The sequence below is a fragment of the Anomaloglossus baeobatrachus genome, chromosome 4 (assembly GCF_048569485.1).
Source record: "Anomaloglossus baeobatrachus isolate aAnoBae1 chromosome 4, aAnoBae1.hap1, whole genome shotgun sequence".
In the NCBI taxonomy this organism is placed as follows: Eukaryota; Metazoa; Chordata; class Amphibia; order Anura; family Aromobatidae; genus Anomaloglossus; species Anomaloglossus baeobatrachus.
The window spans coordinates 492,643,003-492,870,169 of NC_134356.1; the positions used below are offsets into that span (position 1 = coordinate 492,643,003).

The following is a 227,167-nucleotide window of genomic DNA, read 5'->3' on the forward strand; positions in this document are numbered from 1 at the left end:
GCTATGTGGGGGTCATTATTGTAGTTGGAGAGCTATATATGAGGGGGGACAAAGATACAAGCATGGAATAGGAAAGTTTGTGCTGATGAAAAAAGGCTCTTTCCCTCAGCACCCAGCTTTCCAATTCTCTGATATTCTCTGATATATTCTCTGACAAAGACAGAGAAACACACAGATAGACACAGAGACAGACACACAGAGATAGACAGAGACACACACAGAGACAGGGACACACAGAGACTGATAGAGAGACACACAGAGACAGGGACACAGAGACAGGGGCACACAGAGACAGGGACACATAGAGACACTCAGAGACAGAGACACAGACACACAGAGACTGATACACAGACAAAGACACACCGAGACACACAGAAAGAGACACACAGAGACTGATACACAGACAAAGACACACCGAGACACACAGAAAGAGACACACAGAAAGAGACACACAGAGACAGACAGACACACAGAGACAGACAGACACACAGAGACAGACAGACACACAGAGACAGACAGACACACAGAGACAGACAGACACACAGAGACAGACAGACACACAGAGACAGACAGACACAGAGACAGACAGACACAGAGACAGACACAGAGACAGACAGACACAGAGAAAGCGACACACAGAGAAAGAGACAGAGACACACACAGAAACACAGACACAAAGAGACAGATACACACAGAGACAGATACACACAAAGACAAACACAGAGACAGAGACATTCACACAGAGACAGATACACACAGAGAGACAGACAAACACAGAGAGAGAGAGGCAGACAGAGACAGAGAGGGAAACAGGCAGACAGAGAGGGAAAGTGAGAGAGATAGAGAGACACTTAGTTAATATCCCAGGCAATGCCGGGTACTACAACTAGTTCACTATATAATGTTGAACGTGTCCTTCTGTATGAAGCCAGGATCAAACTATTTTATTGGCCAAAGGGACTATTTATTTTTTATTTTTAAATATTAGCCACTGCAGAAGTAATTGAGGTCTCTTATGGGAATTGCCTCCTAGTAAGATTGTTTTGGTTGTCTAGAGCAGAGGTCTCAAACAGGCGGCCCGCAGGCTGTATGCAGCCCCTGAGGCTACTTCTTGTGGCCACCAGAAACCTAGACCACGTGACAATTGCGGCCCGGTACATAGACAGGGCCGCCGCCGTCAGCACTTTTTTTCCGGTGAGTATAATCTGCGCACCGCACAGAGCAGCACGTCTCTACACAGCTTTACTTAATGGCAGCTGCCGCTGGCCAACCAGAGGCCAGCAGCTAACATGGGTGTATTCTGATTGGCCGGCGCGACTGCCATTAGTAAAGATGTGAGGAGAGTAGCAGTGCCGCAAATCGCTCCCCAGTAGGAACGCGCTGATGGCGGCAGCCCCGTGTATGTACTGGACTGCAATTGTCATGGGCTCTAGGTGTCTGCGTCTTCAAGAATCAGGTAAGGAGGACAATGAGGGAACGGAAGAGAGGTGAGAAAAATATACATTTTTTTTTATATGTGAACAACGTCACAACCGGATATTACAGGATGGGACATTACTACCAGGGGGGCAAGGGGGCAATATGGCCACATTACTACCAGATCACAATATGGGCACATTAATGTGTCGCCCTGGACAAGCCAGGGGACACAGGTAACAACACACACACCCCCACCCCCAGCAGTTCACACAGACAACCCCAGTGAGACCTGGTTTCTTCCTTGGGCTCAGACAGACACACCAGGTGGGCGGAGTCAGGAGATTGAGACGCCCACCGAGGAGTTTAGCTGGCCTGAGGGAGGAAGCAGGCCCAGACAAGTTCAGGAGTGAAGGAGAGAGGAAGTCTGCAGAGAAGCAGACGCAGACTGGGGCCTAGGTTGGAGCCTAGGACCCCTGTGCAGAAAGTCAGGCAGACGGTAGTGGCCGTCTGCAGGGAGCCGGGGAGCCAGTTGGTGGAACCGCAGGTAGCCGGGGCTGGGCGGTGGCCCCCCGGTACTGAATCGGGGAGCCAGCTGGAAACCGGAGAGCAGGAAGAGTGTGCACGGAGGCGAAGGAAAGGACTTACACTAACAACCTAGGGTCAGGGAAAAAACACCGCAGCCGCCTGTGGGACCCGTCCATCCAGCCGTTTGTTTCAGCAGAGACTCTGTGTGCTTCATTGGGCTGAGTGAGTACCACCGTGCCGTGCGGCACAGCGCTGTCCCCGCGCCCCTGTACCTCTACAGGCCCCATACCCGCCTGTCCACCATCCAACCCCATCACTGGGCCCCGGGATCACCAACCCCTACCCACGGAGGGGCAACACAACAACTGGCTGCTCCACACCATCACTCCCGGGATCCCCAGCCAGAGCAGCGGTGGTGTACATTAAATCACCACAACCGTGGGTGGCGTCACGGACAATAAACTATCCCAAATCCCAAAACCCCCTTTTCACTCACGGGCGAGGAGCGCCGCTAGAGTCCCCGGGATCCGGCCCATCGCTCGAGCCACCGAGCAGCAGCAGGCCGCAGCAGCCGCGGCAGCCGGACCCGAGCAGAGGGAGAGCGCGGCGTCCCCTCCTCCACCCGCGACATTACCACAGGGGAGAATATGGCCACATTACTTCCAGAGGACATATGGCCACATTACTACCAGAGAACAATATGGGCACATTACTAGAAGGGGACAATATGGACATATTACCACAGGGGACAATTTGGGCACATTACTACAGGATGGGGACATTACTAAAAGATGAGGACCAGGATGGGAATATAACTACAAAATGTTGGCCAAAATTACTATATGGTGGTAATTGTAAAATGATATTACTTACAAGATAAAATGTAAAAAACAAATCAAAATAAAGAATGATTTTTATTTCCCATAAAAAGTATTTTTAATATATAAACTGAAATAAAAAAAGTGCACATTTATTATAATAAACAGGCAAAGAATGTTAAAAAATGTGATCCAAAAGGTGTATAGAAAAAATATGTGATCACTAAAAATGTCACTTAGTTCAGTAAAGAATGTGGTCGCCCCAAATATTTTTTTTTTCTATGTGCGGCCCTTATACTCAGCCGAGTTTGAGAGTGCAGCTTTAGCATTGAAGCTGCTGAGGTAAAAGTGAAAGCTGAGCTCTGATTGGTTGCTATGGTCAACTGAACCCTTATCAAACTTTTACATTCCATTGGAAACATGAACAAAGAAAAAGAATGAACCCAGTGGAGGAGCCACAACAGCTTCACAGCAGCTCAATGTACATATTGACAAAAAAGGAGAACATGAGCAAAAATTGCTGAAGAAATATCACAAATTTATTATAAATTTATTACACAAATTTTCAAAGTGCAAGTGCATAACACAGGTAATAAGTTATAATATGTTGCAAAAGAGGAGGATGGGGGGCAGATGGAATGGGCAGAACAGTGGCCTGGTACAGACAAACAGGAGAAGAATGTTCCCAGAAGAAAAATATATATAAAAGCTCTTATATCCAATAGGTAATATGAGTGAAGAAAAGGGGGGTATTAATATGTTAACTGGATAGGAGAGGTCTGGGGTCCTGTAAGGGGTAGGTCTGTATAAGATTGTTCCACCTGGGAAGTAGAATAATATAAATGATAAATACCAGGTTAACAGGGAAACCACAGGGCCAAAAAGGAGGGGGTATTTTTGTTAGAGGTAATTGAATATTAATAACCCTAGTGGGGGCTATAATGCATACGAGTGTAAGTAATATACAGACAAAAATAAAACAGTCGTATGGTATGCACTAATAAGCAATAGGGGCATTACTGAGAATGGTTAAAAGCAGAAGTATACCAAAAAGGATCCTATTAAGGAGTAACAATACATACAAGTGCGGGTGGTATACAGACACTGGAATGACAATCGTATGGTATGCACTAATAGGCCATAGAAGGTAGTGTTGGGGATAGTTAAGACAGAAATAACCCAGAAGACCCCTGTTAAGGGGCTACAATACCTGCCGGTGCAGGATATGTAGAGACACTGATATAACAATAATATACTATGCACTAAGTGGCAATAGAGGGCAGTGCTGGGAATGGTGGAAGCAAAGAATATCCAGAAACATATTGTGAACAATGTTTGGGACAAAGTTAATTGTCAGCGGAGGAGCTGGGCAAAGTTACCCATGTGGGGAACATAATTACCTGAGTCCGTTGGTGAGGAAAAGGCCCGACGTATGTTTCGCGGTCAGCAGCACATTGCTTACCGCTTCATCATGGGGGAAAAGTAATAGGTGATGCACATGTCCAGTTGTGCAAGTCCTAAATACCTCAGCGGTAGATGAAACTGGATGAAATAGGATTCACAGTTCCTGGAGGCAGGACGCTCCCCGTTGCGCAACCCCGGCAGTCAAGAACTCAGGCGCATGCGCGGGGACCCGAGCATGTATGCCCGAGCCACCGCGCACGCGCTGACTCCATGGAGACGCCGGAGCGTGGCCAGGGGGCGGAGAGCGGGCATACATAGAAATATATGAAACAGTGTCGTTAACAAAATGGCGCTGGAGATTGCAGTGTACACACGACCTGACTCCAGCGCCATTTTATTGAATTATTCAACTACAATGTGAACATAGCACTGTGCACTTGCCAGACATAGGGATAATGGTGATGGCCGAGGCACAAAATTTAAATAAAGGGGAGGAAAGCAGCCAGGGGAGGAATAGAAAAAGAAGGCCAGGTCCACAAAGTCCCACACCAACAAGGCAACTTAAAGAAATACCACAGAGTTTACACCAAAAAATGTGGTTTGCAGAGAAGTTTTTGCACAATTCATTTTCAGCTAATGCTTCAATAAAATTAAAAATGTGCCAATAACATTGCTTGACACCCGGGCATAGAACAGCTTCAATAGCTAGTTGACTATAATGATGCAGAGAGCATTACAGTGGGTTCTGTCATACGTAATATTCGGCTGTATATGACTATTGGAGGAGGGCGGCAAGACAAAATACATTAAAGCGGGGTTTACACGCTGCGACATCGCTAGCATCGGCTAGCGATGTCGAGCGCGATTGCACCCGCCCCCGTCGTACATGCGGGACGTAACATCCCTCCCACCTCCTTCCTTCCGCATTGCTGGTGGAGGCAGGTAAGGAGATGTTCATCGCTCCTGCGGTGTCACACACAGCGATGTGTGCTGCTGCAGGAACAAGGAACAACATCGCTAATAAAAAACAAATGATTTTTTGTTTCAGGACGACCTCTCTGCGGCAAAACGATTTTGACCACTTTTGCGGTCGTTTAAGGTCGCTCATAAGTGTCACACACTGCGATATCGTTAATGACGCCGGATGTGCATCACAAACGTGACCCCGACAATAATTCATTAACGATATCGTAGCGTGTAAACCCCGCTTAAGTCTTGTTGCCAGCCTACATCATTATAGTCAATTGCCCCATAAGTGTATATGCCCAAATACTGTTATGCGGGGATCTGGACATAAGCCCCAATGTGAACCCTGCCTTAGTCAAATATATAGCTTGAAAAAAAGATGTCTAAGTATTTTTTTACATACAGTATCTATCCCTATCTTTTTTTTTATTTAAATCTACTTACAAAACCTATGTGCTTAATAAGGGTTAAACACTTAAAAATTCTTATAAAAGCTTTTTCCAAATTCTCCAAAATATCTTCATTTTACCATTAATTCATAAAATTAATGTTAAGGCATATGTTCAGTTTTAGTGTCTTACAATTCCATTGTCTTCTGATACTGAATTGGATTAGCATTTTCAGGTTGTCGATCAGTGCCAGCAGTCATGGATTATACCTGGCGTCTAATATAGTTTCCTTGATAAAGAGGTATTATAATTCAGTTTATTGAGATTAAGATCAGCTTGGCATATGACGTATGTCTAACTCATCTGATTGGTGGACATGGGTTTTTTTTTCTCTTTGGGAAGAAATGAATACTCTGTTAGACAGGTTTGAGTCATTAGGATGACAAATCATGCCTCTTAAATTATATTGTAGGAGCGCTGGTGTAATGTATAATGTTTTCTCTATGAAAACTATCAAACTGGATACTGATGGTATATGTCAGGCCCTGTCATCTTTATTATCATTATGGCAAAATAAATACTGTATATGCAACTTTTGCTGCTGCACAGAGGACCATAAGGGGGTCTTTCTTATGTTACATATCAGGGCCGGCTCAAGGTTTTTGTGGGTCCCGGGTGACAGAGTCTCAGTGGGCCTCATGCACACACAGACACGCACCTACACAGATACGTACACATACAGGCATACACATATATACATATTTAAAGATAAATTCAGAAAAACACCTATAAACATAAATCTATACACAGTCATATATACTGATATACATAGATATGCACATCATATGTAGCACCCACGGGGCAAGGGGTTAACTTTTCTCGTCTCCGGGCCTGGTGATGTCCGGTCTGGGGATATCACGGCTGGCCCTATCCAGCTTCGTGGCCCCGAGGTGTACAATAAAGAAGGGAGCTGATAATGGAGGTTTGTCTCGTGACGCCACCTGCGGTATGCGGCCAGGGATTTGCTGCCGCTGCTGTCGCTGTCCTCCGGGGCGGATGGTTGTAGCGGCTAAGATGTTTCTGCGCCCCACAGGTGGAGTGGGCCCTGGGGAGGATGATGAGGGTTGTAGTGATGGCGGTCACCGAAGTGCGCTGCTTCTGCAAGGACAGGCGGACACAGTCTCTGCGGGTTTAAGATTTCTTTACTCACAGTTCTGGTTTACCCGGGAGATACCCTGTCACCGCCATGATGGGCCCCAGTCGATCCTGAGCAATTCAAGATAACCATCGGTGTTCCCACTGTAAGTCCTTTCTGGTCAGGGTCCCTCCAATCTTGGTGTATGTGTGGCACCCCTGACCTGTTCAGGTGCCACTGAGTACTGCACCTACACTGGGTGAGTGCAAACAGGTAATGCCAAAGGCTGAGTAGGGTGTGTACGTGTGGCGCCCTGGACAAGCCAGGGGCCACAGGTAACAACACCCCCAGCAGTTCACAGCAGACATCCCCAGTGAGACCTGATTTCTTCCTCGGGTTCAGACAGACACACCAGGTGGGCGGAGTCAAGCAGATAGGCACGCCCACCGAGGAGTCTAGCTGTCCTGAGGCAAAAACCAGCTCAGACAAGTCCAGGCAGAGAAAGAGAGAGGAGGTCTGCAGAGAGGCAGACACAGACTGGGGCCTAGGTTGGAGCCTAGGTCCCTCGTGTAGCCAGTGAGGCAGACGGTAGTGGCCGTCTGCAGGAGCCGGGAAGACAGTCTTGGTGGAACCGTAGGTAGCCGGGGCTGGGCGGTGGCCCACCGGTACCGAACCGGGGAGCCAGCTGGAAAACGGAGCGCAGGAGGAGCGTACACGAAGGGGCAGGAAAGGACTTACACTACTAAACTGGGTCAGGGGAAAAACACCGCAGCCGTCTGAGGGACCTGTCCATCCAGCCGTTTGTTTTACCGGAGACTTTGCATTCATCATTGGCTGAGTGAGTACCACCGTGCCGTGCGGCACAGCGCTGCCCTGCACCTCACCAGGCCCCGTAACCCGCCTGCCATCCATCCCTACCTCCCTCACCAGGCCCTGAGACAACCAACCCCCCTACCCACGGAGGGGAGAAAAGAACATCCAAGCTGCTCCCTATCACCGCTCCCGGGATCCCCATCCAGAGCAGCGGTGGTGTCACAACCTCACCACAACCGTGGGTGGCGTCACGGACAATATCCCTAAACCAATCCACCCCCTTTCACTCACGGGCGAGGAACGCCGCTCGAGTCCCCGGAATCCGGCCCACCGCTCGAGCCACCACCGAGCAGCAGCAGCAGCCGGACCCGAGCAGTGGGTGAGCAGCGTCCCCTCCTCCGCCCGCGACAACTTGGCGTCACGAACAGGATCTTACCGCTCTGCCGTCTGGTAGAGGTGCGCCTTGTGACCGCTGGAGGTGTCCGGCCGAAAATTTTGAGAAGCCGCCATTTTGGCCGTGAAAAGTCCCCGCTTGAGTGTCTTCCCGAGTAGTAGAGGCGCGAAAGCTGAAATCCCGCCCCTGTAAAGGAGCCGGAAAAAGACTAAGGGGGACGGATGGCGTCTGGCCGCATGTGAGCCGCGGCTGTGGAAGCAGGGACGCCAGGACTCTGCAAGTATTTGGTTCCTGGAGCACCGCTGCATGAGATGTCCCGTCCATCCGGCACCGCTGAAACCTCAGTGCCCGTGCCCGCGGCCAACGGCCCCGACCAACCCGTTACCCCTGTCACCGGTAGCGGAGCTCACAGCGTCTGTGAGGGAGGGCCCAGACCTGGGGTCCCCAGGCCTTACCTTCGTCACCGCCCTCCCACCGGTCCCGGCTTCCATCCCGGCCGCACCGCTGATGATGACGGCCCCGGCAGTCCGCCCGGCCGCAACGGCAGTGAAGTACCCATCCCGTTAACGAATCTGGGCAGCCTGGTTCTGGACTGGGGTCAAGGGGTGCTGCCCATTTCTTAGGGGCAGCATCAGGGCCAGGTTGTTTGGGTGGGTGACTGAAGGACCCGTTCCGTTGCTATTATTAAAAGTGTTTTATTGTTGTTGCAACGGTTGAGGTGATATGCCTCCCGTAAGGGAAGTTGTATAAAAAAAAAAAAAATGCATGTGTGAAAATGTTTAAAAAAAAAACAAAATGTTTTATTCTTTTTCAGTTCGTGAAAAATAAAACCGGTGATGGACGGGCAGCCCGCGGACGGTCTGCATTTTACTAAGGGGGAATGTGGCGCCCTGGACAAGCCAGGGGCCACAGGTAACAACACACACACACACCCACCCCCAGCAGTTCACAGCAGACATCCCCAGTGAGACCTGATTTCTTCCTTGGGTTCAGACAGACACACCAGGTGGGCGGAGTCAAGCAGATAGGCACGCCCACCGAGGAGTCTAGCTGGCCTGAGGCAAAAACCAGCTCAGACAAGTCCAGGCAGAGGAAGAGAGAGGAGGTCTGCAGAGAGGCAGACACAGACTGGGGCCTAGGTTGGAGCCTAGGTCCCTCGTGTAGCCAGTGAGGCAGACGGTAGTGGCCGTCTGCAGGAGCCGGGAAGACAGTCTTGGTGGAACCGTAGGTAGCCGGGGCTGGGCGGTGGCCCACCGGTACCGAACCGGGGAGCCAGTTGGAAACCGGAGCGCAGGAGGAGCGTACACGAAGGGGCAGGAAAGGACTTACACTACTAAACTGGGTCAGGGGAAAAACACCGCAGCCGTCTGAGGGACCCGTCCATCCAGCCGTTTGTTTTACCGGAGACTTTGTATTCATCATTGGCTGAGTGAGTACCACCGTGCCGTGTGGCACAGCGCTGCCCCCGCAACCCTGCACCTCACCAGGCCCCATAACCCACCTGCCATCCATCCCTACCTCCCTCACCGGGCCCCGGGACAACCAACCCCCCTACCCACGGAGGGGAGAAAACAACATCCAAGCTGCTCCCTGTCACTGCTCCCGGGATCCCCGTCCAGAGCAGCGGTGGTGTCACAACCTCACCACAACCGTGGGTGGCGTCACGGACAATATCCCTAAACCAATCCACCCCCTTTCACTCACGGGCGAGGAACGCCGCTTGAGTCCCCGGGATCCGGCCCACCGCTCGAGCCACCACCGAGCAGCAGCAGCAGCCGGACCCGAGCAGTGGGTGAGCGCAGCGTCACCTCCTCCGCCCGCGACATACGCACAGACACTTTGTAACTAGGTCTCACACACACATTAGAGGGGACCCCTGGGCAGACCCAGGAGGGGGCGTGGCCTCCACATCTCAGCTAGTGGTGTGGTAGAGAAGCTGGAAACGAGTTGTAGCAGTGGCAGTCAAGGGAACAGGAGCTGGAGGTAGCCGAGTCTGAAGTGCAGACGTAGGAGAGCGAACACACTAGTCAGAACCTGCACGTGTAGTGGCTGCTGGTGGGGGAGTACATTGCCACACAGTCAGCCTCAAAGACTCCTGCAGAAGAGAAAGGACAGGCAGTTGAGTACGGGGACTCAAGGTAATGAAGCACGCACGGGGAACAGGTCCCTACAGCAAGGCATGCATTTAATGGTCTGCTAAATCCTGCAGGTGGTGGGACTAGAGGTTCCACACCAACCAACACAGAGTCCGAGCATCAGCAGCAATGAGGGGGCCCATAAGGAGGATCGAGCTTGCAGCTATCCACCTTGGTCCATCTGGCAAACAGCGAGCAAGGCAAGATGGCGTCCGCAAAAGATGACCAGGAAGAGCTGAGATGGACCAGACCGATGACCGCCGCTGAGCTAGAGGCTGAAGTTGGGAGTTGGTCCACGCTGCCAGCAAACGGGCCAGAAAGGGGAGAAAAGGCAGATGCGACTTCCCTGGATGAATCCCACGGTACTTTAAGTCAGGGGTTGTCCGAAACAAGAAGTGCTAGGAAGGCGAGTCAGTAGTCACCCTTATACCAGCCTGAAGGATACCTGGTTCTCTCTTTGGTCTATCTCAGTATCGCCCGGCTTACCTCACAAAAGCAGGTGAACATGAGTAAACAAATTGAAAGACATTTCTGGACTGAGACTGAGTTCTTCTGCAACCTGTTGTCCCACACACATACACCCGAGCCCCTGGGGCCAGCCTCACTCTCGGGAGGCCACACCATCCAACTGCAGATACCATCAGCCCCAGACGCTCGTTAAACTGCAGTGGCGGTCACCCATCACCCTGACCGCAAAACAGAGAGTGGCGTCACGACTGAACCTGACCTACCTGTTGCCAGTGGGGTCCCTAAAGAGAAGTCCCCGCAGTGTCCAGGAGGCGACTGCTGCAGCACTGTGGTGGGCGACTCATATGTGGAATATGGATCGGGCTGCGGGTGTTTCCTGCACTCTCCACAGACCCTGGAATCCCGTGTAGCTGTAGAGAACCTGGGCTGAGCTACCTGCTCCAAGCCACGGGTCTTGCAGTGCTCTCAGAAGTGTGAAGGTAGAGAGAATGTGCCTGGACCAAAGTCCTAACTGTGCTCCTCACCCCATGCTGTGCCCGGGACTAACTGACTACTGTATGTGTGGAGATGCTCCTTCCTTTTCCCCATTTGGTGCCCGCCCCCCAGGTGGTTGTCCTAGTGACCGGGAAAGTCCCATGCTTCGTGATGGCCACCCCCTATCTACCCCAAGCCATCCCCCCGATGGGAAAGAAAGAAACACCAGCGATTAACCTCTTTCTCGGGATGAGTACTACATCTTAAGGGAGATGCAGTACCCTGTGGCGACTGAAGGCTCAGAGGCGCCACACATACATGCACACATGCAAACACATTAGAGGTATTTTTAATATGGGGAATCCGGCAGCAGCCTCACTCACCTCCCCGCTTGTCTTCCATCCAGCTCCTCACAGGCATGCGGCTGCGCCGAGCTGATTGGTGGCGGTCACTGACAAATATGACTGCACACAGTGCACATTGACACTGCTGTATATACATCACAGGAGAGACTGGGGACATAATCATTACTGGGGGGCATACACATTAGTGGGGAGGGGGGCATACAGCAATGGAAGGGCATACAGCTCCAGAGAGCGGCATACAACTTTAGAGGAGGCGTGTGACATGGGGTGGGGAGGGACATGCAGCTCTGGGGGGTATGCAACACTGGGGTGGGGGACATACAGATCTGGGGGGTATATAGAACTGGGGTGGAGGGGACATACAGCTCAGAGGGGTATACAGCCCTGGGGTGGAGCAGATATACAGCTCTGGGGGTATACTGCACTGGGTTGGGGGGACATACAGCTTTAGTGGGTATACAGCTCTGGGGGTATATAGCCCTGGGGTGGGACATACAGTTCTGGGGGATATACAGAACTGGAGTAGGGGGACATACAGCTCTAGAGGGTATACATCTCTGGGGGTATACAGACCTCGGGTGGGGGGGGTGTTACGGGGGGACCGGCAGATTAGGACCAGGGGTATATATCCCAATCGCCAGTCGGGGCCCACCGTGCCATCCAGGAACACCCTGTTAACTTCACAGGGGTTCTGGGGTGCGCTGTCCGTGCGCGTAGAGGGCACAACCGGACAGGTGGCGCAGCAGGTACACTGTCCGTGTGCATGGAGGGCACTCTCGGACAGGTGACGCAACAGGTATTCTGTCCGTGTGCGTAGGAGGCACAACTGAACAGGTGACGCAGCAGCCGCAGTCCAGTTAACGCCACTGGACTGCTCTAGCACAACAGGAACGGTAGCAAGGAAGCACGGCGCCTGACCCTCATGTGCTGAGCCACGAATCTTGGCGTAACAGGCACCGTTCGCCTAGCCCTACCTACCGCTTCCAACAAGGCTTATGCCACCAAGAACTCTAAATGAAGACTGCGCACCTCCATGTTGTCTCCAGCCTCTTTTATAACCTGGGTCCGCCCCAAACCCAGGGTGGAACCACCAAGGTCCAATAGCAGAGTGCCATGTCATCAGTGACATCACATGCGACCTATCCGGAACCGCCACGTCACTGATGACCTCATGGCAGCCACGCCCCAAACACTTCACCAGTCATCATCTGACGACCAATGCTGAGGTGCCAGATCATAGGGGCGGGCCTCTGCAAGCCAGTCCGGAGTTGCCACGTCATCAGGACATCTGACACCCTCTGCCTTATCAGGGTCTGCCACCTCACGGACATGCTCAGTGAGGTCCTTACCGGACCTAGCCTCTGATGCACTAAGTGCCTGAGCCTGCTCAGTAGCCTGAGCAACAGGCTTAGAAAGCAGACTATCAGTTTGAGCATGCTCAGTAGGCACATCCCAGAACTTAGACACAGCACGAAGTCCAAGTACCTGTGCAAAGAGGCTGTTAGGGTTAATTGTGGGAGCGTGCTCAGTAGCCGGAACTGAGGACTTAGTCTCAGACATAACACAAACAGGCTGAGCATGCTCACTAGGCAAAACACCGGGCTTAGACTCTGGCTGGGGTAAATCGGCGCACGCATGCGCACTAGCCGCCTCTCCACACTTAGACGTGGTGGAAGGAACAGCCAACTGGACGACCCGAGGCACGGCCAAGAACGTCAGCCGGCGTCTGGGCGCAACAGGAACCGCAGCAGGCTGCTTGCGGCTATGGTGGCGCCGGTTCGTAACAGGGGGACATACAGCTCTGGGTGGAATACAGCACTGGGTTTGGGGGATATATAGCTCTCGGGGTATACAGCACTGGGGTGAAGGCAACATAAAGCTCTGGGGGGTATACAGCACTGTACTGGACGGGACATACAGCTCTGAAGGGTATACAGCACTGGAATGGAGGGGACATACAGCTCTGGGTGGTATGCATCACTGGGGTGGAGGGAACATACAGCTTTGGGGGTATACAGCATCAGGGTGGATGGGACATACAGCTCTGGTGGATATACAGCACTGGCATAGATGGGACATACAGCTTTGGAGGATATATAGCACTGGGGTGGAGGCAACATACAGCTCTGAGGGGTATACAGCACTGGGGCGGAGGGGACATACAGCACTAGGGTGGAGGGGACATACAGCTCTGGTGGGTGCACAGCACTATAGTGGAGGGGACATATAGCTTGGCACCGACGTGGCACTGGCTGGTGCTCCAGCTCCTCTTCATCTGTTGGAGAGGAGCACACGACGTGCTAGCTTCGCCCACAGATGAACTTCAATGCCCCTGCACGCAGCGTTTAGTAGTGAACACTGCGTGCAAGTGCCAATTTAAAGGGCTGGCAGCCAGGAAAGTACAGCTGGCGGCTCAAACACTATAGTCCCCGGAAATCAGCCCGGGGGCTGTGGAATACATCCCTGTCCCTGCCAACTGCGAGTGGGCCCCCCCAGCGATCCAGGGCCCTGGCACTTGCCCGGGTGCCGACAACGGCCCTGTTACATATAATGTAAGATACCGGTTTTAAAGGCAATCTGTCATCAGGTTTTTTTTTTGCCATGTAATATGAGAGCAACACTTACTAGACTGCTTGATGCAGTTGTCATAGAATCCTTGTCTTCTCTGCTGTACATGGAGCAGTTGTCAGGACGCTGAGCTGTGCCCAACCACACCACTGATTGACAGACTCCTGTGTACAAGGTGCATTGTCAGCAAGCTGCCAATCATTGGTTGGGGAATGGTTACACTGATTACCTGGACTGGCTTGCATGTAAAGCGGGCTTTACACGCTACGATATCGTTAATGAATTATCGTCGGGGTCACGGTGTTTGTGACACACATCTGGCGTCATTAACGATATCGCAGCGTGTGACACTTCTGGGCGACCTTAAACGATCGCAAAAGCGGTCAAAATCGTTTGCCGCGGAGAGGTCGTCCTGAAACAAAAAATCGTCTGCTTATTAGCGATGTTGTTCCTCGTTCCTGCAGCACCACACATCGCTGTGTGTGACACCGCAGGAGCGACAAACATCTCCTTACCTGCCTCCACCGGCAATGCGGAAGGAAGTGGTGGGATATTATGTCACGCTCATCTCCGCCGCTCCGCTTCTATTGGACGCCTGTCGTGTGACGTCGCTGTAACGTCGCACGAACCACCCCCTTAGAAAGGAGGCGGTTCGCCAGCCAGAGCGACGTCGCAGGGCAGGTAAATCCGTGTGTCGGGGTTAAGCGAGGGTGTGCGCCAGGGGCAGCGATTTGCCCGTGTTGCACAACCGACGGGGTCGGGTACGGCTTAACACTTGGTCCTGCAGTGGTAATCCCCTGCTGATAAAACACTGAGTGTATTAAAGTTGCAAGCTGCTGAGTAAGTGACACATTCCTGGAATAAGGTTTTCTGCCTCTACATTGCTGCAAAAACCTGCTGACAGATTCCATTTAACTGTCGATTAGAAAAAAAGCCTAGGTCTTTACTAATCTATACATATCTAAAAATCACGGGTAGATTGATATGGTACACATTAGATGGCTGTCCGCCAATCGTTTGTCAGATGGCCATCTCAGCCGCCTCTCCCATATATACAGTTAGGTCCAGAAATATTTGGACAGTGACACAATTTTCGCGAGTTGGATTTGAATTGAAACCTCTACAACAGAATTCAAGTGCAGATTGTAACGTTTAATTTGAAGGTTTGAACAAAAATATCTGATAGAAATTGTAGGAATTGTACACATCTCTTTACAAACACTCCACATTTTAGGAGGTCAAAAGTAATTGGACAAATAAACCAAACCCAAAAAAAAAATTTTATTTTCAATATTTTGTTGCGAATCCTTTGGAGGCAATCACTGCCTTAAGTCTGGAACCCATGGACATCACCAAACGCTGGGTTTCCTCCTTCTTAATGCTTTGCCAGGCCTTTACAGCCGCAGCCTTCAGGTCTTGCTTGTTTGTGGGTCTTTCCGTCTTAAGTCTGAATTTGAGCAAGTGAAATGCATGCTCAATTGGGTTAAGATCTGGTGATTGACTTGGCCATTGCAGAATGTTCCATTTTTTTGCACTCATGAACTCCTGGGTAGCTTTGGCTGTATGCTTGGGGTCATTGTCCATCTGTACTATGAAGCGCCGTCCGATCAACTTTGCGGCATTTGGCTGAATCTGGGCTGAAAGTATATCCCGGTACACTGCAGAATTCATCCGTCTACTCTTGTCTGCTGTTATGTCATCAATAAACACAAGTGACCCAGTGCCATTGAAAGCCATGCATGCCCATGCCATCACGTTGCCTCTCCCATGTTTTACAGAGGATGTGGTGTGCCTTGGATCATGTGCCGTTCCCTTTCTTCTTCAAACTTTTTTCTTCCCATCATTCTGGTACAGGTTGATCTTGGTCTCATCTGTCCATAGAATACTTTTCCAGAACTGAGCTGGCTTCATGAGGTGTTTTTCAGCAAATTTAACTCTGGCCTGTCTATTTTTGGAATTGATGAATGGTTTGCATCTAGATGTGAACCCTTTGTATTTACTTTCATGGAGTCTTCTCTTTACTGTTGACTTAGAGACAGACACACCTACTTCACTGAGAGTGTTCTGGACTTCAGTTGATGTTGTGAACGGGTTCTTCTTCACCAAAGAAAGTATGCGGTGATCATCCACCACTGTTGTCATCCGTGGACGCCCAGGCCTTTTTGAGTTCCCAAGCTCACCAGTCAATTCCTTTTTTCTCAGAATGTACCCGACTGTTGATTTTGCTACTCCAAGCATGTCTGCTATCTCTCTGATGGATTTTTTCTTTTTTTTCAGCCTCAGGGTGTTCTGCTTCACCTCAATTGAGAGTTCCTTAGACCGCATGTTGTCTGGTCACAGCAACAGCTTCCAAATGCAAAACCACACACCCGTAATCAACCCCAGACCTTTTAACTACTTCATTGATTACAGGTTAACGAGGGAGACGCCTTCAGAGTTAATTGCAGCCCTTAGAGTCCCTTGTCCAATTACTTTTGGTCCCTTGAAAAAGAGGAGGCTATGCATTACAGAGCTATGATTCCTAAACTCTTTCTCCGATTTGGATGTGAAAACTCTCATATTGCAGCTGGGAGTGTGCACTTTCAGCCCATATTATATATATAATTGTATTTCTGAACATGTTTTTGTAAACAGCTAAAATAACAAAACTTGTGTCACTGTCCAAATATTTCTGGACCTAACTGTAGGAGTGCTCGTTTGGCTTAGCTCTCCTGCCTTCTCTTAAGAGAAAATCGTAAAAAGACATCTCTGCCGGTGGGTTGGAGAACAAGCAATTGCCATTCCTAAATCAGACGTGCACGACTGATATCTCCCTTAATGATTGGCTGCAGGGTGCACATGTGACGCCCTGGTGCCGTCAGGTGGTCACACAGTAGAGGCCCCGCACAACACCTTCCCTCACAGGGTTACATACAGTTGACCTGAAACACTAGTCACCACCCTCAGGGTAGGACAGACACACCAGTGGGCGGGACCAGGCGAATGGAGAACGCCCACCAAGGAGTCTGGAGAGCCCGGGGCATGAAAAGAGTTTGGTAGTTCAAGTGGAGTAGTAGTGGAGGAGTAGCCTGAAGGTGAAGCTCAAGTACTGAGAGCAGAGGCAACGGGGTTGGAGCCCCGGTGCATTGGCTAGGTGGCAGACGGTGGTCCGTGTCTGACAGGAGACGGGAAGACGGCAGCCGGAGATCCAAGGTGGACCGGGGCAGGGTTGGAGCCCGCCGCTACCGACACCGGAGAACCGACCCGGAAACTGTGCACAGAGGGGGTACTTGGACTCTGAAGCCAGGACCGGAACCAACGGCCCAGCTAATTAACCAATTGAGTGCAGGATTATAGGTCCTGTCCCAACCAAAGTCCCAAAAGCAGACAACCACCCACAGAGAGGGATAGGGCATCCGCCAGGGCCCGGTAGATCCCACGGGTCAGCGTCAGCGGGCACGGCTTCCATCAGAAGTACCGGGAGCGGACTCCCGCATTCCACACCAGGAAGTCCACCACATCACAACACAGTATAGAGGAAAGTGACACAGACCACCAGCCCAAATGGGGGACCAAAGTACACCCGGCCGCGGCGGCCGGCCACCTGCACCTTGGTTAACCACTGGACTTGTCTGATTTATTTAACCGTGAGTAAGCTGAGACTCCCTGGTCTGAGCAGGTGTGCTGGCCCCTGCCATCACCGTCCCCTGCACCGAGTCATTGGGCCCCGGGGCAACCATCCCTACCCACGGAAGGGTTAACAACCAGCTGCCATCCCATTGAAATAACACAAAATAAGAGAAAAATAGGCAAAGTCTACATAATTTCACACAAACCCCCAAAATGGTCCGGACAAAATTGTTTGCACCTCTCCAAAATTAGGGGTGAACAACTTTGTTTCAAGCAAGTGATGATCGCTCAAACGCAAATCTGGCAAGCAATGTGAAAATCACTCCTGAAACCAGATGAAAAGGGGAGAAGTTGACTCAATCTTTGCACTAGTACTTGTGTGTGCCATGCCAAGCATGTAGAACAGAAAGAGGAGAAGAGAACTGTGAGGACTTGAGAACCAAAATTGTTGAAAAATATCAACAATCTCCAGGTTACAAGTCCATGTCCAGAGATCTTGACACTCCTTTATCCATGGAGCACAACCTATTGAAGAAGTTACAACCAATAGCACTGTAGCTAATCTCCCTGGACAGCAGAGAAAAAACGATGACAGGTCACAATGACATAAAAGAGCTAGACTGCAGTTTGCCAAAAGGTACGCGAGTACGCCAAAATCCTTCTAGGAAAGCATCTTGGGACAGATGAGATAGAGCTATTTAGTAAAGCATATCATTCTACTGTTTACTAAAAATGGAATGAGGGTTACAAAGAAAACCAGCACAGTACCTACAGTAAAATACGGTGGAGGTTCAAAGTTGTTTTGGGGTTGTTTTGCTGCTTCTGACTCTGGGAGCCTTGACTGTAAGGCTTCATAAAATCTGAAGATTACCAAAGGATTTTGGGTTGTAATGTAGTGCCCAGTGTCAGAAAGCTGGGTTTGCGTCCTAGGTCATGGATCTTCCAGCAGGACAATTATCATAAACATACATCATACGATGGAAACAAAGCATTAAAGAGTTCTGAAGTAGCAGCAATGAGTCCAGAGAACACCTGTGTTGACATCTTAAAATTGTTGTTGGGAGGAAGCACCCTTCAAATATGAGAGACCTGGAGCAGTTTGCAAAAGATGAGTATCCCAAAATTCAAAGGTGAGAGGTGTAGGAAGCTTGCTGATGGTTATAGGAAGTGATTGATTGCAGTTATTTATTCCAAAGGGTTTGTAACAAAACCGGACCATTTTTGTGGTTTTGGGTGAAATAAAATTATGTCCAATTTACCTTTTTTCCCAATTTTTTTTGCGTTTTTCCAATACCCACAAAGGAAATAAACGTGTAATTGCAATAATTTTCTTGGAGAAATACTTTAATTTCTGGAACAATTTCAAGGGTGCCAACACTTTGTGTACACTGATGAGCAAAACAATGTTTTAAACTTTGTCAGTAACAATGTTTTGAACTTTTGTCTTTCAGGCTCCATATCTTACAATCCACTACAGCTTTGAGAGTGAGATTACCTTCATTTTATAGACAATCATCTTAGCTAACACATACAAGCGAATCTCAATAAATTAGATTACCATCAAAAAAGTTAATTTATTTCAGTAACTCAATACAACACGGGAAACGCATATTATATAGAGTCATTACACACAGAGTGATCTATTTCAAGTGTTTATTTCTGTTAATGTTGATGAATATGGCTTACAGCCAATGAAAACCCAAAAGTCATTATTTCAGAAAATTAGAATATTATATAAGACCAACTGAAAAATGATTTTAAACTCAGAAATGTTGGCGCCTACTGAAAAGTCTGTACAGTAAATGCCTCAATACTTGGTCGGGGCTCCTTTTCCATGAATTACTGCATCAATGTGGTGCGGCATTGAGGCGATCAGCCTGTGGCACTGCTGAGGCGAAATGGAAGCCCAGGTTGCTGTGATAGCAGTTAAAAACATACATCAGGTGGTTATGAAAGCCATGGGTCAGTTGATGACCCCTGTGTATATCATGATGATCCTCCTGTGAATACTGGCTGTGAGCCGGTGTTCACAGAAGATCATACTATCTGCTATACATAGGAGTACTGATGTATAGATCAGACAATCGCAGCTTCAAGTCCCCTAAGGAGACTAGTAAAAACAGGAAAAAAAATAAATTTAAAAATATAACCCCCCACAAGTTCAAATCACTCCACTTTGATCCGTTAAAATTAAAATCATAACTTTTTTTTAAAAAAATACACACATTTGGTATAGCTGCCTTCAAACATGTCCGATCTATCAAAATCTAAAATCAATTAATCCATTTGGTAAACAGTGTAATGAAAAAAAAATAAAAACACCAGAACTATATATGTTTTCGGCCACCGCAACAGTGAATTTGGATTTTTCCATCAAATTCCAGTACAATATAGGATAAAACGAATGGGGTCATTCAAAAGTTCAACTTGTCCCACAAAAAAAACAAGCTCTCACATGGCTATATTGATATAAAAAAGTTATGGTTCTTAGAAGAAGGGGAGGAATAATGAACGCGCAGAAACGGAAAATGGCCATGGCGTGTAGGGGTTAAGGACTGAACTTGTCACTCAATTGTTTATTCACCCCCTTACCCCCTTAATTAAAAGTATTTAATATTCCCCCATTATTATAAGGTGTCTGTTAACTTCACTTTTTTACTTAGCCAGGCGTAGTTGAAAGCAAGATCTGTCTTAAAAAAATCAGAAAAATGTTAGAACTGCATGTTAACTCAGTAATTACAGTCAGAACGATTTATGACTGTAAAGTAAAGCTATAGCCAAATATGTGTATTTTTATTTTTTCATTATACCATGCCTGATGAAGAGACCCGAGATGTCTTGAAATCTTGCTTTGTAACATCATCTTATTTTAGTTAGCCATTAAAAGGTATCACAACTACAAAATTTTAATTTTGTTTCTCTCACTGAGAGCAATCAATCACACATCAGTGAAAAACACAAGACACAATACTAGCTCGCCACCTTGTGGCAGACAAGTATAAAGGCAGCCAGACTTCAGATGAGTTGTCTCTCCTTAAAGGGAACCTGTCAGCAGAAATTTCCCCTAAAACCTAACAGATTCCCCCTCTGCAGCTCGTGGGCTGCATTCTAGAAAGGTCCCTGTTATTATTGGGCCCCCTTTCTGACCAAAAAAAAGAGTTTATAAAGAGGTACCTTTTTGGCTTCGGATTCTATAAATCAGACACGGGGGCGGGCAGCCTGATGGCCGTTATTCTGCCCCCTGGTCCTGTATGCCGCCCCCATCGCTGATTTCCATACTTTTGGACGCCGCCCACTGCTCCAGCCATCCCCGCGCATGCCCAGTGCCAGTCTCACGGGACTGAGCACTGTGACTGCTGGTGACGTGTGCGCAGGCAAGTGATTATGGGCGGGACTGTGACTGTTATCAGCAAGTACCCGCCCATAATCTCGTGAGCGCGCAAACCTCTCCAGCGTCACACTGTGCTCAGTGTAGATGCTAGACTGTATGGGCTGCTTCCAGGTATGACATCCCTTTGTCACGTGATAGTATTTTGAACACGCCCCTATCACGTGACAAAGGGACGTCATCCCTGGAAGCAGCCCATACAGTCGCTGGAGAAAGTGCTTAAGAGTTTCTCCAGCTAGGACCGGCTCGACTGGAAGAGGCAAGTGACGACCTGGTGACCTGGAGAGACAGAAGATAAACACGGTTGCTGAGGGGAGAGCTTCATTGGTCCCTTGGAACCGGCGCAAAGCAGGGTGCAGAGCCCTAGGGTGGAATACACTCCGTGTTGGACTACCAGAATCTGCAGGATAGGGGGATTGTACATTCCTTTGGCCACCACCAATTCCTGGAGCACAGTGGAACATAGGGCTCGGGGTCGGGATTACGGTCAGGCCCCACAGCGGACCCACGTCACCTGCATACAGGATGGTAGCTGAGTTACAAGAACCGGGATCCCTAAGCAGCTTCAGGCCACGGAGATCCAACACCAAGCGCAAGGAGGAAGGTCGCTCAGTTCACAGCAGCGGCGTTGACCTTGATCTTACCCGGGATCGGTTGGGGCCCATCATGGCGTAGACTGGTATCCTGAGTGCAGCACTAGTACTGTGTGTAAATAGATTTTGGCCCGCACTTGCTGCCTCAGTCTATCATTACCGGTGCCCCGCGCTCCGGCGCCAACGGCCGACTATCATCCCCATCATCCTCCCCGAGGCCCGCTCCACCTGTGGGGAGCAGAACTATCCTTGCTGCGATACCACCAGCCGTGGAGGAAAGCACCCGCAGCAGCGGCTAATCCCTGGCCGTGTACCACAGGTGGTTTCACAAGACAAACTTTCATTCCATCATCTAATTCCAATCCCCCTTTTATCCTTTTATTGTACGCCTCGGGGCCATGAAGCCGGGCAGGGCCACCCGTAATATCCCCAGACTCGAGATCACCGGCCCGGCGATGAGTACGTTTAACCCCTTGTCCCGTGAGTGCTACACATGCGCATGATGTGGCATCCTCGGATTGGCCGTCGGACGTCACCAGTCCCGATGATGTGGCTTCTCTAGATTGGCCGTTGGACGTCAGCTACGCTGATTGAGCATGAGCTGTCTGGGTGGTGCTTAGGTTATAGGGACTCCGTCGACGCTGGAAAGCACTCAATCTTTGCTTGCCTTGTGGCTGTAGAATCTATCAGACAGGTCTCTCTACCTAATAATTATAGCGGTCTCTCTGCTTACTCGCTACTGAGTAATATTAGCGGGTAACTGCGCTGGTTAAGTGTGTTAGTTACTGCTGTACTTCACATATATACCGGCAGCGATAGTGTTGGGGTTACCACTGCTATCTTTAAGTCTGCCTCTCCTCTGTGTAACAGCAAAGGTTTAGCGTACTGTTACCCAAGTGCCTCTACATCTACTTTATCAGTCAGTAGTGCTGGTTAAGCGCACTGCTACCCTGAACTTTATTATTTGTGGCAGGTGCTACTGTGCAGATTCTCATATATTGGCTCCACTGCATTTGCATTTCTGTTCGCTGGTGTTAGTGTGTAAATAACACTGACCGTTTGCGCTTTATTAATTTGAACTTTATTAAACTGAAGTCTGTAGTTACCTGTCCATGTATGTACCATCCTCCTCCAACCCCATAACAAAAGGGAACAAATAAGTGCGGTAAACTGAAAAAGAATTAAAAGAAGGGAAAACACTACACAAACTTCCATGCAGCAATCTCTGACTTAAGCTACAAAAACGACTTCTTAGTCCACAGCTCACAAGTCCACTCCAAGGTCTAGGTATAGCTAAGCTATTACTGGCAACTTTTTGATCTGAGAGGATAGTATTTATAGTAGATGTGAGTGGGAAAATCTGAACAGCTAAGATAAGGTGTTTCATCCTAAGTTATAAAACCAATGAACTGCTTAACCCTTGCAGCACCGAACTATGAAGAATCTGCACAGCTAGCAGATTTAACCGGTGCAAGTGTGCGTGTAGCCACGTGCTGCGATCTCCTGACACCTGAAATAGAGGGGATCACTCTCCGACGTGGTAACCACTTGACACTTCAAAACTGCAGTCTAAAGCTTCTCAAACTGTACCAGGGGTTTTATGGTATGTGTTTTTATGGCTGAGCAGCGTACCCCAGCCCAAGGCTTTGTTCACATGTCTGTTTGGGTTTTGTGTGTCCAGTTTGTGTGTTCCATTTAGAAGTGTCAAACAGAACAAATAAATGGAATTAATTTCCTGTGCATTCCTGGTTCAGACGGAAACAGCAGGGCGCCGTTGATTTATATGAGATTTATATGGTTTCTATTTGTTGTTTATATTTAGAACAAAAGAAAAAGGATTTTCCTGTTGACAGCGGTTTCTCAAGTAAGACGTGCCTGATAGTTTTAGCAGCAATGCTACTCTATATAAGGCCTCTTTCACACGTCCGTGAAAAACACAAACGTTTTGCACAGACATCTAAAATGTGCGTATGGCCCTCTGTGTGCTGTGATTTCCACATATGAGTGTTCTCCGTGTACTATCCGTGATAACACACGGAGAGCAGGAACTTTATGCTCACTTGTCCCTGGTGCTGCTGTCCGTGGTGCTGATGTCTTCCGCTCTGCGGTCTGCTCTGCTTACTCCCTGCTGCTGCCTCCGGTCCTCGGTGCAGTGAATATGCGATGAGCATAATAAGCGGGGGTCGGAAGCAAGTGACAGTAGCGGCAGAGACAGCAGGGCTGGAGAAAGTGAGTGTAGAAATTAATTTTATTTCACAGAAACGTGGTTTTCTCCGGTATGTGTCACACTGATCACACCCGTGTGGTCTGTGTGACACCCCAGCTGCCAGAGAAAAACGACATGTCTACGTGTGGAGCATATGGATACACGAATGCTCCACATGGACACACGGTCCATGGGAAAACACACATGTGTGCGCAAACTCATTGATTTTAATGGGTCTACGTGTGCCCGTGTCTCTGGTACGTGTGAAAACGGACATCACACGTACTAGAGACACGGATGTGGGAATGGGGCCTAAGGGGTACTTCTCACATAGCGAGATCGCTAGCGAGATCGCTGCTCAGTCACAGGTTTTGTGACGCAGCAGTGACCTCATTAGCGATCTCGCTGTGTGTGACACTGAGCAGTGAAATCGCTGATCGTTACACACAGTGCTGGTTCATTTTTTCCTCGTTGCTCTCCCGCTGTGAAGCATACATCGCTGTGTTTGACAACGAGAGAGCAACGATCTGAATGTGCAGGGAGCAGGAGCCGGCGTCTGGAAGCTGTGGACGCTGGTAACCAACGTACACATTGGGTAACCAAGCGAAGTGCTTTGCTTGGTTACCCGATATTTACCTTGGTTACTAGCGTACGCCGCTCTCAGGCTGCCAGTGCCGGCTCCCTGTTCCCTGCACACGTAGCCAGAGTACACATCGGGTAACTAAGCGAAGCGCTTTGCTTAGTAACCCGATGTGTACCCTGGCTACGAGTGCATGGAGCCAGCGCTAAGCGGTGTGCGCTAGTAACCAGGGTAAATATCGGGTATCCAAGCAAAGCATTTTGCTTAGTTACCCGATATTTACCTTGGTTACCAAGCGCAGCATCGTTTCCACGAGTCGCTGCTGGCTGGTCACTGGTCAATGGTGAGATCTGCCTGATTGACAGCTCACCAGCGACCATGTAGCGACGCACCAGCGATCCTGACCAGGTCACATCGTGGTCGGAATCGCTGGTACGCCGTTTAGTGAGACGGTACCCTAAGATTCATTTATCATTGACCCTTAGAATAACTTGCTCTTAGGCTGCGGCTACATGCTGACAGGTATTGTGACTTTGCTATCATGAAATGCAAATCACATGCAAATGGTATGAGATTTGACTGCAGATAAAATGCTTCCAGCTGTTATGGGAGACATGGTGGACAGTCCCTCAGTATTCATGTTACAAGTGTTCCTATGTATAATGGCTTGTGGGCATGCTGGAAAACAAGGAATTCTAATGACATTTTTTATTTTTTTTTGGCTTGTCTGAGACAATTATTTATTACCTCTTGCAAGCTATACTATAGACCGGAGGGGTTGCTACCATTGTATATGAAGTAATCAGGGTATGTTCACATATTCAGAAATTGATAAGAATTTATGTGCCAATTATTTATTTACGTTCTTGTCAAATCTATTTAAAAAAATATCCTGCTTTTATGGTACATGTGCATAATGTCTATTTTAGGTGGATCCCGCCTGAAACCTGTCTGAAAAGCACTAAAAAAGCACCAGAAAGAATGAACATGTACAGTAGTACATCGCAATATTCAAAAGGTGGTCCATTACACAGCATAGTGGCCACACATCAATGGAAAGCTCATAAAGAAGGCTTTTCTCAAATACCTTGTGTAGTAAATTGTGCCTCTGAGCGGTGCTATTGTGATCCGCTAATTCCCATCACATGACCCCCGGGCTCTGTGACCTCTGAGATCCGGTGATGTCACATCTAATTCCAGTTGACCAGACATCGCCGAGGTGGGACCCAGTCTTCCTGAGTGACTGGGCTGTGGGTGGCGTGTCACCGCTTGTCACAGCCCAGCATCACAGCCCAGCATCGCTCCTGCTTGCGGTGCTCTGCAGCGAAGGAGAGAGCATGCCAGGTGAAACTCCACACACAGCCCAGTCACTCAGAAAGACTGGGGCCGGCCTCGGTGATGTCGGGTCAACTGGAAGCTGACGTGACATCACCAGATCTCAGAGGTCACGGAGCCCGGGGGTCATGTGATGGGGACCGCAATAGCACTTCTCAGAGGAAGAATGTACTACACAAATTTTTTGAAAAAAGCTTTTTTTATGAGCTTTACATTGATGTGTGGCCACTATGCTGTGTAGTGGACCACCCTTTTAAAACCTCTTGCTGTGCTTATGGTCCGTCTTTTTGAGCTTCTTTTAACCACTTCAAGCTTCGAAACCTAAGAAGCAGCAAAAAGAAATGACCATTTTGTATACATACTTTATATATACAGTTAAGGCCCCGTGCACACGTTGAGTACTTGGTGATGTTATTTTACTTCAGTATTTGTAGCCAAAACCAGGAGTGGGTAAAAAAATCTAGAAGTGGTGCTCGTGTTTCTATTACACTTTTCCTCTGATTGTTCCAGTCCTGGTTTTGGCTACAAATATTCCCACGCAAAGTGGACGTGATTCATGATAACACAGCTTGAAGTGTTTCGTGTATCTTTCACCATGGGCTTCTATGGGCAGATTGAAAACATTCATGCGAAAAAAGCAATTGCATTTTAAGTGCAGAATCCAAGCACTATTGTACTAAAAAATACATTAAAATACACTGTGCCTCCCTCCCAAAAAATAATAAAAAACGGCGGAAACACATACAAAACGCAATAATCAGAGCAGATTGTGATTTTTATTATGGTGAAGACGCCTGCACATTGGATTATTTTATTTCTGGAGCGCTCTTACACGCTTCAGATTGGACCCTGATTAGTTTGGAAGGTTCCTTCAAAGATGGGTCAGGATTCTGTTCTGCATCAAATCTTCTAATGAAATGGGACAATTCCCCTACAAAGGAACACAAAAAATTTCCCAAGACTGTGGGAAGAAGCGGGCAGGAGAATTTTAGGCGATCTGCTCCAAAAAACAGAGAACAGAGAGGAAAACCTGGTATTGAGCTGTGGTAGAGCCCTGAACCACAGATCTGCCTGTGTGGGACGATTAGTGGGGCGATTAGTGGGACGATTAGTGGGATGATTAGTGGGGCGATTAGTGGGGCGATTAGTGAGACGATTAGTGGGGTGATCAGTGGGGCGATTAGTGGGGCGATAAGTGGGACGATTAGTGGGGCGATTAGTGAGACGATTAGTGGGGTGATCAGTGGGGCGATTAGTGGGGCGATAAGTGGGACGATTAGTGGGGGCGATTAGTGGGGGCGATTAGTGGGGCGATTTGTGGGGCGATTTGTGAGGCAATGGGCCAGTTACATGGACAAATTTCATGTTTTATGTAAGTTTAGTGCTTTTCTGAGTTTTGCATTTCTCCTCTGTATATAGCTGTGGACTGTCTGTGGTATCTGCCCGCTGCCCAGTAATAGCGCAGAGCCGGGCGCAGCTTCCTCCAGCGTCCTATCCACAGCAGGAGATGGAGTTACAAGGTAGACCACGTGACCGACACTGGCCGTGTACCGCCGCACTGCTGTACCCAGCGACCAGCGACATCTAGTGTCTGCTGTGTGTTATTGCATGTAGCGAGGTCGCTGAATAAAGTTGTGTCGTGTTGAATAAAGCGGAAGTGCTGGATGATGCCGGTTGTTGTTGTGAGTGTGGAACTGGATGATGAGTGAGATTGTGGAGCGGACCCTGAGCGCTCTGCCGGGACTACTCCTACAGGAGCCGGCGCCCGGGCCCAGCTCCAAGCTGGGCAGCCTGATCCGGAGTATAACCGGGCTGAGCTCCAGACAGGTACAGGGCTGCCACTACCTATACGTGTGTGTATATTGGTATTATATATGTGTCTGTATGTATGTGTCTGTATATATGATATGCACAATGTATACACTCACAGATACATACATTATAAATATCTTCCTGTGTGTATATATATATATATAATGTATAGGCTATGGGTTGAACTCAATTTGGCGTATAAGCTGCGGCCACCACCAGTGGGCTCTTATACAGCATTCTTACATGCTGTATATAAGAGCCCAGGCCGCTGTGTAGAACGTAAAAATCACTTTATAATACTCCCCTAAACGGTTGGTATGGTGCAGATGGGTGCCTCCATTCTCCGGGTGTGGCACCTCTCTCTTTCGGACATCTTTGTCCTCCTTCTGAAGCCTGGGTGCATGATGCGTCCTACATCATCCACACAGGCCGGCATTGAGGTCCTGCGCCACATGTGCCCTTTAATCTGCCCTGACCAGGGAAGATCAAAGTATTGTAATGTGCCTGCGCAGGACTTCAGTGCCAGCCCATGTGCATGATGTAGGACGTGTCATGCACCCCGGCTTCAGAAGAAGGAGGACATGGCTGAAATAGGAGGCGCCGCACTCAGAGAATGGAGACACCCATCCGACCAGTCTGCACCGAACCGACCGTTCAGGTGAGTAGTATAAAGTCATTTTTATGTTCTACACAGCACCGGGGCTCTTATACAGCATTCTAACATGCTGTATATAAGAGCCCAGTGGTGGTGGCTGCAGCTTATAGGCCCCAAATTGGTGACAGGTTCCCTGTAAAGGGAATCTGTCATCAGGTTTTTGCCACCTAATCCGAGAGCAGCATAACATAGGGGCAGATATCCTGATTCCAGGGATGTGTCACTTACTGGGTTGCTTAGTGTAGTTTTGATAATCTACTACTGATTAAATAGTGATTTTATCAATAGAGGACTACTTGTCCTGCTGCAGGTAGTCCAGCATATTCATGAGCTCTGTATAACTGATAGATCTACATCAGAGAAAGCATTGATTTTATCACAATGACAGCAAACAGCGCAGTAAGCGACACATCGCTGGAATCAGGGTCTCTGTCTAAACATTATGCTGCTCTCAGGTGGGGGAACAAAAACCTGGTGACAGATTCCCTTTAAAAACAATGAAACTATATACAGTATGTCTATGAAATCTGCATGTGTGTATGTAATGGATTTATGCGTGTATATCTCTATCTCCCTGATGTGTTGCTGGTAGATTTTCTTGTATTTGGCTGTAGATTATAATTTATACTGACTCTCCAATCTGACCACTCTGCGGCTGTCCTATATGGAGCTCCGTGCATATGACTGACCTCATACCCGCAGCTCCCTGTACATGCTGGGAGTTTTAGTTTGACTTCAGGGGAAGAGCCACTACCAGTAATCACCGTTGTCAGTAAATATTACTGACTATTTGTTTATTTCTTAGGAGGAAGAAAAGCTTATCCAGCAAGAACTTACCAACCTGAAATCCACAGTGTCCTCACCTACCACCACACTGGTAACCTTCCATTCATGTATTGTTATTTCTCTACAATCCTCCCAATTATGTCGCTATAGGCCGCTTTACACGCTACGACATCGCTAATGCGATCTCATTGGGGTCACGGATTTTGTGACTCACATCCGGCCGCATTAGCGATGTCGTTGCGTGTGACACCTATGAGCGATTTTGAATCGTCGCAAAAACGTTCAAAATCGCTCATCGGTGACATGGGGGTCCCTTCTCAAATATTGCTGCTGCAGCGTGTACGATGTAGTTCGTCGCTCCTGCGGCAGCACACATCGCTCCGTGTGACGCCGCAGGAACGAGGAACTTCATCTTACCTGCCGCCGCCCGCAATGCGGAAGGAAGGAGGTGGACGGGATGTTACGTCACGCTTATCTCCGCCCCTCCGCTTTGATTGGGCGGCCACTTAGTGATGACGCCGCACGGACCGCCCCCTTAGAAAGGAGGCGGTTCGCAGCGACGTCGCAGGGCAGGTAAGTCATGTGACGGGTCCGGGCGATTTTGTGCGCCACGGGCAGCGATTTGCCCGTGTCGCACAACCGATGCCGATGGGTGCGGGTACCCACGCTAGCGATATCGGTACCGATATCGCAGCGTGTAAAGTGGCCTTAAGTCCTCTTTTTCTACATCTACACTGCGATCCATTGTTTGTTTGTTTTTCATATCCCCAACACACACACACACACGATCAGCCTCATGTACAGGAGAGGCTTATTTAGTGCCATATCCGCATCACTTTAGACATATTCACTGTCCCCATACATAACAGTATGTGGTTGGAGTGTGGGATGAAACCAGAGTACCCGGAGGAAACCCTACAAATATGGGAACAATATGTAAACTCCTTGCATGGTTGTACTTGATGGGATTTGAGCCCAGGACCCCAGCTCTGTAAAGAAACAGTGATAATGACTGAGCCACCGTGCTGCACAGGAATAACTATCGGCATCAGTTATCTATGATGCATTTACACTGTATGATTAATGAGTCGTGTGTTCCTAGGAACACTTACAGTATATTACAAACGTGAGTACATCCCTCACATTTTTGTAAATATTTATACTAAAGATATGACCCTTTTATACAATGTACAGTAGTCGGTGTACAGCTTGTATAACAGTGTAAATTTAATGTGTCCTCTAAATACCTCAACACACAGCCAATAATGTGTAAACCGCTAGCAGCAAAAGAGCATACACCCCTAAGTGAAAATGTCCATTTTGTGCCCAAAGAGTCAATATTTTGTGTGGCCACCATTATATTCAAGCACTGCCTTAACTCTCTTGGAGTCCTCTTCCATGGCGACATCACAGCTGGTGGATGTTAGAGACCTGATGCTTCTCCACCTTCCATTTGAGGATGCCCCACAGATTCTCAATAGGGTTTAGGTCTATCACCTTTACCCTCAGTTTCTTGGAGATGTGTTTGGGGTAATTTTCATGTTGGAAAAGTGCCCTGCAGCCCAGTTTCTGAAGGGAGAGGATCATGCTCTGCTTCAGTATGTCACAGTACATGTTAGCATTCATGATTTCCTCAATGAATGTGTAGCTTTACAGCTGGCAGCGCTTATGCAGCCCCAAACCATGACACTCCCACAACCACGCTTGACTGTAGGCAAGGCATTCTTGCCCACCATTATATTCAAGCACTATCTTACACTGGCAGTGTAAGAGCGGCGGACGCTGGTAACTAAGGTAAATATCGGGTAACCAAGGGAAGGGCTTCTTGGTTACCCGATGTTTACCGTGGTTACCAGTGTCCGCAGAAGCCGGCTCCCTGCTGCATTCATACGTAGCTGAGTACACATCGGGTAATTAACCCGATGTGTACTCTGGCTAAGAGTGCAGGGAGCCAGCGCTAAGCGGTGTGCGCTGGTAACCAAGGTAAATATTGGGTTGGTTACCCAATATTTACCTTAGTTACCAAGCGCAGCATGCTTCCACGTGTAGCGACGCTCCAGCGATCCCTGCCAGGTCAGGTTGCTGATGGGATCGCTGGAGCGTTGCTTACTGTGACATCTCACCAGCGACCTCCTAGCAACTTACCAGTGATCCCGATCAGGTTGTATGGTTGTTGGGATCGCTGGTAAGTTGTTTAGTGTTACTGGGCCTTTAGTCACAGTACATGTTGGGTTTCATGGTTCTCTTAGTGAACTGTAGCCCCCCACAGCTGGCAGCACTCATGCAGCCCCAAACCATAACACTCCCACCACCATTCTTGACTGTAGGTGAGACACACTGGTCCTTGTACTCTTCACATGGTTACCATCACACATGCTTGACACCATCTGAACTAAATAAGTTTATCTTGGTCTCATCAGACCACAGGACATGGTTCCTGTAATCCATGTCCTTAGTCTGCTTGTCTACAGAAAACTGTTTGAGCTTTTTTTTGTGCATCATCTTTTCAAAAGGTTTTCTTCTGGAGTGGCAGCCATGCAGACCAATTTGATGGATGCAGAGTGAGGCATATGGTCTGAGCACTGACAAATCGCCCCCCCCCCCCCCCCTTTAACTTCAGCAGCATTGCTGGCAGCCTCATACGTCTATTTTGATAAGACAACCTCTAGATTTAACACCCCTGCTCCTCATTCATAACTGAGACCTTGTAACACAGTCACATGACACTTGAGAGATAAAATGGCTAACTGGACACAATTTGTCCATTTTCAGTTAGGGGTGTACTTTTGTTGCCAGCGGTTTTGACACTAATTGCTGTGTTTGAGTTATTTAGAGGACACACCAAATTTACACAGTTATGCAAGCTGTACATTGACTGCTTTACATTGTATCAAAGTGTTATATCTTCAGTGTTGTCCCATGAAAAGATATTTAATAGTTTACAAAAATGTGAGGGGTGTACTCACTTTTTATATACTGTGTTTCCTGATAATCGGGCAGTGCTGCCAGTCACTGAATAAATTAGCAGAATTCTCATTGTGTCGGGTGAAATGATTTCTACTCTTGCTTTAAAATCGTCGTTCTCAGCAGCGTGGTGTTCTGTGTAAAAAGGGCACGTGTTGTGAAAAATCCTGACTGTCTACATGCATCGCTTAAAGGTAACCTGTCGGGTGCAATATGCACCCAGTACCACGAGCAGTTCTGGGTGTATATTGCTAATCCCTGCCTAACCGTCCCTGTATACACTAGCATAGATAAAGAGATCTATAAAAAAGCATATCATAAAGGATCTTTAGCAATACTAATGAGCGCGGGGACTAGTCCCAAGGGCGTTATATCCCCCGACTAATCCACTCTCTTAGCATGTTAGCGTGCTCACATGGGTGTACTAACATGATATTCAATGCAGCGTCACCAGTGTTCGCTGTGATCGTGCTTCTGAATGCCTGGCACTTCCAGTTATGCGCAGTAGACCTCTCTGAAGCCGGGACGTGTACACCCAGCTTCATACTGCGCAGGACCGGAAGTGCCCGGTATGCATAAGAGCGGACACAGCGAACACAGGTATGCTTGGCATCGCTGTTGATGCTGAATTGAATAGCATGTTGGTACACCCCTGTGGGCGTACTAACATGCAAAGAGGGCGGACTAGTCAGGGGATATAATGCCCTGGGGGCTAGTCGCCTCCCTCATTAGCAAAAGATAAAAGATCTTTAGAAAAAGTATTTCTAAAGATCTCTTTATCTATACTAGTGTATACAGGGACAGTTAGGCAGTGATTAGCAATATACACCCAGGAGTGCTCGTGGTTCTAGGTGACAGGTTCCCTTTTAAAGTGAGTGTTTTTGCCTTTTATCGCATACTAGCTGTACTACCCGGCTTCGCCCGGGTTAATAAATGCTGTTAACAAAATAGAATGTATTAACAACAATTTATTCTGCACACAAAACCACAAAACAGATAGATAGAAATGTAATTATTAAAAGGCAAAACTAAGCTAATAGAAGCATTTCACAACATATATTTCAACACCCCAGATATTCCACACAGATTTAACTAAATTGGCCAAGTAATGTGCGCCGTCTGCCTCTTTCCCCGTCTGCCTCTTTCCCCGTCTGCCTCTTTCCCCGTCTGCCTCTTTCCCCGTCTGCCTCTTTCCCCGTCTGCCTCTTTCCCCGTCTGCCTCTTTCCCCGTCTGCCTCTTTCCCCGTCTGCCTCTTTCCCCGTCTGCCTCTTTCCCCGTCTGCCTCTTTCCCCGTCTGCCTCTTTCCCCGTCTGCCTCTTTCCCCGTCTGCCTCTTTCCCCGTCTGCCTCTTTCCCCGTCTGCCTCTTTCCCCGTCTGCCTCTTTCCCCGTCTGCGCCTCTATCTCTTTTTCGGTCTCTTTCCATGTCTGCATGTCGGTGTGTCTCTTTCCCAGTGTGTCTCTCCCGACATCTTATTACCTCACACATAAGCTTCTTATATTATGAATGTCTTTTGTTCCTATAGCAACCAATCATAGCTGCTATTAATAACCTGTAGTTCCAGGCTCCATTTACTTTAATGAAGGCATGTTCTTTGGAGAGTAACTGTAAAGTGCGGGGTTAATTTTTCCTGTCAAAACAGTCTACGACGTTCCCTGGGTCACATGAGGGGTATGTGCAAAATTTTGTGATTGTAAATGCGACGGTGCGGATACACTTTTCGTTTCACTTTTTCCCCATTATGTAGATAGGGTCAAAATTGACTGGTAAATTGGAACGCGCGGGGTTAAAATTTCGCCTCACAACATAGCATATGACACTCTCAGGGTCCAGATGTGTGAGTGGGCAAAATTTTGTGGCTGTAGCTGCGACCGTGCAGATGCCAATCCCAGACACACATACATACATACACACACACACACACACACACACACACACACACACACACACACACACACACACACACACACACACACACCTTTTATATATTAGATTTTTTCCTCCATTGATTTGATTGGGTAAATGCACTGAGAGAATTGACATGCTACAGATTTGTGTTAACATACTTTTATTGGAGCGTGGGCGCTCATGCTCGGCAATCTCCAGCACTCTGATAGATGATGTATACAGCAGTGGTGTGCATGCGCAGCCACTCTCCATTCTAATTTGGCCTTTTTGAGGGGTCCAAATGTTCGGATAATGAGTGGTCAACAGCAATTTATCACCTACTGCTTGAATAGGTGACAATTTTGTGGAATTTGTAATTAGCTCATAAAGAGCGCTTTAAAAAAAAAATTAAGTTCCCCTTTGAGAGATTGTAGTAAGGCCTCATTCACACAACCGTGTTGCACAGGCATGTTGTATCCATGTTTTTTCACAGATGCAACATGTACCCTTCTACAATCTATGGTGCGATTCGCATGTCCGTGTTTTTTTTCGCAGACGTGTACAAAAATCATGGAGACGTTTCCATTTTTCCCGGTATGACAGATGAAAAGGGCCAATACAAGTCTGCCACGTAGTGCACACGGATAACATCAGTGTAATATATGCGGGTGCTGTCTATATTTAACGTTGCAAAGGATAGAAGTAGCTTTGTAATTTTATCTGTGACAAACACTGATGGTAAAAACACCCACATGGACCGTACACTGCGACAGTGATCCAAAACAAGTTTCATTTTTTATTTATTTTTTTTTATCTCAGTGCTGGAGTGGTGCTTTAACCCCTTTAGGACGAAGCCAGTTTTGTACTTAATGACCAGGCCATTTTTTGCAATTCTGACCAGTGTCACTTTATGAGGTCATAACTCTGGAACGCTTCAACGGATCCCGGTGATTCTGACATTGTTTTTTCGTGACATATTGTACTTCATGATAGTTATAAATTTAGAACGATATTTTTTGCTTTTATTTGTGAAAAAATCGGAAATTTGATGAAAATTTTGAAAATTTTGCAATTTTCAAACTTTTAATTTTTATGCCCTTAACCCAGAGAGTTATGTCACACAAAACAGTTAATAAATAACATTTCCCACATGTCTACTTTACATTAGCGCAATTTCTGAAACAAAATGTTTTGGGGTTAGGAAGTTAGAAGGGGTCAAAGTTCATCAGCAATTTCCCATTTTTTCAACAAAATTCACAAAACCATTTTTTTAGGGACCACATCACATTTGAAGTGACTTTGAGAGGCCTAAGTGACTGAAAATACCTAAAAGTGACACCATTCTCAAAACAGCACGCCTCAAAGTACTCAAAACCACATCCAAGAAGTTTATTAACCCTTCAGGTGCTTCACAGGAACTAAAGCAAAGTGGAATGAAAAAAAGCAAAAAATAAAATTTTACCTAAAATGTTGCTCTACCCCAAATTTGTTCACTTTTAGAAGAAATAACACAACAAAATGAACCCCAAAACTTGTTACCCACTTTCTTATGAACGCGCCGATACCCCACATGTGGTCAGAAACCTTTGTTTGGACAAATGGGAGGGCTCGGAACAGAAGGAGCAATATTTGAATTTTGGAAAGCAAATTTGGCTGAAATAGATTGCGGGCACCATGTTGCATTTACATGTCCGCCAAGGTACCTAAACAGCAGAAACCCCTTACAAGTGACACCATTTTGGAAACTAGACCCCTTAAGGCTTCTATCTAGGGGTATAGTGAGCATTTTGGATCCACAGGTACTTCACAGATTTTGATAACGTTACGTTGTCACATTGAAAATTTTCATTTTTTTCTCAAAAATGTTGCTTTAGCATCAATTTTTTCACTTTTTCAAGAGGTAATTCCAAAAATGTGACCCCAATGTTTGTTACCCACTTTTTTATGAGCGCGGTGATACCTCACTTGTGGTCTGAAACCTTTGTTTGGAGAAATGGGAGGGCTTGGAACGGAAGGAGCAATATTTGAATTTTGGAAAGGAAATTTGGCTGAAAAAGATTGCGGGCACCATGTCGCATTTGGAGGACCCCTAAGGTACGTAAACAGCAAAAAAACACCACAAGTGACCCCATATTGGAAACTAGGCCCCTCAAGGAATTTATCTTGATGTTTGGTGAGTACCCTGAACCCCCAGGTGCTTTACAGAAGTTTATAACGTTGAGCCATGAAAATAAAAAAATAAAATTTTACCACAAAATTGTTACTTCAACCAGGTAGCTTTTTTTTTCACAAGGGTAACAGGAAAAAAATCACCATGAAATTTATTGCGCAATTTCTCCTGAGTTTGTTGATATCTTGTATGTGGTGGAAATCAACTGTTTGGGCACACTACAGGGCTCAGAAGAGAAGGAGTGCAATTTGACTGCAAAATTGGCTGGAATCAATAGCGGACGCCATGTTGCATTAGGAGAACCCCTGAGGTGCCTAAGCAGTGGAGGTCCCCCACAAGTGACCCCATTCTGGAAATAAGACCCCTCAAGGCTTTAATCTAGGTGTATATTGAGCATTTTGAATCCACGAATACTTCACAGAATTTGATAAGCTTAGGTTGCCATATTGAAATTTTCATTTTTTTCACAAAAATGTTGATTTAGCGACACATTTTTCACTTTTTCAAGAGGCAACAACAAAACGTGTACCCCACAGGTTGTTATCTAATTTCTTGTGAGCGCAGGGATACCACACATGTGGCCAAAAACCTTTGTTTGGATAAATGGGAGGGCTTGGAATGGAAGGAGCACCATTTGAATTTTGGAAAAGTTGAAGTAAATTGCGCGCACCATGTCACATTAGCAGGGCCCCTTGGGCACCTATACATCAGAAACCCCCCACAAGTGACCTCATTTTGGAAACTGGACCCCTCAAGGATTTTATTCAGGAGTATAGTAAACATTTTGAATCCACAGGTACTTCACAAAACTGTTGCTGTATCAAAAAATTTCTCACTGTTAAGGGGGCTTTACACGCTGCGACATCGCTAATGCGGAGTCGTTAGGGTCACGGAATTGGTGACGCACATCCGGCCGCATTAGCGATGTTGCTGCGTGTGACACCGATGAGCGATTTTGCATCGTTGCAAAAACGTGCAAAATCGCTCATCGGTGACACGGGGGTCCATTCTCGATTATCGTTACTGCAGCAGTAACGATGTAGTTCGTCGCTCCTGCGGCAGCACACATCGCTATGTGTGACGCCGCAGGAACGAGGAAGCTCCCCTTACCTGCCTTTCATGTGACACTAAAGGATGCCTAGCCTTGTATTTAGCCCAAAAAAAAAAAAAAAGAATTAAAATAAATGACGTGGAGTCCCCCCTATTTTTGATAGCCAGCTAGGGTAAAGCAGACAGCTGTAGCCTGCAAACCACAGCTGACAGCTTCATCTTGTCTGGTGATCAATTTGGAGGGCTCCCCAAGCTGTTTTTTTTTTTTAATTATTTATAAATAAATAATTAAAAAAAAAAAACAAACGTGGGGTCCCCCCAAATTAGATCACCAGCCAAGGTGAAGCTGACAGCTGGGGTCTGGTATTCTCAGGATGGGAAGAGCCACGGTTATTGGACTCTTCCCAGCCTAAAAATAGCAGGCCGCAGCCGCCCCAGAAGTGGCGCATCCATTAGATGCGCCAATTCTGGCGCTTCGCCCCAGCTCATCCCGCGCCCTGGTGCGTTGGCTAACGGGGTAATGAATGGGGTTGATACCAGGTGTGTAATGTCACCTGGCATCAAGCCCAGCAATTAGTTATGTCACGGCGTCTATCAGATACCCGACATAACTAATTGACAGTAATAAAAAAAAAATTGACAACAAAAAAAAATTTATTTGAAAAAACACTCCCCCAAACATTCCCTGATTGACCAATTTATTGAAAAGAAAAAAAAAAATCCACAATAATCCATTTGGATGTCCCACGTCGCCTCTGGACCTTCTAGAATATGGGGGACACGTTCAGGGAACGTATCCCCCATTTTCTAGGAGGGCAGACCCTCCATTTTAGGAGAGTGGGTGCAAAGAATCTGCACCCACCCTCCCCGGGTCACAGCTGCAGAGTGCGAGCAGCCAGCGTCCTGAACACAGGAAGCTGACAGCTGCGCTCTGCTCATGTGACCGGAGTCTGCAGAGAAGGAGCCGGAGGAGGGGGCCGCGGGGGATCAGGGCTCCGACAGGTATGTATGACACCGGGGGACACCGGGGGACACCAGGGGGGGGGTAGGGGGGGACCCGGCGGGGCCTAGGGAGCAGGTTTCTGTCGTATGTGTTATGGCACATACGACAGAAACCATAGGAACACTGTAAATGCGGCCGGCGCGCTGCTGTGATCGCCGGTGCGCGCGGCCATCTTGGATTTTCGGGAGGGGGTTGGGGGTCGGGGGGGGCACTTTGGGGACACCGGGGGACCGGAGGGAACCGGGAAAAAGATTTATCTCCCATCTGGCATGTTTGATCATGCCAGATGGGAGATAAATCATTTTTTACCGGCGCGGTCATTTACTATAACTTGATGATCGGTATACGGTGTATACCGGTCATCAGGTGAGCGGGGACCGGAAAAACCGGCCCGAATCATGATCTCCAGGGTCTCAGCTACCCCCGGCAGCTGAGACCCCGGAAATTTTCTGACTCTGGGGGGCGCTAGACCCTTTTTTCCGACCGCCGTTAAAAAGCGGCGGATCGGAAAAAGTACCCTTATTTACCGCCGTTAAAAGGCGTATCGGCGGTCGTAAAGGGGTTAAATACAAGTCCTCTGCCACCATCTTCATCACTTCTCCGTGTTAGTCTCTGGCACTTTGTGACCTGGGACCTGCTGCCAGCCCCAGTGTTTTATGGAGTGCACCGGAGGTCACAACTCAATATAAGTCTATGAGAGCCCTGTTCTGGCTCTCATAGACTTGAATTGAGAGCTTGTGACGTTATTGCTTACTTTCGACCAGTCAGACGTTCTGAGCACAAGCTGACGCTGCAGGACCAGAGCGGCGGCAAAAAGTAATTATTGTGGTTCTCCTGAAGATGTTTGATAACTAGGAAACGTGAAGAGAGTAAAGTGTTAGCTTGTACACCACATATTGGGATTATTTGTGGACACCCTTCCAGCAGCGCAGGTTACCCACATCTCCGATCTCCTCAATTGTACATTGGATTTTCCGACCTGTGGAGACGCAGCAGCTGGAACACTTCTATTCTGAAACTTTACTACTGTTGTTGCGTCTCACGTCCACACTAGTGAGAAATATCACTATTATATTCATTGGTGACGTGGATAAAACTCTACTGCACTTACATTGTCCCTACAGCAATTTCCTAAGATATTGTCTATAATACATATTTCTATTGCCTTAATCTGTATACTCGTACCATTGTACAGCGTTGTGCTATATCGTCTTCCTGCACCGTCAGTCGGGAACACGCTGGTTATGTAGGAATGTGCCCAATATTCTATATGTTTAGTTCATGTTTTGTCTGCATTACAGGAATGATTTGTGCGATTGCCACTAATCTACACTTTGTATTTATTTGGCAGCGGCAGATGAAGGAATGCATGGTGAGATTGATTTATTGTGAAATGCTGGGCTATGAAGCTTCGTTTGGATACATACACGCCATCAAACTGGCTCAGCAAGGGAACTTACTTGAAAAACGTGTCGGTATGTAACACTCTTGAATATTGCTCATAGTGTTCTGTAGGGACATGGGCAATTTATACTGATGTTCCTTGGGTTTTTCTAGCTAGTCTATAGAAAACTGCCTTTTTTTATCCTTAACCCCTTCACGACCTTTGACGGATCAATCCGTCATGGAGCGTGTGAGGTTAAGCCCCGCCCCCTGCCACCGGCAGGTTGCGGCGATCCGCGCACATATCAGCTTTTTTTTAACAGCTGACATGTGTGCCTGCATGTTCCGAGTGGAATCGCATTCCACCCGAAACATTTAACCCCTTACATCTCACTGCCAAAGTCTGGCAGTGAGATGTATATGCGCGTGGCCATGATTTTTACTTACCGCTGCCCCCACCGGAAGTCACGTGCGCGATCACGTGACTTTCGGTGGTTGCCATGGTAGCACAGGGTCATGTGACGACGCCTATAGCTAACATGACTCACTTCCTTTCAATGCCGGAATACAGCCAGCACAGAGAGTAAAGCACCGTATCTGCAGTTCTCAGCTCTGTAGCTGTGATCGGCAGATAGAGCAAAGCGATCGGATTGCTGATCGCTATAGCCCCCTAGGGGGACTAGTAAAATAAAAAAAGTAAAAAAAAAAAAAAGTTTAAAAAAATTAAAAAAACCTAAAAGTTCAAATCACCCCCCTTTCGCCCCATTGAAAATTAAAGGGTTAAAAAAATAAAAAAAAACCCACATATTTGGTATCGCCGCGTTCAAAAATGCCCGATCTATCAAAATATAAAATCAATTAATCTGATTGGTAAACGGCGTATCGGCAAAAAAATTCCAAACGCCAAAATTACGTTTTTTGGCCGCCGCAGGTTTTGCGCAAAATTCAATAACAGGCGATCAAAACGTAGCATCTGCGCAAAAATGGTACCACTAGAAACGACAGCTTGAGACGCAAAAAATAAGCTGTCACTGAGCCATAGATCTCGAAAAATGAGAACGCTACAGGTTTCAGAAAATGGCGTAAAACGTGCGACACTTTTATTGGACAAACTTGTGATTTTTTTTAACCCTTTAGATACAAGTAAACCTATTCATGTTTGGTGTCTACAAACTCGCACTGACCTCAGGCATCATACCCACACATCAGTTTCACCATATAGTGAACACTGTGAATAAAATATCACAAAAACTATTGTATGATCACACTTTTTTTGCAATTTTTCCGCACTTGGAATTTTTTTGCCGTTTTCCAGTACACCATGTGGTAAAAATTATGGTTTCTTTTAGAAGTACAACTCGTCCCGCAAAAAACAAGCCCTCATATGGCAAGATTAACAGAAAAATAAAAACGTTACGGCTCTCGGAAGAAGGGGAGCAAAAAACAAAAACGCAAAGTGCCCGGGGGCTGAAGGGGTTAAAGGGAATCTGTCAGCAGGTTTTTCACTATTAACCCCTTCACCCCTGGCCACTAAAACACCCTAATGACAGGGCCATTTTTTACAATTCTGACCAGTGTCACTTTGTCAGGTTATAAATCTGGAACGCTTCAACGGATCCTGGCGATTCTGACATTTCTCGTGACATATTGTACTTCATGTCAGTGGTAAATTTAGGCCGATATTTTTTGCGTTTATTTGTGAAAATTTTGGAAATTTTGCGAAAATTGTGAAAATTTCGCAATTTTCAAATTTTGAAAATGTATGCCCATAAATCTGAGAGATATGTCACACAAAATAGTTACGAAATAACATTTCCCACTTGTCTGCTTTACACCAGCGCAATTTTCGAAACAAATTTTTTTTCGTTAGGAAGTTAGAAGGGGTCACAATTTATCAGCAATTTCTTACTTTTCCAACAAAATTTACAAAATCTTTTTTTTTTTTTTTTTTTTTTTTGGGACCACGTCACATTTGAGGTGACTTTGAGAGGCCGAGGTGACAGAAAATACCCAAATTTGACCCCATTCTAAAATCTGCACCCCCCACACTGCTCAAAACCACATCCAAGAAGTTTATTAACCCATCAGGTGTTTCACAGTCAAAGCAATGTGGAAGGAAAAAAAAATGAAAATTTTACTTTTTAACACAAAAATGTTAATTTAGCAATAACATTTTGCATTTTCACAAGGGAGAAAAGAGTGCACCATACAATTTATTGCGCAATTTTTCTGGAGTACGCTAATACTTCATATGTGGTAAAAATCAATTGTTTGGGCGCACGGCAGAGCTCGTAAGGGAAGGAGCGCCATTTGAATTTTTGAATGCAAAATTAGCTGCACTCATTAGCGGACGCCATGTCAAGTTTGAAGACCCCCTGAGGTGCCTAAACAATGGAGCTCCCCCACAAGTGACCCCATTTTGGAAACTAGATCCCTCAAATAATTTTTCTAGATGTTTGGTGAGCACTTTGAACACCTGGGGGCTTCACAGAAGTTAACATTGAGCCGTGAAAAGAAAAAAATTTTTTTTACCACAAAACTGTTGCTTCAACTAGGTAGCTTTTTTTCACAAGGGTATCAGGAAAAACTGCACCATAAAATTTATCGTGCATTTTTTTCCTGAGTATGACGATACCTCATATGTGGTGGAAAGTAATTGTTTAGGCGCATGGTGGGGCTCGGAAAGAAGGAGCGCCATTTGACAGCAAAATTGGTTGGAATCATTAGCTAACGTAATGTTGCATTTTGAGACCCCCCCTGAGGTGCCAAAACAAAACAGCTCCCCCACAAGTGACCCCATTTTGGAAACTAGACCCCTCAAGGAATTCATCTAAATGTTTAGTGAGCCCCAAGGGGCTCCACAGAAGTTGATAATGTTGAGCCATGAATACAATACTTGACAAGCTGCCAGGTATACAGACCTCATGAATATCCTGGAATAACTGCTAGATCTGCAGCAGAGAAAACATTGATTTTATGAAAATGACAGCAAACAGCCCAGTAAGTGACATATTGCTGGAATCAGGAACCCTTATCTCTATACATTATGCTGCTCCCAGACGGTCTAGCGAAAACCTGGTGACAGATTCCCTTTAAGAAACCTTTCTGAATGTTTTTTCTTCAATGGATTTTCCATGATTGGAGAAAGATTAGAGGGGAAATGCTGTACAATAAAACTTGTCACTGGATAAATCTCCCTCTTCTGTGTTTCGGGTAGTCTGTATTCACTACAGTAATGATGACCTGCCAGTCTAAGTGCGGCGTGTCTCTAGTTTTGGCAGGGTATGGCATGATTGGCTGCAGTGCTGGGAGACTGGCAGGGATTGGGTCAGCAGGCTCTTCATATTAGGTCTTTGCTCATTTTATGTAATTCCCAGCTAATATTTTTTTTCGCACTTGCAAAACATCTGTAAACGTCCCCCATATTATGCCATTATTACTGACTAGAAGGTGGCCCGATTCTACGCATCGGGTATTCTAGAATTTACGTATTGTGTAGTTAATGTATGATTTTTGTTATATATATATATATAATGTTGTTGTGTGTAGTTACCAAGTGTTTGTGTAGGGGCTGTACATGTTCTGGGTGTTGTCTGGGTGTAGCGGGGGGTGAGAGCGGTGTTGTTTGTGTGTTGCGTTGTGTGTCGTTATTTGTGGAGCGCTGTGTGTCTGTATCGTTGTGTATGTGTGTTGCGCGGTTTGTGTGGGTGTGTGTGTTTTTGGGGGGAGGTATGTTTTGTGCAATGTGTGTGTTGTGCGGTATGTGCGTATATTTGTGTGTGCCGCGGTGTGTCTGAGTCTGAGTCTGAGTGTGAGTCTGAGTGGCGGCCAATCCGTGCGGGGGGGTCGGATCCGAGGCGAGCGGCCAATCCATGCGGGGGAGGAGCCGAGGCAAGGCGAGCGGCCAATCCGTGCGGGGGGCGGGGCCATGGCGAGCCCAGCGGCCAATCAGCTTTGTGTCACCGTAAGGACACTTAGTGTCACCGTAAGGACACAATTTTGGAGCAAGACAGACAGACAGACAGACAGACAGACAGACAGACAGACAGACAGACAGACAGACAGACAGACAGACAGACAGACAGACAGACAGACAGACAGACAGACAGACAGACAGACAGACAGACAGACAGACTGACAGACTAAGGCAATTATATATATAGATTACTGAACCACTGCTTCCACTCCGACTCCATGGCTTTTCAGAGTTACAGCTACTGCTAGATGACTACTAATTCATTAACACTTAATTCACTACAATGTTTATTGTCCTCCAGCCTAAGGCTGTGTTCATATCAGCGGAGTCGAGAGACCTGGACTGATTGCAGGTCTCTCCATCTGAACTTAGTGGTTATTAGGGACTACTACTTGGCTAAGAACTACCAGGCAAGTTGTTGCTAACTCCCTGCCTGTTGTGCCTGACGCTGATATCTGCTGGCACAGAGCAGTCACAAATTGCTCCTGCCGGCGATTAAGCGGCTTTGGCTGATGACATAACTATGACATGAACATCGACTTGTCTTCTGCTCGTCACTGTTGATGGGATGTGAGTGCCGATGGCAAGTTGATTGACAACCAGCTCACTGCTGCCTAACTGGGTAAAAACCGGCTGTCAATCGGTATTCATGCCCCATCGACAGAATAGCCGGAAGAGCTGCTCTGTTGACCTGACGCAGATGAATCACCACCAGGAACGGTGTGTGGCCATTCTTGCTGGCACAGATCAGTGCCAGGCACAACAGGCAGGTAGTTAGTAGCTTGCTGCCTGTTTGTTTTTAAGCCCATAGTAGAGAAAAAAAAATAGTCATCAGCAACATGTTTACAGCCTCAATTACACATTTGAGGCTGTAAGCTCGGATCAGGAGACCAGCCACCAGACCAGATATTGAGGTCCTTAAACAGACTGAAGTGCACTTGTGTGAACCCGGCCTAAAGGTCCAGTCACACTAAACAACTTACCAGCGATCCCAACAACGATAGGGATCGCTGGTAAGTTGCTAGGAGGTTGCTGGTGAGATGTCACACTGCGACGCTCCAGCGATCCCACCAGCAACCTGACCTGGCAGGGATTGCTGGAGCGTCGCTACACTAGTTGCTGGTGAGCTCACCAGCAACCAGTGACCAGCCCCCAGCGCCGCGTGGAAGATGCTACGCTTGGTAACTAAGGTAAATATCAGGTAACCAACCCGATATTTACCTTGGTTACCAGCTCACGCAGCTACACGTGCAGAGAGCAGGGAGCAGCGCACACCGCTTAGCGCTGGCTCCCTGCTCTCCTAGTACAGCACACATCGGGTTAATTACCCGATGTGTGCTGCAGCTACATGTGCACAGAGCAGGGAGCAGCGCACAATGCTTAGCACTGGCTCCCTGCTCTCCTAGCTACAGCACACATCGGGTTAATTAACCCGATGTGTCCTGCAGCTACACGTGCACAGAGCAGGAGCCGGCACTGACAGTGAGAGCGGCGGAGGCTGGTAACAAAGGTAAATATCGGGTAACCAAGGACAGGGCTTCTTGGTTACCCGATGTTTACATTGGTTACCACCCTCCGCAGAAGCCGGCTCCTGCTGCCTGCACATTTAGTTGTTGCTGTCTCGCTGTCACACACAGCGATCTGTGCTTCACAGCAGGACAGCAACAACTAAAAAATGGCCCAGGACATTCAGCAACAACCAACGACCTCACAGCAGGGGCCAGGTTGTTGCTGGATGTCACACACAGCAACATCGCTAGCAACGTCACAAAAGTTGTTCGTTAGCAGCGATGTTGCTAGCGATGTTGCTTAGTGTGACGGGGCCTTAACTCAATCATGCTAATAAATAGCTGAATAGTAGTGGTGATAAGAGAAGAACAAACAGGTGCAGGATCCCGTGCTACTCCTAAATTAGAAGAGTCACATGATGATCTAAAATGTCTCATGAAGACCGCCCTTGTAATTATGCGCTACTCTGATCTAGTAAGGCATGCTTGGGGGCTTCCCTGGATAATGTAATGCTGCTCTGTGCAAGTGACTCCCATTCTAACAGGGTCCAGCCATCCTGAAAGCTACAATGATGAATGGCCACCATGTACCACTAGCTGCTGCTCCAGGAACAATGCCTGACCGCATAAGTCTTGGTTTACAACAGCTGAAGGGGTTGCAGCTGACTATGGTGGCATTTATTTATGTAGCATGTGCTGCTAGGGACAGGCAAAATATACATGCTTTAATTGTGTTAACTATTTCTGGATCTTGACATCTGCTTTGTTTTTTTGCAGGCTACCTGGCAGTATCATTATTTCTACATGAAAACCACGAGTTGCTGCTTTTGCTTGTAAATACTGTTTTAAAGGTAAAATGAAGATCGAGATCTACTGTTGTACATGACCTCTTGTATTTGCCATGGATAGAAAGGAATCCCATGTCGGCACACTCAAACATCTGATACTAGATTGTAGTCAGAGGAGCATTGGGTGGCCTGTAAGGCTAGTTTCACACATTCAGCTTTTCGCCGGTTTGCCAGATTCGGCGCACGCCAGTACAGTATATACAGTACAATGACAGCGCGACAAGTAAGGAGAAACGTCCCCTCTTATAGACACCCTGGCCTCTCGCCTAGCCAGATCAGGTCTCCTGCTTTGCACTGATTAGAGGCAAACACCCCAAAACATAATGGCAAATGGTGTGTCTGGTTTTGCTTTTTATCCTAAGCCATGCAGTAAGGCTCGTTAAAAATGTATTGGCTTCTAGGATTGCTACTTCCAACAGATGGCACCACAGTCCTAGTCATCATCTTCTCTGAAGAATATTTGCAAAGTCTTAGATTTAAAGGTATTTTCCATCTTAACAACTGTTCTCACAAAACACCTCTCCTGATTAGTTGTCTGATAAGGCACCCAAGGGTTGATCATATATGGGTGGGTTTCTATTAATGTCTATGAATGGCTTTTATGGTTTTCAGTGTGTTGTCCTTCTTTTGTCATACATATTAAGTAATTTTAAATTAAAATATGCTTTACCTTTAAAGTATGGACACTTGTGAATGTAATGACAGTCTCAGCGTTCTAAGCTGTACTATGTTTATTGAGATGTAATGCACACATGCCGTCTCACAGGATTTACAGAGCACCAACCTTGTGGAGATGTGCATGGCACTGACGGTTGTGAGTCAGATATTTCCCCGGGAAATGATTCCTGCTGCGCTGCCACTCATCGAAGACAAGCTGCAGCATTCAAAGTAAGAAAACCTGTGTGTTTTTGTTCTGTTCTTGTGTGTACTTCTAACACTTAGCTCCATCTTTGTTACACAACCCCAGTTTGCTTCTGTTTCAAGACCTTCTGAAGGAGCACGGACTAACATGACTAGCGGGACTTGTATGAGTCGGCTTTTAAAAACCATTGGTTCTGGCCAATTTAAATTTGCTCCAAATGTCAAAGTATTTGTTTACTTAGGGAATACTGTTCTGATTGGCCTCCGTGACAACACAGCTTGTATTAAAGAGACCTTATCACCTCTAAAACATGCAATTTGCATGCAGATACAGTGGTAATCTGTAAGTAATCAGTGTTTGATTCATTTTAGGGTGGTTAACTGGAAGAACAGCTACTGGTAGAAAATGATTTTATCCTCCCTGCAGCCTTTTGCTACCAGTCATCAAGAAAGTCTAACAGTCACCACTCCCTACACAGTAAACAAGCTGGTATCTCTTTCTGTACATTGACTGACAGCCTGCTCTCCATGCACATAATAAGTAAACTCTCTATCAAAGTGCATGGTAGTGATTACATCGTGCTAACGGTGAAGTGAGCAGTGACTTTTACACCTCCTTGCACCAGCCTGATGAATGGAAGCGGGCAACTGCAGGAAGAATATAACTATTTTCTCCCAGTGGCCACTGCTCCAGTAAATCAGCCAAACATGATTTAAACACGATTTACTTGCAGTTTACGATTAATGCAGCTGGTAGATAACTATTTTGGAGGTGACTTTAAAGTCAATCTATCGCCAGCTTTTTGCTACCCCATCTGAGAACAGCATAATGTAGAGACAGAGACCCTAATTCCAGCGATGTGTCACTTACTGAGCTGTCTTGTCAGTTTAATAAAATCACGGTTTTCTCTGCTGCAGATCTAGCAGTTATACAGAGCTCATGAATGTGTTGGACTACCTCGCAGCATGACAAGTAGTCCTCTAATGATGATCTACTGCTGATTAAACAGTGATTTTATCAAACCTATACTAAGCAGCCCAGTAAGTGATACATCACTGGAATCAGGATCTCTGCCCCTGTTTATGCTGCTCTAAGATTAGGTGGCAAAAACTTGGTGACAAATTCTCTTCACGCTTTTAGGATCTTGTCTCAATGTGTTAGTTGTCAAATCTATGTTCAGATTTATAACTAGATGCTGGTAAGTCTGTGATTCACTTAGAGTGAGTTCAAGTCACCTGTGCACCATGACAGTAAATTATAACAAATATTTAAAAAAAAAGTGACCTGCACATCGAACAAGTGTGAATAGGTGCTAGCTGAAAAAAACATAGTAAATATAAGATGCATACAGCTGCACACTAAAAAGCCAACAATGTACAAGGGAACTCTGGTACTGCATTACTGCTATATGAAAAAATGAGATTTTTTGTTTAAGTATTGGCCAATTCATGTAAGCCCGGCAACAAACGGCATGGTAATCTCAATAATCCAGGTAATTAACTTAAATGCCACTATCTAGGTTAAAAACATCCGTGTCTGGGCAGCTAGACTAAAAAAATGTAACTTGAAATGCCACTATCTGGACTAACCTCCATGTCTGGGCAGCTAGACTCCTGCTATAAAGATTATTAATACAGCCTGGTTTATAGGGCAGAGTGCTCAGTCAGAAAGAAACTCACTACAAATATTTAAAAAAAACTGACCCGCAACAAATCATAACAACATGACCCGTAAATCATAAGTCACTTTTCCACCACCACCTTCCTAGTGCATCCTTTTTATCATACTTGTAAGAAACACCATAAATTAAGGTAGAAGTTCAGAACAATTGTTCTCTGCTGTCTTAGGTCAATCTAGTAAAGGGAAGCTATTAGCAGAAATTGAAAACCTGATGACAATAACCAAGAAATACCATAGTTTTACAGCATTGGGTTTTGCGAGAAGTCAACTCTGGTTTTCCCCTGCCCAGCTTGCCCACTTTTCTTCTGTTATGAATTAGACATTGACTGTTATTGAAGCCGTATAATGCTAAGATAAAACCTAGTTTAAAAAGCCAGCTGAGGACCATTCGGCTAAGCTGACTAGTCCAAGGCATGTCTCCGGCGACTTCTCCTAGCCATAGTCTTTTTGACTGACCAGTTTCTCCAGACATGCACACATATGGATGAAGAGCTACATCTAAAATATGCGATGGTTTCTGGACCTATTAGAAAATTAGTGACGTGTTCAGTATTTATTTCACCTGTTCTACAAATCTCTAAGTAAATATATTTCTAAAGATGTTATTGACATGAATTTCTCACCATATATAGGTAACAACCCATCCAATCCACACAGGCAAAGAAATTAAACCATAGATGTAAATAAATTTAGTGATGTGTGATAATGAGAAATGACACAGGGAAAAAGTATTGACAACGTAAAAAAGAGGTGAAAAAGCCATGGAAAGTCATGTCACCAGTTGAAATCTGTGGAGAGCTACAGAAAGACCTGGAATCAGCAGGTACAATTGTTTCAAAGAAAACAATAAGTAATGCACGCATCCTCCATGGCCTGTGTGCATGCTCACCACACAAGACTCCATCCTGAACAAAATGCATGTTCAAGCGCATCTAAAGTTTGCTCAACAACATTTAGACAAAACTGTGAAATGCTGAGAAAATAGTCTGGTCAGATGAGACCAAAATTTATTTTTTTGGATGGCATAATACACACCATGCTTGGAGGCCAAAAAGCACTGCATATGACCCCAAAAACATCATACTAACAGGGAAGTTTGGAGGTGGAAACATCATGGTATGGGGTATTTCTTTATCGTTCCTTTGGGAGACCCAGACCATGGAGCTTCTGCCTCCGGAGGACACACAAAGTACTACACTTAAAAGTGTAGCTCCTCCCTCTGAGCTTATACACCCCCTGGTAGCCAGTCCTAGCCAGTTTATTGCTTTGTGTCAGGAGGCATACATCCACACATGCATTCTCATCTGATTTGTTTGACTTTTGGAAAGAGTTTGAAGAAAAGCGGGTCCATGTCTGGACTCCCGGCATGTCCCTTCTCACCCCACTGTGTCGGAGGTGTTGTTAAGGTTGATTTACAAGGCTGCAGCCTTACATGCCGCGCTCCTTCACCATCCCTTCTGGGCTCTGGCTTGAAGTGGGAGCCAGCACGGTCTCCATGCCTGGCAGGAGTCCGGTCTCCATCCACAGCCCCTTGAGGATTCTGTTGGACCGGAGCACTCATCCCCAGGGATATGGCCCTGCGTCTCAGCAGCTAAGTACCTGAGACGTTTATTTTGGGGGTCCCGGTTCTTTATTGTAAGGGGAGAGTATGCTGTATGTGATTGTTTTAACTTTTCCGGCGGGTTCTCTAGCTTTTGCCTGAGAACCGCGCCGATGGTGCCTGCTTGTCGGCCTCGCCGCTTAAATTTAGGCCCCGGCTTCGCCGGAGGTCTAGTTTCATTTTCCTGCCCTCGCATGTCACTCAATCAGAGGGACAGGTTCGGCTCCTCCCGGCGGCCGTTCTACACAGGGGAGGGACACTCCCCATTGCTGGGGCGTCCCTCCTTCCCTGCAGGTCTCTATAGCCCTCCAGTTCCCGCTCTTTTATAGGAACGCCCTCTTCTCAGGCAGAGTTCACTCTGCTCTGGGACATCCTGCATTCTGCATGTCTGCTGAGGTGCTGCGACTGGGGGACCGGGCTTTGGGATCTGGAGGGCACACAACACCGCGCTCAGCGGTCTGGTAAGCCACAGCCAGTCTCCGGTTGTGGACCTCTGTATATTCTCCCTGGGGTTCATTCTCTGCAAAGCCCCCACTCCAGCAGCATGTCTCACACAAGGAGCAAGGCTCCAAAGCTTTATTCTGCATGCACTGCATGTAGGCTCCTGCTGCCTGAGCCGAGCATTTATCCACATTGTGATGTCTGCTCTAACTTGGCGGTGCTACAGCCTGGAGTCTCACCCCCAGTGGTCTCTCAGGCTGCTGCTGCACCTGTGACTGAACCCCCGGCCTGGGTAGAGTCCTTTTCTAGCTCCATATCCCAGTCATTTGCTGAGTCCATGGGACTTTTGTCCAGGACTTTGATGAATATGCATCAGCCTCCCTCACAGGGTGCCTCTAATACTCTTGACAGAGGACTCCTATCCTGTGACCTCCGTCCATCGGAGCTCACGGAGGATTCATCATCTGATCCCAGACCCCGTCCTTCTAAGAGAAGGCGCAGGGTTTCCTCCCCCTCCCCATCCCACGGCTCTGTCTCAAGAGCTGACTCTCTCAAGATGAGGAGGATGCCCTCACTGGGGGCTCGGAGGCTATGTATCCCATCGATTTCTCTGAGGGTGACTCAGATCTTAGTGATTTGATTGCTTCTATTAATTCTGTGCTGGATCTCAATCCGCCAGTGTCAGAGGAGCAACTCTCTTTGGCAGAAAAACATCTGTTTACCTCGCCTAAGAGAGTAAAGAGTGTGTTCTTTAACCACTCCAGTTTTCAGACCGCTGTGACCAAACCCAGGGCCTGCCCTGACAAACGCTTTCCAAAGCGTGGTTCTGATGACCGGTTTCCATTTCCACCTGAGGTGGTCAAGGAGTGGTCTCACTCCCCAAAGGTAGACCCTCCGGTGTCTAGGCTCTCAGCCTGGACCGTTGTGTCGGTGGCTGACGGCACCTCACTTAAGGATTCCACTGACCGTCAGATTGACCTTCTGGCCAAATCTGTGTATGAAGCTGCGGGGGCCGCGTTTTCCCCGACTTTTGCAGCAGTGTGGGCTCTCAAAGCCATCTCTGCTTCTCTAGAGGAGATGCATTCCCTCACCAAGGAATCTATGCCTGAGATGGTTACCTTAACTGCTCAGGCTTCAGCTTTTTCATCTTATGCCATGTCTGCCATGCTAGAGGCTGCTCACCGCACTGCGGTGGCTTCAGCTAATTCTCTTGTTATCCGTAGGATTTTGTGGCTTCGAGAGTGGAAGGCAGATGCTTCTTCCAAGAAGTTTCTTGCTGGGCTCCCTGTTTGCTGGTTCACGGCTGTTTGGTGAACAGCTGGATGAAATCATTAAAGAAGCTACTGGCGGGAAGAGTACTTCCATGTCACAAACCAAGACCAGGAAACCCGCCCAGGGTAGGAATCAATCGAGGTTTTGTTCCTTTCGTTCCTCCAACTGGTCATCCTCTAAGCCTTCCGCCTCGTCCGCTAACTCAGCCAAGGATCAGAAATCCAACTGGCGCCCAAAAGCGCGTCCGCAGAAGACCGCAGGAGGTTCTGCCACTATGGCAGCTTCCTCATGACTCTCGGCCCGCTCCAGCCACGTCCTTAGTCGGTGGCAGGCTCTCCCACTTTGGCGACGCTTGGTTAAAGCAAGTCTCCGATCAGTGGGTGAGAGAGATCATCTCTCACGACTACAGGATAGAATTCTCTTCCAGCCCTCCAAACAGATTTTTTTCTCTCAACTCCCCCCTGCTCCAAGGCCGCCGCCTTGGAGCAGGCCGTGGCGTCCTTGCAGGCAAACGGAGTGATTCCCCAGTTCCCGCTCAGGAACGGTTCAGAGGTTTTTACTCAAATCTCTTCCTAGTTCCAAAAAAGGACGGTACCTTCCAGCCCATCCTGAATCTCAAGCTTCTCAACAAGCATGTCCGGGTGCGGCATTTTCGCATGGAGTCTCTGCGATCAGTCATTGCCTCTATGACCCAAGGGGAGTTCCTGGCGTCCATCGACATCAGAGATGCCAATCTGCATGTGCCAATCGCAGTGTCACATCAGCGTTGGTTACGTTTTGCGATAGGAGAGGATCATTTCCAATTCGTGGCTCTCCCCTTCGGGTTAGCCACGGCCCCTCGGGTATTCAGCAAGGTCATGGCGGCAGTGATTGCGGTTCTGCACCTCCAGGGGTTAGCAGTGCTTCCTTATCTGGACGACCTTCTGGTCAAGGGTACATCCAGCGCAGACTGTCAGCGGAGTGTTTCGCTCACTCTCGCCACCCTAGCCCAATTCGGGTGGATTGTCAATCTTCCCAAATCCACTCTGACTCCGACCCAGAGTCTCACGTACCTAGGGATGCAGTTCGAGACTTTGCCGGCACTTGTGTAGTTGCCCTTAATCAAACAGCAGTCTCTCCGGCTAGCGGTGCGCTCTCTCCTGAGGCCCCGCCGTTATTCCCTCAGGCGCCTGATGCAGGTGCTGGGTCAAATGGTGGCCTCCATGGAGGCGGTTCCCTTTGCCCAGTTCCATCTGCGTCCTCTGCAGATGGACATTCTCCGCTGTTGGGACAAGCGGCCTTCCTCCTTACAGAGGTTAGTGGCTCTGTCGCCACGGACCAGGAGCTCTCTTCAGTGGTGGCTTCGACCCCTCTCCCTGTCCCAAGGGCGCTCCTTCCTGACTCCGTCCTGGGTGATTCTCACCACGGATGCTAACCTATCCGGCTGGGGAGCGGTACATCACCACCACAGAGCACAGGGCACTTGGACTCCGTCCGAGTCAGCCCTTTCAATCAATGTGCTGGAAACCAGAGCTGTGCTTCTAGCTCTCCTAGCCTTTCACCACCTGTTGGCGGGCAGGCACATTCGAGTCCAGTCAGACAACGCGACAGCGGTTGCCTACATCAATCACCAAGGCGGGACACGCAGCCGCCTGGCAATGTTGAGGTCCAACGCATTCTTCAATGGGCGGAGGACTCCAAGTCCACCATATCCGCAGTCCACATCCCTGGCATAGAAAACTGGGAGGCAGATTATCTCAGCCATCAATCCGTGGACGGCGGCGAGTGGTCCCTGCACCCGGCAGTGTTTCAGTCAATCTGCCGCAAGTGGGGCACTCCGGACTTGGACCTAATGGCATCCCGTCACAACAACAAGGTTCCGGTTTACGTGGCTCGCTCCCACGATCCTCAGGCCTTCGCCGCCGACGTTCTGGTTCAAGGCCTGGTCCCAGTTTCGTCTGTCCTACGTGTTTTCCCCTCTAGCTCTCTTGCCCAGAGTCCTGCGCAAGATCAGAATGGAGGGCCGTCGAGTCATCCTCATTGCACCGGACTGGCCCAGGCCAGCTTGGTATCCAGACCTGCTCCAACTGTCCGTGGAGATGCCGTGGCATCTTCCGGACCGTCCAGACCTGCTCTCGCAAGGTCCGTTTTTCCGCCCGAATTCTGCGGCCCTCAAATTGACGGCGTGGCTCTTGAGTCCTGGATTTTGACGGCTTCTGGTATTCCTCCTGAAGTCATCTCCACTATGACTCGGGCCCGTAAGTCTTCCTCCGTCAAGATCTATCACAGGACTTGGAAAATTTTCCTGTCCTGGTGTCGCTCTTCCGACCATTCTCCTTGGCCATTCTCGTTGCCGACCCTTTTGTCTTTTTTTACAGTCCGGTCTGCAGCTAGGACTGTCCCTCAACTCTCTCAAGGGACAAGTCTCAGCTCTATCAGTGCTGTTCCAGCGGCGTCTCGCCCGGCTGGCTCAGGTCCGCACCTTCATGCAAGGTGCGTCTCACATCATTCCGCCTTATCGGCGGCCCTTGGATCCCTGGGACCTTAACTTGGTCCTCACGGTATTGCAGAAACCCCCTTTCGAGCCCCTTAGGGAGGTTTCTTTGTATCGTCTTTCTCAGAAAGTGGCCATTCTGGTTGCCATAACTTCTCTCAGGAGAGTCTCTGATTTGGCTGCGCTCTCCTCGGAGTCACCTTTTTTGTTTTTTCACCAAGACAAGGTAGTTCTCCGTCCGACCCCGGACTTTCTTCCTAAGGTGGTCTCTCCCTTCCACCTTAACCAGGATATTTCCTTGCCTTCCTTCTGTCCGGCCCCTGTTCATCGCTTTGAGAAAGCGCTGCATACTCTAGATCTGGTGCGTGCTCTCCGGATTTATGTGTCTCACACCGTTCCGCTTAGGCGGTGCACCTCTCTTTTTGTGCTAACCACAGGGCGGCGCAAGGGTCTCTCTGCTTCTTAGCCGACCTTGGCCCGTTGGATTAGATCGACCATTTCGGACGCCTACCAGACTACTCAGGTGCCTCCCCCGCCGGGGATCAAGGCACTCGACCAGAGCTGTCGGTGCCTCTTGGGCTTTTAGGCACCAGGCTACGGCTCAACAAGTCTGTCAGGCTGCCACTTGGACTAGCCTGCATACCTTTTCGAAGCACTACCAAGTGCATGCTCATGCTTCGGCAGATGCGAGCTTGGGCAGACGCATCCTTCAGGCGGCTGTCACCCACTTGTGAAGTTAGGCTCCGCCTACTTCTTAGTTTTTTCTGTTTATTCCCACCCAGGGACAGCTTTGGAACGTCCCATGGTCTGGGTCTCCCAAAGGAACGATAAAGAAAAAGAGAATTTTGTTACTTACCGTAAATTCTTTTTCTTATAGTTCCGTATTGGGAGACCCAGCTCCCTCCCTGTTGCCTGTTGGCAATTTTCTTGTTCCGTGTGTTCTCACCGGCTGTTGTCGTGGACAGAGTCTCCGGTTGTTCCGGTTCTTACTCGGTTCTACTTGTGGGTGGCTATTCTCCTTCAGCTTTTGCACTAAACTGGCTAGGACTGGCTACCAGGGGGTGTATAAGCTCAGAGGGAGGAGCTACACTTTTAAGTGTAGTACTTTGTGTGTCCTCCGGAGGCAGAAGCTAAACACCCATGGTCTGGGTCTCCCAATACGGAACTATAAGAAAAAGAATTTACGGTAAGTAACAAAATTCTCTTTTTTTTCAACATACAGCACTAGCAAATTTCACATAATTGAAGTAAGAATGGACAAATGTACAGAGACATTCTTTATATAAATGTGCTGCCATCTACAAGGATGATGAAGATGAAACGAGGGTGGACATTTCAGCAAGACAAAGACTTTCAAACACACAGCCAAGGAAAATCTCTCAATTGGTTTCAGAGAGAGAAAATAAAACTGCTGGAATGGCCGAGCTGATCACCTGACCTGAATCCAATAGAAAATTTAGGGAACGAACTAAAGCTCAGAAACTAGTTCATTGAGGGATATGAAGAAAGTGTGCATAAAAAGAAAAAAAAAAATCACACCTGAGCAATGCATGTGACTAGTTTCCACATACAGGAGGCCTTTTGAAAAGCCAATACAGTGGAACCTTGCTTAACGAGTAACCCAGTTAACGAGAATTTCGTTTAACAAGCAAAGCTTTCTGTAAATTTGTAACTCGGTTTACGAGAAAGCTTTGCTGTACGAGCAAAATACTCACCGCACACACTTCCGGTTCCGTACATCCACTGCGCTCTAACCCGCACTTGCAGTCCACACAAGCACGCACAAAACACGCACAAAACACGCACGCACACACATACAGTATTATGCTCACCTTACCTTCCGTTCCATCGCTGGCCTCATGGTTCTTGTAGTTCGCCGATACATCACGACGAGGGAGGAATCCTCACGGCGAACTATAAGATCCAGGAGGCCGGCGATGGAACGGAAGGTAAGGTGAGCATAATATGTGTACCTACCGTTTTATCGCCGACCTCCTGGGTCCTATAGTTGGCCGGTATTGGCTGTGCATCGGCAACCATAGCGACGAAGCAGGAACTTCCTCTGTCACCGCTACTCAAAGGCAGCGCGCTGACCAATCAGAGGCAAGCGGCTCCTGCCTTTGACTTCAGCGCTATGGGTGCGGAAATTCCTCCCTCGTCGTGATGGTAACCCGATACACATCCCGTACTAGCGAACAGCAAGTCCCAGGAGACCGGCGATGGAACGGAAGGTAAGGTGAGCATAATGTGTGTTTGTGTGTGAGTTTGTGCGTGTGTGGAATGACACAATAGGGGACCAGGATGGGACATTTAACAAGTTGTGGAAGGAATTGTCTGCATTGGAATGATTTCCTATGGGAAATCTTGCTTTGCTGAATGAGTAACTTGGTTAACAAGCACAGTCCCAGAACGGATTGTTCTAGTTAACCAAGGTTCCACTATACAGCCTTGTACAAAGTATTAAATAAATCTCAGCAACTGTGTTCAATACTTTTTTCCTGTGTTATGTCTCATTATTATACGAAGGACATCTATGGTTTCATTTTTTTTTTTTTGCCTATGTGGATTGGATGGGTTGTTACTGACATCTGGTGAGAAATTCATATCAATAGCATCTCTAGAAATATATATACTTAAAAAATTGGTGATGTGTTAAATAATTTTCTTCATCGTTCCTTATGGGAGACCCAGACCATGGGTGTATAGCTTCTGCCTCCGGAGGACACACAAAGTACTACACTCAAACGTGTAGCTCCTCCCTCCTAGCATATACACCCCCTGGTAGCCAGTCCTAGCCAGTTTCAATGCTTTGTGTTCAGGAGGTCACACACACACATGCATTCTCTGATTTTTGATTTTTGATTTTTTGGATTTCAAAGATTTGGAAGAAAAGCGGGTCCAGTCTGGACTCCCGGCATGTCCCTTCTCACCCCACTGTGTCGGCTGTGCTGTTAAGGTTGATTTTACAAGGCTGGAGCCTTCACATGCCGCGCTCCTTCACCATCCCCTGGGGCTCTGGCTTGAAGTGGGAGTCATCACGGTTCTCACTGTTTTGCAGGAGACCGGTCTCCATCCGCAGCCCTTTCAGGATCCTGCCGGACGGAGCGCTCACCTCCCAGGGACCTGGCACCTGCGTCTCACAAGCTAAGTACTGAGACGTTTTTACCACAGAAAGTGGTCTTTCCAGGGGTCCCTTGTACTTTATTTATTGGGGAGATTGTTTTTTATGACTGTGTTAACATTTCCGGCCGGTTCTCCAGTTTTCACTGGAGAACCGTGCCGATGGTGCCTGCACGCTGGCCGCATGTTTAAATCTAGGCCCCGGCTTCGCCTGAGGCCTAGTTTCGGTTTTCACTGCCCCTGCATGTCAGTCATGCAGAGGGACAGTGCGTCTCCGCCCAGCGGCTGTTCAGCACAGGGAACGGACACTCCTCACTGAGGAAAGATTCCCTCCCCTGTATACCTCATTTGCCCGCTCTCAGAGTAGGCCCCGCCCCCTCTCCTCGCTCCGGTCGCCATTTTCTCAGCGTTCTCAATGTCTGCATAGGCACAGAGATACCACATTGTGACAAATGGGGGCCTGGGCTAGGGGACTGGAGGGCACAGAAATGTATGTTAAACGGTCTGGCAAGCCACAACCTCCGGTTGTGCAGATGCTTATATTCTCTGTTTATATACTCTGCTGGGGGTCATTCTGGACAGAGTCCCCACTTCTGCAGCATGTCTCACATCAGAGCAAGGCTGCAAGGCTGTTCTTACTATGCACTGCATGTAGACTCGTACTGCCTGTACCGAGCACATAAACACTCAGCCTGGAGGCTCATCAGTGGTCCCTCCAGCTGCTCCGGTGGTGCTGAGCATGCATTAGCCCCCTTCTCAGGGCGCTTCTGCTGCTACGGCTCGCTCAGCAACGCTCACAGGGAACTCTTCATCTGGTCTCAGACCCCGTCCTTCTAAAATGGAGACGCAGGGTCCCCTGTCCTTCCCCGTCCCGCAGCTCTGATTCACGAGCTGACTCACTGGACGAGGAGGATGTCTTTACTAGGGGCTCGGACGCTACTTCATGTACCATTGATCTGTCCGAAGGTGATGCAGATGCTAATGATTTGATTGCGTCCATTATATTTGTACTGGACCTCAATCCGCCTGTATCAGGGGAGCATCCCCCTCTGGCAGTAAGGCATCAGTATACCTTAAAGAGAACAAGGAGTGTGTTCCTTAACCACTCCAGTTTTCAGCCCACTGTGACCAAGCCCAGAGCCTGTCCTGACAGACGCTCCAAAAGCGTGGTTCTGATGACTGTTTCCCCCTTCCACCAGAGGTGGTCAAGGAGTGGGCTCATTCACCAAGGGTGGTCCCTCTGGTGTCTAGACTTTCAGCCCGGATAGTTTTATCAGTGGCTGACGGCACCTCTCTAAGGATCCCACTGTACATTAATTCTGTACTGGACCTCAATCCGCCAGTATCAGAGGAGCAACCCTCTCTGGCAAAAAGGCACCAGTTTACCTTGCCTAAGAGAACAAGGAGTGTGTTCCTTAACCACTCCAGTTTTCAGGCCACTGTGACCAAGCCCAGGGTCTGCTCTGACAAACGCTTCCCAAAGCGTGGTTCTGATGACAGTTTTCCCCTTCCACCAGAGGTGGTCAAGGAGTGGGCTCATTCACCAAAGGTGGTCCCTCCGGTGTTTAGACTCTCAGCCTGGACCGTTGTATCAGTGGCTGATGGCTCCTCGCTTAAGGTTTTGCTGTCCGCCAGGTTGTCCTTCTGGCCAAATCTGTATGGAGGCGGCAGGGGCCTCGTTCTCCCCAGATTTTGCAGCAGTGCGGGCTTTCAAAGTCATCTCTGCTTCTCTAGAGGAGATGCATTCCCTCACAGGGACTCTATGCCCGAAATGGTTGCCTTAACTTCCAGACTTTAGTCTTTTCATCCTATGCCATGTCTGCCATGCTGGAGACTCTCACCGCACTGCGGTGGCCTCGGCTAATTTCCTCGCTATACGCAGGCTCCTGTGGCTTCGGAAGTGGAAGGCAGATGCTTCTAAAGAAGTTCCTTGCTGGGCTCCCTTTTGCTGGGACCAGACTATTCGGGAACAACTGGATGAAATTATTAAGGAAGCTCTTGGCGGGAAGAGTTCTTCCATGCCACAAACCTGTCCAGGGCAGGAATCAGTCGAGGTTTCGTTCTTTTCGTTCCTCCATCTGATCGTTCTCTAAGCCCTCGGCCTCGTCCACTAGCTCAGCCAAGGATCGTAAACCCAAATGGCGCACGAAGCCGCGTCCTCAGAAGACCGCAGGAGATGCTGCCACTAAGTCAGCCTCCTCCTGGCTATCTGGCCACGCCAGCAACGTCCTTGGTCGGTGGCAGGCTCTCCCACTTTGGCGACGTATGGTTTTTAACACGTCTCCGATCAGTGGGTGCGAGATACCATCTCCCACGGCTACAGGATAGAATTCTATCCAGCCCGCCAAACAGATTTTTTCTGTCAACTCCCCCCTGCTCCAAGGCCGCTGCCTTCTCACAGGCTGTGGCATTCCTGCAGGCCAAGGGAGTAATTGTAACGGTTCCCGACTGGGAACGGTTCTGAGATTTCTGCTTAAATCTATTCCTAGTCCCCGAAGAGGGCGGTGCCTTCCGACCTGGATCTCAAGCTTCTCATGCATGTTCAGGTGCGGCATTTTCGCATGGAGTCTCTGCGATCAATCAATGACCCAAGGAGACTCCCTAGCATCCATCGACATCAGAGATGCCTATCTGCATGTGCCAATCGCAGTTTCACACCAGCGTTGGCTACGTTTTGCAATCAGAGTGGTCCAATTCGTGGCTCTTCCCTTGGGGTTAGCCACGGCCCCTCGAGTATTCTCTAGGTCGGGGCAGCTGTGATTGCGGTCCTGCACCTTTAGGGGTTGGCAGTGATCCTTTTGTCCTGGACGGCCTTCTAGTCTGGGCTTTATCCAGTGCAGACTGTTAGCGGAGTGCCTCGCTCACTCTCGCCACTCTAACCAATTCGGGTGGCTTGTCATTCTGTCGAAGTCCACTCTGACTTCGACCCAGAAGTTCACGTACCCAGGGACGCAATTCGAGACTCTGTCGGCACTTGTGAAGCTGCCCTTAGTCAAACAGCAGTCCCTCCGCTGGCGGTCGACGTCGTTCCATCAGGCACCTAATACAGGTGCTGGATCAGATGGTGGTGTCAATGGAAGCGATTCCCTTGCCCAGTTCCATCTGCGTCCTCTGCGGCTGGATATTTTCCGCTGTTGGAACAAGCGGACTTCCTCCTTCCACGGGGTGGTGGCTTCGCCACAGACCAGGGGCTCGTTTCAGTGGTGGCTTCGGCCCCTCTGTCTCAGGGACGCTCCTTCCTGGCCCCGTCCCGGGTGATCCTCACCAGGATGCTAGTCTATCCGGCTGGGGAGCAGTATATCTCCACCATGGAGCGCAGGGCACTTGGACTCTGTCCGAATCAGCCCTCTGGATCAATGTGCTGGAAATCAGAGCTGTGTTTCTAGCTCTCTAAGCCTTTCACCATCTGTTGGTGGCCAGGCACATTCGAGTCCAGTCAGACAACGCTACAGCGTTTGCCTACATCAACCTCCAGGGCGGGACACTCAGCCGCCTGGCAATGTTGGAGGTTCATCGCATTCTTCAGTGGACGGAGGACTCCTAGTCCACCATATCTGCAGCCCACATCCCAGACGTGGAAAACTGGGAGGCAGATTATCTCAGCCGTCAAACCGTGGCTCCACGATCCTCAGGTTTTTGCGGCAGACGCACTGGTTCAAGTTTGGTCCCAGCTTCGTCTGTCTTACGTGTTTCACCCTCTAGTTGTTGCCCAGAGTCCTGCGCATGATCAGAAAGGAGGGCCGTCGGGTCATTCTCATTACTCCAGACTGACCCAGGCAAGCTTGGTACCCTGACCTGCTCCGTCTGTCCGTAGAGGTGCCATGGCATCTCCCGCACTGTCCAGACCTTCTCTCACGAGGTCCGTCTTTCCGCCAGAATCCTGCGGCTCTCAGATTGACGGCGTGGCTTTTGAGTCCTGGATCTTGACGACTTCTGGTATGCCTCCTGAAGTCATCTCCACTATGACTCGAGCTCGGAAGTATCCTTTGGCCTTTTTGGCCTTGCCGACCCTCCTGTCCCTTCTACAGTCCGGTCTGCAGCTAGGACTATCCCTCAATTCCCTTAAGGGACAGGTCTCGGCTCTGTCAGTGTTGTGCCAGCGGCGTATCGCCCGGCTGGCTCAGGTGCGCTCCTTCATGCAGGGCGCATCTCACATCATTCCGCCTTACCGGCGGCCTTTGGAGCCCTGGGACCTTAATCCGGTCCTCACGGCTTCCGGAAACCCCCCTTTGAGCCTCTTAGGGAGGTTTCTTTGTTTCGTCTTTCACAGAAAGTGGTCTTTCTAGTGGCCATAACTTCCCTCAAGAGAGTCTCTGTTTTGGCTGCACTCTCTTCGGAGTCACCCCTTTTTTGGTTTTTCATCAAGACAAGGTGGTTCTCCGTCCGACTCCGGACTTTCTCCCTAAGGTGGTTGCTGCTTCCACCATTAACCGGGGCATTTTCCCTGCCTTCCTTTTGTCCGGCTCCTGTTCATCGCTTTGAAAAGGCGTTGCATACTCTGGATCTGGTGCGGGCGCTCCGGATCTATGTGTCTCGCACTGCTGTTCTTAGGCGGTGCACCTCTCTTTTGTGCTGACCACTGGTCAGCGTAAGGGCCTCTCGGCATCTAAGCCGACCCTGGCTCGTTGGATTAGGTCGGCCATTTCCGATACCTACCAGTGTACTCAAATGCCTCTCCCGCCGGGGATCAAGGCACACTTAACCAGAGCTGTCGGTGCCTCTTAGGCTTTCAGGCCCAGGCTACGGCTCAGCAGGTCTGTCAGACTGCCATTTGGATTAGTCTGCATACCTTTTCGACGCACTACCAAGTGCATGCTCATGTTTCGGCAGATGCGAGCTTGGGCAGACGCATCCCTTCAGGCGGCTGTCGCCCATTTGTGAAGTTAGGTTTCGCCTACTTCTCAGTTTTTCTGTTTATTCCCACCCATGGACTGCTTTGGAACGTCCCATGGTCTGGGTCTCCCATAAGGAACGATGAAGAAAAAGAGAATTTTGTTACTTACCGTAAATTCTTTTTCTTATAGTTCCGACATGGGAGACCCAGCACTCTCCCTGTTGCCTGTTGGCAGGTTTCTTGTTCCGTGTGTTTTCACCGGCTGTTGTTGTTGTAGACAGAGGTTCCAGTTGTTCCGGGTTTTGCTCTGTCTCTACTTGTGGGTGGATGTCCTCCTTCAGCTTTTGCACTAAACTGGCTAGGACTGGCTACCAGGGGGTGTATATGCTAGGAGGGAGGAGCTACACGTTTGAGTGTAGTACTTTTGTGTGTCCTCCGGAGGCAGAAGCTATACACCCATGGTCTGGGTCTCCCATGTCGGAACTATAAGAAAAAGAATTTACGGTAAGTAACAAAATTCTCTTTATTTCAACCGCTGTCTATATTTTCTCACTAAAAATAGTTCGGAAAGCAGTTAGTTAAAATGGAAAAAATTTAATGATTTTTTTTTTTTCTCAATGATTAAAAATGACACATTTTATTTTTCTCTTCTAGAGAAATTGTGAGGAGGAAAGCTGTCTTGGCATTGTATAAATTCTACCTTATTGCACCCACTCAAGTACAACACATACATGAGAAGTTCAGGAAAGCTTTATGTGACCGGGATGTCGGTGTCATGGCGGCTTCTCTACATATATATCTGCAGGTCATAAAGGTATAAAAATGTATTCAGTCCTACATGTTTTTTGGACTTAACGTAAAATGCCTTTCACAGCCTACATTGGGGGAAATTGCAAACCATGGATGTACAGTGCTGCAACCAGGAGGCTGACACTAAGAAATTCAACCAAAGAAAAAAGTTGTCTCCTCAACAGTAGGCTACACCCGCCTATTGGCAATAAGCTTCAGATAGTGAGAAAAGCAGGAGAAACAGAAAAAAAGCACTACTAACGGGCAATAACAAGAAAAGGGTTGGCGGCGTGTCCACCAATGAAGGCTAAGAGAAAGGGATTTTATGATGGAGCCAAAAATACTCTTTTCTCGGGTGTTTCATTGTGGGACACAGGAAAGCATGGGATGTCCTAAAGCAGTCCTCAAGTAGGGAAATATGTATAAGTGTGAGGCAAATCCCTTAAGTAGTGACCTGAGTGACTACTGCTTGCTACCTTTCTTCCCAGACTCCTCCACTGAGGCGAAAGTATGAACCTTGAAAGCGGGAGGTAGAAACCACCTTGAGAAGGCATTATAGTACCAGACGCAAGAGTACCTTGTCCAGATGGACAGAAAGGAGAGTAGCAGGACAGGGCTACGAGTTCTAAGACGCCTTATAGAAGTGATCAGGAACACATCACCTTCCAGGAAAGCCTGAGTGCGAAAATGCTGTGGATTGGCTCAAAGGGAGAAAACTTAGTGTTACGGTCTCAGGGTGAAGAAAGGCTGGCAAGGAGGAACAGTGTGGGTCACATCCTGAAGACTTAATTTGAGGTTTATGAGCTAGATCCTTCTGTGTATTCCTTTTCAGGGCAGAGACCAGGCCTATGAGGTAGCTGAGGACTAATTGAGACTCAAGACTCAGTTATAGGAATGCAAGGAGAGATGGTAGAGAAAAAAAATAAGTGTGACCTTGTGAGATTCGCACCAGCAGAAATAGGCCTTCTAGGTACAATGGTAAATATGATACAAGGATGGCTTCCGTTCCTTGAGCAGGGTCAACACTACCTGATCAGGAATATCTGAAGATTTTAAAACTGTTTTAATACCTGTTCCAATAAACTAAGCAATTGGGTGAAGCAGGGGACCTTGGGGAAGTTGGTCTGGTCAATCTGAAAGTCTCCACGAAATGTCTGCAAGTCTTTTGCTTACCATGATCTACTAGGCCACAAGGATGATGGAGATTTCTTCCAAATTGATATTTTTGAGCAACTGGGGTAGCAAAGGTAAAGGAGGGAACAGATGAGTGAAGGAAAATTGAGACGATGGGACCGCGAGAGCATTGGATGCCATCACCAGAGGTTCACGCGCTCTAGATACGAACCAGATACTTTTGTGATTTGTGTCTGGATGCCATCAGTTTTATGTTTAGGGTAACCCACTGTAGACAGATCTAATGTGTGGGACCACCATCTCACGATTAGTCCTTTGTGATACAGAAAGTTCTTGGTTCCAGTTGTCTACGCTGGTGATGTGGATCAATGAGAATGCTGGGATTTTTATTTCGCCCATTCGAGAATCTGTGAAACCACTGCCATTTTCAGTTCTGCTTCCCTCCTTAAAGGGAACCTGTCACCAGTTTTTTGCCCTAGAAGCTGCGGCCACCACTGGGCTCTTCTATATAGCATTCTAACATGCTGTATATAAGAGCCCAGGCCGCTGGGTGTAACCTAAAAAACACTTCAGAATACTCACCTAGAAGGTCGCTCCGGTGCACAACGGCCATTTTGCTCTCCCTTATTCTGAAGCTGCGGTGCATGACGCGTCTACGTCATACACACACGCGCCGACATTGAGATCCTGCGCAGGCGCACTTTGATCTGCCCGGCAAAAAACTGGTGACAGGTTCCCTTTAATGGTTGATGTAAGTTATGGTGGGGGCATTGTCTGTCTGAGTTAATACGGTTCAGGAGCCCAAACAGCTGGTCCTGCCAAAGTAAGAGAAGGCAGCACGATAACTACAAGGAAAAAAAGAGCCAGAATGACAGGGAGCGAACACCGGAGTGAATATGGGCTGAGAGCTAGCGTAACACTGGGGTATGTGAGGAGAAGATCTACTTTCCTGTACTCAAAAGGCTTGATCTATTTCATCGTATGGATCTTTGGCTCTGTCAATGCTCCATGAAATTTGTTGATGGGCCAGGAATCTTAAGTGCAAGGATTGCCAATCCAGTACCTGAATGTTGACTGCGTTAGAAAAGAAAAGCTCCTGCTGTCCAGACAAGAGATACGTAATCCGGCCTGACCCTTGGCAGACTTTGCTCCTTGTGCATTGGTCTGGACTACATAGGGGCCCATCCCCCTCTGTTTCTCGATCTAGAGGAGATGAGAGAAGAGTAGAAAAAATAAACACCATTGGTAGAAACTGGTGTCTCAACTCCAGATGTGTCTGCTTCCTCAGTGATTCTAAACTTAATATCTTATTGCTAGTATCCAGGTGTAGCCTGCTGGGGAGGCGCTGTTGTTATTTCTTTATGGTTGTAATTTTTAGTGTCCTCGGCACACACTCAAGGTCTCTTGTGTCCCTCAATCAAACGCCCACGAAATTTATTTTAAAGTATTTTTTATCTGTAATTCTGCACAGGAAAACCCATCTGCATATAAGGATCTAACAGGATCATTTGTGACCATCCTGAAACAAGTGGTTGGTGGAAAGCTACCTGTAGACTTTAATTATCACAGTGTACCCGCACCCTGGCTGCAGATCCAGCTTTTGAGGATCCTGAGACTACTGGGAAAAGATGACCCAAGGTAAAACATATCAGGGGAAAAAGCAAGTTATGAGATTGCACACATATGACAATGTTAGCATATCATTAGCCTACAGTGTGTGCAGAGCTTTACTTAGATTCAGTTTCCAAGAGATCCTTTCACTTAATGGGATACAGAAACATCTGATTATGGAAATGTTGCCTACATAGAAAGAAGAAAATAATAAAATCTATATATTAATAAACATATATATATACACACACACACAGTGTATAATATGTGTGTGTGTGTGTGTGTGTGTATGTATATATATATTTTCTTTGTCGCTCCATTGGGAGACCCAGACAATTGGGTGTATAGCTTCTGCCTCCGGAGGCCACCCAAAGTATTACACTTTAAAAAGTGTAACCCCTCCCCTCTGCCTATACACCCTCCCGTGGATCACGGGCTCCTCAGTTTTATGCTTTGTGTGGAAGGAGGCACACATCCACTCATGCATTCTCAACTTAGTTATGTCGGTTGGAAGAAAAGAGGGCCCCCACTGGGCCCCCGGCATGTTTCCCTTCTCACCCCACTATGTCGGCGGTGTTGTTAAGGTTGAAGTACCCATTGCGGGTACAGAGGCTGGAGCCACATGCCGTCTCCTTCACCATGCCTTAAGCGGCTCTGGGAGAAGTGGGATCCTAAGCGGTCATCCATTTACTGGGACCGTGCTCCATCCGCAGCCCCTGTGGGAACCTGCCGGACCGGAGCCTCTTCAACCTCAGGGACCGGGCCCTGCAACTCAAAGGTACTCTGTGTTCCCATAGGGGACTGTGCAGGGAGCGCATCTTCTTCCCGGAAGCCGCGGCGGCTGCTGAATTCAGGAGGCCGGTGGACTTCCGCGCCGACCGTGCCTGCTTGTCGGGCGCGGTCTCAAATTTAGTCCCCGGCTTCATCGCGGCCTAGTCGCAAAAATCCCGCCCCCGGGCCTGCCTGTCAGGGGTAAGGGCGGGATTACCGACCTGACGTCGGATGTGAGGGCTGGAGCATCCTGCATGTTTCCTCCCCCCTCACTGATCACTGTGGGGACCCCAGATTCCCGCACTTTTGCTGGCGCCGCCCACGGCTCCACTCCTCCCCTGAGAGCTCCAGCAGCCATTTTTTGGCATTCTGCCGGTGGAGGATTCTCAGTGAACAGCTCTGCAGCTCCGAGGGATCCAACCTCCGCTCATTAGCGGTCGGTAAGCCACACCGGTCACCCGGTGCTGGTCCCCCTAGGGTGCCGGATTAGATACGTATATATCTATATCTATCTGTTCGGTGGGCTGTATACCCCTTTCCCATATACCCTCAGTGATCACTCTCCTAGGAGACAACAGCATGTCGTCCACAAGGAGCAAAGCTGCTAAGGCACAGGTTTTTTTTGCGGCCTGTACCTCTTGTGGGGCTATGTTACCTGCGGGTTTCACCTACCCTCACTGTGAGCAATGCTCGACCCCTGTTTCGCTTGCTCAGCCGGAGCCTCGGACACTGGTGGGCCCCTTGGCTCATGTAGACCCCCCTGCTCCCCCTGACCAGGCTGCAGGGACAGAGTTCGCCTCTTTTGCTGAGAAACTCTGAGTCACTTTCTCAATCCATTGCACAGTCTATGGACAAATGGTCTTCTAAGCTGTTAGAGGCTTTGCAGTCCAGACCGGACCCTTCACAGGCCCCGGCCCCTGTTGGCTCGTCGCCTCCAGGCCCCTCTCGGTCCGTGCCACAGCGCGCTCATAGGTTGGCCCCTCGGTCTCAGGCGGTGGACTCCTGCCCGGACCGCAGCCCCCGACCGGCTAAGCGGTCTCGCTGGGACTCTTCCCCGGCTTCCTCTCGCTGCTCGGGATCCCAGCTTGAGGACTCTCTGGAGGACGAGGCGGATGTCGCAGCTCAGGGCTCTGACCCTGACGTCGCCCTTAACCTTGATACACCTGAGGGGGACGCCTTAGTAAATGATCTTATCTCGTCCATCAACCAGGTGTTAGATCTCTCTACCCCGCCTCCTCCTGTAGAGGAGTCGGCGTCTCAGCAGGAGAAACACCAGTTTCGGTTCCCCAAACGTACACGCAATACGTTTTTTGATCACTCTAACTTCAGGGACGCTGTCCAGAAGCCCAGAGCGGTCCCGGACAAGCGCTTTACTAAGTGCCTCACTGACACGCGTTACCCCTTCCCATCGGAAGTCGTTAAGGGTTGGGCTCACTGTCCCAAGGTGGATCCTCCAGTCTCAAGATTGGCGGCTAGATCCGTGGTGTCGGTTGCAGATGGCTCATTGCTAAAAGATGCCACTGACAGACAGATTGAGCTCCTGGTGAAGTCCATCTATGAGGCCACGGGCGCCTCTTTTGCACCGGCCTTTGCAGCCGTGTGGGCACTCCAAGCTATCTCGGCTCGTCTGACTGAGATTAATGCTGTCACACGTAATTCTGCTCTGCAAGTTGCGTCTTTGACCTCTCAGGCGTCAGCCTTTTCATCCTACGCCATGAACGGTGTCCTGGACTCTGATAGCCGTACAGCTGTAGCATCCGCTAACTCTGTGGCAGTCCGCAGGGCCATGTGGCTGCGCGAATGGAAGGCAGATTCGGCTTCCAAGAGGTTCTTAACCGGTTTGCCGTTTTCTGGCGACCGTTTGGCGAACGATTGGATGAGATTATTAAGGAATCCAAAGGAAAGGATTCCTCCTTACCCCAGGCCAAACCTAAGAGACCTGAACAGAGAAAGGTTCAATCGAGATTTCGGTCCTTTCGTCCCTCCGTCAAGTCCCAATCCTCTTCGTCCAACAGGCCGGAGAAAGGCCAGAGGAACTCCTATGCGTGGCGATCCAAGTTTCGCCCACAAAAGGCCGCAGGAGGCACTGCCTCCAAGACTGCTTCCTCATGACTCTCGGCCTCCCCTGACCGCATCCTCGGTCGGTGGCAGGCTCTCCCGCTTTGGAGACGCCTGGTGGCCACATGTTCAAGACCGATGGGTGAGAGACATTCTGTCTCATGGTTACAGGATAGAGTTCAGCTCTCGTCCTGCGGCTCGCTTCTTCAGAACCTCTCCACCCCCCGCTCAGGCCGACGCACTTTTTCAGGCAGTAGCTGCTCTAAAGATGGAAGGAGTTGTTATCCCCGTTCCCCTTCAGGAACGTGGTCGCGGATTTTACTCCAACTTGTTCGTGGTGCCAAAAAAGGACGGGTCATTCCGTCCTGTTCTGGACCTCAAGCTGCTCAACAGACATGTGAGAACCAGACGGTTCCGGATGGAATCTCTCCGCTCGGTCATCGCCTCAATGTCACAAGGAGACTTCCTAGCATCGATCGACATCAAGGATGCTTATCTCCATGTACCGATCGCACCCGAGCATCAACGTTTCCTGCGTTTCGCCATCGGGGACGAACACCTCCAGTTCGTGGCATTGCCTTTCGGCTTGGCGACAGCACCACGGGTTTTCACCAAAGTCATGGCATCCGTTGTGGCAGTCCTGCATTCTCAGGGCCACTCGGTGATTCCCTACTTGGACGTTCTCCTAGTCAGGGCCCCGTCTCGGGTGGCGTGTCAACAAAGTCTATCTGTCGCTCTGGCGACTCTCCAGCGGTTCGGGTGGATCATCAACTTCCCGAAATCCAAGTTGACACCGACCCAATCACTGACGTACCTTGGGATGGAGTTTCATACCCAGCAAGCGTTAGTCAAGCTTCTGAGAGACAAACAGCTTTCTCTGCAGGCAGGGGTGCAATCCCTTCTTCGGAGTCAGTCACACCCCTTAAGGCGCCTCATGCACTTCCTGGGGAAGATGGTGGCAGCTATAGAGGCAGTCCCGTTCGCGCAATTCCATCTTCGGCCACTCCAATGGGACATTCTCCGCAAATGGGACAGGAGTTCGGCTTCCCTCGACAGGAACGTCTCTCTTTCCCTTGCAACCAAGACGTCACTTCAGTGGTGGCTCCTTCCCAACTCTCTGTCGCAGGGAAAATCCTTCCTACCCCCAACCTGGGCTGTAGTCACCACGGACGCGAGCCTGTCAGGGTGGGGAGCGGTTTTTCTCCACCACAGGGCTCAGGGAACCTGGACTCCGATAGAGTCATCCCTTCAGATCAATATTCTGGAAATAAGGGCAGTGTATCTAGCCCTATTGGCTTTTCATCGGTGGCTGGAGGGCAGGCAGATCCGTATCCAGTCGGACAACGCCACTGCCGTCGCATACATCAACCACCAAGGCGGCACTCGCAGTCGTCAAGCCTTCCAGGAAGTCCGACGGATTCTGCAGTGGGTGGAAGCCATAGCTTCCACCATCTCCGCAGTTCACATCCCGGGCGTAGAGAACTGGGAAGCAGATTTTCTCAGTCGTCAGGGCATGGACGCGGGGGAATGGTCTCTGCACCCAGACGTGTTTCGAGAGATCTGTCGCCGCTGGGGAACGCCGGACGTCGATCTCATGGCGTCACGGCACAACAACAAAGTCCCGGCATTCATGGCACGGTCTCAGGATCACAAAGCTCTGGCGGCGGACGCGTTAGTTCAGGATTGGTCGCAGTTTCGACTGCCTTATGTGTTTCCTCCTCTGGTGATGCTGCCCAGAGTGTTACGCAAGATCAGGTCCGACTGCCGTCGCGCCATTCTCGTCGCTTCAGACTGGCCGAGGCGATCTGTGGCATCTCACGGTGGGTCAACCGTGGGCGCTTCCAGACCGCCCAGACTTGCTGTCACAAGGCCCGTTTTTCCATCTGAATTCTGTGGCCCTCAACCTGACTGTGTGGCCATTGAGTCCTGGCTCCTAGCGTCTTCAGGGTTATCTCAGGATGTCATTGCCACCATGAGACAGGCCAGGAAGCCTACGTCCGCCAAGATCTATTATAGGTCTTGGCAAATCTTCCTATCCTGGTGCGCTAATAACGGTTTTACTCCATGGCCGTTTGCCTTACCCACTTTTCTTTCATTCTTTCATTCCTTCAATCCGGAATGGACAAGGGTTTGTCACTTGGCTCTCTCAAGGGCCAAGTATCGGCGCTCTCCGTGTTTTTTCAAAAGCGCCTAGCCAGGCTTCCGCAGGTCCGCATGTTCCTGCAGGGAGTTTGCCACATAGTCCCACCTTACAAGCGTCCGCTGGAACCCTGGGATCTTAACAGGGTGCTAACGGCTCTTCAGAAACCACCTTTCGAGCCGCTGCGGGATGTCTCTCGATCACGTCTTTCGCAGAAGGTGGCCTTCCTAGTAGCAGTCACATCACTTCGGAGAGTGTCTGAGCTAGCAGCGCTGTCATGCAAAGCCCCCTTCCTGGTGTTTCACCAGGATAAGGTGGTTCTGCGTCCGGTCCCGGAATTTCTCCCTAAGGTGGTATCCCCTTTTCATCTCAATCAGGATATCTCCTTGCCTTCATTTTGCCCTAATCCAATTCACCAGTGTGAAAAGGATTTGCACTCTTTGGATCTTGTGAGAGCACTCCGGCTCTATGTGTCTCGCACGGCGCCCCTGCGTCATTCAGATGCGCTCTTTGTCCTTGTCGCTGGCCAGCGGAAGGGCTCGCAGGCCTCCAAGTCAACCTTGGCTCGGTGGATCAAGGAACCGATTCTCGAAGCCTACCGTTCTTCTGGGCTTCCACTTCCTTCAGGGCTGAAAGCCCACTCTACCAGAGCCGTGGGTGCGTCCTGGGCATTGCGGCACCGGGCTACGGCTCAGCAGGTGTGTCAGGCAGCTACGTGGTCTAGTCTGCACACTTTCACGAAACACTATCAGGTGCATACCTATGCTTCGGCAGACGCCAGTCTAGGTAGGAGAGTCCTTCAGGCGGCGGTTGCCCACCTGTAAGAGGGGGCCGTTTTTTCGGCTCTTTTTATTGAGGTATTCTTTTACCCACCCAGGGACTGCTCTTGGACGTCCCAATTGTCTGGGTCTCCCAATGGAGCGACAAAGAAGGGAATTTTGTTTACTTACCGTAAATTCCTTTTCTTCTAGCTCCTATTGGGAGACCCAGCACCCGCCCATGTACCCTTCGGGCTGGTTGTTTTTTTGTGTACACATGTTGTTCATGTTGAATTGTTCTTTTGGTTCATGGTTTGCAGTTCTCCGAACATCCTTCGGATTGCATTTACCCTAGACCAATTTATAAGTTTCCTCCTTCCTGCTTTTGCACCAAAACTGAGGAGCCCGTGATCTACGGGAGGGTGTATAGGCAGAGGGGAGGGGTTACACTTTTTAAAGTGTAATACTTTGTGTGGCCTCCGGAGGCAGAAGCTATACACCCAATTGTCTGGGTCTCCCAATAGGAGCTAGAAGAAAAGGAATTTACGGTAAGTAAACAAAATTCCCTTCTTTTTTTTTTTTTTAATTTCTAATACATGTGTCCCTGCTATGTAATGGCCGTGTCTGACTTTTAGCAGGACATGGCCTGGTTATACCACTTCTCCTGGGCTGAGGAGGAAGTAAAAAAGTTTACAAACACTATAGCATAGGATTGCTACAAATTTTATTTTTTTGAGGTAAAACATTTTTAAAAAACAGGCAGGGGAATGTTTCAACTCACCAGAAGAACCATCTATAATCCCATGTTGTAATGTCTTTTATACTCTTCTGCGTCCTCCCAGGCCCAGGAGATGTGGTATGATCAGACCATGTCCCTCTATGGTCAGACACGGCCATTACACAGTACATAACAGGGCCACATATATAAGATTTATCTCTGCACAGGAACATTTTCTTTTAACCCCTTAACGACCCATGATGTACTGGGTACGTCATGGATCGTGTGCCGTTAATCCCCGCCCCATGCCGTGGGCATTCGGCGGCAATCCGCGCACATATCAGCTGTTTTTAATAGCTGACATGTGTGCCTGCTAGCTGCGGGTGGAATCGCTTCCACCCGCAGCCATTAACCCCTTACATATCGCTACCAAAATTGGGCAGCGATATGTATATGCGCGCCGCCATGACAGTAACTTACGCCGCCCCCACTGGAAGTCACGTGACTTTCGGTGGTTGCCATGGTAGCACAGGGTCATGTGATGACGCCTGTAGCTAACATGACTCACTTCCTCTCAATGCCGGAATACAGCTGGCATTGAAAATAAGGGATGCTTCACACACAGCGAGATCGCTACTGAGATCGCTGCTGAGTCACGTTTTTTGTGACCTCATTAGCGATCTCGCTGTGTGTGACACTGAGCAGCGATCTGGCCCCTGCTGTGAGATCGCTGCTCGTTACACACAGCCCTGGTTCGTTTTTTTATTGTTGCGCTCCCGCTGATAAGCACACATCGCTGTGTGTGACAGCGAGAGAGCAACAATCCTGAATGTGCAGGGAGCAGGAGCCGGCGTCTGACAGCCTGCGGTAAGCTGTAACCAAGGTAAACATCGGGTAACCAAGGTGGTTACCCGATATTTACCTTCGTTACCAGCCTCCGCAGCTCTCTCGCTGCCAGTGCCGGCTCCTGCTCCCTGCACACGCTAAGCTAAGCGGTGTGCGCTGGTAACTAATGTAAACATCGGGTAACCATACCCGATGTTTACCTTAGTTACCAGTGTCCGCAGCTTCCAGACGCCGTCTCCGTGCAAGCGCAGCATCGCTTGCACGTCGCTGCTGGCTGGGAGCTGGTCACTGGTCGCTGGTGAGATCTGCCTGTTTGACAGCTCACCAGCGACCATGTAGCGACGCAGCAGCGATCCTGACCAGGTCAGATCGCTGGTGGGATCGCTGCTGCGTCGCTAAAGTGTGAAGGTACCCTAAAGCACCAAGTCTGCAGTTCTCAGCTCTGTAGCTGAGATCTGCAGATAGTGCAGAGCGATCGGATTGCTGATCGCTATAGCCCCCTAGGGGGACTACTAAAATAAAAAAAAAAAAAGTTTTAAAAAAATTAAAAAAAAATAAAAGAACCTAAAAGTTCAAATCACCCCCCTTTCACCCCATTGAAAATTAAAGGGATATACAAAAAACATACACATATTTGGTATTGCCGCGTTCAGAAATGCCCGATTTATCAAAATATAAAATCAATTAATCTGATCAGTAAATGGCGTAGTGGCAAAAAAATTCCAAACGCCAAAATTATGTTTTTTGGTCGCCGCAAATTGTGCGCAAAATGCAATAACATGCGATCAAAACGTAGCATCTGCGCAAAAATAGTACAGTTAAAAACGTCAGGTCGAGACACAAAAAATAAGCCGCCACTGAGCCATAGATCCCGAAAAATGAGAACGCTATGGGTTTTGGAAAATGGCGCAAAACGTGCGCCACTTTTTTTGGACAAGCTTGTGATTTTTTTTTTTTAACCCCTTAGACACAAGTAAACCTATACATGTTTGATGTCTACAAACTCGCACTGACCTGAGGCATCACTTAGATACATCAGTTTTACCATATAGTGAACACAGTGAATAAAATATCCCAAAAACTATTGTACGATCACACTTTTTTTGCAATTTTTCCGCACTTGGAATTTTTTTGCCGTTTTCCAGTACACTATATGGTAAAACTTATGGTTTCATTTAAAAGTACAACTCGTCCCGCAAAAAACAAGCCCTCATATGGCAAGATTGATGGAAAAATAAAAAGGTTACGGCTCTCGGAAGAAAGGGAGCAAAAAACAAAAACGCAAAAACGGAAAGTGCCCCGGGGCTGAAGGGGTTAAAGACATCCAATTGTGGAAATTATCATACCAAGATCTATAATTTTAAAGAGAACTTTTTGTGGGAAAATCCCCTTTTAACCTCTTCACGACCGCGGGCAGTAAAATTACGTCCTATTTTAACGTGACTTAACGACCAGGGACGTAATTTTATGGCCTAAAGTTCATTTGATTGCCATGGCCATAGCAACGGCTTTCAAATGATGTCCCCTGCTGTTTCTTACAGCAGGGGACCTTTTCTTCACCCCAGGGGGGCATCGGCACCCCCCATCGACGATCGATGTGATTGGCTGGTCAAATCTGAACCACCAACCACATCTTTCGCACTGATTTCGGTAAAAATAATGCCGGAAATAGTGCGATACTATGAGATCCAGCTATGAGATGCCGTAGCAGGTACAGCAGATCATAGGTGGATCTCAAACATGCCGCCCCCAGCCCCTGCAGCACTGATTGGAGCGATTGCGCGTCATAGCACGATCGCTCCAATCAGTGTGCAGTGGGGCAGTTTGATTTGCTGGTGGTCTCCCTCCCCAGGCCTGTGCTGGTCTGGGGACTCTCCCCCAACATGTCTGCAGCGTGCAGCACTGGCTGGTACTAGTGGTACCACGCCACCGCTGCTGCTGTCACGGAGCAGGAGCGGTGAGTATTGTGCTCACCTTGCAGCCCCTGCGCGCTCCTGTATTGGCCCCTGTCCGTGTACCCCTGCGATCTGCCCCCCCCCCGACATCCCGATCTGCCCCCCCCCGACATCCCAATCTGCCCCCCCGACATCCCAATCTGCCGTCCTCCCCCGTGATCTCTATTCTGCAGCTCCTCCGGTATCACCCTCCTCCTCTGCTCTCCCCCTCCCTCTCTGCTGTCCCCCCCCGACGTCCCCTTACCTGTCTTCACCGGGTCCTCCGAGGTCTTCACTGGCCCGATCACATCTGCCTCCATCGCTGGGTCCTTCTTACTGGGTCTTCTGCTGAGCTGTCCAACTTCCTGCCTGCTGCTCCTGTAAAGCTGTTCCTCCTGCTAATCCTCTGGGTACTGTGAGTATAACTTTTTTTTTTTTCTTTTTTTTTTCTTTTTTTTTCCTCTATCCCCTGTCCATTTTTACACCTCATGCATCCGTGCGTCCCGCCGAGCGCTGATCAGGGATGCAGATAACGTATCTGCATCCGTGGTCAGTTTTCGGCGGGATTTTTTTTTTTTTCCGTATCCCCGACGCTTTTTGCATTGCATCAGTCCGTGCGTCCCGCCGAGCGCTGATCAGGGATGCACATAACGGATCAGCATCCCTGCTCAATTTTTGGCGTGACAAAAAGCGTGGCAGATACGGAAAAAAAAGTCACGCCAAAAATTGAGCAGGGATGGCGATCCGTTATGTGCATCCCTGATCAGCGCTCGGCGGGACGCACGGACTGATGCGATACAAAAAGCGTCGGGGATACGGAAAAAAAAAGTGTCGCAACTGTCCGTGCGTCCCGCTGAGCGCGGATCAGCATCCCTGCTCAATTTTTGCCGTGACTTTTTTTTTTTTCCATATCCCCAGCGCTTTTTGTATCTCATCCGACCGTGCGTCCTGCAGCGGCCGATCAGTGCACTGCGTCTGTGCGTTTGAAAAGTCAAATGGCGTTCCTTGTCTTCTGAGCCCCGCCATGCGCCCAAACAATTGATTTCCACCACATATGAGGTATCTGCGTACTTGGGAAAAATTGCACAATACGTTTCATGGTGCATTTTTTTCCTGATACCATTGTAAAAAGAAAAAAAAAAAAGCTACCTTATTGCTGCAAAAATTAAAAAAAAAAATTAAAAATAATTTTCACGGTTCAACGTTATCAACTTTCAGTGGAGCCCCTGGGGGTACAAGGGGCTCACTAAACATGTAGATAAATTCCTTGAGGGGTCTAGTTCCAAAATGGGGTAATTTGTGGGGGAGCTCCACTGTTTAGGCACCATAGGGGGGGTCTAAAAACGTGACATGGCGTCCGCTAATGATTCCAACCAATTTTGCTGTCAAATGGTGCCCTTCTCTTCTGAGCCACACCATGCGCCCAACAATTACTTTCCACCACATGTGAGGTATCTGCGTACTCAGGAGAAAATGGACAATACGTTTTATGGTGCATTTTTTCCTGATACCCTTGTGAAAAAAAGCTACCTGGTTCAAGTAACAGTTCTGTGGTAAAACAAAAGAAAATTGTATTCATGGCTCATCATTATCAACTTCTGTGGAGCCCCTTGGGGCTCACTAAACATCTAGATAAACTCCTTGAGGGGTCTAGTTTCCAAAATGGGGTCTCTTGTAGGGTTGCTCCACTGTTTAGGCACCTCAGGGGGTCTCCAAACGTGACATGGTTGGTATCCACTAATGATTCAAACAAATTTTGCTGTCAAATGGCGCTCCTTCTCTTCTGAGCCCCGCCATGCGCCCAAACAATTACTTTCCACCACATATGAGGTATCGTCGTACTCAGGAAATAATGCACTATAAATTTCATGGTGTATTTTTTTTCCTGATACCCTTGTGGAAAAAAAAAGCTACTTAGTTGAAACAACAGTTTTGTGGTTAAAAAAAAAAAAAAAAAAATTCTTTTCACATCTCAACTTTATAAACTTCTGTGAAGCCCCCAGGTGTTCAAAGTGCTTACCAAACATCTAGAAAAATTATTTGAGGGCTCTAGTTTCCGAAATGTGGTCACTTGTGGGGGAGCTCCATTGTTTAGGCACCTCAGGGGGTCTTCAAACCTGACATGGCGTCCACTAATGAGTGCAGCTAATTTTGCGTTCAAAAATTCAAATGGCGCTCCTTCCCTTTCGACCTCTGCTGTGCACCCAAACAATTGATTTTTACCCCATATGGGGTATCAGCGTACTCAGGAGAAAATGCACAATAAATTGTAGGGTGCACTTTCACTTTTCTCGCTTGTGAAAATGAAAATGTTATGGCTAAACTAACATTTTTGTGTTAAAAAGTAAAATTTTCATTTTTTTCCTTCCACATTGCTTTGGTTCCTGTGAAGCACCTAAAGGGTTAATAAACTTCTTGGATGTGGTTTTGAGCAGTGTGAGGGGTGAAGTTTTTAGAATGGGGTCACTTTTGGGTATTTTCTGTCACCTAGGCCTCTCAAAGTCACCTCAAATGTGATGTGGTCCCTAAAAAAAATTATTTTGTAAATTTTGTTGGAAAAATTAGAAATTGCTGATGAACTTTGACCCCTTCTAACTTCCTTATGAAAAAAAAAAATTCTTTCGAAAATTGCGCTGATGTAAAGCAGACAAGTGGGAAATGTTATTTCGTAACTATTTTGTGTGACATATCTCAGATTTATGGGCATAAATTTTCAAAGGTTTTGCACAATTTCCTAAATTTTCACAAATAAACGCAAAAAGTATCAGCCTAAATTTACAACTGACATGAAGTACAATATGTCACGAAAACCAATTTCAGAATCGCCAGGATCCGTTGAAGCGTTCCAGAGTTATAACCTGTCAAAGTGACACTGGTCAGAATTGCAAAAAATGGCCCGGTCATTAGGGTGTTTTAGTGGCCGGGGGTGAAGGGGTTAAATTCAGTTTGCACCAAAGGGAAAATCCTTTACTTGTATTATTACGTATAATCATTTGTGCCTCATTGTCTTGAGTAGCGTGACTTGTATGTAAAACATCGCATGGTGTGTGCGTGATGTCATATTTATTTTTGTTTCCATGGTTTCATGGTTTCATTGTAAATCTTTTTTTTTTTTTTTTTTATTAGGGCAAGCCACCTTATTTACGATGTACTGGATGAATCCTTACGAAGGGCAGAGATAAACCACAATATTACTTATGGTAAACCAGTTTAGATTTCATTTTACTCTTTGATTTTTGAAGATGACCTGTCAATATAGTGACATTAACAGATTTTTTTTTTTTTTTATTTAAAGGGAGCCCTTCAACCCACTAACATTTGTACATTCTTTCCTGCACACCCTGCCTGCTAGACCCTTTATACTGTTGGCCACAAACTAATGTTTTTAAAAAGTCAATTTTTTTAATATTTCCTTTTGACTAATTCGTGTGGCATGTGTTTCCATAGACTAGTCGTAATGGAGGGGCCGTAGATCAGGCGGGTCACATATACTTGGCTTCAGAGGTGTGATGATACATAGACAAAGTTTCCTGCATGATTTGCTTTGAGCATTCAATGACCTTGCTCTTGCAAATCATGTGATCACACCCACAGGGGTCTAATGACATGCTAGGTGGGACAACTAGTCTGGGGAAAAATGCCCATGGAGTAATCAAAAGGAAATTAGCATATGAAAAATGGACTGTAAAAAAGAACTCTATTTGTGTCAGACAGTATAAAGGCAGGGTATTTAGACACAGCAATATACAAATGCTGGTGACTTGGAAAGAATGGGGGACCCTTTATTTTTTCCTGTCGGACTTTTTGTAGTGGAAGTTGACGCTTTCATGTTTAAGGCCAGGGTCACACAAGCATGCCAGAGCATCGGATGTGAAATGCTAATGAAACTCAGCTCAGACTCTGCTGAGAGCGTGATCAGAGTGTCATTCTACTCTACTCAGATTCTCTCACATGTGGGAATCAGATCACATGTGTGAGAAGATACATTAATTTCTCCATTGTCCATCTCATCGTATATTGGACTGCACTTGGATGTCATCAGATTGTAGTCCAATGTTTCACTTGCACCCATAGACTTGTATGGGTGCGCTTGATCCGAGATACAGTTAGGTCCAGAAATATTTGGACAGTGACACAATTTACGCGAGTTGGGCTCTGCATGCCACCACATTGGATTTGAAATGAAACCTCTACAACAGAATTCAAGTGCAGATTGTAACGTTTAATTTGAAGGTTTGAACAAAAATATCTGATAGAAATTGTAGGAATTGTACACATTTCTTTACAAACACTCCACATTTTAGGAGGTCAAAAGTAATTGGACAAATAAACCAAACCCAAACAAAATATTTTTATTTTCAATATTTTGTTGCGAATCCTTTGGAGGCAATCACTGCCTTAAGTCTGGAACCCATGGACATCACCAAATGCTGGGTTTCCTCCTTCTTAATGCTTTGCCAGGCCTTTACAGACGCAGCCTTCAGGTCTTGCTTGTTTGTGGGTCTTTCCGTCTTAAGTCTGGATTTGAGCAAGTGAAGTGCATGCTCAATTGGGTTAAGATCTGGTGATTGACTTGGCCATTGCAGAATGTTCCACTTTTTTGCACTCATGAACTCCTGGGTAGCTTTGGCTGTATGCTTGGGGTCATTGTCCATCTGTACTATGAAGCGCCGTCCGATCAACTTTGCGGCATTTGGCTGAATCTGGGCTGAAAGTATATCCCGGTACACTTCAGAATTCATCCGGCTACTCTTGTCTGCTGTTATGTCATCAATAAACACAAGTGATCCAGTGCCATTGAAAGCCATGCATGCCCATGCCATCACGTTGCCTCCACCATGTTTTACAGAGGATGTGGTGTGCCTTGGATCATGTGCCGTTCCCTTTCTTCTCCACACTTTTTTCTTCCCATCATTCTGGTACAGGTTGATCTTTGTCTCATCTGTCCATAGAATACTTTTCCAGAACTGAGCTGGCTTCATGAGGTGTTTTTAAGCAAATTTAACTCTGGCCTGTCTATTTTTGGAATTGATGAATGGTTTGCATCTAGATGTGAACCCTTTGTATTTACTTTCATGGAGTCTTCTCTTTACTCTTGACTTAGAGACAGATACACCTACTTCACTGAGAGTGTTCTGGACTTCAGTTGATGTTGTGAACAGGTTCTTCTTCACCAAAGAAAGTATGCGGCGATCATCCACCACTGTTGTCATCCGTGGACGCCCAGGCCTTTTTGAGTTCCCAAGCTCACCAGTCAATTCCTTTTTTCTCAGAATGTACCTGACTGTTGATTTTGCTACTCCAAGCATGTCTGCTATCTCTCTGATGGATTTTTTCTTTTTTTTCAGCCTCAGAATGTTCTGCTTCACCTCAATTGAGAGTTCCTTAGACCGCATGTTGTCTGGTCACAGCAACAGCTTCCAAATGCAAAACCACACACCTGTAATCAACCCCAGACCTTTTAACTACTTCATTGATTACAGGTTAACGAGGGAGACGCCTTCAGAGTTAATTGCAGCCCTTAGAGTCCCTTGTCCAATTACTTTTGGTCCCTTTAAAAAGAGGAGGCTATGCATTACAGAGCTATGATTCCTAAACCCTTTCTCCAATTTGGATGTGAAAACTCTCATATTGCAGCTGGGAGTGTGCACTTTCAGCCCATATTATATATATAATTGTATTTCTGAACATGTTTTTGTAAACAGCTAAAATAACAAAACTTGTGTCACTGTCCAAATATTTCTGGACCTAACTGTACGTTGCCAATCACAGCAGGCTGCAGTTTTTGTGCCTGTGCCGAATCTGCATGTGAAAAAAAACCCCTCAAATATGACCTGCATCATTGATATTTTTCCGAGTACAGTGCGAGATTTTCTCACATTGAAGTCGTCCAATTTAGACACTAATATGAGCAAGCCTTAAAGGCACCTTTCACATTCTAGCAATGATCGCTTAATGGCCTAATTACACCGGCCAACTATCGATCTATGCACACAGAAGCATTGCGAATACAATCTTTTGCTGCTTCTAGAATAGAATAGAATTTTACTTGCAGCACGTTTTGTGTACACAGGACGAGGTCCAGTCAAGAATGATATATTTAAGCAAGCTAAACATTCTCTGCATCCCATGAGCATGCATTTTTGCTTCTCATGTGATTACCAGCCTGTGCAGACTTGCCCATAATCAGGAATGAGCGTTTCTAGGATTATCGGCTTTTCTAAAGGCACCAGTTTTCATGGCAATTGGGTTTGGTTACTTTTATGTAAGTAGCTAAAATTGCACACATGGCAGTAAGTGGTGTACAGCACGCATGGAGGTTTCAGCTTAAAGGAAATCTGTCATCAGGTTTTTGCTCACCCATCTAAGAGCAGGATAAGGTAGAGACAGAGACCCTGATTCCAGCAATATGTCACTTACTGATCTGTTGGCTGTAATTTTGATAAATCAATGTTTTCTCTGCTGCAGATCTAGCAGTTATACAGAGCTCATGAATATGCTGGACTACCTGGCAGCACGCTAAGTAGTCCTCTAGTGGTAATCTACTGCTGATTAAACACTAAGCAGCCCAGTAAGTGACACACAGCTGCAATCCGGATCTCTGTCTCTACATTATGCTGCTCTCAGATTAGGTGGCAAACACCTGGTGACAGATTAGATGCGTCGTAAGACCGCTATGAGAAAAAATGAAAATGTGATGGCATTTCTAAAGGACCTTTACATCCATTTAATGTTATTTTATTACTGACCCCAGTGTCTTCTGGTCTTTTATTACATGTTGTTGGACATTTTATGTGATCGTTAAGTCTTTCTTTTACAGCAATCCTTTTTGAATGTGTTCAAACTATTTATACAATTTTCCCAAAGTCTGATTTATTTGAAAAAGCTGCAAAATGTATTGGAAAGTTTGTTCTGTCTCCAAAAATCAACCTTAAGTATTTGGGTAAGTAGCACAATATTTCCTACATATACGTGACCAGTTTTTTATGTATGAAATTAGGTTTTAAATATTTACAAGATAGAAAGAATGACAAAGTATATGTTAGGCTAAGTTCACACAGGGCATCTTTTGCTTCATTTTTGAGGTCACAAAGCTGCACCAATATGCCTGCTCTTCCTTCCCCCAGCAATGTCTGATATTTCGATTTATGCTGTCCACACTGCATCTTTTGTTGGCTGCGTTTTTGAAGATACAGCATGTCAATTCTTTTTGCATTTTTACCACGTTTTTGAGCCCTCCAGTCAACAGATCTGACTTGGGCGGCTTTCACACTACGTTTTTTTTAACATGCGTCATGAACTGTTTTTTAACGCAAAAACGGATCCAGTGCAAATGCGTTTTCATTTCAATGCATTTGCAATGGATTTGCGTTCACCTGCGTTTGCGTGCGTTATAGTGAGGATCCAGCGACTTGCAGTTTTTTAACTTTTTTCAAAAACGCTACTTGTAGCGTTTTTGAGCTGCGTCCAAATACTGCAAATCGCTGGATCCTGACTAAACAGCACACAAACGCATGTGAACGCTGGCATGCTGATAGACAGGATCCTGCTTGCTCTACTGAGCATGCCCAGAAACCAGCCTGGCATGATCAGTCCCTGTCTCCCCCTCCCTCTCGCTCCCCCTCCCTCTCGCTCCCCCTCCCTCTCGCTCCCCCTCCCTCTCGCTCCCCCTCCCTCTCGCTCCCCCTCCCTCTCGCTCCCCCTCCCTCTCGCTCCCCCTCCCTCTCGCTCCCCCTCTCCCCCGCCTGAGAGCGGCGGACGCTCGTAACGAAGGTAAATATCGGGTAACCAAGCAAAGCGCTTCACTTAGTTACCCGATATTTACCTTGGTTACAGCTTACCGCAGCTGTCAGATGTTGGCTCCCAGTCTCATGTTCAGTTCCCCTCATTCCCGATCACATGACTCCAATGCCCGCCAATAAACTTCAAGTGACAGGATCCTGCAAAATAACACATGCGTTTACATGCATTTTTCTTTGCAAAAAACAGGATCTGCTTTTGCAGCAAAAAAAACGTTCATGACGCATGCTAAAAAATCGTAGTGTGAAAGCAGCCTTAAAAACGCACTGGGCAAAACGTGGTAAAAGATGATGCGTTTTTGGTGCATTTTAAGATGCACTCAAGATGCACTGACAAAAAAGATGCCGCGTGTGAACAGAGCCTTAAAATGGCAAAAGTTAAATCTCTGCCATATGATATACAACATATTACACAGTTCAGTAACAAATATAATACAGATCAACAGGATTAATGGTTTCAGCCCAGAGAAAGAAGAGAGATAATCTTGGCTTATGCCCCAAAAATATGATCTAATTAACAAACCGCTTAACCCGTTAGAGAGGGTAATTTCTTTGTCGCTCCATTGGGAGACCCAGACAATTGGGTGTATAGCTACTGCCTCCGGAGGCCACACAAAGTATTACACTTTAAAAAGTTTAACCCCTCCCCTCTGCCTATACACCCTCCCGTGCATCACGGGCCCATCAGTTTTTATGCTTTGTGTTGAAGGAGGCACACATGCACACAAGCTCCACATTTTAGTCAGCAGCAGCTGCTGATTATATCGGATGGAAGAAAAGAGGGCCCTCCACAGGGCTCCTGGCATGCTCCCTTCTCACCCCACTGAGTCGGCGGTGCTGTTAAGGTTGAGGTACCCATTGCGGGTACAGAGGCTGGAGCCCACATGCCGTTTTCCTTCCCCATCCCTTAGAGGCTCTGGGAGAAGTGGGATCCTAACCGGTCACCATTCACTGGGACCGAGCTCCATCCGCAGCCCCTGGGGGAATCTGACGGACAGGAGACGGGATATCATCAGGGACAGGGCCCTGCATCCATAAGGTACTCTGTGTCCCCTTAGGGACGGTGCATGCAGCGCCTGTGTTACAGACACCGCAGCGGCTCCTGTGTGGTTTGTGAGACCGGGACTACCGCGCCGACCGCGCCTGTTTGCCGGCCGCGTTTTTAACTTTAGTCCCCGGCTTTTGCGGCCTAGTACCATATACTCCCGCCCCCGGGCCTGCCAGTCAGGGGTAAGGGCGGGACGGCCGACTGGACGTCGGCAGTGAGGGCTGGAGCATACTTTGGTATCCTCCTCCCCCCTCACTGAGCACTGTGGGGCACCAGTTTCCCGCACTTTATTAGGCACGCCCACGGCTCCATCCTCCCCTCAGAACGCTGGCAGCCATTGTTATAATCACTTCTGCCGGTGGGGGATTTCAGAACGAGCTCCGCAGTTCTGGGAGAAGTGGGATCCTAACCGGTCGCCGTTCACTGGGACCGGGCTCCCTCCGCAGCCCCTGGGGGAATCTGACGGACAGGAGGCTGGATATCATCAGGGACAGGGCCCTGCTTCCATAAGGTACTCTGTGTCCCCTTAGGGACGGTGCATGCAGCGCCTGTGTTACAGACGCTGCAGCGGCTGCTGTATGGTTTGTGAGCCGGGACTACCGCGCCTGTTGGGCGGCCGCGCTTTTAACTTTAGTCCCCGGCTTTTGCGGCCTAGTACAATGTACTCCCGCCCCCGGGCCTGCCAGTCAGGGGTAAGGGCGGGACGGCCGACTGGACGTCGGCAGTGAGGCCTGGAGCATGCTTTGGTATCCTCCTCCCCCCTCACTGAGCACTGTGGGGCACAAATGCCCGCACTTTATTAGGCACTCCCACGGCTCCCTCATCCCCTCAGAACGCTGGCAGCCATTGTTATAATCATGGCGACAGTCCCACGGGTCTTCACCAATGCCTCATGCCACCAATGCCAATATATATATATATTGTATACATTTTCTCTATTCGGCAGCATTATTTGCTTTGGGCTATATCTCTAAGAGGAGACAACAGCATGTCGTCCGCAGAAAGCAAGGGTGCCAAGGCACTGGCTTATTTTGCACCCTGTACCTCTTGTGCGGCTATGTTACCTGCAGGTTCCACCTACCCTCATTGTGACAATGCTCTGCCCCTGTGGCACTCACTCAGCCGGAGCCTCCGGCACTGGTGGGACCCTCGGCTCAGGTGGTACCGCCGGTTTCCACTGCACAGATGGAAGGGACAGAGTTTACAATTTTGACTGAGAAACTCTCTGAGTCGCTTCACATTCCATGGCTCAGTCTATGGACAGATGGTCGGCTAAGATACTAGAAGCTTGGCAGTCCAGACCGGTAACACAGGGCTAGGGCACTGTGAGTTCATCGCCCCCAGGCCCCTCTCGGTCGGTACAGCAAAGGGCTCCTGGGGTGACACCCAGATCCCACGGTGAGAACTCCGACACGGACTGCAGCCTCAGACAGGCTAAGCGGGCTTGCTGGGAATCTTCCCCGACTTCATCACGCGGTTCAGGGTCTCAGCATGAGGACTCTCTGGAAGATGAAGCGGAGGTCGCAGCTCAGGGCTCTGATCCTGACGTGGCTCTCATTCTGGATACACCTGAAGGGGACGCCATAGTAAATGACCTTATAACGTCCATCAACCAGGTGCTAGTCCTTCTCTCCCAACTCCACCTATAGAGGAGTCGGCTTCACAGTAGGAGAAACACCAGTTTAGGTTTCCCAAACGTACCCGGAGTGCGTTTTTCGATCACTCTAACCTCAGAGATGCTGTCCAGAAGCACAGAGCATTTCCGGACAAGCGCTTTACTAAGCGCCTCAATGACACACGTTACCCTTTCCCCCCTGATGTAGTTAAGGGTTGGGCTCAGTGTCCCAAGGTGGATCCTCCAGTCTCCAGACTGGCTGCTAGATCCGTAGTATTAGTGGCAGATGGTTCATCGCTCCAGGATGTCACTGACAGGCAAATAGAGCTCATGATGAAATCCATCTATGAAGCCATAGGCGCGTCTTTTGCTCCGGCCTTCGCAGTCGTGTGGGCACTCCAAGCTATCTCAGCTTGTCTGTCTGAGACTAATGCGGTCGCACGTACCTCTGCCCCGCAGGTTGTGTCTTTGACTTCTCAGGCGTCGGCTTTTTCGTCCTACGCCATGAACGCCGTCCTGGACTCTGCGAGCCGTACAGCGGTAGCATCCGCCAATTCGGTGGCAGTCCGCAGGGCCATGTGGCTACGCGAATGGAAGGCAGACTCTGCTTCCAAGAAGTTCTTAACCGGTTTGCCATTTTCTGGCGACCGTTTGTTTGGCGAGCAATTGGATGAAATTATTAAACAATCCAAGGGAAAGGACTCGTCCTTACCCCAGTCCAAACCAAACAGACCTCAGCAACGAAAAATACAATCGAAGTTTCGGTCCTTTCGGTCCTCAGCCAAGTCCCGTTCCTCCACATCCAACAGGTCAGAGAAGGATCAGGGGAACTCTTCGGCATGGCGGTCTAAGTCACATCCTACAAAGACCGCCGGAGGAACCGCCTCCAAGGCGGCCTCCGCATGACTTTCGGCCTCACCAAACCGCGTCCTCGGTCGGTGGCAGGCTCTCCCGCTTTTGCGACGCCTGGCGGGCACAGGTCCAAAACCGATGGGTGAGAGACATTCAGTCTCACGATTACAGGATAGAGCTCAGCTCTCGTCCTCCGACTCGTTTCTGCAGATGGAGTTGTGATCCCCGTTCCGCTTCAAGAACGTGGTCGTGGTCTTTACTCCAACTTGTTCGGGGTACCAAAAAAGGACGGATCATTCCGGTCCGTTCCGGGCCTCATTCTGCTCAACAGACACGCGAGAACCAGACGTTTTCGGATGGAATCTCTCCGCTCAGTCATCGCTTCGATGTCCCAGGGAGTCTTCTTAGCATCAATCGACATCAGGGATGCTTATCTCCATGTGCCGATTACACCAGAGCATCAACGCTCCCTGTGTTTCGCCATCCGGGTCGAACACTTTCAGCTCGTGACTCTGCTTTTCGGCCTGGCGACAGTCCCACGGGTCTTCACCAAGGTCATGGCATCAGTGGAGATGGGCCTACACTCTCAGGGACACTCGGTGATCCCTTACTTAGATCCTAAGTCAAGGCACCCTCCCGGGTGGCATGTCAACACAGCCTGAACATTGCTCTGGAGACTCTCCAGAGGTTCGAGTGGATCATCAATTTCACAAAGTAAAAATTGACACCGACACAATCACTGACTTACCTCGGGTTGGAGTTTCATTCTCTCTGAGATAGTGAAGCTACCGCTGGACAAACAGCGTTCGCTGCAGACAGGGGTGCACTTTCTCCTTCGGGCCCAGTCTCACCCCTTGAGGCGCCTCACGCGCTTCCTAGGGAAGATGGTGGCAGTTCCTCTTGCGCAGCTTCATCTGCGTACACTCCAATGGCACATTCTCCGCAAATGGGACAGGAGGTCGACGTCCCTAGACAGGAACGTCTCTTTCACTGGCAGACAAAACCTCTCCCCAGTGGTGGCTTCTTCCCACTTCTTGGTCGAAAGAACAATCCTTCCTGCTCCCATCCTGGGCTATGGTCACGACGGACGAGAGTCTGTCAGGGTGGACAGCGGTCTTCCTCCACCACAGGGCTCAGGGAACCTGGACTCTGACAGAGTCCTCCCTTCAGATCAATGTTCTGGAGATAAGGGCAGTGTAACTAGCCCTAAAGGCGTTCCAGCGGTGGCTGGACGGCAGGCAGATCCGGATACAGTCGGACGACGCCACGGCGGTCGCGTACATCAACCACCAGCACAGAGCGCTGGCGGCGGACGCATCAGTTCAGGACTGGTCGCAATTTCGACTGCCTTATGTATTTCCTCCTCTGGTGCTGCTGCCCAGAGTGTTACTCAAGATCGGGTCCGACTGCCGCCGCGCCATCCTCGTCGCTCCAGACTGGCCGAGGAGGTCGTGATACCTGGATCTGTGGCACCTCACGGTGGGTCGACCGTGGGCACTCCCGGACCGACCAGACTTGCTGTCTCAAGGGCCATTTTCCATCTGAATTCTGCGGTCTTCAACCTGACTGGGTGGCCATTGAGTCCTGGCTCTTAGCGTCCTCAGTTATCTCTATCACGCCTTTCGCAGAAGGTGGTCTTCCTAGTGGCAGGCACATCACTTCGGAGAGTGTCTGAGCTAGCAGCGCTGCCATGCAAAGCCCCCTTCCTGGTGTTTCGCCAGGATGAGGTGGTTCTGCGTCCGGTCCCGGAATTCCTACTTAAGGTGGTATCCCCCTTTTCTTCTCAATCAGGATATCTCCTTACCTTCTTTTGGCTCTCATCCAGTTCACAATTGTGAAAAGGATTGCACTTGTTAGATCTCGGGAGAGCACTCCGGCTCTTCTTTTCGCACACGGCGCCCCCGCGCCGTTCTGATGCGCCCTTTGTCCTTGTCACTGGCCAGCGTAAGGGGTCGCAGGCTTCCAAGTCAACCTTGGCTAGGTGGATCAAGGAACTGATCCTTGAAGCCTACCGTTCTTCTGGGCTTCCGATTCCTTTAGAGCTGAAAGCCCATTCTACCAGAGCCGCAGGGGCATCCTGGGCATTGCGTCACCAGGCTACGGCTCAGCAGGTGTGTCAGCACTACCTGGTCGAGTCTGCACACTTTCACGAAACACTATCAGGTTCATGCCCATGCTGTGGCAGATGCCAGCCTAGGTAGGCGAGTCCTTCAGGAGGCGGTTGCTCACCTGTAAGAGAGGGCCGTTTTTTTCGGCTCTTTTTATCGAGGTATTCTTTTACCCACCCAGGGACTGCTTTTGGACATCCCAATTGTCTGGGTCTCCCAATGGAGCGACAAAGAAGAAGGGAATTTTGTTTACTTACCGTAAATTCCTTTTCTTCTAGCTCCTATTGGGAGACCCAGCACCCGCCCCTGTTCCCTTCGGGCTGTTGTTCTTTTGTGTACACATGTTGTTCATGTTGAAGGGTTCTTTTGGTTCATGGTTTTCAGTTCTCCGAACATCCTTCGGTTTGAATTTACCTTAGACCAATTTATAAGTTCCTCCTTCCTGCTTTGGCACCAAAACTGATGGGCCCGTGATGCACGGGAGGGTGTATAGGCAGAGGGGAGGGGTTACACTTTTTAAAGTGTAATATTTTGTGTGGCCTCCGGAGGCAGTAGCTATACACCCAATTGTCTGGGTCTCCCAATAGGAGCTAGAAGAAAAGGAATTTACGGTAAGTAAACAAAATTTCCTTCTTTTTGGGTTTTCCGCTTTCATTTTTTTCTGATCTTATTCCAAAAGTAATGGATTGCACACTGTGTGTTTTTTTTTTTTTTTTGTTTTTTTTTAACCCCTTCACGACCATGGATGGATCTTTCCGTCATGGATCGTGTCCCGGTAAGCCCCGCCCCCTGCCGCGGGCAGGCGGCGTGGATCGGCGCACATATCAGCTGTTTTCAACAGCTGACATGTGTGCCTACATGTTCCGAGTGGAATCGCACTCCACCAGGAACATTAACCCCTTAGATCTCGCTGCCAAAATCTGGCAGCGAGATCTATATGCGCGCAGCCATGTTTTTTACTTACCGCCGCCCCCTCCGGACGTCACGTGAGTGATCACGTGACGTTCGGTGGTTGCCATCATAGCACAGGGTCATGTGATGAGGCCTGATGCTATGAGGTTTCACTTTCATTCTTCCTCGGCACGGAGCAGAGGAAAAAAGAAAGTGACTATTTCTGCTGTTTACAGCGGTATAGCTGTGATCAGCAGATAGCGATCAGCAATCGGATTGCTGATCACTATAGCCCCCTAGGGGGACTAGTAAAATAAAAAAAGTAAAAATAAAGTTTAAAAAAAAAGTTTTAAAAAATTAAAAAAAAAAAAAAAACCTAAAAGTTCAAATCACCCCCCATTGAAAATTAAAGGGTTAAAAAATAAATAAATATACACATATTTGGTATCGCCGCGTTCAGAAATGCCCAATCCATCAAAATATAAAATCAATTAATCTGATTGGTAAACGGCGTAGTGGCAAAAAAATTCCAAACGCCAAAATTACGTTTTTTGGTCGCCGCAAGTTTTACGCAAAATGCAATAACAGGCGATCAAAACGTAGCATCTGCGCAAAAATGCTACCATTAGAAACATCAGCTCGAGACGCAAAAAATAAGCCGTCACTGAGCCATAGATCCCAAAAAATAAGAACGCTATGTGTTTCGGAAAATGGCGCAAAACGTGCGCCACTTTTATTGGACAAACTTGTGATTTTTTAACCCCTTAGATACAAGTAAAGCTATACATGTTTGGTGTCTACAAACTCGCACCGACCTCAGGCATCATACCCACACATCAGTTTTACCATATAGTGAACACCGTGAATAAAACATCCCAAAAACTATTGTGCCATCACACTTTTTTTGCAGTTTTTCCACACTTGGAATTTTTTTGCTGCTTTCCAGTACACCATATGGTAAAACTTATGGTTTCTTTTAAAAGTACAACTTGTCCCGCAAAAAACAAGCCCTCATATGGCAAGATTGACGGAAAAATAAAAACGTTACGGCTCTCGGAAGAAGGGGAGCAAAAAACAAAAACGTAAAAACGGAAAGTGCCCCGGGGCTGAAGGGGTTAATTAAAAATCACTTCTCTTGAAGAACAAGGTGAATTTAAGTAATTTAAAACCCCTTGTTCTTGGCAGCAGATTGTCCACTGTGTCGGGCACTATATCTGATTCTCACAATAACTGGTATGGTCACCATTCTGTAAGCATGATGGCAAGCAGAATGGGACCAGTCTTTTAAATAAATTGAAGAAAAGCTGCAGAATTTAGAGCATATGCCATATAATGGCGGACTTGTGTTTAGTGCGGAGTGAGTGTGCTCGTCATTGCTCATTACTCAATAAAGCATCAGAGTTTAATAATTCTGGAGCTTTCCATTGACTTCCATTATATTCTGTACTCCATTTGCGCCTGAGAACTCCGCAGCTCAGTGGAGTAACGAGCAGGGGGAGCACACTCGCCCATCACTAGTAGTCTTCCATTAGTGCAGCATTTCAGATGAACACATTCTTTAAGCACAAAATTATTGTTCCAGACCTAAATCTTCCATATTTTATCTAAAACATGAATTTATTGTCTTTCCTTATGTGGATTTCTTTCCAGGTAATTATTATACTTATTGGTACAGCAGCATTTCCATTTCCACATATGCAGCGTTGTCCCGTCTACATGCTGATAAGCAATTTATAGCTTAAACTAGGGAACTCCTATGATTTCTAGATAAAATGGTGTGTGCGCGCTCATAGCGATAATGAAATCTGCCAATATATTTCTAAAATTGCCACCTGCGGTCATCCATCTCTAACTATCCAAAACACAACCTAAACATTTTGTGATAATTTTCTACACAGAAATGGTTTAGAGAACCTTGCTGATTGTGCTATGCGATAGCCACTTTCCAAGTAACCTGTTTTTTAGACTTTTCAGAACCATGTCAAATCATAATTGCTTTACACCTCTCTATACTGTTTTTAATTGGCTAAATTGATATATAAAATCCAGTGATATGTTCTTGTTTTCTTTTTATTTGAAAGTGGATCTGTAAACACTATTCTAAGGGGTGGGGAGGGATGCGACAGTCGCTTCCCTCATTAACACATCGGCCTCATAAGCTTTGGAGCTGGTTTATTAAGACTGGTGTTCACAGCAGTTGTAGTGAATGGCTTGCTGGACTATGATGTGATAAATTCATTGAGAGACTGTCGCCCGAGGACGAGAGGACCCCAGGAGAGCGACGCAACACAAAGGGTACACCAAGATAACAGTAGACCGGATGGCCCTGGCGCTAGGCAGAGTGGTGCGGGGTCACCTCCTCACACTCATCTGAGTCGGATCATGTCACTCCCTGATGTCCCTAGGCTGGTCGTTTCCCCAGTCTGCCGTCACATGCTTTCGTCATCGCTGGCCTTGAACTCACCCTGACAGGTGTGAAGGCCACCAAGTCGCTAATCTCACTACTACAATAATATAATACGAGGAAGGTAATACAAACTGGAGAAAGATGCAACAAAATAAGCTTCTCAGCTGCAACAGAAACATCTCACCTTTTCCAGAGCCTGACTCCTTCAAAGTGGTCAGCTCTAGAATGAGCTATAGCCGGCATAGGAGAGAGTGAGGCGTGTATTTATACAGCGGAAGGGCATGGCTGCAGCTGAGAGTAACCGCTACAAGGCAATCTCTCCAGAATAGAAAAGAACTCTTAACCCCTTTAAGCACTGAATAGAATGAAATACGCTCCTACATGGGATGAGCAATGAGCGGATTCTAAAACTGATCTGCATTCAACCAAACGCTGTGACCTTCTCATTCCTGTTTTACCCCCGAGGTCTCAGCAGGGCGCAACACACTCGTGATAGTCATACACCATTTCATAAACTCAATTGTGTGTGTGTGTGTGTGTGTGTGTATGTATGTATGTATGTATGTATGTATGTATGTATGTATGTATGTATGTATGTATGTATGTATGTTTCTTTTAAAAGTACAACTTGTCCCGCAAAAAACAAGCCCTCATATGGCAAGATTGACGGAAAAATAAAAACGTTACGGCTCTCGGAAGAAGGGGAGCAAAAAACAAAAACGCAAAAACGGAAAGTGCCCCGGGGCTGAAGGGGTTAATTAAAAATCACTTCTCTTGAAGAACAAGGTGAATTTAAGTAATTTAAAACCCCTTGTTCTTGGCAGCAGATTGTCCACTGTGTCGGGCACTATATCTGATTCTCACAATAACTGGTATGGTCACCATTCTGTAAGCATGATGGCAAGCAGAATGGGACCAGAACTCTTAACCCCTTTAAGCACTGAATAGAATGAAATACGCTCCTACATGGGATGAGCAATGAGCGGATTCTAAAACTGATCTGCATTCAACCAAACGCTGTGACCTTCTCATTCCTGTTTTACCCCCGAGGTCTCAGCAGGGCGCAACACACTCGTGATAGTCATACACCATTTCATAAACTCAATTTTGTGTGTGTGTGTGTGTGTGTGTGTGTGTGTGTGTGTGTGTATATGTATATGTATATAATATGTATATGTGTTATATATATATATATATATATATATATATATATATATATATATATATATATATATATATATATATATATATAATCTCTCTCTCTTATATTATGGAATTTTTGCTCCAGTCAGTGGTTGGAGTAATATCTCTGTCGTAAGAAAAGCTGGCCCTTTTTACTGAATTGGATTTCACAAGTGGGCATAGCCATGTTGTGCCTCCCTGGCTAGTCCACACCCCACTAATTTTGGCAGAGCGAATTCAAGTGAATATGAAAACAGCAAAAGTTGCAACATTTTACCGCAACTCCTAGAAAGGCAAAAAATGTTACAACTTGTCAAAGCATATTACACCATCTTTCTGGGAAACGCATGGAGTCTGCCCTTAGTCAAACACCACAATGTGTGGGATTTGTTTTTTTTTTAATTTTGTTCTGTTCTGGTCTCAAGAAAAGTTGACATTTCTATATGGCTGAATAGTATAAGAAATCCTTTTAAATTGCTCTGAGTTGTACTATGATGTGGCTCTCGTTTATTAGAACATATGGGGAGTAGGAGACATGCCAGATACATTGAATATTGGAAAGAAAAAAGGCAGACCCCACAAACGTGAAGGGAAAAACATCTGGACATTTAGAGACTTTTTTACAGTGTGTTTGTTTTCTAGTCATTTATTTGATTGACCTGTGCTAGTTATTGGAGGTAGAGTCCTAGAGCAGGTTTTCTTCTAAATTTAACTAAATGGCTCCTAGGGGCAGACATACCGCTAACACTAGAAGTCCCAGAGAGGGGTCATTTAACATTTCTACCTTTGGAACCCAGAGACTGGTCGAATGACCTGAAGGATTTTGGCGAACATCCTATAATCACCGTCTTTTGTTCTGTAATTAAGGCCATTACTGTCGCACCACAGGAGGTTGTTGTTTTCCATTGAGTTTAGCCATTTAGTTTCTAGTTAGTTAGGTCATTTGACCCTCTTTCGGGAGCTCAAAATTTCTGGGACTGATTGTGCAGCTGCTCAGGTTGCATTAACACTGAGGTCCAAGAGGTGCTACAACCTCCAAAGTAGCGGGCTCTGCTGTGTACACCCCGAGGCAGATCGTTAGCTTTCTTACTTGCTGGAGATGTCTGTTGCATTAGGACGGTGCTGACTACGCTGTGATTGTTTGAGAGTAAGTGGACTTTGTCAGAAAGATGGGAACAAGTTTGCATGATCATAGGTGCCACGGTGTCTTTTGCATTGCACAATATTATCTAAGCTTCTAATTCAACCAAATAACTTGCTACCGGTATTTGGGGCCGTTGGTTATTTCTGAAAATGTTTAACTTTCTCTTTTAGGACTGAAGGCACTTACATATGTTATCCAGCAAGATCCAAACCTGGCTCTTCAACACCAAATGACAATAATTGAGTGCCTAGACCACCCTGATCCCATCATTAAAAGAGAGGTTAGTTGATGCACACAAGTTGTGTTTTTTTTTTTGTTTTCCTTCATTGTTCTTAAAGAGGTTTTTTTTTCCAATTCCTTCTGTAAGACGTGTAGCACTGCTCTACTGCCTCCCAGTTTGCTGCTTGCCACGCAGGGTGTGGGGGTGGGAGTACACTCCGGTTTGACTCCCAGTTCAGACCAGCAAATTCATCTCGATGCTAATTGAAACTGCGCTAATTCGGCAAGGCAAACAATTCGCGGGTCACGGGGGCTCTAAAACTGTCCGGATTCAATGATCATGACTGCTTCAGAGCTCTGATTAGGGACCCCTGATGAAGGTGACGCCGAAACGTGCGCGTCGGGGCTGGCGTCACATGTGAACACAGGTCTTCTTGTATCCAGGTAAAACAACCTTTTCTTATCACCACTACTCCCCTATTTATGTGGACACATATGTCTCTATTTTTGCACAATAGGCCATATTAATAATTTCTTTGAGCTGTATATGCATACCTCCTTAACATCCATTTACACAGCATACCACAGCTCTCATTACTGCATATACTAATGTTAAAGTTGACAACTATACATATGGTTTTGCTTTTAACACCCTCATTGGCTGGTTATATATGTGTTCATCATTACCCCCTCTTTTATTAAACAGATTCCTGATTGTTTATTACTGTATATTTACCATTGACATTACTGTGAATAACTATGTTAACTTGATATGGCTTTGTATACCTGAATTTGTTTCCTTTATAAACCATCAGGTCTAGTATCCTTATACCTGTACATTTATACCTGTCCCTACCTATTCAATATTTACACATATGATGCCCCTGCTTTTAGCTCTCTGCCAGTTGGCATTCATTTTAATAATAAAATTTGTTATACTTTTTTAACCAAATCGGTTCTCCTTAGAATTTTTTGTTCTATATCTCTATTAGAATATGTAGGCTCTTAGCTCCTTGCCTAAGTTACTGGTGATGGATTGGACCAGTAACCTAGGCAACTAGAAGTAAACCATACTTATTATTTATTATTATTATTATAATAGCGCCATCAATTCCATGGCGCTTTACATGTGAAAGGGGTATACATAATAGGGACAAGTACAATAATCATAAACCATACAAGGCACAGACTGGTACAGGAGGATAGAGGTCCCTGTCCGCGAGGGCTCAGTCTAGAAAGGATAGGTGATGATACAGTAGGTGAGGGTAGAACTGATTGTGCGGCGCTATATCAGGCTGAGGGTTACGGCAGGTTGTAGGCTTGTCGGAAGAGGTGGGTCTTCAGGTTCCTTTTGAAGCTTGTTAAGGTAGGCGAGAGTCTGATGTGTTGCAGAGTATTCCAGAGTATGGGGGAGGCACGGGAGAAATCTTGGATGCGATAGTGGGAAGAGGAGATGAGAGGGGAGTAGAGAAGGAGATCTTGTGAGGATCGAAGGTTACGTGCAGGTAAGTAGCAGGAGACTAGGTCAGAGATGTAGGGAGAAGACAGGTTGGGGATGGCCTTGTAGGTCATGGTTAGTGTTTTGAACTGGAGTCGTTGGGCAATGAGAAGCCAGTGAAGGGATTGGCAGAGAGGAGAGGTCAGGGAGTTGGGGGGGGGGGGGGACGGGTGGATTAGCCGGGCAGCATAATTTACAATAGATTGTAGGGGTGCAAGACTGTTAGAAGGGAGGCCACAGAGCAGGAGGTTGCAATAATCCAGGCGGGAGATAATAAGGGCATGTACTAGGCTTTTTGCAGCTTCTTGGGAAAGGAATGTTCAGATCCGTGAAATATTTTTGAGTTTGAGGCGGCTTGGATGTGTGGCTTGAAAGAGAGATCAGAGGCTAGGAATACTCCCAGGCAGCGAGCACATGGGACCGGGGAGAGTGGACAACCATTGACATTGATGGATATGTCAGGTGGGGGAGTTGAGTGATGGGGGGGGGGAGACAATGAATTCTGTTTTGTCCATGTTCAATTTTAAGAATCGAGCAGAGAAAAAGGATGAAATAGCAGGCAGACATTGTGGGATTCTGGTTAGTAGGGAGGTGATGTCAGGTCCAGAGAGGTAGATCTGCGTATCATCAGCATAGAGATGATACTGAAAGCCGTGGGACTTTATGAGCTGTCCAAGGCCAAGGGTGTAAATGGAGAACAGCAGGGGTCCAAGAACTGAACCTTGGGGGACACCGACAGATAGGGGGCGAGATGAGGAAGTGGTGTACGAGTGGGAGACGCTGAAAGTTCGGTCGGTTAAGTATGAGGAGATCCAAGATAGCGCCAAGTCTGTGATGCCCAGAGACGAGAAAATTTGTAGTAGAAGGGAATGGCCTACTGTGTCAAAGGCAGAGGACAGGTCCAGAAGGAGGGGTACAGAGTAGTGTCGCTTGGATTTTGCGGTTAGTAGGTAGTTAGTGACTTTGGTTTGGGCAGTTTCAGTGGAATGATGGGGTCAGAAGCCAGATTGTAATCGGTCAAAGAGGGAGCAGGAAGAGAGGTATGAGGACAGTTCAAGATTGACATGCTGTACCAGTAGTTTTGAGGCATAGGGGAGAAGTGATATGGGGCGATAGTTTGACACAGAGGAAGGATCAAGGGAGGTCTTTTTGAGGATGGGTGTGATGGAGGCATGTTTAAAGCATGAAGGTAATACACCAGTTGTTAGTGATAGGTTGAAGAGATGGGTTAGGGTTGGGATGAAGACTGTGGTTAGATTGGGGATGATGTGGGTTGGGAGAGGATCAAGCAGGCAGGTTGTGAGATGTGATCTTGAGAGTAGAGTGGAAAGATGATCATGGTGGAGAAGCTGGATTTGGAGGAAGAAGGCTGAGTAGTTGTGTGGAGTGGCTGATGTTGTCAATCTTCTGCTTCAAGAAAGAGGCAGTCTTCAGCTGAGATGAGAGGAGAGGGAGGTGGTGTCGGGGGACGGAGGAGAGAGTTGAAAGTGTTGAATAGCTGTTTAGGGTTGTGGGATAGCGAGGATATGAGGGATGAGAAATAGGTTTGTTTTGCAGCAGTGAGAGCCTGTTTGTATGTAATGAAGTGCTCAGTGGAATGAGACCTCTTCCGTCTGCGCTCAGCAATTCTGGAAGCCCGTCTCAATTCTTTAGTCTGGTTCGTGTGCCAGGGTTGCCTGTTGATTGTGCGGGTTTTGGTGTGTGTGAGAGGGGCAGCTGATTCAAGAGCTGCAAAGATAATGGTGTTGTAAAAAGGGGCAGCAGCATCTGCATCGTGTGAAGAAGCAATGTCTGCAAGAGGGAAAAGAGACTGAGAAAGTGAGTGTAAGTCAAGATGATTGAGATTTCTGCAGGGGTGTGAAAGTTTTTGGAGGGGGGGTTGTAAACTTAGAGAAGAGAGGAAAGAGAATGTGAGTAGGTTGTGGTCAGACAGGGGGAGAGGCGAGTTAGAGAGGGTAGATAGGGAACAGAGGCGAGTGAAGATGAGGTCCAGCGTGTGGCCATCTTTGTGAGTAGCTGCAGAGGATCATTAGGTGAGGCCAAAGGAGGAAGTAAGTGTTAGAAATTTAGAGACATGAGTGAGAAGTGTCAGTGGGGATGTTAAAGTCACCCATGATGATGGTGGGGATGTCGGTGGAAAGGAAATGTAGTAGCCAGGTGGTGAAAGGATCAAAAAAGGCAGTGGCTTGCCCTGGAGGGCGGTAAATGACAGCCAGTTGGAGGTTGTAAGGGGTGTAGAGTTGTACGGAGTGCACGTCTAAAGAAGGGAGAGTAACTGAGGGTGGCAGTGGAATTGGTGTAAATGAGCATTGGTCGGACAGGAGCAAACCAACTCCTCCACCATGCTTGTTACTGGGGCGGTGGGTGTGAGAGAGTTGGAGACCACCATAAGAATGTGCAGCAGGAGAGGCTGTGTCAGGCGGTGAGCCAGGTTTCTGTGATGCCAAGAATGGAAAGTTTATTAGTGATGAAAAGATCATGGATGTAGGAAAGTTTATTGCAGACTGAGCGAGCGTTCCATAGAGCTCCTATTAGTGGGACTGGGGGAGTGGGGGCTGGGTGAATGGGTATGAGGTTAGAGAGCTTGCGAAAATTAGTGTTAAGAGTGTGGATGGCAGTTAGATGTGACAATGGGGATGGGGTGAGGATGACCAGGATTTGGAGAGATATCCCCAGCAGTGAGGAGAAGCAGAGAGAGTGTTAGTAGGTGGGAGCAGGAGAGGCCATGAGGTGGCCGTGTGTGTCTGGAGACACTGGGTGTAAAGTGGAGGAACAGATCTGAGGAGAGGGTGAGATGGGTGGGGAGGATGGAGGGAGAGATGTATAGTTTATTACTGGGTTTAGGGATTAGAGGGAAAAGTAGAAAGTGAAGTATCATACGGGTGAAAGTGACAACACACACAAACATTGTTTACTGTGACTATGTTTCCAGTTACCTTCCGGTCCCTTCCGGGCAAATTCGGACTAATTCAGTTTCTGCACACTTATAGATCCTCTCTTAGTGATCCACATGCCGACAAAATTTAAAATGAAAGAGCAATCAGAATCTCAATTTTCACCATTCTGATAGTAAAATATAAACTTACATGAATTTACAGGTTTTTATGATTTTACAAGTGTTGTTGGTCTAACTTTTTTTTTCTGATGTTTTTCAAGTCTGATATTTTTCTATCAGACTTAACACTGCAGTGAAAATGCCACAAAAATCTGTCCTGCCACGTGGTGATCACCTAGGTGGACGGCTTGTTGCATCATCAATTGATCACCAGTTTCCATAGAATTGTCTCCCGAGGTATTAAAAAGTGAAAATGTAGACTACAAGCCGAGATCTTGACATTCTTCAGCAAGTGATACAGACAGTATAATAGGGAATGGTCTAAATATTCACTATACAAATAAGCTGGAGTGCTGAATCTGTAATATCCTTGTAGATGTGGCATAAAGTGACTGTAATCAGTATAGCAAAACCTTGAGGTCAGTATAAAAATGACACCTGAAAGAATAATATAATATTCACTTATCTAGCGCCATTAATTCCATAGCACGTTACGTACATGAGCATCACTGTCCACATTGGGGCTCACAATCTATATTCCCTATCTTTAGCGTGTGGGAGGCAACAGGAGAACCCGGGAGATATCCACAAAAACACGGGGGCAACATGCAAACTCCTTGCAGATATAATATAAATTATCGGGTGCAGACATGGAGTAAGACCTGGGTTAGCAATCTGTGAAAACCATGGTGAACCTGGGCTCATTCTGTAATACTGCGTATGGAGATTATAGGAGATTTTAACCCCTTCGCGACACAGCCAATTTTTCACTTTTTCATTTGTCCTCCCCTCTTCTCAGAGCCATAACTTATTTTATTTTTCTGTCCACATATACATAGGAGGGCTTGATTTTTGCGGACAATATGTACTTTTGAATGACACCATTTATTTTACTACATAGTGTGTTGTAAAATGGAGAAAAATTCCAAATCCCCCCCCCCCCCAATTCTGACATGTTTTTTTGGGTGTTGTTTTTACGGTGAAAATATTGTGGTAAAATGACCTTGTAATATGATTCTCCTCATCAGTATGATAGCGATAATACCAAACCTGTCCATTTTTTTGTTGTTTTTTTTTTATTTTAGTGGTGAGACAAAAAAAATCAGAAATTTGCAAAAAAAATAAATTTGTGGGTTGTTGCCATTCTTCAAGACCCAATAACACGAAGTTGATGAAAAAAGATGCATATTTAAATATAGATGAAAAATACAAAATAAAGAAATGCATATTAAATATTGCACCATAAATCTAGGACGAAGAATTGAAGGACAAATCGCGTAAATGTAAATGGAGAAAAGGGGGAAAAAAAAACGATCAGACGTCCAAATATAATATAATAAATTTTATTAGACCAAAGGGAAGGAGGGGTGCTATGGCGTCAGAATACAGCGGATATACAATAACACCTGGATTAAAAAAGGTACAATTTGACAGTCAAGTACACAATTATAGGCAACATCATATTAATAACATATTGCATTGAATGGCCTAAGCCACACGGCATGAAAATCTGAGTGAGTGGAAGGCGATAATACATCGCATTCCACTCGGACCAATATTAGCCTGTGTCAAATCGGACCGAGAAAACAATCGCAGCATGCTGCGACTGTAATGCGTTCCTGGTTTCTCTCGCACCCATTCAAGTCTATGGGGCGAGAGCAAAATCGCACTGCACTCGCAGAACACCGGTGTACCACAAGTGAAGGGCAAGAATGGCAATAGCTGGCTACGGAGGAGAGAGGGAGATAAATCTCTCCCGCCCATCCTCAGGGCCGGCCCGCCCCCTCCTCAGGGCCGGCCCGCCCCCCGCAGCTGAGGTCCGATTTGCATGATTGGACCTCAGTTGCAGTGACACTCGCATGACACTCGGCTCCCTGCCTTAGGCTGAAGAATCATACATGCTAATTAGCAAAAACTGACTTCAAATAGACCAACCCTAAGGCTGAAAACACATGCATGCTCATATAACATTGCAAGGCACCAAGTAATAAATAAGGCGTCCCTATAAATAGGGGAAGCTGCAGAAATAAATACCAAGAGCCCTACATGCATGCTAATTAGCAAAAGATGACTTTGAATAGATCAACCCTAAGGCAGAAACCACATGCATGCCCATGTGATATTGCAAGGCCCAAAGCAGCAAATGAGGCGACCCTAAAGTTAAGGGAAGCTGCAGATCTAAATAGCCAGGCCCTACAACAGGCTGAAAAATGAAAGGCAGTACCTGAGGAAGAAGATGAACCCAGGAGTGAGCGTCAACCTGAAAGTCATCTTTGTAGGGCCCTTGGTATTCCTATCTGCAGCTTCCTATATTTATAGGGACTCCTTATTTATTGCTTGGTGCCTTGCAATGTTCTATGAGCACAATTGTGTTTTCAGCCTTAGGGTTGGTCTATTTATAGTCCTGTAGATATCTAAGAAAACCACCAGAATTTAGTCCTCGAGCCTATGGGAAAGATGTCGGAAACTAAATCGCTGTGTGTTTCCTATTTACTTTAAGGCAAATCTGTTAAAATCGCATTGAAAACTGCACAATGTGTGAATCCAGCCTGGATCCTCGATTTTGGGAATTCCTGAATGTTTTTACTGAATCTTTGTTTTCCAGACGCTGGAGCTTCTGTATCGGATCACCAATGAGCAGAATGTCACAGTTATTGTACAGAAAATGCTGGAATATTTGAAGCAAAGTAAGGATGAATATACAGTAATTGCACTGGTTGGGAAAATAGCAGACCTAGCGGAAAAATATCCTTTTTACATAAATTATACAGTGAGAGAAAATCTGTTGTGATGACTGGAACGTAAAACCCCAAATTTGCAGTTTTTTTTTTTTTTCTTATTATAAAGTTAATTTCATATCTTCCCGAAATAAACCCACATTACAGGTCACTGATCATTGTGTGCATCTCTTACCAGGTGTAATCTTTTCTTTCTTATAAAATAATAGACTAACTAAACTGATAAAGAAAAATAAATGAGTTAAATAAGAAACAAACATCATGCACAAAAATGGGATTTTAAATCAGTTTTTTTTTATTTGTGACAATATCGGAAAAGTGTCCAAAAACTTCACAATTTTCAAACTTTGAATTTTTATGCCATTAATCCAGAGTTACGTCACACAAATTTGTTAATAAATAACATTTGACACATGTTTATTTTACATCAGCACTATTTTTGAAACATCATTTATTTTGTTAGGACGTTAGAAGGTGTGGAAACCCGAAGGTTAGGGGTGCTCTTGTCCACTGGCTTGGCTGTCGTTATAAAGACTTCAAGGACCAGAGCTCATCGCCCTAAACGCTCGCACTCCTTCTCTGTGGGCAAAACACTATTCAGACAACACAGGATGCGTGAACCACACATTAGTAAGGCTTTATTGATTCTGCAACAGGCAAAAACATGTAGTACATTCCCAGCAAGAACACATGATGATACAAGCAACAGAGTCTCGTCCTTCCGATTCATGATTTCGGGGTATCCAGAGCCAACTATCCCAATCCATCTGCACCCCGCTTTTGGTGGGCACTTACTGAGAAGAGATAGCGGCAAGCTTAGGATACAGTTCTATGTTTCCTTAGTTGGAACCGAAGTTCCTCAACTGACTTGATTGTAGAATCCTTCTCTTGGTGCAGTTCTATGATTCCCCAGCTGGAGCCAAAGTTCCTCGGCAAGGGAGCATATAGAATAATGCACTAATGACAGGAGTAAGCCCTTTTATATCACTCAGTTCTTAATTCAGGATATTGGGTTTTACAGGATTGGTGGACATGGCTGCTCTTTCGTAGGTCACAAGTTCAATCCGACTGCATAATTTTCCTCTGTACTATGCAGTCAGAGGAGCTGAGGCAATACATATTTATAGACAATAAGGCTGTGATCAATCTGGGAAGAAACAATGGTTAACTTTTCTTGATGTCACAAATGATAGGACCCATACGTCTGGCCTAATTAAGAACAGTTCCCCTTCCACACAAGTGGCCAGATGATTTTGTCAAAGAAGGGTTCAACGTTTATCTGCAATTTCTCATTTTCCAACCAAATCATTTTTTTTAGGGACTACATCACATGTAAAGTAACTGAAAGGCTTGTGATAGAAAATACAGCAAAGTGACACCATTCTTAAAGCTGCATTCTTCAAACTGCTCAAAACCACATCCAAGAAGTTTATTAACCCTTTAGATGCTTCACTATGGAGAAGGGAAAAAAATGATCATTTTAACTTTTTTCCCTCACAAATGTTACTTTTATCCCAAAAGTTTGCATTTCCACAAGAGAAACAGGAAAAAATGGACCCCAAACTTTGTTGAGCAATTTCTCCTGAGTTCGCCAATACCCCATATGTGGTGTTAAACTGTTTAGGTGCATTATAGGGCTTGAAAGAGAAGGAGTGCCATTTTGACTTTTCAAATGTAAAATTGACTAGAATCATTAGCGACTGCCATGTCTCATTTGGAGAGCCCCTGATGTGGAGGAACTTATCTAGATGTGTGAGAACCTTTTAAACCCTCAGGTGCTTTACAGAATTTTAGAACATTGAGCCGTGAAAATAAAGAATCTTAATTTTTCCCACAAAAATGTTCTTTTCGCTTCAATTTTTTTTATTTTCACAAGGGTAACAGAAAAAAATTGCAATTTACAATTTGTTATGCAATTTCTTCTTGGTACACCTATACCCCATTGTGTGGTTTTGTTTGGACAGCTCCAGAAGGAAGGAGTGAATTTTTGGAGGGTAGACTTTGAATGATCTGCGGGCGTCAAGTCAGATTTATAAAGCCCCCTGGTGTGCTTAAACAGTGGAAGGTTCTCACAAGTGACCCCATTTTGGAAACTGGACTCCTCAAGGAATCTATCGAGATGTGTATGGAGCACTTTGAACCCACAGGTGCTTCACAGAATTTTACAACATTAAACCATGAAAATGAAACAAATTGATTTTTCTTACAAAATGTTGCTTGAGCCCAAAGATATTAATTTTAACAAGGGTAGCAAGAGAAAATGGTTCCCAAAACTGGTTGTGGAATTTCTCCTGAGTATGTCGATAACCCATTGGTGGTGGGAAACTACTGTTGGACACACTGCTGAGCTCCAAAAGGAAGGGAGTTATGATTTGGAGCGCCGACTTTGATGGACTAGTCTGCAGGCGTCATGGCGTATTTGCAGAGCCCTTGAGGTGCCAAAATAGTAAGGGCCTTGATCACTACCTAAAGGAACTGTAGGAAGGTGCGGTCTGGCCTGCACATCATGATAGCACATAAAGGTTATACAGTGCTATGTGTACGATGTGCATGACCAGTTTCTTGTACTGCACCTTAGCTTTGTGCATGGCACTGTGGACTGGAGGACTTGATCAGAGAGCTCAATTCCCCCCCATGTTTTTATTGTTCGTCAGGACAGTTTGGTTTGTGGACCTGTGTAGATGAACCTCATACAGTAGTGGGTGGGGGTGCTGCCATCACTATTGATTGGGGTCAATAAAAGGACCTCCCTCTTGTCCTTATAATTGACCACCAGCATGTTGTCGCTGCATTTGGCACTGCTCTCACCCTTTTGTGAACAGCTGCCAAATTAGTGTCCTAGGGAGTCCTCTGATTTTTGCACTCCATACTGCAGGCTTAGGTAGATCTGGCAGAGAGAGATTTGAACTGTGGGATGCTGGTGTAAGTTATCTACGTACAGGTGTTAACCCTTATCCAGCAGTGGGTGCACCAAATCCCACACAATTTTCCTACACCCTCCCAGGATAGGGCAGCATTTAAGTGGTTCAATTTGGGTGACTTTCCCTTCATAAACTGTAAACCTGGGGGTGAACCCTGAGGTACTTTTGCACAGTTTGTAGAGTTTAAAGAAGAGGTCTTAAACACGCGGGCCGCATGCAGCCCCTCAGGCTGCTTCGTGCGGCCCGCAGGCCCATGCCACTGTTCACTATCGTGGCCGGTGCAGGGGCCGCAGCCACTGTCTGCGCTTTATGTCAGATGAATGTTTTACCGGAGCTACGCTCAGTCCATAACATAAATCGCTGACAGGAGCTGCGGTCCCTGCACCTGCTGCGATAGTCACCGGGGGCACAGGCCTGCAGACAGCAAGAAGCAGAGATGAGGCAGTCGAGGTAACGCGAGACAGGTGAGAAGAATGGTGTAGGTTTTTTTTTTTTGTGTGTATGTGAAGGACGGCACATTAACCCCTTAGCGACCTATGACGTACTGGCTGCGTCATTGCTCCCTGGTACTTAAGGACCCATGACGCACCCAGTAAGTCATGGCGAAATCGCAGTCTCGAAGCCCCGCTGGTTGCGATCACTGCAAATACCTTTTAGATTCGCGGAGGAGGGGACCTCTGCCTGACCTCAGGAGGGGTGGTGTCTCCTCCCCGGATCTACGAAGGCTGTGATTGGCTGACGAACGCCGCTTAGCCGAGCACAGCCACTGTAATGTTTGAGCCATTGAAAATGGCTAAAACATTGAAATCCAGCCATGATCAGTGGAGCTGTAGCACTGATCATTGGCTGGAGCTGGGTGACCTCTGTTTCACCTACCCCCAGCTCTGATTGGAGAGACCGGCCTTGTGACTGATCTCTCCAATCACTATGGATCTGGGGCCGGAGACCGCTCCCCTCAACTTCACTTCGGGGTCTGTGGAAGCTGAGGACTGGAGAGCGATTGGTAAGTTATAGCCACTACCCACTTTCAGGCGCCGCCGCGACTGCCCCCCCCCCCCCTGACCCATTACTACAGGATGGGCACATTACTATAGAATAGGGACAAGGCTGGGGACATTACTATAGGATAGGGGCATTACTACAAGGGGACAAGGATGGGAAACATTACTATAGGATAGGGATAAGGCTGGGGACATTACTATAGGATAGGGGCATTACTATAGGATGGGGCCATTACAATATGATGGGGACAAGGTTGGCACATTACTATAGGATGGGGACATTACTATTGGATGGGAACATTACTATAGGATGGGCACATTACTACAGAATGGGATAACTATATGATGGGGTCAGTACTACAGGATAGGGAGATTGATACAAGGGGAAAAAGGATGGGAAAACATTACTATAAGATGGGGACAAGAATGAGACACATTACTACAGGATGGACACATTACGATAACATGGGGACAAGGATGAGACCCATTACTACAAGATGGGGAACATTACTATAGGATGGGGACAAGGATCAGTACATTACTGTAGGATGGGGACTAGGATGGGGCACAATACTACAAGGGGACAAGGATGGGCACATTACAACAACATGGGGAACATTACTAAAAAAATGTTGGCCAAAATTTCTATATAGTTCTAATTGTAACACTATTAGTTACAATAAAGGGATAAAATGTAAAAAAAAAAAAAAAAAAATATGGCATGACTTTTTTCTTTTTTTACCATCAAAATTATTTTTTTATGTTTAAACAAAGAATGTGCACATTTGTTATAATAAACAAGTGAAAAATATTCAAAATCAGTGATCCAAAGGTGTGTAAAAAATATAAATATATATAAATATATATATATATATATATATATATATATATATATATATATATATATATATATATATATATATATATATATATATATATATATATAATATATAGTACCAATAAAAATATCACTTTGTCCTGCAATGAATGCAGCCCCCCCAAATTATTTTTTGTCCTCTTTGCGGCCCATACACCCAGCCAAGTTTGAGACCCCTGGTTTAAACCCTTATCTGGCCCTCTTACTAGACAGGTATTGCCGGAATTTGAGCCTGTTCTTGAAGTGTATTAGGGACTCATCAACACAGATGTCCCTATGGGGAATGTACACTTCAGCAAACTTTGATGCTGAAGTGATCAGTGACTGACCTGTGAAAAGTCGGTCAAAGTTGGAGGTCATCTCAGGGCGGACACTGTGTGCATTAATGTTGTAATGCAAACATTTGTGAATGGCTTCAAAGCCATAGAACGTCAACACTCCAATATTGCCAAAGTTCTGGCTTGTTCTCCAACCTCATGACGAACAAGGCCCCAAACCTGAATTTGTACTGCATCTACTGGAGTCCACTTAGCAAATGATGAAGTGCGTTTTTGGGCAAGAACTTGGGCATACAAATTTGCCTCGTTGGCCTTTTTTTTTTTTTTTTTTAAGACTGTTACTTCTTTCCAGAAGAGTTTACAGTAGTTTTCTTATCAGCAGGGCCGGGTTTACAATAAGTGGTAATGCCTCTATATACACAGGACGTTACAGTAGGTTATGTCATAGCTGACTTTGCTCCTCCTGTTACAATGACCTTTGCACATGCTCTTTAGACACTTCAAAACAAACGATAGCCACTATTGTTTTTATCCTGATCATATATACATATGATGTTTCCTGAAATAAGAGAAAGTATGAGTCTAAAAAAAATCCCAAGTGGCCAGTGTGAAAATTGTAAGATTTCCATATTTCATTTTAAATAGTTTGTGCAATGTAAAAAGAAATTGTGTTAAAAAAAAAAAAAAAAAACAAAACAAAAAATAAATACTCAAATCTGATTTTAAACAATAGGACTTTTTGTGCTGGTGGCTTCCCTTTAAGCTGTAAGTAGTGTCCTGTTACATAATGTTATATCTGTAGTAGCTATAGCTTTGTCATCCTTTTTGGGCTAGTCCTCCACAGAGCATATTCCCAGTGACTATATACTTTGAAGTGTTTTTTTCCCCTAGTCTGATGTTGATGATGATCTTTATATAACACAGATTATTCTTATCAGATCAGAGCGAGCTTGTCCCTGTTACCACCATTGATCAGATGTTATTAGCTCTGGCAGGAGCCGGATGTGTACAGAGTAGAGCAGTTTGGTACACCGTGTAGTGGCCACTGGCAGCTGTTCCTCTCCATACACATACGTCCACATACTGCCAGAGCTGATATTTCTGACTGACGGGGGTGCTCGCTGACTGACAGATCCAATTTGGATGACCTATGTTGTTTTAGCTTTTTATCAGTATCCTAGTAGTGGAATGCCCCTTTAAGTCTAAATGGCTCCTTTACATTTATTGACTACTGGTTATTATTTGTATCACTTTCCTTCCCTTTTGTGGATGTTTTTTGTTCTTTATTAATATCATTTTCCTTGACTATATTGTTACATATTCACCAAACAATCAGTGGTTTGTGGAGACCATGAATGTAGTGTTTTCCATCGGTGGTGATGTGGTGCACCCCGATATTCCGAACAACTTCCTACGGCTTCTGGCTGAAGGTAAGCTCCTTTATGTGCTGCTGGACCAAAGATTTCATACGGTGTGCACACTGGGTGATATTACTAACTAAATATATGGGCACTACATTGAATTAGGCTGCTATTTCATTACTTTGTATTAGTGATTCTGCACACCTCCTACTGATAGTATGAGTCTTCTCCATGTCAGGGCCATACATGTTCTCTCCTATAAGTTTAATTGTGCTTTTACATTATTAGAATTTTGTTTTTTATCTGGGGATAGTCACTAAATTGTGCCTGAATAACATTTCGTCTCTCCAAGGAGGAGAGGAGGATATAAAACAATCTTACTACTGGATTTAGTCATGTCTGACACTTTACTGAGCCTTGCAACATGACCATGGAGATTGGCAAAATCAGACTCCCGGTAGTAAAGCAAACTCCCTCACAAGTGCCACCTATTGAGGCTTGTTTTCTGTAGATGGGAGACAGCTAATTTTCATTAAAGGGAACCTGTCACCAGATTTGGGGCCTATAAGCTGCGGCCACCACCAGTATTCTCTTTTATATACAGCATTCTACCTTAATGTACCGTATATAAGAGCCCAGGTCACTGTGTAGAACGTAAAAATCACTTTGATACTTACCTAAACGGTCGATGCGGTGGAGTTGGGTCATATCGGCATCTCCGGTGCCGGCGCCTCCTCTTTTGGCCATCTTTGTCCTTCTTCTGAAGCCTTGGTGCTTGACGCGTCCTACGTCATCCACACTCGCCGGCATTGAGGTCCTGCGCAGGCGCACTTTAATCTACCCTGAGCAGGGCAGATCAAAGTATTGTAGAGCGCCTGCGTGGGACCGGCAAGTGTGTATGACGTAGGAAGAGTCATGCACACTGGCTTCAGAAGGAGGACGAAGATGGCTGAAGAGGAGGCGCCGACATTGTAGAATGGTGACAACCATATGAGCCAACTCCACCACAGCGACCGTTTAGGTAAGTATTATAAAGGGATTTTTACATTCTGCACAGCGGCCTGGGCTCTTATATACAGCATGTTAGAATGCTGTATATAAGAGCCCACTGGTGGTGGCCGCAGCTTATAGGCCCCAAATCTGGTGACAGGTTCCCTTTTTAAGCATTGCCTAGAAGACTTCTTGCTCAGCTGATCTCCTGAAGGAGGGTCCCCTCATAAGCTTCCTCCATGAGATGGCTTACAGAAAGACACTGGGGGAAGTTTATCTAGATAAATGCAGCAAAATAATGTCTTTCATGACTTGCATTATGTGTTTGTGTTTTTACATTATTATTATGTAGAAAACACACAAGTCTTTTACAAGACACATGGAAACATTTTAAAAATGCACACATTGTACCGGAACATGTTTATTAGTCCAAAAACTGACCCTGGGATACTACCCATATGACCAGCATAATAACTAGTAGAGCCTTGTAAATAATAATGGATATCTAAAATGGGTATATATAGACACGACCCCTAAAGTGACATGAAATAATATTCAATAATGAAGAGGTGCAATGCTCAAATACAGATACTAGCACATAACTAATGCAGTAACACTGTTCAATGATGTCCCATGTGCCCAGTCACCTACAGTAGGTGTATGGGCTCATAGGGTCCTCATTCCCACCTGCTAGTTTTCCTAGGTGTTTCACCACAGGACCTGGCTTCCTCAGGGGTAAGGTTCAGTGCCAAAATGTATTTCTGGAACAACCCAACTAATAGGTGTATAAGCTTAGATTAGACAGTCTAAAGATGAGCCAAATTTATCAGACAGCATGAAGCACTATGATAAATGTGGAGTTTTTTAGAACTGTCTACTCTTAAGTTTGCACAGTTTAAGTATTAGACGTTATTGATAAATGGATCTCATATTTGATGATCAAGAGCAATAAGTGGCGATGTTTTGAACAATTTTCTACGATAATTTTTCCATATACATATGTATTGTATGATTCTTATTAAAGCTCCACTCCAGTGGTTTTATTTTTTTTTTTTTTTTATTTCCCCTCCCCACCGCTGGAGTGCTCCTTTTAAATATATATCGCCTGCCCATTGTCCTATGGCTGTCACTGTCTTCATCGTTTTTCCAGTGACTTCCAGCACACTCCATGAAACACTGTCTAATCAATACAAGTCTATGAAAGCCTCTGGATCTCATAAACTTGTATTTAGCGCTTATGACGCAAGTTCTGAAAACGCAGGAGGATGAGTGTAAGGCCCTGTGCGCATGCTGCGGTTTTTACCACGGTTTTACCGCGGTTTTGCTGCAGAAAATATTTATAACCTTTCTGTAGTCCTATGGTAAAAAAAAAATGCTGTGCGCACACTGCATTTTTTTTCACCAACAGGTTTTGCTGCATGTTTTCTGCAGCAAAAAGAATTGCATGTCACTTTTCCGTAGGTACCTGCAGTTTTTGCCATAGATAATGGTCAAAAACCGCAGGGAACAACCTGCGGTACAACCGCATGCGGTTTTCGGGTGCGGTTTGCTGCATTTTTTTACCGCGGGTGCGGTAATCTTTCAGAGGGTCTGGAATTTTCTTAAGAAAATTCCATTTTCTAGTGCACACAGGGCCTAAGGGTGCAGAGGACTTGGATTTAAATCACCACAATAGTGCGACTCCCCCAAAAAGGAAAAACAATCAAGCCCTGAAAAAAACCTTGGAGTGATGCATTACAGAGGCTCTGTTGCCAGGTCAAATGTAGCCAGTTTTTGCTCTTTATTCCTGCTCTCCTGCATATCCTTTATTTTTATTTATTTATTTTTTTACTTGAGCCTCTTTATTTAGTGCTACTGTTCATGATCTTGAGCCTAAAGACATACTCTGCTGGAAAAGACCTTACAAATTATCACTAAATAAAAAGACCCATATCTCTGGAACTGTAAAAAAATAAAACAAAGAAAAACCCAATAATACTAAGGGGAGCAGTTGGAATATAATAAAGGTAAAAACTGGTTACTTTTGACCTTGTGACAGGTCCTATTTAAGTAGTTGGAAAAATATCTGGGCATCCATGTAGATGTTGGAGCTGGATTCATTACATCTGAGCAGTTCTGGGTGCGGGGTGTACATTAAGTTGTTATAAGTATTACAGGTTTTTCTGATGTCCTTGATAGTACAGCGTTCCTCACAGACTGCACTGCTCGACTGTCCACAAAAATGGCCACTGATGGGAGCATGTGACCAAACCTGTCCATCAGTCTCCTCCAATTCAACAATGCTGCTGTTTTCAGTTGGAGGAGGCTGTTGGATGGACAGGTCTGATCATCTGCTCCTACATCAGCAACCATTCTGTGGACAGATGTATGGTGCAGTCTGTGAGGAAGGCGACAGTAAGAAGAACAGCAGGAGAACCTATAATACATCTATACTAGTGAGGGCCACAAGATTGCGTCCCCAACACATCTGTTAAAATAAAGAGAACGAGAACTCTTTTATAAGTTCAACCACTCATTCATATAATGGTGATGAGCAAGCTCTACCGTGCTCGGGTGCTCAATACTCGCAACGAGCAGTCACACGCTCTGATGGGCGAGACTTATGTACCGAGTATAATGGAAGTCAAAGGGAAACTCTTGCTCTTTTCCAGAAGATCTTCTGGAAAAATGCTAGAGTTCCCATTGACTTCCATTATAGTCTGTACATGCGTGAAGCCCATCCGAGTGTCCGATTACTCCTTAAGAGTACCGAACACCTAAACATGGTGGTTGTCGCTTATCACTATTTCTAGAAAAAATTACATTGTGGGCAGAGATTACAAATGCGAAGCTTTAACAAACTAAAGGGGTGGTCTTATGTTCATGACTGGTTAAAGTGTTTGTAAAAACAAGTAAGTTAATTTGCTTATTAAAAATTCTCTCCGCTTTCAAGAACAGAGGGATCTTTAATTCTATAATTTTCTGCTCTCTGCATAGGTTACCATGTTCCTTTAAAATGACCAGTTTCCTAGGAAAGGGGCACATGCTTGCAAGTGTCGCTCTGCAGCGTCCCTGATCGCTGGCTCCAGCAGGGTTCAGTGCTCCTGCACTCTCCGTATACTGCAGAGACAAAGCTGCCTTTGCTTGCATATTAGAGCTCTCTCAGTTCAGAGCAGTGTGGTCACTCTGCCGGCCTGATCAGTAAATGTTCAGCGTGCTCATAAACACAGCAGCTGAGCACGCCGCTTTAAAGGGAATCTGTCAGCAAGATTTCACCCCCTTAACAATTTGGATCTTTCAAAGACAAGTCCAGCAATACCTTTACATGGCCAGTCTGTTCTCCCATTACTGAGAAATCGGCTTTTGAATTACTACTCACATGCTGTTCATCTGAAGCCTCTGTCACTCCAGCTCTATTCTTTGCCCAGTGCCACCTTCTTTTACTTGACTGATATCTCCTTTGCCTGGATCTGAAGTCACACAGCATAGAGGCAGTCACACATGTAGAAGGAGGCGCTCTGGGTGAAAAATAGAGCTGGAGTGACCAAGGCTTCAGATCAACAAATAACTCTCTTATTTGCTTATCAATTCATTTGTTGATTTCTCAGTTATGGAGGAACAGACAGGCTATGTAAAAGTATTGCTTGACCTGTCTTTGAAAAAGCTACATATGTATATAAATAGTTTGGGATGAGAAATCCTGCTGATAAATTTCATTTTAGCACAAGCATTGTTCTATCGCTAGGATATGCCATCAGTGTCTGACCGTGAGAGTCGGTTGATGGACAGAATTAAATTGCATAGGCGCTGGAAATGTGCCATGCTTCGTGGCCATCTGTTGGCTCTGTTCAGCTTTTTCCAAAGGCCACATGACTGGCTATTGACTATGATGGCCTGAGGCTTCATCTTCCTAATGGGTGTTTGCCCTTTACTGATCAAACATTCAGGCCATATTCTTGCGATGTGCCATCAGTGTTTGCGGAGAGAAGCCCTTGACTTTATAATTCCGTAGAGTGTGCAGACTTTGCAGATCTATATTTGGCCGCGCCATTTGGCAGTGAGACTGTTAATAAATATTATATTTTGAGCGTCGCTGGCTTAGACCTGATTTCCATTTCCCTCCTCTCCTCCAGTTTCCTTTGTGTTTTTCTATCAGTTTATTTCCCCCGAGCCTCCATCAGCATTTATGCGCTCTTGCTAAATTCTAACAACTGGAGGCTGCAGGTTCGCACTAAGCCCGATGTACATGGGACCATTGTTCCTGCACATTTCTGTATCATAGGCCATGACCGTTCTGCAGGCTGTCTGGGGGGGGCTCGTATATTTCGGGGTCCCTTTGTCCAGTTTGTGCTGTCTGTGTTTAAAATGTAATTTTCCAACTCTCCAGGATTTGGTGATGAAAAGGAAGATGGACAGCTCCGGCTGTATGCGGTGGAGTCTTATCTTGCCTTGCTGGAAATGGAGAATGTTCATTATCCGCAGCGCTTCCTACAGGTTATCAGCTGGGTGAGGAAAATATTAGTGAAAAGCCTGCCTTTGTGCTGGGATACATGAAGCAGACATTAGCATTTTCTATTCATAGGCCAGGCTGTTCTCTTCTGAGCCGCCATGTAAATTGGCTGTTTCACACTAGCTAACTTCTAATTATACACTCGCTACTTGCTAGCCGAGGATTTTCAAATAAGTACAACAATATTTCACATATTCCAAATTGCAGAAGTCTAAATCTGCTTACAGGACGTATCGGAAAGAATTTTATTTTAATTAGTTGAGGATTTGATTAAAATAATGCTGTTCTGATTTAAAGGGAACGTGTCAGACACTTCCTGCGGTCCAAACCACAGGCAGCAAGAACTACAGGCGCACACTCATCACAGACTACAGACAGCTATATCGTACTCCGAAACAAGCTGGGCATGGGGAGAAGAAGCCACCGGGCTGCTCCTCCATCCGCCCCATTCAGCTTGGCATCACTGACCGGTCTGATGATACATGCAAATACTCGAGACCGATCAGCATAATTGGAGGAAGCGGTTTTTCCTGTGATCGGAGCTTTTTCTAATATGGGGAACGTGTGCTCATTTTTGATTTTTCTTTTTTTAAGGTGCTCAAATCATTTAGATGTAAATGTTGAATCAACTGAAGAGCTGCAGCTATATAGTGCAGAACTGCATTCACAGTTCTGTTCTGTGTCTTTTGGAAACTGTCACACAGAATGACTGTTCAAACCAAGAACAGGCACTCGGTGCCTCATGGTGGGTCCCAATATTTAAAGAGAACCACCCATCAGGGTTTTTATATATAAAGTTAAGCCAGTGCTATACTGGAGCTAGGATGCTGAATGTAAGCATAGCTTGTGTTCTGAGATTGGAGGTTTTATTTCAGAAATATGTGCAAGTAAAGTGCATTGCTAGAACTTTACTTGCACGTATTTCTGTGCACGTGTTATTTCATTGACCCGTGCAACAGGAAGGGAATATATGGGTCAGATTTTGCTATCTATTCCTGCCCTGTCTGCCTGCCTGGCCTTCTACCCCTGTCGCCATCTTACAACTTCATTCTGGCACATGCGCTATCATTTGCAAGTATTGCATGAAACTCTTCACTAAGATAGTGCTATGCGCAGGCGCTGACTCCATCTCTGGCGCCATCTTTCAGTGGACTGCCGTATGCACTATACGAGGGCAGCGCATGCGCTCTCACATCCACTGCTCTTGTTGTGAGCGTGCACGGTCACAACAGAACTGCATATTGCCCACAAAATCATCTCGACGCACACCACACTCTGAAGAACATGAGCCACACGCTTCACAGGAGACCGGTGAGCTGATTTTGTGGGTGGGCTGCAGTTCTGTTGTACCGCGCGCGCTCCCACAGTCACAACGAGAGCCGAGGATGCAAGGTCGCCATGATGCACAGAGCGCCTGTTCTTGGTTTGAACAGTCGTTCTCTGCAACTGTTTCCAAATGACACAGAACAGAACTGTGAATGCAGCTCTGCTATATAGACTTAAACTCTTCATTTGATAAAACATTTATATCTAAATGCTTAGAACACCTTCCCACGTTCTTACTTTCTACCTATCTCTGCCGTTCTCTAGCTCCACAAAGCCAAAGCTATGAATCAAAGTGAAATGGTAGGGTGGAAATGACCACTTAAATGTTTGGCCACGCACAGTGTGTGCCTGTATTGGATGGAACACGCATTCTATGCTGACAGATTTAGGCTATGTTCACACGTTGTGTTTTTGCTACTTTTTCTTTTTTTGCATGTTTTTCCCATAAGTTTTATGCAATTCAAAAGCTGTTTTTTACGGGACCAGCAAAAGCTTTGCAATTTCTCATGTACACACAGACACTTTGTTTTTTTTTTATCCTTACTGAAATGGAAAACTGCTGCGTTTTTGAAAGAAGCAGCTCGTTAATTTTTTCAGCGTTTTTGCACAATTGAAAGCAATGAGCGTGTAAAAACGCAGCTATTTTTTTTGTTGCTTTTGTGGTGAATGAAATTAAATTTATTTAGACATGTACTGTAGACAAATTACACCCCCAAAACAGTTCAAAAATGAGCAAAAAAATTTTTTTTTTACTGCTAAGAGAGGATTAGCAGCAGAAAAAAAGCAATTTGTAAACATAGCCTTAAGGTGGTGTCACACACAGCGACAGCGACGTCGCTGGTACGTCACCATTTTCTGTGACGTTGCAACGACGTCGCTGTCGCTGTGTGTGACATCCAGCAACGAGCTGGCCCCTGCTGTGAGGTCGCCGCTCGTTGCTGAATGTCCAGCTTCATTTTTTGGTCGTCGCTCTCCCACTGTGACGCACACATCGCTGTGTGTCACAGCGATAGAGCGACGAAATGAAGCGAGCAGGGAGCAGGAGCCAGCATCTGGCAGCTGCGGTAAGCTGTAACCAAGGTAAACATCGGGTAACCAAGGTGGTTACCCGATATTTACCTTCGTTACCAGCCTCCGCCGCTCTCACGCTGCCAGCGCCGGCTCCTGCTCTCTGCACATGTAGCTGCAGTACACATTGTGTAATTAACCCGATGTGTACTGTAGCTAGGAGAGCAGGGAGCCAGCGCTCACTGTGCGCGGCTCCCTGCTCTCTGCACATGTTGCAGCACAGCGACGCATGTCGTTATGATCGCTGCTTCGGCTGCTGTGTTTGACAGTTAAGCAGCGATCATAACAGCGACTTACAAGGTCGCTGCTACGTCACAGAAAATGGTGACGTAACAGCGACGTCGTTGTCGCTGTCGTTTAGTGTGACCCCAGCTTTACTCTGTTTTTTTTTTATTGTACATACTGCCCTCTGTATGCAGATATTAAAGGGAACCTGTCACCAGATTTGGGGCCTATAAGCTGCGGCTACCACCAGTGGGTTCTTATATACAGCATGTTAAAATTCTGTATATAAGAGCCCAGGCAGCTGTGTAGAGCGTAAAAAGACACTTTCTAATACTCACCTAAACGGTCAGTGCGGAGCAGATGGGTCGGATGGGTGTCTCCATTCTCCGGGTGCAGCGCCTTCTCTTTTGGCCATCTTTGTCCTCCTTCTTCTGAAACTTGTGTGGATGATGCGTTCGACGTCATCCACAATAGCCGGCATTGAGGTTCCGCGCATGCACACTTCAATACTTTGATCTGCCCTACTCAGGGCAGATCAAAGTGCTCCTGCACAGGACCCCAGTGTCTGTTTGTGTGGATGACGTAGGACACGTCATGCACCCAGGCTTCAGAAGAACGAGGACAAAGATGGCCGAAAGAGGAGGCGCCGCTACCGGAGAACGGAGACGCCCATCTGCTCTGCACCGACCATTTAGATAAGTATTATAAAGTGTTTTTTATGTTCTACACAGCGGCCTGGGCGCTTATATACAGTATGTTAGAATGCTTTATATAAGAGTCCACTGGTGGTGGCCGCAGCTTATAGGCCCCAAATCTGCTGACAGGTTCCCTTTTAAAGAGACAAGCAAAGCCGAGAAATTTCAGCTATGATTCTTGCCCAACTTTCCAACTACATAAACTGCTCCGCTGACTTGCATGTCATTTATAGGTGCCTTTCTATAAATGTTTATGCTGCATTTGGTTACACAAAGTGACATTATAGGGGTATTCCAGTTGCAAAATGTTATGACCTTTCTCCAGGATGTCTATTAGTAGGGGCGTATCCAGTGTGTATGGGGTGGCAGTGCGCATGGGTGACTGCCGCTGTATTCATTCTGTATGGGTTTGCTGGAGGTCATAGTGCAGTATTCGACTTTCTCTGGCAATCCCACATAGACTGAATAAAGCATGTGCTCCGTATGCTCCATGCAGAAGGCAGACAAACATGCTTCATTTTTGTGGCGAGGGCCTCGGTGGTTGGTCCCAAACTATTGTAGACGTTCTCATCTATCCTGTAGTTACTTAGCACTAACACTTCCCATGAACCCATTTTGCTATTTTCAGGTTCTAGGAGAATATTCCTATCTGGCAAATCAGGTTCCTACAGAATCGGTGATACCTAAACTTCACAATATTCTGCTACAAAGCTCAATTACTTCTGAAACAACGGCCTGGATTATGGCTGCAATAACAAAGCTGTCTGCAATCACTCCACATTCATTACTAGTGGATCAGCTAATCCAAGCATTCACAACCTGCCTGGACACGGGGATGCGGCAGCAGGCCTGTGAATTAAAAGCGCTGTGGGATGACAGGCCGCTAATGCACAGACTTTTTCCACTCAATTCCTGCTGTGAAGATTTACTGGTAAATATCCTATTCAACACTGGTAACAACTGCTGCAAATTCATTTACAGTGACTAAAAATGCTGATCCGTTCTCTGTAATCTTACGGTGCTAAAGTTCATTAAATTGCCCTAAAGAGCAACTCTCCATTAGATAAAAATCCTGAATTGCCTGCATTTGTGTTATCACGGACATGTTGGTGCTGGATATCCAATGGATTGCCTGTTGTGTTCCTATTTATAGCGCCCAGTCACACCTTTTACACAGTAGACTAAGTTGGCGACAGAATCCAGAGTACAAAAGGATTATTACAAGTACAAGGAAAAGGCAACTTTCGATCCCAAGCGAGCACAACCATGCTCTGTACTCGTAACAATCTGATGGATGCTTGGATGGGCATGACTCGAGTATCCGAGTATAATGGAACTTAGTGGGGGGACTCGAGTATCTTTCCGGGAAAACTTCCGTAAAAATGCTCGAGTCCTCCATTGACTTCCATTATACTCAAGTTGCGCCCATCCGAGCATCCAATTGCTGTTTGAGTACCGAGCACACGAACATGGTAGTGCATTCTCATCACTAGTCTTTATCAAACCAAGATGGCTTGATAAGCATCCACCTCTTTGTTGTGGTTTAAATATTGCCTTCCCGCTCTGTACTTATGATGGAATAATAAGAGGAACCTTCTACGTTTTACCCCATCCTAGTCTCCCTAGATTTCGTAGAGTACTGGGGATTGTCCTGTTTTTGGCGTACCTGCATTCCTGGACCACCATATGGCTGACATTTTGTGGTTGATGCTGTCCTATCACATTGTATACTCAACTTTCACAGGCCCCTACTGTCATAAATCTGTAATGTTAATTTTCCCATGCCACCTGTGCATCTGATAGTATATTCACTTGTGTATTAACCTTAGGAATCATTCATTGTACAATGTTTGGTTACAGGTTGATGCTTCTCTGTCTTTTATGGATGGATTTGTGGCTGAAGCTCTTAGTAATGGCGCAGCCCCATACAAGCCTCATCACCAACGTCAAGAGGAAAAGCTGTCTCGGGAAAAAGGTAGGTGCCTTTTTCTATTTATTACAACCTAGATTACATGAAAAAGAGTATACACCTCATTTCTGGTATAAAGTTAATAATCAGACAGCTACAAGGGTACTCCCATCTCATCATATCCACAGACAAGTCACAAATGCCTCGTTAGTGTGGATCCCACCTCTTTGACCTTCACATATAACCTGTCATCGCTTCAGATGCTGAGCAGTGCTTATGATCAGATGTCCCCAGCCACACCCGGCTTCATAGTGCGCATGGGCACTGACCGACGTCTGAAGCGATGACAGAAATGACTTTCATGACTTATTGCCTTTTTCTGTAAATCCCTTTTGACTTAAATAAAAAGAGCTGTGTGCAATGCCGTCATTGATTCAACGAATTAGGGGCGTTCCTTTTTGAATAATTTTAATTAATTAATTGCTAATCTTAATCATATAATGTAAAGTGAACGTGTAGTTTTGTGTTTTTTTAATTTTGCTTTGATTGTTTGCCATTTTCTAGATGTTTGCTTGTGGTCACTGAATGAAAACACATTAGTTAATGGGAACTTGTCAGCTGCTATTTGCACCCAGTACCCCGAGCAGTTCCGGGTGCATATTGCTAATCCCTCCCTAACTGTCCCTGTATCTAGTAGCATAGATAAAGAGATCATAAAAAGTGTTTCTAAAGAGTCTTTATGAAATGCTAATGAACACAGGGATGAGTCGCAAGAGCGTTAGTTCCTGCGCTCATTCTGCCCTCTTAGCATATTAGCACGCCCACAGGGGCCCATTGCCCAGCGTCATCAGCGGTGGTGCACGTACCTGTGTCCGCTGTCATCGCTTTAGATGCTGAGCAGTGCGCATGATCAGATGTCCCCAGCAACACCCGGCTTCATAGTGTGCATGACCAGAAGTGCCGGGAACTTCTGATCATGGGCACTGACCGACGTCTGAAGCAATGACAGAAATCTATTTTGGATGTTTTATTCTCAAGTGCATTGGGGCTGGCACTTCACTCACCAGCTCATTGCAAAACCCTGGGCAATGATGATGCCTGCACAGTGCGCTCCTCAAGACCTTGTGGGAGCTGGAACATTGATCTCGCTATCATCAGGAGCTCAGTGCACAGACGCTGCCCCTTATAATGAAACAAATCTGGGCAATGATAGCACCTCTGCGACAGCCAGCTGGTCATTGGTAGCAAAGTACATTAAACTGGCTTTACCCTCATATTTTTAGTTAGGGATCAAATATCCTGCTGACATTCAATAAGTGAACTTTTTGTGATACAACTTGACTTGAAGAAGAATATCTAAATTGGATAAGTGGTATTACTATTCTAAAATAAATCAACCTGAAGCTCTCATAGAGTTAACTTAGAGAAATGCCTAGATAGGATAGGATGTCGCGCATCAGACAGTGTGAGTAACATTATATCTGTACTAGTTTCAGCCTCTTCATTCACTAACCCCAAGTAGATGTCTTTGAAAACAAATAAAAAAAAATCACCAAATTTTTCATGTTGAACTGGCCACAGGATCTAATAGTGACTGCAAAACAGAATATCTCCATTATGCAGATATTAGCAATCAAAGTATTTGGCCCGTAATAAATTAATTTTTGTCAGGTTACTCTTGTGCGGGATATAGTGACCACTCTGATCTCACTGCAGAGATAGTACAAGTTGCCTGAGCACAGCAGACATAAGTGTGATACCTCTCTGGACAGTCAGTGTGAGAGGAATGGCAGTACACCAGAGGTGACCCTGCTATGAGTGGAGAGCTGATATTTTGTAATGCAAAACTCAGCGGCGCTGCCTCTCCCCCCACCCGGACTCATGCAGGAGGTTAGACCAGGAGATCAGAGCTCTATCATTACACCTCACACACTGAGAAACCTGCTCTAAGCAACGTTGTGGACATGTTCTTTCTCCAGTGTATTTTTTCCTGCTTATGTTACGTTAATGACATACAGGTAGGAAGTACACGCCCCAGTGAAAACTCTCTAACACCCACTTAGACTTAAAGGGGTGGTCCGAAGGCTTAAGAAATCTTAATCTAAATCACTATTTATTTCCCCAATCTGAACAAATTTCTAATATGATTGCATTAAAAATTCTACCCTTTCCTAACTACTGTTTATTTATTTTCCGACTTCCTGCTGATGACCTTGTTTGAGAATACCAATGCATCCTGGGATACTCATACAAAGTGTCATCAGGAGGCAGAATGTGTGATCACAATTACCGCCTCTGCCCGCTCCCTGAAATGAAGCCTCATCACTGACGCTCCGTTTATAAGTGTGGTCCCTGCACACGGTCATTTTGCGATTTGTATAATGATTGCATGTTTTATGTTCCCAAATCAGATTGGGTAGAGCTGCCAACATAGCAGCACACACTATCAATGCGGTGTCAGAGTACCCACCGGCGATCAGAGACCAGTGATATCACATATGGGGGCAGTGCTGGTCTGTGAAAAAAAAATATTGAAAGGTCCTTTTTAATAATTGTGAAGAATAAAATACAAATATGTGATGAAGTTTCTTAACTCTTCCTCATGTAATTTTAAGAAGGCCTTGACAACACGTAAAAATAATTGCGATTAACTGAGCCACTGTTATCAGTGGCCATCACTGGAAAAAGTGCAATAGCGGGCATCTCCTAGCAGTAAGCATTACACCGTGTGCAGAAATATTAGGCAAGTTGTATTTTAGAGGATTTTTTTATTATTGATCAACAACTATGTTCTCAATCAACCCAAAAGACTCATAAATATCAAAGCTTAATATTTTTGGAAGTTGGAGTGCTTTATTTTAGATTTGGCTATCTTAGGAGGATATCTGTTTGTGCAGGAAACTTACTGTGAATAATTATTAGGCAACTTAATAAAAATCAAATATATTCCCATCTCACTTGTTTATTTTCACCAGGTAAACCAATATAACTGCACAAAATTTAGAAATAAACATTTCTGACATGCAAAAACAAAACCCCAAAAAATTAGTGACCAATATAGCCACCTTTCTTTATGATGACACTCAACAGCCTAGCATCCATAGATTCTGTCAGTTGCTTCATCTGTTTACGATCAACATTGCGTGCATCAGCCACCACAGCCACCCAGACACTGTTCCGAAAGGTGTACTGTTTTCCCTCCCTGTAGATCTCACATTTTATGAGGGACTACAGGTTCTCTATGGGGTTCAGATCAGGTGAACAAGGGGGCCATGTCATTATTTTTTCATCTTTTTAGACCTTTACCGGCCAGCCACACTGTGGAGTAGTTGGATGCATGTGGTGGAGCATTGTCCTGCATGAAAATCATGTTTTTCTTGAACGATACTGACTTCTTCCTGTACCACTGCTCGAAGAAGTTGTCTTCCAGAAACTGGCAGTAGGTCTGGGAATTGAGCTTCACTCCATCCTCAACCCGAAAAGGTCCCACAAGTTCATCTTTTATGATACCAGTCCATACCAGTACCCCACCTCCACATTGCTGGCGTCTGAGTCAGAGTGGAGCTCTGCCCTTTACTGATCCAGCCTCTGGCCCATCCATCTGAGCCATTAAGAGTCACTCTCATTTCATCAGTCCATAAAACCTTTGAAAAATCAGTCTCAAGATATTTCTTGGCGCAGTCTTGACGTTTTATCTTATGTTTCTTGTTCAAAGGTGGTAATTTTTCAGCCTTTCTTACCTTGGCCATGTCCCGAAGTATTGCACACCTTGTGCTTTTTGATACTCCAGTAATGTTGAAGCTCTGAAATGTGGCCAAACTGGTGGCAAATGGCATCTTGGCAGCTTCACGCTTGATTTTCCTCAATTCATGGGCAGTTATTTTGCGCCTTTTCTGCCCAACACGCCTCTTGCGATCCTGTTGGGTATTTGCTATGAAACGCTTGATTGTTCGGTGAACACGCTTCAAAAGTTTGGCAATTTCTAGACTGCTGCATCCCTCTGCAAGACATCTCACAATTTTGGACTTTTCAGAGCCCGTCAAACCTCTCTTCTGACCCATTTTGCCAAAGGAAAGGAAGTTGCCTAATAATTAAGCACACCTTATATAGGGTGTTGATGTCATTACACCACACCCCTCCTCATTAGAGATGCACATCACCTGGTTTACTTAATTGGTAGTTGGCTCTCAAGCCTATACAGCTTGGAGTAGATCAACATGTATAAAAAGGATCATGTGATCAAAAGACTCATTTGCCTAAAAATTCTGCACACAGTGTAGAATTCATCAAGGATTAGAAACCATGGCAGCCTTTTCCTGTGTACAAGTAGTGTGTGCTAAGGCAATCCTGCATCATTCACGTCAGTGGAGCTGTACTTTTGGAATACAAGCCTGTAGTTCTGATTTATTTATTTTTTTTATGCCTGTAACAGTGTGTCCCTCCCCCGCCTTTGCTCATGGTGTAATAGTCTGTCTCTCCTTGACTGTCCTGTATGTACTACTGGTGGGGGATTGTTTGTTCTCAGCATGGGACTTCTAAAGTCCATTCATGTATCAAGTGTCCAGGTGGAGTTGGACTCTTCTGCCCACCTAAGGGGCTGATCCCAGGAGAGAAGAACAATGAGACCCATGTTAGTTCAGTTAGTTGGATCTCGGCTGGAGAAGGACTAGGATCTATGGCTGAGGCTGGATCCTAGAGCCTGTGTATGGACTCTTACAGATTGGAGATCAGTGGCCACGTGGGATTGCGTTTTGTTGTTCACCCTGTTGGACTCAAGGAACTCTTATAAGGACCATTGCCATGTTTTCCCTGGCGTTTGAATACCGGGAGACGCCCCTGGATCTTTTGTTTTGTTGTGGACTCCTTGCAGACTTTAAGGATCTATATTTATGTTTGGTGCTTTATCTTTGTGGTTCCAATAAAGCCCTTTGGATTGTTCCTTGGCCTGGCGTCCCTTACTGCTCTGCCGCATACCCCGTCACAAACTGGTTGGCAGCGGCGGGATCAGAGCAGAAAGAATGGAGGACAACGGTCCATCAACGTCTGAAACCAGAACCTCAGGATACAGGAACTGGACTATGTCGAACCTCAAAACAAAGGCGGGGGAGGGACACACTGTTACAATGCCAACCATATCTTTCTAATTATGGACAACAACTTTAATATTTTCTCTCATTTTTCAGATATAAGCAATCCACCTCCGAATTCTTTTGCAGCTTTAGAGATCCTGCATTACTTCTTAGGGTGTGTGCCCACGATCAGTGTTTGCTGCGCTGTGGACGCAGCATATGTCAGCTGCATCCAAAACGTTGTGTTGTACAGTACAAGCTTAGTGGATGGGATTTATAGAAATCCTGTGCCCAGTGTGCTTGTTGTTTCCGCAGCAAACACTGATCTGCAGTACGGCTTTCCAGACCGCAACATGTCAATTGTTTGCTGCGGAATTGCATGCATCCTCCATAGGGAGAACACAAGCAGGAGACCGCAGCACACTGAACTGTGATCGTGGGTACAAGCAGCTGCGGTCTTCTGTGTTCTCCTGCATTGGAGACTCTCGGCCCCACAGGTCAGGACGCAGTGAGTCCTGATCGTGGGCACATACCCTTAGGTTCCTGTCAGTAGACATAATTAACTGACGGAAACATAGGCCAGGTTCACATTGCGTGTTTTGCCACATTTCAGTGGATCCATCTATGCATCTGTCAGAAGCCCTAAAATTCTGGATTCAGACAGCCCCTAACCAACTGGGCACCATACTGGTAGACCAGAAGAAATGGCATATATTTTAAGAATGGGCAAAATACATTAGGGGACTGGTTGTCATCACTTTTTATGTTTGGTTGAAATCGGACATAATTGAGCATATAATCTATAGACGTATGAAATCCTTGTCAAACAAAGCACTCTTGAAATTACTGCATTTATTAGCCTTAAAATGTAGTTGATGACTACAATTTTGGCTTTTTCTTACTTGTTGACTAGTATTTTGTGCGGATCATACTTTGGAAAGGCTCTAGATGCTTTTGGTGATTATCCAGTGGTTTTTGGCTTCAAGCTGATATTGAATTACACTTTAAAACCTAGTGTAATACTGTGTGCCTGAGAAAAATCTGAGCATACATATTGCTAAATGGTTCTGTAAAGCACAAATGGCGGTGAAGTAATTTTATGCAACCGGTAAAATTACATTGATTTTATTAGGTTTAGAAATTGTACAGAAATTTACAGCAGGAATTAGAGGATATTTAAGACCAAAATAAAGTAAGCTTTCCATCCATCTGATTGAGAGTAAAAAGAATCTACAGCTTGCGGGGTTTAACTTTATTTTTGCAAGTTTTTAATCGCTCCGGCGAATCTAAAACAAAATTAAAAAAATAACAGAGTAACTTTGCAAATTGTTGTAATTATCCTGCTGTTTTGTGCATACTTATATGCAGCTCTGCGCTCCTGTAATTATAGGCGACCAGCAAATACTCGGTTATCTGCAGTCATGTGTTAATACCGTGTAATGTGCTTGTGTTCTGACTGTAGGTCAACAGGCATAGATGACCAATGGAGTATACAGTACAAAGAGTGCTGGACCTGATTCTATAATGGGTTTTGAGACATGTAGGTAGGCATGGGAACTATAAGATATTTCTAATAAATATGGTTTATTAAGCTGCTACATTTCATGCAACATGACATTTCACCAGTTTGAAAATGTTAAACTGGAATAGTGGCAGCAAAGCTGAAAAAAACCCGCAGATTATTTTTTCCCTCCTCTGTGGGCGTGTCTGTTTTTCCTCTGAATGAGTTTGACCAATCATAAGCTTCCAGGAACATACAGGAAATTAAAAAGAATATTAGAAACCTATCTAAAATGTATGGCATCTCTCAAAATGAACAAGAAGGGAGAGCTAGCCCCGGAATAAACAGTTTACCCAAAAATAAGACATGCCCCCAAAATAACCCCGAACATGATTTTACAAAATTTTTGAAGTATTCTTGAAATATAAGCCCTACTCCAACAATAGGCCCCAGGTACAGTCAGGGCTGGCATTAGGAAAAGTCAAAATGTGCAATTTCTCATGGCCCCACTCTTAGGGACCTCAGCAGCTGTATTTCAAGGTTAAGATTGTTAAGGACCTTTGGTGACTGCAGTCATGTGTCTAAAGGTCTCTTAATTGCAGGAGTGTAAAGATGAAAAGGAGACAGGCTGGTATATGTGTGCAGTGTGTATGGATGGCTAGATGGATGGCTAAGAGATGGATAGAGAGTAGTTAATATATAATAGATAGATGGATAGATACATGAGTTTGGGGAGTTATGTTGATATTCTAGAATGCAATATGACTTTATTTGTATAAATGTTGATTTTTTTTTTTTCTAAGCATAAATGTGAAGTGCTGTTCAAGGAAAAAAAGGACATTTTCTAAAAATAAGCCCTTGCCCATCTTTCAGAGCAAAGAAATATTACACACACCTTCTCATTCAAAGAGTTTTCTTAATTTTCATGACTCTGAAAATTGCAGATTCACATTGAAGGCATCATAACTATGAATTAACACATGTGGAATGAAATACTTAACAAAAAAGTGTGAAACAACTGAAAATAGGTCTTATATTCTAGGTTCTTCAAAGTAGCCACCTTTTGCTTTGATTACTGCTTTGCACACTCTTGGCATTCTCTTGATGAGCTTCAAGAGGTAGTCACTAGAAATGGTTTTCACTTCACAGGTGTGCCCTGTCAGGTTTAATAAGTGGGATTTCTTGCCTTATAAATGGGGTTGGGACCATCAGTTGTGTTGTGCAGAAGTCTGGTGGATACACAGCTGATAGTCTTACTGAATAGACTGTTAGCTGCTTTTTTCTTGCCATAATACAAATTCTAAGTAAAGAAAAATGAGTCGCCATTATTACTTTAAGAAATGAAGGTCAATAAGTCCGAAAAATTTGGAAAACTTTGAAAGTGTCCCCAAGTGCAGTGGAAAAACCATCAAACGCTACAAAGAAACTAGCTCATATGAGGACCGCCCCAGGAAAGAAAGACCAAGAGTCACCTCTGCTGCGGAGGATAAGTTTATCCGATTCACCAGCCTCAGAAATTGCAGGTTAACAGCAGCTCAGATTAGAGACCAGGTCAATGCCACAAAGAGTTCTAGTAGCAGACACCGCTCTAGAACAACTGTTAAGAGAAGACTTTGTGCAGCAGGCCGACATGGTAAAATAGCTGCTAGGAATCCACTGCTAAGAACAGGCAAGAAGCAGAAGATACTTGTTTGGGTTAAAGAACACGAGGAATGGACATTAGACCAGTGCAAATCTGTGCTTTGGTCTGATGAGTCCAAATTTGAGATCTTTGGATCCAGCCACCGTGTCTTTGTGCGACGCAGAAGAGGTGAACGGATGGACTCTACATGCCTGGTTCCCACCGTGCAGCATGGAGGAGGAGGTGTGATGGTATGTGGGTGCTTTGCTGGTGACACTGTTGGGGATTTATTCAAAATTGAAGGCATACTGAACCAGCATGGCTGCCACAGCATCTTGCAGCGGCATGCTATTCCATCCGGTTTGCGTTTAGTTGGAGCATTATTTATTTTTCAACAGGACAATGACCCCAAACACACCTCCAGGCTGTGTAAGGGCTATTTGACTCAGAAGGAGAGTGATGGGGTGCTACGCCAGATGTCCTGGCCTCCACAGTCGCCAGACCTGAATCCAATCGAGATCGTTTGGGGTGAGCTCCACCGCACAGTGAAGGCAAAAGGGCCAACAAGTGCTAAACATCTCTGGGAACTCCTTCAAGACTGTTGGAAGACCATTTCCGGTGACTACCTCTTGAAGCTCATCAAGAGAATGCCAAGAGTGTGCAAAGCAGTAATCAATGCAAAAGGAGGCTACTTTGAAGAACCTAGAATAGAAGACATATTTTCAGTTGTTTCACACTTTAAGTATTTCATTCTACATGTGTTAGTTCATAGTTTTGATGCCTTCAATGTGAATCTACAATTTTCAGAGTCATGAAAATAAGGAGAACGCTTTGAATGAGAAGGCGTGTCCAAACATTTGGTCTGTACTGTAATAAATATAAAACATTTTTAACGTATATAGAAGGATAAGGTAATGAAATCTCGCAGGAGGGAATAAACAAAGGCAGGTGCACAGAATGCATAGATCCAGAAATATAAATAACTAGGAAAATAGTGGACTAGGCACCTAAAGTGTATATTCTTGATAAATGTTCACTAAGCCCCTTAAATTAGTATGATAAATAGGCCTGAATGCCCCATGGAAAGAGGGTTATGAATAAAATCACTGGTATATTCCTCTTACAGAACATGTACTGTTAGCCGATATCAGTAGTATAGGTTATCTGCGCTCACTGAGTATTTGGTGCAGAAATTTCTGCACCAAATCTGCATTTCCTAGCAGAAAAAATGTGCATTTTTGACTCCTTTTTGCCTTATTTTCGGTGCAATTTTTCCATGTTCTTTTTTTCATGCATTTCAGGTGGCTAAACTCTGGCAAAACCGCTGATAGAATTGACATGCTGCAGTTTATTTTCTGCACCAAATCTGCAAGGGGAAAAAAACAACCTGTGCACAAAACGTCAGGATTCTCATTGACTTTGCTGGCATGAGGATTTGCATCCAGTTTTGTGACACCTGCACTCAAAAATGCATAAAAAAGCAACAAAAATGCACTGTGTGCACATAGTCTAAGGGTGGTGTCACACACAGTGACGACGACAACGACGTCGCTGCTACGTCACCATTTTCTGTGACGTTGCAGCGACGTCCCGTCGCTGTGTGTGATATCCAGCAACGACCTGGCCCCTGCTGTGAGGTCGCCCGTTGTTGCTGAATGTCCAGCTTCATTTTTTGGTCGTCGCTCTCCCGCTGTGACGCATACATCGCTGTGTGTGACAGCGAGAGAGCGACGAAATGAAGGGAGCAGGAGCCGGCATCTGGCAGCTGCGGTAAGCTGTAACCAGGGTAAACATCGGGTAACCAAGGGAAGAGACCTTTCCCTGGTTACCCAATATTTACCTTCGTTACCAGCGTCCGCCGCTCTCACGCTGCCAGTGCCGGCTCCTGCTCTCTGCACATGTAGCTGCAGTACACATCGGGTAATTAACCTGATGTGTACTGCAGCTAGGAGTGCAGGGAGCCAGCGGTAAGCAGTGTGCGCGGCTCCCTGCTCTCTGCATATGTAGCACAGCGACGCGTGTCGTTATGATCGCTGCTGCTTCTGCTGTGTTTGACAGCTAAGCAGCGATCATAACAGCGACTTATAAGGTCGCTGTTGCGTCACAGAAAATGGTGACGTAACAGCGACATCGTTGTCGCTATGTGTGAACCCAGCTTTATACTAGTCACAGAGTGAAGTGACTTATAAAACATCTATGCACATCAGAGAGTAGCAGTGAGATGTAATCAGATAACACCAACTGATAAGAAAAAGGTCAAAGATAAATAGCTGTTCCCTGAGAATTACCGGCAGCCCTGTTATAATGTAGATAAGAGATGTCAGGATAGACTCCTCAAAGGTCTTTGCTGGAAGCAATTTCATGATTTGAACTTTTTAGGTTCTTTTTATTTATTTAAAATATTTTTTAAAATTTTCTTTTTTTTTCCCCTATAGACAGCATGCAAAGCGCACAAAAGAACTGACATGTCACTTCTTAGAACGCACGCTTCGGGCAGCAGCCGAATCGCTGCATTCTAATATGCCACGTGCGCACGTCTCATGCACAATCTTCATAGATTGTGCTGGGGACGCAGGATGCATGCAGTTACGCTGCAGTACAGAATGCAGCGTAACTGCATGCAATACGCACACGTGCGCATATAGCCTTAAAGTCCAGCCACAGGCCATAGTAACAAGCATGTAGATCTTTAACACATCCCTGGCTGTCATAGTAGCCCCTGAATGATAGTCACATGGGCACATGGAATGACGCGCCCCCATGCCAGCACGCTGTTAGTTTAACATGTTAAATGCTGCTATCCATTGCGGACTGCACTTTGCACCACTCGCAATTTTTACTCACAGGTCCTACCATTACTTGCCAAGTACATTGTGAGCCTGCTTTATACTTCCACTTCAGTTCTGCGCCATACATGTTGTGAAGGTGTTAATTCTCAGCAATGTTTTTTCGCTGTGTTGAGGATTAAGTGTATAGTGTCCCCCAGCTCCCTGATGAAGTAATGACATGAAACGTACGTTGGGGCGTTTGGACTAGACGGATCAGCCTTTTGTAGTAAGTTTTTACCATTTTAATAGCCTTTCATATATCTGCACTATCCTAATACTCTAAGTGAGCAGTACCCAAAACAATTTTTTTTTTCCCATGCACTTTGTGGATTAGACTATTGAACCTACTGTGTTGGTATACCGTAGTTAGCTATGCTTGACCATGCACTTTACTCTCATTAATTGCTGAGCTGCTACTACCTTTTTGCCTATGCACCTTTGTTGCTGGGCTTGTGAAATGGTTGCATTTGGTATCATAATTATACATTAAAAAGGGACTTATGTTTCCTTACATAATGGATTTTATTGTACTTGTATGCCCCTGATAAACAAAAATAAAATAAGGTGCATAATTAAGATTAATACTAACTGAATTTTCTTTTTCGCTCTATTGGGAGACCCAGACAATTGGGTGTATAGGCTATGCCTCCGGAGGCCGCACAAAGTACTACACTTAAAAGTGTTAGGCCCCTCCCCTTCTGCCAATACACCCCCCGTGCTCCCACGGGCTGCTCAGTTTTTTGCTTTGTGCGAAGGAGGTCAGACACGCACAGCACAGCTCCACAGATTAGTCAGCAGCAGCTGCTGACTATGTCGGATGGAAGAAAAGTGGGCCCATATAGGGCCCCCAGCATGCTCCCTTCTCACCCCACTCTTGTCGGCGGTGTTGTTAAGGTTGAGGTATCCATTGCGGGTACGGAGGCTGGAGCCCACATGCTGCTTTCCTTCCCCATCCCCCTCAGGGCTCTGGGTGAAGTGGGATCTTACCGGTCTCCAGGCACTGAGACCGTGCTCCATCCACAACTCCTGTGGAGCCTGATGGATAGGAGCCGAGTATCGTTCAGGGACATGGCCCTGCATCTTGGAGGTACTCTGTATCCCTGTGGGGACCGCGCACGGCATCACCTCAGCTTTGCTGGGTGTGCTAGTGCACCGGGGACCGCGGCGCTGACCGGGTCTATATGTGCCATTACACACTCAGCGTCGCTGAGTGTGTTTATATGTAAGGGCTACCGCACTAACCGCCGCTGCCATGGGACACTGCGGCGCGGCTGGGACTTGTAGTTCGCCGGGGACTTTCACGCCGGCCGCGCTTTTACGGCGGCCGCGTTTATTACTAGAGTCCCCGGCTTCCTTGCGGCCTAGTTTACTTTTCTCCCGCCCTCAGCCCTGACAGGCAGGGGGAAGGGCGGGACGCTGCACGGAGCGAGCAGCTCTGAGGGCTGGAGTATGATTTACATACTCCACCCCCCTCACTGTGCACGGTGTGAGCACCAGTTCGCGCTCTTTCTCGGCCACGCCCACAGCTCCCTCATCTCGTCAGGACGCCGCAGCCATTCCTGTCAGCTCCACCGACGCTGCAGAAGAGGGACAAGTCCTGGGAGACCCAGACACGGTCTCTGGTGGCCTCACAACCGCTTTAGGCGGCTGGTAAGCAGCACCTGTTGGTGCTAGCCCCATGGTGCTGTAGGGTATTGGTACATTATTTGTGTATCATATATACTTTACACTGTATGAGCACAGTGCATTCTGGCTATATACCCTTTTGTGTAACTCAAGGAAAACTATAGCATGGCGCCCACAAAAGGCAGGGGTGCCAAAACACAGGCTTATTATGATGCCTGCGCCGCTTGTAAGACCCCACTACCGGCAGGTTCCACTGACCCTCATTGTGTGCAGTGTTCGACCCCTGTGCCACTTCTTCAGCCGGGGCCTATGCTAAGAGGGGCCCAGGGGGAGCCACCTGTTGGCACTGTCCAGGTGACGGGGACTGAGTTTGCTAAACTCTCTGAGACTATGGCTAAGATACTAGAAGCCTTGCAGTCCAGGCCGGTATCTCAGCAACGGGACCCTGTTGAATCGTTGTTCCCGGGCCCCCCTCAGTTGGACCAACAATGTCCTCCCGGGGTATCTCCTACATCCCAGTCTGAGGGTTCTGACTTAGACCCCAGCCCCAGATTGACTAAGCGGGCTCGCTTAGAATTTCCCTCGACATCATATTGTTTAGGGTCTCAGCGGGGGGAATCTTTGGTTGATGATGCGGAGACAGCTGATCAGGATTCTGATCCTGAGAGCGCTCTCAATCTTAATACTCCAGACGGGGACGCTATAGTAAACGATCTTATTGCGTCCATCCATCAGTTGCTGGATATTTCTCCCTCAGCCCCTCCGGCGGAGGAGTCAGCTTCTCAGCAGGAGAAATTTCGTTTCAGGTTTCCCAAGCGGACACAGAGTATGTTTCTAGACCACTCTGATTTCAGAGAGGCAATCCAGAATCACCATGCTTGTCCAGATAAGCGTTTTTCTAAGCGCCTTAAGGATACACGTTATCCTTTCCCCCCGGACGTGGTTAAAGGTTGGACTCAATGTCCCAAAGTGGATCCTCCAATCTCCAGACTGGCGGCTAGATCCATACTTGCAGTGGAAGATGGGGCCTCGCTCAAAGATGCCACTGACAGGCAGATGGAGCTCTGGTTGAAATCCATCTATGAAGCTATCGGAGCTTCTTTTGCCCCAGCATTCGCAGCCGTATGGGCGCTGCAAGCTATCTCAGCAGGTCAAGCGCAAATTGAAGCAGCCACATGCACGGCCGCGCCACAAGTGGCATCCATTACCTCCCAGACCTCGGCAATTGCGTCTTACGCTATTAATGCTGTCCTGGACTCTGTGAGCCGTATGGCGGTGGCGACCGCCAATTCGGTGGTACTCCGCAGGGCCTTGTGGCTACGGGAATGGAAGGCAGATTCTGCTTCCAAAAAGCGCTTAACCAGTTTGCCAATTTCTGGCGACAGGCTGTTTGGCGAGCGTCTGGATGAAATCATCAAACAATCCAAGGGAAAGGATACATCCTTACCCCAGCCCAAACAGAACATTCCCCAACAGAGGAGAGGGCAGTCGAGGTTTCGGTCCTTTCGGGGCGCGGGCAGGTCCCAATTCTCCTCGTCCAAAAGGTCTCAGAAAGAACAAAGGAACTCTGATGCATGGCGGTCTAAGTCACGTCCTAAAAAGAACATTGGAGGCACCGCTAACAAGGCGGCTTCCTCATGACTTTCGACCTCCTCTAGTAGCATCCTCGGTCGGTGGCAGGCTCTCCCGCTTTTGCGACGCCTGGCTGCCACAAATAAAAGACCGCTGGGTGAGAGACATTCTGTCTCACGGTTACAAGATAGAGTTCATCTCTCGTCCCCCGACTCGATTCTTAAGGTCTTCTCCGCCTCCCGAGAGAGCCGAGGCTCTTCTGCAGGCGCTGGGCACTCTGAAGGCAGAAGGAGTGGTGGTCCCTGTTCCTCTTCATCAACAGGGCCACGGTTTTTACTCCAACTTGTTTGTGGTCCCAAAGAAGGACGGGTCTTTCCGTCCTGTCCTAGACCTGAAACTTCTCAACAAACACGTAAAGACCAGGCGGTTCCGGATGGAATCCCTTCGCTCCGTCATCGCCTCAATGTCCCAAGGAGATTTCCTTGCATCGATCGATATCAAAGATGCTTATCTCCACGTTCCGATTGCCCCAGAGCACCAGCGCTTCTTGCGCTTCGCCATAGGAAACGAACACCTGCAGTTCGTGGCACTGCCATTCGGCCTGGCAACAGCCCCACGGGTTTTCACCAAGGTTATGGCTACTGTAGTAGCGGTCCTCCATTCTCAGGGTCACTCGGTGATCCCGTACTTGGACGATCTGTTGATCAAGGCACCCTCTCTAGAGGCATGCCAACACAGCCTCGACGCTACCCTGGAGACTCTCCAGAGTTTCGGGTGGATCATCAATTTTCCAAAGTCAAATCTGACACCGGCCCAATCGCTCACATACCTTGGCATGGAGTTTCATACCCTCTCAGCGATAGTGAAGCTTCCGCTGATCAAGCAGCGGTCACTACAGACAGGGGTACAATCTCTCCTTCAAGGCCAGTCACACCCCTTGAGGCGCCTCATGCACTTCCTGGGGAAGATGGTGGCAGCAATGGAAGCAGTCCCTTTCGCGCAGTTTCACCTGCGTCCTCTTCAATGGGACATCCTACGCAAATGGGACAGGAAGCCGACGTCCCTCGACAGGACCGTCTCCCTCTCTCAGGCGACCAAAGCTTCCCTTCGGTGGTGGCTTCTTCCCACTTCATTATCGAAGGGGAAATCCTTCCTACCCCCATCCTGGGAAGTAGTCACGACGGACGCAAGTCTGTCAGGGTGGGGAGCGGTTTTTCTCCACCACAGGACTCAGGGTACGTGGACCCGGCAAGAGTCCTCGCTTCAGATCAATGTTCTGGAAATTCGGGCAGTGTATCTTGCCCTGAAAGCGTTCCAGCAGTGGCTGGAAGGCAAGCAGATCCGAATTCAGTCGGACAATTCTACAGCGGTGGCATACATCAACCACCAAGGCGGCACACGCAGTCGACAAGCCTTCCAGGAAGTCCGGCGGATTTTGATGTGGGTGGAAGCCACGGCCTCCACCATATCCGCAGTTCACATCCCAGGCGTGGAAAACTGGGAAGCAGATTATCTCAGTCGCCAGGGCATGGACGCAGGGGAATGGTCCCTTCACCCGGACGTGTTTCAGGAGATCTGTTGCCGCTGGGGGGTGCCGGACGTCGACCTCATGGCGTCCCGGCACAACAACAAGGTACCAACGTTCATGGCACGGTCTCAAGATCCCAGAGCTCTGGCGGCAGACGCCTTAGTTCAGGATTGGTCGCAGTTTCAGCTCCCTTATGTGTTTCCTCCGCTGGCACTGTTGCCCAGAGTGTTACGCAAGATCAGGGCCGACTGCCGCCGCGCCATCCTCGTCGCTCCAGACTGGCCGAGGAGGTCGTGGTACCCGGATCTGTGGCATCTCACGGTCGGCCAACTGTGGGCACTACCAGACCGACCAGACTTGCTGTCTCAAGGGCCGTTTTTCCATCTGAATTCTGCGGCCCTCAACCTGACTGTGTGGCCATTGAGTCCTGGATCCTAGCGTCTTCAGGGTTATCTCAAGAAGTCATTGCCACTATGAGACAGGCTAGGAAACCAACGTCCGCCAAGATTTATCACAGGACGTGGAAAATTTTCCTGTCGTGGTGCTCTGCTCAGGGTTTTTCTCCCTGGCCATTTGCATTACCTACTTTTCTGTCCTTCCTTCAATCTGGACTGGAAAAGGGTTTGTCGCTCGGTTCCCTTAAGGGACAAGTTTCAGCGCTCTCTGTGTTTTTCCAGAAGCGCCTAGCTAGACTTCCACAGGTACGCACGTTCCTGCAGGGAGTTTGTCACATCGTTCCACCTTACAAGCGGCCGTTAGAACCCTGGGATCTAAACAGGGTGCTGATGGTTCTTCAGAAACCACCATTCGAGCCAATGAGAGATATCTCCCTCTCACGACTTTCGCAGAAAGTGGTTTTTCTAGTAGCAGTCACTTCTCTTCGGAGAGTGTCTGAGCTAGCAGCGTTGTCGTGCAAAGCCCCTTTTCTGGTTTTTCACCAGGACAAGGTGGTTCTACGTCCGGTTCCGGAATTTCTCCCTAAGGTGGTATCCCCCTTTCATCTCAATCAGGATATTTCCTTACCCTCTTTTTATCCTCATCCAGTTCACCAATGTGAAAAGGATTTGCACTTGTTAGATCTGGTGAGAGCACTCAGACTCTACATTTCTCGTACGGCGCCCCTGCGCCGCTCGGATGCACTCTTTGTCCTTGTCGCTGGCCAGCGTAAAGGGTCACAGGCTTCCAAATCAACCCTGGCTCGGTGGATCAAGGAGCCAATTATCGAAGCTTACCGTTCGGCTGGGCTTCCGGTTCCCTCAGGGCTGAAGGCCCATTCTACCAGAGCCGTGGGAGCGTCCTGGGCTTTGAGGCACCAGGCTACGGCTCAACAGGTGTGTCAGGCGGCTACCTGGTCGAGCCTGCACACTTTCACGAAGCACTATCGGGTGCATACCTATGCTGCGTTGGATGCCAGCCTAGGTAGACGAGTCCTTCAGGCGGCGGTTGCCCACCTGTAGGAAAGGGCCGTTTTACGGCTCTCTTACGAGGTATTATTTTACCCACCCAGGGACTGCTTTTGGACGTCCCAATTGTCTGGGTCTCCCAATAGAGCGAAAAAGAAGAAGGGAATTTTGTTTACTTACCGTAAATTCCTTTTCTTCTAGCTCTAATTGGGAGACCCAGCACCCGCCCCTGTTTTTTTGTGTACACATGTTGTTCATGTTGAATGGTTTCAGTTCTCCGAGTTTCCTTCGGATTGAAGTTACTTTAAACCAGTTTATAATTATTTTTTCCTCCTTCTTGCTTTTGCACCAAAACTGAGCAGCCCGTGGGAGCACGGGGGGTGTATAGGCAGAAGGGGAGGGGCCTAACACTTTTAAGTGTAGTACTTTGTGCGGCCTCCGGAGGCATAGCCTATACACCCAATTGTCTGGGTCTCCAATTGTCTGGGTCTCCCAATTAGAGCTAGAAGAAAAGGAATTTACGGTAAGTAAACAAAATTCCCTTCTTTCCTTGGCTTTTTATGTACCCTTAATGTTGGGCTGGTGTAATAATTGCATTTAGTACTTAAAATATAGTCTAAATTAAACTGATTCAATTGATTCTACTTTCTATTTATATATTTGTTAACTTTTTGATATTATTGACATGTACCATATGCACTTGGCACTTTTTGTGAAGTGATACTTTATTCTTTTGAATAATTACCTTGGTACATTGCAAATCATTGTCAAAATTTTTGATGTTTTGCCTTCTGGTCCTCGTACCTGCACTACCCCCACCTTTTATTATTCACGGTTTTTAATTCATGTTAGTAACAATTGATATTTTAGGTTGTATACTTTTTTGTTTGTGTTGTTGTTTGCAATGTTTCAAGTTCGTGGCCCGATGTACTGTGATTAAAGGGTATCTAGTGTTGACTAAGGTGTACCGTAGCACGTGTAAAGTTGCTTCTACTGACGTGGTCTTTGAGATTTTTGGCTATAAGAAAGAGGTTTTGGGGAGGTATTGTGTTCCATTTTTGGTGAAGACCGTAATATATTTTAGTTTTTATAAAGTAAACCATATAGGACGCCCCACTGGTTATTGTGTGTTGTTACCAGGTAGAGTACAGACTTCTCTTGTTTTGATGCTGGGTTACAGTAGATCTGTCCTGTTTGCACTACAGGCCCACTTATATGCCTGTCCAATTACTCTGTTTGGATCTCCCTTCCTTTTAAACCCTTAATGACCTTGGATGTACTCATACGTCCTAGTTGGGAAGGGGTTCCTGACCTAGGACTTAAGGTTACGTCCTGGCGATCGTGCAGGGCACAGAAGCTGTGCCCGCACGATTGCTGCTAGGAGCTTGGCTTGCGTGACAGCCAACCCCCGACTCTCCGAGCCAGGAGTGGTCCACACGCTGCCTCTGGTTGTTTAGCCCCCTAAATGCTGCTATAAATGGCGATCGCAGCATTTAGGAGGCTTGTAGAGGGAGTGCTCTCCTTCTCACGCGATAGTGACGTGATCATGGGGGCCCAATCGTTACCATGGCAACCCCGAGGTTGTCATGACGACTTCTAGGTCAGCCAGCTACGGCAAACCTCTTAGGGTAAGAACGCACTTTGCTTTTTACCTGCTTTTTCAACTGCAGCGTTTCATGCCAAAATGGTTGGGTTCTGCTTTTCAAGCAAAGTCTATGGGAATTTGGGTTTCTACACCACACTTTGCAGTTCAAACTGCAGCCTTTTGTGACAGAACTTTGGGCAAAAACTCAGCTTTGCAGTGCAAAACCCAAATGGCAATAACTCTCTGGTTTAATGGCATGAAAATTCAAAAGTTTGAAAATTGCAAAATTTTCTCAAATGAACACACAAAATATTGGCCTAAATTTACCACTAACATTATATTATAATGGGTTACAAAAAAACAATGTCCGAATCATTGGGATCCGTTAAAGCGTGTTCTAGAGTTATTAATTTATAAACTGACACCGATCAGAATTTAATAAATGGGCTTAGTCATGAAGGTGAAAATACGCTGGGAGGGAAGGGGTTAAATCTGAATAGGTCCCTAAAGAAATACGTTTTTTTAAATCTCTTGAAAAAAGATACTGCTGCTAAACTTGTCACCCTCCCAACATCCAACGAAATGAAATGTTTGAAAAATGATGGAGATGTAAAGTAGACCTGTGGGAAAGGTTATTTATTAGTTATTTTGTATAGTGCTATGCTGACTGATTTAATTATATAAAAATGAAACGTAAAAATTGCAAGTTTATTTTTCGTTTTTCAAAATTTTTGCCAGAATTCCAATATTTTTACCAATTAACAAAAAGTATATCAACCAAAATTTACCACTGACATAAAGTTCAATGTGTCACAAAAAGTCTCAATCAACTGGACTGTGTTGAAACGTTCCAGGGTTATTACCACATAAGGTGACGCTGGTCAGATTTAAATAAAATTTGGGCTTGGTCATTGTAAAAATTGGCTCTGTCTCTAAGGGGTTAAATCACCCACCACTCTGATGGTCCTAACCCGTACCAGAAGTGAAACATCTTGCCCATCATTTATGTGACCCATGCAACCAATCACTATTCTCAGCGGTGATTTTTGCATTTGTGGCTTGTGATCTCTGAGGCCATTGATTGGCACCAGCAATCGGGTGATGTACATTTCTAGTCCTGCAGGGATCATTGAAATAGTGGAGGATCTAAGCAGTAGTACATGCGCTTTTTTTTTTTTTTTTTTTTTTTTTTAATTTTATCACATTTTCTAAATCTTTGCCCGAACAGTAAAACCTCCCAGAAAACTCCTTTATTTTAGGATGCAGAACACAGATCAGAAAGTGACACTTGACTTGTTAGTCCCCATAAAAACAAAAAGCATCATGTCAACTTTGGGGAATTGGGAAAAGTACCAGGTTTGCCCCTTATGCCTAATACTCGCAGCCATATCAAAATATTTAATATAAACATACTCGTAGTGTTTAAATCAAATTTACATTTGATATTTTTTTGCCATCTGAGACCCAAGATGCAGATGTTTTGTTGCTAGGTCATACAGCTACTAATAAAGAATTGTTTTTAATGTTGGATTCACACTTCCATGTTTCAAGGTTGTAATACGGATCTCGATGACCTGAGCATGACACGCAGACGTGTGCGAGTCCAGCCTTGTTCTGAGAGGACTGTGCTTCCATTACATGTAGAGGTCATGATGCTAGGTGCTTTGTGTCTGAAATCAGTAGGTGAAGCATACCTCCCAACCGTCCCGGATACAGCGGGACAGTCCCTCTTCTGAGCCTTTGATCCCGGGTCCCGCCCGTGAGGCTCTTTATCCCGGGCTCCACCCACCCACTGTAGCCCCGCCTCGCTGTTTCTCCCTTCTATTCATTACAGAGCCGAGCGCGCACCTACTCCTGTGACTGCTGCTGAGGTATGAATCACCCCCTGCAGCAGAGCGACCCCCCCCTGCAGCAGAGCGACCCCCCCTCCCCCAGAGCCGACCCCCCCAGTCCTGGAGCCTGCGTTTGTCTGCAGCTGTTCTCTGACTCCCCCTGTGCGGCTTCTCACTGCTGCAGATACACGGGGAGTCAGGACGCTGAGGAGACCGTGCAATCAGCTCCTCTCTCCTGCAGATAGCACTGGCCAGTAATAACCTATGCAGAGTGACATCTGCAGGCTTCTATTAGCTTACCTCTCCTGCCTGTAGAGCTGCTGGGTCCTAGCTTCCCAACAACTTCAGCTCTGCTTTATCCTGGCTGCCCTACCAGTTAAAGGGAACATGTCAGCAGAAATTTCACAATAAAAGTAATAGATTCCCCTCTCCAGCTCCTGGGCTGCTTCTAGAAAGGTTCCTGTTGTTATTGTGCCCCCTTTGAGACCTACAAAAATACTTTATGAAGTCTTACCTTTTTGTATGCAAATGTGTTTTTATGGTCACGGGGGCGGGCTGTCTGGTGTCCGTTATTCCCCCTCCTGCCGCTTTACGCAGTCCCCCATTGCTCATTTACATACACAAGAACGCCTTCCTCATGTAACTGTCCTCCCGAAGATTTGCGCATGTGAACGCTTTTTCAGGTGATTGCGCAGGCACGAGATTATGGGCGGCGCTGTGATTGTCATCAACAGCGTTAACCAAGTACCCGCCCATAATCTCGTGCCCGCACTTTTCCCTCTGACTCCACCGTTATGCGCAAGTGCTGGCCATATGAACCATGTTACCTATTACTGCTTGCACGAGATTATGGGCGGGTACTTGGATGACTTTGCTGATGACAATCACAGCGCCGCCCATAATCTCGCGCCCACGGTAATAGGTAACATGGTTCATATGGACAGTGCTTGCGCATAACGGTGGAGGCAGAGTGAGAAGCGCGGGCACGAGATTATGGGCAGGTACTTGGATGACGCTGCTGATGACAATCACAGCGCCGCCCATAATCTCGCGCCCATGGTAATAGGTAACATGGTTCATATGGACAGTGCTTGCGCATAACGGTGGAGGCAGAGTGAGAAGCGCGGGCACGAGATTATGGGTGGGTACTTGGATGACGCTGCTGATGACAATCACAGCGCCGCCCATAATCTCGCGCCTGCGCAATCACCTCAAAAGCGTTCACACTTTGCACAGTGCTCAGTCCCGCGAGAGTGGCACTGGGCATGCACAAAACTTCAGGAGGACAGTTACATGAGGAAGGCGTCCTCATGTATGGAAATGAGCAATGGGGGACGGCGTACAACGGCAGGAGGGGGAATAACGGACGCCAGGCAGCCCGCCCCCGTGACCATAAAAACAGATTTGCATACAAAAAGGTAAGACTTCATAAAGTATTTTTTTAGGTCTCAAAGTGGGCACAATAACAACAGGAACCTTTCCAGAATGCAGCCCAGGATCTGCAGAAGGGAATCTTTTATTTTTTTTGCTAAATTTCTGGTGACAGTTTCCCTTTAAAGGGAACCTATCAGGTGCAATCTGCACTCAGAGCCAGGAGCAGTTCTGGGTGTATATTGCTAATCCCTCCCTAACTGTCCCTGTATACACTAGCATAGATAAAGGCATCTATAGAAAAAGTATTTTTAAAGAGCTTATATCTTATGCTAATTAGCGCGGGGACTAGTCCCAAGGGCGTTACTTCACTTGGCTAGTCGGCTCACATAGCGTATTAGTACTCACACAGGGGCGTAATAACATGCTAACATGCTATGCGAGCCGACTAGCCAAGTGAAGTAACGCCCTTCGGACTAGTCCCCGCGCTCATTAGCATAAGATATAAGATCTTTAAAAATATTTGTTCTTGATCTCTTTATCTATGCTAGTGTATACAGGGACGGTTAGGCAGGGATTAGCAATATGTGCCCAGAACTGCTCCTGGCTCTGAGTGCATATTGCACCTGACAGGTTCACTTTAAAGGGAACCTGTCACCAGATTTGGGGCCTATAAGCTGCGGCCACCACCAGCGGGATCTTATGTACATATTCTAACATGCTGCATACCTCCCAACCGTCCCGGATACAGCGGGACTTTCACGCTTTACGTTGTTTGTCCCGTTGCCACGGGCGGGACGGCCGGCTCCCGGGCTCCGCCCACCCACTCTCTCTCCGCCTCCCTGCTTTTCCCTCCTACCATCCTAGTAGACGTGGCATAGAGAGGAGCGCTGCCTGTGCTGCTGCTGGTACAGTAAACTAATCTCCCCAGCGCTGATTTCCCTCCCTCCCCCCTCACCCCCGGCCGGAGCCTGTCTGTGCGGTCGGCCGGCCGCCTGTCTGTGCGGTCGGCCGGCCGCCTGTCTGTGCGGTCGGCCGGCCGCCTGTCTGTGCGGTCGGCCGGCCGCCTGTCTGTGCGGTCGGCCGGCCGCCTGTCTGTGCGGTCGGCCGGCCGCCTGTCTGTGCGGTCGGCCGGCCGCCTGTCTGTGCGGTCGGCCGGCCGCCTGTCTGTGCGGTCGGCCGGCCGCCTGTCTGTGCGGTCGGCCCGCCGCCTGTCTGTGCGGTCGGCCCGCCGCCTGTCTGTGCGGGCGCCCCCCTGCCGCCTGTCTGTGCGGGCGCCCCCCTGCCGCCTGTCTGTGCGGGCGCCACCCGCCGCCTGTCTGTGCGGGCGCCCCCCGCCGCCTGTCTGTGCGGGCGCCCCCCTGCCGCCTGTCTGTGCGGGCGCCCCCCTGCCGCCTGTCTGTGCGGGCGCCCCCCTGCCGCCTGTCTGTGCGGGCGCCCCCCTGCCGCCTGTCTGTGCGGGCGCCCCCCTGCCGCCTGTCTGTGCGGGCGCCCCCCTGCCGCCTGTCTGTGCGGGCGCCCCCCGCCGCCTGTCTGTGCGGGCGGCCCGCCGCCTCATTGTGCGGGCAGCCGGCCGCCTCTCTGTGCGGGCGGCTGGCCGCCTCTCTGTGCGGGCGGCCCGCTGCCTGTCTGTGAAGGCGGCCGGCCGCCTGTCTGTGAAGGCGACCGGCCGCCTCACTGTGCGGGCGACCGGCCGCCTCACTGTGGCTGCCTGCGTGTCCGTGCTGGAGGCCCGCCGGCTGCCTGCGTGTCCGTGCTGGAGGCCCGCCGGCTGCCTGCGTGTCCGTGCTGGAGGCCCGCCGGCTGCCTGCGTGTCCGTGCTGGAGGCCCGCCGGCTGCCTGCGTGTCCGTGCTGGAGGCCCGCCGGCTGCCTGCGTGTCCGTGCTGGAGGCCCGCCGGCTGCCTGCGTGTCCGTGCTGGAGGCCCGCCGGCTGCCTGCGTGTCCGTGCTGGAGGCCCGCCGGCTGCCTGCGTGTCCGTGCTGGAGGCCCGCCGGCTGCCTGCGTGTCCGTGCTGGAGGCCCGCCGGCTGCCTGCGTGTCCGTGCTGGAGGCCCGCCGGCTGCCTGCGTGTCCGTGCTGGAGGCCCGCCGGCTGCCTGCGTGTCCGTGCTGGAGGCCCGCCGGCTGCCTGCGTGTCCGTGCTGGAGGCCCGCCGGCTGCCTGCGTGTCCGTGCTGGAGGCCCGCCGGCTGCCTGCGTGTCCGTGCTGGAGGCCCGCCGGCTGCCTGCGTGTTTGTGCTGAATGGGTGTGGATGGGGAGTGGATATGGGCGTGACTGTGAAATGGGTGTGGTTAGGGGGCGTGGCCTAAAAATTTGCCGCGGCGCGCTACGCGCGCCGCAAACTTTGTCCCTCTTTTCCTTCTTTAAAAGTTGGGAGGTATGGGTGAAGTCACAATGTAAGTGGATATAATTTAATCTTCGCCAGCTCTGATGTAATCCAGAGTTTACTTGAGGTTCATTGCCACAGTACAACCAGATGGGAAAACAGCTTTCATCAAAGTAACCACTTCTGTTTAAGAGGATAGTCTTAATAACGTGGCTATAACATTGCAACGACCTCCTGGTGATTCTGCTCTATGCTTATAACCTCTGCCTAAAAACACTTGGCTCGCAGTGTTGGTTCATGTACTTATTGTATGTATCTATACACCTTTACAGCCCTGATATTTGGACACTGAATAGGTGAGCTGAAATAATCCCCCCTTTTTTTTTTCCTGGATTAGCCCTGATTATATATGTATGTGTGTTCTGTGAGGTAGCAGCGTTGTTTGGGCAAAAACGTGAGGCAGTAGCGTGTTCACACCAACAGTCTATTTATTGTTGCAGCATAAATAGATCCAATTTCCCACTGTCAAAGTCTCTTCCGGATCACAGCCGGTGCATATAGACAAATTCTTTGCATCAAAAAGTCTTGTTACCTTAGGACCCCGTTAACCGCAGGGATCTGTGTAAGGTTCTCCTAGGCTCACACTCTTGGCTTCCTCTGCTTGTGTATTCCAGTGGACCATGACCGACTTCTTCCCTTTTAAAAGATCGGACAAAGGCGCCGACCGTCCAGCAAAATTGGGTATGAATCGTCGGTAATACCCCATTATACCCAGAAAGGCTCTTACCTGTTTTGTGGTAAGGGGACGAGGCCAGTTTTGAATGGCTTCGATTTTGTTTACTTGTGGCTTGATAACCCCTTGGCCTATCACATACCCCAAGTAACGGGCTTCTTTGAGACCCATAGCACATTTGCTTGGATTCGCCGTCAGACCAGCAGCTCTGAGCGAATCCACTACCGCTTGTACCTGAGATAGGTGGGTGCTCCAGTCACTGCTATAGATGATGATGTCATCCAAATATGCGGAGGCATATGGTTGATGGGGTTCTAACACTATGTCCATTAATCTCTGAAACGTGGACGGAGCCCCATGTAAACCAAATGGCAAGACGACATAGTGATAGAGCCCCCCTGGCGTGACAAAAGCGGTCTTTTCTTTTGCCGCCTCTGTCAGCGGCACCTGCCAGTAACCTTTAGTGAGATCGAGAGTCGTGAAGTACTGGGCCCGTCCCAGTCTCTCTATCAGCTCGTCGACCCTGGGCATGGGATTCATATCAAACTTCGATACCTCATTTAACTTTCGGAAGTCATTACAGAATCTTAAAGAACCGTCTGGTTTCGGGATCAGCACAATGGGACTGGCCCATTCGCTCGTGGATTTTTCAATAACCCCTAGTTGGAGCATCTTTTTTACCTCCTCCGCAATGGCTTGCCTACGAGCCTCTGGTACCCGGTATGGCCTCAGGCGTACCCTTACTTGAGGCTCGGTGACAATATCATGGTGGATTACGGTTGTTCGGCCGGGTAGGCTTGAGAACACATCCGTATTCCGCTGCACTAATCTCCGAGACTCCCGTCTCTGCTGTTTTGAAAGAGAATCCCCTATCCTCACTCCCAATTCATCATCAGGGGACTCCTCCTTTGTTGTTGTCAAGGCACCTGAAAAGGTTAGGTCCAACGTTACGTCAGCCACCATACATTCCCTGTCTTTCCACGCCTTCAGCAGGTTTATATGGTAGATTTGCTCTGGTTTTCTTCTACCTGGCTGATACACTTTATAGTTTACTTCCCCCACTTTCTCCCGGATCTCATAGGGACCTTGCCATTTGGCTAAGAACTTACTTTCTGCAGTAGGTATTAGGACTAAGACACGATCTCCCGGTTTAAAAGACCTGATGGAGGCCTTTCTATTATACTGAGTACTTTGGGCTGCCTGAGCATCCAGCAAATGCTTTTTAACAATGGGCATTATTGCCGTGATACGATCCTGCATAGCCATAACTTATTCCACTGTGCTTTTGTGAGGGGTGGGCTCCTGTTCCCAAGTTTCCTTAACTATATCCAGCAGTCCCCGCGGATGCCTGTCATACAGTAACTCAAATGGCGAGAACCCGGTGGAAGATTGTGGGACCTCGCGGATAGCGAACATTAAATAGGGCAATAACATGTCCCAATCTTTCCCCTCTTTGGAGACCACCTTTTTCAACATAGCCTTTAGAGTTTTATTAAAACGTTCCACTAGACCATCAGTCTGGAGATGGTACACCGACGTGCGTAGCTGCTTGATCTGGAGGAGTTTGCACAGTTCCTTTGTAATTTTAGACATAAAGGGAGTGCCCTGATCGGTCAGGATTTCTTTGGGTAACCCCACGCGACAGAACATAGCAAACAACTCCCGAGCAATAAGCCTCGCCGAGGTGTGACGTAGTGGAATGGCCTCCGGATAACGTGTCGCGTAATCCATCACTACCAGGATGTGCTGGTGACCACGGGCTGATTTTACAATGGGTCCGATCAGATCCATAGCAATCCGCTCAAAAAGCACCTCTATAATGGGTAAAGGTATCAGAGGACTACGGAAACGGTGCGTTGGTGCGGTCAACTGACAAACTGGGCAGGACTCACAGAACCTCTTAATTTCTGCGCCGACCCCTGGCCAGTAAAACCGCTGACACATGCGTTCCCACGTTTTCTCTTCACCTAGGTGCCCACTCATTAGGTGGTTATGAGCCAATTCCAAGGTCTGACGGCGGTACGGCTGAGGGACCACCAACTGTTCCACTATTTCCCCCCGGATTGTATCAACCCGTTAGAGCAACTCTCGCTTTAGAGCCATGTAGGGAGTTTCCAGCTTGGCACCAGGCCGCTGGGGTACCCCATCAATTACCTGTACATTTCCACGTCCAGGAGCCAATGTGGGGTCCCGGAGCTGTGCTGTTCCGAAATTATCTGGAGACACGTTCAACTCCGGGATTGCCTCGGGTGGCTCAACCTCTCCTGCCATTACCTCTAGGGGAAACCTGGCAGGGTTACTCTGTCCCTATACTGGTGACCCCTACGGCAGGTATCCCTGAGTCGGGATCGTCCGGCTCAGGGCCTGGTTCAATCATACACCTCGGAGGGCTAGGTCGCCTCCCACATAATGTCCAGAACAGGGGCAAGTCTCTTCCCAAAATAACAGCATATGGAAGTCTTTTCATCACCCCCACTTCATGTTGTACCTCTCCACACGAGGTAGCAATGGTGACCCTTTCCATAGGGTATTCACGTAGGTCTCCATGAATACAAAGTACCCCTACTTTATGTCCCGTAGGGTTTTCCCCGGAGACCAAGGAGGCATGTACAAGAGTCACTAAACTTCCTGAGTCCAACAAAGCCTCTGCTGTATAGCCATTAACACGTACTTTGCAGAGATGGGGCTCCTCCCCCATAGTAACAGTGCTTACGGTACAAACAGTATGGGCATACATTGATACCCGGCGAGCGTACCGGCAGTCCATGGGTTCTGTTGTGAGTGGGCACTGTGCCATCACATGCCCGAGCTGATGGCACCGCCAGCACATAATAGCAGGCGTGTCCCTGTTTCGGGTGTCTGACTTTGGGGAACCGGGACTCCGGCTGACCTTAGTCTGGGGTTTACTCTCTGCCAGGGCTGAAGACTGGGCAGCACCCGAGGAGGGACGGGAGTCTTTTACCAACTGTGAAGGGGGCGTATCCCTACGGAGTGCCCGCCGTGAAGCAGAGTCCCGGACCAACTCCTGGGTAGCTGTGTAGCGTTCCACCAAATTCACTAGCTGGTCTAGGGTACCGGGGTCCCCCTGTCCCACCCACCGTTGAATGGGGGCTGGCAAAGTCCGCACAAACCGTTCAATCATACCCGCTCAATCATCTGTCTGGGGTTCAAGGTCTCCGGCTGCAGCCATTTTTTTACAAGGTCCAGTAAGACATGGGCCTGTGAGCGTGCAGGTTTTCCCTCCTCAAAGGACCACTGATTCACTCGTTGGGCCCGGAGATAAGTGTTAACCCCCATTCGTGCAAGGATCTCACCTTTCAGTGTGCCATAGTCCGTGGCATCCTCCGTGCTGAGATCCAGGTAGGCTTTTTGGCGTTCACCTACCAAGAACGGGGCCACGACATCAGTCCAACGGTCGATAGACAATTTCTCTCGCTCAGCGGTCCTCTCAAACACGGAGAGAAAGGCTTCTGGGTCATCCTCTGCACTCATCCTCGTAAGTGCTGCCCTTACTCTGTCCTGGGCCGCAGGAAGGACTGGATGACCTGGAGTTACCGCTGGGAGCGCTTCTCGCAGAGCAGAAAGCTGCTTAGCCAATAAGCTGTTTGTCTCCTGTTGCTGAATGAACGCCCGCTGGAGCTGGACATTGGTTTGTTGCTGCTGAGCATTAGCCTGGGCCAGCTGCTTTACAAGATCCTCCATGGTGGCTGCTGAGTTAAACTGTAACTTTGCAGGCTTGATCATAAACATGTGAAAACTGGGTTGTTGCCCCTAGCAACCAGGCTGCAACGCCTGCAGGCTTCGTGGACCCGCCGATCCACCGCAAACAGTCAGTAGAAAATTTTTTTTTTTTTTTTTTCCTTCCGGGTAAGTACCTCTTAGGCCATTGCCCTTAGCAACCAGGCTACAGTGCCCGCATTCTCCACCATAATGTGAGGTAGCAGCGTTGTTTGGGCAAAAACGTGAGGCAGCAGCGTGTTCACACCAACAGTCTATTTATTGTTGCAGCATAAATAGATCCAATTTCCCACTGTCAAAGTCTCTTCCGGATCACAGCCGGTGCATATAGACAAATTCTTTGCATCAAAAAGTCTTGTTACCTTAGGACCCCGTTAACCGCAGGGATCTGTGTAAGGTTCTCCTAGGCTCACACTCTTGGCCTGTGTTCACTCCACACAGAGCCAGCCCAGCTCACACCGCATGTGTTAGCTTCACCAAGCCTGGCTCTCAACTGAGACACACCCTGCTGTGCTCTGCATGATTTTAAATGAAAATGCCGGACATGAGGATTGCTACAAAACCTGGACTGGGAGGAGGGATCTGTCTCCCTGTTACCCTTTGTGCTATACTCCCAGTAATAGCTATAGCAAACTCAGAGGGTTTCCAGACACATTCTGGGGGACACATAGCGGTCTTCAAATATTACCCCTGTCACTGCCTCACAGTACACACACACACACACGCACACGCGCACACACACACACACACACACACTTGGAGAACAACACACAATTTCCTAAATGTTAAGGTCATTGTGTTATGTGATTATATCCTGTGAGTAAAGTAAAAGTATTTTAAGCTTATTTCATATATTGAATTTATTCTTAAGCACATAATAAAAATGTAATTAAGATAAATGGAAGAAAGCGCGGATAAAAATTAGAGAACACTTTCAGATCCCTGCAGGTTATTGGTGTTAACCTAGCACCTGGTGCTAATTTCCTTAATTATCTTTCAAACCCAATATAACTGGCAGCCTATCTTTCCAGTGTGCATTGACTGCAAAAATGGTGTGCCATTCCAAGGGGACTGAATCCTTCTGGCAGCAGGCTGTCGAGATGAAGTCCAAAGGAGTGACCCTATTGGCCATAGCAAGACAAGTAAAGAGGTCTTTACACTCTACGATATCGTTAATGTTTTATCGTCGGGGTCACGTTGTTAGTGACGCACATCCGGCGTCATTAACGATATCGCAGCGTGTGACACTTACCAGCGACCTTAAGCGACCTCAAAAATGGTGAAAATCGTTCACCATGGAGAGGTCGTCCCAAACTCAAAAATCGGTAAGGGTTGTTTATCCATGTTGTTCATTGCTCATGCGGCGATCACACGAAATTGCATGCACGACGGGGGTGGGTGCTTTTGCGTACGATATCGCTAGCAATATCGTAGCGTGTAAAGCCCGCTTTAGTTATTCAAAGTCTGTGATTTTGAGAATATTACATCCTTAGAACACCACAAACTATTTCTAAAGTCCCCCAAGAAGGCTGGTTGCCCTCAAAAGACAAATGCAAGAGAGACAAGATAACACGGACAATCTCCATGAGTAATCGTTTCAATACTGCACTTGGAATTGCTCGCCAGTTCAGCCCTGAGCAGGGTAAGGATCTGTCTCGTCATACAGTGTCACATTTAAGAACAATTGGACAGAAAACCAGTGACCAAACCTCTCATTAGCATAAAGAATCAAAAGGCTAGACTTTCCTTTGGTGAGGAACATTTGTGGACAGGGGAGAAGGGGTCCACAGTTTAATTTAGTGATGAGAGTGACTTTAATTTATTTGGGTCTGATGGGAAACATTGTTTGTCGTCAAACTGGGGAAAGGCTGAACCCAAAGTGTGTTAAGATGTCAGCGAAAGGTTGTGGAGGAAGTGTCATTGTTTATGTTTTCTGCAGCAAGAGCTGGACCTCTCATACAACTACAAGGCAGAGTGAATGCAAGTATGTGTCAGAATCTTCTTCAACAAACATGGTTTCTTCCTTGCGTTCATCACTCAATCAGCCAGCAATTTTCATGCAGATCAGTGCCCCCTGTCACCCAGCAAAATGGGTAAAACGGTTTCTTAAAACAGAAAACATTGAAACAATGAAATGGCCACCCAAAGTCCTGATCTAAAGCCAATTGTAAAACTCTGGAAAATCCTTGGTGGCCAAGAAACCCACAACAGTCAAAGAACTGTGGAAGAGACTGGAATAAGAGTGGACCAAAATCACACCACAGCAGTGTGAGAGACTAGTGATGTACTGTGGCAGCAGATGTGCTGAAGTCATTCAAAGCCAAGGCCTGTACACTTCCTACTGATTGGTGACTTGTTTCCTTCAAAAACTTTTACTTATCTTTCTCTGTGTACAGTCATTGTTGTTCTCTAATTATGATCATCACATTTTGGTCAAAATAAAAGGTTTATGTTGAAAAACTTTGGATCTTTTGTAAAACACTGTTCTAGTGGCATGGTGTACCCCATGCAAAACGCCTTTGAATGTTGATCAATGTAGATTACATTATTTTTGAAAAAAGCAAGTGAGCATACATTGCTCTCTAATTTTGATCTCGTGTGTGTGTGTGTATATATGTATGTATGCATGTATATATATATGTATGGTATATATGTATGTATGTGTGTGTGTGTGTGTGTGTACAGTGCTCAGCATAAAGGAGCACCCTTTAAAAAGTAAGCTTTTAATAAATATCTCACTTAACACATGAACAATTTACAAAAATTGACAGGACTCCTAGAAAAAGGTTAATATAACTTTTATTATAAAATATTCACTTTTTGGAAATTAATGCAGAAATTATGACTTCCCACGTCGAAAATTACTACATGTAGTATTTCACATGACCTCCATGATTTTTAACCCCTTCACGACCGGCCGATTTATCGCTTTCAGGGGTTTTTTTTCGCCATTCTTTTTCTGAGACGTAACTTTTTTATTTTTCAGTCAATATGGTCATGTGAGGGCTCATTTTTTGCGGAACGAGCTGTACTTTTAAATTAAACCATCAGTTTTACCATATAGTGTGCTGGAAAACGGCAAAAAAATTCCAAATGCAGAAAAATTGAGATAGTACTATTGTTTTTGAGATATTTATTCACTGTGTTCACTATATGGTAAAACTGATGTGTGGGTGTGATGCCTCAGGTTAGTGCAAGTTCGTAGACACCAAACATGTATGGGTTTACTTTTATATAAGGGGTTAAAAAAAAATTGGAAGTTTGTCCGAAAAAACTGGCGCACGTTTTACGCCATATTCCGTGACCCGTAGCGTTCGCATTTTTCGGGATCTATGGCTCAGTGACTGCTTATTTTTTGCGTCTCGAGCTGACTTTAAAATGTAGCATCTGCGCAAAAATGTTACCGTTAAAAATCTCCTCCTATTGCATTTTGCGCAAAAGTTGTGACGACAAACGTCGTTTTGGCGTTTGGAATTTTTTTGCCGCTACGCCGTATACTGATCAGATTAATTGATTTTATATTTTGATAGATCGGGCGTTTCTGAACGCGGCGATACCAAATGATGTGTATATTTTTTATTTTTTTAACCCTTTAGTTTTCAATGGGGCGAATGGGGGGTGATTTGAACTTTTAGGCTTTTTTGTGTTTTTTTTTTTAATTTTTTAAAACTTTTTTTTTTTAGCTTTTTTTGTTTTTTTATTTTACTAGTCCCCCTAGGGGGCTATTGCGATCAGCAATCCGATCGCTCTTATCTATCTGCTGATCACAACTATACAGCTGTAAACAGCAGATACGCTCACTTTCTTTTTCACTGTGCCGCGGGCACAGCGAAAGTGAAAGCAATCCATGTGTAGTACAGGAGTCATCACATGACCCTGTGCTACCATGACAACTATCGGAAGTCACGTGATCGCGCCACGTGACTTCTAGTATCGGGCGGTAAGTAAAAGTTTACCGCTATCGCGCTTATAATGGCGCTATCACATACTGACAGCACCATTTAAGGGGTTAAACGGCACGAGCAGATAACGATTCTGCTCGTGCCTAGCAGGCACACATCTCAGCTGTGAAAATCAGCTGAGATGTGCGCCGATCGCAGCATGCTGCCGGCGGCAGACCGCTGGCAGTAACGTTATGACCGCTAGGACGTAATTTTACGGCCCGCGGTTGTTAAGGGGTTAAAGATATCACCAAATCTTCTAGTGTCAAAGGTGTTTCACGGTTGGCAGACAGCCCTGTGGTGTCCGGCTTCAGAAGGTTGCTGCACAAACTGCTCCTTGATATTCTATTCTTTCCTTTGTGGTGTGAATGGAGTTAGTATGTCTTCTCTGTTAGAGTTTACCCTTTCCCCTTTAGGACCCTGCAGAGAATTTTTCCTTTCAGCTACTAATCATTATCCCTCATCCTCTGTGTCTTTATGTACCTGTATTTCTCCTTGGTGTGCTGCTGGTGATAGTATAATAGATGGATATAGCTGATATATGATGGTGATAGAGTTGATATATGATTGCAAGTAGTCGGCTTGTAATCCTCTGGATAATCGTATGTTGCTGTTCCTCTCCATAAGTCATCTTGGAGAGAAGTTATTTGCTTGCTTTCCCTGTATATTCTTTAGGACTTAGTAGGGTTGACTAGTGCTTATCCTGCCCGTTCATTACCTAGGGCACAGTTCAGTGTTTACCAGGGCCAGGTATTCTGCTTGGCACATAGGTGTAGAATATCTCAAGGGATTTCAGGGGAGCCAGGGACCAGCGGAAGGTTTTGTCAGGGGTCACCATCTCCCCCTCTCATAGACAAAGTGTTTCCGTCTTCCCTCTCTTCCCTTTTTTTCCATTAGCTTGGTATTTCCTCATACTTAGTGTGACATCTAGGCATGGAATGAACAAGTTGGCAACACACTTCAACATCTTTTTCCATTCTTCACAAGCGACCTCTTTTAGAGCTTGTCTGCTAGATGGAGAGTGATGATCAACTTGTCTCCTCAGAATTCCTCATACGTGTATTGTTGGCTTTATATCTGGAGACATACACTTGCTTGGCCACTGAACCACTTTCACTCTGGTCTTCAGCAATGCAATAGTGGCATTAGATGTGTATTTTGGGTCATTGTCATGTTTGAAAACTTCACGTCTACCAAGGGCATGGAGTGATAGTATCAACTTATTTTTCAAGATAGAGCAGCATGTCTGTCGGACAGTCAGAAAATAAGTAGGTTCTCCATGTCAGTTGGTGTCCAGACGTTTAGGAGGAGGGGGCGTCGTTCTCACTGGCAAGTGCTCAACTACTTGCAGTGAAATGGAATGACCGGAAGGACATGTATATGCTGCCCCCTACATGTGGACATGGTCAGAGATAGGGGTGGCGCCAGGGACAAAGAAAAAACGCTCTAAGGCCTCCGACACACATCCGTTAAAAACGTGCGTGTTTTGTCCGTTTCCGTATATACCGGAGACACGGACAAACGTGCACCAATGTTAATCTATGTTTATAGTCAAACTTGCGTTTTTCATCATGTCCTTGTCCGTGATCCGTATGTGTTTCCGTTTTTCAAGAAGACACTGTGGAAAGAGAGCGCAATAGGGTCTTACCCTACAAACAAATAGGGTGTAATACACAGAGGTTACTCACCAAGTGGAGTTGTGAAAGTCACAACCACTGTAAAGGCATATAAACTGGGTCAGCGGCAGCAGTCACCCCTTGGACGAATATATATTCTTATAAAGAGAAAGGGTATTTTGGTACCGCGCCAACGACCACTCATGCAGGAGATGAAATTAACGTAACTTTATTCCATATTCAGGTCTACGCGTTTCAGGAGCATCTGCTCCCTTCCTCAGGACAATACAGGCACAAGCAACAGTTTTTTTTGATGTTGCTTGTGCCTGTATTGTCCTGAGGAAGGGAGCAGATGGTCCTGAAACGCGTAGACCTGAATATGGAATAAAGTTACGTTAATTTCATCTCCTGCATGAGTGGTCGTTGGCGCGGTACCAAAATACCCTTTCTCTTTATAAGAATATATATTTCCGTTTTTCAAGGCAGCATGTCCGTTTCCTGCACGGAACACACATACACGGACACCATGAAAGTCAATGGTTTGGTGTGCACAAGTACGTGACACGGATGCATCTCTGTGTGCTCCGTGTACGGTTTTGTGCTTTTTTTTTTTTGTAGCGATGTCGGCTATTCTTTCTTTTTCTGTCGGTCAATCTCCCTCAGTCCGTCGTCCGGTCTCTCTCTGTCTGTCGGTCAGTCTCCCCCCTCTCTCATACTTACCGATCCCCAATCACCGGCGAGGCGCTGCACGGTGTTCACACTGCTCCGGTGGCTTTTACTATTTTGAAAAAGCCGGCCGATCATTAATCAATCTCGTATTCCCTGCTTTCCACGCCCACCGGCGCCTATGATTGGTTGCAGTGAGACAGCTGTCACTCAGCATGTGGGCGTGTCTAACTGCAACCAATCACAGCTGCCGGTGGGCGGGTCTATACTGTGCAGTAAAAATAAATAAAAAATGACGTGCGGTCCTTCCCCCACCCCCCCCCCCCCATTTTGATGCCAGCCAGGGTAAAGCCACACGGCTGAAGGCTGGTATTCTCAGGATGGGGAGTTCCACGTTATGGGGAGCCCCCCAGCTTAACAATATCAGCCAGCAGCCGCCCAGAAATGCCGCATCCATTCGATGCGACAGTTCTGGGACTCTACCCGGCTCTTCCCGATTTGCCCTGGTGCGTTGGCAATCGGGGTAACAAGGAGTTAATGGCAGCTCATAGCTGCCAATAAGTCCTAGATTAATCATGGCAGGTGTCTCACCGAGATATCTTCCATGATTAATCTGTAAGTTACAGTAAATAAACACACACAAAGAAAAATCCTTTATTTGAAATAATAAACACTAAAAAAAGCCCTCGTTCACCAATTTATTATGCCCCAAATACCCATCCATGTCCAGCGTAATCCACGGAGGTCCTGCCTGGCTTCCAGCTCTGCTACATGAAGGTGACAGGAGCTGCAGAAGAACACCGCCGCTTCTGCCAGATCAACGCAGCAACTGAGGTGAGTATCGCGATCAGCTGAGCTGTCATTGAGGTTACTTGCGGCCACCGCTGGATCCTCCAACTGTGACAGCAAGTCGCCCGAGTGACAGTGATGAAGTCACAGGTGAGTTGCGGTCACGGGGGTGGACTCAAGCTGGCAGCGGGTATCCTGAGTGACGGCAGCGGTAATCGCGCTGCTCACTTCAGTCACTCAGGGGATTAGCAGTCACCGGTGAGTCCTTCATGGGTGACCGCTAATCAGGACGCGACACAGACAGAGCCGCGGGATGACAATGAAGTCGGGTGAAGTTAATCAGAGTTCATTCTCAGCGCGCAACTCTGTCTGCGGGTATTCATCAACGACATTTTACATTAAACACGGAACATTTCACATGGAAAAAACATTCACCCGTCAGTTACAAATCACACGCACACACGGGCATTACACACGCACACACGGCTAGCATACGCCGGTCATACAAAGGCCACACGGACCATAAAAACGGATCACGGACCTGAAAAATGGCCCGTATTACACGTGCGTTGTTTTAATGGATGTGTGTCGGAGGCCTAAGAGATGATAAATTCATGGGACGCGTTGACCTGTTAGACCAGGTGCTGCAACCATATCTTTGTGAAACTGAAGACCAGGGATTGCTACAAATTGGTGGCAATCCAACTCCTCCAGATTGCTATATATAATAACTTTGCCCTCTATATAAGAAGTCACTAGGTGCACTCACATTTTTCCAGTACCAGTAGAATATTGTTCAGTGGCTCCTATTTGATTCCATGGCACAGGAGGCAGCCTTTTGAGTCAGAGGATGTCTGGGGGTCGTCAGAGCGACATTTTAGTCACCCCGTCCTTGCCACTCCCACTCTAAATTACCCTCCAAAAAGATGCTGTTTTTGTAGGAAGCACAGCAGAAGAGCGATCCCAGTATTATTACCCCATGTGCCTCTCCCAACCAGGCCTTTGTCTCACTCCCTGCTTTGAGAGATACCACACAACTTCAACTTCCCTTTATTAAATTGTCATCAAAAACGCCAATTTTTTTTTCTTCTTCATATAATTTACGTTTTCTTTCTAGTGGCCCCTAGTACTGATTCAATGTATTACTTGTCCTATAAAAATGACTTTTTTCATCAGTAAGACACACTGTACCCCATTTCACAATTAATTTCAGGCCACGATTATCACAAACTATTATTCAAGAAATTCTCATTAACATCTGCATACTCCAGAATGTGGACCCCACAAGTGTACTTGAAAAGACAGGTCATCTGACCATTTCAGGACTTGATCACTCACATATTTTTACTGCCATCTTACTACACAACTTTTTTTTTTTTTTCCATTTTACTACTTATAAACAGTATATCACAAAACTGAGTAGGCCCCTCACATTTTTGTAAATATTTTTATTAATCTTTTCACTTTAATACTATATAAAGTAGTCGGTGTACAGCTTGTATGACAGTGTAAATTTGTTTTGCCCTCTAAATAACTCAACACAGTCATTAATGTTAAAACTGCAGGCAACAAAAGTGAGTACACCCCCAAGTGAAAATGGACAAATTGTGAATATTTTTTGTGACCGCTTATTTTCAAGCATGGCCTTATCTCTATTGGCATTGGAGTTCACTAGAGATTCACAGGGCGTCCTCAAATAAAGGTAAAGGATCACAAAGTGTCTAACATCCACCAGCTCCGTAATGTAGTCATGGAGGATAGAAGATTCCTGTAAAGCTCTAGTGATCTCAGTGCCTAAGAGAGTTAAGGCCGTGCTTGAATATGATGGTGGCCACAAACAAATATTCACAATTTTGGGCACAATTTAGACTTTCACTTAGGGGTATACTTAATTCTTTTGCCAGCAGTTTAGACCTTATAATTATGGTACATATGTTCCCCATCCTGGTATACATGTCCCTCATCCTGATATATATTTCCCCATCATGGTATATACGGCCATCATCCTGGAATATACCAGAATGTTTTTATTTATCCCTCATCCTGTATATATGATTTCCATCCTGGTATATATGACCCCCATGATGACGCAGACATAAAAAAATAAATTATTATACTCACCATCATGGGGTCACTTGTGGTGGGGGGTTCTGCTGTTTATGTACCTTAGGAGCTCTGCCCGCAATCTGTGTCAGCCAAATTTGTGTTCCAAAATCCAATATTGGTCCTTCCATTCCACGCCCAACCGTTTGTCCAAACAGTGGTTTCTGACCACGTGGGTTATCAGCGCTCTCAGAAAAAACTGGGTAACAAATTTTGGGTCAGTTTTTTGTTGTACTATCCCTTATTAAAGTGAATAAATTCAGGCTAATGCAACATTTTTAAAGGTGAAATGTAAATGTATTAATTTTCATTTCACTTTGCATTAATTCCTATGTAGCATTTGAAGGGTTAAACAATTTCCTGGCAGCAGTTTTGAAGTATTTGAGGGGTGCGGTTTTTATAATATCACTTTTTTGGAGCGTTTCCAATATATAGGTCCCTCAAAGGCGATTTAAATTTGAATAGGTCCCTAAAGACACAGGTTTTGTAAATTTCTTGTTTCAAACTCTGAATCACTGGGATCCGTTGAAGCGTTTCAGACTGTATTACAGTATAAAGTGACACTGGTCAGATTTCTAAAATTGTCCTGTCAAAATTGTCAAGGTCAAAATTGGCTCGGTCCCTAAGGGTACGTGCCCACTGTCAATGTCTGCAGCGTTTTGGATGCTGCGTGTTTTCGCTTTTTCTAGAAGTCCTGTGACCACTGTGCTTGTTTTTCCGGCAGCAAAAACTGACCTGCGGTGCGGCTTACCGAGCCACAGTATGTCAATTGTTTGCTGCGGAATTGCAAGCGTCCTCCGCAGGAAGAACAGAAGAGAGATACCGCAGCTACCTGAGGCTGGATCATGGGCACAAGAAGCTGTGGTCTCCTATGGAGGAGACCCGTGGCCCTGCAGGTTAAGACCCGCCACGTACAGGACGCAGCGGGTCCTGATTGTGGGCATGTACCCTAAGCAGTTATTTTATGATGTAATGGCTCGTTGACTGACTAATATTTTGTCACTACCTGTTGTTGATGCAGCCAGTTTAGCAATGACGTTTATATTTTGTGGGATTAGAATATAGATCTGGTATGTTTCATCAGGTTAAAGGTATTGTGCCAAGTTAAAGTTGGTGTGAATTGACGACCTATCTCTATACTAATTCAGTAATTTAGCTTTATTTGGAATAAGGAAATTGCATATTTTTATTGTTTGTTATAAAGTTTCTCTTTTCTCAGCCTTAAACCTAGAGCCCTATGGACTCAGCTTCTCCCCCAGTCTCCCTTCTATTAGTCTGGCTGATGGACAATCACCTTCTGCAGCCTCGGTTTTATCTGAAGTCTCTGGAAACAGTGGCGAGACTGGACTAAATGAGTAAGTTCATTTAATAGGTTGTTCAATCAGTATTATATTAGAAAGGGGAGTGTGATAGTAAAGAAGCATACTGTATTTATTTTAAAGAGACCACACCCATGTGTATGCTATATTTGGGTCCAATGGTGTAATAGAGGGAGTCCCCTTCTTACTGCCCACATCTAGACCCCACCATCCGTAGCACATAGCATCTATCCTATAACAAAAAATTGTTATAAATGACATAAATCTGGAACCCATGGACGTCACCAAACGCTTGACTTTGTCCTTTGTGATTTTTTGCCAGTACTTTACTGCCGCTGACTTCAGGTGTTGTTGTTTGTGGGTTTTTCTGCCTACTAATCTAATCAACCTTGCTGCATTTGGTTGAATCTGAGCAGAACGTATAACCGTGTACACATCAGAATTCATCCGGTTGCTTCTGTCTTCAGTCACATCATCAATAAACATTGGTGACCCAGGGCCATGGGAAGCCATGCATGCCCGGCAATTACACTGCCTCCACCATGTTTTACTGGGGGTTGTGGGGTGCTTTGGATCATGAGCTGTTCCACGCCTTCTCCATGCTTTCTTTTTACATCATTCAAGTAAAGGTTCATCTTAGTCTAATTTGCCAAAATTCATCTAAAGAAAGCAGCTCAGGTCTGGAAAATAATTTTTTGGACAAGGTACAATTTGGTCTTTCTATTTGTAAGGCTGATTAATCGTTTGCACTTTGTGGTGATCCCTCTGTATTGGATCTCACAAAGTCGTCTTTTTATGGTAGACTTAGATACATAAACACCTACATACTGGGGAGTGTTCTTTACTTGGGTGTTATGAAGTGAAGGGGTTTTTCTTCACCATGGAAATGATTCTGGGATCATCCCACCCCTGTTGTGTTCCATGAACGTACAGTTCTTTTTGAGTTTCCAAGCTTACTAGTGCGCTCTCTAGTTTACAGGATGTACAAAACTGATGATTTGGTCACTCTTAACATGCCTGCTATTTCTCTAATGGATTTCTTTTCTTTTTTTTTTTTTAGCCTAATGATGGTCTGTATTCTTTTCCATCGATAGCTCCTTTTACCGCATGTCATAAGTTCACAGCAACAGCCTCTAAATAAAAATGTTACACCTAGAATCAGCACCAGACCTTTTACCTTCTTAATTGATGATGGTATAATGAGGGAATAGCCCATGCAGCCCATTAAAGAGCTTTTGAGATAATTGTCCAATTACTCTTGGTCCTTTGAAAGAGAGGCAGCTACATATTAAAAAGCTGTAAGGCCATGTGCACACATTGAGTATTTGACAACTTTTTTTTTACCTCAATATTTGTAAACCAATACCAGCAGGAGTGGGTGAATAATACAGAAGTGGTGCCCATGTTTCTATTCTAATTTTTCTCTGATTGTTTCACTCCGGATTTAAGCTTACAGATACGAAGGTAAAAGACTCGGCAAATACTCAACATGTGCACTTGACCTACTTCCTAAACTCTTACTCCAATTACAATGGACGTACCCTCAAATTACAGTTGATGGTCTGGATTTTAAGCCCATACATAACTGTATCTTGAATATGTTTTGCTAAAATGTTTTCAAAATAGTTTTAGACCGAACTGTATAATTAATCGACTAGTCAAAGGGGTTTTCCCACGAATAAAGTTCATTTTCATCAATAGATCTTGGAATAATAATTTAATATATTAAGGTGTCTGTCCGTCCGTCTGTCCGTCTTCTAAAGGAATCCACACCGTCTCATTTACAATCATAAAATCATGCACAGACGCCTCATGTGACTCAGGGAACGTCATAGACTGTTTTGACAAGAAAATTTAACCCCACCCTTTACAATTAGTCTCCAAAAAACCTGCCTCCATTAAACTGAATGGAGCTGCGAGCTACAGGCTATTAATAAGAGCTTTGATTGGTTGCTATAGGAACAAAGGACATTCATAGTATAAGAAGCTTATGTGTGAGGTAATATGATGTTGGTGGAGAGACAAACAGATACAGACAGACAGGCACAGACAGAGAAAGGCACACAGGGAAAGAGACAGAGACCAACAGAGACAGACAGATAGGAAAAAAAAAACCAGACAGACTGGGGGAGAGAGGCGGACACAGACTGGGGGAGAGAGGCGGACACAGACTGGGGGAGAGAGGCGGACACAGACTGGGGGAGAGAGGCGGACACAGACTGGGGGAGAGAGGCGGACACAGACTGGGGGAGAGAGGCGGACACAGACTGGGGGAGAGAGGCGGACACAGACTGGGGGAGAGAGGCGGACACAGACTGGGGGAGAGAGGCGGACACAGACTGGGGGAGAGAGGCGGACACAGACTGGGGGAGAGAGGCGGACACAGACTGGGGGAGAGAGGCGGACACAGACTGGGGGAGAGAGGCGGACACAGACTGGGGGAGAGAGGCGGACACAGACTGGGGGAGAGAGGCGGACACAGACTGGGGGAGAGAGGCGGACACTATCTCGGGCGAAGCCCGGGTACTACAGCTAGTAATTTATACATTTGAATGTGTTTAAATAAAAAAAAATGTTCCTGTGCTGAGATCTTATATGTGCCCCTGCTATGTACTATGTAATGGCCATGTCTTACCATAGATGGATATGGTCTGAACATACGACATCTCCTGGGCTTTGAGGTAAAACGTTTTTTAAAAACAGGCAGGAAAATGTTTTAACTCACAAAAAGAATCTGCTGTGATCCTGTGTTGTAATGTTTTCGGTCTACCTCCCCGGCCCAGGAGATGTGGTATGATCAGACCATGTCCCTATACGGTCAGACACAGCTATTACACAGTACATAACAGGGGCACATATAGAAGATTATCTCAGCACATGAACTTTTTTTTTTTAAACACATTAAATGGTGAAAGGGATGATTATTCCAAGATCTATTGATTAAAATAAACTTTAAAATTAACTTGTTTGTGGGATAAACCCCTTAAAGTATTACAACATTTAATTGCAGGGCACCACAAGGTCAAAAGCGTCAAACACTCCCTCCGCACTAAGTGGGGTAAGGTGGGAACTCCTAGATGTAGGAATACTGCCTATACAGGAGGAGAGCACATGGTCTGTTTTGATTTATGCAGGGAAGCTTTGGCTTCAATTATTCTAGTAATGTGGGTGGCGGGACATTGGGAGTCTCTACTGTGGGAGTAAGGGGCCCTTTGCACACTACGACATAGCAAGCCGATGCTGCGATGTCGAGTGCGATAGTCCCCGCCCCCTTTACAGCTGCGATATCATGGTGATAGTTGGCGTAGCGAACATTATCGCTACGCCAGCTTCACATGCACTCACCTGCCCTGCGACGTCGCTCTGACCGGCGACCCGCCTCCTTATTAAGGGAGCGGGTCGTGCGGAGTCATAGCGACGTCACACGGCAGGCGGCCAATTGAAGCGGAGGGGCGGAGATGAGCGGGATGTAAACATCCCGCCCACCTCCTTTCTTCCGCATTGACGGCCGGGACGCAGGTAGGAGATGATCCTCGCTCCTGCGGCTTCACACACAGCGATGTGTGCTGCCTCAGGAACGAGGAACATCATCATAACATCGGTCATTTCCAAATCATGGAAATGACCGACGCTACACCGATGATACGATTACGACGCTTTTGCGCTCGTTAATTGTATTACAAATGCTTTACATATTGCGATATCGACAGCGACGCCGGATGTGCGTCACTTTCAATGTGACCCCACCGACATCGCACCTGCGATGTCGTAGTGTGCAAAGTGCCCCTAAGAATAAGAAAGGTTGGGGCATTCTGCTGTAGAGTAGTTTCAGCTTACCGTAAGAAATTAGTCTTGCTCATAACCTACATGTAAATTAAGAATTAGCTGTAGTAGCTTTTTTTCCATGGCATAGAAACACAGGCGTCATGGCTAAAGGCAAACATTGCAGTCACTGAAATTTCAATTGGCAGTTTCCATCTAACAAGGAAGGTAATGATTTAAGGAGGAAGGGTCCATTCATACCTTTGTATGGGTTCCTCTCTAGTGGTTGTCACAAGGTATTCCTTTCTTTTACAATATGTTAGTTTGGTTTGGATTTTACAATGTCTTTCTTTTTCCATACAGGGAAAATCGTTTGAAGATGGAAGGTATTAAAAAGGTTTGGGGGAAAGAAGGCTACTTGCTGAAAAAGGAAAGTAAAATGAGCAAACCGGAGTCTGTCTCCCCTCCATTGGAGAGTGGTATATCAATGGGCGAAGATGAAGAACCAGCAGTTCCTCCTGCAGAACAATCAGTCGAGCTCATATCAGCAGAAGAGCGAGAGAAGCAACACTTGGCGTCAACACTATTTGTGGGCCTTGGCTCTAATGCAGTCTCATTGGTATGTTCAGTTGTGTATCTGTAAACTGCATTTAGTAACATCTAATGTTAAAGAGTGTCTTATTAGCTCTTTTACATAATGATTTTGCCATGGTAGACTTAATTTTGTAGATAGGAGAATTTCTGACTATTGTGTGTTTTTACATTCGTGTCCAGAGCAGAAAATATACAATGAAAGTAGGAGGCTCCATTCACATAACTTGGTATAAATGAACGTGGTGTTAATATAGCTAAAGTTTCTAATCTATATATATAATTGCCTTATTCTGTCTGTCTGTCTGTCTGTCTGTCTGTCTGTCTGTCTGTCTGTCTGTCTGTCTGTCATGCTCCAAAATTGTGTCCTTACGGTGACACAAAGCTGATTGGCCGCTGGGCTCGCCATGGCCCCGCCCCCCCACACAGATTGGCCGCTCGCCCAGGCTGCGCCCCCACACGGATTGGCCAGCCGCTCGCCCAGGCTCCGCCCCCCCCCACAGATTGGCCTCTCGCCCCGGCACCCTGCAGGCATTGGCAATACGGCCACGCCACGCCCCGCCCCCCTCACGCAATGCACGTTTGCTCTGGCCCCGCCCCCTCCCCCCGCGCATTCCCCGAACTGACACGGCTGTCACGGAGGTGAGTACTGTACACCCCGCTCGCACGGGAGTGGTGTGGATACGTTGGTAACCATGCTCGCATGGTTACAAGCGCAGCAAGGTCCTGCTGCGGCAGAAGATCCACACGCACACACATAACAGCACACACACAAACATACACACACATCAGATCACACTCACTCTCACACTCACACACCTCACACACACCTCACATCGCATCCACACACTCACAGCATCCGGCGATATCGTTTGCATCTCGGCCTCGATACTGTGCTGTTGTGACCTTCCAGGACCTGACGGAGGATCACATGGCCAGAGGCATGTGATATCTACGGATGTTGTGAGTATCAGCGCGTATGTGCGATATCGTCAGTGTCTGTGTGTGTGAGTGGATGCGATCGGGTGTGTGTGAGTGGATGCGATCGGGTGTGTGTGAGTGGATGCGATCGGGTGTGTGTGAGTGGATGCGATCGGGTGTGTGTGAGTGGATGCGATCGGGTGTGTGTGAGTGGATGCGATCGGGTGTGTGTGAGTGGATGCGATCGGGTGTGTGTGAGTGGATGCAATCGGGTGTGTGTGAGTGGATGCGATCGGGTGTGTGAGTGTCGGCAAAGGAGCACGGCGTGCTGGAGGAGGCTGGGAGCAGAGAGGCTGATCATGGGGAAGGCTGGGAGGAGAGAGGCTGATGCTGGGGGAGGCTGGGAGGGGGAGGGGGAGGCTGGGACGAGGGAGGCTGATGCTGGTGGAGGCTGATGCTGGGGGAGGCTGGAAGGAGAGAGGCTAATGCTGGTAGAGGCTGATGCTTGGGGAGGCTGATGCTGGGGGAGACTGGGAGGGGAAGGCTGATGCTGAGGGAGGCTGGGAGGAAGGAGGCTGGGAGGAGAGAGGCTGATCCTGGGGAAGGCTGGGAACGGGAGGCTGATGCTGAGGGAGGCTGGAAGGAGAGAGGCTGATGCTGGGGGAGGCTGGAAGGAGAGAGGCTGATGCTGGTGGAGGCTGATGCTTGGGGAGGCTGATGCTGGGGGAGACTGGGAGCGGAAGGCTGATGCTGAGGGAGGCTGGGAGGATGAGGCTGGGAAGAAGGAGGCTGGGAGGAGAGAGGCTGATCCTGGGGAAGGCTGGGAAGAGGAGGCTGATGCTGAGGGAGGCTGGAAGGAGAGAGGCTGATGCTGGGGGAGGCTGGAAGGAGAGAGGCTGAGGCTGGGAGGAGAGAGGCTCATGCTGGGGAAGGCTGATGCTGAGGGAGGCTGGGAGGGGAAAGCTGATGCTGGGGAAGGCTGGGAGGACGGAGGCTGGGAGGAGAGACGCTGATCCTGGGGAAGGCTGGGAGAGGGAGGCTGATGCTGGAGGAGGCTAGAAGGAGAGAGGCTGATGCTGGCGGAGGCTGATGCTGGGGGAGGCTGGAAGGAGAGAGGCTGATGCTGGTGGAGGCTGATGCTTAGGGAGGCTGGGAGAGGGAGGCTGATGCTGAGGGAGGCTGGGAGGAGGGAGGCTGGGAGAGGTAGGCTGAGAGAAGAGAGGCTGATGCGCACACACACACACACACACACACACACACACACACACACACACACACACACACACACACACACACACACTGGGAACCACAAACAACTGCCCTACACAGACACCCACACACACAGACAACGCTGCACACACACAACACCCAACACACAAACACCGCGGCACACACAAATATACGCACATACCGCACAACACACACATTGCACAAAACATACCTCCCCCCAAAACACACCACACACACACAAACCGCGCAACACACACACAATGCTACAGACACACAGCGCTCCACAAACAACGCAACACACGCAACACACATACAACACCGCTCTCACCCCCCGTCACACCCAGACAACACCCAGAACATGTACAGCGCCTACACAAACACTTGGTAACTACACACAACAACATCTCTCTCTCTCTCTATATATATATATATATATATATATATATATATATATATATATATATATATATATATATATATATATATATATATATATATATATATATATATATATATATATATATATACTAGAAGGTGGCCCGATTCTACGCATCGGGTATTCTAGAATTTACGTATTGTGTAGTTCATGTATGATTTTTGTTATATATATGTGCAGTATGTGCGTATATTTGTGTGTGCAGCGTTGTCTGTGTGTGGGTGTCTGTGTAGGGCAGTTGTTTGTGGTTTCCAGTGTGTGTGTGTGTTGTGCAGTGCGCGCGCGCGCTGTGTGTGTGTGTGTTGGGGGGAGGTGTGCACTCTCCATCGTGCTCCATCCCGTATGCTGCGCACCCCTCATCGTGCTACATCTCCCATCCTGCGCACTCCCAAACGTGCTCCATCCGCCATGCTGCGCACTCCCAAACGTGCTCCATCCGCCATGCTGCGCACTCCCTATCGTGCTCCATTCCCCATGCTGCGCACTCCCCATCGTGCTCCATCCGCCACGCTGCGCACTCCCCATCGTGCTCCATCTCCCATGCTGCGCACTCCTAAACGTGCTCCATCCGCCATGCTGCGCACTCCCAAATGTGCTCCATCCACCATGCTGCGCACTCCCAAACGTTGCTCCATCCGCCATACTCCACACTCCCTATCGTGCTCCATGCCCGATGCAGCGCACTCCCCATCGTGCTCTATCCCCTATGCTGCGCACCCCCCATCGTGCTCCATCATCCATGCTGCGCACTCCCAAACGTGCTCCATCCGCCATGCCGCGCACTCCCAAACGTGCTCCATCCGCCATGCTGCGCACTCCTAAACGTGCTCCATCCGCCATGCTGGGCACTCTCCATCGTGCTCCATCCCCCATGCAGTGCACTCCCTATCGTGCTCCATCCCCTATGCTGCGCACCTCCCATCGTGCTCCATCTCCCATGCTGCGCACTCTCAAACGTGCTCCATCCGCCATGCTGCGCACTCTCAAACGTGGTCCATCCGCTATGCTGCGCACTCCCAAACATGCTCCATCCGCCATACTCCGCACTCGCCATCGTGCTGCATCCGCCATGCTGCGCACTCCCAAACGTGCTCCATCCGCCATGCTGCGCACTCCCAAACGTGCTCCATCCGCTATGCTGCGCACTCCCAAACGTACTCCATCCGCCATGCTGCGCACTTCCCAAACGTGCTCCATCCGCCATGCTGCGCATTACCAAACGTGCTCCATCCGCCATGCTGCGCCAGTATCAGCCTCTCTACCCGCATCATCAGCCTCTCTGCCCGCAGCATCAGCCTCTCTCCTCCCAGCATCAGCGTCTCTGTCCCTAGCATCAGGCTCTCTCCTTCCAGCCTCCCTCAGCATCAGCCTCCCTTTCCCAGCCTTCCCAAGGATCAGCCTCTCTCCTCCCAGCCTCCTTCCTCCCAGCCTCCGCCTCCCAGCCTCCCTCAGCATCAGCCTTCCTCTCCCAGTCTCCCCCAGCATCAGCTTCCCCAAGCATCAGCCTCTACCAGCATCAGCCTCTGTTCTTCCAGCCTCCTCCAGCATCAGCTTCCCTAAGCATCAGCCTCCCTCGTCCCAGCCTCCCTCAGCATCAGCCTCTCTCCTTCCAGCCTCCCTCAGCATCAGCCTCCTCTCCCCAGCCTTCCCTAGGATCAGCCTCTCTCCTCCCAGCCTCCTTCTTCCCAGCCTTCCCATCCCAGCCTCCTTCAGCATCAGCATTTCCCTCTTCCCCATGATCAGCCTCTCTGCTCCCAGCCTCCTCCAGCACGCCCTGCTCCTCTGCCGACACTCACACACCCGATCGCATGCACTCACACACACACCCGATCGCATCCACTCACACACACACCCGATCGCATCCACTCACACACACACCCGATCGCATCCACTCACACACACACCCGATCGCATCCACTCACACACACACCCGATCGCATCCACTCACACACACACCCGATCGCATCCACTCACACACACACCCGATCGCATCCACTCACACACACCCGATCGCATCCACTCACACACACACCCGATCGCATCCACTCACACACACACCCGATCGCATCCACTCACACACACCCGATCGCATCCACTCACACACACCCGATCGCATCCACTCACACACACCCGATCGCATCCACTCACACACACCCGATCGCATCCACTCACACACACAGACACTGACGATATCGCACTTACGCGCTCATACTCACAACATCAGGAGATATCACATGCCTCTGGCCATGTGATCCTCCGTCAGGTCCTGGAAGATCACAACAGCACATTTTCGCCGCCGAGAAGCAAGCGATATCCCAGGATGTCGTGAGTATGTGGATGCGATGTGAGGTGTGTGTGAGGTGTGTATGAGAGTGAGTGTGAGTGTGATCTGATGTGTGTGTATGTTTGTGTGTGTGCGTGTGGACCTTCCGGCGCAGCAGGACCTTGATGGGCTTGTAACCATGCGAGCATGGTTACCAACGTATCCACACCACTCCCACCACTGCCGTGGGAGCGGGGGCCGGGGGAGGGGGAGGGAGTACAGTACTCACCTCCGTGACAGCGCTTGTAACCATGCGAGTATCCACACCACCCCTTTGGGAGCGGGGGCCGGGGGGGGGGGGGGGGTTGGGGGGGGGATAGGGAGTACCGTACTCACCTCCGTGACAGCCGTGTCAGTTAGAGAAATGCGCGGGGGGAGGGAGGGGGTGGGGCCAGAGCTAACGTGCATTGCGTGAGGGGGGCGGGGCGTGGCGTGGCTGAATTGCCAATGCCTGCAGGGTGCCGGGGCGAGAGGCCAATCTGTGGGGGGGGGCGGAGCCTGGGCGAGCGGCTGGCCAATCCGTGTGGGGGCGCAGCCTGGGCGAGCGGCCAATCCGTGTGGGGGGGCGGGGCCATGGCGAGCCCAGCGGCCAATCAGCTTTGTGTCACCGTAAGGACACAATTTTGGAGCATGACAGACAGACAGACAGATAGACAGACAGACAGACAGACAGAATAAGGCAATTATATATATAGATAACAAAAATCATACATGAACTACACAATACGTAAATTCTAGAATACCCGATGCGTAGAATCGGGCCACCTTCTAGTTCTGTAATATTTGTCTTCGGATAAGCCATCAATGAATATTCTCTAGGATCCACTTTGTACTTAGACTTTCTGCATAGGTGTCATGGAAATTACATGTAGGAGGGGGATGGGGAGGACTGTCATCTGGTGGTGTTCACTCCAGTTGGCACAGTAAGGCCATGTATATATGCTATGTTTTTGCAGTGTTGTTGGTTTTTTTTTTTGTTTTGGTTTTATTTTTTTTTTTATACAAATAAAAGCTGCTTTTTACACTACCTGCAACAGCTATGAGGTTTCACAAATCTCACGCACACGATTGCATATTTTTTTTCCTGTCTGAACTGGAAAACTAGTTTGTCAATTCTTTCACCGTTTATACCAGAAGTTTCAAACTCGTGGGCCACATGTGGACCCTCAGGCTACTTCTTGCAGCCCGCAGGCATGTACCACCCTTGACGATTGCAACCGGTGCAGGGGCCGCAGCAGTCACTGCTTATTTCAGATGAATGTTTTACCGACACTGCGCAGAGTCAAGCTCTCCCTGAACTATTCCAATGCCTGCGCTAGCCAATCAGAGGCAGGCAGCTGATGCGAATGACGTCACCTGCTTGCATCTGATTTGGCCAGTGGCCGCCATTTGAATAGTACAGAGAGAGCTTGACTGCACAACAGCAGCAAAATGTTCATTAGAATTTTAGATGAAGCGCCCCCAGCGTCCGCAATCGTCAATCGCAATCGTGTCTGCGGGCTGCAAGAAGCAGTGAAGAGGACGCCGAGGGAATGGAGGACAGGTGATAAGAATGTTTTGGGGTGTGTGTGTGTGTGTGTGTGTGTGTGTGTGTGGAATGGCACAATAGGGACCAGGATGAGGTGTGTGTGTGTGTGTGTGTGTGTGTGTGTGTGTGTGTTTGTGTGGAATGGCACAATAGGGACCAGGATGAGACTGTGTGTGTGTGGAATGGCACAATAGGGGACCAGGATGGGACATTGCTACAAGAGGATCAGTAAAGGGGACATTACTACAAGAAGACCTGCATGGGCGCATTACTACAGGATGGTGACAAAGGTCGCACACATTAGTGAAAGGGGACAAGGTTGGGCACATTATTACAGGATGGGGACAAGGATGGGGCACATTACTACAGGATGGGGCACATTTGTTAAAGGGGAAAGGATGGAAACATTACTACAGGATTGGTACATTACTACAGGATGGGAACAAGGAGGGCGCACATTACTACAGCATGGGGACAAGAATGAGTACATTACTTCAACAATGGGAACAAGATTAGGGACATTACTAAAAGATGCTGGCCAAAATTACTATAGCTAATTGTAAAACTATATTACTTACAAGAAAAGAATTAAGTGGAAGAAAGAAAAAAAAAAAAGCATAGCATTTTTTTACCATAGTGTGTGTGTGTGTGTGTGTGTGTGTGTGTGTGTGTTTGTTAATAATATTTAAACCAAAAAAGTGCACGTTTCTTATATTAAACAAGCAAAAAATGTTCAATAGTAGTGATCTAAAGGTGTAGACAAAAAAATATGGTACCAATAAAAATGTTACATTGTCCTGTAATCAATGCAGCCCCACAAATTATTTTTTTTTTTGTGCGGCCCATACACCCAGCCGAGTTTGAGACCCCTGATTTATACAATGTTTTTTCACTGTAGAAAGGAAGAGCGCAAACAGCACAACCATGGGTTTTTTCTGCTTTCTTGGTTTATTAAATGAACTGTATTAACATGTATTATAGACAAATGAGACGTATAATCTGCACCAAGAACGCAGTCATACCTGCTTTTTGTAAGCAGTTTCTTTACTGCCAAGCAAGCAGGTTTTGCCTGATAAAAGTGCAGCAAAAAAGCAACATGTGAACATAGCCTTAGAAATTCTATTACAAAATCCTCCAAATATGTTCAATTACAATCCACACCTTTATTTGTAGTCCAGAGAGCTGAGCTGCCCCTTCTTCCTACTGATTAATGGAATCACATAGGTTATCCACTACATTGATATCCCATTCTCATTCTCCATGTTTGCACCCATTAAAATAATAAAAAGCTTATACTCATCTCCTGTGCCTGCGCCATTCAAGAGGTATCAACCCTTGCATTCTTGGGGCTCACGTGAGGTTGTGTCGGGACTCGAGCCCCATGCCCAATCACCTCCAGCATAACTGTACCCATCTTCAGACAAATGATCATTGTGGTGGCCGGTTGTGATTATTTACAGAGTTGTGCTTCTTCGCTGGCACAGGAACAGAGTAGCTCCACCGTCCCGTATACCTCCACCACACCTGCACAGACACCAGCAGTTGGGTCTTCAGATATGGATCCAAATCAGGTTTATTTTTACCTCGCAATATAATGCAGCATTTTGGCTTGATATAAATCTGATGTGGGTCGATGTCTGAAGGCCCCAGGGCTGTTGTCCTTCTCTGTGGGTGTCAGATTTATAGTTGTTTCACTCTTGTGGTAACATATGAACAAGGTATTCCTGTTGTGCTTTTTGTTTCACGTGTTTTTCCACCACCGCTCTTAACCACAGTGACCCAGACATCCATTTCATAAAAATCAATGTACTCGAGGCGGCACCATAACATGCATGTAACAGCATGGATCATTCCCTGTTCTCATTTTTTTGTGGAATAACAGTTGCTAGCATAAGCAGTGGCTTTGTGAGAGACAAATAGACCATTTTAATAGGTTGAAGAATAAAGGGTTGATGTGTATAATTCATGTGACCTTATTGTATTCACAGATGGGTAAACCAGATCAGACCACACAAAAGTTTAAAAGAAAATCTAAATTTGGCAAGAAAGAGAATGTACAGCTTTTGTCCACCACTGTGGATCAGAATCACCCAGTGCTGACATTACCAAGTGACGTCTCATCAGCGGCTTCTAGGTTGTTACCTTCACAAGGAGTTGAGGAGAAGTCAATACATGGGAAATGTTCTTCTTTGTTTGCAAACTCTGACCTGGAAACGTTTCCACCCAGTACAGTCATCAGTGTACCATCATTACCTCCTGAGCTTGCCCAGCATTCACACTCTGCAGTCACGGAGTTGGCACATTGTGGGACTCTGACTGTGTACTCTAGTAAAGTGTGGAAGGATGACTGCTTGGTCCTTGTGTTGTTAATTGTTAATCCTACAAGTTCTGCAATTAGGAATATAAACCTACAAGTGAAAAGCTCCGAAATTCTTACAGTAAGTTCTCCTCAACTACCGACGGTTTCTTCCAGCACTGAGACATATCCGTGCAAATGCGTAACATATAGAGGGTTGGGAATCAGCAGATGATTATATAGAAAGTACCATGAACCCAAAGATCCCAACATGTTGCTATCATTTGTTTATATTTTAGGTTTCTGGGAGTCTTTGTTGCCAGCTTTCTCATCTGGAGGCAAATGGAGTGCATCAATGCTGGGATATAGTACACTCAATACACCCGTACAAGAAAGAGTTAATTTGTGGCTGTGTCACGTACCTGACAGAGTCGGAGGCGCCCTCTCGGCTTGAATTTTCATTAGATATTGTACTTTCTGATTTTATCAGGTAAAAAAAATGTATGATCTCGGCTGATTTTTGTGCTTAGTATCTTCTTTTTTTTTTTTATGTAAATCAAATTTTATTCATTTGAAAAAGGCATCTCCAAATGATGAAATATTTTTGGACATCTATGAACAATTAACAAGGAGATAAACAGTACTCCCATGATATGAAAAATTTCAACAGCTGTCTCTATTACTCGCACTGACTATCCATATGCAAATATTAGACAACCTCCACATAATCAGTTCTGTACTAAATTTGCAGAGCTTTATACAAAAAAACACATATTAGACAAATGGAAAAAGCAAAAAAAAAGGAAAGAGGAAGAAAAGAAAAACTGAAGTGAAAGTGTAGATACAGAGGTAAAGGGAAAGCAGTAAAGTCTCGTCCGGATGACCACCCCAATCAAAGACAACACAAGATCTTCTCAAAAAGAGTTCTACTGATGAGGAGAGTCAAGCTATCCGACCTCAGAGTTCATCCATTCAGCCACCATGTGGAACATGCCCGGAACATAATTCAGGGTGACCGCAACTCAAATACCTTGTCAGATCTACCAGAGGTCTGGCCTATCAAATCTTCCTTCCTGAATATGTTGCTAGTTTCCAACACCAGTTCAGCACGTGACGGAGACTTCTCCTGTCTCCAGTACTTTGGAATCAGCCTTCTAGCCGCGGACAATATATGTCTAAGTAAGGCCTTCCTGTACCTGGAGACTATGAACTCCCCTAGGGATAGCATTGCCAGCTCCGGTGTCGGCGCAACAGGAAACACAGTTTGTTGGCTAGATTAATGGCTCCATTACAAAAACGTTTTATTGGCGGACATGACCACCACACATGCAGATATGTTCCCTTCTCCTTTTAGGCCTCTCCAGCATATGTCCAAGGCCAGAGGAAACAGGGTGCCGATGGCCACGGGGCACCTGTACCATTCCAGACAGAGCCTTGTAATTCCTTTCCTGTAACACCGTACATGGGGAGGACTTACGAGTAAACCGATATATTTTGGCACACTCCACCGCAAAGAAGCTTGTGTTTTAGTATCTTTTATTATTATAATAATTTTTTTTGTAAAGCTATGTCATGAATACTGGGGTGCCAGAGTAAAGGGTTAATTACGAAAAATTCCTGGATGTCTTTGAGAAGCTTATTCAAAAAGATGTTCCGATATGTTTTAGATACATGTAAGACCACCACACTGGTGAAGTCTGCCCACCTGATTACCAAAATGACATGACTCTCTAGAGTTTAAAGCTTACCAATCACCAGGATTTTCCTATATAACCTAAAGCCAGTGCTATACTGGCACTATCATGCTGATTCTATACATACCTTTAGGACCGTTTCACACATCTGGCATTTCGCCGGATCCGGCACGCATGCAGTACAGTAGATTCATTTACAGTGGAAGCATGATACCATGCGGTTGTGGGCTTCATGCACAACTGCATTTGTCCACATGGTGTCGCACTTCCACTGTAAATGAATCTACTGTACTGCATTTGTGCCGGATGCGGCATCCGGCGAAATGCTGGATGTGTGAAATGGGCCTTAGTTGTCAGCTAGGAAGTATAGTTTTTGAACCACAAGCAAGTAAAGTTTGGAAAATGAGCAGTGTTTTGAATGACAGTAGCTGCCGATCAGCTGATAGCTGGGGTGGATATTCCTGCCCCTGCCTGTCCATCCTCCACCGTTATTTATGCTAATTCTATTATAGAATCATTTTACTATCTTACTAGAAGGACCTGTGCTGATGTCATACCCATGTGACCAGAAGGGGTGGAGCCTCAACCGACAGCTGATACCAGGAAGCAACATTATTTTTCTTTTGGCAGAGGCCCTGCCCCTTGTGGTTACATAGGTATGACATCAGCACAGGTCCTTCTAGTTAGGTAGATACTAAAATGATTCTATAATAAAATCTGGCTTTAGTTTATATAGGAAAATCCTGGTGATTGGTGCACTTTAAGCAATTGCAGTCGGCTTAAAGCAATGTCATATGTCAGTAGCCGAGATCACCAAGCTGTGCAAGAGGGATTTATCTGATGTAAGGAGATTGCAAACTCTGTGGTCGTCACATATGTATCTCTGATGTACCATTGTTTAATGCACTATCTTGTTACCCCATCTAATAGACTTTTTGTGTACACAAATCAGATTTCTAGTCATCTTTTGATGAGAAAACTGCCGGTGCCATGTGTGCATAAAGTGCTCTTAAAATAGGAAATGGCATATAAATGCCTTTAGATTCCCACTCCTCCAATGGTGCACCTTGGCTAATGACATAAACTGCGCTTGGCAGCTGCTGCCATTCCAAAGCGCAAGAGGCGGAGAGGAGACCAATGGGGGCATGGCCATTAGGAATCAGACGGTGAATATATGCCATTTTTTTATTTTTACTAAGCTGGAGCCATAGGTAACATTAAAAGATTTTTTTTTATTTATTTTTGGAGAAAGAAAGGAGCATTGTGTAATCTGTCTGTAAACCGCTGATATATGCAGTGTACATGTGGATGTAATTATGATTACATTTTCTTTTCCTTAGACCTCTTCAGATTTCCACAGAAGAGTTTGGTAAAAGTTGGCTAGAATTATCCAATGATGTTAGAGAGAAAATCCAGATCTCCAATCCACAGCAGTCCCTTTCTGAAATATTGCTGCATGTTCGGCAAGCACTAAACTTTCATGTTGTGGAGGTTATAGGTAAGTGATGAGGAGCAGCCTGTAACTTTTCATTTCATCCAGCGCTGCTATTTCTGCTTAATATTTGCTTCTTGTAGACATTAGATCTGACCCTTAGTAGATGAAAGTTTTAGATGCTTTCTACACCGCAGATGAAATTGAGGGTTTGAGGAAAGACATCCATTGCTAAGGCTGGGTTCACATAGCATTTTCTCCTATGGTAAGCAGCTCCATTGGCACATTCGAACCCCACTTACCTTCTCTAAAATGGTTTTCAGGCTTATCCACTGGCAGGGCTATTGACTTTAACGATGGCGATGGAGTTCGTGTGCTCTGTCATGCATCATTTTCATCCACGTACATTTCTTTGGAGGCAGCAAGCTAGAAGTGGACTGTGTGTCGGTGCCCACCTCAGCTAGGTGTATACGACTAAAAGTTATGTACGATAGAGCACATGGACTCTTTCGCCATCATTATAGTCAATGGCTCTCTCTGGATCCCGTTTTGTAGGGGGTTCAGACGTAAGCCACAATTGGAGCCATCGACTGTATGGGAAAACACTATGTAAACCCAGCCTTAAATACAAAGAGAGTGGGGGAAACCACCCAGTCCCCTTCATAATTAAAGGGAACCTATCACCAGGATTTTCCCATATAAACTGCGGCCACCACCAGTGAATCATTATGTACAGCATTCTAGAATACTGTGTATAAGAGCCCAGGCCGTGCTGTAGAACGTAAAAAAACACCTTTAATTCACTTACCTGGGGCCGGTTGGGACTGATGGGCGTCGCTGCTCTCAGGTCCGGCGCATTCGCTCTTCCATCCATCGCCGTTCTCCTTCCTTGCCCTGTGTGCGTGACGTGTGTTATACGTCATCCACACAGAGGTCTCCATTGTACTCCTGCGCACTTTGATCATCTTTCCTGAGGGCAGAGCAAAGTATTGTAGAGTGCATGCGTGGACGGTCTTTGACCTTTCCTGGCACCTTCACATTACAATAGTTTTCTCTGCCATCACTATGGCAAATCATAGTGCGCCAGCGTAGGAGAGCCATCGAAGCCTCTGTGTGGATGACGTAGGACGTGTATTCCACACGGAGCTGGGAAGGAGGATGACGGTAGAAGGAAGAGAGGAGACGTTAGACCCAAGACCAACAACACCCATCAGACCAGACCGCCCCGTAGGTGAGTATTATAAAGATGTTTTTTTACATTATACAGTGTGGTTTGGGCACTTATATACAGTATTCTGGAATGCTGAATAGAAAGGCTCAATGGTGGTGGCCGCAGCTCATAAGAGAAAATCTTGGCGACAGTTTCCATTCAAGAGACTTTCTGTATGGTTCCCTTACCTTTTCGAACGTGTCTGACCTGGCACCATAAAAAGAAATCACTCTTAGATTCAGTTACTGCTGAAATTTTGAAGAAGCACAAACAATGTTTGCCTTTTATATTGCATCATGACCTCTTTATTGTAAGAAGTTGTTTGTTTAAAAATCACAACATAGGTCTTAATAATCAAGTCCTAGACTAATGATCTGTGACATGTCCACCATAATTACAATCTTGGGTGTGGACGTCTGCAGAACATGACACTAAGGGTTAACGTGTCTTCAGGTTCCTACAGTTATGGTGGTGTACTTAGCAGTCCTGTGTTTGAGCATTTCTCCCTGGGAAGAGACTGTACTTAGTGCACTAGTCCTTCAGAAAAGTGCCGCAATATACTGTCAGTTGTTTTGCATTTCAGTATTGTTGCTATGGTAGCCATATGTGGTCCAGCTGTGAATAAAAGCATTGCGATTCTTCTCTTCTGTATATTTCACACATTTAAGACAATAGCAGTCCTTACTACCTTAAGAAGACCTATTAAGATATGAGATACCATTCTATTATTCTGATGAGAACTATCGCTCATTACTGACCCAAAAATGGACAAAAATGAGTGATGGTTATTTAGGAAGAGTGGATGTAATAATTGTGTTTGGGTATAGACTAGCGTGCAATGCAAAGAATAAGAAATATGCCAATGATATACATAGTATTAGATAAAATTGCAATATACAGCAGGTAAAATAAGTATTGATAAGTCACCAATTTTCTAAGTAAATGTATTTCTAAAGGTACTATTGACATGAATTTCTCACCAGTTGTCGATAACAATCCATCCAATCCACACAGGCAAATACATCAAGCCATAGATCTCCATACATTCAGTGGTGTGTAATAATAAGTGACACAGGGAAAAAGTATTGAACACATGAAGAGAGGGTCAAAAAGCCATTGAAAGTCATGAAACCAGCTGAAATCTATTAGTAATTGAAAAGCAACCCTGCCAATTAGTGAAAAATATCAGCTTGCTCAAATGATGGCCAATTAAAAGGTTTCTCATTACCAAGGTGCCATACAAGAAACCTTTCATAATGGGTAAAACTAGTGAGCTGTCTCAAAACCTTCACAACCTTTTTGTTGCAAAAATACTGATGGCAGTGCTAACACATGAATTTCTAAACTACTAAAGTGAGCACTGTTGGGGCCATTCTCCGTAAGTGGAAAGAACTTAATTTCACCATAAACTGTCCATAACCAGGTGCTCCCTGCAAGATTTCAGACAGAGAAGTGAAAAAAATTATCAGAACAGTTGTCCTAGAGCCAATGACCACCTGTGGAGAACTATACATAAAGACCTGGAATCAGCAGGTACAATTGTTTTAAAGAAAACAATAAGTAATGCACTTAACCTCCATGGCCTATATGCACCCTTATTACACCAGACTTTATTGCTGAACAATAAATATATTCAAGTGCATTTTTAATGTTTTCTCAACAACATTCGGACAAGGCTGTGAGAATATAGTCTGGTCAGATGAGACCAATATTGAACTCTTTGGATACCATAATACACACCATGTTTGTGTCTAGGGCTACAGAGCGGCGGTGGAAGAAAACGCACTCCCAGGAAGACTTCACCACATTCAAAAATGCAATTCATACATTTTGTTAAGTCCTCACCTCCGCTAAACACGATTACTTCAGAAACCTCATATCCTGTCTAACACACAACCCCAAACAGTTATTCAACACTTTCAACTCCCTCCCTCGCCCACCACTGCCCCCTCCAACCTCCCTCATTTCTGCAGAAGACTTTGCCACTTATTTCCAAGAAAAAATCGACCTAATAAGGCAAGTCTTCTCTGCTCAGCCACCACAACCCAATGACTGACCACTGCCCCTCTCCCATAAACATCCTCCCCACCATCACCGAAGGAGAGCTTGCACGTCTTCTCTCAAAAGCGCACCTCACCACCAGCGCACTTGACCCCATGCCATCCCACCTCCTCCCCAACCTCACCACCATCCTTATTCCAGCCATAACCCATCTCTTCAACCTATCTTTAACGACTGGTACCTTCCCCTCTGCCTTTAAACATGCAACAGTCACACCTATCCTAAAGAAACCTTCCCTCGATCCAACCTCCACTACCAGCTATCACCCCATATCACTAGTCCCACTTGCTTCAAAACTCCTGGAACAGCATGTCCATGCTGAACTTTCCTCCCACCTCTCCTCTAACTCTCTTTGACAACCTACAGTCCGGCTTCCGTCCACATCATTCTACCGAAACTGCCCTGACTAAAATTACAAATGACTTACTGCCAAAGCTAACAAGCACTTCTCTATACTCCTACTTCTAGACCTGTCCTCAGCCTTCGATACCGTTGACCACTCCCTCCTATTACAGACCCTCTCTTCCCTTGGTGTCAGATCTTAGCCCTCTCTTGAATCTCTTCATACCTTTCAAATCGCACTTTCAGTGTCTCCCACTCTCACACAACCTCGTCATCCCGCCATCTCTCTGTTGGCGCCCCTCAAGGCTCTGTCCTAGGACCCTTACTTTTTTCTATCTACACATTTGGCCTAGGACAACTCATAAAGTCCCATTGCTTCCAATACCACCTATATGCCGACGACACCCAGATCTACCTCTCTGGCCCAGATGCCACATCTCTGCTGTCCAAAATCCCGAAATGTCTATCTGCTATATCCTCCTTCTCCTCTCGCTTCCTAAAGCTGAATGTGGCCAAAACTGAACTAATCATCTTTCCTCCGTCTCGCCTACACTCTCCACCTGATCTATCTATTACAATAAATAACACCATGCTCTCGCCAGTACCCAAAGTTCGCTGCCTGGGAGTGACCTTTTGACTCTGCTTTATCCTTCATACCACACATCCAATCCCTCACCACCTCCTGCCGTCTTCAACTCAAAAATATTTCCAGAATCTGCCCTTTCCTCAATTCGCAATCTACTAAAATGCTAATGCATGCCCTCATAATCTCCCGCCTCGACTACTGTAACATCCTCCTCTGTGGCCTCCCTGCCAACACGCTCGCCCCTCTCCAGTCCATCCTTAACTCTGATGCCCGACTGATCCACCTCTCTCCTCAATACCACCCCGCTTCTCCCCTCTGCATGTCCCTCCACTGGCTCCCAATCTTCCACCGTATCCAATTCAAACTACTAACACTGACCTACAAAGCTGTGCATAATCTCTCTCCTCCGTATATCTCTGAACTAATCTCCCACTACACTCCAACACGTCACCTCCGGTCCTCCCAAGATCTCCTTCTCTCCTCCTCTCTCATTCGCTCCTCACGCAACCGACTCCAAGACTTCTCCCGAGCATCCCCAGTCTCCTGGAACTCGCTGCCTCAACACGTCAGACTATCTACTACACTTGCAAACTTCAAACGGAACCTGAAAACCCACCTGTTCAGAAATGCCTACAATCTACAATGAACTCACTACCGCCCGACCACCGTGCGGAGCTGCCGCCCGACCGCCGTGCGGAGCTGCCGCCCGACCACCGTGCGGAGCTGCCGCCCGACCGCCGTGCGGAGCTGCCGCCCGACCGCCGTGCGGAGCTGCCGCCCGACCGCCGTGCGGAGCTGCCGCCCGACCGCCGAGCGGAGCTGCCGCCCGACCGCCGAGCGGAGCTGCCGCCCGACCGCCGAGCGGAGCTGCCGCCCGACCGCCGAGCGGAGCTGCCACCCGACCACCGTGCGGAGCTGCCACCCGACCACCGTGCGGAGCTGCCGCCCAATCTACACCCCACCTACTGTCTCCTCCCCATAATCCTATAGAATATAAGCCCACAAGGGTAGGGCCTTCTTCCCTCTGTACTAGTCTGTCTACTGTAACTTGTATATGTATTTTGTATGTAACCCCCTTCTCATGTACAGCACCATGGAATCAATGGTGCTCTATAAATAAATAAATAAATAATAATGTTTGGAGGTAAAAAGGCATGCATATCACCAAAAAAAACAACCTACCAACAGTGAAGTTTGATAATGGGAACATCATGGTGTGGTGTTATTTTTCAGCAAACTGCACTTAATCGACAAATGTACCATAACATTCTTGATAAAAATCTGCTGCCATCTACCAGGATGATGATGAAACTAGGGTGGACATTTCAGCAAGACAGTGATCCCAAAGACAGCCAAAGAAACGCTCAATTGATTTCAGAGAAAGAAACTAAAGCTGTTAGAATGACTGAGCCAATCACCTGACGTTAGTCCAATAGAATATTTATAGCAGAAACTAAAGGTCATAGAAGGAGCCCACTGGACCTTCAGGATTTGAAGAGTGTGTGGAAGAATGGGCCAAAATCACACCTGAGCAATGCATGCGGCTAGTTACTCTATACAGGTATCTTGAAGCTGTCGTCACCAACAAACGCTTTTGTACGAAGTATTAAATTTAAATGTGTTCAATACTTTTATCCCTGTTTTCATTTCTCATTATTACGCATCACTAAATTTATAGACATCTATGGTTTGATATCCCCTCACCTATGACAGCACCACGTGACAGAGGGATCCGCCCAGTGAAGACAGGAAACCATTCTGAAATAAAAGGGGTGGTACCTCTAACCTTCGTCAGTTGGTTTCCTGTCCTTGATGGGGGACCCTTGTTCTGAAAAACGGCGGTATGGAAGAAGCAAATTCGCCTAATTACCCAGCCCCATCCGGTGTCTAGAAGAACAGTGTGAGTCCTGTAGCACCATTCTTTGGGGCTGGAAGCGCCATCCACCTGCCCTTGGGGGTCCTGGTGTCCGTGCGGGGGCGTACGGCAGGACCCGTTCTTGGGATCCTGGCCCGCCGCTCCTTCCTCCCCACCCTGCGCTCCCTGCTGCCTGAGACTTCTGAGTGCACGGCCGCGCAGCAGGCACGCTTGGATATGGAGGCGGGTCTGCGTGATGTCACCGGCAGAAGATCGCGGCGCCCATGCAGCGCTGCCGTGCATGCTGGCTAACGAGCGGGGATACTGGCGTTCCTGTCCATGCACCGTGGGGTGACTGGGAGGAGCCTCTCTTGGGACCGGAAGACGGAGGATTGCATATAACCAGGCACTTCTGGCAATGTTAAGGGACTTGTGCCTGCACTCTGCCATGGATACTGATGAGCAGCAGCACACTCCGGTACGTGGTCAGCAGAGCCGAAAAAATGATGATCGCTCCAGTGACACTGGCCGGACGGGCCGTGGTAGCCATGACAGCAGATCCTCTCACGGCTCTACAGCTCCTGTGAGACCTGTGGATGTTCCGAAGCAGCCTTCAAAACCGGTACCCTTGATTTCCTATGGTGGTGAGTGATCTTCGTGAATGTCACCTTACTCATAGGTCCCTTGTGGTTTTTTTCACCGCTTTTGTCTTGCCTCCTTAGGTCCCTAAAAAATCGACATCCAAAAAGAAGCATAAAGAGTGCCCCCTATGCAGGGAAGCCCTCTCGGATCAGTGGCAAAAGAAATTGTGTCAGGCATGTATCCGTCGCAGAATTGCGGAGGAATCTCCAGGAATCTCAGCAGACCTCCGTTCGGTTATCCGCTCGGAGGTACAAGATTCCATGAAGGCTTTCTTAAAGCGAAAAAAGTCAAAACCCATTGACTCGGACTCTTCCTCCACGTCTTCCTCCGGTACTGCTTCAGACTCAGACTCCTCGTCCTCAGATAGTGATATAGGAGGCAGGCCGTTCTTCTCCATTGATGACATAGGGACACTGGTCAAGTCGGTCAGGGCAACTATGGGGTTGACAGAGGAGAAATCCTCTAGATCCCTGGAGGATGTTATGTTTGGAGGATTGGAAGACCAGAAGAAGCGTACCTTTCCGGTCAACAACAAGATTGAAGCGCTTATTCAGAAGGAGTGGAAGCGGCCAGACAAAGCAGGTTCTCTTCCCTCCTCCTCAAAGCGAAAATATCCCTTTGATGAGGACAAGACGCTGCTGCAGTCGCAAAGTCGTCTCGACGGGGAGGCATCCCCTTGGAACACTCGGTAACATTAAAAGATCCACTGGACAATAAAGCGGATGTCTTTCTTGAGCACTTATAAGAAACATCAGCGGGGATCTTGAAGCCAGCTATAGCAAATACCTGCACAGCCCGTTCCTTAATGGTCTGGCTCCAACAGGTTGCGGATCAGTTGCGGGATAACACCTCCCTTGAAAAGAGCCTATCTAGATTTCAACTTTTTGCAAGAAGCAGCGGCTTTTCTGGCAGATTCCTCAGCGGATGTTATCAGACTAGGGGCTCGCTCAGCTGGACTGTTCAATCAAGCCAAACGTGCATTGTGGTTGAAGGGCTGTCCAGGAGATCTGCAATCCAAACACAAATTGTGTACGGTGCCCTGTGACTGTCACCTATTTTTTGGAAAACAGCTAGAGGACGCATTGGACAAAGCATCAGATAGCAAAAAGTCCTTCCCGAGGTTCCACTCTGGATCGTCTCGTTCCTTTCGGAGGTAGAGGTTCTCCAAGGGCAAACCCCCGGATACACGGCTGTGGGAGCGCAGACCCAAACGGGACTCAGGCTTCATGTTTGGGGGTGCCACAGCCTCCTCGAAGAAATCTTACCAGTGACGCCAGGCTGCCGGTCGGAGGACGCCTTTCTCACTTTCTGGAGCAGTGAGAAAGCATTTCCTCCAACGCCTAAATTTGACCCATTATCAGAGACTGTCTCCAGTTACAATTTCTCCTTCAGCCACCACAGCATTTCGTCATCACTCCTCTTCGGAGGTCACAGAAAAAACAACAAGCTCTGCAATCGGAGGTCCTGCTGTTGATAGGAAAGAGAGTCCTGTGCGAGGTACTCACTGCAGAAAAAGGAAGGGGGTTCTATTCCCCTCTTTCTTGTAGGAAAACCGGATGGTTCCTTCCGAACGATAATAAACCTCAGACGTCTCAATCAGTTTTTACAGTATTTCCCGTTCAAGATGGAGTCTGTTCAATTAGCAATAAAGCTGCTGTTTCACAACTGTTTTATGGCGCTAATAGACTTAAAAGATGCCTGTTACCATGTCCCTATACATCCACATTTTCAACAGTTTCTGCGAGTGGCTATTTCCATCAACAACAAAATCTGTCATTTTCAGTTCCGAGCCCTCCCCTTCGGGCTGTCTGTCGCCCCCAGGATTTTTACGAAAATAGTGGCAGTGATGTAGGCTCATTTACGAATTAAAAATGTTCTGCTGGTTCCTTACCTGGACGACTTCCTGGTGATTGGGAACTCCAAACAGCAATGTACAGCACATCTCCAGTACTTTCAAATTACTCTGCAAAGCCTAGGTTGAATGGTGAATTACGACAAGTCCCGGTTGGACCCAGTTACGATTCAATCGTTCCTCGGTCTCACTCTCAACCCAGAGTGTCAGCGGTGCCTTTTACCAGCAGAAAAGATTGAGCGGGTTTCAGACTTGGCCCTGCGGGCGATCCACCATCCCAGGATGTCTCTGAGGAAAGCTATGTCCTTGTTTTGTAATCTGATATCTTGCTTCCCGGCAGTTCCGTGGAGTCACGTTCACTCCAGGGCTCTCCAATGGCAGGTTCTGTATGCCCAGCATACATTCAACAATTATTTCTAAGGGTTCATCACCCTATCCTTGGCGGTCAGAAGTTCCCTCCTCTGGTGGACGTCCGTGGACAACTTGTCTGTAGGTGTTCCCTGGCTCCCTCGGGACCGGAGGGTGGTCACTACCGATGCCAGCCAGTCCGGCTGGGGAGCTCACCTTCACGAGCACATTTCTCAGGGATGATGGTCACCACAGGATGCGGCAGAACCCTCGAATCTCCGAGACCTGTGGGCAGTGGAGCGATCACTAAAGGCCTTTCTTCCTCACCTCCGAGGGCGGAATGTTCTTGTCATGTCGGACAACCAGTCCACAGTCTCATATGTCAACCACCAGGGAGGGCACGAGATCCCCATCCCTCATACAGGTGTCTTACAGAATGTTTCTCTGGGCGGAACAACATCTTCTCTCCCTCTCAGCTCTCCACATCAAGGTCATCTCAATGTCACGGCAGATTACCTTAGTCGCCATCAACTGCGGCAATGAGAATTGTCCTTGAACCCTCGGAGCTTTCGACAGATAGTGACTCTATGGGGCATGCCACAGACAGACCTCTGTGCCACCAAACTGAACAAGCAGGTAGTGCAGCTCTGTTCGCTAAACCCATCGGACCAGCCCTTCGCCATAGACGCATTACATGGTCCGTGGACCTTCAAACTGGCTTATGCGTTTCCTCCAATTATCATGCTGCCGACCGCTCTGCAAAAAATCAGGGAGGACCAGGCGAGGGTACTTATCATCGCCCCCTTCTGGCCCAAAAGACCGTGGTTCTCTCTCCTGAGGGCAATGTCTGTCACGGATCCCTGGGTTCTGCCGGAGGTTCCGGACCTGTTAGTACAGGGACCAGTATTCCACGCACAAGTGAAGGGGTTCCATTTAACAGCTTGGAATTTGAAAGGTAACTGTTGAGGAGCAAAGGGTTTTCTTCTGACCTAATTTCTACATTGTTGAAAAGTCATTAAACCAGTTACCACCAAAATCTACGGGAGAGTATGGCACAAATTCCTGACGTTCTCAAATAGTCCCCTGGGTTCGGAAGCCCCTATTGAGTGCATTTTGGAATTCCTACAAAAGGGCTTTGATCTAGGGCTAGCTGTGAACACTCTCAAGGTTCAGGTCTCTGCCTTAGGGGCCCTGTACATTTGTAACCTGGCGGCCAACAAGTGGATTAAACTGTTTATTACGGCTAGTGGTCGGGCTAAACCAGTGGTCATACCAAAAGTTCCTGCCTGGGACCTAAACTTAGTCTTGGATGCCCTCACGGGCCCCCCTTTTGAGCCCCTGACAGAACTCTCCCTGAAGTTGCTTACTCTTAAAACAATTTTGCTAGTCGCATTAACCTCGGCACGGAGGATCAGTGATTTACAGACCTTATCAGTTGTGCAGCTTTACACTCAGGTCCTTGAGGATAGTCATCTTATGGCCAGACCCTGCATATCTCCCAAAAGTCGCATCTCATTTTCATAGAACACAAGAGATAGTCCTGCCCTCCTTCTGCAGCCATCCCACTAGTGAAGGGGAACGTAGATTTCACACCCTGGATGTGCAAAGGGCCCTCCTTCAATATATTTCGGAGACAAGGGCAGTGAGGAAAACAAAATAATTATTCATCTCCTTTCATGGTAGTACCAAGGGTCTGGGGGTGTCAAAAGGTACTATTGCTTGGTGGATTAGGGAGGCCATTACTTTTAGCCTACTCCTCTAGTGGGGTGCCCATTCCCGAGCACATTCGGGCCCATTCCACCAGAGCGGTGTCTACCTCCTGGGCCAACGTGCGCAGGTATCTATTGACCAAATTTGTAGGGCCGCTACCTGGTCTTCACAGTCTACTTTTTTCCGGCACTATCGGTTGGAGCTATCCTCCTCGGCTGATCTTTCGTTTGGTAGACGAGTGCTTGAGGCAGTGGTCCCTCCCTAAAGTGCTTCTCTGGGAATCTCCCACGTGGTGCTGTCATGGGTGAGGGGAAAACACCACGGTTACTTACCGGTAGCCGGTTTTTCCAGAACCCATGACCGCACCCATATAATCTCATCCTTGGTGTGCACTTCTGGGTGTGCTTGTGTGTGTTAATGGTGATGGAGTAAGTTCTAACGATTGTTGGAGGTCCTCTCATTTCTCGGTAATCAACTGACGAAGGGGAGAGGTACCTCCCCTTTTATTTCATAATGGTTTCCTGTCCTCCCTGGGTGGATCCCTCTCTCACGTGGTGCTGTCATGGGTTCTGGAAAAACGGCTACTGGTAAGTAACCGTGGTGCTTTCCTTGTGTTGATTGGATGGGTTGCTACTGACATCTGGTGAAAATTGAAAGTGAATAGTACCTTTAGAAATAATATTACTTAGAAAATTGGTGATGTGTTCAATACTTATTTCACTCTATGCAATTCTTCCTCTTTAAGCTATACTAACACCCCCCCCCCCCTTCCCCCAGAACTTTAATGTTGCACCAAAAGATTGTCTGTCAATATTGGATTAGTTTGGGTGTTTTTCCTGGCTGACTTAGCAGCTGTGGTGCTCATGTGAAAAAATGAAATAAGATATACTCACCCTTTTACTTCAAGGCGTTCCCGTTGAAGGCACCCGTGGCTGCAATTTTGGCACGCCTGTGATTCTCAGTCACCATACATTTTTCCTAGATACTTCAACACTGTTTGATCACTTGTTCTATATACTGCAATACAAAGATCACAGGTTTAATTTCCCTAGGGGGAGAAAGAAGGAAAAAAAAAATCAAATGAAAATGTAAAAGAATTTAAATCACCCCTTTACTCCACGTTAGGCTATGTGCGCACTAGAAAGTGCTATTTTCTTAAGAAAAAAATGGACCCTCTGAAAGAATCCCGCACCCGCGGTAAAAACCGCACCCGCGTTTTTGTCGCGGATTTTACCGCGGATTTTCCGCAAGTTGGTCCCCACGGTTTTTACCGTTATCTATGGCAAAAAACGCAGGTACCTGCAGAAAAGAAGTGACATGCACATTTTCTCAAGAAATTTTCTCAAACTCTGCAAAAGGAATGTTCTTGAGAAAAAACGGTGTGCGCACAGCTATTTTTTTTTTCCCCATAGGTTTTGCTGGGAAATGTCTGCAGAAAGGTTGCAAACATTTCTCAAGAAATTTCTGCAGCAAAACCGCGGGGAAAACCGCAGGTAAAAACGCAGTGTGTGCACAAGGCCTTAAAATTAAATAAAACATAAAAATATTTTGGCATTGCTGCATCTCTAAAACCCCAATCAGGTAAAATTTTACATGTTTTAACCAATACAATTAAAGTGTCACTGTCATTTTAATTTTTATTTCATAAATCATTATGGAGATAATGGCAGATTTTACTGGTGAGATTCTTTGATGATGGGAGGAGCTAGAGGCAGGCGCTAGAGGCAAGCACTAGCAGCAGGCGCTAGAGGCAGGAGCTAGCAGCAGGAGCTAGAGGCAGGCAGCAGGAGCTAGAGGCAGGCGGCAGGCACTAGCGGCAGGAGCTTAGAGGCAGGCAGCAGTAGCTAGAAGCAGGCAGCAGGCACTAGCGGCAGGAGCTAGAGGCAGGCGCTAGCAGCAGCTAGAAGCAGGCGCTAGAGGCAGGCAGCAGGAGCTAAAGGCAGGAGCTAGAGGTAAAATACAGATTTTATCTCAGAATTGAGAGTTTTGATAATGACTGATCAATTCTGGCAGAGAAAGAAGCAAATTTGTCTGATAAGAAGTATCACAGAGTTGATTATTTTCATGTGCACCATTGATTTATGAAATAAAAATTTAAAAAGACGGTTACACTTTAATAGTGTACATCAAATGAACAAAACAAATGTAAACCCCAGAATTGTGGTATGTGTGCACGTGAAGTAATTGGTAAATCATTTTTGCATCTCTTGGCAGGAAAAACGCAGCAGAAGAAAATGTGAATTTTTGGTGCAGGTTTTTTTTTTTTTTTTTTCATTAGTTTGTGTGAAATCTGCAGCCAATACACTGACATAATTGCCTTGTTGCAGTTTTAAATCTACACCAAATCTGTGAGGAGAAAATAAGCAACGTGCATGAGATTTCACAAAGCTCATTCAGTTTGTTGGTACTGCAAAATTCTGCGTTTTTTTGTTGTTGTTTTTTTGTCTCCAGTGGCAAAAACGCAGCTTATGAACAAGCCATAATGCAGGATAGAACATGTCCTCCAGAGTGAGAAACACACTTTGTAACTTGTGTTCATAAACAGAGGACACCCCCACTGTGTTATTAACAGCAGGGCTGCAAACAATTGGGATCTTTATATAATGCTATTGGGTTTCATTGAAAGACAAATTTTGGTTAGGATTTAGCTGAGAGAAGCTCTGAAACACACATCCGTTACAATCTCTCTCTGACCACATGAGTGAGCTTACTGACTGGTTCAAGTCATTCTAGCCAGACGTGTGTATCAACAGGTTTGAGATCAGACCACAATGCTCAGACTGGCTATAGGTCTCCCTACCTGAGCGTGACCGTTGTATAGCTATCACGCTCAGGTTGGGAGACTTGTGGCCCACCTGACCATTGCAGTCTGATTTCTGCTCTGTTTATATGGTCTGTATACATTAGCACAAAGAGGCTGTGGAAGGCTATTGCTGCAACATTTTTAGGATGCTCAATTGTAAAAATTAGTTTTAACTCCAAATGCATGTATTTAATTAAAATAAATAATGTCCCCAAAGACAAAAACTTCTTTAATTTCGAGTTCTCTAACCCAATGGAAGCAGTTATTGAGGCTGTTTTACTAATTGAAAGAAAGGCTATCTCCATAATGCCTTTATTAAAGGTATAGCCCGGTAATCTGATAAGTCATGTATTTAGGCTGGGTTCACACATAGCGACAGCGACGTCGCTGTTACGTCACCATTTTCTGTGACGTAACAGCGACCTTGTAAGTTGCTGTTATGATCGCTGCTTAGCTGTCAAACACAGCGACGCAGCAGCGATCATAACGTCGCTACATGTGCAGGGAGCCGCACACACTGCTTAGCGCTGGCTCCCTGCTCTCCTAGCTACAGTGCACGTCGGGTTAATTACCCGATGTGTACTGCAGCTAAATGTGCAGAGAGCAGGGAGCCATGCACACTGCTTAGCGCTGGCTCCCTGCACTCCTAGCTACAGTACACATCGAGTTAATTACCCGATGTGTACTGCAGCTACTCGTGCAGAGAGCAGGGAGCCGGCACTGGCAGCGTGAGAGCGGCGGAGGCTGGTAACGAAAGTAAATATCGGGTAACCACCTTGGTTACCCGATGTTTACCCTGGTTACAGCTTACCGCAGCTGCCAGATGCCGGCCCCTGCTCGCTTCATTTCGTCGCTCTCTCGCTGTCACACACAGCGATCTGTGCGTCACAGCAGGAGAGCAACAATAAAAAAATGAACCAGGGCTGTGTGTAACGAGCAGCGATCTCGCAGCAGGGGCCAGATCGCTGCTCAATGTCACACACAGCGAGATCGCTAATGAGGTCACTGCTGCATCACAAAAAACGTGACTCAGCAGCGATCTCGCTGTGTGTGAAGCACCCCTAACCCTCCAAAATGGGTTTCAACTTTAAAGGCAACCTGTCAGGTGCAATATGCACCCAGAACCATGAGCACTTGTGGGTGCATATTTCTAATCCCTGCCTAATTTCTAATCCCTGCCTAATTTCTAATCCCTGCCTAATTTCTAATCCCTGCCTAATCCCTGTATACAGTAGCAAGATAAAGAGATCTTTAGAAAAAGTATGTCTTTTATGATATGCTAATGAGTGTAGGGATTAGTCGCAAGGTTGTTTGTTCCTGCCCTCATTCCGCCCTCTTAGCATGTTAGCATACCCACAGGGCCATGCTAACATGCTATTAAAAGCCCACTGCACAGCGTCATCAGCAGCAGTGACGCCGCGTACCTGTGTTCATTGCACCGCCTCAGAAAGCTGGGCATACGGTCAGTGCAGATGATCAGAAGTCTCCAGCAGTTCTGGTCATGCATACTACACCAGTTTGAAGCCGAGATGCGTACAACCAGCTTCATAGTGCGCATGACTGGAAGTGCTGGGATCATGCGCACTGAGCCGAAATCCAGCGTCTGCCAAGGCGGCAGCAGAGACGGGTGAGACCAACCATGCCTCTGACGCTGTGCGTTCATTAGCTTGTTCGCCCACAGGAGCATGCTTACATGCTAAGGGGACTGACTAGTCAAGGTAACAAATGCCCTTGCGACTAGTCCCCGCGCTCATTAGCATATCATTTGCGATCTTTAGAAATACTTTTTCTAAAGATCTCTTTATCTATACTAGTGTATACAGGGACAGTAAGGCAGGGATTAGCAATATGCACACAGAACTGCTCGTTGTTCTGGGTGCATATTGCACTGACAGGTTCCCTTTAATCTAAGGTTCCAGCTATATCTCACTGTAAGAGAAGTACAGCAAAAATATTCAGATTGTGATGTATGTTTCTTTTTGTGGCTGCTTATAATCTTGAGTGTCTCCTTGTGTCTTTCAGGTGATGAGGGGATAGTTGCATGCCAGCTAGTGCCCGCTTTACCATCACTGCTGCACTGCCATCTCCAAGAGGGTACGCTGGTGCTGTGGATACGATCGTCGTCATCTGCTCTATCAGACTGTTTACTGCACCTTTGCCAAAATGTATTCCAAGAACACTAAGTATTACCTCCTCTGCTGGATCTCGTGGTTTACATCGTTGCCCCAAAGTAATGGAGAGGGTCTACCAGGAGCTGAGGACTGCAGAGACAGAGATTGCTTTATTTTATTATACACCTTTTTATCTCCAGGTTGTTGCTAATACTTGATCATTTGTCTGGCACTTTGATGGAAAGGAATATAATTTCTTTTTATTTTTGTTATTCTCTTCACAAGAGAAGTGTATTATTTCTGTGCTGCACTGCGCCATCATTATACACCATAGGAGTGTGAGGATACCTCAAAGTGTTATTCTCCTGCTGTGTAACCGGGATCCGGTCTGGTGTGCTCTCTTTACTGACTGCAACCATTGCTGGATGGAATATTAATGTAGGACTTCTCCTTTACAGCAGTGGTAGTCCTGGAACAAATCTCTGTGGACATACAAAGTCAATGGTTTGTTTTCAGAGGCACAGGCTTCATTGTATTCCATTCATAGACACCAGTAGGATGAATCCTTTTGTTGTTGTATGCAAGACAATACAAAGACGTGCGGGTTGCAAGGTTTTGTTCGTATTTGCACTTAGAGCCTCCATAAGAGTTTCCCTCGCACTTCACAGTTTGTCTTTTTTTCTACTGCAAGTAGAGCGCCGTCGTCAATCCTTTTGTTGACCTAAAAAATACAAGGAGACTGATGGGTACCATTAAAATCATTGGGCTCCACTGGTTTGTACTTGCAATTGAATCTAGCAGGACTGTCATGGCTTTGTTATACAAAAGAAATCCTAATGTTAATGTGAACAAAGTCTATGACGAGGGCAGCATTGGAGATGTTCAAAGAAAGCAGGAGAAGTTGTCTTGTCACCTGTTGGTTTGGCTTGTCCTGCAGAAGTCTGTTTGCTGCCTTGGAACACATGATAAATACAGGATCTAAGACAACCCCAGTTTGTGACATCAGAAAATAGGAAAAATAAGTATTAAAAATTCCGTGAAGTGTAAAGAAGTGGCAGGCTCAATACCGCTAATTGTAATGCAAGAGGGTAAAATCAGGAGGTAATAGTTATTGTGAGTGGTTTTCTGCAGCATGTGTATTATACACACAGATTTATAATATATACACTATCTGCAGAGCTCAGTACATGTGCACACAGCTCAGCTACATCATCAATAAACACGCACCTCATCCTCACCACATTTTGTAGTATGACACATTTTTTGGTAAGAATTTTTCTTGCTAAATGAAATTCATCTTGTCCAAAAAAAATATGGAATATAGTAAAGTTAAAAAAATATATCCATCAAGTTCAACCAAGGCATGGGAGGGTTATAGTTAGAGGTGATCGATTAGCGATACTCCGATTCAGCGCCTAGGACAGTAATACCTGACAGATAAACGAGAGGCCCGCAAATCTTACTTTCTGGCACTGCTTTTTGACTTGCCAGGAATGGAGAGACATGCGTCTTGACGCAGAGATGACATTGTGACAGACCTGACAATTCAAAAGGGTCATTCCACATCAATTGGACCAGTTTTTTTAAAAAATCGTCCCCACTTGACCTTCTCCGATTTTGTTGAAAATTTATAAGGATGTACATGTATGTTTGAAAAGAGGTTCTGTAAATTTTTAGGGCCAGATCTCAAATACATTGGGCACTGTTTACCTTTCACTGGAGGTTCCACCAAGCCTGCAGCTTCAGCTAAGAGGATTTTGCAAACTTTGGCACATAGCCATTAAAGTTCTATACTGGCTATGATGGTGAAATTTGGCATGCTAGCTCAACTTTTGCTGCTAAACACAATAAAATTATTACCGGCTATGACAAAACAATATTTCGGCCTCAATTTTGTGTCAAAGTAGCTTGTAAAACGCCTCGCATAAAATTTATGCCTAACTTTGCCCATATATAACTCAAAACCAAAAACCAATAGTAACTGGTGCTTTGCCCTGTACACCAAACATCTTCATGACTTTGCATTGCTGCAATATCACAGTCAAAGTATATGTATTTGTGGAAATTTTTACACCCACATATGATGACAAACTTAAAAAACCCGAATTTTACCTATTTTTAGGTCAAATTTCTCAAAAAGGGTACCCCTAAAATATATTAATTCTAATATAAAAAGAGCACATTTTTCTCTACAAGGATCATTGTTTTTTTTTGGAGTCTCTCAGTTTAAGAAAAGAAAAATGCCACAGAACTTGGTGTTATTTATTAATACGCAATGAATGGTAACTGCACTATTCAAACCCTTGCGTTGGTCCATGGTGGTTATACCACAACCAATTCCCTAAGAATTGGTATTATAATCCTATTAAGAATTGTAATAATGCTGTCTTTCGAGAATTGGCAGCCCCATCGCCTAGGAGCCATGGCCGATAGCCGTGCAAGGCCAGCCGCGGGCGGTCTCTATCACAGCTTCCGAAGTCTGAGGGTGGGTGTCTTTGCCTAGGATCCCAAGCCTAATATTGGATATCTTTTGTTTGTTCCCAAGCCATAATGTTCAGTCTAAGTGGTCTGGGATTGTTGCTGAATTTGCAACATAATGAGTTCAGAGAAGCTGTATTATCGGCCCATTGCTGTTGCAGCTGGTGCTGGAATTATTGCAATGATCGACTGCTCGGGAATCCAGCATGTATCATTTCTCACAGGCCAGTGAAAGAAGCTAGCTGGTCCATGAGGATGCATAAAATTTATTAATGCATCATGGTCGTCGACTGAAATTTCAGAAATATTTCCAATCCACCAGTTCCTATCGTAAATGCAGGCAATGTATTGCCCTGGCTGATGGTTTGCAGTTGGCACAAAAGGCATTTTTGATCTGACAGATCTATCTACATGGGCAATGAAAGATGATGGGTAATTTGACACCCTTGAATTGCGAATCTTTTTGTCATCAATTGGTACAAACTGGTGATTTTCTCTTGTTCCAGCAATTGTATGTCCATCTTTGAACCTTTCCTCTTGAACATACCCCTATTTCGTAAATTTTTTCTTTTGGAACAAAAAAAAAACTTGATTCCATGCAGTTGCTCGTTGCAAAAGTTGAATAAATCCACCGGGGTCAGTATTTGGTTTTCAGTTGGGCGTTGAAGACTGGCACGAGCTGCCAACCTCTTTGCTGTCCCTCCAATCCCATCACAGGGCGACTTTCCATGACTGGTACCAAAAAATTCCATTCAGCGCTGATATTGAAATCAGCATTGTGGTGGCACAAGTTGAGAAAATTTTTGAAATTTTTGTACTGAGCTGCAGATCCATCGCTGAAGTAGTGGATATGACGAATCCCATTGATGAGAGTCTTGAGATACTCCACAATTACTGTCAAAGTGTGGACTGCAACTGTGTCATGTCGTGAGCAATCACTGATTAGTTATTATTAGTTATTATTATTAGTCAATAACTTTTCATAAATAAAAAGGTTTATAGGTTTTTGATTATAGTAGGCATTGCTAGCAACAATACAACTCTGTAACGTGATAAGAATCTGAAAATCAAACACAAAATCAATGCATTACGCGCATAAATAACACCAAGTTCAGTGGCATTTTTCTGTTCTTAAACTGAGAGACTCCAAAAAAACCCCAATGATCCTTGTAGAGAAAAATGTGCTCTTTCTAATGATATCAGAATTAATATATTTTAGGGGTACCCTTTTTGAGAAATTTGACCTAAAAATAGGTAAAATTTGTTTTTTTTAAGTTTGTCATATGTGGGTGTGAATATTTCCACAAATACATATGCTTTGACTGTGATATTGCAGCAATACAAAGTCATGTAGATGTTTGGTGTACAGGGCAAAGCACCAGTTACTATTGGTTTTTGGTCTTGAGTTATATATGGGCAAAGTTAGGCATACATTTTATGCGATGCGTTTTACAAGCTACTTTGACACAAAATTGCGGCCCAAATATTGTTTTGTCATAGCCGGTAATAATTTTATCGTGTTTAGCAGCAAAAGTTGAGCTAGTATGCCAAATTTCAGCATCATAGCCATTATAGAACTCTAATGGCTATGTGCCAAAGTTTGCAAAATCCTCTTAGCTGAAGCCGCAGGCTTGGTGGACTCTCCAGTGAAAGGTCAACAGTGCCCAATGTATTTGAGATCTGACCCTAAACATTTTCAGAACCTCTTTTCAAACATACATGCACATCCTTATAAATTTTCAGCAAAATCGGAGAAGGTCGAGTGGGGACCACTGGTCCACTTGACATGGAATGACCCAAAAGCGACGCTAAAAGGTAAGAGTTTTGCCAGCTTCCTGTCTATCCACCAAGTACTACAGAGCCGGACGCTGGACCGGAGTCCCACCTATCAATCTGCTCATTTCTAGTTACAGGTATGTACATAATGTATGAGCCAATCTGACCTAAGAGTGCATTTTATCGCTGCTGATCCCGAGTGCAGATCAACATGATCAACAATTTTATAAATGTACATGCGGTAAGTATGTTATTTTCCTTTTTGATTTTTTTTTTCTTCTAATTTTTGTTATTAAAAAAAAAACAAACATTGACGGTTCCCAGCTCCTGAAATAGGCTGTTCTCATGCTAATGAAGGCTTGTCACCTTCATGAACATAACCTTAAAGGGGTTGTTCACTTTCAGGAAAGTTGACCCCAAACTGTGTTAAATACGTAAAGCAGTCTTTGACTACCGCGCTAACGTCATATCAACAGTGTGTGTCACTGCCCTATCCGTTCACGGAGCTCAGCGGTTCATGCACTGAAACTGACGTGACGCAGAGCTCTGTTATTGGGCAAAGCGGTGACGCCCACTGTTAATAGGACATCACTGTTCATGGTTATAGTAAAAACACAAAACCTACCAAAGCAGTGTCGGGGAGTCAGTGCTGAGAGGGCGATACCTGAGGAGTTTGTTGTTTTATGTGTTTAACACAGTTTGGGGCGCACTTTCCGGAAAGCGGAACAGTTTTTTTATAGGAAGATTATTACAGATAACTACTGCAATAATAGTAAAGAGATTCCAGTAGGGGAAAACTTGTCCTTTTGCCTGTAAGGGTGCATCCTCGTCCTTAGAATTTATTTTTTGTCTGCTGTCATAATGTCAATATCAGTCAGTATGTTTGTTTGTTTTAATTTCACAACCAACATCTCAATATCTAAAGGCCCCCATACACATTATACTGATGTTGGCTGAACTACCAATATTGGTGTAATGTGAATGGGAACACCAGGAGACTGAGGGGCGGGAGAGATGTTGATCGCTCATGTCCGAATTCGGTCTGCCGATCAGATTGTTTTCCCAGAGAAAAGCCGCCGGTCGACGTGTCTGCAGCTTTCTCATAGAGAACACAGGTGTGTGCTCCTGTGTATATGGGAGAGTTGGCTGTCTGCCAGCTTTAGAAGTAAAGAATAGTGGTGCATCGGTTGGATAAGGGGCAGAGGTTTCCGTATTGTGAGTAGGGTGCAATGATATCACTGCAGCTGTTTCCAAGGACAGATGGCGGCAGGTTCAGGCTTTATGGCCGGTGTGTTCCTTGCTTGTTTTACACTTTTTTTGTTGATCTCTATTCCACAAGAGAAAAAAAAAATGCTTATGCTGAAAATGAGTTCTGATGGCTAGCACTGAAATAACTTATGGCCATGGCTTCAGTTTTCTGATGGCAGAGCAACTGATCTGGAAGAACTTAGTTATACTGTTTGTAGAGAATAACCAAGTAGCCATATGAAGCAAATGATGTAATGCAGATGTATCATAAGGTCTCCTCTAAAAATGGATCTGCAGTCCATGTCTCCGGAGGACATGGACCTCCGCCTGCAGCCGGCACAATCACATTCTGATTGATTTTCTTTTTAACATTTAATTCTTTTTACTGAGGGAATGGAAAATTAGGCAGCAGACTACTAGACAAATTGTGAGTCCTTGCTGAGTATAGTTTTGATTTTACCATGCACCTAAAACTTGCAGATAAATGTGATTGTATATTTGGGGATGGTATCCTTACAACTGCGGCACACGACAAGCTACAGACAATCCGTCACTGATCTCTCCAACTTGTGCTTGCTCTGTACGATATGGAAAGGCTGCATTGGATTATCACATTGTCGATGTTGTGCTCCAACAAACCTTAATTCTGTATCGTTTTAGATTTGTACATTTTTTTGGTATGTCCAGAATGATATATTTAAAGAAATGTTTGCTATTAAATTTATTATAAAATTATAGTATGATAAAAAGCACAAATGTACCAATTTAATGATTAGACAAGCAGAGCACCTGCTTTGGGAGGGAGCGCAGCAAGTTTCCTGTTCTGGCACAGTCCTGTATTTGGATACTAGTGGGCACAGCCAGGAACCTGGCAGATTTATTACAGAAAAGACCATCTGGATGGGGTTGTTTCTGCAGCATGTGCATGGATTTCTGCAAACCTCATTCAGATGTATGAGACAGTTCTAGGACTTTCTACAATATATCTGCCATGTGAACATGCCCCTACAATAATTTTACAGATATACACTATATAACAGCTGAGCCTTACAGCAAACGTTTAGACCTATAGAATGAAAAAGCTGTCGACTCCACCTTCTAAGCATGGACTTCTTCCTTGGATACTACCAGTAAAGTATAGAAACAATGCTGATATGTATGGGTTTCTTCTCAGATTGCTGTTTATTACACTTTAAATAGTAGAAGTAACTCCACCTTTAAATGGTTCCCACCAGAACCTTAATCACCTATCCACAGGGCAAGTGATTAATATACACCAACCAATTAGAAAACATTAACTTTATTAAATCTCAATAAAAAACAGATATAAAGGAAACACCTGACACACAGATTGGTAGATTCCACAAATAAATTAAGAAGACAGATCCTCAAGACCCTATTGAGTCCCTACCTAGCCGAGGAAGTGCTAGACATAGACTTCTCATCTAAACAAAAAAAAGGATGAAGAGTCAATTACACGTCTAATCGGGATCTTTGACAAGCAAACTGATAGTTATGAACATCCTGATGAGACATTGGGGAATGCTTTGGCTTGACCCTGATATAGGCGGTTTGATTACTCCCACCCTGACTATTACTTTTAGGAGAGGCAAGACTGTCCCTGGCTATCTAGTCCGTAGCCTCTATTTCTCCCCCCCACCCAAAAAAAAAAAGCTGGGACCTAGCTGGACCGCAGAGAAGTGGCCACTTCTAGGTGTGGATTATCTACTTTCTGGAAGTATGTGACATAATCTAAAGAATTAAGTGTAGTGACTGGTAGGGCGTACAAAAAAATAGATTCAAATTGTCTCTTCAGGGAGGAAGGAGACAAACTCTAGTGCCACCTATTGGAAGTAGCAATCCTAAAAGTCAAAAGTGGCCCTTTAACGAGCCTTTTCATATGACCTAGGATTTATGCCAGATCAGAACCTCAATTTGCAGACACGATGCTTCGGGATCATTGTCCCTTATCAGTGCAAAGTATGAGATCTGATATGGCTGAATGAGAAGCTCTACTGAGGTCTAAAGGGAAAACTTTTCTCCTTGCGGAAAACTCTACAATAGGTAGCACTATAGTTTGCCTCCTTCCGCCATGAAGAGACAATTTGAATATTACCCAGAGGAGCATTGCAGCTATAAGACTCCTCACCACTGACAGTCAGATTGGTTTGTCAGTCTACGCAAAGAGAAACGTTTTCCACCTTTAGACCCCACTATAGCTTCTCATTTAGCCAGATCAGATCTCATACTTTGCACTGACGAAGGACAATCATCCCGAAACACCATATCTGCAATTGGAGGTTCTGATCTGGCTTAAATCCTAGGTCATATGAAAAGGCTCGTTAAAGGGTCACTTTTGATTTTTAGGATTGCTACTTCCAATAGGTGGCACTAGAGTTTGTCTCCTTCCTCCCTGAAGAGACCATTTGAGTATCCTGAGCTGGCATTTTAAATGATACCATTTTGGGATAGATGTGATGTTTTGATCACCTGTTATTACTTTTTAATGCAATGTTTCGGCGACCAAAAAAAATCATGATTCTGGGGTTTTGATTTTTTGATATTTTTTTTTTTCCCCTTCCCCTCTCTCTATGCCCTTTTACCAATCAGTTTAATTGATGTTATATTTTGATTGGGCATTTCTGAATGTGGTGATACCAAATATGATTTTTTTTTTGGGGGGAGTTTTATTTTCAATTGCGCAAAAGGTGGATGATTAGAACTTTTATATTTTTTATTTTTTTTTTTTTTTTTTACTTTTCTTTACATTTGTTTTTCTTGCCTTTACTAGTTCTTGTAAGGGACTTTTTGCCTGCACTATCCGATCACTTCTACTGATCAGAGTGATGCTTCAGCATCATATCTACCCACACCGGTTACTTGCACATGTCGGCTGATCAGATTAGCCGACAATTGCGGTGAAACGTAGACTCGCCGCATGAGCTGGCATCAAAGGGAGGGATAGAGAAATAGGATGTATATACATGACCTAGGTCGTTAAGGGGTTCAAATGGGTTTTGATTGGATACAGATTGACAAGTGCTAAATATAACATTCGGATGGAGTCCCCACCTATCCCAAGATTAGGTGAATGGTGCGATAGGCATAAGTTACCACTGCTTCATTTACGGTATATGGATTTGTTGCATTTTTGCCACGCTTTTCCTGCAGATTTACCATACCGGCAAAGTCAGTTAGATTTCTGAAGTCTCATGCACATGCTGCTTATTTTTGCAGATTTGAAGCATTTTCAATTCTGCAGCATGTCTATTTTTTCAGTGGTTTTCACGCATTCAAATATTTGTGAACTAAGATGCACTCTAAAACGTCACTACTTTACGAAGCGATTTTCTTGCCAAGAGACACGTTTTCCCTGTAGAAACATTTGCTTCAAATACTTAGTGTGTGCATATACACTTACGAAGTAATAGTGCTAGAAGAAAGAAGCGCTAATAGGGTTTTACCCGATAAATAACAGGTTAGTAATGTAAATTAATACGCTCACCCAAAATGGTTGTGAAGGGTCACAACCACCATTGAGAGCATAGGATAATGGCGGCTGCTGCGGCCCATCACTCTTTTATTCCATAGGTCTACACGTTTTAAGGTACAGAGACGTCTTCCTCAGGACCATGTTGATTTTCTGGTCTTGAGGAAGAGGTCTCTACCTTGAAACGCGTAGACCTATGGAATAAGAGTGATTAATCTATCAACATCTCTACATCTTATTTAGCGTATTGCGTGGGTTTAACCCCTTTTTCTCTTATACTGAAGACCTATACACTTACGGAGAGATGGGCACGCACGTGCTCTACTATTTGACGCACGCCTAACTTTAGAATCTCTGTTTTCGGCAGTCGGACCCCTCATCAGTGCAATACACCTTTTTAGAAGTTCAAGCTGAAAAGAAGTGTTACTTTACAGTACATGGTACAAAGCAAGCAAAGGTTCTGCACGTGACTCCCCTGTCCTGTTCATAGTGAACTACTCCACACAAGGGTGAGTGCCTGCTTCTGGCAGATTGGCCTCTGTAGTGTTCTGTAGCCTGCTTTCTGGTAGAATGTCACAGTGGTGATATGGCTTAACTAAAGAAGGCGGTAGTGTATACTACTGTGTGCTAGGAAATTGCTAGAACTTGTGTTCCTTAATATACAATGCCACACATGCAGACTAGCCTTGCTCCAGATTGCTTGTCCTGCCTATGGCTTCCTGAGCACTTAGCCCCTCAGTAGCTCATATTCTATTGCGTTTTGCATGGTGTTTTCTACAACGATTTACCTTTCAGAGAAATCCCTCAATAAAACATGAATGTAGATTGTATTAGCAAACCCCATCTTATCTGCATGATGCCGCCTGCTCCATAAGATATTAGTACTATACTTTTATACAAGGCGCTCGTATCTTTTTTCCGTGAAGTACTTTGTTGGTGCCTTTTTTTTGTTCTCTCCAGCAATGCAATCAGTTGTCTTGGGCTGAATATCCATTATGTTCTATTCATTAATTTGTCCAAGACTTGTTTACTACTGTTCGTGCCTTTTTAAAAGGGATTGTAAATAAAATTCTAAAACTATGTTGCCAGAATCTTTAATTATTTCCTCATGCTTTGCTTTCCTTTTAAGATCTTAAACATTTAATGTATTGCACATGTTTTTTTGTTGTTTTTTTTTAAGGGAATCTGTCACCGGGTTTTTGCTCCCTCAAGTGAGAGCAGCATAATGTAGAAGCGGAGATTCTGTTTCCTACAATGTGTCACTTACTGAGCTGTTTGCGGTCATTGTGCTAAAATCAATGTTTTCTCTTCTGCAGATCTAACAGTAATACAGAGCTCCTAAATATGCTGGACTACCTAGCAGCACAGCAAGTAGTCCTCTAATGACAATCTGCTGCTGATTAAAAAGTGATTTTATCAAATCTACAATAAGCAGGACAGTAAGTGACACATCGCTGGAATCAGGGTCTCCACCCCTACATTATGCTGCTCTTTGATGAAGTATCAAAAACCAGGTGACAATCCCTTTTAAATATCTATGAAAAAGAGATCAGTCATTTAAAGGGAACCTGTCTACTTTAAACATCTAGCCGGCAACTGTAGCTGGAGATCAGTCTAGTCTGCCCCCCACTTACTATGAAAGTGACCTGTCAATCACAGCTGGAAAAACCTGGCTGGGGTGGAGCCAGTTGAGTCTCATCTCCATATCTTTAAAGTATACTTTCTCTAACCCAGGGGTGGGATTCAGTTGGGTCTCTCCGGTTAGGTGGGACCGGTTGTTCAAATTACCGTTGGTTCCATGAGCTGGCAAGAAGCTGTGCCCGATCTAGTTCTAAAGACTGGGGGCCCACCAGTTCCTCGGACGCACATTCAGTTGTAATGTATTGCTGTATGGAAAGCCACCGGCTTCTTGTACTGCAATAGTTAAAAATGCAGCTGGAAATAATTAGTTCAGGGGCCTTTTAGGGGACATTATTACAGCTGTAATATACTGTATTTTACTTTTGAGGATATTGTATTCCAGGGAGGGAACAAAAGGGAGGTTCTGTAAGACTATGTGCACACGTTGCGTACTGCTGTGACAAATATTCTGCAGCGATTTGGCAGTGCATGTGCGCTTCAAATCGCTGCAGAAACACTGCGTAATGGATGCAGTGTGTCTGCAGAATAGACGCCGATTTTATGCGCTCTGGATGCTGCCTCTCCCATAGACAGAGTGGGATCCAAAGTGCGCAAAATAAGTGACATGTTGCTTTTTTGAGCACAGCGATTTGGATCAAAATTACAGCATGCAAATTGCTGCGCTCTCAATCGCAACGTGCGGATGGATTATGCACAATCTTCATAAATTGTGCTGGGGACGCAGGGTGCATGCATTTACGCTGCAGTCAGTGCAATATGCAGCGTAAACGCATGAAATTACGCAGCGTGCGCACACAGCCTTACTGTGTAGGGCGGCACTAGTTCCCTTTTTTTTTTTTTTTTACTTCATCTGGTGCAGTGTAGATGTCTAGGGGAAAAAAGTGGGGAATGTGTACTAAAACTGATCAGTTATAAATGATTGTGTGTTATTTTCTGTAGACTCGTGTCCTTGCTGGAAGAATTGATAGTGGTCTGCGCTGGATGAAGAGGAAAAGTGACGATGAATAACTGCAACTAATAAGTAAATTTATTACATGTACACTCACACTATAACTATGTGCAGAGCTCCTGTGTATATTGTTACCAGTGATCACTGTATTACCTTTACGCTGAAACTATACAGAGTTCCTGTGTATGTCACCAGTGGTCACATTACCTGTGCACTATACACTATAAAGAGCTTTTCTATATAATGATAGACCTTTAATTACACCTTCCCACCTGCTTGTTTTCCATCAATCTCCACCCTCTCGTCTACTTTGACAGCTCTGGCTTCATAGAGCCAATAAGGATGGAGATTGAGTGAAAACAAACAGGTGATAAAATGTATTTAAACGATTAGACCCATGATGCACGAGCGCCTGTACTTGGTTTGCGCAATCATCCTGTGCTGACAGTCCATTTAATACTTTTCATCATACTAAGAAGTGACCGACAGTGATTGGAGCAATGTGCACTGGACAGGAGGCAATGAGACTGTACATGAAGGTACAGGTAGGTAAGGGCAAAGCACTTTTAGCTACTGGTACTTGTATTTTGTGGTTGAGGAAAGCATGTGGAAATGGGTGTGGCTAATAAAATGGGTGTGTTTTATTTATTTTTTTAAAATGGCCGTGGTTTTCTAACACAAACAGGAACCTGTTGTTCAAAATTTGAATCCTACCCCTGCTCTGAATTGCAGCGTTGTAGAGAAAAATTTACCTGGATAATAATAATAAGTTTTATTTCTATAGCGCCAACATATTCCGCAGCGCTTTACAGTTAAGAGGGGACATGTACAGACAATATGAGAATACAAAATAACAAAACTAAGATACCAGGAGGAGTGAGGGCCCTGCTCGTACGCTTACAGTCTATGAGGAAATAGGGGAGACACAAAAGGTGAATGGGGGGGAGAAAAGCTTGTCATATATGGTCCAGCCATCGATTTAATAGGGTATTCAAAAGCAGCTGCATGAACCCGTCGGTGAGAATTAATACAGGTACAGGGGATGAGAACTAAAAGTACATTTTTTGAAGGGCAGAAAGGGACTAGATTAGATCAGGGCAGTGAGTTGATAGGCTAGTCTAAAGAAATGCGTTTTTAGGGCCCACTTAAAGGTGTGGATGTTGGGAATTAATCGGATTTCTCTTGGTAGTGTGTTCCAGAGCATAGGCGCAGCTCGTGAGAAATCTTGAAGACAGGAGTGGGAGGTTCGAATTGTTGAGGATGTCAGTCTTAAGTCATTAGCAGAGCGGAGGGCACGGGTGGGGTGATAGACAGAGATGAGGGAGGAGATGTAGGGTGGTTCGGAACCGTGGAGAGCTTTGTGAGTGAGAGGGATAAGTTTATCTTTGATTCTGTAACGGATACGCAACCAGTGCAATGACTGGCAAAGAGCAGATGCATCAGTGAAGCGGTTGCAGGGGAAAATGATCCTGGCTGCGGAATTCAAAATGGATTGGAGAGGGGAGAGTTTAGTAACAGGGAGACCAATTAGGAAAGAATTACAATAATCCATGCGATGGTTCCTCAAAAACTCCACAGCATTAACCCAGAGAAGTGACATGCTCATCCACCACACCCCTTACTTGGAAGTATAGAGTAAAAGATGTGCGGAGAAAAAGGCAAAGCTGCTTAAGGCTCTGTGCGCACTGGGAAATGGAATTTTCTTGAGAAAATTCCGCATCCTCTCAAAGATTACCGCACCCGCGGTAAAAAACCGCGGGAAACCGCACCCGAAAACCGCATGCGGTTTGCCGCGGCTTTACCGCGGTATTATTCGCGGTATTGCCGCGGTTTTGCCGCGTGTGGGTTGGGATGTGCTTTATTGCATTCAATGCAATAAAGCACATTGAAGAAAAAAAAAAAAAAAAAAAAATACATTTAATTCTGATAGTACATAGACAGAAGAATAGATAGAGGGATAGATAGATAGATAGATAGATGACAGATCGCTGCATTTCCCACGGTCGGCAGTGAGTTCACATTACCGGCCGTGGGAAATGACCGATAATTACCTCTGCTGTCTGCTGCATTCAGCCTGTCTGTGACAGTCACGGCTGGATGGAAGCAGTGCAGGACGTCGGAGCCGGAGCTGTGGATGTCGGAGCGGTGGATTACGCCGGAGCTTTGTTTGGGAGGGGTTAATAAAATGGTGAACGAGGCTTGTTGGTTTTATTTAAAATAAAGGATTTTTGGTGTCTGTGTTTTTTTCACTTTACTTACGGGTTGATCATGTCAGCTGTCACATAGACGCTGCCATGATCAAGCCTGGGGTTAATGGCGGTGGTCCCCCATCACCATTAACCCCTTGTATTACCTTGTCACCACTGCTACACGGTGGCAAGAAGAGCAGAGGACACGCCGGCAGTGCCGCATATTGCATGCGACAGTGTCGGGGCAGCTGCGGCTGATATTCTCGGCTGCGGAGGGGGAGTGAGGCAGGGGACATTACCCCTGCCCCTCTCCCTCCCCAGCCTGAGAATACCGGGCCGCCGCTGTGTGCTTACCTCGGCTGGAAGGTAAATATGCAGCGGAGCCCACGTTCTTTGTTTTCTATATTTCCGTTTTCTTTCTATGTGTGTTCTATGTGTCCTGTGTCTGTGTGATCTATGTCTGTGATGTGTTCTGTGTCTGATGTGTGTGTGTTTACTCTGCACGACTTCCTGTTCCTGTAATGACATCACTTCCCTGCAAAACCGCAGCAAGTGATGCACATTACCGGAGGTAAACCGCAAAATACCGCAGGGAATAACGCAGGAAAACGCAGTGAACCGCACAGAATTTGCTGCCTGCGTTATTCCCTGCGGGATTTCATGATTAACATTGAGTCAATGGAGTGAAATCCCGCAGCGATTTGCGGAAAAGAAGTGACATGCACTTGTTTTTGCTGCGGGATTCCCGCAGCAAAACATGCAGCTGTCAAATTCCGCCCAGTGCGCACAGGATTTTTTTTCTCCATAGGATTTGCTGGTGATTCACTGCAGAGATGTTATGAACATTTTCTGCAGCGAAACATGCAGCAAATCCGCGGCAAAATCCGGTAAGTGCGCACATAGCCTAAGGAAAACAATAATTGGCATTTTCCTGTAGCACCTTTGCCTGGGAAAACTCCATGGATGAGCCGCCATCTAGCAAACACTATGCTCATGCGCTTAGTCTACATATACTAACAGTCTTCTCTGCTTGCATGGCAAGTATGTAGATGCCCATTATTACAATGTTTTTCTTTTCCAATTTCTCTTATACCTATCTGCCTGCAGTTTGTTTTTTTGGGGGAGAATATAGCCCCCTAATTAATTTTACTGGCTGACAACTTTCAATAAACAAAGAACCAAAAAAGAAGAAATACATTTTATGTAGATAGTTTCTTAAAAAATTACCTTTTTACTATTTTTTTTTTTAATATACAGTTAGGTCCAGAAATATTTGGACAGTGACACAATTTTCGCAAGTTGGGCTCTGCATGCCACCACATTGGATTTGAAATGAAACCTCTACAACAGAATTCAAGTGCAGATTGTAACGTTTAATTTGAAGGTTTGAACAAAAATATCTGATAGAAATTGTAGGAATTGTACACATTTCTTTACAAACACTCCACATTTTAGGAGGTCAAAAGTAATTGGACAAATAAACCAAACCCAAACAAAATATTTTTATTTTCAATATTTTGTTGCGAATCCTTTGGAGGCAATCACTGCCTTAAGTCTGGAACCCATGGACATCACCAAACGCTGGGTTTCCTCCTTCTTAATGCTTTGCCAGGCCTTTACAGCCGCAGCCTTCAGGTCTTGCTTGTTTGTGGGTCTTTCCGTCTTAAGTCTGGATTTGAGCAAGTGAAATGCATGCTCAATTGGGTTAAGATCTGGTGATTGACTTGGCCATTGCAGAATGTTCCACTTTTTTGCACTCATGAACTCCTGGGTAGCTTTGGCTGTATGCTTGGGGTCATTGTCCATCTGTACTATGAAGCGCCGTCCGATCAACTTTGCGGCATTTGGCTGAATCTGGGCTGAAAGTATATCCCTGTACACTTCAGAATTCATCCGGCTACTCTTGTCTGCTGTTATGTCATCAATAAACACAAGTGACCCAGTGCCATTGAAAGCCATGCATGCCCATGCCATCACGTTGCCTCCACCATGTTTTACAGAGGATGTGGTGTCCCTTGGATCATGTGCCGTTCCCTTTCTTCTCCAAACTTTTTTCTTCCCATCATTCTGGTACAGGTTGATCTTTGTCTCATCTGTCCATAGAATACTTTTCCAGAACTGAGCTGGCTTCATGAGGTGTTTTTCAGCAAATTTAACTCTGGCCTGTCTATTTTTGGAATTAATGAATGGTTTGCATCTAGATGTGAACCCTTTGTATTTACTTTCATGGAGTCTTCTCTTTACTGTTGACTTAGAGACAGATACACCTACTTCACTGGGAGTGTTCTGGACTTCAGTTGATGTTGTGAACGGGTTCTTCTTCACCAAAGAAAGTATGCGGCGATCATCCACCACTGTTGTCATCCGTGGACGCCCAGGCCTTTTGGAGTTCCCAAGCTCACCAGTCAATTCCTTTTTTCTCAGAATGTACCTGACTGTTGATTTTGCTACTCCAAGCATGTCTGCTATCTCTCTGATGGATTTTTTTCTTTTTTTCCAGCCTCAGGATGTTCTGCTTCACCTCAATTGAGAGTTCCTTAGACCGCATGTTGTCTGGTCACAGCAACAGCTTCCAAATGCAAAACCACACACCTGTAATCAACCCCGACCTTTTAACTACTTCATTGATTACAGGTTAACGAGGGAGACGCCTTCAGAGTTAATTGCAGCCCTTAGAGTCCCATGTGGAATTACTTTTGGTCCCTTGAAAAAGAGGAGGGTATGCATTACAGAGCTATGATTCCTAAACCCTTTCTCCGATTTGGATGTGAAAACTCTCATATTGCAGCTGGGAGTGTGCACTTTCAGCCCATATTATATATATAATTGTATTTCTGAACATGTTTTTGTAAACAGCTAAAATAACAAAACTTGTGTCACTGTCCAATTATTTCTGGACCTAACTGTATAATAAATAATTATTATAGGCAGCCTTTCACCTAATTCATGCTGCCAAAACCATGGGCGGCATGAATAAAATTGTTGCTCTATCATTGCATTCAGGATATATAAACATGTACCCTCAGTTGACCTAAATAATCTCATAGGGATGTTTTCCCCAACAGTGCATGTTTTCAGGATTTCATTAGTATTGTTCAATGGTGGCTTTTGAGGACTAGAGTTGTGGAAACACGTGATGGTGTCTCCGTGGTGCTGGATGTTGATCTCCCTAATGTCATTCATCCTTGCTTATGTAGTCTTTTACTAGGCATTGCTCCCTCTAGCCAGTTCCCTACTCCACACTGATGAGGGGCAAATACCCCGAAACAGCTGTCTGTGGATGGATACCATGTTTTGGCATAGGCAGTTTCCTTGACTGGAGACTGCCCTTCCCGTGGTTGTTCCTTCCCGGTGAAAGACCTGGATAGTTTCCTGCCAGCGTTGAGACGTGATGGTGTTTCCGCGGCAGTCTTGTTTTGCATAGAGTTGTGGAATAAACCAACTCAACAATTGATCAAAATATCCACAGGATAAACCCAGAGGAGAAACACTGTGCACTAAGACCCTGATAATAATCATATTTTATTGGAAAATTAAATTAAGAACTATATAAAGGACAAAATAGCAAGTGCCCCAAGGGGGCCAACACAATACAGTTATTTTCCTAAAATACAATGGGCAAATTACAGTACAGCTGTTAAGTATAATAAATAGGTCTGTATATAGGGTTTCATTTATGTTTTAGAACATTTTTTGTATTTATAGCACAAAACGGTGTTTTTTTCTATACTATTAATAATCTATTAAACTTCCCAAAATCAGCTTTAACAAATACAGAAAACTAGTGATCACTGGTAAAAGCAGTTGGTGAAAGAGGTATCAAACAATAAAAATGACTAACAGTAAGCCTTATTATAATCTCCCTACAAAATTGTGGACAATTCAATATAGTATATTGGTAGTAGTAAAGCCATAGTGTATTAGCAACCTGTAGTAAGTAGTAGCACTTTGCTAGTGAAATGCTACCATGGTGCATGAAAGGTAAGGTAGGATATTAACAGACCTGAAAAGACAGTCACTGCGGTGTGGCCACGCGCCCCAACGCACGTTTCACCCTACTTCCACAGTGGGCGTGTATGTGGGGATAAGTAGCCATGTGGTCTTATATATACATAGTCATTAAATCACATATTGGAATGTGTAGGTTCATGTGGGACAGTCACCTGTGTATAATGCCTGAACAGGCTCCAGTTCACAGTCGTGGGGTATGGCACTCCGGCGGTGCAGGCATGATGTAATACAGTGCCTACAAGTAGTATTCAACCCCCTGCAGATTTAGCAGGTTTGATAAGATGCAAATAAGTTAGAGCCTGCAAACTTCAAACAAGAGCAGGATTTATTAACAGATGCATAAATCTTACAAACCAACAAGTTATGTTGCTCAGTTAAATTTTAATAAATTTTCCACATAAAAGTGTGGGTCAATTATTATTCAACCCTTAGGTTTAATATTTTGTGGAATAACCCTTGTTTGCAATTACAGCTAATAATCGTCTTTTATAAGACCTGATCAGGCCGGCATAGGTCTCTGGAGTTATCTTGGCCCACTCCTCCATGCAGATCTTCTCCAAGTTATCTAGGTTCTTTGGGTGTCTCATGTGGACTTTAATCTTGAGCTCCTTCCACAAGTTTTCAATTGGGTTAAGGTCAGGAGACTGACTAGGCCACTGCAACACCTTGATTTTTTTCCCTCTTGAACCAGGCCTTGGTTTTCTTGGCTGTGTGCTTTGGGTCGTTGTCTTGTTGGAAGATGAAATGACGACCCATCTTAAGATCCTTGATGGAGGAGCAGAGGTTCTTGGCCAAAATCTCCAGGTAGGCCGTGCTATCCATCTTCCCATGGATGCGGACCAGATGGCCAGGCCCCTTGGCTGAGAAACAGCCCCACAGCATAATGCTGCCACCACCATGCTTGACTGTAGGGATGGTATTCATGGGGTCGTATGCAGTGCCATCCAGTCTCCAAACGTCACGTGTGTGGTTGGCACCAAAGATCTCGATCTTGGTCTCATCAGACCAGAGAACCTTGAACCAGTCTGTCTCAGAGTCCTCCAAGTGATCATGAGCAAACTGTAGACGAGCCTTGACATGACGCTTTGAAAGTAAAGGTACCTTACGGGTTCGTAAGGAACGGAGACCATTGCGGTGGAGTACGTTACCTATGGTATTGACTGAAACCAATGTCCCCACTGCCATGAGATCTTTCCGGAGCTCCTTCCTTGTTGTCCTTGGGTTAGCCTTGACTCTTCGGACAAGCCTGGCCTCGGCACGGGTGGAAACTTTCAAAGGCTGTCCAGGCCGTGGAAGGCTAACAGTAGTTCCATAAGCCTTCCACTTCCGGATGATGCTCCCAACAGTGGAGACAGGTAGGCCCAACTCCTTGGAAAGGGTTTTGTACCCCTTGCCAGCCTTGTGACCCTCCACGATCTTGTCTCTGATGGCCTTGGAATGCTCCTTTGTCTTTCCCATGTTGACCATGTATGAGTGCTGTTCACAAGTTTGGGGAGGGTCTTAATTAGTCAGAAAAGGCTGGAAAAAGAGATAATTAATCCAAATATATGAAGCTCATTGTTCTTTGTGCCTGAAATACTTCTTAATACTTTAGGGGAACCAAACAGAATTCTGGTGGTTTGAGGGGTTGAATAATAAATGACCCTCTGAATAAACTTTTCACAATTTAAAAAAAAAAATAAAAAAAGAAATAACATTCTTTTTTGCTGCAGTGCATTTCACACTTCCAGGCTGATCTACAGTCCAAATGTCACAATGCCAAGTTAATTCCGAATGTGTAAACCTGCTAAATCTGCAGGGGGTTGAATACTACTTGTAGGCACTGTATATGCTTCCTTATTCTGAACGGTGGCACTCAGGTCAGGCAGACACACCAAAGCAACGTGGTGCCAGGGCGTCTGTGCATGCGCCAGTGATCCACTATGCTGTACTGAGTGACGGGACTCGCCAATGCCAGCAGTACATGCAACGGTGATTCTGGGGTACATGAAGAAACTATGGGAGTGCAAAGCTTTCTGACTAGAATTTTTTAGTTTACATTAAAAGAAATCATGAGGTTTCAACCAGATATCCTTTCAGGAAATGCGTTTTTGGAACCTTTTGATTTTACAGTGCCTAGTTTTGGAGAGATTTTCTTCGTCATCAACTTCAAAATCACACACTTTTTTGTCTTTTTTTTTTAATTAGGATTTTTTTCTAAAGCTCTTTAGGGGGAAAAAGAACTGTAAAGTGGATTTCCTATAAATAGGGAGAGTTTTCCTACTGTTGTTGAAGCTGAATTTGATGCGGATAAGCTATAAAACATTGTATTTTACAGTATTACAGGACTTGTTTAATAAAATGGCGTTGGAGTCAGTATATGCACATTCCGCTATCTCTGAGGCCATTTAATTGAAGACACTGTCCTACTGACTTGTCGAATACTGGGGCTATGGGTTAATGCGACCGCACACATTTCCACTGTGTTGATGGGGGCAGGGGATGCGAGTTCACATGCGCCGCCCACAGTGCGAGCATCTGACAAGACAAAAGCAGCAAAACGGAGTTAAATTCCCTGTAAAATTTATCTAAGGCCTCCGAGACACATCTGTGCCGCCGGTACGTGTTTGCCAGTTTTTTCACGTACCGGTGGCACGGAGACACGTACAGCAATGTTACTCTATGGTAGCAGGCGCACACACACGTACAACCACACGGAACGTGTGTCCGTTTGTACATGTGTGCGTTTTCCAACACTATGACATGTCCGTTTTTCTCCGGCATCACGGGTGTCACAGTCTGCACCCGTACCACACGGATGTAGTGTGGATTCGGTCCCGTGTGACACGCGCCGGAGAAAACTCACGTGTCAGAGAAAAAATGAACAAATCTTTACTCGCCTTCTCCTGCCCTCCTGTCACTTGCTGCCGACCGTTGCTCATTATGCTCATTTAATATTCACTTCACTGCGGCCGGCAGCAGCGGAGAGACAGCAGGGCTGGAGATTGAAGATCAGTACCCTGGACAGCAGGAAGGACCACGTGAGTATGCAAATTACCGGTTCTCCGTGTGTTATTGCGGATAGCACACGGAGAACACACGTGGCCCGCACGTACCGGAGACACGTACTTACCTACACGCAACACGCAGGGAAAATACGTGTCTCGCGGCACGGGAGTGATTTTCACGTGAGTGTGGCAGAGGCCTAAGGCTGTAAGGTCCCTATGCAAATACATGTCATCTTCATGTCTACAATGAAGATGAAATTTGCGAATATTGTAGGCTGAGGTGGTTGAATAGCATCTTATGACTAATGCAAAGCTACGTTGGCATCTTCCCTTAGTATAGTGCCCATCTCACTTTGAGTTGAATAATGGAGTCAGGTCTGACTGGTTCTTAGACATACACTGAATATCAACCTCCATCTTTTCAATAAGAACATCAAGATGCATTCATCTTGGAAACAAGTTACATTGGATCTTCAGCTCAAGTAACAATTGTGGAATTATCAAGGGTAGAGAAGGGGCAAGGAGGCTTGGCAGGACACAAACCATGATTTCCCCAATCTTAGTAGAAAATCTCTGAAGGTATAAACTGCTGGAGAAGGGGAGACAAAAGGCGCAATAGGGTCTTACCCGGTAATAACCGTGTAAAAGATAAAGATGAATACACTCACCTGATGAGGTTGTGCCAGTCACAACCCCTTGTAGAGCATGTGAGTGTCAGCGTGGTTCAAAGCAGCGGCCCCGTAATGGACGTAGTGAAAAATCTGTATATATGTATATACATATATGAGAAACGGGTTTTAGCCGCACTAAAAACCACTGTTACCAAGGTATTAATTAAAGATCTCTTTTATTACAGTATTCCAACGCGTTTCAGAGACATGAGCCGTCTCCTTCTTCAGGGAAAAAGAGAAAATGTACACACAGTATGCAGACCGGTTGGTTATATAGGAGTCCACTTCGCCACGTTGACATCTGTGACGTCAATGCTCTCATGGTAACGGAGTGACTCATGAGCACGTGAAGACTGCAGAGGAGGTGTACTATCTACTAGCAAAAACATACAGAGCATCTAAACTTTTTAAATAAACATGAAATGAATGTGAAAATAAAATTGAAATAAAAGTAAAGAATATATATAAACTGTTTGATTTTTCAAAGCGCGTCAATATGATGACGGACGTAAGGAAGTGTTTAATGCGGTACTGGAACCCAAAAAAGGAGGGGTACCTCACTGGGTTCAGACACAAGGTGGTTTGTAATCATCCGTTACTCCATAGCTGACTACTTGTTGGAGAAGGGAGAATTAAGCGGCTACTACTAGTGCCACAGTGAGAAACTCGAAAGTATAAAAATAATGTGCAGGTGACAAATGCACTAGTATAATAAAGAGATGTGCATGTAGATACCGTCAAACTAAAAAGGGAGATAATTAGAAGTATTTATTAGTAATAATGTGCAGGTGACGAATGCACTAGTTTAATAAAGAAATGTGCATGTAGATGCCATCAAACCAAAAAGGGAGATGATTAAAAGTATTAGGAGGGATTCCTAGAAAGCAAGGGCAGTGAACTTGAGGTGAAAGAAGAGCGCCTGCGCAGAGACACTGAGCAAGTTCTCAATGAGAACCAGGGTGAAATGAGTTCAAACCATGGGAAATAAAGGGGAGCGCATGCGTGAAGACACAGTGAAGGTAACTCGGGTTCAGAAGTGTGGGAAAAAAAGAGGCCGCACCAGTATCCTGAGTGCAGGGAGAAGACCGTGTTTGAGAAACGTGAAGAAGTGAACAGATTAATAAAATGGAAGGTGCAGTGCAAAGATCATTGCTGAAAGAACCTCATATGCTATTGGTAGAAAAGGAACCTCTCGCATCAGTACGGATGATTAGAAGAGGCAATCAATATAAAATAAATAAATAAATAGATAAATACATAACTAATGACTACAAAAGGGAGACTATGTCCGCATAACATGGAAACGCGCTGGGATAAAACCTTCAGGTAAAAACTGTTTGGAATACAAACATTAAATAGATGCGGTTTAAATAGTTGAATATTTGAAGCGTATAAATATATAAAATATGAACAACATGTATATAAAATTTGACAAATAGGAGAGGGGGAAGAGGGGGGGGATTGTGTTGATCTCCTATGGACCATATGGAATTCATCAATGAACATATAGAAAGCACAGCTGTACCGTTAATAAAAAGGGCGATAAAAACTTCAATTTAGAAAGTATAAAAAATCTAAAACTGGGGTATAAATATTGGTATTTGTTAAAAAGGTAAATGATGGTTTTATTGTTGATGAGAAGCTGATGGCTAGCGGCTAATAAAACAGATCCACTACTTCGTTCAATCCAAAAGGGGTTAGAGTATTTAGTTTGTGGATCCAGAAAGTTTCTTTGCGACTAAGCATCTCTGACCTGTTATGAACCAAGGGGCTGATCTGCTCAATGGGGGTGATCACAAAATCCAAACTTCTGTTGTGTTGGATCGTGCAGTGTCTGGACAAACCATGCAAGAGAAAACCAGATCTTATATTGTGACGATGTGAATTAAGCCTGTTGTGAAGGGCTTGGCTTGTTCTGCCAACATATAATTTACCACAGGAACATTCTATGAGGTATACAACGAAATTTGATTGGCAGGACATACGATCTTTTATTTTGAAAGATTCTACTCCATTTGAGGAGCAGAAAAAGGTCCTGTTATGACAGATGCTTTTGCAGCAGAGGCATTTCTTGGATCCACATCTATATGAACCTGCCAGGACACAAGATTTGGGTTGTGCTTTTATGGATCTCAATCTGCTAGGGGCCAGAATATTTTTAATCGTGGGGGCACGCCTGAAATTGATTCCTGGAGTGGGGGGTAAAATAGATTTGAGAAAAGGGTCATTTTGCAAGATCCCCCAATGTTTGGATAGGACATTCCTTATTACTATATTATCACTGCTATATGTGGTGATTAGATTCAAACTCAGATCTTGTTTGTTGACTGGATCTATGACCCTAAGGGCCCCACAAGCTTCAGGCGGGGGGCGGGTATCCATTTTCGGCTTTACCAGATCCGCTTGTTTGAGAACTGAAGATGCTTTATAAGCCTTTTGGATCAGGGATTTTGGATAATTTTTCTCTAAGAAACGGTGTTTCAGAACCTCTACTTGATTTTTAAAATCAGCATCTTGTGTGCAATTTCTTCTGATTCTTTTGTATTAGTTTAGTGGGATGTTGTTTAACCATTTCTTGTAATGCTCACTATCATAATGGACATACCCATTAGCATCCACCTTTTTGAAAAAATTCTTAGTGCATAGTTTATTACTCTTATGATAGATCATTAAGTCCAAGAAGTGGATTTCGTCGGGATGGACTGTGGAGGTAAACTTTTGACCCCACTCATTAGCATTCAAATGATCTAATAGGACATTGACATCAGAGAAGTTCCTGTCCCATATGATGAATAAATCATCGATAAACCTTTTATAGAGTATGATCCCTTCCTCATGAGGACCATTCGCTATGTGTAACATTTCAAAAACCCCCATGAACAGATTGGCATAGGAACATGCAGCCTTGGACCCCATCGCTGTCCCAAGTCATTGATGGTACAGTGTATCAGAGAAATAAAAGTAATTGTTATGGAGTATGAAACTGCGTCTCACAAGCTAAGTATCTGAGACGTTATTGTCGGGGGGTCCCTTGTACTTTATTGTTGGGGAGAGTGTGCTGTTTAACTTTTGTGACATTTCTGGCCGGTTCTCTGGTTTTCACCTGAGAACCGCGCCGAGGGTGCCTGCGCGCCGGCCGCATTGTTAAATTTAGGCCCCGGCTTCGCCTGAGGCCTAGTTTCGTTTTCTCTGCCCCTGCATGTCAGTCATGCAGAGGGACAGAGCGGCTCCGCCCACCGGCCGTTCGGCACAGGGGAGGGACACTCCTCTCTGAGGAAATGTTTCCCTCCCCTGTATATCTCCTTGGCCCTCCGGATCCCGCTCTTAGAGTAGGCCCCGCCCCCTCTCCTCGATCCGGCGCCATTTTATCAGCGTTCTCACACCGATCGGCACTGGCTGCAGCATCTCTCTGGGAGTCCGGGCTGTGGGATCTGGAGGGCACACAAACGGTCTGGTAAGCCACAACCTCCGGTTGTGGACCTGCTTATACATTCTCTGGGGGTCATTCTGGCTCAGAGCCCCCACTTCAGCAGCATGTCTCACACTAGGAGCAAGGCTGCAAGGCTGTACTCAATATGCACTGCATGTAAGCTCATACTGCCTGAACCGAGCACATATCCACATTGTGATGCCTGCTCTAACATGGTGGTGCCTCAGCCTGGAGTCTCCCCAGTGGTCCCTCAGGCTGCTCCGGCCCCAGTGGCTGAACCCCCGGCTTGGGTAGAATCCTTCTCTAAGTCTATCTCCCAGTCCTTTGCCGACTCCATGGGAGAGTTGTCCCGCACTCTGCTGAGCATGCATCAGCCCCCTTCTCAGGGCGCCTCTGCTGCTACGGCTAGCTCTGCAGAGCTCACAGAGGACTCTTCATCTGGTCTCAGACCCCGTCCTCCTAAAAGGAGAATCAGGGTCCCCTCTCCTTCCTCGTCCCACGGCTCTGATTCACGAGCTGACTCGCAGGACGAGGAGGATGCCTTTACTGGGGGCTCGGACGCTACCTCCATGTGCCCCATTGATCTGACCGAGGGTGACGCAGATGTTAGTGATTTGATTGCGTCCATTAATTCTGTACTGGACCTCAATCCGCCAGTATCAGAGGAGCAACCCTCTCTGGCAGAAAAGCACCATTTTACCTTGCCTAAGAGAACAAGGAGTGTGTTCTTTAACCACTCCAGTTTTCAGGCCACTGTGACCAAGCCCAGGGCCTGTCCTGACAAACGCTTCCCAAAGCGTGGGTCTGATGACCGTTTTCCTTTTCCACCAGATGTGGTCAAGGAGTGGGCTCATTCACCAAAGGTAGACCCTCCGGTGTCTAGACTCTCAGCCCGGACAGTTGTATCAGTGGCTGATGGCACCTCACTTAAGGATCCCACTGACCGCCAGGTTGACCTTCTGGCCAAATCTGTATATGAGGCGGCAGGGGCCTCGTTCTCCCCATCTTTTGCAGCAGTGTGGGCTCTCAAGGCCATCTCTGCTTCTCTAGAGGAGATGCATTCCCTCACCAGGGATTCTATGCCTGAAATGGTTGCCTTAACTTCCCAGGCTTCAGCCTTTTCATCCTACGCCATGTCTGCCATGCTGGAGGCTTCTCACCGCACTGCGGTGGCTTCGGCTAATTCCCTCGCTATCCGCAGGATCTTGTGGCTTCGAGAGTGGAAGGCAGACGCTTCTTCAAAGAAGTACCTTGCTGGGCTCCCATTTGCTGGGTCCAGGCTGTTCGGTGAACAACTGGATGAAATTATTAAGGAAGCTACTGGCGGGAAGAGTACTTCCTTGCCACAGACTAAAACCAGGAAACCTGTCCAGGGCAGGAACCAGTCGAGGTTTCGTTCCTTTTGTTCCTCCAACTGGTCGTCCTCTAAGCCCTTGGCCTCGTCCACTAACTCAGCCAAGGACCAAAAGCCCATCTGGCGCACGAAGCCGCGTCCTCAGAAGTCCGCAGGAGCGGCTGCCACCAAGGCAGCCTCCTCTTGACTATCTGGCTGCGCCAGCAACGTCCTTGGTCGGTGGCAGGCTCTCCCACTTTGGCGACGTGTGGTTTCAACACGTCTCCGATCAGTGGGTGCGGGATATCATCTCCCACGGCTACAGGATAGAATTCTCTTCCAGCCCGCCAAACAGATTTTTTCTGTCAACTCCCCCCTGCTCCAACGCCGCCGCCTTCTCTCAGGCCATGGAATCCTTGCAGGCCAACGGAGTAATTGTACCGGTTTCCGCCCGGGAACGGTTCAGAGGTTTCTACTCAAATCTCTTCCTAGTCCCCAAAAAGGACGGTTCCTTCCGGCCCATCCTGGATCTCAAGCTTCTCAACAAGCATGTTCAGGTGCGGCATTTTCGCATGGAGTCTCTGCGATCAGTCATTGCCTCAATGACCCAAGGAGATTTCCTAGCATCCATCGACATCAGAGATGCCTATCTGCATGTGCCACTTGCAGTTTCACACCAGCGTTGGCTACGTTTTGCAATCGGAGAGGAACATTTCCAATTCGTGGCTCTCCCCTTCGGGTTAGCCACGGCCCCTCGAGTATTCACCAAGGTCATGGCAGCAGTGGTTGTGGCTCTGCACCTCCAGGGGTTGGCAGTGATTCCTTACCTGGACGACCTTCTAGTCAAGGCTTCATCCAGTGCAGACTGTCAGCGGAGTGTTTCGCTCACTCTCGCCACTCTAGTTCAATTCGGGTGGCTTGTCAATCTGCCCAAGTCCACTCTGACTCCGACCCAGAAACTCACGTACCTAGGGATGCAATTCGAGACTCTGCCGGCACTTGTCAAGCTGCCCTTAGTCAAACAGCAGTCCCTCCATCTGGCGGTGCGCTCTTTGCTGAGGCCCCGCCGTCATTCCATCAGGCACCTAATGCAGGTGCTGGGTCAGATGGTGGCGTCAATGGAAGCGGTTCCCTTTGCCCAGTTCCATCTGCGTCCTCTGCAGCTGGACATTCTCCGCTGTTGGGACAAGCGGACTTCTTCCTTGCACAGGTTAGTGGCTCTGTTGTCACAGACCAGGGGCTCTCTTCAGTGGTGGCTTCGGCCCCTCTCTCTGTTTCAGGGACGCTCCTTCCTGGCCCCGTCCTGGGTGATTCTCACCACGGATGCCAGTCTATCCGGCTGGGGAGCAGTATATCTCCACCACAGAGCGCAGGGCACTTGGACTCCGTCCGAATCAGCCCTCTCGATCAATGTGCTGGAAATCAGAGCTGTGCTTCTAGCTTTCGTAGCCTTTCACCACCTGTTGGCGGGCAAGCACATTCGAGTCCAGTCAGACAACGCGACAGTGGTTGCCTACATCAATCACCAGGGCGGGACTCGCAGCCGCCTGGCAATGTTGGAGGTTCAACGCATCCTTCAGTGGACGGAGGACTCCAAGTCCACCATATCCGCAGTCCACATCCCAGGCGTAGAAAACTGGGAGGCAGATTATCTCAGCCGTCAAACCGTGGACAGCGGCGAGTGGGCTCTGCATCCGGCAGTGTTTCGATCAATCTGCCGCAAGTGGGGCACTCCGGAAGTGGATCTGATGGCATCCCGGCACAACAACAAGGTCCCGGTTTACGTGGCTCGCTCCCACGATCCTCAGGCCTTTGCAGCGGACGCGCTGGTTCAAGATTGGTCCCAGTTTCGTCTGTCTTACGTGTTTCCCCCTCTAGCTCTCTTGCCCAGAGTCCTGCGCAAGATCAGAATGGAGGGCCGTCGGGTCATCCTCATTGCTCCAGACTGGCCCAGGCGAGCTTGGTACCCAGACCTGCTCCATCTGTCCGTAGAGGTGCCGTGGCATCTCCCGGACCGCCCAGACCTTCTCTCACAAGGTCCGTTTTTCCGCCAGAATTCTGCGGCTCTCAGATTGACGGCGTGGCTCTTGAGTCCTGGATCTTGACGACTTCTGGCATTCCTCCTGAAGTCATCTCCACTATGACTCGGGCTCGGAAGTCTTCCTCGGCAAAAATTTATCACAGCACTTGGAGAATTTTCCTGTCCTGGTGTCGTTCTTCCGGCCATGCTCCTTGGCCTTTTTCCTTGCCGACCATCCTGTCCTTTCTACAGTCCGGTCTGCAGCTAGGACTATCCCTCAATTCCCTCAAGGGACAGGTCTCTGCTCTGTCAGTGTTGTTCCAGCGGCGTATCGCCCAGCTGGCTCAGGTGCGCACTTTTATGCAGGGCGTATCTCACATCATTCCGCCTTATCGGCGGCCTTTGGATCCCTGGGACCTTAATCTGGTCCTCACGGCTTTGCAGAAACCCCCCTTTGAGCCTCTTAGGGAGGTTTCTTTGTTTCGTCTTTCACAGAAAGTGGTCTTTCTAGTGGCCATAACTTCCCTCAGGAGAGTCTCTGATTTAGCTGCGCTCTCTTCGGAGTCACCTTTTTTTGTTTTTCATCAAGACAAGGTGGTTCTCCGTCCGACTCTGGACTTTCTCGCTAAGGTGGTATCTCCTTTCCACCTTAACCAGGACATTTCCTTGCCTTCCTTATGTCCGGCTCCTGTTCATCGCTTTGAAAAAGCGTTGCATACTCTAGATCTGGTGCGGGCGCTCCGGATCTATGTTTCACGCACCGCTGTTCTTAGGCGGTGCACCTCTCTTTTTGTGCTGACCACAGGTTGGCGCAAGGGCCTCTCGGCTTCTAAACCGACCCTAGCTCGTTGGATTAGGTCGGCCATTTCTGATGCCTACCAGTGTACTCAAGTGCCTCCCTCGCCGGGGATCAAGGCACACTCGACCAGAGCTGTCGGTGCCTCTTGGGCTTTCAGGCACCAGGCTACGGCTCAGCAGGTCTGTAAGGCTGCCACTTGGTCTAGTCTGCACACCTTTTCGAAGCACTACCAAGTGCATGCTCATGCTTCGGCAGATGCGAGCTTGGGCAGACGCATCCTTTAGGCGGCTGTCGCCCATTTGTGAAGTTAGGTTTCGCCTACTTCTCAGTTTTCTGTTTATTCCCACCCATGGACTGCTTTGAGACGTCCCATGGTCTGGGTCTCCCATAGGAACGATGAAGAAAAAGAGAATTTTGTTTACTTACCGTAAATTCTTTTTCTTATAGTTCCGTAATGGGAGACCCAGCACCCTCCCTGTTGCCTGTTGGCAGTTTCTTGTTCCGCGTGTTATCACCGGCTGTTGTTGTAGACAGAGGCTCCCGTTGTTCCGGTTTTTGCTCTAGCTCTACTTGTGGGTGGCTATTCTCCTTCAGCTTTTGCACTAAACTGGCTATATTTGGTTATCCAGGGGGTGTATATGCTCAGAGGGAGGAGCTACACTTTTTAGTGTAGTACTTTGTGTGTCCTCCGGAGGCAGAAGCTATACACCCATGGTCTGGGTCTCCCATTACGGAACTATAAAAAAAAGAATTTACGGTAAGTAAACAAAATTCTCTTTTTTTGTGGATCTTAGGTAAGTGATAAAAAAAAGGCTTGGGCCGGATTTTTTATTTGCAGGAATTTTTTCTCTGCGGGGTTTAAAATGCCACCATCGGCTGCCTCCTGAATAAGAGCCCTATAAACAGTCATGGCTTGGTTATAACCTACTTCTTTGGCTTTTTTGTAGTATGTTGTGTCCGATAAAATCCTATTGGCTTCTTTGAGATAATCAGCCCTATTTTGAATAACTATCCCACCCCCTTTGCCCGCTGCTCTGATGACTATATTATTGTTATTTTTTAAAAGAAACCTTTTATCTGCGCGGGATAGGTTTTTCCTTAGTTTCTTATTCTGATTAACAACCTCCTTGAGGTCGAACAGGACTAGGTCACTGAAAGTTTTCAGGAGATGACCCTTGCTTTTGGTGGGATAAAACTTGGATTTTGCTTTCACTGTTGTATGAATAAAGGAGTCAACTTCAGACGGCTCATGTCTCTGAAACGCGTTGGAATACTGTAATAAAAGAGATCTTTAATTAATACCTTGGTAACAGTGGTTTTTAGCGCGGCTAAAACCCGTTTCTCATATATGAAGGTATAAACTGAAACACTGACCAACTACTGATGAAAATTGAATATAAAACAAAGAAATTGATAGTTTTTTCAGTGGACCAAAAATTAAATTATTTCAAATTAAATGGCAGAATTCATCCACAATCGGTTCCACATCCTCATTCCTTCCTTTTTTTTTTTTTTGATTAAAGGGTTGTGTTTGATTCCAAGCCAATAAAGACCCCTTGAAGGTCCTATTTTATCCAAATGTTTCACTAAGCAGAAGATCTGTAAGCGACAAAGGTAAAATGGAAGCAGATGGAGAATCTTCCGATTTGAATGTGTTTCACGCATTCCCATTGACTTGTATGATACAAATGAAATAAAGCGGAGCAGTAAAAATGGACCTCATTGAAAAATTAAGAGGCAACAACTTCAAATGGCATATGACACACAAGGAAAGACAGAAGTCTTTAAATACATACATCCCAGGGTCATGAATTGACACACAAAGCACTATAATAAAGATTAATATATATTGTACAAAAAGTGCACGGGATATAGATACAATAGATAAAAGCATTAAAGGCAGGAGATTGACAAACAAGGGTTAAAAAATCCCCATGTAGGGCCACATGCAAAAATACAAACAGCTCCCAGGCAAACAATATGCTATATAATAATCCCATAAATAAGGGGGGGGGATTAGCAGCAAGACGCCCCAGTACCGGTTAGTCTGAACAGAGTCAGGAGCCTGGATGCTAAACATCCAGTAAACAAGGGGTGTCAGAGCAGCCTGTAGCACTGGTGTAAGGGAGCTTACCAGAAGTGTAAAAATGTCATGTGGACGCACATGGGGACAAGTCCCAACACATGTTTTGTGTGACTTCCTCAGGGGACCGTCAATCGGATCAGAATAGGATCTGCTCTGAGTCTCACAGATCTCACACTCCGATCCATGATTTTAACAAATGTGTAAATAAGTTGGGTTCACATATCTGTGAGACACTTCCATGTGACAGTTGAATGGTCCTAAGACCTCATTCAATAGTCAGGGCTTTTTTTCACGTACAAGAAAAGTGGACAGAGTTTCATCAGTTTTTCATAGTGTTTTTTTTTTCTTGTATGTAAAAGAGGAAAAAAAAATTCTCCATGTTCTCCTTTCTAGCAGATGGCATCTGAGAGCTGTCTGATGTTTACAGACATGTTGGTGATTTTGCGCAGACCGCTCTGTGAAGATTTACAGACACGAAAGGTTCCATTCACTACTATTAGTACAAGTGCTATGTGTGTGTAAAACATGGCTAGCACTCATATGGAAAAAAACTGACATAAATGAGCAGTAATATAGACTGCTTAATTTACTCTTTATAACTCAAAACGTGTCCATGGTTGAGGTCACACATTGCATGCTTGGTGCAGTTTCTAAACTGAACTCCACAGCCGTTCTTCTAAAATCTGTGCTGCATTATTCATGTCTTTTTCTGTGCATTTTGTTATTGCAGAGATGCACCAAAAAACTATGAAAACCATGCAAAATCTGTAGTTTAACCCTCTGATTTAGAGACCCCATTGCAATGAATGTGTAAAATCTGCAAGAAATAGGTGCGTTTTCTGCAAATGAAATGGATTTTATTTAGTTAGCATTTTTATCTCGAAAACTGAACAAGATACAGAAAAAAGTGAAATACAAAGTTGTAGGGCATCATCAATTCAATACGAATCGACACCTTGCATACAGAAAAGCTTTTATTAGAACGTGTAAAACGTGCATACGTATGGTCGCGATCTCCAAAACGGAGACGTGAAAATAACCAGCACTGTGTGAAGGTTAGTGGGACTATTTAAAGGCCAGACTAATTAGTAACTGCCAGCACCTCAGGTGCTAAAAGGAAAAAACATCCGTTTAAACACGGATGAGTCGTGCTGGAGAGAATAGCGTGACAGACAGTGGCATACCATCAATAAAGGCAGGCCACGCCACTGCTATAGGGCCCGTGACCTGAAAGTGGCTCTATGGGGAGATAAGGTATGCACACCAGTGACTATGTAAGGGGAATACATGAAATAGCAGAAACTGCTGTGTGAATACTGACTTGAAAAATCCAATAGCTATATGTAAGAGTGAAAATGTGAAAAATGGAATCTGCATTACTGCCATGAATATATGAATCAAGAGAAATTTAGCTACTGAATTGATCAATGCAATAGAGCCCCAACACTACGCCAAAGTATTTCTCTACGTTGGGGTCCCTAGCTTGTGTGTGTCCTCTCATGCAGTTAAAAAACTTACCGTGTATGGGAAGCTGAGACCCAGGCTATTTATGCGTATGATATGGATTGGCAATAGGTGTGGTTGGGGAGGGTTCACAAACGAAAAACTACTAACAAATAAGGAATAACGTTTGGAACACCATTCTAAGTCAGACTTAGAATGGTGTTCCAAACGTTATTCCTTATCTGAAAGTGGCTCTGTGACGGCTGCCTGCTGTGTCAGCGATTTCACTTTCCTCATTCGCAGCACGGGCTACCTGGTCACCAAGCAGCTGATTAAGGCCACAGGGGGCCTGCACTGTTTGTACAGCTGCAGTCCACCGCAACACAGAGGAGCAGACACGCCCACACTACACACTACGTGGCCTCTGCTGAAGAGGAGGGAGTGGGCTACAGGCAGCAGCTTCTTCCAATGAGAGAGGTGAAAGAGATGCCAGGAGGAGAACAGCCAATCAGGAGAGGGGGGTGGAGCTTGTTCAGTACAGCGCTGCAGATTGAAAATATGGAGATATTAAGGAGCTGAGACATAAGCTTTGCAAGCAGAGAAAAGAGGGAGATTGAGCAGAGAAAACGAGAAGGGAGAACAGAAGGAATAGAAAAAAAAAGCAAAGGACAGGATCTGAACACAGCCAGGATGACTGACAGGAAGTGCAGCATGAGGCCGGAGGCTGCCACTCACAGCACAGGAGCAGGTCAGTATTATAACGTACAGATGTCTGCCTGTAACACTACAGAAAGAAACTGCCCCGTCACATCCCTGTGTGTTAACCCTGTATTGTGACATCACTGTGTGTGTGTGTTAACCCTGTGCTATGACATCACTGTGTGTATGTTAACCCTGTGCTGTGACATCACTGAGTGTATTTTAACCCTGTGCTGTGACATCACTGTGTGTATGTTAACCCTGTGCTGTGACATCACTGTGTGTGTGTGTTAACCCTGTACTGTGACATCACTGTGTGTGTTATCCCTGTACTGTGACATCACTGTGTGTGTGTGTGTGTGTGTGTGTGTGTGTGTGTGTGTGTGTGTGAACCCTGTACTGTGACATCACTGTGTATTATCCCTGTACTGTGACATCACTGTGTGTATTATCCCTGTGCTGTGCAGTGATTTATTATGGTACCTAAGGCTATAAAGAAGGTCACAATCATTATTATTATATGGGAGAGACATCTAAAAATGTATATTGTGTGCGGTGAGGGGCACGATGGAGGACATCGCTACTTTAGGCCAAGTTCACATACTGCAGATTTTTGGGGGATTTGCGGTGTGAACCCACTGGTCTTTGTGCAGTGGCCTTTGCTCAGTAACAGGATGGTGCTTATATTCAGACTCAATGTGGTGACAATGTTTGGTCATGGTGTGGCGGCATTATTTTGCAATGTATAGTAGTAGTATTATTGGTCTTGGTATGGTGGGTGCTGTTTAGTAACTCTATATAGTATGTGTTATTTGGTAATTGTATGACTATTTTGTCGCAGCATTACTCAGCAGGCTGCAGGCCCTGCTGTGCCCAGCAATGCTCAATGCATCACACACAGTCACAAGACAGCAGCACAGGCACACAGCACTGCCTAGACTGGTCCTCTGCAGACGGAGCCGCGCCCAGTAATAGTCTACTTACTGGACTGGTAGATGTAGAGCCTGGCTAGGATAAAGATTAATTCATAATGTGTATATGCGTCCCCAGTCACTTTTATGCCCCCCCCCCCCACTGGATTCCCAGTAACTTGTATAGCCCCCCAGTAACATATATGCTGTTTATTATATTATTTTATTGTTTTGTTTTGTTTTTTTATTCAGGGGGGCCCATTTAGACTTTTGCTATGGGGCCCCATGATTTCTATGTATGCCCCTGGTGACAGAGGTCTGTTAGGCAACCCTTTGAACAATCCCATTTACTGTACAGTATGTACTATTAGCAGTCTACAGTATTTCGTCAGGTATGACGTTGCACACTTATTTGCATAATAGGGTAATTCCCTGTTTTACACATCCTAATCATAGCTTTTCTGTATGCAAGGTGTCGATTCGGATTGAATTGATGATGCCCTACAAATTTGTAATTCACTTTTTTCTGTATCTCGTTCTGATTTCGAGATAAAAATGCTAACGCTGTTGTTTTCCACCAGGTGGCGCTATAGGTGGTTTCATTGCGTAGCGCATGGCTACTTTACTATACCAAGACACCACTTCTATGCCTATAGCTGCCGCCGTTCTCAAGTTAATAGCGGTGGACAGGATATGGGTGGACACACTGTATATGTAGACTTTTAGTCCAGGAGAGGCATGAAATTAGAGTAGGGTCCCAGCTAGGAAAGGTCACCTTGTGGCGGTTGATGGGCTCCCATGAATTGACCAATTTATGTGCAAAGTACCTTCATTTTTAGTATATTCCAGATAACATTAATGCAGTTTAAATTACAGATATTATATGTTTGTATATACCTTAGCGTTAACAGAGTGTTGCTGTATTCTTCTGACTGTTTTCTGTAGTTATAGCAGCTGGCACCTATTCATACTTGCTATGTTCTATTTGGAGATGCAGTTTTTTGTTTGCTTTTTGCATGATAAATGCATGATACACAACCAGTCAGTAAAAACAGATCTTTCTTAATCAATGTCTTTTCAACACGTATTTTTAAAGGACAAATACGTAATGTACACTAATATTGCAGTGCTTCCCTCCCTGATATTCCCTGCATCCTAACACTGAATGGCGCACAGTGTAATTATTCACAAAGATTATATAGCTGTAGGGATTATTTTAAGAACATTATGCTCAGGGATATATTACTGGGATTCCTTGTTCTGCAGAGGCACAATGATAATACAGCTCCTCTAAGAGATCAAAGTCAAGGATATTCCCAGTGTCCATCAGTATTTATCTGACACACAGACTGATGAAACATATTAGAAAACATTCGCATCGTGACTCCCCCTTACAATCCTGAAGTCATGTCCCCGCAGATTTTACGGATTTTCCATCGTGATTTCTAGATGAAAAATTTGCATTGTAAATTGACCAGCGCTGTCATTTTATGTTGCGGATTTCACTTATTCATCGAGCTCTCCTAAATTCTGAAGTCTTCTCTGCACCAGACGTTTCACATTTATTAATTTCTGTATCTCAATTCATATGCAGCACCTGTAACTCCAGGCTTCATGCTGAGAAAAATATCACCATAGGCAGCACGGTAGGTGTGTTTCCCATTAAAATCAATAGAAAGCATATTCAAGGACTCTTCTTCAAACTCTACATCCAAAACCTATGTGTGGATACATTGTAGCCTAAACACCTAGATTCTTTCTTTTGCAGTATTTACTTAAGATTTTGGGGGATTGACTGGAAAAGTACAGCTGGTAGGAAGCTAGCTATATAGCCACATAGTGGTAACTACACCAGTAACCTGGGCAGATACCTTTACATGCTACTTGCAAATGTGATGGACCAGACGTCCCACCTCTATTTGGTGTATTGTCATATAAGACCCAATATCATTTAATGTTCTCATAAAGTCATAATATAGAACCAGAATAGAATATTTTGTATGGAAACCTTTACAAGTCGAAAATCCAGCTCTGGCGTGCTGATATACACTATATGGACAAAAGCATGGGGCCATACCGCTTAATAATTAAATTCAGGTTCTTCATTCAGTCCCATTGCCTCAGATGTATAAAATCCAATCCTCGCCGTGCTGTCCGCCTTTACTAAAATTTGTGAATGAATCGCAAATTCTATAAACCTCCCTGTATTCAAGCTTAGCCCTTTCCAATGAATGCCATAATTGTAACAAGTCACTTCATGAAATTTCTTTCCTCCTAAATATTGCACAATCTGTGAGTGGTTTTAATGATAAGTAGAAGCATTTAGGAGCCAAACCAACTCGGCCACGAAGTGGAGACCACAGAAAGCTTCAGAAAGGTGTTAACTGCTGAAGAGAATACTCCACATTCCAAATTATTGTGCAAATTGGATTTAAAAGGAATCTGTCAGCAGGTTTTTGCTGCCTTATCTGAGAACCACATGATGTAGGCAAGAGATCCTGAATCCAATGATGTATCACTTAGATTCCTGTGTGCAGCCGTTCTGACACAATCCGAATTTTTAGGTTTAATCATGTAGCTGAGCCCAGGAGCTGTCCCGCCCATACTAGACTCTCAATATAGATTATACATTGACTGTGAAGTGTCAATCATAGCAGGGGGAGTGTCAGACTTCTCTACACTTGAGTTTCTAGTCCTGTAATGATAAGGGTCCTCCTGCTTAAACAAACATAGCAGATAAACAAAAGATCAGACTGTGACAAAATAGGCATGCCTGAATTTTCTCTGTTAACCCTTGCAACATGCTGACTTCAGCTTACATAGCAAAAACCTGTTGACCGATTCACTTTTATATGTATTAAATGTTTGGGGTTGTTATTTCCAAATAAACTCACGGCAGGTATCGTGGCTCAGGGCTTTTCGGATCACTGAAATTATTCTCAAGCATCTGTGATAATTGGTTTGCCATGTGAGTCTATTTAAAGGAAAATTACTTAAGGACATTCCAAATTATTAAACAGGCCACAGGTTTCAAGCAATGTGGGAAAGAAAAAGGATCTTTGCTGCCGAAAAACGTCCAATAGAGCAATGCCTTGGATGAGGTATGAAAACTTTAGATATTTGAAACCTTAAGCGTGATTATCGGACTGTGAAGACATTTGTGGCTGATACACAACACAGATGATTTTGTGCAGATAAAGGCATAATGAGGAAGGTTTCTGCCACACAAATTCATCAGATTATGAGAGCAGCTTCTAAAATACCATTGCCAAGCAGCTAGTGCCTCTGGCGTCCTGAGAACTTCAAGGTGTAGGATCTTCAAGTCTTCCAGTTTTGCATAATCCTTCTGTTTGGCCACCCCAAACAGTGCTCTCAAGCAGTAAGGCTATATGCCCATGGGACAATGTACCTACAGATTTTGCCGCAGAAAACCGGTGGATTTATCTGGATTTTCCAGATAAATCCGCAGGTTTGCACAAGAACAGACACTCTCCATGTTATCCTATGGGATTTGGGGAGTGCTGTGTCCATGTTGCGGTATGTGCACCTGCGGAATATGCTGCGGATGTACCACAGCCGCATGTAACTGCATGTCAATTATTCCTGCAGAAATAGCTGCGGAAGTTCCGCTTCCCCACTATGGAGATACAGGACGGGACTTCCGCAGGTAAGTCGCACGAATGTCCGCAGGTTTACCGCAGATATTTAGCTGGAAGCCCGCAGCAATGGATAGCTGCGGATTCC

The 227,167-nt window shown here is 46.3% G+C and overlaps 1 protein-coding gene and 1 long non-coding RNA gene across 2 annotated transcripts; both read left to right on the forward strand.

The window, feature by feature from the left end:
• The first annotated feature begins 27,207 nt into the window (after positions 1 to 27,207).
• On the forward strand, positions 27,208 to 190,879 carry AP4E1 (adaptor related protein complex 4 subunit epsilon 1). The gene is made up of 21 exons (XM_075342741.1): positions 27,208 to 27,411; positions 28,857 to 28,928; positions 39,263 to 39,386; positions 45,556 to 45,629; positions 46,393 to 46,514; positions 62,563 to 62,722; positions 65,303 to 65,469; positions 77,794 to 77,867; positions 81,488 to 81,610; positions 93,884 to 93,993; positions 101,091 to 101,230; positions 107,618 to 107,730; positions 113,018 to 113,136; positions 117,083 to 117,385; positions 118,315 to 118,429; positions 157,430 to 157,565; positions 161,655 to 161,910; positions 170,309 to 170,758; positions 170,916 to 171,106; positions 173,651 to 173,808; positions 189,174 to 190,879. Exons 1-21 carry the CDS (start codon positions 27,283 to 27,285, stop codon positions 189,332 to 189,334), a joined length of 3,297 nt encoding a protein of 1,098 aa, XP_075198856.1. The 5' UTR covers positions 27,208 to 27,282; the 3' UTR covers positions 189,335 to 190,879.
• Positions 190,880 to 196,687: 5,808 nt separating this feature from the next.
• LOC142301726 (uncharacterized) lies at positions 196,688 to 211,042 on the forward strand. The gene is made up of 3 exons (XR_012752872.1): positions 196,688 to 198,763; positions 200,835 to 200,916; positions 210,888 to 211,042. It is a non-coding gene; the product is annotated as an uncharacterized LOC142301726 (long non-coding RNA).
• The last annotated feature ends 16,125 nt before the right edge of the window (positions 211,043 to 227,167 follow it).

Excerpts from the sequence above, each read along its gene's own strand:
- AP4E1 (XM_075342741.1), top strand. The coding sequence starts at position 27,283 with ATGATGAGTGAGATTGTGGAGCGGACCCTGAGCGCTCTGCCGGGACTA. Across the intron at positions 27,412-28,856 it reads CCGGGCTGAGCTCCAGACAG|GAGGAAGAAAAGCTTATCCA; the intron begins GTACAGGGCTGC and ends TTTATTTCTTAG. Across the intron at positions 118,430-157,429 it reads AAAGCTGTCTCGGGAAAAAG|CCTTAAACCTAGAGCCCTAT; the intron begins GTAGGTGCCTTT and ends CTCTTTTCTCAG.